The following is a 288,358-nucleotide window of genomic DNA, read 5'->3' as shown; positions in this document are numbered from 1 at the left end:
AAATTATTATTTTATGCAACACTGTTTGGTACTCTTAGGGTACATTTCTAGACTGACATTTGGAGCTTGGGCTTTGTTCTCAGGCTGGAAATGAGTAGAGCTAAATGAAATGAAAGATTAATGTCTTCTTTGCCTAAGCAATATGATGAGACTATGGGCCTAAGGGAAATTAATTTGAATTTTAAAGAAATGCTCCAGGTAAACCTAGGCTCCAGTTCAAAAATTGTGTTTGCTTATTTTGGTTTCATTAAAAAAAAAAAAACAAAAAAAAACCCCACCAATTTTATAATGTTTATCTTGTGCGTGTTTGTGTGTGTATACATACATATATGTGTGTGTGTGTGTGTGTGTACATATTTTTTTCCCATTACAAAACACATCTATAATACTTAGGCCGTACATCAGAGTTTCAATGCCCCTCTACTTGGGTTTGATAATTTGCTAGACTGGCTCACAGAACTCAAGGAAACACTTTGTTATATTTACTGGTTTATTATAAAGAAAATATTAAAAGCTATGAATGAACAGCCTGATACAGAGACACATATAGAAAGGTCCAGAAGTGTCCTAAGCATAAGAGCTTCTGTCCCTGGGGAACTGGGTATGCCACCCTCCTGGCATGCAGATGTGTTCATTAACCCAGAAGCTCTCTGAACCCCACATTACTGGGATTTTTATGAAGGTTTCATCACACAGGCATAATCAATCACTAATTCCATGTCTGGCTCCTCTCTCTTTTCTGGAGAACTGAAGGGAAGGCGGAATCTTCCAAGCTTCTAATGATGGCTTAGTCTCTCTGGTGACCAGCCTCCATCCAGGAGCCCACCAAGAGACACCTCATTAGAACAAATGACATTCCTATCACCCAGGAAATTCCAAAGGATTTGGGAGATCAGTGTCAGATGCTCCTATTATTCAGGAAATTATAAAGATCTTAGGAGCTCTGTGTCAGAAACTTGGATCAAAGACAAAATGTTACAACAAAAGATTCTTTTAGTGCCATTATTTACAGGGTTTTAGGAGCTTTGTACCTGGAACTGGGGGTAGAGATATAGATATATCTTGTGTGTGTGTGTGTGTGTGTGTGTGTGTGTGTGTGTTGGTATATATTGAATATTGCTATTTTAATACAGTTTTCCTTTCTTAAAATGTGTATACATTTTTTGGTACCCTCTGTATGTATCTTATTATTTCTATAAGATGGTATCTCACTTTAAAAATTTTTTTAAATTCAATTTATTTAAATCAGTTCACCCATTTCTACCATCCCCTACCCCCACCTGTTATAACCACCAATCTAGTCTGAATCCATGAGCTTGTTTTTTTGTTGTTGTTTTTGTTTTGTTTTAGATTCCACATATAAGAGAGATCATATGGTATTTGTCTTTTTCTGACTTATTCACTTAGCATAATGCCCTCAAGATTCATGTTATTGAAAATGGCAAGATTTCATTCTTTTTTATGGCTGAATAATATATATACCGGGGTGCCAAAAAAATGTATACACATGACTTGTATTCATCTTTTGTGATTGGTATATATTGAGTATTACAATTTTTATTTTATTTTATTGGGCAAGGGGAACAGGACTTTATTGGGGAACAGTGTGTACTTCAGGACTTTTTTCCAAGTCAAGTTGTTGTCCTTTTAATCTTAGTTGTGCAGGGTGCCATTCAGCTTCAAGTTGTTGTCCTTTCAGTCTTAGTTGTGGAGGGTGCAGCTCAGCTCCAGGTCCAGTTGCCGTTGCTGGTTGCAGGGGGCATAGGCCACCATTCCTTGCGGGAGTTGAAATCGGCAACCTTGTGGTTGAGAGGACGCGCTCCAACCAACTGAGCCATCTGGGAGGCAGCTCAGCTCAAGATGCCATGTTCAATCTTAGTTGCAGGGGGCAGAGTCCACCATCCCTTGCGGGACTCGAGGAATTGAACTGGCAACCTTGTGGTTGAGAGCCCACTGGCCCATGTGGGAATCGAACTGGCAGCCTTCGGAGTTAGGAGCATGGAGTCTAACCGCCTGAGCCACCGGGCCCGCCCGAGTATTACAATTTTAATACAGTTTTTTCCTTTCTTAAAATATGTATACATATATATATATATGTATCGAGGGTGCCAAAAATGTATAGAAGTGGACACTTTGGTCAATGTTGCTGAAGCAATAGTCCGCTGTAATCAGAAGGATGCTGATGGTAACCACTTTGAGCACCTCTTGTCATCGCAGAAGTCAAACATGACTTGTATTCATCTTTTGTTATCGGTATACATTGAGTTTACAATTTTAATAGTTTTTTTCCTTTCTTAAAATGTGTATACATTTTTTTGGCACCCTTTGTGTGTGTGTGTGTATAAAAATTTTTTTTCTTTATCCATTCAGCCACTGATGAACACTTAGGTTGTTTCCATATCTTGGCTATTGTACATAACACTGCAACAAACATGGGGGTGCACATATCTTTTTAAATTAGTGTTTTTGGTTTTTTCAGATTAATACCCAGAAGTTGCTCAGAATTTCTGGAAATACTCAGAATTGCTGGATCATATGGTAATTCTATTTTTAAATTTTTGAGGAACACCCATATATTTTTCCATAGCGGGTGCACCAATTTGCAATCCTACCAAAAATGCACAAGTATTCCCTTTTCTCCACATTCTTGACAACAATTATTTCTTGTCTTTTTGATAACTGCCATTTGAACAAGTGTGAGGTGATATCTCACTGTGGTTTTGATTTGTATTTCCTTGGTATTTAATGATGTTGAGCATCTTTTTATGTATCTGTTGGCCATCTGTATGTCCTCTTTGGAAATATATCTAGACCATTTTTAAATCAGATTATTTGGGTTTTTTACTATTGAGTTGTATGAATTCTTTGTATATTTTGTATATTATCCTCTTCTCCGATACGTGATTTGCAAATATTTTCTCCCATTCAGTAAATTGTCTTTTCATTTTTTTGATGGTTTTCTCTGTTGTGCAGACTCTCTTTTGTCTGATGTAATCCCACTAGTTTATTTTCACTTTTGTTGCTTCTGCTTTTGGTGTCAGATTCAAAAAATGATCACCAAGACCTATTGTCAAGGAGCTTACTGCCTGTTTTCTTGTAGAAGTTTTAGGGATCTTACTTTTAACTTCATGATACAGCCTCCAAGATTTTAATTGTCAGGATGCTATTTTATTCAAAATAACAGCATCAGTGATAATAATAGCTAACATTTATGGAGTACTAGGCACTGTGTAAAAGCTTTCTACGCATTATCTCATTCAGTGCTCACCACAACCTTATGAGGTTGATATTATTATTGGCTCTATTTCACAAATAAGGAAACTAAGGTCTTATATCAAGGCAGTGGAAAGTCCCAGACTCTCACCCAGGTTCAAAGCCTGTGCTTTTAACCTCTAAGCTATCTTTCCTCTATAATTAGGAAATTAAGCTGAGCAAGATCATTTATTTATTTATACCGTTGTCTTATTCCAGAAATGACTTCAAGCATCTGGTTAAGTAACTTGTCCAAAATCACCCAGACAATTAAGTGGCAGAGCCAGGAATCAAATCTCTTCCTCTCACGGACTGTGTAAACTAAGTGAGATATCACAGATGTAGACCCATATCATATATTTCCTCATAAACATGAGAAAAGGAAATGGGGACATTTGCTTTGGCTGCTTTTCATTTTCATTCTGGTTGGATATGTTCTCAGCATCAGAGTTCCTTGCTCTACCTCTTGAGAAGGGACAACTAGAACAAGAGAGATTCAGGAATAACAGGACTTGGCAGTAAGTACATGGGCTGTTCATGACGAGATGAAAAGCTTGAGAGTATCAGGAGGAAAGTGCTTGGTATATGGCAGGCAGCCTGTAAACACTGCTTAGTAAATAAAGAGTCTTCAGAAGGAAGGGTAAGTAAGAGCAAAGAGAGGGTAAAAGAAGGAGACAAAGAAAGAGCTGGGAACACATTAGGGGAAGTGGAGGGAAGGTGGGGGTAGGGGGAGACACTAATATCTGTTCAAGAGTGAAAATAAAAATAATTTAATTTGGTTGTACAAGGTTTCAGAGAAGAAAAGTATGAAAGGTAAACACCACTAAAACAGCCATTTTTAAAATACCACATAACCTACAGTACCTCAGATTAGGGACAGTCCCTTCAAGTCTGAGCAATTAACAGTTCTGTCCAATCACTCTCAGTGCTCTCTTCTTGGGTCTGTAGCCTCATCTCTGTCATGACAAATACTTAATCCATTTTTTTTTTTTTTTTTTTTTTTTTACCTCTAAGACTCAATCCAAATAAGGTTATTTAAAGAACTGTATTTTCTTGGCAATAGCTTGAAAAATAAATAGAATGAAATATACACTTGTTCTTTTTTGTGTGCCTAAAAAGTGGAGCATTCATTTGCTTTCAGTTTGAATTATTATTAAAACATTGCAGAACTTGTTCTCAATCTTCTCTCTCTCTCTCTCTCTCTCTCTCTCTCTCTCTCTCTTTTTTTTTTTTTTTTATGAAGGAGCCTGTCTCAATTTAGTATCCTTAACCAAACATGTTTTAGTCTCCGGGCAAGAACTGGCTATAAAGAAAATACAGCTCTCTTAACAGCAGCTGTTTAGCCCTGGTTGTTCACTGAAAGCTAACCGTAAGTGCAAGATGCATTTGAAACCCTTCTCATTAAGAACCATGATGTTTTACTTAAGTTTGACTTGGCTACTCTGGATAATGCAAAACAGAAGTCACTTATTGAGAGGCAGGGACAGGAAGAGGAAGTGGTTGACTTGTAACTAAAGTTCTCCAAAGGTGATAGGTACATTTATTAATCTCCTGGGACCTATATTTAGTTAGCAACTTGAGCTGACTAGCACGTGTATTGAATAATGTTTAAATGGTAAGAGTATACGTATATGAAGTAAACATCACAGGAATTTATTTCCTTCCCCATACCGCCTTTTCAGACATTTCCCTTTTTTGCCTAGACTATGCAAACAATATTTTAAAAAAGCAACTCAACTCAGGCTTGTTGGATAGAAAACTGTGGAATATTGATCATTAGAACTTCTGTTTTGCCACCAGAACTGGACAAAGTGTTCTCTGTTGTAAGTGAATTAATCCAGGGCAAAGAAATTTCCACATTTTCTTGAGTTTAGTTTGGAATTATTCCCTCTTTCTCTAAAGGTGGCATAACGTATATATTTATTTTTAAACATATGTATTATATTTTTAAAATGTAAGCAATTTAGTCTTTTTTAAGGATTAAAAAAACCTCTCAGATAATTTAAGGAGTTGCAAATTCTACAAAGTAAACAGCAAAACCATGATGTTCTGGAAATAGATAGAAACATGTACATAGTAGAAAATGTATCATTATGATAACCAGTGACTAACAGCCTGACCTAAATTAAATTTAATCCCTCATAGACTAATTCGTAAACAGGTCCAGTGCAAGCAACAGCCCTGACACAAATGCAACAGAGGCACAAATGTATTAGACTTAAATGCCAAATAAAATAATTTGAGACCTAGAAGATCTGTGCCCTGATACTATTTTTTTAAATTATGACTGATAAGATGTTCTCAGCTCTGAGAAACACCAAGAAAAAAAAAAGTGACTCATTCCATAAAGGCATTTTTATAGGGGAAGTGGATTTAGAATTTAATGGTGACATTTAGTCATTTATAAAGTAGATAATTTCATGAAGAGTAATTTGATATTTATAACAGCATTATTGTCAATTAAATTTATAAAGAGTAAAAGTGAATCAAAGGTTCTTGATGAGCAAAGAATGGTGAAGTGGAAGGTTTGTAATAGGGTAGCTAGCTGTTAGGAGAATGAAGCAAAACAGGGGAAGATTATAATTATTATAGTTGTTCTTGTTTTTAATTGCACTGATCTCTAGATCTGCATCATAACAGAATCAAAAGCCCTTAGTATTAGGTAAATGTATGTAAGTTCAGATTTCTTGATGGCTATATCTTCTTGTGGATTTCATTGTCTCCTTTATTTTTTTTTCCTTTGGATTAATCATCTAATGTACTAGTTTCTCTTCTGCACTGCTTCCTTAAGATTTTGTTTTGTTACAGTTTTTGGTTGGTGACCCATCCTTAAAAGATGGTAGTTTACCACATTCTAGAAAAGCCACAAACAAGGAATGTTCCCATTGTCCCTTGGTTACACATTCCAATCTATTCATGTTGTGAACCAATTTGTTTTTCTGTTTGTAGTCTGTAGCCTCATATACTCTGTATTACCTTGTGAGGACAATGTAGGTTTTGTAAATGTCAGAAACATATGTAAGTAATCAAACTCCATTGTACAATATATTGTGCCAAGAATGTATTTTTCACACACATGGTGTGTTAGTGAAGAAATAAAATCTTAACTATAAAGTGTTTTCTATTAGGCTATTTAATATAGAAACAGCATGTGCCCCAGGGCAAAAATTAATTGGTGCTTAGGCATAACCTATTGACTTTTAATTGAAACCTGGCTTATTTTACAAGTGTAAATCTATGAACTAAATCATATTCTGAGTCTAAAAATTTATGACTGGAATAAGTTTAATGCTGAATTAGCTCTTATAAAATATGCTTTCTTAGAATAGTAGCATTAGCTCCAGTATCTAAGTTCTTTGGTTGCTTTTATGGCACTTAAGACAAAATAATTGAAATTTGGCAATAGTGTAAAAAATTTGCCTTAATTAATAACAACACATATTTTAGAATAAAGTGTGTTCAATGATTGTTTTTTAAGATCGCAGCATCTGGAAATGCATTCACAACATCACCTGACCAGCAAACAAATATTTCATTTTTAGGACTGAAAAATGAAGCTTTAACCCCTAATTATTAAGGCTATGTTTTCCAGAAACTATAGTATATTGTTATAAGGCTTATTTTCTTTGTGAAATAAGCTTTGAATTTTAATTTATTCCTTGGGGTTTGTGGCTTGGTAAGACATAAATGGCCAATATATTTATCTAAAAATTTTTAAAAAAAATTTTCTCATGACTCTTCTAATTCACCAATTGGAATTTTAGAAGATCAAAAGAAAAGTAAGCAATAAATGTTAATTATTTAAGGCATAAAATAATAGAATGCCTGGCTCATTTACTTCTAATTAAGACCTGCATGAAACCATAAAAATGAAAATGTGTTTATGTAACCCATTTAAAATCTAACCAATCCGGAGAAAACATCAGTCCTCACGGGGTGTGTAAATATGCAGTTTTGTAATATAAGAAAAGAAAAAGTAACCCAAAACCTTTTCCAGTGATAAAGGAGATCCAGTGGTAATCTTTCTACATAATAGTTTTCCCCACCAGATACAGCTAAGAAACCTTTGCATAAGTACTCAAATGAATTAAATTAACATCTGCACATGGTGGTTCGACTCTCGGTATTAGGGGAAAACAATGATGGATACATTGTGCAGAGATGTTCATTGGTTCACTCACCCAGACAGGGTTATTTATTCAGCAGCCAGAATGTGCCAAGCATTGTGCTCAGTCTTTCCAAGTGCCAGATGAGTAATAGAATTGGGTGAGTTAGCAGATATTTTTGTAGTGAAATTATAAATGTATCTGTAGGTTGCCTTTCATTTTCAACCCATTGTTTCCTTAAAATCCATGTTTTTTAGACATTTTCTCTCATAGTGAAGGCTAAATATAATTTTTTAGAAAAAAGTTAGTATTAGTTCTCCACTGTATAGACTCAGTTTGAAAATGTTCTCTTTCACATCACCCCAAGTGAATTATCCCATGTTTTCAGGTCTGAGTTTTGAAGCTCTCAGGCCTCCATCAAAGCTCTGTTTGAGCCACTGTCTGTTGAAAGAGTTGGTAAGATATCTGTGAATGTTAAGAGCACATGGGTCAGTGTGTTACTTTGATCAGAGATTTTTGCCCAACCCTGAGGATGAGTTTGACATTTATTCAAAACCCTGAATCGTTTGGTGGCAATATACACTTTTCTTTCTGGGGTATTAACCTATGTACCTGTCAATGCTAACTTCCTTTTCACCTAAAAATTTAGACTTCTTGGCATTTTTATTTTCATAGCTATTCTCTACAATAGTCTCTGCTTATCAGTATTCAGATTAGACTTTCCAGATTTGTTTCTTTAGAGTCGGACCCTCATTTTAGCTCCTTGATTTGCATTCTCCTGTTCTGGTGAAATAGGATTCTCCAGTATTCAACCAAGATGTCTCCAGGGTAACAAAGCAGAGAAGTCTGCTTTAGTATAGGATATACTAAATAAGACTCTGAGCCATTTCAAATATTATGTGGAGAGCAACCAGGAATAAGCAAAGGCACTATAGAATTCCTAAGACAGGCACTCTTTAGATGAATATAGATTGAAGAAATAAATGCATGTAGAACAGAGCCAAGCATCCTATATTTTGTGTAACAAAAAAGGAGAATAAATATATATTCCTATTTGATTATATTTGCATAAAGAAACACTGGAAGAGTAAACAAACAAAAAAATAAAAATTGTTTCCCATGAAGTAAAAGAGCTGGGGGTGAGGGCAAGGAAAGGAGTAGAGTCTATTTGTGTATACCTTTTTATTTAGTGTTGACTTTTGAATCATGAAATACAAAATTAAAGTAAAAATTACTTGGCAGATCAGGATTCCCAGTCAGTAGGTTGGGATCTGTAAAGTTATCTTTAAGTCTTTCTAGGTAGATCCTCTCTCTACTTGCTTCCACCAGCCTGACAAATCCTAAACTTGCTCCCCTGTCTTGCTCAAGTACTGCATTTTCTGCAGGCTCTACCTACATTTGATGTAGGTTTCCGAAAACCCAACCCAAACTGACCTATGGGAAAAAAAAAAAAAAAAAGAATTGATTGAGATAAGCCAAAAAGTCCAGGCACAGACTTTCAGGAACAGTTTGACTCAGGCATTAAATTAGAGAACACTGGGATCCAGTCCTCCACTCTACTTCCTCAGAGTTACTTCTGTTCTGTAGTTGCCAGTGGTCCCTGGCAGCTACAGGCTATCAACACCACACCAACCAGTTATAGAAGAAAGACCCACTTTTCCTCTACTAGCTGCAATAAAAGTCCCAGAATCAAGTCTGAAGGGTTTTTATTGGCCTGTTTTGAATCATGTGCTCACCTCCCAACCAATCACTGTAACCAAAGACAGAGCATGCCATCATTGGCTTAGTCTAGGTCACATGCTCCACTGAGGGAACAGGCAGTCAAGTGAGGTTTATCTGAAGTGCTTAGGGTAGAGAGAAGGAGAGGAATGACCCCCCCAAAGTGACACTGGGACTTACATTGTCAGGAAGGGATGTTCAATGCTGAATGGACAGTAAAAACACTAAGTATTTACCACACCACCTCCTCTGAAAGACACCCCAATCCCATTGGGATTTTACTATTAATGCTCATTCGCACTAGATATCTCAAGTTTGGGGGAGATGATCCAAAGTACCTTTTTAAAAGAGATTTGAGACTCCTGAATCAAAATGAGTTTCTCAGCCTGAAATAGGCTACTAGGAGAACATTTTTCTTTTCAAAGCAGGTCAGAAACATTGCTATTTGAGTCAAGAAAGAGCAGAAGTTAAATAAAAACTGCTTATATCCCAAAGACTGAAATTTATGAACCACTTAATGATGAGTAGTTTAATAGAACTGTTTTTCTTGAGTTAGACAATAAACTATTTTTGTGTCATTCTTTTGTCAAAAAAGCCGGATAATTATTTGGGGCTTTAAACTCTCTTTTAATATGTATTATTTCTGAACCATGACCACAGCCAGTGTTTAAATAAATAAATACTCCACAAGGAAAAGACTGAAAGGAGGCATTCTTTCCAGGCGAGGTTCTACTTTTATTCCGTGGCTGGTCTCAATTAGATTTCTGCCGCCACCACGGATTAGTGAGAATGGCAGTGGGCGAAAAGAATATGTCCATAGGTCCGTGGAAGATTTCCATTTCCTCTTCACTTCTGACACGCCTGGAACACTTCGGTCCAGCACACATAACCAGTTTGAGTGCATAAATACAACTCTACTATATATAGTATGAGCAAATTCCAGGATGCAAACTATATATAGTTGAGCTAAATAACAAGTTCTGTCTCATGTTATTCAGCTTGGCAATGTTTAAAACATTAAACAGTTCTTTCCCGTCACTCCCTGTTGAACGCTGGTCCTTACTGGTGCCTCCTTGGTGCACCCTTACTTTGAGCGGGGCTGTTTTCACAAGTCCCTTTTTGGACTTTTGTCAAGTGGGAGCTGTTTCCTTCCCTCTGACTTCCATGTCCAGAGGTGGTGCTAGCATTTCTAGGCAGGAAGACCTTAGGGCAGCAATCTTGTTGAGGAATTACCTGGAATCTTTTTGGGGGTTACTTGTGGGTGCTGATGGAGACTACAGAGGAGGGAGGACTCACTCTAGGCCATGTTTTGGCCCTGCCACTACCCACACACACTTTTTTTGTTTTCTTGTAAAAACTGCTTTTTCTGGCAGGCAGTTACCCAACCAGTTAAGCCAAGCTCACCCAACAGAAACTCTCTCATTTTTCTCTGAGCTGCCCATTTCCATCAGCAGGGTATTAAGGGATCCTATAAACTTTTATTTGGACATTGGGGATGCCAACAGGAACAAGGCCCTTGTCCCCAAGTTGGTCATGGTCTAAAGTGGGGGCAAAGGAATATACAAAAACCAAAATGAAATATATGCAATGACTGGTAGTGTGATGGTGCTTCGAAGGAGAAACAGCGTGGGTATAAGGGAAGGTTCCACTTACCTCATATCTGCTCTCCCTATTTGTATCTCCTCTCTTGAGTCTAGATCCACTCATACTTCATTTTCCCCACAGTCAACTCATTTAACAAATATTGAGTATTGACTCTGTGATAAGTGCTGGCGCTGTAGCTGTGCTAGATTTTTATTCCCATTTAGGGAGCAGATAATAAGCAAGTAAATAAGTTATTAGATAGTGATAAAACAGGCTAAGGGGTATATAGTGACTGGGGAGAATGTTTCCATACAAAAAGAAGGCTTGCTACAATAGGCACAGAAATTGGGCAAGGCTTGTGTGGGGAGGTGACATTTCAGCTGAGACCTGACTGGTAACAAGTAACAAGCCCTGGAGAGGTCTGGGGGAAGAGCATTGCTGGCAGGTAAAACTGGAACTGTGGAGATTGTAACATGGGAAAAAGTTTGGGGTGTTCCTGGAATGAAAAGAAGGCCAGTTTGACTACAGCCTAGAGCAAGGGCAGAGAGTGACAGGACCTGAGGTCAGAGAGATCACCAGGGGCCAGACCATGAGGGCTGAGGGATTTTTGGTAAGGAGTTTGAATTTGATTTCCGGTGCAATTTGGAAGGGGAATATACTTTTCCAGTTATCAGACTTACATGTTTCTTATCCAGGGTACTCTCTTCAGCATGGAAAGGAAACAGAATTAGTGACTAATATATTGGCTGCTTGGTGAACATAGAATTAGAGCCAAGATAAATGAAAAGGTCTGGAGGGATATTTTACATAGGCTACTGAAGGGTCCACATCACTGGGGATTTTCCCTTTGGGATGTCTGAATATTTATGAGAACCAGATATACTACACTCCCTTGAACAAATTTTCATTTCCCAGGTCTCCTTGTGTTTTGGGGTTGACAGAGTCCCTGACCGTTGGTTTCTATTTATTAATACACCTTTCCTCACTTGCACAACTTTCAATACATCAAGTATCCTCAGTTTGTAGAGGATATTTAATCACCTCAAGTATCTAACCCAAAGCCTATTATTACAATGTATCCTCATGGGAAGTATATAGTTGTATAACATCCCATCCATGGTTCATGAGTAATTGTCAGTATCAACCTCAGAGAGTGAGATTTCCTGACTTAAGTCTTTTGGTTTGAGGTGAGTCTTCCTTTCAGGTTTGTCATCCTGTAATCTCCGACCACAATATGAATGTGATTTGGATGTAAAGTAGAATTTTCCCCCAAAAGGATGTGTTTACCTAGCAACTTCGGAACACATATCAAAGAAGTAGAGTAGTGATTCTTCTTTTGAGACCTTCTTAGTTCATTCATTCAAGTACCTGGAGCCCCAGATAGTGCAACGGACACAATGAATAGAACAAATGCATGGCGTGCACCTAGTGCCCAAGTCTGATAAAGCTGTCATGTGTATCTCTGGTGTTAAAATGAACAAATTGTCCATTTACAAACTGTGTATTTATAACTTCCCTGGATTGACAGGGTGTGTTCTTCATGCAGCTTGCAAATATCTGTCTTTAATTATCTTCCAAAAACTAACAGCCACCACAGCTTCAGATTTCTCCTCTCTACCCCCTCTGCCTCCTTCCTACTACCTCCAGAGCTCTGCTGCTGTTGCCATGACAACTGAGATGAAAAGCCTTGGAACCTTATCTCTTCCTATGGGTATAAGTCTCCCCATAAGGACATTATTGTATGCCAGCCAAACTGGACTCGCCTGGTGGCTGTGCTTTAAATATACCATTAAGTCATGTGGAAATTGGGACTCTAGAAGCAAGATTATGATGGTATTTAGTCAGGGACCTAGGAATTTGCAAATCCTGCTTTCAACTAGCCATTTTTTTCTTTGAGGTCTTCAAAGAAAATATGTGCACTAATGACAAAGTGACGTATAGAAATATTTTTCACTAACTGGAGCTTCACAGCTGAACCCTAGGTAGAGTTCTCGTGAGTACACGCAGGCCTCGTGGAGATCCTTTTCAGCCTAAGCCAGGTTGGCCTGAGAAACCAGCTTGACCACTAAGAGACTAGAAGAAAGAGCCTTCAGCTCAAATCTGTCCCCTGAACCTCTGGCGCTAATAGCCATCGGCCTGCTTGACCTTTTCCTGTGGATGATTTGTAGACATCTTCATCTTGTCACTCTTTCCATCGAGTCTTCCTCGTCCCATAAATAGCTCCACCACCTAATCAGTGGCCCAAGCTGGAAACCTGGGAGTCACCCTTGATTCTTCCCTTTCCCATTCCTCCCCCATATTTAATCCTGTCAGCTCTCCCTTCGGCAAAAAACTCCAAGTGGTCTGCTTCTCTTCATTTCCACTCCTGTCACTTTAGAAGAAAATGTAGCCATTTTGTGCCTGGATTATTTTAACAGCATTCTAACTCTTTCCCCTGATTCCACTTGTTTTTCCCTGAAGCCCTTCTCCATAGATCAACTAGAGTGATCTTTGAAAAAGATAGATCAATTCATATCCCTTTGCTCTTTAAAACTCTTCATGGCTTCCCGTTATTCTCGGAATAAAACCCATGCTCATCACCCTGGCCTAGAGGGCCCTACCCAGCCTCATCTCGCACGACTCTCCACCTGGCCCCTACTCCAGTTACACTTTTCTTCTTTCACCTCTCTGTACATCTTGCAAATATCTGTCTTTCATTTCCTCCAAGTCAAACAGCTGCCATAGGTCTTGGTTTTCCCACCAATCTCTTTTCCCAACTCTAAACCTTTTTCACTTTCAGCTCCTTCTGCCTGAAACACATTATCCTTGTTGTGGGGACAGAGCCAGGAGTGCCGTTTCCAGGCTCTCGGCCTCACATGGAAAGGTGCTGGCTCAGGTAGTAAATGGCCATCAACTGTGATTGGATGGTCATCAGCTGTGGCTAGTTGGCCATCAGCTGTAACCAGTGAGCCATTGGCCACTGATATAACTGCTGTGGCTATGCTAGCAAAAAATGGGGGCTAGCAAGAAGATGGCGGCTGAGCTAGCAAGCGCGGATTGCAAGAGGCAGATGCCGCCAGCGAGAATATAATGGTATGACTCCCCCATCTATGGCTCCATGGGTGTTCCTTTTTGGCCTCACCATGTCCTGCATTCTTATGTGGGGAGTGGGAGCTGAGACCCTGCAGGCCGCCTCGCATGACACTTGCCCTTTGCCAGCTCTTCGCATGGTGACTGTTTCATTCTCAACCTTGAGGTCTTAGTTAAATGTCACCTTCTTAGAGGCCTTCCCTGACCACCCTACCCAAAATTGCTCTCCAGCACCAATGACACTTTATCAGTACACCCTGTTTATTTCCCATTAATACTTCCCAGAACATATAACAAGTATGTTTGTGAATCTGTGTATTTACTAAGTTTGTCTTCCCAACTAGGAAAGTAAATTTCTTGAAGGTAGGGATTAACTCTGTTTATTTACAATGAGTGGCATATAGGAGAAACATAATTAATAGTTAGATACATGAATGATCCTGCCTGAAATTCTGCCAGTGACTTCTGCATGCTGGAAAGGAATAAGAAATTCTTTTCCTCTTCTTCCTTCACTCGCTCAGGATCTGGATGGATGGAATTCCACTTAGATGGTACGAATGACAAAATTTAATGAAGGGCTTATTAATGGATGTAGGGGCAGGATTAACAGAACCAACATAGGATGTTGAGATACCAAACACCAGCAAGAGCAGTGAGCCAGTTATACCCCTAAGACTAAGGGCCAGGAGCAGTGAGTGGTGTCTCTTGAGCCCTGTAAGAGCTGGCACTGTCGGGGAGGGGCTGCCCAGCTAGAGATGTAGCCTTGGAAGGACACAGCCACTGCCAGAAGAAAAATACCTCATCTTCTCTCCCATCTTAGATCAATGCCCCTCCTTGGCTAAAGCCAACTGCAGGTGAATGAAATCTCTTTGTAAGAAGCCCGCCTTCCAGAGCGCAGAGGAGTTGATAAAAGGAGAGTAAGCAGGACACATGGTGACTCCTAACAGCTGAAGTTCAGGCTCCTATGGAACTTGCTCCTAGGACTCAGAGGTCCATCAGATTTGGGATTTATGTTTGGAACTTACCTACCATTTATACCCTTGTGCCTAAAGTAAAACAATTTGGATTTCTAAACAACTTACTAATAAACCCGAGAACACAATTCACTAGCGCGTTGGAGTGAACGAGTGGGTGAGGTGTTTTTATTATTAATGAGCACAGCATGGCCTACTTAAGGAAAAGAAAATTCCTATAATCTTATTTGACCACCTCATAAATTGAATTATGGAGCATTTTGATGATACATAGTATCCTCATAAAATACATGAGACCAGTGTTTGTCAAATTAGATTTCTAAGTTCTATCAAACCAGTTAAAGAGAAAATACAGCTAGATTTTTTTTTTTCCTGAGTCAAAAAGGCTTCAAGTCTTTGAGTTCCAGTTTTCCTCCTGCTCTGAACAGTTGCTGTGTGAGAATGCCCATTTCTGACTCATTTTACTCTACACATACAGAATTACAGCCAGCTGATTTTAGGGATATTGGTCATCTTGGAGTTTGGGTAAGGTTCTACAGACATATGCTGGGGTAAAATAAGAAGTGAAATGCAAGTCTTCCTAAAAGCTGATAATGCAGCTTGGAGCAAAAAGGCCATTTCATCTTTGTAGCTGTAACAGTAGGAGCTAGGGCTGGGTTGCATGGCCGGGAGAATCACATTATTAATACAACTACTCTCTAAAACTCTTTATTTCAGAGTATGACTTGAATCCTCAGACAAGCTACATTGAGTATCTCAATAGGATACAGGGTTTTTAGGACAGAAAGGCAGCTGCCCATTTTATGTATCTTTGTTGATGAAGTGCTAGCTCTCTGAATGGAACTCCATTGTAGCAAACAGCAACCTCACTTCCAATTCATTCTTCTCTTTGTTTAAAATGTTCTAAATATTGGAGACAAGAACTACCAATATTTAATTAGAATGTCCCCCTTTGTCTACTCTCTGCATTGTGTGATAAGAAGCATACAATATGTTTATGGCGTTTATTGATTTATTTATGCTTAGAAAATACTAGAAAGCCGGTTTAAGAGAAGCTGGATTTTTATCCTTCCATTGTGTATAAAAAAGGCAAATTGCTCTAAGCCCTCAAAGAAAATTCAAATCTGTTTCTGATTTTGCTGCATTCTGAGATTCCACAGACAGAAAGTTCTCTATTAAAAGAACTATATACCACCTGGCACATACTCCAAGAGAAGCAAAGCAGGTGGATGGTGAAGTGAAATATAAGCTCAGTGGAAAAATACTTGGAAAGCCCCTTTGTAACAAGAAAGACCTTAATTAAATCACCCAGGACCTTATTCCATCACGATATGCACCAGGTGTTTCTGCTTCCATTTAATCAGTTCAGCATTATTCTTTTAGAAATGACACATACTGTTGGGGTGTATCAAGCTGAAACACACATCAACATAAAGCATAATACTTTTAAAATGTGGGGTGTTTTTTTTTCTCCAATGTATATAATATTAAAATGGTCTCATTTCTTTTACTATCTGTGGACTAACCTTAATGGGTCAGGATAACAGATAAAGTAGAAATAAGGCAGTTCCACATTTAGAGATACAAAAACACAATAACTAATTTTATGGAAGCTAAGATTAAGAAAGACAACACATTTCCTATTTTTCTTAGAAACCTCTCAGATGTGGGAGAAATATGTGTAAGATTTGGGCTTTCATTTATCCAAATGTGAGGAATTTGTCAGCTAAAGTCAACCGACTGATAGTGGTTGGAAAGGATTAATGCAGGCCCTATTTGGCAGGCATCTCAAAAACCCATATGCTCTCTGACATTGATTATAATTATTTTTCCATCATTCCCAAGTTACGTTCTTAGCAGGAATGTGAGCCAACTCTCTCCCTAGAAAGTTTCCTGCTGTGAAGCCATCTTTGGCAATGAATCTTTAACAAAAGATCAGGAACTTGACGTTTATTTTTAAGCATGAGAAGAAAATGTGTGCAATGTTGGAAGCAAATAAAAGGGATAGGAAGAGCTTCTAAACGGTTGCAGAAAGGAGCAGGGGAAGAGGAAGAAGCATTACATGACATGACAGTCGCTTTAGTTTTGTGAAATATCAACTAATAACTAGGTCTGGAATGTGTAGACTATATAATGTGAAGCTTTAATGTATTTTTTAAGGAGCAGGGTGGGAGCAATGTGTTTAATTGCTATTTTGGACCAGGTGTATCTGTATGATTTTATATTCAACTAATCATCAAAGAGATTGTTAAGACTGTGGTTGAAACAGAAATTTAGGATGATATCTAAGACACAGAAAAGGCAATCATTTTTGTTCTAATTGACAAACCAGCAGAGACTTTTAAAAAAATTTTCCCGGAAAGAGCATGTGTATTGAAATTTGTGAACTAATTCATCTGAGTTGGGAGGTGAGTTCTTGGTGGAAAGGTTAAATAAAGTACTCTGGATGTTTTCATGGAATGGGAATTTTTCATCCTTACACTGTCCACTTATAGTAAGGAAATTTCTTCAAAATTAATTTAAAAAGCAACAGATGCAGAAAATGGCATGGCTGTCAGAAAATTACCAACGTAAACATAAAAAGGTGTCAGTTTCTCTCCTAAAGGATGGTTATTTCAATCTCATGGCTTAGTGTACTGTAATGATTGGTTTCTCCTTTAAAATCCAAAGGAGAATATAATTAAGTAAATGTTATGTGATTACATGTCTTTTAAAATTCCACTAGCTGAAGGACTCACCAGAGAAAATAATAAGTACTTTAATAAATGTCTTGTACTATAAATTGTGTTCAGATGTGACTTAAAATCAGCACAAACCTCATCAGAGGTAGTTTATAGCCACTGGACTGCTGATTTTATTTTTTTATGTTTCTGCTGAGTTAGACTCTTCTGACCTTTTTAATAAAGTTCCTGATGGTATTCTTCTTTCCATATTCGTGAAAATTTTAGCCCCAATAGATTTGGGCATGTTTATACATGAGAATGAGAAAAATTTTGATTTAAAAAGGAAACCACATATTATGGAAAACTGAAATGTATCATGATAATAGACCTGTGAATGCTACCTTGAAATTCGTTGCAGGAGGATAAATTAATTACCCACCCTTGTAATAGAGTTTTTAGACATGAAAAATTACTGTTTTTCTTGTTTCAACATGTAGATTTACATTTGGTTACAAAATCACAGTTCAATTTCCATCTCAAATTTTTATTGTCACATATATATATATATATATATCAGCTTTCTAGAAACCATTATTATTATTTGTACTTTGGGTTTTTTTCTGCTTTCTTCTTTTTTTTTTTTTTTTAAGATTTTATTGGGGAAGGGGAACAGGACTTTATTGGGGAACAGTGTGTACTTCTAGGACCTTTTTTTTTTTTTTCCAAGTTGTTGTCCTTTCAATCTTAGTTGTGGAGGGTGTTTTCTGCTTTCTTAATTTGGCATAATCAATGCTTCTTTCCTTATTGCAGATGAAGATATTAATGTAATGGGGAGAAAATAATAATTCTCCACTGCGAGACAAAGGAACATACCCACCAGGATGCAAGAAAGCAAAAGAATTTCCATTCATAGCTTACCTTATCTCTTCCATTAGCATAACAGCTAATGTTTACCAAAAGTGCAAGGTTTGTTGCTAAAATTTTATATGCAGTCCCACATTTAATTCTCATTTAAAAAATCTTAAGTATTTTATATATTAAGCCTCCCAGCAACTCCATAGGAGAGGAAATAATATCCTCATTTTATACTGAGAAAACTGAAGCTGAGAGAGTTTAAGTTACTTGCCCAAAGTCACAAGGGGAGGAAATCATCTTTTGTAACCATCTGTGTCTTCCAGGAAGCAGACACTGAGATGGAGTTAAGAGCGCATGGAGTTGATTGCGGTAAAATGCCTGTGAAAGAAGAGGAGGAAACAGAGTTGGACAGGGAAAGCATTTGGACCGTGATGAGGCTCTGACACTTGTGAAAGAAAAGTGGGGAGGAAACAGGATTGAACAAGCAGTGACTCAGAACACAGTGCAGATCTGACAAAGTTTTGGCAACTCAGTGGGAAGCTCTAGAGCAAAGATGGCCAATGAGAGGAGATCCATGTTGGGCAGAAATAGCGTGACCCTAGTTAAATAACCATGTTTAATTATGGTCTAGGGGTTGTTCAGAAAAAGTGTGGCCTCAGCTGAAAAACTGAAGGATATTCTGAAGATGTTGCCGCTGGGGGCTCTCAGCTAATTGCTCTCCTTGGAGCTTGATGGAAGTACTTTCTTGAAGGGATATCCAAGCGGTGCATCTTACTGGCTGCCACAGTTCACCCTCTTGTACATCCTCATCACATTTGGGGAGCAGCTTCTTGAGGGTTCCGGTGGACCTTTCTTCTTGCAGAGAAACTTAGAAGGGGGAGGTTAGTGGGATAAACTACAGTCCTCATCACTGCAGTTGGTCTTGGGGCCACAATTGGTACTCATTCTCTCCCTACTCCATGATCCATTCTAAATTTACTTGCCCTTTGCTGTTATTTCTACTAGTCTCAGTAGACCAGGTTTCACATACCCGGGTCCTCACCATGGCATAATAGACTGACCTAGCCAAGCAGTCAATCATGTTTGAAGTTCTGCAACTCTAATTATTAAATCTGGAGTTTGGTCTTCAGCTTTTTCTGCTCTCTCCCTTCAGGAATAAGGGCCTCTTTGTAAGCTATCAAAGAGGCCCCCTAGCCTTCATACTTAGTTTTCAATTGTTTCTTCATGGTCCTCAGTTTTTAATTATCCTATAGAACATCAGTGCAACTTACTAATAACCAAGCAATTTACTGTCCTTGTATGTATTGTCCCATTCTCCTCCCTAGCCAACCTCCTATACTTTTCAAAGTCTGAACTATTGTACCTGCCAGGGCATTTCCCTCCTCTGAAACATTCTCCCAAGTCACCACCAGTGAAAGCTTTAGCAACTGGGCTGCCACTGTGGGCCACCAACTCTCCATGTCCCACATACCATCCTCGATGGGGTCCCTTTTGCCAGCCAAGTGGTTTGCGGTCCACTCTTCAAACCTCATCCTACCACCTGCTATCTCAGCCCACTCCTGGAAGCAGATGCTGCGAAGGAGTTAGGAACGCAAGTGATGCTATTGGTGGAACAGATAATATCTGTGAAAGATAAAAGTGAAAAAGGAAGATTGGGCAGGGAGAGTGTCAGAACACTGTGCAGACCCGACAAAGACTCAGCCAAGCCAACAGGGAGCTCCAGAGCAAAGATTACCTGTGAAAGGGGACCTGCATTGAGCAGAAATGACCAGGTCCTAGCATCACTGCTGTGCTGACACTGGCTGGGGGCTACCAGAGACAGCTGGTCGAAAGTGGAAGGAAGGTGCTGCAGCTGGAGGCTCTCAGCTAAATGCTCCTAGTAGCTGAACTGCAGGCTCTTTCTTGGAGGGAGATAGGAAGGGCTACATGGCTGTCACCACATCATATTTAGAAGTATTTGTGTGGCAGCCTTTGGTAGGTGATATAAGACAGTTACACGTGGGTGAAATAGAAGTTCTGAGGAAGAGGCTGTACACAATGGTGGTTTAGAGCATCAACCCTGGAGTCAGAATGCCTGTGTTCAATACCTACTTCTACCACAACTAGCTGTGGGATCTTGGGTGAGTTATTTGACCTTTCTGTGCTCCATCTCTTACACTAGGGATAGTATGTCCTTCCTCAAAGGGCTGTGGGGAGGCTTCAGTGAATTATTGTATGTAAAGTATTTAGACCATTGTCCCGTAATTAGTGAGTGCTCTGTCACTATTAGCTGCTTAGCATATCATAGACACAAGACTGGCATATGTTATATAAAAATACAGTGGTGTTTAGTGGCATACATAAATCCAAGGGAAGGAAACTAACTTTTATCAGGTGACTGTTCTCTGCCAGGCACTATAATAGCTATTTTCTTGGGATACCTCCTTTAATCTTCACAGTAACCCTATGAGGTAGGTATTACTATTTGCATTTTACTGAGAAGGAAACTAAGGCTGGGAATTATTTTATGCTCAAAGTAACAATAACTTATTAGCCCCATCGAAGTAAGAAACGTCCCAACCTGTAGAGAGAATTTTTATAAGATTATACATTTTTATTTAAGCTAAAACTGATGTCAGTTGCTGGGAAGCAAGATCCAAAATGCTCCAGGGAATAACAGTTTTGCAGTTTCTTTTATGCATTTGAGATTAAGGAGGGAATTTAGGGAAGATTACATGAAGGTGGGAGAAAGCAAGGCGAAGTTTGGGTTACAGGGTAATTAACAAGGTTATGTGCTCTCTTGAGGGTGGTTACGCTTATTTCAAAGGTGTGTTAACCTAGATTCACTGAGATAATGGACAGGCCTGGCTTAAAACCTTTCATTAAAGAAGTTATAAGCTGGGGATGTGACTATCCACCATGACCTGACCAGTTAGGAATTTCTGATTTATTACAGCACCCCTTTTCCACCCACAGCCACAACCTGGATATTCAGTCTTTGTCCTCACATTGAAAGTATTCATGTAGTTGTGAGTCACCTGGTGAGGATCCTGACACATTGCCCTTAGACTGCACTGCCAACACTGCAGACACATTGTAGCTGATCCATGTCAGCCAAGCCAGATGGCGACTTTCTTAGGGATTGCCACACCTATAGTTAGACTGGGTCTCTCCCACAATCTTGCTACCACCACGCGTTTGCTGTATGGCTATTTCAGGGACTGCCTGATGTAGGCAATGGGCAATATAATGGATAGTCATTATTTGCTGACCCAGCATCCACTGCCTTTTAGTCAGCTAACAGCATCATGATTTTCCTCCATGGAATTGGCTCCACCCTCAGCTCCAGGAGGGGCTTTGTGTGACTACTGGCACCTAGGTAACCATAGTGTTGCATTCTCAGCCACAGTGATTGGTTTGGGACCCATCCAGACCGTGCATGTCAGGCCCATGGACTTTATATTGATGGGAATGAGAAGCCTTCTCTTTTTCTGCTTGGAACTATAAGGACATTAGCCCACCACTGCTGGTCACCATTTTCCTCCTGTGAAATGAAAGTATGCCTGAGAACAAAGCCAGCACAGAGGGAGGAAAAGCAGAGACATCAAGACAGCTGTGGTCCTGATAACATCATTGAAGCCCTTGACTCCAGATATGCCTGAAACCAGTATATTACTGGACTTTTTAGTTCCGCAAGCCAATACGTCCCTCTTTCTTCTTTTAGATCATTTGTGCTGGGTTTTAGATCATTTGTGCTGGGTCACTCGAACATAACTCCTGATAGTCATTCATTCATTCAGTCAGGGTTAAGTACCTTCAGTGTGCCAATTGTTCCAGTGGGAATATAGAAGTGAATAAAACAGGCAACTCCCTGTTGGCCTACAACTTACATTTGGAACTCACATTCTTGTGGGAAGAAAAGAAGAAGGAAAAAGTCAATATGTAGACGCATATCAGTTAGCGATAAGTTTTGTGGGGGGAAAAATAAAGCTGGGTAAGAGGAAGGAAGTTTTACAGGGTACTCAAGAAAGGCCTTAATGATATGTGACTTTGCGCAGAAGCCAAAGATATGAGGAGGGAGTGAGCCACGAGATAAGCAGTAGGAGGGCTCCAGAAAGAGCGAACTGCAAGGTCAGATGCCCTGAGGCAGGTGTCTGCTTGCAGAGCAATGAGGCCAAAGCTGTGGGGTGCTGCTGAGCAAGGAAGTGGGGGTAGCAGGTGAGCTCAGAAAAGTAGCAGGTTCAAACCGTCTAGGCCCTTGGCAGCCATTGGAACTTGGCAGTTTTATTTAATGTAGGGTGGGAATCCATTGGAGGGTTTTAAGAAAAGAAATGACATGGGTTAACATATTTTAAAAGAGTTCATTTGGTTGTTGAATGCAGGGGGCAAGGGCAGAAGCAGGGAATCCAATCAGGAGTCCAGGTGAAAGGTGAGGGTGGCTAGGGCAGGGTGGTAGCAGTGGAAATGGAAAGCAGTGGACAGAGATGGGATATATTTTAGAAGTAGAGCAGACAGAATTTCCTCACAAATTGGATGTGGGAAGGAGAAAGAGAGGAGCCAAACATGACTCTAAGGTTAGTGGCCTGAGCAACTGAAAGTTTCAGGTAAAATGGCAGTCCTTTTTTATTAAGTCTGGGATGCCTATTAGATATCCAAGATCTGACACTAAGACATTCAGGGGAGAGGCCTAGGAGAGATATATATAGGCCTAGGAGATATACATGTATCTAAAATTTGGGAGTCATCGGTGCATAGATGTTGTTTAAAGCTGTGAGACTGAATGAAACCTGAATATAGACAGAGAAGAGATATGAGGGCTGAGTCCTGGAACATTCCCATGTTTAGAGGTCAGAGAGATAAGGAGGAACCAGTAAAGAAGGTGGAGAAGGAACAGCTGTTGAAGTAGCTGCTTTTGTATATAGTGAAGAAAATGCTTTAAGGAGGAAGGGATCGCTGTGTAAAAGGTACATGCAAATCGTGCTGATCATTGGGGCAAGAAAAATGAGGGCAGGAAATATATCATTGGATTGAGCAATGTGGACCTTTTAGCACTACCTGCTATCTTACATATTATCAATTAACATTTATTTTCTATCTCTTCCCATTTAAATGTAAGCTCTGCAAATTTCTGTTTTGTTCACTACTGCATTCTTAGTGCCTACATTAGTATCTAGTGTATGGTAAGTTCAATGAATATTCCTCAATAAATATTTTTTTGAATGGAAAAATTGTAAAAAACAAGAAAAAGTTTTTATTTCTCAATTCCTCTTTGTACAATGATATCTTGCATTTTTATAATTTGGTACAGGAAGTAATGGTATAGCACTAGACTTTGAATTATGTTGAAAATTTGGCAAGGGCTTTAACCTCACTAAGTTTTTGTTTCCTTATCCATAAAAAGAGATAGATAATAATATGTTTGAGAATATACCCAGAACCATGTCCAGCACACAGTAGGTATTCAATAAATACTTTGTAAACCTGAAGATGTCTCATGGACCAGACCACACAGTGACATGCAAATTTATTCCAGATAAATAAGTCATTTGACATCGGAGGTTTCATTTACTTGAGAAGTGAGTCAGAAAAAAGGAAACGTCGCTAGTAGGTTGCATTTCCAACAAAAAGCATCCGAGTGTGTCTCAAGATGGAATAAGGGCCATAATGCATTGAGATTAGGGTTAGTAGTATGGTTACTTCCTATAAAAATGTAATAGTTTTGAGGGGTTTTGTTTTTTGGTTTTTGTTTTTGTATCTTCGCTCTTATTGTAGATTCTATAGTTCAAGTATCATTTTACTATAGACCTAAAATGGGTAGGTTTGGTGAGACCACTCCCCCTAGAGCTGCACCTTCCTCTAGATTGCCTTGATCTGAATTTTAGGTACAGAGTTAGGTAGAGCAAATGCCATGGCTTTAAAAAACTGCAAATTCATTGTGATCCAAGTGTTAACCTCAAAAGGTTAACTAGGAAGCTCCTAAAGGATCTTGTAGGTTTAAAGTAGGCAAAGATTATATTTTAAAGGAGATACGTCTTTTAGCAGGGGGAAAAATATACTGAGTGAGGAGGTTTAAAGGGAGATGAGACAACCAGTCGGAGAGTTATTCTGGATTATCACTTAAGTAGCCTGGGCATGCAGCCAAATCTCTTGGGTTAGTATTACTTCTCCTTTGTTGTTCATGATTAAACAACAACATGGACTTCTGTCATTCTGTTTCTTTGTCTTTTAAACAAAATCAACAGATGATAAACAAGTTTCTTTGGATCCTGAATATTTGGCCATCATCTTACCCTTTGTAGTTGCCCATAATGGATGACATTTTGGTATTGATGTATTGATACTGGACATCTCCAAGTGAGGGGGTGCCAACATGATGACTAACGTCCTGGTTCTTTAGAAATCAGTGCTCATGGGCAGGTATTAGACATTACAAGATGCTAAGAACTTGAAAGACAAATATTTAGAGAAAATCTCCAAGGATAAACTCCCAAATTGGGAGAAAGTTTGTATGCCGACCCTTTTCTCTCTCTTGATAATACTATCTTTTGCCATGAAATGTGGGTTATTGTAGTGATAAGGGGGAAAAGGCTGAATTGGAAAGGATGTTGAAATATGGCAATAGGAGAAAGGATTTTTTAAGTCTTCAAGTATACCCTTCAAGGAAACGGCTCAAAATATCACATTGTGAATTCCTTTTTTTTTTTTTTTTTTACTTGGGCTTCACAAGGACAATAACACCTCCAAAATTACTGAGTCTGACTGGTCTTTGTCATTATTATTACCTCATTTATTAACACTTCCTAATATTAGACATTGTGCTAAGTTTTTTGCATATATTATTCCATTTACTTCTCACACAAGAACCTATGAGATAGGCACTATTAACATTCTCACTTCATACAGAGAAAAGTGAGGCTTAATTATAGCATCAGTAAGACCTTGATGATGTGTAGTATCAGAATAATGGGAAATAAGTGACTAGCTGAGGCGCTAGGAAGGAAGAACAAACCCAGTTAAGAACAACTGAACAAAGGCTAAAGTATAGTAATGGTGGAATAAGAGAACTCAGAAAAGTGCTTTCCCAATGTTTCTAAGACTTTGATGATAAGAAACAAATACATTAGATTTTTTATCCATTCATATTTTGCTTCCTTCCATGAGTTGGGCACTATTTTGGGACAGGGAATGCAGTAATGAATAAATGCAATTCGGAGGCTATTGAAAGACAGATAATTCAAAGAATGGTAACATGAGAAGTGTTACAGTGATGTTTCCAACACTTTTCTGAAGATGGGAAGTGGGTGACTTGTTAAATATACAGATTACCAGTCTTCTCCCATGGAAATGCTGAGATCCTGGATTAGTTAACAAACACCACAGCTGAGTCTTATATTCAGGAAAGTTTATGTGCCCAAATGCTTTGAGAGATCAAAGGTGGGGTGTCTACCCAGCCTGGAAGAGTTAAGGATGGCTTCAGAAAGGAGGTGACAGCTGAAGAGGAGGTATGAGGACAGGAGGCATTCCATCCCCCAGCAAGGGGACTCATGTTCCAAGGTGTGCAGGTCTGAGCAAGCACTGACCTATTTAGGATGCTGAGAGCAATTAGACACCGTTGGAGCACAAAAGATACAAAGGGAAATAGCAAAGGACAAGGCTGGAGAGAAAGTTGGGGGACAGATTATGAAGATCCTGGAATGCCATGTGAAGAAATTTAGATTTTAGGAGATGCGTTTTAGATTGCCTTGGTCTTTATATTGTTTATATTGTTTTTACATATTTATATTAAATGTAATATATATTACTTATATGGTAATTACATGGTATTTATATATGCATACATGCATATTACATATAATATTATTATGCTATAATATTGTATATGCACAATTTCTATTTACTGAAATTAATTCATTTAAAATTTTCCTTAGACAAGACTTGGTGGTGTGTTACAGAGGAATGAATGACATTGGCATTCTGCAAAAGGTTGTTGGCCACTTTGCTGGGAGTAAATGTGATCATGGGAATCAAAATGAGAGAACATAGATAGAGAAGCAGGTCTCACAGGCCATAGGTTGGGGAAGACAGGTGCAGCCATCGCCTCCTTCTTGAAATAGTCTCTGTTCAAGCCCAAAGAGGATTTTTCTACTTAGTTATTATAAGACTGAATGTAAGTGGTATCATACAATATTTGTCCATGTGTCTGGCTTAGTTCACTTAGCATAATGTTTTCAAGTTTCACCCATGTTGTAACAGGTATCCAAATTCATTCCTTTTCCACTCTGCAGCATCAGTAGTTTTAAAAGGCCCCCAGGAGATTGTAACGTGCAGCCAGAACTGAGACCCACCTGCCTCCTTATTCAGATGACAAAACTGAGGTTGAGAGAGAGGAAGTGACATTAATTTATCATCCACTCATTCCACACGTATTTGCTGCCCACCTACCATGTCCCAGGCACCATACTGGGCACAGTTAGACTCACACAAAGCCCTGTAAATTGGAGTTCAGAGCTCCTGATTCGAACTCTGGGAAGCATCAGTTTCCCCTGTTATAACACACCCTTTGTGTTTGAAAAAACTTCAAACTTCAATAGCAGTAAAACAGTATTTTCCACTCTGGGGCGATTTTGGAAACCAATTTTTAATATGCTTTTATTTAGACTTCTATTTAGAATCATCTTATTTTCTCTAATTATAATCAAAGTTGGACATAGTAACCAGGAATCAAAATGAACTATTAATTCAGTTGGCAATAGCTGACTTACAGTATCTTTAAGTTTACCCTCTATACCAAAAACTACCTGGTAAATAAATAAAAAAAAAAGCAGAAAATCCTTAAATTGCTGTTTCTCTAAAAGATGGGTGGAAAAATTCCAGCCTTCAGTTTAATTTCATCTGGCCATGGGACAAATCCAAATAATTTATACCTGAGGCCATTAAATTATAACCCTATTTTAAAGTATATAAAAGCAATACCCTTTAAATGTATTTACTGCATAATAAAAACCAGCCAACAAGGTTCAAAAAAACATTTTAAAGCAAACAAAAGAAATATTTCGTATTTCTTTAGATAAAATAATGAGTCCGTTTTACTAGATTTTTTTGTGGTAAAATTTTTTGTTGTGGTAAAATATACATGATGTAAAATTTACCATTTTAACCGTATTTAAATGTACAATTCAAAGATATTAAGTATGTTCACAATGTGGAATAACCATCACCACTATCTATTTTCAGAACTTTTTCATCATCCCAAACAGAAATTCTATACCCATTAAACAATAACTTCCCATTCCCCATTTCCCCCATCACTGGTCACCTCTTTAATACTTTCCAACTCTATGAATTTGCCTACTCTGGGTACTACCTATAAATGGTATCATACAATATTTGTCCTTAGCGTCTGGCTTATTTCACTTAGCATAATGTTCTCAAGGTTCATCCATGTTGTAGCATGTGTCAGTATTTCTTTCTTTTTTAAGACTGAATAATAATTCCTTTGTTTGTATATACCACATTGTATTTATTCATTTATTTGTTGATGGACATTTGGATTGTTTCTATTTTTTGGCAATTGTGAATAATGCTGCTATGAATGTGGGTATAAAATGATCTATTTGGATCTCCGCTTTTGATTCTTTTGGGTAGATACCTAAATGTGAAATTGCTGGATCATATGGTAATTCTAAGTTAAGTTTTCTGAGGAACTGTCATACAGTCTTCCACAGCAGCTGCACCATTTTTCCTTCCCACTGGCAATACACAAGGGTTCCATTTTCTCAACAACCTCCTCAATTTAAGTAAAATTTTACCTTTATTTATATAACCCTTGATATAAAAAAGTTTTCTAACCCCCTTATCTTTATTTTGCATTTATACATTGCATGGTCCTTTATGTTTAAATTCTTATTCAATCTTAAACACCTTCTGATTATAAAATCTCATTGTTCTCATTGAAAGCCTGTTTTTCCAGGTTTCACCATGCTGAGAATACTGATGCAGTCACATTAACAGTAATATATGCAATTTTACTGCTTCTTGTTGTCTCTTGTTCCCAAACAAATCTCCTTTTCTCCTGCCCTGCCTGGGATGTTTGTCCCTGGAAATCTTCAGGAAGTCGCTGCATGAGCTGGAGTACAGCCACTGACGTACTTACCTGAAAAGCCACTGGAGGGCAGCAGCTCTCTTTCACCCCTGACCCCAGTCCTGGAGAGGATACTCCCAAGTGGACAAGAGAGCCCCTGAAGCAGCAAACTGTCCAAGTGCTGCATGGCAACTCTACCGAAACAGGGGGCTAGCCCTCTTTCACACTCTTGGTCACACTTTGTCATCTGGGTTTCATAGAGTTCCATGTGGAAACTTGAGTACAAGTCTGAATCCAAGATTAATAACTGAATGAGAAAGTGGAGAAAAAACAAACAAACGTTGTGACAGCTGATAGCTGGCAGGTAATAGCTGACCATCCTGGTCCCCCACTGATGATAAATAGTTTTCACAGCGTAACAATAATTACACAAGGTCACTCTGTGACCACAGTAGAACAAGACAATAACAGGACCACACCATAATCATATCCGAACATGGACAGAAATAAGGACATTAAACCACCACGAAAGTAACCAAATACTTCCCTGTTCTAGCTACAGGAGTGACTCTAGCCTGCTAGGTAAAAATTAAGATAACCAATCATTGAATTGCCCCTGCTTCTTGACAGAACTCAATCAAGGACAAACCCTTGCTTCCCCCCACAAATCAACCAGCACAAGCCCAACTCCTAATAAGACTCTCCCAACTGATTCTAAACCTAGACACCCTCAGGTCCTGGAGTGTGCATTTTCCCTTTGCAGCAAGCTTATAAACCTAACTATATTTGACAACAGTTGTATTGTTGGTGGCCTTTGACTGGCAAGCTTTAGCATGCTGGAGCCACCAGCTATTGTCCCCATCTGACTACTCTGCTTCCTCACTGGCTTCAGCCCACTTCCTCTCAAAAACACTTTCATGCAAATTGCCTGTAGAATGGCTGAGTTTTAGGTGAAAATTTTTTTCTATATTTTCTGAAAATATACAATGAACATATTCATTCACTTTTATGATAAAGGAAAGTATTATACCTTTAAAATAATAGTACCTAAGAATATACTCCTTTGCCAACTACTCCACTGGTTAGAAAACTTTGAAAACCCCTGTAATTTTCTTCTAGCCTTACACAGCAAAATTAATACCGTACCCCTTTTTCTTTTTGTCAGTTTTCTACCTCTCATTGCTCCTTACTTTTTTACTCTCCAAACGCTTCTTTTCTAAGCTCATGCACAATTTTCCCTTCTTTTATTTTATTCTCCCATCTATAAGTTCTAATGTAGGGCCTGTGAGTTCTCAAATGGATAGCAGCTTCTGGCAGAGAGATGGCACCAATTCTTCCTGCCCCCCTTGGCAAAAATCACTACTTGGTCATGGGTCCCCTTCCCATGGACCCTGAATGGGACCTCAAAATGCTGCTCAACCCAGCAGTCCTGGTAGCTACAACTGACACACTGGGTCTGACCTTTAAGATGAAAATGATTCATCATCTCCTAATATAGGTAACAATCTTGAAAACTAAAATTCCTTTCATAATTTGTGATCGTTTCACTTAGACTGGTATAAAACTCTTGAACAGTCTTTAAAGAAAATGATATTGGCTTAATAAAAATTCCTTAGTGTTAAATTAAAATTGAACCCATTAACTATTCAGTCTATTTTGTGTACCCTCACTGCGTGCAATTGCAACAACAAGTAGAAAATGGAGGCAAACAGTGAAAATGACATAATACAAAAATTGATTCTCAAATGTCCGTCCAATAAAGTAAAAACTAATAACACTTATCTCTGGTCAGTATTCATGTAGTGACCAGGGCTAGTGATAGTGCCACAAACTCTATGTGGCTGAACTGTTGATTTTTGAATGTCCGGACTCTTTCAATTATAAAATGACAAAAACTTAACTCAATCTAATTTAAGCAACAAAGAGAATGCATGGGCTCTTGGAAATGGGAAGTCCAAGGAATGGGTCCTGCTTCAAACTTAACTGGATCTAAGAGTGCAAATAATGTCATTAAATCTCTCCTTCTACTTTTCTCTTTACATCTCTCCCTCTTTCTTCTGTTTTCCTCTGTGTGGCTTCACTTTCAGGCAGAATTTCTCCAATGGGAGCAAAGATAGCCACCCACAGCCCAGGCTTATATTATTTTCACAGATAGCAATTCCAAATGCCCTAACATTTTCATTATTTTTTGGAAAGAACTTAGATTATGTCACTTGCTCTTTCCCGGACAAGTGTGTGCCTAGGGGAATTAAATATTCTGCTTGGGCAGCCTGATTCACAAACCCATGTAATTGACAGGGCCGTCAGAATCCTGTGGAGTGGGAGAGTGATAGCTTTCAAAAGGAAAGGACGGAAGAAGACTCCTTCACAGCTCCCTCCACCCCCAACCCCCTAAAATAGTAACAGATGGCCACTTACATGAGAGTTTCCCCTGGGAGTCACAATTCTTCTTGCTATAGGAAACTAAACAAAATTCAACAGTTTTAAGAAGAGCATACTTGAGAAAATTGTCACCTTGAAGTGATGGATGGCTTAATTAGTATTTTAAAAAGAAAAAACAAAACAAAATTCAACCCACAACATTATCCAAATTACTGGAGGTATAACATCCTTGGTTTCTAGATGTGTAAATGATTCACTTGTATTTTTAGTTTGTAAGGAAATGGTGCCAGGTTTCCATTTTGAAATTGAAGCCACATTTTTATCCATACAACTTCACACAGAGAGGCTCATCTTGGAGATGAATATAAATCTCAAATTATTCTTATCCAAATGTGTCCAACATTGTACCTAATATTTACTAGTCATGATGTTCTCACAGCCATGGGTGCTTCAAATCAGATGTGGACTCTTCCTTTAAAAAAAAAAAAATCTCCCTTGAAGTACTTTAGTGCAGCTCTGGGACTTGATTTAATCAAGACACATTCTATTCAACTTGCATAGTTAATAATCTTTCATCGTTTGTTTCAGAACCTGCCTGACTCCCAAATTCTATATTCTCCTTCTCTCCAAAGATGCCAACCATCTGGTCCTTAAAATAAATCTTAACCTCTAAAAGATACTCTCTTACTCGTCATGCAGGGACTTGGCACACAAAGCATACTCACTGCTAGACCAGCTCTGACCCCCTGCTCCAATAACTGGGCTCCTGACTTGTCTCCAAGACCACAATTTCTGGTAATCAGTTCTCATAATGACATCTGTTCCCTGTGCCTGAATCACTAACTTAGAAACTCTCTCTATACCTGGGGGCCCTGCCTTCTTCTTACCAGTCCCTGTTCTTATCATACCAGGGACTGAAGGTATGCACCATAACTTCAGTCTAGATACCTACCTGACAGATAGGTGACTCTCAGTATTTGGAGATCTATGAAGGGAAGCATTCAACATGTACCATCTGAGAACTTCAACTTTGTGCTGGGCCCATGCTTTCTTGGATTGTTGCCTGCTGTCTCTTACCATACCTTCTGGAGGTAAATCTAGGCCCAGTATCTGTAGTTCTCTCTGTCCCTTTATACCTCCTTTATCTCACTGGGAAACCCACTTCCATCCAGTTCTTTCCCTTCTCTACCTGCCTGAGGAGAGCAAGATTATTTCTTGTCCTGCTGCATTTTCTCAAGATTATGAGTTTTAGTTCATGAAAAAGTTACTCTTTAAGAAGAGTAATTTAATTGAATGCTGGAAGAGGAAGGCCAGGCTAGATTGTAGTCATTTTTACTCTTCTTTTGCACTGCTCTCATAAAGATAATTTATCCTTAACTTCCCTTACCATCTGGATTTGGTTGTTTTTGTCTCTCTAGCATCCTCAGGATTGGGAACTAACCTTTCCCGTTTCGTAGGACTTTGGGTCACAAAACTCTTGACAGCCTTGGCCTGAGTGGCTGGACCCATGACCAGGATCTGAGCCCCTCCCTATGAGTAGTGTGTTTGGTCCTGAGGTTAGAACCTGACCAAGCATGGCCATCCAGAGACCTTCCCTAGGATTTGATGTACACAAGTTTGGAGAGAAAAGTGAGGTTGTTATGCTGTGCTATAGGCCTGGGGATAGTGGAACTATCTTCCCCACAAAGTGGTGGAGAGAGGCTGAAAACACCAAGAATGAAGGTGTGAAGTCAGAGAATGAAACCAAACCAAGAAGAGATGAGAAATGAGGGGCAGAAACTTTTAATTTAACACACACTCCTGTTCTTCCCAGTATGTGATCCAATAAATTGCTTTTCACTTAAGCTAGTCTGAGTTGAATTTTTGTCTTTATAATTAAGAGTCCTGACTAATAGAACACTATTTCAAGACAATCACATATCTAACCAAAACCTGCTGGAGATCTGGGGGCTATCCTCTCCCCTATCTCTTCAACTTTTAAACCTTTGGAAAGCAGATCTAGGGACCAGTTCTGTGTAAATTGCATTGAAACTTGCTTTAGCCTGAGGCTAAATTAGGGCTCCTCCTAATTCCTCTCTTATCTCATCCTTCCAACCCATCTTTAAGAGTTGGATCTGCAAGGAAGACACGCCCTCAGCCAGCAGTACTTGGGTTCAGGACCTGCCTCATAAACCCTGTCACCAGCAGAGCAGAGAGCATATCAACCATATTTGATGGTATAAGCCTCTGGATTCCCTTTTTCAGTGCAGTGCTCCTGTTTCCAATGGCTTGCCCTGATGTCACTGATTATATAAGTCAGTCTTACCTGATGGTGCAGAAAATGATGGTGCCCTTAGGGAATCAATTTCTACAAAAGTCTTTCTTCTGTGGGAACGGGAAGAGGAGTCACCCTGAGTCTTGGGTTCCCATCTCCTTTCCTGTGGTCTTAGCATCTCACCCTAGTTCCTCCCTTATTATTCATAGTACCTTACCCACAGGGTTGGCATATGGCTCAGAACCAATCAGAGCCCATCTTTCAACTTTCTGAATTGAATTAGAAGGAAACCTTCTACATTTCTTTCCTCAGGTAATGCCATCTACAGAGTTACTCTCCTTTCTCAGAGCCTTCACACAAGCTGTTTCCCCAAATGGAATGCTTTTCCCTCTCATCTCACTTGACTAGATTTTTGTCTTTCTTTAGACCTCAAAAACTTGACTTCCTCAACTTAAATATTAACTCCTCAGAGATGTCTTCCCTGCCAGTTCTATTAAACAAGGACTCCCGTTGTGATCTCCATCTCAGCTGCTTATTTCACAACAAAAAGAAGTGATCACTATGTTTTAAATATAGACTTACATAAGAAAATAGAATATATTTACATCTAAAAGTTGAAAAGAAGTACAGGTACTTTGAAATGTCTTTTTTTTTTTTAATTTTTTAAAAAAATTTATTGGGGTGACCATTGTTAGTAAAATTACATGATTTCAGGTGTACAATTCTGTATTACATCATCTATAAATCCCATTGTGTGTTCACCACCCAGAGAAAATGTCTTTTAAAAATACACTGTAAGAGAAAAATTGTCCCAAACCTGGACTGGGAAGAAATTAGCATTCCTGATAAAATGCTTGGGAAGTTTTCTGAAATTTAACTGGATTAGGATTTATCCTGGGAAAACCAATCACCCCCTCCATTTAACTGACTAGAGTGACCTTAAATAAGCATTATTTTATATGCAATCTAAAAAAACGATTAACTTTTCTATTTTCCTATAAAATATGTCTTTTTTTTCAATTTTAATAATGTACCCATTATACCCAAAATAATATTATTTCAACATATAATCCACGCAGGTGGGCGCCATGATTTCTTATAAAATATTTCTTCCAAGAGTCAATCTTTGGTCCCCTAGAAGCCTTTCCCTTGCAGTCAGATTGTAATAAAACTACAGTGTGCTTCTAATTAAATTGTCTGAAAAGTTTTGCTCTTTTTTTAAAAAAAAAACACAAAAACAAAAACAAAAAATACCATCTTATAGTACCTTTATGTGCTCTATTTGTTCATAACTTGTTTTGGGTCTTTTCCTTATACTTGACCATAAGCTATTAAGCTGTGAGCTCGAATAGGGCGCAGGTTTGTATTACTGGGTGCTTATCCCCAAGAACAATTAGCACAGTATCTGGCAAATAGTAGGAGCTGCCGTGATATTTGTTAAATTAATAAGTAATCAGTGAATGAGTACAATTTAAATGTGTGCACATTTACAGACTAGATACAAAAAATAGTGTGATCCTCCTCTTTGCTTGTGATGGAATTCAGGACATGCTACCTCAAAAGATGGCACCTTGGTATATGGAATATTTTAAGCTAATGAAGTGTGAGAAAACAGCAGAAGCAATAAGTTTACTCTGACCTTCACCTCCCTCTTGGGGGCTGAAACGGGTCATCACTCAGGCGAGAGGTGCCCTCCTCATACCAGGAGGAAAATAGCATTCTTATAACATCTGAAGATGAAGGGATGCCAAGAAGAATTCAAACAAACAGGCCTTACTTACTAAGTTTCACCAATTTACTACACTTAGATCAAACTCCTTAACTAATCATATTTCTATACGACTGCCCGCTCTTCCTCAAACCTCACATAAATTCACTCAGGTCTAACTGTTTCTTTGGTTGTTCATTTCCTTATGAAGTCTCCCATGTTACATAAAGCTTAAATAAATTTGTATGCTTTTGTCCTGTTGATCTGTCTTTGTTAGTTTAATTGTCAGACCCAGCCAGGGACTCTAAGAGGAAAACCTTTTCGTCCCCTACACTTCTAAAAAATACACATGAAGGAAAGGAGTTTCTTTTTCTCTCTCCAACCTGTAACATGAACATATCTGACATTCTTTGGCCCTTTCTAACTCCCCACAGAGGTCACTCTCAAATGTCATCACATCCAAACAGAAATCCCACTGCAACAATATTGGCGAGTAGTGATTTTTTAATGAAGGTTTCAAGGGAAATAGAGAGGTGGTTATGTAACACATCACTAGCCCCCCTTTTAAATACCTACTGGAAAATTTCTCTCTCCCCAAAGTTTCTCAAACATCAGCCTCACATTTTTTTCACTTTTCTCTTCCTCACATCTCTTCATCCTCCCTCCCTGTCTTTGACATTCTTAATTCCTCTCCTCCTCCTCTTCTTTCTCTCCAAGATCGTCCCCTTTATGTCTCTTTCCCTTTCCAAAGTAGAGCAAGTGGCCCTTTTTTGGCTTCTTCAGTTGCATCCCTACCTCCTCAGTAGGTTCTCTGAAGAAAGGCTTTTCTCAGGATGCACCATTAACAGAAGATGGGAGAGAGAAAGGGATGGCAAATTACTAATCATTGTTCTGTTTCTTTGTTTATATTCCTTCTGTTTGAAATTGCACAAGGGAAGGGGGGATTAATTGAGTGTGCAGTACAGTAGAGAACAACACCAAAATATGAAGCCTGCACCCAAGAGGTCTGCAGAGACAATTCTTTGTACCTAGACAGATTGTCTGCTAGAGAACTAAAAGGATTAAGTGATTTGCCTTGGCTTTTGTACTCCATTAGTGCCAAAATGGCTCGTTATAAGTCACTTAATGACTCAACTTGTTAAGGCTTCTCTATGTAACTTCTAAAAGAATGCATTGCAGATACCTTCTGTATGATTTTTAACTCACTCAATGCTCTCTCACTTCAGGTGTCTTCTATTGTCTTCCAGATGCAACCTTTCTCCAATTAAAAAAAAAAAAATGTATTGCTACATCCTTCACTGAACTATTAAGTGCTCGAGATGCAATAGGCCTCCTGCACGTCTTTCATCCTCTTGCCAGTGTGGGCTGTCAATTATATGAATGTAGGTCTAAGGACACTGGAGGAGACATTTGCAGCATTCCACCATTCAGCAAGTGTTCAGTGTCCAACCAAAGCTAATTCTATATGGGACAAAAATAGATGGAAATGTGATCTTTGTGGTTCAGCTTGGCTTGCTTTTTGGAATTAGCAGAGAACTGGTTTCATTTTTATATGCTGCTATATTCTCTACAGTGACTTTAAAACATAGTATAGAATCTTTAAAAAGAATATCTGTTGTTCCCAGTGGCCCCAAATGGATATTTTAAAGAGCCTAAAGCCCAAATATAATGCAATTCATTGTAGTGCTGCTTTCAGTATAATTTGGGTCTTTTTAAAAGACATACTATAATTTTTTCACTAATTACAAAAGTAGTATATACCTCTTGTGAAAATTTATAAAACACATGAAATAAAAATCATCGTTAATCCTAAAATTCAAAGATAGTCACAATTGGCATTTTGGAATATATCGTTTCAGTTTTTTTCCTACAGTCAGGGCCAATTTCAAGGGCATGGGACCTGATTAGTCACACCAACTCATATTCAGAAGGGCCCAATGCTTGGTAGAAGGCTCTACTGTTCTTGTCTTGGAATTATTAATAAGTTTTGAACAAGAGGGCCTGCATTTTCATTTTGCACGGGGCCCTGCAAATCATGTAACTGGTTCTGTCGACAGATATTAATGCACACATACATACTGATTATATATACATATACATATACATGTTATATTCATACACATATATAATATACATCTATATTTATAATCTGTGTCATTAAAATTCTAAATTTTTTTGTAAATGTTATTTATAATGCTTGGAAACATAATTGCTTATTTAATTATGTTCCTATTTATGCAACCTGATTGTTTAAAATTATGTGTTGTTTCAAATAATGATGAGAAACATCTTTTCATATTGTGTGTTTTAAATGTATTCCTAATTAGTTGCTTAAAATAACATCACAGAAGTAAAACTGAAAGGATAAAGGGATATGAACATTTCTGGACCTTTGTATTTAAATTGCCAAATATCTTTCCAGAAAGATTGCTATTACCAGCAGAGGGCAAGAAACTCCCTGTTTATATGCTCAGCAGCAAAAAATAGCATTTAAAAATATTTAGTAATTAAATAAGTTAAAATAGTTTTCAATTACCTTAATTTCCATTTACTTGACTGCTAGTAAAAGAAGTTAAAATATATTTATTACTCATTTTAATTTCCTCTTGGAATTGCCCTAGAATACAAACTTCTCAACGTGACTTTTAAGGTCGTTTGTGTCCTCCCATTCTAGCTTTATCTTCTACCACTCCTCTCCTTATCATTCCCCCACTCTGTTATAAGCTCCAGCCATACTGAATTTTATTTATCCTAGAATTTGTCATGCTTTCTCTTGCTTCTGGCCCTTTAAACATTCTACAAACATTTCTGAACACCTCTTCCTATATCTTTATCTGGTTAACATCTGTTTGTCCTTCAGTTCTCAGCTTAAACATTATTTTCCCTGAAAGCCTTCCTTGACCCCTAAATTAGGTTGAGTGTCGCCCTGATCGCCTTCTTCTCCACTTCCTCCTCCTGTCCTCTTTCTCCTAAGCAAATTTTTTGTTTTGGAATAATTTTAGATTGACAGAAGAGCTGCAAGGATAGTATAGAATTTCCGTATACGCTTCACCCAGCTTCCTCTGATTTTAACATTTTATATAACTGTGGTACATTTGTCAACACTAAAACGTGAACCTAGATGTGATACATACTATTAACTAAACTACAGACTTCATTTGCATTTTATTAGTTTTTCCTCTAAAGTTCTTTTGTTGTTGTTGTTGTTCCAAGATCCAGTCTAGGATACTGTATTGCATTCTCATGTCTTCTTAGTCTTTTGTGCTACTTATGTTATAGTACTTATTACACTTTACTCCACTTGCCTCCCCTTCTAGAATATAATCTCTGTGAGAGTAGGGTCTATGTATTTTTCACCATTGCATCCCCAGTTCTTACAGTATCCATTATTAGCTGGTGCTGTATATGACTGAATATAAAGCGAGATTTTAAAAAAGAATGCTCAAAAAAGGACAAACCTCTTTCCATTTAAGTTCATAGAAAATCTCTTATATTGTGGTACATTTTCTCAATTATTCCATTTAAAGCAATAAAAATAATGGTCAAGGGACACATACTAGCCTGAGATGACTTCATTGAATGTTTGGATGCTTGTAGAAATCACCTGTTGGAATCAGTAAAAAGGGCGGCCAAGACATTTTTAAAAATTTGGTTATCTGTGTTTTGGGGGCTGTGACCTCACAGTTGTACAGGCTGGGTGTCCTTATAAATGAAGTTTTTAAAAGGAGATGGGGGTGGGGGGGAAAGTAGATGGAAACTTAAGGAAAAAGGCTTATTATAAAGTTCATTTTAAAAAAGCAATGCAGCTTTTTAGGCGAGTAAGTGGACAATTTCTGGATCAAAGCTATTGTGTCTCGCCTGGTACTTGCTACAATAGCCTGCTAAATGGTATCTCTGAAGCTTCTCTTGTCCATCTACAACCTGTTCTCCATCAGAATCCAGAGCAGTCTTTTCAATATTTAAACCTCCAACTTAAAAACCTGCAATTGTTTTCCAAGTGATCTTCAAATGAAGATCAAAATCCTCCAGGGACTACAAAACCTTGAATGCTCACTCTCCTGCTCAATCTTTCCACCCTTAGCCTGCAATTCTCAGCCCAAGCCTCACTTCCCTGACCATGTCTGTCCTCCAGGTCTATGCAAATGAGTTTTTCTTATTAGCTCTTGTTAGTTATAGTCGTAACTATAAACTCTATGAGAGCAAGCCCCAGGTCACATTTTGCTCATGTTTGTATTTCTAACATCTAGCCAAGTACCTGGCATAGATAATTTGTGAGCGCTTGTAACTAATTGAAATGAATGAACCCTTCAGTAAGAGTGGTCTACCCAGTGGTCTAACAGCGTAAACTTTAATATTTGTATTTTTCTATTTCTGGGTACCCACACTTTGCATTTGATGTCATGAGCATTGACCATCTAACTTTGTTGAGACCATTTAGCTCTGTGATTCTGGGATTAAATACCTGTCCAGCTTAAGTGAAGTCTTATTTAGAGATCTTCATTTTCAGATGTCTATATCAAGCTAGTCATCAATAACTGACATCTGCTGTCTGATTCTCTGAAAGATCTTTCATCTCCACCTAATTTCATTCCGATATTTACCATAGGAGAATTCTCCCCCTGAGCTCTCTTGGCCAGGGTCCTTCTTTAGACTTTCCAAATTCTTCCCCTGGTTAATGACGGTTCGAATATCCTACTTGGAAATGAAGGCTCACTTTCCAGTATTTGTCCCTGACATAGAGAAGGAACATAAAGCTCTGTGCAGCATATACTTTCTGAAATTTCCTTGGAGAATAAATGGTTGCTTTTCTGTATCTCATTCAGTTCTGTAGCTTGTGTACTGCTTGTAAGAATGAAGAGTACAGTTAGCCCTCCCTATCTGAGGTTCCACATCTGCAGATTCAACCAGCCACGGATCAAAAATATTCGGGAAAAAAAGATTACATTATTATTGACATGTGTTATGCAGTTAGGCCTATGACGGTTGCGTCTGTACTAAAAATGTACAGACTTTTCTGTCTTGTCATTATTACCTAAACAACACGGTATGACAACTATTTACATAGCATTTACATTGCATTAGGTATTACAAGTAATCTAGAGATGATGTGTGTAGGTTATATGTAAACACTACATCATTTTATATAAGAGACTTGAGCATCCTTAGGGGTCCTAGAACCAAGCCCCCAAAGGTGGACTGTAATTCAAGTTACCAGGCAGCTATATCTCAGATATATAGAAGACATTGCCAGCTTCTGTAGGGTGTACTTCATGGTATCTGTTTGTAGAGTAAAGCTGAGTTAACAGCAATTGTTTATCCCAGTGATACAACGCTCCATGCAGTGTGTCCTGCCTATAACTTCCTTGTTATCAGAGTTGCACAGAGAAACCATGATGCTCTATATCCCCAGGCTGCTTCCTTACTCCCTGGCCACAGGTCTCACCCAGAGTTCCAATCCTACAGAACTCTTTGTTCCCTAGCCCCATTTACAGCTTCTTCTTCTGGCTCTCTGAAGGGTTTCATAGTTGTCTATTCAAGAGATCATTGAGTTAAAAAGAAAACCTCCCTTCTTTATTTTTCCATAACAATTAATTTCATCCAACATAATAAATATTTTATTTGTTCCCATGATTTATGGTCTGTTTCCCCTCCCTAAAATGTATGCTCCATGAGCAGGAATTTCTATTTTATTCATTACTGTAGTCCTAATGCTTAGAATAGTGCTTAACACATAGCAGGTGCTTAATAAATCCAAATACCTGCTCATGGAATTCATGATGCCCAATCTAAAAAATAAAGAGTATTCAAGATTAACTATATGATGCATTAATGCGATTTCTATTCGTTTTAAATTGCTGAACAAAATTTTCAAAGTTAAAAAAAAAGAAGCCACTATTTTTGAAGAGAATGTAGACATATGGAAGAAATGAGGTGCAGAATTATGGAATTTAGATGAGCAATACCACTGAGGAGTGAGCACTTGGAGACAGGCTGGCTAGGTATAGCTATCTAGCACACATGCATCTGGGACCTTGGTTGCTAAAAATAATTGCCCTGAATAATTTCTGGGAGTGTGTATCATCCCTGATCTTCTTGGCTCCTCCTGCATCCCAGGGCTCAAACACTTGGCTTACTTCCTTAGCAGAGAAGTATCAGGAGATAATAGCAGAGTCAAGGGCTTTATAACAATGGGAATGAAGTGAGGCGGGGACTGGGTTGCAACAGCAGTTTCAGGAACCTGGTTCCGCCTGTCTGAACCTATGAAGGTTCTGGCTTCCCCAGGGGCTTCTTGGAGAAGCCAGATAACTCCGTTCAGAAATGCATGAGAGATGAGTTTTTTGCCCTTCTTCTCTGCCCTCCAACAGATAGTTCTGAGACTCACAGCCTCTCCAGAGATGTCGCATGTGACCAAGCAACCAGTTATGTCTCTCTGAGAAGCTGTGGCTCTTTGCCCCTTCCCCTTCCTCCCTGGATATGTATTCATCTCCCCTCACCACCCACCCCCCTCCCTATGCACAATAAAAATGAGCTCTCTGAGCTTTGTCTCAGGCTTTGTTTTCTAGAAAACTCAGGCTAAGATATAGAGTAGAGGCGGAAGTTGGCACAATTCAGTCTCAGAAACCTTACACTAAATCATAGACACACCTTACAGTTCAAATTCTTCTGTTATAGCTTTACTGCAAAAAAGTATTTTTCCACTTCAAAATATTAATATTAAGATATTAATATCTAGCAAATGTCAAATAACCATAAAGTGAAAAATTGGAAGAACTTCAAGTGAAGACTGAAAAATGTGGAGATGAATTCTCGTAGTCAGAAAGACCTGTCTAAAATTCATTCATTCATTCACTGAACAAAGAGTATACAGCACTAATTGAGGTGCTGGAGACACAATAGTGAAGAAGACAAATGGGTCCTTACCCAAGGAGCTTAAATACATTATATTAAATGGACATGTTTAATATAATGTCTGAAGGTAATAAATGATATGAAGAAAAATAAAGAGGAAGTGAGAGCTAGAGAGTGAGGAAATACTCTTTTAGGTAGCATGGTCAGGAAAGGCCTCTCTGGAAAGGAAACCAAAGCAGAAAGCTGAATGAAGTAAGAGAGGTATCCATGTGAAAGTCTAAAAAGATTAGCATCCAACGAGGCATGCTCTTACTAGGTTGTTTGTTAGATGAGCTTTGAGCTGAGAATAAATAAATAGAGCAAGGGAAGGAGAAAAGTTTTTGCTTTTCTTTTTTGATCTCACAATCATCTAAACCTGAACCTCTTCTAAATTCCTCTTGGTGGCTGGTTGTGTTTTTTAAATTACTCAGTATAAGCTGAAGATACTTCCTCCTTCTTCAATGCAAGATTGTTTCTAATCGTATTCTAGCCCCACACTTTGCGTGGTATTATTGCAATTTATTTATGCATCTCATATCCATGTAATATGGAATGTGAAAGCAAACTGCATATATTTTCTGCATTACATTCTCTGAACTATTTGGCATACTACCTGTCACAAAGTAAATAAATAATTATTTGCTGAATTTAAAATTTTATTTTTATTGCCATAGGTACTTTTTACATCAAATCATCTGACACCTTAAAATTCCTAAATCACAAATAAGAGTTCAGTTTAGTCTCTTTGAAAATATGTTTATGCATGCACTGATTTTTTAACAATAAAATATCCGGTCTTGGACAAGTTTACCTAATCTCTTTGAGCCTCAGTGTATACCATATAGAAATAACAATTCTTTTTTTTTTTTTTTTTTTAATTGGGGAAGGGGAACAGGACTTTATTGGGGAACAGTGTGTACTTTCAGAACTTTTTTCCAAGTCAAGTTGTTGTCCTTTCAATCTTAGTTGTGGAGGGTGCCGTTCAGCTTCAAGTTGTCCTTTCAATCTTAGTTGTGGAAGGTGCTGCAGCTCAGCTCCAGGTCCAGTTGCTGTTTTCTAGTTGCAGGGGGCACAGCCCACCATCCCTTGTGGGAGTCGAACCAGCAACCTTGTGGTTGAAAGGACACGCTCCAGGGAGCTCAGCTCAAGGTGCCGTGTTCAATTTTAGTTGCAGGGGGCGCTGCCCACCATCCCTTGCAGGACTCGAGAAATTAAACTGGCAACCTTGTGGTTGAGAGCCCACTGGCCCATGCCCATGTGGGAATCGAACCGGCAGCCTTTGGAGTTAGGAGCACGGAGCTCTAACCTCCTGAGCCACTGGGCCGGCCCCTAGAAATAACAATTCTTATTTGACAATACTTGTTGCTGTAAGAATTTAAAAGAGAACATAAATCATCTAGTATAGCACAAAACACATGGTAGTATTTAATAAATTGTTGATCATTTGATCAAGAAATTAGGAAATTTCAAGGTTGATCTAAAACCAGGTTATTTGATCATGGAAAGAATGTTCTAATTATTTGTTAACAGCATTTGTTATCAGTTATTTCCTATAAGGAAACCATGATATTATGACAAGATTTTTTAAAAAACAGGTTTATTGAGATATTGCAATAAAATTAATCATTTTTCAGTGTACAGCCTTTGAGAATGCATACAGTTGTGTAATTACCACCATAATTAATTTGTAGAATATTAACATCACCGTAAAAATTTTCTTACACCCCCTTTGCAGGCAATTTCATCCTTCCATCTCCAGACCTGGCAACCACTGATTTGTTTTCTGCAAAAGATACTCTTTATTTATTAAGCAAATATTTATGAGGGTCTTCTATTTGGAAGTCCTTGAATATATAAAGATAAGAATACAGAGATTCAGTGAGACAGTTTGTGTCCTTAAATAACTTAAAATCTAGCCTAGTTTTATGGAATTTTGAGATTACTTGTCTACAAATAATATAGGACTGTATTTCGATATGAATTATGCCTTCAAAAGAGGAATAGGAAGAAAAAAACATTGCAAATGATTCCCTTTTAAAATACAGGACAAAATCGTACATTCATGAATGCAACTAATTATGATTTTCTTTAAAAAGGCACAAATTTATGATTGCCTGATGTTCCAGAAAATTATTAAAAAGTAAACTTTTAAAAATTAAGTAACATACATATAGGAAAAAAAGTGCAGAAATCGTTAAGTGCACAGCTTGATCTTTCTAGGTTATGTAATGTCATCCTAGGCCAGCTCTTTGACCAATACAGGAAAAAGGCAACATCCTAAAGCCTTTGGTTTAGACAGAATAATTACATCATTGAAAGAAAGAAAGAGATAAGAGAATAATATTCTGCAAAGGCACACAAAGAATTGTGGGGATAAGTCGTGAGAAAATGGATGGTACATTAAAATTCATGAGGAAATGTCGGTTAAGTTCCATGAATAACAAAGCGATTATTATGCAGGATCAGGCTTTTTTTTTTTTTCCATCATTACAGAAAGACACAAAATCATTATCATGATCTGCCATATGTTTTTCTTTTGTTATTAGATGCTGGGACAGGCCTATGAAATGGCTTGTGAATGGTCACAGTGGTGAGGAACCATGGTCGTGGTGCACGTGGCTTTCTATGGTTCTAATTATAAGTGCATTTAGACTTGGGGAAAGGAATAAATTAAAAAGAAGGGCAGACCGGCTGGGTGGGCATTTTCTTGTGATTGCAAAGAACAGAGTCTATTCTTTGTTGTCGTGTTGTAAAATCGCATTAATTTTGTTGAACTGAGTCTGTTCGTAAACTTACTGCCCCTTGCTTCATGCTTTACACCTGCCAATTCCAGAATAGACAAAGCTGGTATTTGCATTTGGAGTCACCACAACGGGGACTACACTTTATTTCAAAAGGGGTAATACATGTGAATTGAGAATGGTATTCACGTCAGCAGAAAAAAACAACCTGGAAACATAATCTTATAAAAATATGCATCGTGGGGTCAAAAATGTACCTACATTATGATTCCAATATACAAAGAAAATATTGCTCTTTATTTTCTTTGATGAACCTAATTTTCCTTGCTAGCTTCTATAGACGGAGGAAAATAACAAAAACAGGAACAAAACAGACTTTAAGTTTGTCAATTCAAGCTAACAACCTTTTTCAGTTGAAATGAATAGTCACTTTTGAATAATACATTTTCTTTTGGGTAGGAGCAAAATTTTTCACATTTCTCCCCCGTATCCTTGCTTCCCTTCTATATCGTGTCTAACTGTATGGAAGGATTCGTGACCTTTTGGTGGTGAGAAGAGGACCCCCTGTAGGGGTCTCAAGATGGAAATTTGTCCCTGTGGCAGAATGGCATCTCTGTGGACTGGTGGCAGGTCTTACCTAGCTATTGGACAGTCTGCTGGTATCATTACTGAGTCTGTTGGTTAGGCCATTTGTTCTACGCACTACAGCCTCACAGTTCCCACTAGACTCTTCCCCATTTCTGTCCTCCCTCACCAGGACCCCCTGTAGGCCACAAAAGAACCAGGGCCACTGCTTCAAGCTAATCTATCCACCCACGTCTCTGTCACCGCTGAACAGTTCACTGTATTGGACGTTGCACCAAGTCAAACAGAAGCAGGACATGAGCCCTTTTTTACTTTCAGCGTTTTCTTCATGCTATGCTCTCTAACACACGATGAGTGTCTTCCTTCTCTAGAAAGTTGACCTGGAGAAGAGCACTCAAGACACAGAGGTCTAACTCCTCTTTCCCTGCCCCGTTCAGGGCCCACTTCACCCTCCACTCTTTCTTAACAGGCTTTCTTTTTATCCTCTTGCTTCACTAGAAAGAGGTGCGCACTATATGGCTCCATCTTAACGGCAGACAGGGCAACTTTTCTGTACCATGAAAGAGACTGTTAGCAGTGGATCCTGATAGGGTTACTAGTCTTTCCTTGCAAGGCAACTGGGAACTGGGGGTTTACGCAATACTTATTTATTTTCCCCAAATATTGTTCTGGTTTCTTTTTGAGGGAGCCTGGTAAATGTTCCCTAATTATATTTGCCACAGTGTTAAAAAATTATGATTATCAAGGAGAGAAAAATTAAATTTATGATTTCATATTTTAAACTGCTCATTATTTAACCCTTTTATGAAAATAGAATTCAAAATGACTTTCACAAAATTCCTATTTGGAGCTTGAGATGCGTTACATTAAGGAAGAGTGCATTCTAATTCTTATTTGAAGGATTGTATACCATTTTTTTGTTTATTTTAAATTTGGCCCCTTCCTCTCTTTTCTGTCTTCTTTGGCATCAGAAAAAGATTAATCTAATTCTCCCAATGAAAAAAAAACTACATTGCCTCGAACCTATGAATAGCCAGAAAAACAAAACCACTGAAGCACCAAATCACACATCAAAGGAAGTGTGTACCTTTTATATGCTTCCATTTCTTTCCTTCCTTTAAAGAATACTAGACATTGGTGAAAGCACTGTTTTGGATGCATCATAATATACAGAAATATAGTCTTGGAATTCAAGGATCTTCTATTTTCAATTTCTCTGCAGTAGTTAAGTCATAGAGATAATTGGGAAGGCATGTGGTATGGTAGGTGTATTGCCTTCCCTATAAGCTGTGTTTACAATTCATGTCAAAAAGATATTTTTGCAGTCTCCTTCAATGTCTTCATAACCAGTGAGAAGTTGTTTATAAATATTTAATTTTTTACTTGCACAATAGGCTTATTCACTGACATTTTTCTGTGAGATAATGTTTTGGGGTTTTTAAATGTTGAGTTCATATTCCAATATACAAAAACGATAGAATATAACATGGTAAACATTTATGTATCCAATAGCAAATCTTAACATGTTGTATTATTTGTTTCAGTTTCTTTTAAAAGAAATAAAATGTACAAATATAGCTGAAGCAACCCTCCCTCATTCTCTTCCCTGCTTACTACAGGTAACCAGTATCCAGAAGTTAGTAGGTATGTATCCCATGTTCTATAATTTTACTACATAGGTATATATCCATAAGCAATATTATTATTTTTTGTGTTTAAATTTGTATTTGTATGTATCATGCTGTAAGTATACTTTTGCAACTTTACTAATATAGCATAATTTATTTCTGCTCTCAGTTTACAGTGTCAGAAAAAACCCTTGCGATTAGTTCAGAAGTAAATATTTGGTTGGAAAGGGTAAGTAAGCACTAGCCCAGAGGAAGAGGAAACCCCTGGGTTTCTGGATATCAATGTAGACCCAAGATCTTTATTGTCTTTTTCCTAAATCTTTGTTGATGAGAAATCTGCTGAAAAATGTATTATTGTTCCTTTGTAGGAAATCTTTTTGTATCTTGTTGCTTTTAAGATTTTCTCTTTCTGTTGTGTTCTTTTGTTTCAGTGTATATGATTTTTGTTTTTTTACTGTATGGGGTTCAGTGATTATCTGTTCAAACATTGCTTCTTTCCTATTCTATCTATTCTATGACTCTGGAACGCCTTTTTTTTTTTTTTTACAGGACTTTATTGGGGAACAGTGTGTTCTTCCAGGACTTTTTTCCAAGTCAAGTTGTTGTCCCTTCAATCTTAGTTGTGGAGGGTGCCATTCAGCTTCAAGTTGTTGTCCTTTCAGTCTTAGTTGTGGAGGGTGCAGCTCAGCTCCAGGTCCAGTTGCCGTTGCTAGTTGCAGGGGGTGTAACCCGCCATCCCTTGTGGGACTCGAGGAATCGAACTGGAAACCTTGTGGTTGAGAGCCCATTGGCCCATGTGGGAATCGAACCGGCAGCCTTCGGAGTTAGGAGCACGGAGCTCCAACCTCCTGAGCCATCAGGCCAGCCCCTGGAACTCCTTTTAAGCATATATTGATTGGGCTTTCTCTTTCTATTTTCCATACCTCTGAATTTCTCTTTCATATTTTCCATCTCTTCATAGTTATGTGCTACATTGTGGTTGATTTCCTCAAGCCTGTCTGAAGTAGAAACTTCATTATTTTCTCTTGATTTGTTTGAACTGTCCACTGAGTTTTTAATGTCAGGGACTATATATTTTTATTTTTAAATGTCTAAGGTTATTATTTTAAAAATATACTCTGCCTTTGTCTAGCTATATGAACTTGGGTAAGTCACTGAAGATGTTGAAGTCTCAGTTTTCTCCTCTCTAAAGTGGGGAATGGCACTCTCTACAGTTTACCTTTCTACAATTCTTGTTAGTGCAGAGATAGTGTCTTTTGAAAATGCCTCAAAATCCTAACACTGAGAAGTGAAATAAAATGAGAGATAGGAGAACCAAGACACAAATTGCTCTTTTAAAATAGGGTGCAATATTTGGAAAATAAAGTGAAAACAATCTTTTTATTTTAAAATAAATTTTATTGGGGAATATTGTGGGACAGTATGTTTCTCCAAGGCCCATCAGCTCCAAGTTGTTGTCCTTCAATCTAGTTGTGGAGGGCGCAGCTCAGCTCTAAATCCAGTTGCCGTTTTCATTCTTTAGTTGCAAGGGGTGCAGCCCACCATCCCATGTGGGAATTGAACCAGCAAACTTGTTGTTGAGAGCTTGTGCTCTAACTGGGTGTAGCTCACTGGACCATGTGAGAATCGAACAGGCAACCCTGTTGTTAGGAGTTCATGCTCTAACCAACTGAGCCATCTGGCCGTGTGAAAAAAATCTTTTTAAAAGGTTGAAAAAACTCTCAAACAAGATCAATCACAGATTTCAACTGTATAATTTAAAAGTGTAAGTCACTTCCTTTGCTAAATTTTTCTCCTATGAAGAAATGGTGCTTGAACAACTGGACATCTACCTGAAAAACAAAACAAAACAAAACACTTAACTCATACAAAATAATCTACTCAAGATGGATTAAAACCTAAATATAAAACCTAAAACTATTAAAGAAAACATATGAGAAAATCTTTCTGACCTTGGATTAGGCAAAAATTTCTTAGCACCAAAAGCAAAATCGAAAGAAAAAACTGATAAAATTGGACTTTATCAAAATTGAGAATTTCTTCTGTTTGAAAGACACAATTAAGAAAATGAAAAGATAAGTCATAGACTAGCCAAAATATTTGCAAAGCACATATCTGATAAAGGACTTGAATCTATAAGGAACTCTCAAACTTAATAATAAGAGAATAAGCAACACTTCTCTCCCACAGACAAGTCAGCAAAAGATTTGAACGGATACCTCACCAAAGATATAAGGACTACAAATAAATACCTAAAAAGATATTTAACATCATTGTCATAGGAATATGTAAATTAAAACCGTAATGGCATACTACTGCTACCTAATAGAATGGGTCAAACAAACAAACAGACAATACCAACCAAGCCCTAGCAAGGATGTGGAGCAACTGAAATCTCATACATGGCTGGTAGAAGTACAAAATGGTCCAGCCTCCTTGGATAAACAGTTTGGCAAGTTTCTTATAAACATACATTTATCATTCAACCCAGCAATTCTACTTCTAGGTATTTACCCAAGAGAAATGAAAATGTATGGTCATCTAAAATCCTGTACATGAATGTTTATATGACTTTATGCATAATCACCCCAAACTGAAAACAACCTAAATATCCCTTAGCTAAGGAATTGATAAACAAATTGTGGTACATTTATACAGTAGAATACTACTCAGTAATAAAAAGAATTGAATTATTCATACACACTACAATTATATTCAACTATAGATGAATCTTCAAGTAATTATGCTGAATGAAAGAAGCCAGACCAAAAAAGAGTACATACTATATGATTGCATTCGTGACATTCTGGAAGAGGCAAAAACTATATAGACTGAAAACAAACCAAATGTTTCCAGAGCCTAGAAGTTAAGTAAGGAGTTGACCATAAAGTAGCACAAGGGAATTTGTTAAGCGTGATAAAACTGTTTTGTATCTTTATTATAGTAGTGGTTACAAACCATATGTACTTGTCAAAATTCATAAAACTCACAACTATACACTAAAGCGGATGAGTTTTATCATTTGGAAATTATGCCTTGATAAACCTGACCACCCCCCAAAAGACTTATAAACAATATTTATCACAGATTTCAATAATACTTAAAAGTATAAGCTCCTTTTTTCTTGTTTTTCTCTAATGAAAGATTTCTCAGTTATTAACTGAGAAATCAGTAAGGACAATAAAAATTTAAATATAAAGTGAAAAATATTTGTAATGTAAAATCTATGTGCCTTAAAATGAATAATACTAAATATGTGCAGTATTTAATGATCATGTTCGTAATTTTTTTTTATCTTTTTCACTTTTTGATTTTTGAGTTAAATGTCAATGAAAGTTTGTTTTTTTCAGAGACATACAAGTTTCATTTTTCTTTCACATCATATTGATGCTGAAGTTTCTCACATAAACCCAGCTTGCCACCTTCAGGCAAGTGAAAGATTTACAGAGACCATCACCAGAGATACAACATTAATTTTGCAGATTTCTCAATAATCCATAATTAACAAAATTTTGATCACTCTAGTAGTGCCTTTGTGAAATTTCCTCTACCCAAGATCTTTCCCTGGCATTCATTGGAATCTTCCCAACTTTCAAAGCTCAGTTCCAATGCCACTAACTCCAAGCCTTCCCTGACCACTCTAGCTAGTTTTTCCTCTTCTAAATATTTTATCTCCTTGAATACATATAATGCCTTTAAAGGTAGTGATAATGTAGAGGCATTTCTATGCCTCTGCATGGCTATTTAATAGGGTGCATATAAGAGTAGTGCATTCTAATACTGAGAGAATATATGAATGAATGAATAGGAAGTTAGAGTAATCATGTGCCTTCACTTGAAAGAGGCCCTATATTACTAATAGAATAATAGGAATCCCACACATGTATTTGATTATATGCATGTGTAAAGTATCAATTTCATTGACAATGGCTAGAAGTGTCGCAATCTTTACTAAACTCTCAAATAAATTATATCATTGATGAGTTAAATGACTGCTTGATGATTGGCCCTGTAATACTAACTCAAATCTTAATATCTGGACACTTGAAACATAAAATCAAAAAGAAAGTGAAAGAAGAGTGATAATGATATCTTTTACTTTTGGACTGAAAGGTGGATACAACTCTAAGCTCTATTATATGACCATTTAATTATTTTCCTCCAGATTTCCAAATTGCTAACATCCCATAGGCATAATAGACTATATAACAGTGGCATGGAGTCCAAAACTTCACCGAGAAAATTCCCAGTTGTTTCTCTCTAGTTATACCTGGTTTAGGGAATAAGGTTCTTCTTCATGCTTCCATTCCCTCCAGAATGCACAAGCTCCTTTTCCTCTCTATCCAGGCCTACATGACAAATGTCATTGGTTCTAGCTTTTTAATTTTTCAAGAAGTGGTCCGCACTTGAGGATGGCTCATTGTCTTGAAATCCATTAGAACTTATTAATGAAAAATCCTCTTTCTCCTGCCTATGTTGAGGGCCCTTTGTTCCTTCTATCAGTTCTTCCTTTCTCATTACATTCTCCTTTCTCTCTGCCCTCTCTAAGCCCAGGCTTATCCATCTTAGAGAGGAAATAACCAGTTCTTCAAACATACACTGGGCTTAGCGCTTAGATCAGCGGTGTTCTTGGATCTTTGTTTCTGCTCTGGTGAGGGGTGGAAGAAAGTCCCTTGGTTTACAGGTAAGACAGAAATAGGGAGGAAAACACAGAGAAACAACCAGATCCATATTTTGGAATACAAATCTGTCACCAATGTAGATTTATAATATCTACATTGATTAAAAGTTTGTTCTCTCTCCTCCGGTCCTGCATCCTTTCTCAAAATGTTAACTTGCTTTTTCTCCATCATCAGTACCTCTGTGTTTCAACTCTCCTAAACGTACCTTCTAATTGTACCCCAATAATTTCATTTGACAAAGTCTTTTTTAAATCATACATAAACTGTAACAGCAGCATCTTTTTCTGGCTATTCTTTTCTCTCCCTTTCATTTACCTTAGTTGATTCTAACCAGACATCTCCAAATGCCATTAAGTACATTTTTGATTTGCTTTCTAATTCTCTTCTCATCCCTTACAATCTAGCTTCTATTTGCTTCTCTTTATCAAAACAACTATTGTTTTGATCAAATTCATTAATAAAAAATCCATGTACTTTGATAGCATTACTCTCTTTCCGTGACTTCCTGTTATGATTAGCTTTCTACATATCGCCACTTGTCTAACATTTTTAACTTTCTGGATTTTATTGTATTAAAATCTTTGATAATTTTCCTGTCACTTCAGTTATTTATCTTAAATTATAACTGGTTTTATGCTCTTCTTTCTTTCCTGAAGATGATTTAAAATTTCATTTCCATTTTTGTAAACCTTTAATATTGCTTTGGATGCTCAAAAACATTATTTGGATTGAAGAACATTTTGAAAGACTGCGTATGAAGCAATAACAGCAGGGTGCAATTCATACTTCTCACACTTTCAATATAATTTCTTTCAGGTTTGTTGTTGTTGTTGTTACCCAAAATCAGGAAATAGATTTAATGTTGTTGGAACCACTGACCTTTCTTCTCAGATTCAGCTCATGTATTTTCTGTTTTCACTCTATATTTGTATCTTGTTTGCCTTTGTTATTTGTAAACCCACTGGGCAGGAAATAATTGTTGATCTTGCAGGCTTGGAATAGTCCTCCAGCACATAGTTATTAATGGTAACATACTTTAAATGTCCTTGGTTTTAAAACCAACAATGTTAGAAAACATTTAAGTTTTTCATGTTTACTTTTCTTTATTCTTGATTTGCAGGTTTTATTCTGGATACTCTCATTAGGTGGTTCTCAAACGAGAATGGAGTCATTCCACAAGAGCTGATAAACAAAGATTGGAAGAAAATACTATGTCAGGCACCAAGATAATTCCATCTCCCATTACAGTATAGTGGTGATTAGTGGGGCTTGAATTGTAGTCCTATTACCTCTTTGTTTTGTTGTCTTGGGCAATATGTGAGCCTTGATTCTCACATGTGAAAATTAGGGATGATAACAACCTACCTCTCTGGGTTATTGTGAGGAATAAATGAAAAAAATGTGTATTAAATGTTTGACTACCAAATGCTCAATAAATGGTTAACTATCATTGGTCTGAAATGATTCTGCTCATTTTCTTAGAAAGTGACTTTATTATGTCACTGATATAGCTGTCTTGTACTGAAATGCCTTGCTTTGCGCTCACCAATACTTTGCCTGTACTACAAATGTATTTTTGCTTTTTTTGGTTTGTTCTTCTGATTTGTAATATTTTGAATTTCTAACAGAATCCAGAAGGTTGGGAGATTCCCTTAATGGATAAGAGAAATCTGGGATGTTCTCCTATAACCAGATTTATCCTTGTAGCACCAGGTTTTGAAGATAATGTTGTTAGAAAGTTGCACTTCACTGGGTGTCATTCAAAATCTGACAAACTTGCATTTTAGGAGATGTTAATTAGACATTTTAAAAAAACTTTTGTAAATACCGTTTGTTGGAATATCCACCAGCTCATTTATATATGTTTTTGCAAATAAATATTTTTTTAATAAAAATAAAAAAATTTTGGGGGCCAGCTCAGTGGCTCAGGTGGTTGGGGTGACATGCTCCTAATGCCAAGGTCACGGGTTCGATTCCCACATGGGCCAGTGAGCTGCGCCCTCTACAACTAAGATTGTGAACAACAGCGCTCCCTGGACCTGGGCTGCATGAGCAGCCAGAAGTGGGTGTGAGCTGCTGTGTGCTGCTGTAGGCTACTATGTGCTGCCAGGAGTGGCAGGTGGCTAGCGTGAGTGGCTGGCAGCCAGCATGAGTGGCCGGCAGCCAGTGTGAACGGCCGGCAGCTGGCGAGAGCTGCCGTGAGCAGCCAACCCATGACCAGCGACCAACTGCATCAGCTGGAGGGGAGTGCAAGGCTCATAATACCAGCATGGGCCAGGGTGCTGTGTCCTACATAACTATACTGAGAAACAATGGCTTGAACCAGAGTAGGGGGGTGGTGGGGGAGGCGGAAGAAGAGGAAAAAACCCACTATTTTTATCAACTAGTTAGCATTCATTATTTTGGTTTCAAATGTGCAGCATACTGGTTAGACATTTATGTAACTTACAAAGTGATCCCCTCATAAGTCTAGTACCCATCTGACACCATACATAGTTATTACATAATCAGTCCCTTTTAAAAGGAGTTGGTTAAAGTACATTTTTAATGAGCACAGAAAAATCTGGGGGTCCAATGACATCTTTTGAAGCCTGGTCAGACAGGAGAATAGTGGCCTTTAGTTAATGGTGAAGTGACAATTTTGAGATGTCTTCTTTGGCAGTGTTGTTTAATTCTAACAGTAGAAATGTCCAAGAAACAATCTTCTTGCACTGATTTTGTTATATTGACACTATTTACAAAACCGCAAAGTTCTATAACAGAAAGATATGCTCCCCAAAATATCTTTTCTGAAAAGTAGCCCCATCTCTGATTGTCATGTATCTATTTATCTTTTCAGTTCCTGTGGTTTCCAAGGAATCCACATCCATTGAAATAGATCTTAATTCCTCTGGAGCCCAATCCTTCATTCATCCATCCAGCAAATCCAACAACTATTGCCGGCCCACTTTGAATGACTTTGCTGGGCTCTGAGTGTATGGTTTTCTAAAGTTCCCACCCTCGTGACTAGTTGGGGGAAATGGGAAGACAATAAGCATGGAAATAAATTAAAATACAGGATCCAATGAAAGAAATGAACAGCGTAGGGGACCTAAGTTTTGGACAGAACAAAACTAGAAGCTCTGCAACTCCGTAGCTGTGTCTTGAACAGGTTATTTCAGCATGAGCAAGGTGAGAGTGTATTGTGAAACGTCGCATCTTGGAAGGTTCCAGCTCCTAGCAAAGGGTCACATTACATTAGGTGTGTGAAGGCAGAATAGGCGTGCAGTGACCACTGTGGATTAAGAAAAGGCGTGTCGCATGGCTCTTTTGCGCACAAGAGGAGAAACAGGAGGAGGTTCTTCCGGACCCAGAGGACGGTTTCATCAACTGAGGCTCAGCGTACACCCGCAAAGGGCTAGAAACCCCCGGGGGTGGGTCCTGGGCTCTTGGTCCCGCCACGTAGCGAGGGTGCGGAGCGTTCCGGCCGCCACGTGACGCGTCATCAAACAGCTCCCCCATCCCTCGTTTTGAGTCGCACGCGCGGAAGTAAATACCTGTACGTCATCAGGACGCGTCTTCGCCTTTCCCCTCCCATCTCCCCGGATCGGTGGACGTGCTCACCTCCGCTCCGGGCCAGGTCTATGTCCCGGTTTCCCGCCGTCGCGGGCAGGGCGCCAAGGCGGCAGGAGGACGGTGAGCGGTCAAGAGACCCCCCGGAAGAGCGGCCTTCGGCTGTTTCCATCGCTGATAGAGGTGCGTTCCGCGGGACGCTACGGAGGCCAGCGAGAGTTAAGGCATGGAGGTTTTGGGGGGATAAAAGTCTGTCTTGGGCACGCAGAGAAGAGTGCGAAAGAGGCCGGAGCGTTCTCCTTGTCCTCCAAGCCAGAGGCGAACTTTGCGTCCAATGAACACTTTGGTCTAGAGGGGGGCGGTCCCGGACCCAAGTTGGGGGAAAACCCTATTGGGGGACAGAAAAGTGAACCCCGACGTCGAGACGCGCTCTGCTGTTAAACAGGCTCTTAAAGCCTTTGTTCTCTACCCATCCTTCCTCCTCCCTCCCTCGTCGGGCCGCCAGCCTGCCTTTGGGTACGGTATAGAGGGAGCCAGTTTCCAGGAGCCAGTTTCCATGGTTACGCACCACTTGGCCTTCTGGGATATCAGTCACTCTGAACAGGGACCTAACTTGAACCATGAATTAGAAGCAAACACAGGTGGCTTTTAATTCAGCTGAGAGTTTTCTGCCGTGTTGCAGTTTCTGGTCTATTGTTTCATAAAATTGGGTTTTGTGCTGCTATATAGGTATGCTTGCATATACATTGCCTTGTGCTAGGCTTACTTTGTTAAGTACATTTGAGTCGCATGAGCAAATGCTCCAGTTGTTAGATTTCACTAAAAAGTTGTTCTGGGTTTGTAAACCCTCACTTAAAAATTGGACATAGGTGATTTAATTGGGAAATCATGGATTGATCTCTTCCCGCCCTAAAATTCTTTTGTATTTCTCTTTTCAGTTCTGGAAAATTGAGTCAGCGATGTCTTTACAGACCTTTAAATTGCACAATTGTTTTTCTATTGTTACAGAAGAGAAAGGATGCACATCACAGGAAGGAGGAACTACTCCAACTTTTCCTATTCAAAAACAAAGAAAAAAGCTTATTCAAGCTGTGAGGGACAATTCATTCCTTATTGTTACTGGAAATACAGGAAGTGGTAAAACAACTCAACTTCCAAAATATCTATATGAAGCAGGTAATTTTATTCTGGGATAATATTAGGAGTATTTAAAAAAATATCCGCTTAAAGACTGTAGGACTTCTGTATTGCACAAATGCCCACTATTTGTTTTACAGTCCTAATTCTTCTCTTGTCATACTCTCTCTACATCTTCCCTGCTTTTTTGTGGTTTTATTTCAGATTCAAGAATTAGTTGAGATGGCATTTTTCCCATTTTAGTTACCGTAATAATTCAAAATAGAATTATAGGTAGATGTTGATTCTCTGCTATGAAATAAAGTTGTTTTGCTGTAGACTATTAACCATTGGGTATTGAAATAATTTTCAGAGGGAAGGGATATATTGATATCTGTTGCTGACATTACTATTTCTTGGTTCTTTCTCCAGAATGTTATCAGGTAAATATTTATTCCCTGACTCTGCTAACACCTAGCCAGCTAACAAATTACCTTTAAAGAGTCTTTGCTTCATTATAGTAAAACTTTTTATCGTAGTTGGTATAGAACAAAATTATATTGGATATTATTCATTTAAAAATAAAAATTTCTTGGTTTATATTAACTTACTCTAATGCATCAAACTTAAGAAGCCGTCTATTAAGACATACCACTATTTTATATAGTATTAATAAAGAAAAAATGCCATCAATTGTAAGAGGCATCGCCCTTTCAAAGATATTTAAAATGGTAAAAAAAAAAAAAATGCCTATAGAATCTGTGAAAGGTAGTATATTTAAACTTCTTTGACTAAACTAAATGTATTTTAGGAAGTGTGTGGAATATTATGGATTCCTAATGATTAAAAATTCTTGGCATACTCTTTAGAGTAAATTTTTAGACTGGACTTGGAAAGAAAACCAAACCTAATTAAAACATGTACATTGTTTTGAATGGTTATTAATATGTATTCTTTTTTTTAATTAATACTTAATATCCATGATACAAATATAACACAGAATGTTGGTAATTTGCAATTTTCTTTTGGAAACAATGAAACAGTTTGTATTGATTAACTAGATACAATTTAGGTCTAATAGGAAGCAGCTATTAACATTTTTGTGATTTTTTTTTTTTTTTTTTTTAATTTTATTTTTTACCTCTTTTGGTAGGGTTTTCACAGCATGGTATGATCGGTGTGACTCAACCACGAAAAGTAGCTGCCATATCAGTTGCTCAAAGAGTTGCTGAAGAAATGAAATGCACTTTGGGATCCAAAGTAGGATACCAAGTTCGTTTTGATGATTGCAGCTCTAAGGTACCAAAGTTTTGTTCGTATTTGTTTAAGTACTGTAAACTTATAGAAAGAGTGGAGAAAATTATGAAAGATTTTAACTTTGAAATTTTATTTATATTTTAACAACACAAAGCCTCAGATTAGAATTAATTCTTCTTGCCCATAGTTAATGCTTTAGCTCTGGCGTGTCTAATATTTAACCCATTCTCTCCCTTCTCAATTGGTTTATAAGTGACAGTTATGTTTATTTTTCTTAGGATTCTCTTATTTTATGTTTTTTTAGCTGTAAGGATTCTATATGTAACTTATATTTGAGTTCTTTAAACTTTTTTTATTGTAGTAAACTATACATAACAGAAAATTTACCATTTTAACTGTACAATTCAGTGGCATTAAGTACACTCACAATGTGTGTAACCACTACCACTATCTAGTTTCAAAACGTTTTCATCATCCCAAACAAACTCTGTATCTGTTAAACAGTAACTCCCCAATCTCTCTTCTCCGGAGACCCTGGTAACTTCTGCTTTCTGTCTCTGTGCATTTGCCTGTCTTATATAAGTGGAATCATACAATATTTTGTCCTTTGGCTTATTTCACTTAGCATATTTTCAAGGTTCATCCATGTCGTATGTTTGTATTCTTGAAGTCAGTGGAAAACTGACAACTCAATTAACAAAGTCTATAAGAAAGTATTATGTATTGGGCATCTTCTATATTAGTGGCACTAACAAGTTTATAATTATTTTTTTTTAGTAGTTTATAGTTACAATTTACATTATCTCAGGATTTCTTAATCTTAAACCAGATACAAAATGTTCCCTGATTTACATATGGTCCCTAATAGCAATGGCCATCAATTTGGTAAGAATGACTCCCCAAAAACTATCGTTGTCTTCCTAGTGGTCACTGCTGTGGTTTTTTTCCTTCTGTTGTTTTATGGATTTCACTACTATTAACTTCTAGTCTTTGGACCTTATTCTCATCTTATTTTAATGCTAGTCGACAGACACTATTTTTTTAATAGGAGAATGAGCAGGGAAGAAGAGATGAGAAGAAATTGTGTAGTTAACCATTTCCTCTACCTTTTCTCCCGAGTTCTCTAAAATAGTGGTTGAGATAGGTCGACGAACCCATTTCATTGCTGTTTTCCACGACTTACTCACCTGAAACCATGGCATTACCTTACCACTTTTCACTGACTTCATTGTGTTTCCTTATTGGTCACTTTTTTTGCTTTAGCTCAGAACATCTACCTTAGTTCTTTATTCCTGTCTCTGTATAGATCACATGTTTCATAATATGTCATCCTTGTTATTAGACTATTTTATGTACTATTTTATTGAGTCAGATTAGTTTGATCACCTAATGTCTGTACATTTTGGGGAAAAATTTAGTTTGCGAAGTAGGGGTGAATTTCTGTAAGACTGTATGTATGTATATAAGTTGATACACTGTTGTTTGAACATTAGGAAACAGCAATCAAATATATGACTGATGGATGTTTATTGAAACATATTCTGGGAGATCCAAATCTTACCAAGTTCAGCGTCATTATTTTGGATGAAGCCCATGAGAGAACTCTAACTACAGTGAGTATTTTAATATATTGGTTATTTATTAGACTTTATATTAGGGTAACTTGTTACTGTATAGAGAATTGCCTCCTCTTACATTTTAATCTATTGAAATAGGAATCTTTGGTTAGGAAAGGAAAATATTTAAAATAACTTTGTTTTTAGGTACACTTGTGACTTATTAGAAATTTACTTTTCTTTCAGGACATCTTATTTGGTTTATTGAAGAAGCTATTTCAGGAGAAGTCTCCTAACAGGAAGGAACATTTAAAGGTCGTGGTGATGTCAGCAACTATGGAATTAGCCAAGCTCTCTGCATTCTTTGGAAATTGTCCAATATTTGATATACCTGGAAGGCTCTATCCAGTCAGAGAAAAATTCTGCAATTTGATTGGGCCACGGGACAGAGAAAATACTGCATATATTCAAGCGGTATTATATGGCATCCATTTTTGTCTTTTTTTATATCTGATTCTAATTGATTGAGTAGTTTGATAATTCTTTTGTTCCCTATTATTTTAATGGCAGCCCTCATAGGTCCTAGAACTTTTGAGAACCAAATTTAATTTTTCAGTGGAACAAGGGGAGGTGGGGAGGGAGGACTGTATTTCTACTAGCATATTGTGCTTGTGTTTCTTGCTTTAGATTGTGAAAGTGACCATGGATATCCATTTGAATGAAATGGCTGGAGACATCTTGGTTTTTTTGACTGGTGAGCATTCAGTATCAGGTTTAAATTTACTGCTTATAAGAAGGGATGTAGCACCATGATAGAATATTGTCTTTGTTGGGAAATCTGGGTTCTACTTATGTTGCTCTAGCTTTTTATGATAATCTAAAGTTTTTATATGTTATATAAAATCTAACATATGTAATATATTTCTGCACTGCCATTAAAAACGTTGGTCTCATTAGTAAACATGTAAAACACAGTGGCCTTTTAGTAGAACGATAGTAAATGTTAAAGTGTTAATATTTTTATTAGTCTATCTTACATAGATGTGTTACCACACTAAACAGTTCTGGATCTGAGTAATTAATTCCGCTATGTCAAAAGAAATCCTACCAGCTCCTTTCTTCTTTGAGTGGTGGGATGGTACTGTATGATAGTACATAAGGTGTGGAATCCATGTCTCATAAACGAGCCTTTTTTTGGAGGTCAAAAGTAGATTAGTTAAATCCTAAATTAATGTGGTTCTTCAAGTAGCAGCATCCTACTAATGGAAATGAGTCATTTCACCACTCACCTCCTACTCTGCTTTGTACTAATGTTAGAAGTGAGACATTGTAACAATCTCTGCATTTTCAAAAGCTTAAGTATATTTTCAAATGCACCTAAATACAGTATTTCCTGAGCTGTGTTCATGATTACTGAGTCTTCCTCAAATACCATATGAACAAGATGAACGACTTGAATATTATAAACAGTTTTTATTCCTGTAGAGATTTAAATTCCTTGGAAACTGGCTTTTCTATTTTTTGTTGTTGAGATTTGGTACAACTTACGTGTTCATCTCTTTTAGATCAAATGAGAGATTTAGAATAACTGTTATGCAAAAATGATTTTAATCTAGAAGGCTTTGTTTCATTCTTAAATTAATTTTGCTGATGTTATCTCCACCCCCCTCACCCCCCTTCAGGTCAGTTTGAAATCGAAAAAAGTTGTGAGTTACTTTTTCAGATGGCAGAGTCTGTTGATTATGATTATGATGTTCAAGATACCACTCTAGATGGCTTGTTAATATTGCCGTGTTACGGATCTATGACGACAGGTAATTCCTCACTTGAATAGAAAAATTGACTTGATATTTTAGAAACCTTTTATTGAATAATCACATATGTACAGAAAAGTACATAGATCCTAAGTGTTTAGGTCAATGGTTTTCACAAACAACTCACTTTCGTAACCAACACCCAGGTCACAAAACAGAAGGTTAAGAAAATGAACATTAAGGTAATTTTTTGACATGAGGACTGTAATTTTTTTTTTTTTTAAAGTGTGTTTTTCCAAGACCTATCAGCTCCAAGTCAAGTAGGTGTTTCAATCTAGCTGTGGAGGGTGCAGCGCACAGTGGCCCATGTGGGGATAGAACCAGCAATGTTGTTGTTATGAGCACCGCGCTCTAACCAACTGAGCTAACTGGCTGGCCCTGTAATTTCTTGATAGTACCATAAGTCAAACATTATTTGCCATGACCACAGAATTTCTAGAAATCATACATATTCAGGTATATCTGAGACTAAACACAGTAGATTTTTTTTTTAAGTGACCACCCATTAGTCTACTTTTCAAGAATGACGCTATTCTTTTGTAAATTCATAGAGATGTACAAATTCTTATTGTTCTGATATTTGTTCATAATAAATGTTGTTAATGAGGTTTAGAGTTTGTTTTATAAAACTATTTCATTATGGATTTGGATTTATAAAACTTAAGGGGAAAATTAACCGTAGCTTCCTGTTTAGAGTTTGACTGGGATTCACATTTAATGTAATGTAAAAAAGATTTAAATGTTTTTATATTTTATGTATATTTTTGTTTTGTTGAGTTCTTATCCTTATATTAACAAAAAAAGTTCAAGAATGTATATGTTGGTTAAATAACCATAGACCACATACTATTTTGGATATCTCTTTTGTCGTATTAGGCCCTTGCTCTCAATATTGAAATCTATTTTTAGATTTTTACATCTTAAAGGGAATTCTTAGTTATTTAAGGTTCTCATTTTTTGGGGCGGATTTGATCCACTCTTATAATCTACTTTGTAACTGATAAGGTAATTCAAAACCTTTACGGTTGCTTTATTATTAACCATTAATTACCGTATTTCCCCCAAAATAAGGCTGGGTCTTATATTAATTTTTGCTCCAAAAGACGCATTAGGGCTTATATTCAGGGGATGTCATCCTGAAAAATCATGCTAGGGCTTATTTTCCAGGTAGGTCTTATTTTCAGGGAAACACGGTAGTTACCGCCCATCAGTCTACTTTTCAAGAATGATGTTTCCCCCAAAATAAGATCTACCTGGAAAATAAACCCCAGTTAAGATCTCAGCCAGACGGACACATTTATGGTATGTTATGACAATGTTCCAGAAGAGGATGACATGACTAATTGAATAAATGTAGATTGTTGTACATGAAAAAAATAAGGCATCCCCTGAAAATAAGCCCTAATGGAGCAAAAATTAATATAAGATCCGGTTTTATTTTTGGGGAAACATGGTATATATTTTTTCTACATAAAGTAAAAATTTCATTCTTCTTACTGCCACATTGAAAAGAATGTGTTGTATGTGTTTTTGCTTCTCGTTTAACATCCTGAAATCCAGTTTTTATGCTATTAAAGGTTACTAGTAACCTATTTCTCAAAACTCATGGCTTTTTTAATCCATTAGTTTGTATTTTGGTTTTGTGGTAATGATAAGTCTCCTTCTTGAAATGCCATCTTCTGGGATACTATTTAATTATCTGGTTCTCCTGACCAATCTTTCTCTAAGGCTTCTGCCTTCCCACCCTCCCCAGCCTTTGTTCCCTTCTAAATGTGACTTTTTCCTAAGGTTTCATTCTTAGCTTGCTGTTTTCTTAGAATTCTCTTTTTTTGGTGAAGTTGTCTCCTAGGACTCACCTGTCACTTCTCTGTGGATGATTCCCGAAAGCCGTCTTTAGTTCAGACTCTTGTGATCTAGACCTCCTGGGACTCCTCAGAAGGCTTTCTGGTGTGTGCATCAATCATATCACCCTAGATAACTCAATCCAAACAAGTGGCAACTCTTACAGGTTTTCTTTTACCCTCATCCTATCCAGGTCATTCATTCTTTTTCTTTTTTCATTATCATTGTTAGATTTGATATCCTCAGTTTGCTTTCCTCAATTGTTAACAGTCTGCTAACCTGTTTTCCCTGATTTCATTTACCATTCTACATAATCTTCCAAAAGTCCAGCTCTGATTGTGTCAGTCTCCTGGTCGGGTACCTTTAGCTGTTCCTTATTATCTACTGAATTAAAATGCCAACTTAATAACTTGGCATTCATTATCCTTCCAGCATGACTTCAGCCTTCTTTTAGCCTGAACTCCCAGTGTATGTGATTTTCTGTGATGGCGCATATGTGTAAATAGGAAAGATGTGGGACTGGGAATGAGTAGAGCCATTACTGAAGGGTTTTGTTTATTTGAGTTCCTTTCTGGCACTGTGTGGGTGAGCTACTGGTGATGTATTCTGAGCATAATAATGTTTATTGCAGCAGTTTATAACAGCGCAGAGAGAGAGGCATACAGATGGAGCCGATGGGGTCCTGAGTCATGGGTGAGGTGGAATTGGGTGAAGCAGTGTGTCAGGTTCCTGGGACCTTAGGCTTTCTTTTTAAAACCTGGTTCACACAAACAACATTTACTTTATTATTGCTACTTTGGGTGGTGGGTAGAGACACGATTTTAATGTAATTTTCTTTATTTCCTGTTATGCTTCAGGTACAGAAAACTTGCACCTGGGAATGAGGAGAGGGAAGAAGGGTTTCCTGCTTGTAGCCTGTAGTGAGGGGAGTTCACAAATGACCCATATCTAGGCTTAGTGAGTAGGTGAAAATTAGGAGGTAGACATTTTATATTTGTTCTTATTTTGGGGTTAGTCATGAGGGTGGGTGACTGTTTTAAAGAGACATCTTAAAATGTGTCCTTAATTTACAAAAAATTCTCATCTGTCAAATGTGAAAAGGTACTGTGGTATCCTTTCTACTGCCAAGGTTATATGATCCTGCTCCCCGGCCGAACTCCTTCAACCCTCACCCTTTGTCATCAACATTTCTTTCAAGCTTGAGATGTTGGTGATTTTTTTTTATTCCTTTTCCTCCCACATCTTTTTTTTGTAACTGTGTTTGCTATTTCCTTAACTTGGACTCCTCCTTTCCCTTTTATTCTCCCTCTCACTGGCTGAAATCCTATTTTTTTTCACCAACTCCATAAAAACCTTTCCCGATTTCCCTCCTCACAACTGGCTTTGATCTTTTCTTCATTTGAACCTCACTGTGTTTTGCTGTACTTCTTGTGGCACTTACAACATTCTACCTCGTGTTATGGTTGTCTGATCCTCGCTATGAATTGTGACCTTCTTGAGGGCAAGTACAATATGTTGACAAGTCCGGATGAAATAATTGTTAAACTGAGTTCCAGATTTTTTTACTTTCCGCTGGACATTCTGTTAATGTCTTGCATCAAACGCTGTATCTAGAAGCTCATTCTTATTTCTCTCAAACCTTTTTGCTTTTCGGACTTCCTCCTTTGGCTCAAGGTGTTACAGTCCTTTAGGTTTTTCCTAGATAGGAAAAGCTGAACCCCACAAAATTTATGAACTGAAATATACCTGTTACTACTTAAGGGACAAATATTCACATGGAATTAGACAATTTTAGAAAACAATTATCTAGTTCAGTGCTTCTTAGCTTCTTTTGGAAGGTAGAGTCTCAGAGTCTTTTAAAAAGGTAATGAACGTCATGTCGTCTTTCTCTAGAAAAGCACATATACCCATATATGTTTTTGCATAATCAGACTTCTTTATTTTACAGATAGAGGCTAAGTGATGCTCCTGAGGTCACATGGTAAATCTGTATTTGGTAATTGGTTATTTATTCAGTAGTGGGTGATAAAACAGTATATGTGTTTTCAGAATACATGAAGAAAAGGAAAGGAGTTTTACCGTGAATTAGTGTACAACATTTTAAAAGAGGAAAAACTGCTCATTTAGATTATTGCATAAATTCCCAAATAGTTTGCTTTCTTCTTCCTGCAAAGCAAAGACATTACATATGGCAAGTACCTACAGTTTGACTTTGTCTACAATAGTTTCTTTAAATGTTAAGATTAAAGGTGTGGGGGAAATAAGGCTAGTGAGCTTCACATCACAATTTTTGCTTTATGTGGAGTCCCCCAAAACAGGAAAAAATTTTTTTTGTCTTATACAGAAATACATACTTAAAAAAAAATAAAATCAACAAAGTAAGGAAAATAAACCCAGATCCCATCAACATGGTGAAGTGATAATCACTATTAATGTTTTGAAGTATATCATTCTGAACTTCATACATTTAAATATATTTGTATTGTTTAGTTTTTTAAAATAAAAATGGGATTATGTTATATATGCTCTTTTATGTTTTGCTTTTTTGCCCTTTGTGGGAATTTTAAAAGTGCAGAAAAGTCCAAAAAACAGTCAGTTTCCCACTGTGCAGAATTAACACACTTGTTAGTTTTTGCTCAAGTTTTCTTCAAGGAAATACTACTCAATTGAGGAAGAACGATAGTTTCATTTTAAAGAATTCAGGCAGTGTACCAAATTACAAAGGTAAAAGTAAAGAAATCACCTCAAATTCCTCCATCTAGACATACTATCTTTAATGTTAGGAAACCATTATTCAGAGGTGTGTGTGTGTGTGTGTGTGTGTACATATAGAAGGATAAGTAAATAGGTAGGTTGATAGAAATGCTTTTTAAAAATGAGATTATACTATTGCTTTTTTAAAAGGTATTTAATTTTACTTGAAGGAATTGTTAAACTTCAAGTAAATCTTTACCACATGAGATAATATTTTATAAAAGATTGCTTTAAAGTTTAAAAAGAATATCTTCTTTTTAGACCATATTTGATTGGAGATCTTATCTGTTGACTCTCTGAAATGAAAGATGAGGACTTAAGTACTTTTCCTCTTCTATATATATCCTCTCCTGATTTTTGTTAGTTATCTTTATTCAGATGTATTCAGTGTTTACCATCATTTTTGTTTTTAAACCATGGTTTGTCCATTCCTATGTTACTTTTGGTTAATTTTAGATAAGGGTGGATTTTAACTTATTTTTTTAGAAGGGCTCTTGAGTGTTATTTTTGTTGCTCTTTTATGTTTGAGAATGTCTGGCTTTTGCCTTTATACTTGAACTACATCTTGGCTGGGTTTTATGTTCTTGGGTCACACTTTCTTTTCCTTAGAACTTGGTAGACGTTGTCCAGTTGTCTTCTGGCATTGAATGTTGCTGCGGAGAAGTCTGAGGCCAGCCTGATTTTTTTTCCCTCCTTGTAAGTGATTTGCTTTTTCTGTCTGATTGCCTGAAAATTTCAATTTTTATCCTTAAAGTTCAATAGTTTTAATTAGGATATTTTTTGGTGTTGAGTGTTTTACATTAACGTTTCCTGGAATTTGATGTGCTCTTTTTAAAAATATCAACCAACTTTATTGAGGTATAATTTACATACGATAAACTATGCCTATTTTAAGTATTACAGTTGAATGAGTTTTGACAAATGTACATGCCTGTGTAAACACAACCACAAACAAGATGAACTTTTTTGATGTGCTCTTTTGATCTGCAAATTCAATTCTTTATTTCAGTGAAATTTTCTTGTGCTATGTCTTTGAATATAACTTTTGTCTATTTATTGGTTTCTCTATATCAGAGGTACCAATTATTCTTATGTTGATTGCCTATCTTCCATATTTTTTAGCTTCCTTCTAGTTATTTTATCTTTTTTCAACTGCATTTACTGATTATCTCAAACCTTTTCTCTGTGTCAGGAATTTGATTTTCAGCTGTGTTAGTGAGAATTCTTAAGATATTTTGGACTCACTCAAAAATGACTTGTGGGGTAGGGGTAGAGTTTGAGCTGAGCAGCGTTTTACCTCTTTATTCTGCACCAGAATTGTCATCTTTTCCCTCTTTGATTGATAGTTTCTGTTTATTGCCTTAAGTAATGTTCATTTCTCTCTCTCTCTCTCTCTCTCTCTCTCTCTCTCTCTGTCAGACATATTTCTGCTTTGGGATCTTTTTGCGTGTAATTTGGGACAAGAAATTCTATGAGAAGTTTCAGTTGGCTTTTACATATAATATGTCATATATATATATCTTAGGAGCATTATTCCATTAAGAGTGTTGAGTAGTCTGTCCTCAATGTCCTGATTTCTTGCTAGATTTTGGAACATCTTTCTGCCTCTTTGCCCATTTTCCACCCCCTGTTAATAACATCCAAGTATCTTATTAGGTACTGGGATAGATGGGGTAAGGTATATCAGAATCTTTCGTAGGTAGGAAATTAAGGGAATGGAAGTCATCAGGAGAATTACTACATCTCAATGAAAGCTTTCAATTTCCCCTTTCCTTTTTGGAGAGAGAGAGTGAGAACGTACTTTAAGATAATATGGATTTAATTTTTTCCAAACCTTTATAAACAAACATAACTGGCATTTGCTTATACTTTTGGAATATGTTGTTAAAGTATATGGATAAATGTAAATGTGAAACAAACATGAGTCCTGTCAAAACAGCAGTTTCAGGACTGTTTAATTGATTATAGTGAACAAAATGGAAAGTGAAAGAGAAATTTTGCTTAAAGCGAAGACTACAACAAATTAGGTAGTTTTAGAAATGGGTTGATTGAAAAACAATTGATTTACAGATAAACATGTTCAAAAAGGACATTTCTAGCATATGTAAAGTTTTAGGGTAATATAGGATTTTAAAAGTAGAAAGATCTTTAAGAATGCATTTTCAGTTTATCAGTTTATTCAAGTTTATTGAGCACTTTCTATGGTCCAGGCATTAGATACTGGAAATAATGTCTTATATAAAAAGTGTTTTTATTCTCATAGAGCTACATTGTAGTAGAATAAATAGACAATAAATAAATGTATAAAAACATAATTTGAACTGCAAAGTAGTATGTAACTCCTTTGAACCATCTAGAAGATAGGAGCTACCTAAACCTAAGAATTACTTAAGTAATTTTTAATACTTATGTTTTTTACCAGATTAATCAAACCTGAAAGAAATAGATCGTTTTGGAATTGTTTTTATATTTATATCACAACTTCTCTTCACGTATCTTTTATAAACTGCCTTTTTAGTACTTTTTTATTTGTGAAATTAACTGTGGAATGATGTGGAAGAATAGCAGCATTACTCAACTTTTTAAAAAAAATTTTTTTTTTTCAGTGACAGTTTCAACTTGATTTGGAATTTTCCTGTCTATATAGACAAGCCATTTAACCTCTAGGCTTTAGTTTTCTCACCTATAAAATGAGATGGTTGGCCTAGTTCCATGATTTTAAAGCTGTTCATCTGTGCCACTCCTTTGCTCTCTCATAATGGTTCAACTTTTGTCTGTTTTGTGTATTGAGAATACATGGCTCTTTCTAGGATTTTATTTGAAAGCATGCTTTGTACTTTATTTGAAAACAAGTTTTGTTAAGATTTTCTTGGCTGCTGAAAAGAAAACAACTTGAGGTTGCTCGAGTAGAGAAGTGAATTTTCTACACAAATATGGGTCTATCTCATGGAAATCAAATGCAGCCAGACATTTAAAATTTTTTCTTTTTAAAGTATATATATGTACTTACTGTTCTAATAAGTAATGTACAATAGTAAACACATGTAAAATAAATAGTTGAAAAGGATGTTATGAAAAATATAAACAGAAATGCTAATAATTTCTTTTAATACCCCAGTCGATTGATTTGTGTACTCTCTGGAATGACTATTCCTAATTTTTGGAGAGCATGGAAATGGGTGATTCACCCAAGGAAGTTCCTTGACCTCCTTAGCTCACTTGATCTTTTCCTTCATTCCACTTCAGCCACTCATTTAAAAGCTTACATCTTAGACTTTGTCATTACTATCATTTCTGGTCTCAGTTTTCAACATCTTTCTATTGATTACTTCCTGTTTCTGCCAACCCACTCTACTGTTCCCAATTCAACAATTTTCAAAATGCACTGAGATTTGTCCTTTACCAGCCTTCATTGCCTCCTTTCGCCCATGCTGTAATTATTTCCTTACAAATATTCTTAACTCCCTTGTCCTGTTCTCTGTGTAACTGGCAGGAGAGAAGAAAGTCTAGTTAAGTCCATCCTTCTATTTGTTTTACACCCAGAAGTGCCAGAAACCCAGAAATACTCTCGTCAACTCTCATTAACGATTCACTTTTTTCTTTCTTTAGACTGGCTTTATCTCCTTCGTGTCCATTAGTCACTTACTTCCCTATGGTTCACAGGTTTAGTTTTCCTCTTTGCAAGGGACTAGCCTAATCAAAATTGAGCATCTCTTGGACCTTATTCCAGATTCATTGGAGAATCCGATTGGCTCAGCTTGGGGGAGATGTTTATCTTTGGTGCCATAAATTATGGCCAGAGGAGCAAGGTACCATACTACAAGCATTGCTGTTGGGCTCCAGCCTTTAGAATGTGTGGGTAGTGGAAATGAGTGATTACTTTAAAGAGGTAATCAATCATGAATTAGGCAAACACAGAGAAAATAAAAACCTCTTAGCTAATCAGTCGTTAAGGCAGAGAGAGGTCCTTCATCTGTAGTCCATGGATGGGCTTCAGAGAGTCCCTGAATTCCCTGAAATTGTTTGAAAAAAAATTTTTTGAGGGTACATGTCTGCCTTTTAATGGAGAAGAGGTCCACGGTTTTAAAATAGTCTCAAAAGGAGCTATGACCTACATAAAGGACTCTGCGTAGGGTTTATTTTAGCAATAATAATCATTCCATGGATGTAGAAATCTTAACAGTGAACGGTGAGGAAAAAATAGTTTTTGCTATTATATTTTGAATACAAGATAATTAAATAGGTGAAGAAAATACAACTTTTAATGAAAAGAAATGAGTTTTTCAAAATGAGTTTTACAAATGCATGTTATAAGTATTTTCTCTTTGCATGTATTTTAGATCAACAGAGGAGAATATTTTTGCCACCTCCACCTGGAATTAGAAAATGTGTCATATCCACCAATATTTCTGCAACATCTTTGACAATAGATGGAATCAGGTACAACTTTTAATATTTCTTTTAAAGCCAAGGAAGCCACTTAGGGAATCATAAAATATTGTGTTTGCTTCTCTGTGCCCTCTACTAATTTCCTTCTCACCTGCTTAACTTGTAATCACCTATCGTTTTTTGAATAGCAATTATTAGCAATTATTGATTGCTATGAATAGGAGATGGAGTAGGATGTGCACATAATATTCTTGTTCACACTTTTGAACTACTTGTACTTGGTGACTTGTAGCTTTCTCTTCCCAAATTTAAGATTATACATAATGCTTCACGGGTTTCACTAAATAGGAAGCCAAATCTGTTTTTCTGTGCTCTCATTACTAGCGTATACCTACAATGATCTGATAGCCCTTTTCTCACCTGGTAGCTCCACTTGGTAGAGTAAACTTATATGTTGAAGTATTTATTGGGCAGTACTGTTTTTCACTTTTCGCCTTTTTGTGAAATGAATGATGCAGGTCTCTTATTTTTTAATGTAATCAACAATGCCACAAAATTTTTGAATATAATCGAGAAACACTTGGAAATTTAAAATCTATACTGATAGCTAATGTGAAGTTCTTTCAGACTCTTGAACCACATCCTTTTTGGATATTTATCTTTTACCCAATGTATTTTATATCCTTACCTAAATCTGTCTGCCATTGGAAGGCTGGAGCTGAATCCCCCAAATCATATGTATTTTGGGTAAAATGATCACCTATATCTGAGAGGAAGTTTAATTTCTGCTCCTATTCTCCTTTCTTTAAAAAGTAATGGTTTTACTATAGTCTTAGAGGACAGCTTGCCTGAGTAAATTTCTGTTTCCATCAAAAATTATTAAATAGCGTGTTCCAGAATGTTCCCTTAGAGAATGATAGACTTATTGCTATTCCTAATTTGTTTTTTTACCTGACTTGTTCACCATTTAATTGGCTTAAAATGGCATTGTTAAAGACTGGCTGGAATTAAATTCTGAACCTGTTAGAATGGTCTAGAGATGAATTTCAAGTTTGATTTTTTTTTTTTTTTAGAGGAGAAAATTTAACAGCTAAGTAGTATTTAGTACATTTACAACACTGTACAACCACCACCTCTATCTAGTTTTAAAATATTTTCATCACCCCAAAATAAAACCCTACTGTATCCTAAAATATTTTCATCACCCCAAAATAAAACCCTACTGTATCCTTTAAGCAGTTACTCAGAATATAGTATATGTTCCATTATATGCATATGCCATAATTTGTTCATCCATTCATCCCTTAGTGGGTAATGAGCATTTAGGTTGTTTCTGCCTTTTGGCTCTTAGTGCACATAGTGCTGGTGGTGCTATTATGAACGTACGTTTACAAGTATTTGTTCAGTACTCTTTTCATTTGTTTGTTTACTTAAGAATGGCATTTCCGGATCATATGGTAATTTTATGTTTACTATTTTGAAGAACCTCCAAACCGTTTTCCACATTGGCTAAACCATTTTACATTTCCACCAGGAAATGTGAGGGCTCCAGTTTCCTGACTTTCAAGTTTTACAGTTAATGTAAAAATCATCATGTAGTTGTTAGTTTGGTGGGAAAGGAGAATCCAAAGTAGTTGAAAATTAACAAGTCTTTCCTTATTGTCTACAAACTTAACTGTTTTCATTCTCCTTAGATATGTGGTAGATGGTGGCTTTGTGAAGCAGTTAAATCACAATCCCAGGTTAGGGTTGGACATCCTGGAGGTGGTTCCAATTTCAAAGTAAGTCTTCATGTCAAGCTTTTTTGTTTAAAGAATAGTGGATTACATAATTTCTAGTTGGTTCGGGGATGGGAAGTTAATTACTTAGGAAACCCGCAGAACATTTTGGGAACTTGTGGTTTTTTTTTCTTCTAAAGGAGTGAGGCCTTACAGCGAAGTGGCCGAGCTGGCAGGACTTCCTCTGGAAAATGCTTTCGGATCTATAGTAAAGATTTTTGGAACCAGTGTATGCCTGACCACGTGATCCCTGAGATTAAGAGAACTAGTTTGACATCTGTAGTTCTGACCTTAAAGTGCCTTGCCATACACGATGTTATAAGGTATGTAGACAACTTTAAAGAGAAAAAAAGGAAAGTTTGTCATGGTGGAGCCAGGTTATTTCTCAGAAATTCTTTTGAAATATTTGACCCAGACATTCCTACATCTCAAGGTTCAGTCAGACCCTAATAAAAGGCTTCTTTGCGTTGCTTTATTGGAATTTGATCTCTTGCCCATATTTTAACTTTGGCTTAATGGTGTGCTTCATGCTTCTATTATTTGGATCATTTAGTGACCACTGTTTATCTATTATGAAACGTGTATAGTGACCCTAATTCCAGCTCAAAAGTTTTTTTTTTAATAGCATCTTTTGTTTGGCCAGCATTGTACCACACACTGTGAGAGACAGAGTCATACTCTGTAGTAGTTTTTTACTTTCAGTAAGCTTAAGTTATATTGGGAAATAAGATTCAGACACACGAAGCAAAAAATAGAACAACTGTTAAATTAGTCAAATGTTAAACTATGTAATTCATTGGTACAGTATAGAATATTACTGTAGGGGCTTAAAATTTCATATTATACATGGTAGAGGAAGTAATGAAAGAAAGTAATGTCTTGTTCTTAATTTTGGTCTTAGTTGTCTGGGAATGTAAAGTGTCAAGAACTTGGGAAAAGGTGACCACACATTCTTTAAATTCACGATAAGAGGGGAAATAATTACTAAATGCATCCAAATATGTGTTGTATACTCTTGGGAAGCCAATTAAAATTTTTTTTGGATACTATCATGAGACTAGAGATTTTTAAAATGAGAATATAGGCCTTAGAAAGAGGAAAGCTTGTAATACATGAAATTTAATTATAAATGATACCAGTGAGAAAGCAGAGGCATTTAAAGAAATTTAAATGGCCAAACAGCTTTCAGATGAACCCAGATTTAAATGTAATATTCACTAAGGATAGCGGAACAGCATATGACCAAGAATAAATATGTATTAGAAAAAATATATTAGAAAAATAAGAACAATAATTACTTAATATCATCTGCACTGAGTTATTTTTCTATCTTAAGTTTTAAGACTTAGAATATACTAAAAGTCCCCAAAGTAGAAGAAAGAAAAAAAAGACTTCGCTCCCTTTCTTTTTAAGATTTTTGTAGAATAAGGTGAGATAGAACCAGTATTTGGAGTAGATGGTATTCTATTCATAGATGACAGAAAGAAAATGGAGCTTTTCAGTTATTTTGCTTCCCCTTTCTCTTCCATCACAAATGATTTTAAAACTGGAAAGATAAGAACAAGTCTAGATAAGGAGGAATTGATGATGAAGATGGATTAGAAAATAATAAGCGAAAACCTAATGACCATAAATGAGTCTGTCTTGAGGCTTTAAACGTTATTTTCATGGTACTGAAAGAATTTGCATGTTAGAGGTATTGTGGGTCGTCCATGAGAAATTATGTAGAAAATGGTGAGAAATGCAAATGCCTTGATTTTTCCATTTAAGAAAAGGGCAGATTCTGGAAACAACTGCCCAGAAAGCTTGACATTGATTCTTAGAAGACTCTAGCATAGTTTATTGGAAAATGGTTTAAGAGAATTTCATGGTGATTTATAATAATCAGTGTGAATCAAAATGGTTCACAAAGAATGTGTCATTATAAACCACTTCCTTTTCAGTTTGAAAACAGGACCATCTACACAATGCGTACATTACAAGAATTTGTTGAATAATACCCTAATGTCTTTTGTTTTCAGCACAATATTTAACAAGATGACATCTGACATCTTTGTGAATAAGGAGGTGACAGTACTGCTGAATAGTATATATTTGCCAAATAGCCAAATCCAGAAAGTATTGATTAATTGCTTAGTGTAGCCGAGATGGAGGTTTTACTGGTAGTATGCTGAACTTTTCTCTTTCCTAATAAGCATTTTGAATGAAAATATTAAATAAAGATATTGAAGCCCTGATTATCAGATTACTGGAAAAATGTCTGGACATCTCATTGGTAGATGATTAAAACCAAGATCTAGAATGATCTCAACAGGCCAGAACCTTGGGAAAAATTAACAAGGTAAAGATCTGAAAGGATACATTTTGTATCTTGTGTTTTGGTTGCACATTAAGAAATTCATGTGAAAAATAATCTGAAATTATCAGCTTACCACAAACTTAATATGAGTTTGCAATTACTATTCTGTTTGAAAAACAATTTAAGAAATCCCATAGGCATAGACTTTGGTTATATTAATAGACAGCAATGTCCAGATGACTGGGAATGGTAGCATTCCTGTTCTGTGTTGGTCACTACATTTGGCGTTCAATTTTGGATATTATTATGTTTTATGAGCAATTTGACACTAGAGTTTTTCTAAAAGGTAATAATTAGGTATGGCAGGTCTCTTAGAGACCAAATAATACAAGGAGTGCTTGGCAGATTGGTAATTGGTATAACCAAGGGAGAAAAATAATTGTAGTTTTCACATACCTGAAGGGGCTCTTACATTGAAGAGGAAGCTGACTAGTTTGGTATTGCTGTAGGGCAGGGGTCACAAACTATGATTCAGGGTCACTGACCATTTTTGTAAATAAAACTTTATTGGAACATAGCCATGCCCATTCACATGTGGCTTCTTTCGCTATAACAGCAGAGTTGAGTAATTGTGACAGAGACCATATGGTCTGCAAAACCAAAGTATTTGCTATCTGGCCTTTTACAGAAAGTGTTTTCCAACTCTTGCTCTAGAAGAAACCAGGAATTATTGGTACAAGTTGTAGGAAAGCTGACTGTGGAACAGTCTGTGAGATTTTTGTTTATTTGTTTTTAAATAGAGCTGTTAATCTTGGAATGGACTTTTTTTAAATAAGATATCGGACCTTTTGTCCTTTGTTGGACCTTTTTCAAGGTACAAAATTGGAGCAGATGATTTATCATCGCAAGACCTATGGTGGAAAAAATAATACAGTGCAGAAAATATTAATTGTTCTTGTGTAAAAGTGTGTGTGTGTATGTGTGTATGTATTCATGCTTGGTTATATGCTGCTCCGTTACTCTTTAAGAATAGCTTTAATTGTCCTATGTTCATTAATGGTATTGTGGTTATGTAAGAGAATGCCCTTATTTTCAGGGGATTCATGCTGAAGTATTTTGGGGGTGAATTAGCATTATATTTTCAACTTGCCTTCAGATAGTTCAGGAGAAAATAAGTACATATACATACATACATAAAGCAAATATGGTAAAATTAATTGAATATACTTACCATTTTATCAGACGCTATTTTGAAGTACTGTTAAGCAATTTGTAATTTTTGTCCACTTGCAATTAATTTTTCTCCACTGTTTTATAAAATTGTAATAAAAATTATGGACTACAGAACAGAGTTGACACTGGCTATGAAGAATGGGGCAGGGTTAAGGTAAGTAAACAAGAATGATGAAAGTATTCCAGCTAAGGGAGAGCCAAAAGAATTGCTTCTTGAATTAATAGAAGAGTATAATTCAGAAAAAATTATTTCCTCCTTTGCTGAATGCTGATCATGATCATAGAATGCTTAAAAAAAAAAAAAAACGAAACAAAAACAAAACTAGAAAAATAGGACAAATAAAACCTTTTAAAGAAATTTCCAGGTCAGTATAAAATCTTACCATGTTCAAGGAATGGAAACTCATTTTATATCTCATTTAACACAGGTTTCCCTATTTGGATCCACCTAATGAGAGACTTATTTTGGAAGCTCTTAAGCAACTTTACCAGTGTGATGCTATTGACAGGTAAAAACAAACAAAACCCCCCAAATCCTGACCACAGCAGATGTTAATCTCTTTTTAAAATGGGTTCTTAATACTTTCCTGTATAAGTAGAAAATGATTTCTTTGAATTGAAAGGATTGTTTTAGCTGAAATTCGAAGTTGTCTTCAGTCTTTCTTCACCTCGATTCTGAATTTAAAAATTATACCATAAAACTATTTTTGTTTGATATTGGTGTTATTTGATAAGTAATTTCTGAGTACCATTTCAGTGCCAGGTGTTATGCTGGGTGCATCAAAATGATAGAACCAGAATCTTTGTCTCTCATGATTGTGTAATGGGGAAAGATCTAGTAATTATCATTCTTTCATTTCTTCAAGGACACTCTATGTTTCTATAACATTTTGTGTCTTTTATTATACTACTTTATTCTGCATCATTGTTTAGTTTTTTTTGGATGTATTGGCCCTTAACAGCAGGGAATTTATCATCTTTATATTTCTCTTATCAATGACCACAGTGTATCATGTTTCCTGTATTTAATTGAATTTCTGGAGGTGATTTAAGGTAATCTAAATTATGTCTGATTTATTATGAATGATGAACATTTCATTTGTACTCTCCTAAGGTAGAAAGACTTAAGAACTTTTTCTTTCTGTTAAGGAGCGGCCATGTGACCAGACTGGGTTTGTCTATGGTGGAATTCCCTCTCCCTCCACATCTGACATGTGCAGTAATAAAGGCTGCTTCTCTGGACTGTGAAGATCTATTACTTCCAATAGCAGCAATGTTGTCTGTGGAAAATGTCTTCATTCGACCTGGTAAGAAGCTTACTGATGAGCTTTATTTTTTAATTAATAGACTTTATTTTCTAAAGCAGTTTTAGGTTTATAGAAAAATTGAAGGAAAGTATAGACATGCACTATTTCCCCTAGTATTAATGTCTTTTATTAGTATGGTATATTTTTTACAATTAATGAACCAATATTGACACATTATTAATTAAAGGGATCACTGTGTTGTATATTCTATGGGTTTTGACAAATTTCTAATGACACATATCCATCATTACAATATTATACAGAATAGCACTGCCCTAAAGATACCCCACAGGGTATCCACCTATTCATCTCTACATCCCTTCCCTATACCCCTAGCAGACATTGATCTTTTTACTGTTTCCATAGTTTTGCCTTTTCCAAAATTCCATATAGTTGGAATCATACAGTAGGTAACCTTTTCAGATTGGCTTCTTTAACTTAGCAATGTACATTTTAGTTTCCTCCATGTGTTTTTGTGGCATGATAGCTTTTTTTTTATTGCTCAGTAATATTCCATTGGTTTGGAATTTGTTTATCCATTCACCTATTGAAGGACATCTTGGTTGCTTTCAAGTTTTGACAGTTATGAATAAAGCTGCTATAAACATCTATGTGCAGGTTTTTGTGTGGACATGGCTTTTCAGCTCTGCTGAATCGTATGATAGGAATATGTTTCGATTTGTAAGAAACTGCCAAACTGTCTTCCAAACCTTCCAAAGGTCTGCACCATTTTGCATTCCTACCAACAAGGAGTCTGAGAATTCCTGTTGCTCCACATCCTCACTAGCACTTGGTATTGTCAGTGTTTTGGATTTTGGCCATTCTAATAGGTAATGTAGTGGTATCTTGTTGTTTTAATTTTCAGTTCCCTGATGATATATGATGTTAACCTTATTTTCATATGCTTATTTGCCATTTGTATATCTTCTTTGGTGTCTGTTCAGGTCTTTTTAAATTGGGTTATTTGTTTTCTTACTGTTGAGATTTCTTTGTGTATTTTGGATAATAGTCCTTTATCAGATATGTCTTTTGCAAATATTTTCTCCCAGTCTATGGCTTGTCTTCCCATTCTCTTTACATTGTCTTTTGCAGAGCAAAAGTTTTTAAATTTTTTTTTTTAGAGATTTTATTGGGGAAGGGGAACAGGACTTTATTGGGGAACAGTGTGTACTTCCAGGACATTTTTCCAAGTCAAGTTGTTGTCTTTTCAATCTTAGTTGTGGAGGGTGCCGTTCAGCTTCAAGTTGTTGTCCTTTCAGTCTTAGTTGTGCAGGGTGCGGCTCAGCTCCAGGTCCAGTTACCCGTTGCTAGTTGCAGGGGGCGCAGCCCACCATCCCTTGCAGGAGTCGAACCGGCAACCTTGTGGTTGAGAGGACGCACTCCAACCAACTGAGCCATCCGGGAGCTCAGCGGCAGCTCAGCTCAAGGTGCCGTGTTCAATCTTAGTTGCAGGGGGCCCTGCCCACCATCCCTCGCAGAAGTCGAGGAATTGAACTGGCAACCTTGTGGTTGAGAGCCCACTGGCCCATGTGGGAATCGAACCAGCAGCCTTTGGAGTTAGGAGCACAGAGCTCCAACTGCCTGAGCCACCGGGCCGGCCCCAAAAGTTTTTAATTTTAATGAAGTTCAGCTTATCAATTATTTCTTTCATGGGTCATGCCCTTTGTGTTTTATCTGAAAAGTCATCACCATACCCAAGGTCATCTAGATTTTCTCCTATGTTATCTTCTAGGAGTTGGATGTCCATTTGTTCCAGCCCCACTTGTTCAAAAGACTATCCTTTCTCCATTGAAATGCCTTTGCTCCTTTGTCAAAGATCATTTGCCTCTGTTTGTGTGGGTCTGTTTCTGGGCCTTGTATTCTCTTCTATTGGTCTATTTTTCAATTCTTCTGTCTGTACCGCACTGTCTTGATTATTGGAGCTTTTTAGTAACTTTTGAAGTTGGGTAGGGTCAGATCTTCGACTTTGCTCTTTCCCTTCAACACTGATTTGGTTATTCTGGATCTTTTCCCTTTCTATATAAACTTTAGAACAGTTTGTGGATATCCGCAAAATAACTTTCTGGGACTTTACTTGGAATATCGTTGAATCTGTAGATCAAGTTGGAAAGAACTGACATCTTGACAGTATTGAGTCTTCCTATCCATGTACACAGAGTATCTCCATTTATTTAGGTCTTCAGTATTTCACTGAGCATTTTTTGATTACTATATACCTAGTCCTGTGGGACATGAAACTGAGGACAAACAGGTTTTACATTTCATTATCCTTTAACTTAGTTGTTTGAAATAGGGAGTATATAATGTTCTTGGCTGAGAGTTAATTTCCTTTCACTGGTAAGGAAAGATAGTATGGTGAACCTTGCCCGGTTATAGTACATTAGTAATATATTAACCTTTTTTTAAGAATCAAAGGAAATGGTAGTTTGGCCCTTGTCCCCTTAGAGAATTTGAGGTTTCCATATCTTTAAACCTCTGTTTCTTTCCTTTCTGGGTGTGTCAGTATGGGACACAACTTAGTTTGTCACATGTCAGCTTTGCTTTCTTCTAGTTGGGGGGTAGGGATGTCCACTGTTTTTCATTTGTAAAACCAGTGAGTTGGATTAAGGTGATCCAATTCTAATAGTGTTATAAGGCCAGAAAAAGGAAATGTTTTTCTTTGTTGGAATATTTAAATAGATGAAACCAGTCTGGTGTTAGCCTCTTTTTTTTTGGGGGGGGGGAGGTCACATTTTATTGAAATACAATTTCAAACTTACAGAGTTGTTGAAAGGATAGTAAAGGAACTCCTTTATACCTTTTATCTAGTTTCAGCAGTTTTTAACATTTTGCTTAATTGTTCTCTCTCTCTATATATATATGTATATATGTATAATTATATGTGTATATATATACATATATATTTATAAAAAAATTTTTTTTCTCTGAATCATTTTAGAATAAATTGGAAACATTGTGCTCCTTTACTACAAAATATTTACTAAGAAAAAGGGGAATCTCTTATTTAATCATAGTACATGTATCAAAATTAGGAAAATTTAACATTGATGTAATACTATTATCTAGTCCAGAGTTTGTATTGAAGTTGTCCATTGTCCCTAGAATATACGAAAGTTTCAGAATTGTTAAGCTATACCACTGTGAAAGGCAACCCTTTATAACTAGAGTTCAATATTTACTGCACTTTTTAAAGAGAAATTTACATGTAGCAAAATGTAAGTCTTAGGTATATGATTCAATTAATTTTGTGAAATGCTTGCACCCATAACCCAAACCCCTGTCAAGATATATACAGTCTTTGTATTCTGTGCTTTGATTTGATGAGAAATTTTAAGTCTTGTCTTTGTGAAGCACTTGATCTCAGTGATGTTAATGAATATGAAACATGAATTACCCCCAAAGCACTAAGGTAGCTCAGAGATTTATCAGTGTTTCTAGATTCCACACAGCAAAAATATAACTATAAATAAAGCAGTAGCCTTTTCTATTGTTATGTTAGTTTCAGGATTGGGTTTATTTTCCTTAGACCTAGGCCCCTTTTTAAAAAAATAGATAATATATGTGTTGTTATTGTCAAATATATTACATTTCTATGTTATAGGACAAACAGTACAATTTTACAGATAATGTTTCATGTCGTTTCTTTTTAAATCACATAAGGGAATATAATAAAAAATCATATACTCCTTCTTATTTTCATATATATTTACTTTTACCAGTACTGTTTTTTTAGTGTCCCTCAAATTACCATCTGGTGTCACTTCCTTTCAGTCTGAATAATTTCCTTTTATTATTTCTTTTTAATTTATTGGGGTGACAATTGTTAGTAAAATTACATAGATTTCAGGTGTGCAATTCTGTATTACATCATCTATAAATCCCATTGTGTGTTCACCACCCAGAGTCAGTTCTCCTTCCATCACCATATATTTGATCCCCCTTACCGTCATCTCCCACCCCCCAACCTTTATTATTTCTTACAAGGCAGGTATGCTAGCGATAAATTCTCTCAGGTTTTGTTATATGGGAATGTCTTTGTTTTGCCTTCATTTTGAAATACAGTTTTGCTGGATGTAGGATTCTTAGTTGACGGTCGTTTTCTTTCAGCACTATGAATATATCATCCCTTAATCTCCTGGCTGTTATCCTTTCTATTGAGAAGTCAGTTGTTAATTTTATTGGAGTTCTATTGTGAAAATATCATTATTCTTTTGCTGCTTTTAGTAGTTTGGCTATTATGTATCTGTGGCTCTCTTTGGTTTTATCTTACTTGGAGTTCATTAAACTCTTTGAATGTGTAGTTGTGTGTTTTTTTAATTAAATTGTGGAATCTTTCAGCTGTTATTTCCTCAAAAATTTTTCTGCCCCTGTCTCTGCTCTCTTTGGCACTCCCTGTGCTTAATGGTGCCCCACATTTCTCTGAGACTGCTCATTTTTCATTTTGTTACCTCTTCTGTTGTTTGGATTGCACAATCTCCCTTGATCTATATTTTGATGATTCGCTCTTCTGCCTGTCCAAATCTACAGTTGAACCACACTGAGTGAAGTTTTCATTTTGTTTATTGTACATTTCAACTCTAACAGCCACCCACTGATTGGTTGGAGGTTGTACCTCGACCCCTTAAGCCAGTGATGTTTTTACCCTTTACTATTGGATCAGTGTTGTGTGGTTTGGAGACAGTTTTCACGGTTCAGGGAATTTATGAGTTTGTCCTGTCTTCAGCCAAAACCAGAGGCTCAGATGTTCCCTTTCCTTTTGCTCCTCCAAAAGTACAACCTTGGGCATCTGCACAGTCTTCCAGAACATTGGACAGCTATAGTTTTAGCAGGTTTCTCTGATCTGTTAAATTTTTGGCTGCTCTGCCACATTTAGTACCATACCAAACTGTTAAGTCTCCACTAATTGCTCTGTTGTTTTTGACAATGTCCTAGGGCATAAATTGCTCCATAGTCTGATCCAAATGAAGTTGAGCACCTTTGCAGGGGCAAACTATTGCCAGTCTTTGACAGTGTGTGTCCCCACCCTGCTCTGGGAAGAATCCCTGTGCTATGGAGCATTAACTGGGGCTTGATTGGGAGCCTGCTCTTCATTGGCTGCCCCTCCTGGGTCCTCCCCATAGAGCAGAGGTGAGAAGGTGGTGGGAACTTGAGCTCCCACCTCTGACTAGTATGTGTCTTCCTCAGCACAAAGCTTGGCAAGATGGGCTCTGTGGATATTCACTGGCTGCCAAAAAAATAATAGCTGAATAGCTCTAGGAAACTGGTAGTAGTGGGAGATTCTCCTCAGCTGCTGAACTCACTGGAAACAGCTCTTCTACAGTAGAGCTGTAAAGAAATTTTGCACTGTCGTTAACTGTTCTCCCATTCATTTAGCTGCTCAGCCTTGCTCCTCCCTACACAGTAGGAGCTGTGGGTGAAAAAAAAGGGTGCCACTCTCAGGCTGCCAAGCCCTCTGGAATAATCGTTCTTCACACAGGCTTTGGGGGGATGAGTGTCATTCCTATTTGAAGGCAATGCTTCCTACTGTTCTTAGGGAATTTGATAGATTCAGTCACTCTCCGGAGACCTTGAATGACTGTCTTTGATACTTTTGACTAGTTCAATAGATGTCTCTCTCAGAGAGAGGTTCTGCCTACCTCTTCATACCACCATTCCCAATATATGTATATAGTTAAAAATTCAAACACAACAAAAATTAAATTACAGTCTTTATAGGTTAAGCGGTCTCTTCTGGCTTGGGTTTTAGTCATTATAGATCACCTAATTTAGTTTACTATATACTTATTGGTAAAACTGGCTAGTATTCTCAGACATAACATTGAATCTCGATTTTAAACATCAAAATGATGATCTTGTCAACATTTTTAGTAACCTCTTTGGCTGTAGTAAACTGTGTGCAGAATGTCTGTTATTATAGATATAGCTTTAGAAGTCAGACAGTGAAGTGAGGGCTGATAAATAAATATTTTTTAAGCGGTGAAGAGCATTGCCTTAAGGTAGAAAAAATTTAAAATAACATTAGATTGGTTTTAAAGTTTTTCTTTTAATTATTTTAACTGTGATATTTTTAGAAATAAAGGGTACTTTATTGATATGAGACACGTATAGCCTTATTCGGCCACTTCAGTTCTGAGAACCGTTATTGAACCTCTTTCTGTGTAAGTTTTGTTTTCTGATTGATTACTATATAGAGAAATATTGAATTATTTTCTCAAAGGGAGTTTAGCTGATATAGCCTTGTTTTGCTGCTTTAGCTTTTATTTATAGTTTTTGCCTCAGTAGCATTTACCTATTTGCATGATGTAAAACTGAATAGAATTTTATCTGGGGAAAGATAATAAGTTAAAGAAAATGCCAAGTCTACTGGGAAAGTAATTAAAGATGGATAGTCAAACTATTGTTTAGTCAGAGGATAAACTTGCTGAGATTGTAGGAACTGTGTATGATATGAACTTCAACATTACTGTAGTCTCTCTCCTTTTGTCTCTAGCAGCTTCCTTCAGTGTTACCCAGGTAACATAGGTACAAGCTACTTAAAGTCTGGGATGGAAGTCTTTATATCTTTATGAGTATTTTTTAAAAATCAGATTGCTTTCCTCCTAATACCAGGAACTGTTGCTTTACAGATTCCCATTGTAGTTTGTATAAGTACTGCTCCCTGAAATCAGGCAACGTGATACCTCTGCTAAATCTAGCTGTGATGGGTATACTGAATGAATAGGAATTGTGGTATGATGTGGTGCAATGAAGGAAGGAGGCCTAGGAAATTTTGAAAAATGGGACTGAAAGATTAGCCTGGGTAAAGTGTTATGTGGTGAACTTGGGCAGTCCTGAGTGGAATTGGGTCAAAGTCAATAACAGATAATCTCAAAAAGAAAATGTTGAGCAAAAGAAACCAGACAGATAAAGTGCATTTATACAAAGTTTAGAAACAGGCAAAACCCTTCTTTGGGGTTAGAAGTCATGAAATAGTTGCCCTTGTGGAGGTTAGTTATTGGAAGGAGAGCAAAAAGAGGGCTTCTGGAATGTTGATAATACTCTATTTGTTGATCTGCATGTTGGGTACATTAGTATGGTATATTTATTGAGCTGTACAGTTATGACCTGTGTAGTTTTCTGTATGCATGTTATATACTTCAATATAAAGTTAAAAAAGAAAACTAAAAAGTTCATAGTAGTTCAGTTCTGCCTATATGGCTGTCCTAATTACCCATAATTAGGAATTGGATAAATAAGGACTTGGTTAAATTGTGTTATGTTCTTTATACCCCTGGGGAATACGATATAGCTATTTTGAGAAGGAATAATTCTGTATGTACTGACATGAGCTATTATTAAGTGAATAAAGGAAGTTTCAGAACACATATCCCATTTATGTAAAAATAAATCACTATATACATATGCTTATTATATACATAGGAAATATCTTGAAGGACACACACTAAACAGTGGTTAGCCTTGAGGATTGGTTTATGGGTAATGTGACAAAGTGGAGAACATTGAACTTTGACACAATTTTTAAACATGTGAGCATGGGTTACTCTTATGCTAAAAATGAATTTAAAAAATTCCAAATACTATTTTAAAGGCAAATGGATTGGGAGAAATAATGTTACTGTTCTGGTAAAATCTCAGGAAGTGTCGTTAAAAGAAGAAAAAGAAATTACGGGAGAATTAGAGTCCCCCCCGGAAGAGTTAATATAGTTGCACTTTATTCCACCCCAGAGGGCTAGACAGATTTTAATGATCTTGAATAAACAAAGTGAATGTAAACACTTGATGTAAAGTAGAACTAAATTGCCTCTCCAATTGTCATTTTAGTTGATCCAGAGTACCAGAAGGAGGCAGAACAGAGACATAGAGAACTGGCAGCTAAAGCTGGAGGCTTTAACGACTTTGCAACTTTAGCTGTCATCTTTGAACAGTGCAAATCAAGGTATGTGAGTTCTATGTACTGGAAATTGTCAATTTGAAATATAGCTCCAATATGTACTTACTATCATAGGTGACTGTAGAAAATTCGGTTCAGTGAGGATGATATTGACCTCACTGGTATTTTTATGAACATTAGTGAGATTTATCTATGTCAGGTGACTGTTAACTCAGTAGGCATTTATTATATAATAGTTCTCTTCTCTCCCTAAACCTTTCCAGAAAATGACCTAATGGAATTTTGGTTCTATATAAGTAGCTCAGATGAGAAAATGATTGGATATTTGTTAAAGCATGTGATTAAAAAGATACCCATTTGCAAATTATTTTTTAATTCACTCAGAGATACCTGCATTAATTTGTTTTTTCAAATTCTTTAAAGTGCTTTTTTCAGTAATTGGACAGGTCTCATAAAAGGGCTGACAGTTGCTTATGGGATTCTGGTTTTGTAATAGAAATGAGATTGTTAGACTTTCACTTATAGAAGATATTTTTGAGATACCGGTACTTTTGTTTTACAGTGGAGCTCCAGCTTCGTGGTGCCAAAAACATTGGATTCATTGGAGGTGCTTATTTTCTGCATTTCGTGTTGAAGCTCAACTTCGAGAACTAATCAGGAAGCTTAAACAGGTGATTGTTATAATGGCTTTTTTCTTGAGTAGCATTTTGGCAAGACCCTCTGAGTACCAAAATCATATAAATTATGAGATATTCTAGTCTGGCTTGTCGGAACAGGCACCATTCCTAACCCTGTGTGAGCACCAAACATTGTAATCTCTTATCTTTGTAGGAGATTCTTTTCCTGGCTTTGGGTAGTTTCCTCACATTCCTATGCTGATCAATACTCACCTTTTATTTCTCAGAGATCACTAACCCTTATTGCATGATATACAGTATTTTGGAAATCATTACTTCATATGTTTTGTCCATTTTTTGGTTGTTTCAAGCAGAAGGGTAAATCTGGTCCCTCTTACTCCATATTGGCCAAAAACGGAATCTTTAGAAATACTGATTTTTCAAAAGAAAAGATTATTTTAAATTGTTCTGTGAGATTTACCACCACATATATATTCTTTCAATAGCAAAGTGATTTCCCAAGAGAGACTTTTGAAGGCCCTAAACATGAAGTACTACGAAGATGTCTCTGTGCAGGTTATTTCAAAAATGTAGCCCGAAGGTAAGCAATATGAGCTTGACTGTATTATTGAACTATTTAATATTAAAGATTGACGGTTTGATTTAAGCTCTGTGATTATGATGGCATCAGCTACGGTGAACCTTTTCATAACTTGTGCAGGGGGAGCTGCAGTGATTCAGAGCGGGATGTTGGAGTTCAAGTGGGGCGATGAGGGGGTCTGTAGGACAGCTGTCCAGCACGGGGTATCAGTGCCTACGTTAAATTACAAGGTTTCTTGTAAAGGGATAGCTCTGTGGAGTATGAAAGCCAAACAGGTTGAGGTGGCATCCCTGAGGAAGGGAAAGTTGGTGTGGGATGTCAGGGCTTGAGCAGGATGGGGAAAGCATTCACATGGGAATTGTTCAGTACTTAGTGTCAGAGTTTGAGTGTAGTGAGAGAAGGCATCTTTGTAGGGACAGGGGTAACAGTGGGGGTGATGGGAGATTCGTTAGATACAGAGGAATTGATCACGTAATTAAATATATTAAAGATAATGGCGTAGGGAGTTAGAAATATGGAAAGGGAGACAACAAGAAGGAGCTTTGTGGTCCTGGAATGGAATTTTAGGGTATCATTGTGAACGTATGTTTTTTTAATATAGTTGGATGGTTAGATAGATATGGGGATAAAAATAGATATTACTGTGTGTATATATAACCTATATGTGTGTCTATAAATATTTACATACACATATACCCTAGCTCTGAAATGGACTGCGAGCAATGACACCATTATAGCAATGAATATACTCAGTACCCAGATCTTGACTTGGAAAAACCATCTGCCATATAAAGGACACAGGGCTCTTTGGAGAAATAGGACTGGGAAAGAGCAAGATGAGCCCAGAACATCTTACTTTGCCAGCAAGCAAAGAAGTGATCAGTGAAGGTTGAGGCCGTGTCATGTACACAGGAGCCAGTTTGAATAGGCCCCAATTGATCAAATATGGAAAATTTTGAGCATCAAAATAAATAATGATAGTAAAGGATTATACAATCCATTGCATAAAATGTGAAATCATGGGTCTGTAATCATAAATTAATAAATGAGTAAATTAAAAGTTTAATGACAAATGGAATTATTTACATAGTTGAGCATCTCGCCACAAAATTCTTGTTAATTACCAGGGCAAAAGTAACTTTTCAGTGGTGAAGCCTGGCAGATGCTTCTCCACTGAATCAAGCAATCAAAGTGAACATTATCAGTTATGAAACAAATCAAAATCGTGTTCTTCTTGATAGGATATAATGAAAACACAGCATCACTTCTGTGATATTCCTGCCAAAGATGCATAACCTGAATCTAATCATCCTAAAACAGACAAACTCACATTGAGGGACATACTACAATATCACTTAACCTTTAAAGGTGTCAAGATAATGAAGGTCAATGAAAAACTGGGGGAGTATTCCAGAATGAAGGAGACTAAGAGGATATGAAAAGTAAAGGCAATACATGATTCTGAATTGGATCCTTTTGCTATACAGGATATTAAGACATTTGGTAGAATTTCAGTGGGGTCTGAAGAAATGTTAGTCATGTATTGTGTTAATTCCCTAGTTTTGTTGGTTGTATCATGGTTATGTAGGTAAATGTCCTTGATTATAGGAAATGCACACTCAGGTATTTGGGGCTGATGGGGCATAGGTTGGGAATTAACTCTCAAATGGTTCAAATAAAGATTTTTATACTATACAAATACCGGGATGCCAAAAAAATGTATACACGTGACTTGAGTTTGTCTTTTGTTATTGGTATATATTGAGTATTACAATTTTAATAGTTTTTTCCTTTCTCAAAATGTGTATACATTTTTTGGCATCCTCTGTATATACTGTACAGATATATAAACAAATAATTATAATGCAGTCTGATCTGGGTTATAATAGGAATATATATAAGTTCTATAGGAAATCAGTTGTGATGATTGAATGAGGGTTATTATTTTGACAAGTTTTTGGAATAACATTTATGTAGGGAAGTATAGAAGAGGATAAGAATTTGATATGAAGAACATGAATTAGAAAAAGGATAGATGAGATGTTCTAATTGTCAGATTTTAGAATGGTGAAACTCATACCTTAAGAAAGAGATGTAACATAATATAATATAAAGAATACTATGTTTAAGTTAGAAGACTTATGTTTGGGACTTGCTTTCACCAAACATTAGCTCTGTGACATTGAGAAGGCTAGCTAAATTTTTTGAATCTCAGTTTTGATCATAAAGTGCCTGGCTCTCAAAACTTACAGGTTCTTTTGAGCCTTTATTATGAAAACATTTTGGAAACTATAAAGCACAAATACAATATTATTGTTACTATCACTACTTATTAACCAAAAATGTTTATACTTAACTGAAATGACTGTTTAAGTTGTATCATTAATTTTAAATGAATTGGCAGAAAAATTATAGTGACAGTTGAATAAACCTGTTTATAGTGTTTTTTGTAACAGAACATATTATAATAGTTCATTGTTTGACGTAGTGCTTTACTTGTTTGTTTTACAGTATTGTCTTTATCCTTTGTTTTTTTGTTGTTTTTAGATCTGTTGGGAGAACGTTTTGCACAATGGATGGGCGTGGAAGCCCAGTTCACATTCATCCTTCCTCAGCAGTAAGTACCTTATTTTTAATAAAGAGAAGAACTTTGTAAAGGTGTAGGAATAAGTAATATGTAAATGTCTTCTATTTTTCACTTTGAGGTTAAGTTTAGCATACGTCTATATTACATAAAACTGAAAAGGTGTTGAGTAAGCTCATACCTACTGTTTGAAGAATACAGGGATTAATTCAGAAGAGCTTGGGCTATTAGTATTTGATTAGTCTAATGTGGAATAAGGCAGTTTATTGAGTTATCATCCTCAAATGAATTCTTTTGTATAGCTTCATGAACAGGAAACCAAACTTGAATGGATAATTTTTCATGAGGTATTAGTTACCACCAAAGTCTACGCAAGAATTGTGTGTCCAATCCGTTATGAGTGGGTGAGAGATTTGTTACCCAAGTTGCATGAATTTAATGCACATGATTTGAGCAGTGTGGCCCGACGTGAAGCAAGAGAAGATGCAAGAAGGAGATGGACAAATAAGGAAAATGTAAAACATCTAAAGGGTGAGTGTATCACTTGTTCTAGTGATATTAGTCCAGGGAACACAAATGTCCAAATTCTCATATAATTACAGAAATATTGTTACACGGCTTAGATTCTGGCTCTACCTACTCAGAAAGGAAAGAGTTGTCATGAGTCTCAGACTTAGTTATTTTGACTTCCTTCTTTCCTTTCAGTTAATCTTGTTTTTCTTAACCCCTCTATCCAAAAACATTATTAACAACAGTATGTACTGAGGTTTTATCATGTGCTAAAAGCTTGTATTACCCCCATTGAATTTTCACAATAGCCCTATGACATAAGTACGTATCTCCACTTACAGAGGAAGTATTTAGCAGTGTGTAATAATTTGCTGAAAATCCCATAGCTAATAATTGGTGCATCTGGATTCTGAATCCAAGAAACCTGATTCTTTGTCCTGTACTCTTTCTTAACTATTATGCCATACTGCTTCCCAGTATACTTTACTATTTTTATTTGGTTTATAAAATTTTGTGAATCGTTACTTCAGAAGATCTTTTATTTTCCATAAAATGTTAGGTCCCTAGTTGGGAGGCTGAAACAGTTGTGCTACAGATTTAGGACACAAAACTTATTTCTCAGTTCACACATATTTCTTATTTGAGAAATAAGAAAACTTATTTCTCAGTAAAGCTTTTGGAGGCTGATTGATGGAGCAAAATATATTATCCTTACTTGATATCCCTGAGAAATAGAATGGTGAGAAATTTTGTTCAAGATCATAGAACAGTCATTTTAGAAACATTAGACATGTGTTTTGTTGCAGGATGTAACTGCACTACATGCTTGAATAGGGTCAATTTTTCTGACTCCTTAGGACTCAGAAAACTGACCGTTTTTAAACCATAGAATACATCATTTTTTTTGAAAGGACAGAATTTAATTTTCTTTTTTCTCTATAACATTACAAAATCAGGGCATCTTTTTCTCTTTAACTTAAATTTCTAGTACTGAATCTCAAAACTAAAGTTTTACTGAATTAATTTGTAATGTTTTCAGATGGAATATCAAAAGAAGTCCTAAAGAAAATGCAAAGAAGAAATGATGATAAATCCATATCAGATGCACGTGCTCGTTTCCTTGAGAGAAAGCAGCAGAGGTCCCAGGATCACAGTGACACACTGAAGGAAACAGGCTAAGCAGTCAACCCTCCAATTCAGGAAGTAGGAAAAGCAGCCAGGAAGTGTGCTTCTACTTTGCCATTTATGTCAGCACTACCAAGAGGGAAGTGGTCAGCAGCTGTCGTTAGCATACGAGCTAAAAGTAAATCAAAGCTCGTCAATACTAATAAATGGAATTTTCAAAGGAAAGATTGGATTGCCATAGTCGTAGGTAATATTGTATGAAACCAATGAAAGACAGGACATGTGACATTTTTTCCTCACTTCAATTTTGCTGGCCTTAACTGGTTTCAAATGCTGTCATTGAGATATTTTCAAAGGACATTGAATTGTATGTAATCAATGTGTATTCCATTTGCATTGACGCATTAAAAGTTATTTTCCTTAAATCTCTTTAAGGCCTTCTTGTTGCTATTAGAATAGTATTATATCAGGTTATCAGGTATGTGACCATTTCCTTCAGAAGGCTGAACATAAGAGGTTGTTACTCAGCAATACTTAGATGTCTAACTGTTTAATTGCTAAAGAGCTTTATAGATATTTAGAGAAAAGAGTTAATCAATTAGTAAATAAGAAAATTGCCTATGGCAAGATTCTTTGTTGAATTAATATTAATCCTTAAATTGATTTTTCTGGGATTATACAAATTCCTTTTTATATAAAAGTATATTGTTTAAAACAGTAGCTATAGCCATTAACCAAAGGACAGATGATATATATATATGTTCTTTTTTTAGCTGTCCCTGCATACTTGTGTCAGCACCATGTATGTAGGTACGACAGTGTTTCAAACAGCCCCTCCACCTGGCATACTCTCTTGCCTCCAGCTGCTTGGGTAGGACCACTTAAACATCTATTATGCCAATCTTGAGATGGGATTTTCAAAGCAGCCAACACTACATCACCAGTGTCTCAAACTGGAACCTTGAGGCTAATTAGCATCACACTCAGGCCACATTCAACACTTGCCCACTCTGTTGTTTACTGCCTTGTATTCTAGTTATTTGTGTACTTGTCTCCCCCACTAGATTATACGCTCCTTGTGGGCAGGGACGATGTCTTTTTCATCTTTGTATCTTTCATGGCACCTAGCACAGTGCTTTGCACATAGTAGTCATTCAATGTTTGTTAAATAAAGCTATTAGTGTCATTAAAATTCAAAAGGCAGTATAATGTGTGTTTCTAGATTTATTTATTTTTTTTTGGTAAAAACTAAGAATCTAATGTTTTTATAGGTGACTAACACTTTTGCAGTTATTTCCTTTGGCAGCTAAACAGTTTTCTGTTCAATATTAGAAACTTGAAGCCTTTATTGAAAAATCACATGTGGACCATGTGTTTGTTCTTGAAGTAAGGTGAGTGGTGATGGTTTCTGTGAACATTCCCAGAATTGTTAATTTGTTCATTTTAATCTTCAGTGCTCCAGACACTGTTTCAGCACATTAGTCCTATCAGTTTCTCTTCTCAGGTATATGTATCTTTGCATTTCCTTAGATGTGGATTCTTGGAATGAAAGCTCTTTTATTTCAGTAAATATTTATTAAGCACACAACCTGAATCTATAGTCCATACTCAAATTTCATTAATTCTCCCAATAATGTCCTTTGTAATTTCCCCTGTTCAGGATCCAGTTAAGAATCATGTATAATTTTTAATCTGGAAAAAGTACTTAGTCTGTCTTTTACATTTAACATTTTTGAATAATATTTTAAAATAATACAGACTAGGTATTTTATAGAATGTCCTAAGTTTGGGTTTCTCTGATGTTTACTCATGGTTATGCATTTTTGACTGGAATACTGCATAAGTGATAACAGTGTCTTTCTCAAGACATCAAATTTGGAGGCATGTGGTATTTGCCCCTTATTGATGATACTAATTTTGATTAGTTGGTTACAGTGTTTTTTTTTCTATTTCTTCAATTTAGTTACTCTTATGAGTAATTTGGGGGAGGGATACTTTGAGATTATGTGAAATAGTCTATTCCTCATAAATTACCACCCTGTGGGTTTTCATGAACTGATGATTCTTGCCTGAATGAATTTTATTCATATGGTTGCAAAATGGTGATTTTATTTTCTAATTCTTTCCTATATTTATTTGTTGGCATTATATTGTAAGGAAGAGCTTTCCTTGAAGAAGAATTTCCAATAATCAGATGGGTGCTAGGAACTGCATAGATGAAGACAGAATTAGAAAGCAGGGGGTATCTGAGATAGGTGGCAAACTGTCCAGTTTATTTGGTGCATAGAGTATATACAGGAGAGTAATAGGCTGAAAATGTTGGTTGAGGACAGATTATGGAAGGCTTTGAAAGGCACATTATCGAATTTGGGTATGTTCTATGTTATATGTAAATATATTGGAGGGGAATGGATGACATCATTACAGCTTTAAGGTAATTGTGAAAATGGTGTCAATAAGAGGAATTTATTTCCATTGAGAGGGCTGTGAAAAGTAGTATGAACGGAATAATACTGGATCTAGTTAAGATGGAAGAGCTTTGGAGGAAAAGTGGTGGTTATAAAGTTTGTTCTTAAAAGAATGAGGATTACATCCTGGAAGTACACTGTTCCCCCAATAAAGGCTTATTCCCCTTTCCCAATAAAATCATTTAAAAAAAAAAAAAGAATGAGGATTCACCTTCAAATTACTAAAGGAAACAAAACAAAAAGAAACAAATGAAGACAAATGTTATCATAGAATATTGGGCAAAGGACCTGGTCAGTCACTTCAGAAAGAGGAAACATAAATGGTCAATAAAGAAGTCACTGAATCTTCCTAGTAATTAGGAAAATACAGTTGAAAGTAACAGTGAGATGCCATCAGGTTGGCAACAATTCTTTTCCATCAGATTGGCAATAATGAATATGTCTGAAAAGTATTGACATAGAATAAATTGTTCTTATTTTAGAGAACATTTTGGCACTGTCTAGTGAAGTTGAAGGTGTGTATAACCTGTGACCCAGCAAGCTCACGGAACTCTGAAATTATGTAAAATACTCTGTTTCTCATTAAATGTGACTCCCATAGATTTAGCATCAGTTTATTTATGTTAAATACATTAAAATCTTTAAAATAGAGCATTCATAAAAATGTTATATATTCCATTGTTTCTATAGTAAAACATTGAAAACAATATACATATAGCTATCATTAGGGAAGTGGCTGAATAAATTGTGGTATGTTTTTATGGTCAAATTCTTTACAGCACTGAAAGTGATATTTGAGACTCCTGATACCTATTCCTGAACTGCTTCGCAGAACAGATAAACCAGTTTACATTCCTAACAGCAATGTAGTAAAGTGCCTGTCTTACTGCAGCTTTGTAGTCTCAAAAATATTATTTTAACTAAAGACCAAAAAAGGTGCCTCATTATTTTGTTAATTTACATATTTAGATATTACACCATTTTTCCTTATGTTTAAATTGTCTACAAGAAATAAAATTAACTCATTTGACTTTGATAAGGCCAGACAGTAAATATTTTAAGACTTTTGGGTCATAGTCTCTGTTGCAACTACTCTATTGTAGTATAAAAGCAGCCATAGATAATACATAAACAAATGCGTATGTCTGTATTCTAATAAAACGATTTATGGACAATGAAATTTCAATTTTATATTAGTTTCATGTCAGGAAATATTCTTTTGATTTCATTTTTTTAACCACTTTCCATTCTAATCCAGGGTAGCAACTTTTCATATACCTAATTAAAATTATTTCATTTGAAAGAAAAAAATCTTTAATTTCATGAAATACCCGATTTTCCTGGTTTTTACCTTTTCTTCATAGCAGAACTGATGGGATTCAGCATAATGTCAGGAATCAGTAATTTAAAATTTTAATCTTTGTTCTCCCAAAGATTTTCAAAATAATACCTATTGCTTGTTAGCTGTTCCTTTAACCTTAAAATATGAATACAAAACTCTCTTGTGAAGCTATGGAAGATTTTTCAAAGAATCACATATTCAGATAAAATCTCTGTATGTTTCTTAACCTAATATTACTTGGTGCTCAGCTGAAACATAGGAAATGAGATCGGTCAACCCAAAATATAGCCTAGCACCCAGTTTGGTGCTTTTTGTATATGGTGGTATTTAGAAATAATTGTGACAACTCTGGGTGTGATTATTAACAACATAAGTTAGCCAAGCCTTCGAAATAAATAGGTGGTGCAGTCAATAAATGCTGTAATAGCTTGAGAAGTAGGGTAAGTAGATTTCAGTTTTTAAGGGAAAGTAGGACTTGGACTACAACAAAAAAGACAGGATTTGTGTGTTTGGGGAAAGGAGTGAGAGTTAAATAATGGAAAGATTATCAGTATCACCTTGAGAGGGGCTTTTTTGAAGTGTTGTGCAGTTTCTAGTCTATAATTTGGGTTAACACTTAGTAGGTCAAATGAAGAATAACGAGTGCCACTCATTTTGCAGATAGGAAAATTTGAAAGTCATCTTGGACTGGAGTTTTCCTTTTAAAAAGTGTGCAACATTTATAGACTGCCATTGCATGCCAGTTCACTATCCCAATAGTTCCTTTTCAAGAAATGGAATTTTAAAATTATTTTTTTTATTGGGGAACAGTGTGTTTTTCCAGGACTCATCAGCTCCAAGTCAAGTCACTGTTTTCAATCTAGTTGTGGAAGGCACAGCTCAGCTCCAAGTCAAGTTGTTTTCACTCTAGTTGAGGGTGAAAATTCCCATGTGGGAATCGAACCGGTGAGCTGGGTGTTAGGAGCACTGCGCTCTCACCAACTGAGCCAACCCACCACCCCAGAAATGGAATTTTTAAGGCCTCCTCAGGAAGGAGGCGTGTAATCTCAGCTCTACAACTGATCTAATGGTTAGCTAGATAATCTGAAAATACAGAGATGATAAAGGGCTGTCTTTATCAGATTTTTATTTTCACCCTGTGGAAAACTTTGTATTGGTATACCTAACTTGAAGAGACCTTTTCATTTTTCATGCGTTTTAGTGCTAACAGGGTTGGTTCAGAAAAGAAAAATAAGATTTAAATCAATAACCATGAGGTAGGTTCATATGAATGCTACATATTTTTCATTACTGGAGTGTTATGAATAGTAGTTGTATGATTTTATACATTAAACTCACAGTTATTTGGAATATGAGCAACCAGGAAAAGAAAATAACCCGGTTTTGGGTTCATTTTACATGATGCTCTTTTATCACTTATGACATGTTGAGCTAAGGCAATTTTTAAAAAGTCATTTCTAGTGTGTTCTAAATTTGGTACATACTTGGACCAGGCAACATTTGCAGGAGTACTGTACAAAAACATCACAGTGATGAACCTGAGGCCTTTTTAAGTTTCATAATTGCTTTCCCTACATACAACATTTTTTTAAAAAGCCTTTTCAAAAGATTTTAATATTTTTCATTTTTTTGTACTGAAAAGTGTTTGTTGACTCTGTAAATTTTACACTTCCTTGAAACTTTGCTATTATTCAGTTAACGAAAACTTTGTTTACCAAATCTCAGTCTTTAACCATTCTGTTCTGAAGTAGAGTTTACTACCATAACAAGGTCGCATATGTGTACATTGCCACTGATGGGACAGAATTTTAAGATTACCGGGAGAACATGTTTGTGGGTCATGCGTTGTTTTGAATTGGAGACAGTAATAACTCTAGAAAGTGAAAAGACAGTTCCACATGTTTAGAAAGGAGGAAAATTAGCCCTTAACAATCATTCCCACCCCTTGAGCCTCATTGCCCTTCATTCTATAGATCCTCTCAAGCTTCTTGTGACTTGTTTTTGGTTGTAAAAGAGATGTTGTGATGTGGCATCTGACCCCCTATTGATCAGCAGGGTTATAACTTCTGGGTTTTCTGTCCACAATGCTCTATCACTATATTTGAACCAACCTTCCTGAGATAACTTTGTAAGGTAATGTTATTATCAGCCACTTTATTCCTCTGCTGGGCTCTGATTTAACTTTTAGAAAACATGCGAGGGGCCTGTGTAATATGACTACATTCCAGACCGTATTCCCACAGGACTAGTCTTGGCTATCCTGACATGGAATAAAGATTCACTATAGATCTTATTGCCGTCTTTGATACATTATAAACTTGTCTATGTAAATTAGGTTTAGGGCAAGCCTGAGTGAATGATACTGAGTATCCGAGTTAAGTTCGAGTCCATTTCATTCTAAAAAAGGCCACAAATTTTTTTTCTTTCTTTGTGTGTCCTTTTGGGTGAGCATTGCCTATAAATCAGTGCCTTATACAGGGCTAAAATAAAGTGAGCACTGTATGTTGACTGATACCTGAGCCACTTACTGTGCGTTTGATGTACTGCCCTTGATCTAATCCTGCTGGGATTGTATCAGTGGCCCTAGGGGGCTGAGATGTTTCAAAGCTGCGGTTTAAGTGGCAAAACCACTTATCTTACTTGGGTAATGCTAAAGTATATCCTGTTTGGTTTTGCTAAAATCTGAATTTTAAATATTTGGTACTGGTGGGTTAGGTTTAAAGTTCTGCTTTAAAATTAATCTCTTAATGTTTGAGGAATGCCTTTACGTTGCGGTTTTTGCAATGCAGCTAGCTCACACTGTTTTTAAAAGGTCAAGTTAAACAGCAGGGACCTTAATTCAGGGACTGCTTGAAGATGAATAATACAGAGGAACTTTCTACAATGATAAGTTTTTCTGAGGTGTCATTCTCATGTGAGGTAACGTATTATAGTTATCGGCATAAAACATAAAATAGGTTTTGAGAAATTGGCACTCCTTGAAATAGATGAACAATGCAGTTTTTGCTAATGGTGCTTGCTGTGACTCAGAGCAAGGATATTCTGCTAAAAAAATAGCTTCAAATTGAAAGAACTTGACCATTTTTTAAACATGGCTACGTTACTAAACCATTTTCTGAAACCAAAGGATGATGATACATTTATAGTTGTACTCTTATTAAAAGACTTTGTCATACTTAGGGGGGAAAAAAACCCCAGCATTTGTTTTCTGGTTTATTAGGCTATTTATTTTTTTCTCTAACTTAATATGGTACCTGAAAACAAAGCCCTTCAGTTACTGCTCAGGTAACTGTTCATAGTAATTCAGCCTTTGGGGCTTCTAAACCAAGGATTGACAATCTTTTTTACCCTGCCTCTGCACCTTTAGCGACAACAGCATACTACCATACAAAGCTCTTATTACCTCAGCCAAAATTAGTGATTTTTAAAATGCAGTTTTGGTTTTTCAACTTTTTACCATCTGGACCAATTTTTTTCTCTTGAAAAATTTTGGATTTATTGATTTGAAGGATACAGTGTTCAAAATGAGCTGGTATATTGTAATCTATTTTTATTCTCCCTAAATGATTTCTGAGAACTATGCATGCATTCATTAGATTTCTGTGTGTGATGACACAGCAGTCACTTTAACACAACCTCAGTGCACTCTCCGTTAGATATTGCCCACCAGTTATCCAAGCTAAAATAAATTCCTTTGGGGATTCTAAATGTAGTTAAAATTACACAGGTCTGTATGAAAACACAAGTTATTAATAAATTTCAGTGGCTTGTTCATGATATAACTTTATCCCAGATTCTAATTGGAAATGTTTCTTAAGCTATAGCTTTTACTGTAATAAAACAATAAGTCCTATAGATTTTTAATTTAGAATTTGTCTATTTCCAGAAAGGATTGAAAGCAGCTACTATTATACTGGTATTAGGAAGGTCATTTAAAATGTTGCAGAATACAGAACATCTTCAAGTCTTTAGCTTAATAAAATGAAATTTTGCCAAGCATAAATATTCACTCTTATGACATGGTGGCAAGGCTTTTCTTTGCAGAACATTCTCTGCTGTTTCTTACCTGCCAAAGAGTCTTCCCTCATCCTCAGTATTTGACATATATTTTGGGAAAAACAAAGCAATTTAAATGATGAAGCAAACTTCTCTAGGCAAAACTGCTTAACACACAAAATCATTGCATACTTAATAGTGTTCTACGTCTTTAACTGGGAAGGGCACTAAAAATCACTGTATACTTGAGTATTTCCTCAAGATCTTTCTGGAAAAATAATCACATCTCTTATCAAGATGAAAGGCACAGAACTAAATTTTTTTGTCCTTATTGTATTTGTGCTATTATGAAATATTACAGCTTACAATTTAGCAATAAAGTACTAGGAAGGTTATTAATCGTTAATACCAGATACATTAATTCTGTTAGAAAAAGACACAACACTCCTGCTTTGAAGCGCTTACATTTCCAAACACTGCTAATTTATAAGCAATGTGGAGGTGGCCCTGCCAATAATTAATCCCTTTCTCCAAGTGTTCATTAGCCACACCGAGGAAGAACCTTAAGGTTTTACAAACCACCCTTAACCTAATTATCTAAATCTTCGAGTCTCGTGATTTGATGTGGCCAAAAGATTCCTGCTACAATTTTGGTCCAGTTCTTCCGCGTATTTATGATACTCAAATCCTTTAACACCAGACAAATGTATTACTAAACTAGGCCGATATGCATGTCCGCCAAAATGTCCGCAGAAACGTTAAAAGCTATCACAAGGCCAGTTTGAGATACCTCAGAAATGGCCTTCACTGTCCGAGCCACTTTTTAAAGTAACATCCGAAGAGACTGCTAGCTCTAGTTAGAATCCAAGCGTGTCTCTCCAACCGTCAGAAGGGTGTGCATAGGGCAGGGAGGATTTTAAACCCCATTTCACTCCCCCGTCCCTGGGATGTAAGAAAACACCCACTATATGAAACTAGGCGGGGGAGAACTGCAGCCAGCTGCCAAAAAAGCGCTCTGCAGGGAGGTCGTTTCCCTGAGTCACGAAGAGGGCGGGAGGCTGGGCCCATCTGCCCACTCCACGTTCTCTTCGTAAGGGATTCAGTTTAAATAGACAGGATCCACAGGGGACGGGAGCAGCACCACCATTCCTCAAGGCGGCCCAACAGCCACCGCATTCCCAGGAGACTCCACATTTCTCTAGAACTCGTTCTGCATTCTGGCAGCAATCAGCCAACCCATCCTGACCAGCATCACGTGCACCCGGAAGTACGTGGGTGGGACCTAAAGAGTCCACGGAAATGACGTTGGTCGCCCCTAGTCGCATGATGTGGCAAAATGCAAAAAAAAAAAAAAAAAAAGAAAGGAGGGAGGGAGAAGCTGGAGGCTGGGGAAAGTGATGAGTCCAAAAAAGTAGTCCCTTCGCTTCCTCTAGTTCCCCTCATGTGTCAGCAGTAAGCGAGTCCCACAGCGCATTGCGTCCAGAATTCCTGCGCCCGCGGCACCGCGGCGCTCCGTGTGGAGGGGTACATAAGACGGAGGGGGTGAGGTGACTTGGGCGGAGTTCTGTCGCCGGGATCCCTCCGCAGGGCTCAGCCGTTTCCGGAGTCTGCGCTGCGCCCGGTTCCGCCATTGCGGCTCTCCCGGACCCTGGAGCCTCCGCCCCCGACCCGAGCTCTTTCGTCTGCCTGCCAGTTTCCTGCGTCCCCGGAGAGTATCCTGCTGAGCCCAGCCTCCCCCCTCCCTTTTCTCCTCCTCTCCCTTGGAGAGTCCGGGCAGCCACTGCCCCGCAGCCCCAGTGACAGGAGGAGACCATACCCCCGACAGCGCCATGGCCCAGATTCTGCCAATTCGTTTTCAGGAGCATCTTCAGGTGCGACTGGGCCCTGGCTGGTCAGGGCTGTGGAGAGGGTGGTAAGGAGGAGAAAGCTGGACTCTAGGCCCAAGCAAAAAGCCGAATCGGAGGTGGGGGTGGGGGGGGTGTCGGTGTCCGGGGTAGATGGAGGATGGGGGCCTATTTTGGAAAGCTTAAAGGGTTAAGTGATGTGGGGTTTGGATGGAAAGGACGAGAGTCGGGGTGCAGAGTGCCGCGAGGCCTGTCGTGGGTTCGAGGGCCTTTCTATCTTCGCTTCCTGGATGGCAAGAACTGCGCATACTAACTCCACCCCTCTCCCCGTTTTATTCAGTTCATTCATTTGGATAGGTTGGAGCGGGGGGAATTCTCCGTGTTTCTTCCGGAGCAAGGGTTTCATCGCCTAGGTCAGTGCAGGGCTGTCACCTCCCATTGCTCTTTTTCCCCCAACGTGTCTGCACCCAGGAGTTGTAGGGCGGGTGGGTTGGGGAGGAGCAATCTTTTTTTCTTCCTTCCTTTTGCGGCTCTCATCTGGGAAAGGCACCTTCCCCTGGGGGTGGGGGGAACGGCGGTGGCTTGTCTCTTGCCATCCCCGAGGCAGGAGGAACAGAAGGTCACTGAAGGAACTGGAGGATAGAATGGAGGAACGTATTTCACAGGGCGGTGTCAATCTGAGTGCGTGGGGTCAAGGTCCCTAGGGGAACTCGCCTCCCCCCCCCCCCCCTTGAGTCCCTGGGGATGGAATGGCCCTTAATCCCCTCTTTGGTTCTGGAAGGTAGGAAGGGTTATGGAGAGTTTATCTTGGGGTCTGCTGGAGTCTGGCAGGTAATTGTGGGCGTGAGTACCTCCCTCAGGTTTGCCTGGAATCAAATCAAGCCCTGAGGATAAAGCACACCTGCTCTGAGATATGCAAGGTTTTGGGCCTGGAATTGGCTTCCTTTTCGTAGGTTCTAGAATTCTTCCCTATGGTGCGTTATCCTGTAGACAACATACTGTCTTATCTGGCAACATGCCCAGGGAGGGCCTAGGCAGGTGATAGTTGGAAGGTTTGACTGAATTAAGCCTTTTCTGAGCTGATTTTCCTGGTTCACCAATCCTGGTTTCACTTTGGCTGAAATAATTTATTAATATTAATGTGCTTTATTCCGAAATACCCTTTAAAGAGGCCTGCCTCAGCTCAATCTTCTGAAGGGCTAATTTCACAATGATAAAAGATGCTGTGGTTTGACATGACATTAATACTAGTGACCTATTGGCTATCACACACTTTACCACTAGAAGGCTAGTTTTATTTACTTTTTTTCCATTGGTATAACATACATTAAGGATTCTTGTTAATAAAAAGGTTTAATATATCAGTAACATTTCATATTTCTTTACAGGCATTATCACCTTTGCTTGCATCAGCAAGAAATTCTTTTCCTTTTAAGTCTTGAAATGTAATGAATAATCTTTACTCAGAAAATGAGTTAAGTAATACCCTTTCTTCAGTCATCTATGGTTTTCAGATAACTTATCTGAAGTAATGGAACACTATTTTACAAGAGGTTAAAAAAATGTTAAGTGACCTAATGGACATGGAGAAGTTATTGTTTATGCTCAATCTAAATTTTAATTGCTGTGGTTACTTCTGTTCAAGAGGGGTGTAAATGAATGTAGGTTTAGGAAAAAAATGTCCTTGAGTGTGGGGGAAAACACAGGCTCCTCACACTGAAGTGCATATGATGTATAATCTTTCTGCAGACAGAGGTTTGTAAAATCATACACAAGAGAAGCAGGTATAGTTGCTGTTTACAAGGCAGAAGTACAGCCCACTAGTAAGTCTTATTTCTTAACTAGTGGTGGTTTGAGCAATAGCTTGTCATCCCTATTTAAGAGGAAACAGGAATTGTTAAATAATCCCAACGATTTAAATCCAACCTTGTAACTGATTGAAGACAGGTTTAATGTGAAGACAGGGTCTGATATCTAAAGTATTCGAAATTTCTGAAAATACTTGAGTGAAGCCATTTCCTTCTCAAATAATTTGAAGATTTGAGCATAAAGCAGCTTTGTACATATACTTGAATAATTTAGTCATCCCTTTTTTGGACTAATATGCCATGCCTAAATTTAAGCTTGCTACTGTGACTTTATACTCCAACTGGTAGTGATTAGTTGCGCAAAGATCCCCAATCACCAACCTCTTCCAGGAAAATAAACTCCTGACTTCTCATTTTTATCCCTTCCTTTTAAAAAAATAAATAAGAATTGTTTTAATTGGCATTTTAGGTCTTTGACCTCTGAGTCCTGCCAGTTTGCTAAGTAGCAGAAAACTTTCTGAAGCACGTAGGATAAAAATTGGGAACAAGAATTGAGGAACTCGAGTGTAAGTTAGCTTGTGAAAGGTAAACTGTAAATGAATTTATTTCTATACTATGTAACTACTTTGGCCAACTGAAGGATCTATCATCAAGGCTTGAAATTGCAGCAAATAAATAATATTTTAAGTTATGAAGGATTTTTTTTTCTCTTAGGATGTTTAAGCTGATAGCAGTCAACAGATGAGTGTCTATTTGAAACATTGCTAGAGTTGCAGATTCTGAAAAAAACAAAACCTTAGGCTACACATAAAATGTTGCCTGCAATTCTTAATTCTTGGTGCATTAAGTATCTTTATGTCAATGGACACATTCCACTGTTTACCAGGTTTCTCCGGTCTGTAGTTAAAAATCTCCTCACTCTGTTTTCTTCCCTTCAATCCGTAAACTCAGGCATGGAATATGTTGTGAGTTGAATAGTAGGAGTTCTTGCTATGGTGGTTTTGATTTGCAAAGAGACAGCAAAGCTAAGTATTACTGGGATATGGTGTATGCTTAACTGTACTGCCTGGAAGAGGCATACTGCTTGGAATTATGCTGCATTCTATCCCGGGAATAGCTTCCAAGTTTAAGATGTATCGTGTTTTTCAGAATTTTCCTAATGGTCAATTTACTTGGCTTAAAGATATGGCTAATTCTAATGACTGTGCTTTAACTCTTTAGGAAATAATTTAAGACATGGAACTCTGTGTGTGTGTGTGTGTGTGTGTGTGTGTGTGTGTGTGTGTGTAGAACCTCAGTCATTTTCATTTTTAGTGTGCAGTGAAATACGTGATTTCACAAACCTTAACCTATGATATTTGAACTATATTTAACAAGGTGTTTTCTTCCAGCATTGTTATAGGTTTGGTTTTGCTTTATGAGTTACTGTCCAGTAGAACTTCCCTTCATAATGAAATTTTGTATTAGCTACAGAGGGATATTGAGCACTTGAAATGTGGTTAGTGTGACTGAGTAACTCAGTTTTTACTTTTATTTCTTTTTAATTAATTCAAATGTAAATAGCCACAGGAGGCTATTGACTGTGACATTGGACTATGCAATTATAGGCCAAGCTGATAGGCTTTGTGGGAGTGAAGATTTAGCTAACCACCCATATTTATTTGTTTACATTTCATTGGTTAAAATTAAAACATTCATTATTTGAAAGTGTTAGTTGAATGCTGTCTCTTGGAGAAGTAGTGGTCATGAACAATGATTAGTGAATGGAGGGAGCAGCAGACTTCTTGTGAAAGCCTGTTACAGCTTGTGAATGTGGCTGGAGGCTTTCAGGTCTTTACTTAATCCTCCAGCATCCTCAAACTGCAGAAAGTGAGACCCAAAGTAGTGCCCAAGGGAACACATTGTCAGAATGGGATTGGAACCTAGGTCTTTGGGCACCAAATATTTCAAAGAAAGAATGATTGGCCTTAAGAGAAGTTATACAGTGTCCTAGTGTGCTTATTTTTTGTTGTTGGACTTTGCTCCAAGAAGTTAGTTCTCTACTGGTTGAAAATGTGATTGATGATGAGGTATAGTAGACAGATTAGGGGTTTGGGGGTTGTTGAGACCACTGCTGTTCAATAGAAAAATAGTAAGAGCCACATACGTAATTTTACGTTTTCCAGTGGCCATATAAAAAGTGCCAAAGAGGTGAAATTAATTTTAGTGTTTCTAAAACTCAGTATTCCCAAAATGCTACAATTTTAACATGTAATCAGTATAAAATTTTCAAATGAGGTATTTTACATTCCTTTTTTTGGGTGCTGAATTTTCAAAATCTGATGTATATTTTACACTTAAAGCTCATCTCAATTCAGACCCTATTTTAATTGGAAATATTTTATCTGTACTTGGCTTTCATAAAATTTACAGTTGGAAAAGCAGATTTGCATACCTACCGTGTTTCCCTGAAAATAAGACTGCTGGAGAATCAGCTCTAATGCGTCTTTTAGAGCAAAAGTTGATATAAGAACCGGTCTAAAAGACGCATTAAAGCTGATTGTCTGGCTAGGTCTACCGGGTCTTATTATCAGTTTTTGCTCTAAAAGACGCATTAGAGCTGATTGTCCGGCTAGGTCTTATTTTCGGGGGAACGCTACGTTATTCGAAACATACTTACGTTTTTCATAATTAATCATCAGTAACTTGAACTTAAATTTTAAAATACATTCAGTCACAGTAAGCACATTTCAGTTGCACAGTACCACATGTGGCTTATGAAATGTGGCTACAGTGTTGGAGAATGCCGGGTAAAACTTAACCTCTTTTTTTCTCTGTTAAATAGGTAGATCTATCGCTTCCCAAAGTTATCGTGTGTGTGAAAGTACTTGGTGTAGTACTCTCAGAGCATGGTTAACTATATAATTTTTGTCAAGTACAGTTTATGCAGGTATCTCAAAACCAATGATACAACATTTTATTTTCAGACCTGGCTTTTTATGGCTCATAAATATTAGGTACTCACCTAAGATTTGATACTTATCATATATCAGCAACTGTATTAGATGAGGGACAAAGTGCTGAACAAGACTGATTGCAGCTTGCATTCATGTTTGCATTGATTAGTTGGCAAAGGCTGTCCCCACATAATTGAAACCATGGATGTCATTGAATGTTTGATATTGTGCAGAATTTAATACAAATACTAATGGGATGCAAAATTGATCTTGCTCTGAAACTGCCCAAAAGAAAGAATTTTAAAAATCTTTTATTGTATTCCACGAGCGCACATTGTTTACATTTTGGTACATTTTTAAAATTAGTGTTCCTTAGTTAGATATATTTGAGAGACCAAAACATATCTGAGGAAATACCCATGTGGAATGCCCGTGAGGCTTTTGTTCGTGTTGTTATATATGTCCTTCTATAAGTAAATGTCCTTACTTAAATGGGAAATGAGTTCATTACTGATAGATGTTTTAGTCCTGTATGTTAGAATGAGGCTCTAGTTCACTTATCTCTAATTCATTTACATACATGCCATGCTAAAGCCACTTCATAAAATCAATTTGTAAACCATAGCAAAATTTACAGCTCTAGGTATCTCTTTTCTCCCCTCTTGGCCAACTGCCTGTGGCTAATGCTCTTAACTCAAAGGGATAGCAGGAGGCTTGGGTCAGAATGTATTATGCAAAACCCATCTGTCAGACTTGGATTTTGTGTCTCTTCTTTTGTGTTAATGAAAGACATAATTTAAGATATTTTGCCCTAGTTTAGAGGGAATAACTATCCATCACGTCTTAATTGCTCTGAAATCTACAAGATCAAAATAAATTGACCATTATAGCTGTTAGAGTACCTACTGTATGCCAAGAACTATGCTAAATATTTTGTGTTTGTGATTTAATTAAGATAATCCCTTCAGGTAGGTGGGGTTAGACTTACTTTGCATATAGGAAAACCAAAGTTCATAGCAGTTAACTTGTAGAGTCACACAGCTTGTGAGTGGGTGGTCAGACTTTAATATTTGTTCTTTCAGTGTGGCACATTGCCTCATTTGGTGAATGATCTGTATTGTTTGAACTACAAAATATACCACAATTTGTATCTATGCTGTGGTGGTCTTTGATGTACACATTCTACTAGCAGTTTGTCTTTAGGTCAGTAGTTTTTATAGTATGAGAAAAATAGGGGCCAGTGAACCAACATTTGATTTTCTATGCCTTAAATGGTTATTTAGATTATGTTTTTAAAGGCTTTATCCAAGTTCCTAGTAGAAATTGAGCAGAATGATTGGGACTAGGTTAACTTGTAACCAGGAATATCAATCTATATCCCTTTCATAAGGCCGAACTTCTTAAGCTTCTCTATAGACTTTTCCTTAATGACAAGAGAAAGAATGTGTTCCGGACTGAAACCACTTGTGAAAGTAGCTTTCTATTTTACTATATTTTTCATTCTTTTTATTTATACTAATGTAAAACTTGAGTAGAACTCAAGGAAAACAATTGTGCTTGGGGGAAGGAGAGGAGGAAAGTGGGATTAGAATATGCTTGCTGAGGTTGAATAGCATAACCAGAGGGGAAAGTGATTACAGACTTGTAGGGTTGTGCTTGGAGGCAGAACTTCCAGTAATATTAGTACTTCCTCTTCTGAATCATTGGATGAATAAGGACTTTTCTTTAAGTTCTGAAGTAAAGCAGATTTTAAAGCTTATTTCTGAAAGAATAGGAAATGAGTTCATGAAAATCATTTCATCACATTAAAAAATGTATATTCTGTAGTGTGCTATTGTGGAAGATGTCTCAGATATTTAATCCAAGCTGTCTTTTTAGTTTTTCTCAACTTCCTCATTTATTAAATTAATGCTTTCTGGCAGTTGTAAAGTTAGACTATAGTATATGTGTTCGTGTTTATCATACTATTTGTAGCCCTTACAGACACTCAAATATTAGTTCTATGCTGGAGGGGAGTCTCTCATTATCCAGTTGAGTTGAACGTATATATGTCATGCTAAGGGAAAAACTACCATCTACCCAGTTATTGAAGGCAAGATCTTGGAGTTACACCAGGCTCTTTCATCCTCGTCCATTTCTGGAGTAGGGAAGGCAAGAACTCTCAGAGTGAACACACTGGGGGTCCTCAGCATTGCAGTTTTTCATGACCCCCATCTATTGAAACTGTTGGAATCTTAGTATAACAGATGAAAAATGGGAATTGGGTTGAGAGTTGCTTTCATCTATTTCTGACTAGCTGCTCATGTAAGAAAGGGCTTGGGGCGGTCAGATGGCTCAGTTGGTTAGAGCCTGAGCCCTGAACAATAGGGTTGCTGGTTCGATTCCCACATGGGCCATTGAGCTGCACCCTCCACAACAAGATTGAAGGACAACGACTTGGAGTTGATGGGCCCTGGAGAAACACACTGTCCCCTAGTATTCCCCAATAAAATTAAAATTTTAAAAAAGAAAGGGCTTAAAAACCACCACAGTGGGCAGAGTAAAGCCAAAGACTATCATATCCACTCACCTTGGCAAAGAGCTGACTTTGGATAGATCTCCTTATTTGAAATCATCTGGATTGGTAAGAGGTACATTTATCCCGTCTAATAATTATTCCTCTCTGTATGGCCTCAACAGTTACAACTCTTACAAGCATACGGTTTAAATATCCCTCAAAAAGCAACCCGTTAGGGAAGGGAACAGCCAATGGGCGGGTGGGAGGTGCCGGCGCTGTGCTCGGAGGGAAGGAGCACAGCCAGGCCTACCCATCTGCCGCCTCCACAGCACCAAAGACTCCACCCACCGAGAACGCAGAAGAGTCCAGCCACCACCCCTAGTTTGAGCCTGTAGTTTCTTGAGCAAGAAATTAAAACACTGGAAGAAGGTGAAGAGCAGCTTTTCAAAATGTGGGCAAAACCATTACGATTTGCTTCAGAGAACGATCTCCCAGAATGGAAGGAACGAGGCACTGGCAGCGTCAGGCTCCTGAAGCAAACGGAGAAAGGACCATCCGCCTCATGCGTAGGGACAGGACCCTGAAGATACGCACCAACCATTATATCACGGCAATGTTGGAGCTGAAGCCAAAGCAGGCAGTGACCGCGCCAGGGGTTGGAACACCCTTGCGGTCCTGGCTGGCCCACGAGCGACCTAACCCAGAGCTGCTGGCCATTCGCTTCCTCAATGCTGAAAATACACAGAAATTCAAGACAAAGTTTGAAGAATCCAGGAAAGAGATCGAACAGAGAAAAAGAAAGAATCGGGCAAAAATGATAATGCAAGAAAGTGGCTGAAAAACTAGAACCTCTCTTGGTGAAGGAGGAGAGCAGCGAGTCCGAATGAGACCAAGGAAAAAGTTGAGGAGAAACAATAAGTCCTCTACCCTTGTTTTCTTTTCCCTTAAGAAAAAAAAAAAAGGCCCTGCCTTTTCTTTTTGGTTTGTTTTTATTGTTTTTACAAGGGACTTTATATAGAGAGAACTGAATTACGACAACAACAGCAAGCAATCCATTAGGGATATGTTTCTGGAGATCATAATCCAAAAGTAAGTGAAAAGACAAACTCATAATATGCAAATGGAATTTGAGGCATGTACAATTCCCATGAAAGCACCATAATGATTTTAAAAAAGGTTTGGATTGGAGATGACTGTCTACTGCAAATGAAGACACTGATGTAAAAAAGGCATGTGAAGAGTTTAAGTAAAATGGTGTCTGAAATGTGAAAAGTAGAAAAACATTTCTGAGTTAATTATAATTTTAAGTGTTTCTATAAATTAAGTCAAATGTCTACTTGAATTATATATTAAGCATATATATCTATGTGTATATAGATACATTATAAGCATATATATATCTATATACACATAGATACATATATACACACACGTATACATATATAATATCTAATCCTTAGGAGTTTGTAATTTAATGGGACCCAGAAGCCTTTTTAAATTAAATAAAATTCATTAAGCTTAAAATTGCCTATTTTAATGTGAACAAATTTAGTGGTATTTAGTGCATTCACAATGTTGTACAGCTGTCACCTGTATCTAATTCTAAAGCTTTTTCATCTCTGCAAAAGGAAACCTCATATCAAGCAGTCTTTTCTTCCCCACTCCTCCCTAGCAAGCACTAATGTGCTTTCTGTCTCTATGGATTTACCTGTTCCTATAAATGGAATCATACAATACATGTTTAACTTCTTTTACTAAGTATAATATTTGAGATTCAGCTATGTTGTACTATGTATCAATACTTCATTCCTTTATGGCCGAATAATACTCTATTGAATGGACAGGCTACATTTTATTCTTTTCATCAGTTGATATTTGGGTTCTTTCCACCTGTTGGCTATTGTGAATAGTGCAGCTGTGAACATTAGTGTGCAACTTTTTGTTTGAATGCCTGTTTTTCAGTTATTTGGAATATCTACCTAGCAGTGGAATTGCTGGGTCACTTGGTAAAATTCTGTGTTTTAGCTTTTTGAGGGACTGCCCAGCTTTTTCATAGCAGCTGCACCATTTTACATCTCTACCAGCAATGTATGAGAGTTCGAGGTTCTTTTTTTTTTCACATTCTCTTCAACGCTTGTCAGAAGGTTTGTTGGGTGTCTGGGGAATAGACTACTTGGGAAAATGAATACCCTATTTGGTCATGTATTGTATTTTTAGTTCTGTGTTTTCTCCCAAGCTTTGTAGCCCTGCCCTTCCGTAAATTGTGTGCCCTTCTTTAGGTTCCGTTTCCATTTCTTCAGAGATACCACATATACCCCCACATTTATCCGGGTTAGGCATGCATCCCTTTGACCGCACGGCACCTTTGTAATTGTTGTGTGCCTGTTAACGCAATGAGTAGAAGAAACCATACCTCGTTTACTGTAGAATTCTCTGTATTAGTATAGTGTCTGGCATACAGTAGCTGTTCTGTAATTGTTTAAATGTGTGAGTATTGGAAAAAGTACGACAGAATTAGGAAGAGACTGGAGGAAATACTTTAAAGGCTTCCATTAGAACCGGAAGAAAACTGTTGGCATCATCTGTGGCATGCAAAAACACTTCATACAATACAAACAAAGTCCCGTGGAGATAAAGGGTTGCAATAACAACATGTACAGAAACAGTTGATCCTGACGGCAGTTGGGAACAGAATTGGCCCTGTGGAAATCTGCAATGTCAAAAGATTAACTTGAACATTTATTTTGAAGATTTTTACATTTAGAGGGAAATTACAGAATTAAATAAAATGGGAGGTGTGACAGAATAGGTTACAAATCTTAAGAATGATAAAAACCAAAGTAATTGGAAGGGAAGCTTTTTTCAGTTAATGGAAGAAAACTTACCTGATATGAAAGAAGCAAGATTAAAGGGTTCGGTGTTTGAGACACCTGGGGAAGTTTTAGTACCATGAATTAAAAAAAAAAATTAACAAAACAGAAACAAACTCATAGATAATAGAGAACAGTTTGGTGGTTGCTGGATGGGAAGGGGGTTGAGGGATGGGTGATTTAAAAAGGAGAAGGGATTAAGAAGTACAAATTGCCAGTAATAAAAACAGTCATGGGGGTATATAAAGTACAGCATAGGGAAAGTAGTCTATATGAGTAATATTGTAATAACTACGTATGGTGTCAGGTGGGTACTGGACTTACCGAGGTGATCACTTTATAAGTTTTATAAATGTCTAACCACTTATGCTATACACCTGAAACTAATATAATATTGAATGTCAACTGTAACTGGAAAAAAAAAAAATCAAGTGTCCAGGGCATACCCTATCCCTAACCAAAAAACTCAAAGCAATCTTTAAATGTCACACAGTGAAACAGTATCTAGATTGTTACTTCAGTAGTAGTTAACACAAAGGAAACAATTTAACATAGAACTCGTACTTAAGTAACAGGTTATAATATATTGAATTGATACTAAGTTGCCAAATAATAGGCGCTCAATAGGTGTTAATAGAAAATAAACCTTAGTCATTTAATCATTTTAATTCTTGGAACTCCCTGAATTTGTTGATATTAAGTGATTTTGAGATAGCCTGCAAGTCTTTGTGCTGAGTGTTACTTCATTCAGCTGAACTTGACATTTTTGCCGTTTAGGTTTACAAGGAAATATTCCAGTGACTCCAGTGTAAAATGAAATCGTTCTAGACTTGTAACTTACAGCACCTTGGTGCTGATCATGCTTTAAATGATTGATCCAACTAGAAAAATAAGCGACACAGCATAATGTCTAATTTCCTAGCAGGTTTGTTAGTATAAAGTAGAAAAATACGTGAATATTTGCATCAATACTGAGGTTGAGTTGAAACAGCTGGGCTCCCACTTAAACTACGTTTTGTGAAGTCGTTGGTAAGTTGCGTTATAGAATAAAGTTTCTTTGGAACCTTTACAGTTTTAATAGTAAGGAAACTGATCACGTATTTTATTTGTGATCATTCCGGGAAACCAAGCCCTTGGTGTCTGCCCTGGGACACTCAGATCATCCTTTGAAGGTCTTTATGTTAAGTCAGCACTAAATATTTATTGTAATCTTGAACCTTCAAAGTAAGCCTCATTTGTGGATCTTTGAAAGGAAAGTGGATAAATTGTGACCCCCCCATCCCCATTGCCTACTCCAACACACACCTATAATCTCTTACAGTTTTGGTAGCATTCAGTTGTTCTGTGCCAGCTGAATGGCATTTATACCAGAAAGGGGATGCATAACATTGGAGAGTCATACCCATCTGCAAGATTTGGGGCGTAAAAACTTGTATTCCCTTGCAGCTTGGTCAGAATTGATATGTAATATTTCACCTAATTATTGGATTATTACTTTTTAAGAATGAGTCAAATTTAAAGTTTTAAAATTTTCTAGTCAGTAGTTGGCTGCAAGTAGGAAAAATTCCCTTTGAGTCTCCTGATCGTTTACCAGAGCTAAAAGTCTTATAGTCTGTCTCCAACTGTAGTTCCTTTCTTAACAATTGGGAGTGAGTGACGAGAGTCAAAAATTTTCCTAAGAGATAGTCATTGCCTCAGAAGCTATCGTGGGGTATAAATTAATCTATATATTTTAAGTGTGGGGTCAGCAAATATTAAAGGCATTTTTCTTTGTTGCTTGAAATGTGTGAAGCACACAGAAAACAATGGCTGATACCCTATTGATGGAAGAACTAAAGGAATGCTGCATTCTCAGCATTTTTCTTCATTTCCTGTAGAAGACAGCTACTGCAGTATTTATGTGACATTCTGCTAGTTTCCTGGAAGAGCTTAATGAAGTAATCACTGTCAGCATTTTTTCCCTCTGTGATTGATATTAATGAAGGTAAAGGATGTTTGGAAATTTTAAAGGAAATTATGCTGAGTGAAATTTGGGGTAGGAACTTAACCAAATCTTCAGCCACTTAAAAATATCTGTATTGCGTGATATCCAAGTATCAGCAGTTCTTTCTAAAATTGTTGACTGCTTAACTCTGTAGTGGTAACACCTATAAAGTTTATCAAGATACATGATTCATTTACAGAAAGGTAACGGAAATAGGACTATACATAGAACATTTACAAAATGGCCTCATCTGAGATACAGTAACTCATGCATACTTCCTTTATATCCTAACTGTTCAGATGAAACAAGGAGGAAGGATCTGGAAAGTGTAAAGCCAAGCACTTAGTTGTGAAACATAAGTTCTTAGTAATGCTGTCATAAACACAAGTTTTAATGTATTTTGATTTTAGCTGATACAGCTGGTAGTTCTGATTTGAGTTTACTAGTCATTCATTAGGAGGCAAATTTCCTGGTAGGCATATAAAAAAGCCTGTTTCCCATGAGTCTTCCTATCTGACAAAATGTAAGAACTGCTGGTAGGCTGAAAGTAAACCTATTGCTCCTTTAATTATGTGATCTTTGTAAGCACAAAATTGTGATTGCTGAGATAGAGACTTTGTGCTAATGGAGGGTCTTATCTTTAGCTAGTCAAAGAATTGGACATTGAAAAATACTGTGGTTTTACTTGGGTGTGTTGTTTTATGCTAGCATTTTCTGCTCTTTTTAATAAATGTATTCCATTTGGATTAAATATATTCATTGTCTATTCGGTCTCTTTAACAGTGTTTTCATAGTTTGATCACTAATGTATTCTAATAATGTGCTGACTTACAGCCATTGGATTTCCTGATTCCTTGATATGTAAAGGTTTTTCTAACTGTCTTTAGTAAAATGTTTTGAACAAAGCAAATTGGCCCACCCTAGGTTTGACTATGTGTTAGTAGCCCTACATCAGAGCCAGTCTGTTTTACAATACTATGTCATAATACCATGACCCCGGAGCTAGGTAACTGCAAAAGGGCAGAAATCCTTAAAATAGCAAGTGCTCATGTACCCCCACACTGTCTAAGTGTGTGGTGTGTGTGAAATCACTTTCATTCAGCACCTAGGCACGCTTTGCTCCCCATAAAGCAAGAATGGACAATTTTTTCTATGCCACATTTACAATCAATTATAGTTTCAAAAGCAAGACAAAAAAGACAAAGCTTTAAAGCATTAAAAACTGTGAGCATTTAACTTAGAATCTTTTTACCAAATTTCTTTGATCTTACTACAATCTCTTTTCATACTGACCATTTTTGAAATTGAGGATTCATCTTACAGTTGTGTACTCTTTCCCCAAAAGCTTTATGATATTGATGAACATCTTAGAAATTGCGACAGTGATAGTTTACCAAGCACAGAGATGGGCCTCTCTTTTTCTCCGTTCTTTGAAGAAATTGCATCTTAACTCCATCTGCACATTCTCAGTCCTCAGTCCCTTATAACACTGGGCCTCTGGTGTTTGAATGTTTTGTGATTTCTTGAAGGGAATGAGGTGCCCATACTGAGGAGTTTTTCCTTGCGCTCTCGCTTCTGCTAGCTTTGAACTTTGCAGATTAAACTTCCCCCAAGTATCTGGACTCTGAAACCTGAAAATTCTGTGTTTTTTTTCTGTGTTTCCTTTTCTTGTCTGAAATCCTTGTATAAGTTGAATGTGTGTCTATACCACCTGTTCTTCATATTTTGCCACAGTTTAATGTTAAAGATTTTCCTTTTCTCTTTGTTGGACTACAAAGAAAAACTTTGAAAACAGTACTCTCCAGTAGAACTATATGATGATGGAAATGTTCTATATTCTGTGCCTTCTGGTACGGTAGTCACATGTGGCTGTTGAGTACTTGAAATGTGACTAGTGTGACTGAGGAACTGAATTTTAAATTTTATTTGCTTAACAAAATTAAATAGCTGCATGTAACCCATTGGCTACCATATTGGACAGAGCAGCAAACCTCTCAGTTCTAATTGGGCAGACATCCAGTGTACAGCTCCTTTATTGAGCGTAAACTCGTGTGCTTGAATTATTTCACTCTGGTTTGATTTTCATCTTCACCTTTTGAAGTTGTATTCTTCCTTCCTCTACCCTACAGGTAAATTATCTAATAAAAATCTGATCCATGTAATTTAATTTTCAATTTCTATAACCTATAGAAGAGTGGAGATTAATCACTTTTTGAAAACTTTAAAAAAAATAAATTTGTAAGCCTTCATAAGACGAGGAGAGTCATATACCCAATCATTCAGATTTTTAACAATGTTTTGCTTTTTTTTTTTTTAACATTTTAAAGAAATTTGGGCTATCATGACATTTCACCTCTAAATACTCCAGCGTGCATCTTTAGAAAATAAGGAAATTTTCTTATAATCACGGTGTTATTATAACATCCTAATGTTTAGCAGTTCCTCAATATCTAAACGCCAGTCCATATTCCATATTCAGATTTCTCTGATCATCCCCAAATGTTACTGGTTTGTTTAAATCAGGATCCAGGCAAAATCTACATGTTGCTTTCAGTTATGTCTCTTTTAAAAGAGTCTTTTAAAAACCACTTTTTTTAAACAGAGTTCCAGATTTGCAGAAAAGTTAGAAGGGTGTAAAAAATTCCCATATACACCCTTTACCCAGATTCTTCAGTTCTTAACATTTTTTTAATACCTTTGATTTATCCTCTTTTGTCTCTCTATACCCACATATTTTTATTAAACTGTTTGAAAGTAATTTGTAGATATGGTACCTCTTTACCACTACATACTATAGAGAGTATGTTTACTAAGAAAAACAAAATGGTCTTAATAGCCATTCTAAAATGATCAAAGTGAGGAAATTAACAATACTGTTTCCTAACCTCAGGCTTTATTCAGATTTCATCAATTGTCCAATAATGTTCTTTATATCAAAAGAAAATCTGGGATCATGAGTTGTCCTGTCTCTAGGTTTCTTTAATCTGGAACTCTATTGTATTTGAAGGCATAAATATTTTTGAAGAGTACAGACTGTTTATTTTGTGGAATGTTCTTCAGGTTAGGTTTACCTGATGTGCTGTCATGATTAGATTCAGGTTGTATATTTTTGGCAGGAATACCACAAAGGTAATGTGTTCTTTGTAGTGCATGCTCTCAAGAAGCACACGCTGTCAATTTGACCCATTCCTAGTGATACTAACTTTGATTACTTGATGGAGTTTGTGTCTGACAGATTTCTTCACTACAAATCTCTCATTCCCTTTGTATAAGCATCTTGGGAGATACTCTGAGGATGTGTTGCTCCTTAAAATTTCAGTCATTAATTTTAGTATCCTTTATGATTCTTGCCTGAGTCAGTTATTGTGATTACAAAATACCTATAGTGACTTTAAAAATAATTCTATCAGTCTTTTACCATTTTTAAATTAAAATTTAAAAAATTAAAAAAAATTTTCAACTACTGTTGACATACAATATTATATTACTTTCAGGTGTACAATGTAAATCTTTTACCATTTTTAAGTTAGCTTCTCTAAGGAACAGCTTTTCCTGTTATATATATATATATATATGTATGTATTTTTAAATTTTATTGGGGTAGCATTGGTTAATAAAATTACATAGGTTTCAATTGTACAGTTCTATAATACATCATCTGTATATAGCATTGTGTGTTAATTACCCAAAGTCAGATCTCCTGTCACAATATTTTCAGCCCCCTTTACCTTTTCTACCTCCCCCCACCTCCCTTTCCCTCTGGTAACCACCATTGTCTGTGTCTGTGAGATTTTTGTTCTGTTTGTCTTGTTAATTTGTTGATTTCAGTTTTTCTATCCCACGTATGAGTGAGATCATACAGTTCTTGACTTTTTCCATCAGACTTATTTCGCTTAGCATGATAATCTCATGATCCATCCGTGTTGTTAACGGCAGTATTTTATCTTATGGCCAGGTAGTATTCCATTGTGTATATATACCACATCATCTTTATCCAATCATTTACTGAAGGACACTTTGGTTGTTTCCATGTCTTGGCCACTGTGAATAATACTGCAATGAACATAAGGGTACATACATCTTTATGAATAAATTTTTCAGGTTTTTTGGGTAGATACCCAGGGAGAGGGATTGCTGTGTCATATGGCAATTCTTAAGTTTTTGAGGACCCTCCATACTGTTTTCCATAGTGGCTGTATCAATTTACATTCACACCAGCAGTGTGTGAGGGATCCTTTTCCTCCACAATCTCTCCAATACTTGCTATCACTTGTCTTTTTGATAATAGCCATTCTAACAGGTGTGAGGTGATATCTCATTGTGTGTGTGTTTTTTAAATTCTCTCTCTCTCTCTCTCTCTCTCTCTCTCTCTCTCTCAGGTTTCATAAATCTCTTAATCTAGAAGTGTCCTGAAAAGTATTCGTACAGTAAAAGGAATGTTATCCTGTGTAAGAAGATTCTGGATTCTGTAACTTTAGTTAGACATTTTGAAGAGCACAGGTAGAAGAGGTTTTCATTCTTAAAGAAAATTCTTTTACTTGAGTAGCTTAAAGTTTGGTTGGATAAATTGAATTGGAATTGTGGGCCATGGGCAGATTGGGAAACTTTGGTTTTGGAAACATGTAGTATAGGTGTGTGTGTGTGTGTGTGTGTGTGTGTGTGTGTGTGTCTTTTGAGTCTTTGAACCAGGTGCCTTCAACTCTTGTGCACAGTGAAGAGAGAAATTCTGTGCCTACTTTCCATTTTAATACTTACTAGTTTCTTATTCTTGAGCTCTTTAAGGTAAAGAGAATTTTTGATGATGCTGACCTTATGCCATCTGTTTGTGTTAGCTTTCCGAGCTTGCTTCCTCAGCAAACATGTTGGAGACATGTTTTCAGCAAGTTTGTTAGAACTGTTCCATGATGCCCCTAAAAATAGAATTAAAATAAAGTAGGGTTACTTAGCATAAGCATGTTAAATGGTTCTGTGTTACATGTTTTGAAGATTCAGGTGTCTGCCTAACTTTAGGTAGGCAAATTAGGGAGCAGAATTTGAAGTCTTTAAGTGTAATTTCCTTTTGTCAAAAAAAAAAAAAAAAAAAAAAAGCTTTTCAGTGTCTGAGTAAGTTAAGCACCCAGAGACCCCTTATCTGTTATCAGTAGTCAAAAGAAATTCACACCCAGAGTTTCAACTAACGTTTAGGACTGCTGAATTAAGCAGATAATAAAATGGAAATACAAAAAAACCCTTGAACTGTGTTATATGTACTAATAGTATCTATTGAGCCTTTACTATGTGTCAGGCATTGTTCTAAGCACTTCTCATTAAATCCTCACATCTCTGGGATAGGTTACTATCATTTCAGGTGTTTCAGATGAGGAAACATACACAGAGATAACTGATTTGTCCATGATCTCTTAAGTGGCAAAACTGGGACTAAACCCAGATATTTTGGCTCTTAGGAGGTATCCACAGAACCTACTAACTCTGGATGGCACTTATATTTTATAATCAAAGTTATACATTTGTACAATAATTGACTACTTGAATGAAGAACCTCCTGTGTTCTCTAGATTATGGGAAGTCTGAAATACCGTGTTTCCCCGAAAATAAGACCTAGCCGGACCATCAGTTGTAATGCGTCTTTTGGAGCAAAAATTAATATAAGACCCAGTCTTATATAAGACCTGGTATTCTATTCTACCCAGGCTTATATTAAAATAAGATCAAGTCTTATATTAATTTTTGCTCCAAAAGATGCATTAGAGCTGATGGTCCGGCTAGGTCTTATTTTCAGGGAAACGGCACTATTTCTCACTGAAAAAAAACTAAGAAAGTAGTGTCTTTTTTTCTCCCCAGGCATGTTAATCCAAAATAGGGTGAGGGAGGTAGGAGAGGGGAAAAGGAAACATTTTATCATTTGTAACATGTAACTCCAGGCACTCTAGAGTTTTGGGTTGGCTGGTTAAAAGTAAATCTGTTACTTTTTGGAATCTAAGCTGGGAATAAGTATCATCTCCTACAGTTGTGCCACTTGTAGATCCTGTTACAAATCTAGTCTGTAAACCAAATGAGTTACAAAGTGTGTCTTTTGTTTCTTTTAAGGGAGCAGTTGATAATTTGTACTTTCGTGCATGTGCCATTAGTATTTTTTTTAAATGGAGGATGGAAATGCATAGGATATTTCTGAGATGAAGTATCTCAAATTGCTGGAGAGTAGTATTACTATAAACATAGAGTTGGTTACGTTTCCTGTTGCTTTTATGTATGTATTTCTAGTTCTATGAGCTGGAATATTTTCTCCAATTATTGGAAACAGTAACTATCAATTAAACTTACAAGAGTCTGAGAATGGTCTTCTCAGAAAAATAGATGTATACATCCCCCCTGAAATTAAACTGACAACATGGTTTGTATAAGGTCTCCCCGAAGCCCACCCACAGTCCCTTTGTATGTTTTTGGGGACCATTTCTAGTTTATTTTCCTCCACTAGTTCTGGAACTAAAAGTCACTATAAAACTTAGAGTCAGGAAGAAATGAAAATTAATAATTTATAAAGTTTCATTATAACCGAATTCATTATAAGTTACATATCTCACAGCTTGTATACTTGCCTTGCATGGCAGCATATACTTGATCTTGTAAAGCTAGTTAATCTTTTACTTTATTACCATGTTTGTGTTAATAGACAGTTGGCTTGAGTCCTTGCTCTGGTGTTCAGTGACGGAGTTACTGTACCTATTGCTTTATAATTGGTTGTGCCAGCAATCATTGAGGTATAAGAGGGAAATGAAAGTAAAATGTAGTCTCTGAATCTTATATCTTATTCAGATCCTGGTCTGGTTATATAGTTAAGCACTGTTAGCAGATGTGCTTGACAAAAGAATTTAGAGAAAATACAATTAACTTGGCTTAGCCAGTCTGTAAGAGCGTAGTGACAGTGCTGGTCTCTGGGGAGGAAAATTGGATATCTGGAGGACAATGCGAGGAGGAAGACTTGATTTTTTTCTTTTTCCTGTGATATTTCATTTTCGTATTTTGTTCCGTGTGAACTTATTATACAGTGGAGGAAAGAAAGGAAAAAACAAAAAACGAAACAAACTAGTCTGGCCAAGGCTAGTATAATAAAGCCTTCTGGCAGCCAGTTAGTGGGATTTATTCTGTTATACCACATTTAATCACCTAGAATATTAATGACCCACTCTGGTAGAGATCTCTTTCTAACAGGTGCCTTTTATTCTTACACACTTAACTGGTTTTCAAAGACCTACCTTCCTCAGAGCCTCTGTATTTGTTTAGCAACTACTTGAATGTCTTCTGAGAACACAAAGCAAATGTGATTCCATTATTCCTTGTTAAAACCCTTAAATAGTCTCCTTTGCCTAAAGAATACATTTAGGATTCTTAGTGGGCTACATTTAGCTTATCAGTCTGGCCCTGGCTTATCTTTATAACCTTAATTCTCCACTACTTTATTACTATGTTCATAGTCTATACTCCCAATGTTATAAAAGTACTTTAGTTTCCTTAGCAGACCATACTTTCACCTCTCTGGGCCTTAGCATTTGTTTTTCCTTCTTGTTGAACATTCTCTAGCCCACCTCCCTTGAACACATTCCCTTACTGTGGGCCTTCTTTGGCAAGGTCCCTCTTACATACCTTTGTTTTGGAGTACTTTAACTCTTTGTCTGTCTTCTTTTGCTAGTCCAAGTTCCTTTAGATCAGGAGCTTTGTGAAATTTTAAATTTCTCTCTTTTTATGCTGTAACTTAATTTTCAGATTCCTGAGTTCTAATGCATGTGAACAAGTAACTGCTAAATGTTAAAGAGGGTAGGAGAGAGCAGATCCAATAGTTCAAAAATCTTAAATTAAGAAACACTGGTGACCTCAAATCCTTTGAACCATAAAGGCTAGCTCTCAGATGTAGCTCTTTCCTTTACCTTTATGTCTATTTGTTCTGCCCCTTAGTTATAACCTCAAGGTTATAAATCTCTAGTTATAACTACAAGGTTATAACAAACAATTGGATGTCATATTTGTTGTTAGAGCAAGAGGTCCATTATTTGGCTATTAATTGCCGCACTTGAATCAATGTAATAGAGTTTTCACTGTTGACCTTGAAGCATTAATGGTTAAATGAGGATTTGTAATGATGACAATACATGAATATCAAGTCTAATTCACTTTGTAACATGGCTTACTAATGTTTTTTGTTTTTTGTTTTTCCTCTAGCTCCAGAACCTGGGTATAAACCCAGCAAACATTGGCTTTAGTACCCTGACTATGGAGTCAGACAAATTCATCTGCATTAGAGAGAAAGTAGGAGAGCAGGCCCAGGTGGTAATCATTGATATGAATGATCCAAGTAATCCAATTCGAAGACCAATTTCAGCAGACAGTGCCATCATGAATCCAGCTAGCAAAGTAATTGCCCTGAAAGGTATAAAAGATTGTGGGTTTTTTTATTTTTCCTTAAAACTCTTCCTATGTATAGTTTATTCAAATATAGTAATTAGAATCCGCCTCTTTTAGTATTGTGATTAAATTTGGTTAAATAGATCTGCAAAGTTAAAGCTATTACTGAATTTGATTTTAACTACTTTGATGGTTTTTACTTGGCATGTTTCTATAAAATGTCTTACTTTTTACTCAGCATAGATCTGCTTGGAAAAATTTTAGGTTTTAGAGTGAATTAATGTAAATTTTACACCTTCAGTGTGATAAGACTGCTAAAAAAAATAACTCCATATACAGAAGACATAAGAAATTAGTGATTCATAGTCTGGAATAAAATATACTTTGCTAACATTAGCACCTAAATATTTTGTTATGATGATAAAATTGCCATTCATGCTGTGCCATTTTTGTACTTCAGACTTGTATTTCATTTAGATTATCAAGTTTTTCAAATAGCTTGAATTTATACTGATTTTGTTAAAAGTTTATATATAAGGGGGTATTAAAGCTTTGGAATCATGCATGTTAAAGTTTATTCAGACTAACTTTTTAATTGTCACAGGAGGGAACTATACAACCTATTAGTCTAAACAGAGTTCAAAGAACCTGATACTGACTGGGAGCCTATATTAATTTTTTCCTTTGAATTTTAGAGAACAGAATTGACCCTTTAAAACAGAAGTTTTTAAGAGGGCTAGGTGACAAACTGATTGACTCTAAAAAAGACATTTAATTGTCTATTTTTTGCTTGTTTTTCTTGGCAGTAGTGGGAAGAGTACAGGTTTCTAATAATTTCTTGATATATATTGTGGGTGAGTTGTTAGAAGTGCTGAAATTTTTAAACAGACTTTACATGATTTAAATTTTGTATTTAGTAATACTGGTTGGAGATTAAATGGGGGGGGCAGGGAGAGGGCCAAGCATATTCAAACAGATGTCACCATTACATATCCAAGATTAGAGTTGATCGCATCACAATAGATGGTCCAGCTTTCACCTAGGACCACATGTTTCTTGGCAGTAAGCTTTTGCTTCTATCAGAAAATACATATTATACTTTAAGATATTAAGTTCCCTTCAGCCTCCTTAAAGAATTTAAATTCAACTGCTTATCAACTCTCACACCTCTATTAAAAGGCCATCGTTTTAATTTTCTCAGAATTCTTTTCTATTTTTAATGTTGTTGTTATCTTATCACATTTCTTAATGCTTTCTTATGTGTGCAGATGGTGAGTTATCTTAAATTAGATTGTATTAGTTATTGTCCTGTTCTATAAAAAGAATAAATTGAAAAGATTTTCAGAGCATTGTACAATAATAGCATTATAGGTTCGTGCCCATATGTCTACACTGTGGACGTAAGCTGTCATTCCTTGCCCTCCTCTCCAAACCACCCTTTCATACATATACGCCAACCTCTTTCATGTAAAAAAGAATAAAAGTCTGACTCGGGGTTGGGAAGGCAGCAAAGGAAAGTAAGTAATTTTCAGAAACAGCAGGTCCTGGAATAGCGTTTTGTTACAAGATTGTTGAGATGCCATAGAAATTTAACTTGTTTATATCAATTAGCCTATGGTAAAGTTGGTTTTGTTATTCTGTTTTGTCATTTAAAGTCAGAGATCCTATCGAGGACTTAACTACTGCTTCCCGATGAAGCCAGTTTTAAATGCCTTGGCTTCTTTTTATAAACAGGACTGTAACTCTCACAATTGTTCAAGTCTGGTTGTGGTTTACATATTGTGTGGGATGGAAATAACATTCTTTGTTTTATGGAGGAAGTTCTTACACATGTGGTAAGAAGGCTCATGGTGCAGAGCTGTATGTTTTGTGTCCCATCCCATCCCCGCCCCCATACTATCTTAAAATTTTTGTTATTCAGGAGCCAGATTCTCTGTGGCTCAGGAATGGAGTTTTCCTTTGTTTCTATTGACTAATCTGGATTAGATAGCCTATTGATAGCTGTGGGCTATAACCTCTATAAATATAAACCAAATCACTTTTCTGACTATGATGGCTTTCAAATTACAAGTACAAGCCTTTGCATCTGATTCAGTGAACTCTACACTCAAGGCAAATTTCATCCTTCTTTTACTAAATACTTGCTGTCTTCATTGGATGAAGCTTGAACTTTGTTCCTATCTGCAGTGTATTAACAGCATCTGAAACTGTCCTCTGTCTCCCTCTCCTTTCCTCCAGTACTTCTACCTTTCCCTTTGTATCTTAAACCAATTAAATGTAGCATGCACTTCTCTTATGTGCTGGTGGTACAAGGCAGAGTTGAAGTGGATCCTCTTCCAAAATTCATTTCCACAAGATTTCGTTGGATGGGGGATGACTGCCTTTTAAAAAGGGACATTTTCCCCACGTGTTTGTATCAGATTTGCTTTGTTTTGTGTACCTACAATTTCGTTAATGCATAAACATGCTTAAGTATAAATACGAAGATTACAGCCTTGTTTTCCATCATTGTTAAGCAAGCTGTTCTTCAGATTCACTTTTAGTTGGGATTTAGAAACTTTAGAATTTTATGCTCTCTGTTTAAAATGTCTGTTAGAGGTAATACAGTTTTTGCTTCAGATGTAGATGTTGATTGTTTGCTTAGTCTCCGCTATCTTTTCAGTGGTTGCTGCTCTATCAGTTTGACTTCTGTAGTTGGTAATTGAGTAGTCTCATGATAGAATCATTTTGTTTGGAAGTTATAGATCTTGTTACAGAGCTAGTCTAGCTAGATATTAATTGATCCTGAACTTTGCTTTCTTATCATAATTCTTAATTTTTGTCTTTAGCTGGGAAAACTCTTCAGATATTTAACATTGAAATGAAGAGTAAAATGAAGGCCCATACCATGACTGATGATGTCACCTTCTGGAAATGGATCTCTTTGAATACTGTTGCTCTTGTTACGGATAATGCAGTTTACCATTGGAGTATGGAAGGAGAGTCTCAGCCAGTGAAAATGTTTGATCGCCATTCTAGCCTTGCAGGTTGCCAGATTATCAATTACCGCACAGATGCAAAGCAAAAGTGGTTACTGCTCACTGGCATATCTGCACAGGTAACATTTTTCTAGTTGTAAATAAAGAAAAGTTCTAGAAAATTAATACGCCCAGAATGCAGTTTATTTTTAAATTAGATCTTCTGTGCTCAGTCAGTCAATATTGAATCTGACTTATTTTGGAAGACTTTTTTAAGAAATAAAGGTTGCTGGCTTAATGCCTTTATTCTGACATATACTTTCAGATTATGTACTCTTACCAAGTGTTTTTTTAAGTCTTACTTGCAGATTGAGTGGGTATTGAGTTCATATATGATTTGGAATTTATTACTGCTGAATAAGATGATGTTTGGAGCTAAACTTTAAATTAAGAGGTATCAAATCTACATTAAGAGACTAAATAACAAAGAATTATAAATCCTGCTAAAGATGATAAAGCAATGCTAATTATTTCACTAGTTGAATCTGGGAGTTATTGGCTTATTAGGTCCCCAAATTATTCTTTTTGATCTTTTGTAGCAAAATCGTGTGGTGGGAGCTATGCAGTTATATTCTGTAGATAGGAAAGTGTCTCAGCCCATTGAAGGACATGCCGCTAGCTTCGCACAGTTTAAGATGGAAGGAAATGCAGAAGAATCAACATTATTTTGTTTTGCAGTACGAGGTCAAGCTGGAGGGAAGGTAAGGTTTGGCTTTGGAAATTATTTTAGTGAGAATTTATTTGTCTTTAGTCATCTAATTTCAAAATAGTCTTTTTCTTCCTTGTTAATTTGTTTTTAACATTCAGATTTGTGGTGACTTTGTTTAAATTCGGCTTCCAGTGAGACTTATCTAAGATGAATAGTATTCTTTCTATTTTTAAAAATTTTTATTTTATTCTTTTTTATTTATTTATTTATTTTTAAGGAGGGTGCAGCTCAGCTCACAGTGGCCCATGTGGGGAATAGAACCGGCAACCTTGATGTTATTAGCACCACACTCTAACCAACTGAACTAACCGGCCACCCCATGAATAGTTTTCTTTCTTTTTTTTTTTAATTTTTTAGGGGGGAATATTGGGGAACAGTGTGTTTCTCCAGGGCCCATCAGCTCCAAGTCGTTGTCCTTCAATCTAATTGTGGAGGGTGCAGCTCAGCCCCAAGTCCAGTTGCCGTTTTTTAATCTTCAGTTGCAGGGTGCGCAGCCCACCATCCCATGTGGGAATTGAACCAGCAACCTTGCTGTTGAGAGCTCGTGCTCTAACCAACTGAGCCATCCGGCCGCCCCTCCAGCAGCTCAGTGACAGCTCGTTGTCTTCAGTTTAGTTGAGGAGGCCACAGCTCACTGGCCCATGTGGGAATCAAACCAGCAACCCTGTTGTTCAGAGCTCCCGCTCTAACCAACTGTGCCACCCGACCACCCCATGAATAGTATTCTTTAACAACTTTTTTGTATCAGTTGTTTATAGTAAGACTTTATTTTGATTGCCTTTACCTAAGGCCTTAATTCTGTGTTTTTCAACTTCACCGTGTATAAGAATCATTAGAGTTGTAGAACTGTACTTTTTTTATACTTTACATCTAGGGAGTCTGTTTCAGTAAGTGGAGCTTGTAATCTGTGCTTTAAATACCCTACATGACTAGATAGAGTGTAGCCTGCAATTTGAGTAACATTACCTTAAGTCAGAGCTTCTCAACTTTGGCTCTCCCATGGAATCACCTGTACAAATTGAAGTACTTTGTATGTTAGGGTTCTTAGTTGCAGACAGCAGAAGCAAGGTCTGATTGATTACAGCATAGAAAATATACTGAAAGGATAATGCATAGTTCACAATAGCTAGGAATGTTTAGAACCAAACTTGGAAGGTGAGGAGGAATAAGTGAGAATGGGCAGTAGCCAGGGCCCAGCCAAAAGTCCTGCCGCAGAACCCTGAGGACTCCGCCGCTCCCGTGACTGCAGTGCTGGATGACACAGCACTGTGACCTCTGGAAACTCAGTTTGATTGCTGTTCTCACTGCCAGAGTAGAATCTTAACGTCTTCATATTTTTCCATGGGAACTATTTAAAAATAGTAACACAGCAATTGCTGAAAACATGATCATCTATACCCTCTCAGGAGGGAGAGACAGTATGCGCAGTTAGAATTCTGGCTAAAATTTCAGAGTAGGAATCCCTGAACCAAAGAAGGATCCTACCAACCTCTTAATATGACAAGGATAGAAAACACTGATATTTAGATCTGAATTGGTGTGATATAAACAAAAAAACACATTATAGGTTTTAGAAATGAGATACTATCCTTAAGAATAAGGCTGAGACCTTTTTTGAAAACTCCTGGAAAAATAACAACTTCAGTATCATTTTTTTTTCCTTTTTTCCAATATCATTTTTATAGTATCTGAAAATGTGTTTATAGGTTCTTGAGCCTATTTGATTCATTTAGCTATAGCTTTTGTAGTATGCTATGGTTTTTAAAAGAAGACATAATTTTTTTCTATATGGCTAGTCATTCTAATTAATTAAGGATGACAGCCTATAACTTTCATATGATATATATCTTGGAAACTGAATTATTTGTTGTCTGAGGCCATTCCTGGCATGACTAAGTAAAATGTATACTACTCTTTCATTGACATTGTGTGCTTTCTCTTGCCTGGCTGATGTGCAGCATCAGACATTTGAAACCAAAATGTTCTCATCCAGTTTATGAGGTCCATGTGATTAGAGCTTAGGTGCATATTTTCCATTTGTATTAGAGTAGAGGTACAGGCAGAAAATAATTTAATAACTTAAGTTAGATTTCTATTTGGAAATGCTAAATTATATTTGAAAACCACGAGAAAAAACACCTTTGAGGGTTATGTATTACCATTCTATGCCCTTAATTAAAGTAGTGGTATTCAACTGACTTTAAAGTTTTTATCTTGAAATAATACACATGCATAGGAAGCTGCAGAAATAGTACAGAGAGATCCCCTGTGTTCTTTACCTCAATGGTTACATCTTACCTTCAATGGTTACATCTTAGACACACACACACACACACACACACACACACACACAGTAGTATAGTATAAAAAAAAACACCCATAAATTAACATTGGTACAATTGTGTAATTCTCTCACTTTATCACGAGTTCATTCAAGATACTATTCCATCATCACGAGGTTTCCCTCATGCTACTCCTTTATAGTGACACTCCCATACCATTTCTAAACACTGACAACCACTAAGTTACTATTTCTATAATTTTGTCATTTCAAGAATGCTATGTAAATAGAATCCTGTAGTATGTGACATTTTGAGATGAACTTTTTTTTTACCCCTCAGCATAATGTCCATTAGAGCTCTTTTTATTACTGAGGAGTATTCCATAGTATGGTTGTACCATAGTATATAATATTCACCTATTGTAGGAGATTTTGGTTGTTTCCGATTTGGGTCTACAGACAAAGCTGCTGTGATCAACTGCTAGAAGACCCAGGTGTATATATGTTTTCTTTCTTTTTTTTTGAACAGTTACATATCATTGAAGTTGGCACACCTCCTACAGGGAACCAGCCCTTTCCAAAGAAGGCAGTGGATGTTTTCTTTCCTCCAGAAGCACAAAATGACTTTCCTGTTGCAATGCAGGTATTTTAAGCAAAATAAAGGGACTTTTGAAATCTCTTAACAAAATTAATCCAAAAACTGGTATACTTATATTCAGTATAATTTAATCGGTGCTTAAAAGAATACCTTTTATTTGAAAATAAAGTTTTTTAGTGATACTTTATAAAGTAATACTCTAATATAAACTGGGTTATCCTGAATTGTTCAAAATTATGTTTTCTTTTTTATACATTTTATTCATGTTCTTGTGTTTTATGTAAGAGCTTGGGATATTTAAATGTGCTATAAAAATGAGGAAACCATTAATATTAGCTTTTAATTTTTCATATGAGCCTCTTGTGAAAGTTCTAGAATTTTACCATCTCTAAAATGGGATTGGACTAAAATTTCTGTTTGTAGATTGAGTATTTTACTGAAGTGTTGATTTTCTTTATACAGATCAGTGAGAAGCATGATGTAGTGTTCCTGATTACTAAGTATGGTTATATCCACCTCTATGACCTTGAGACCGGTACCTGCATCTACATGAATAGAATCAGTGGAGAAACTATCTTTGTCACTGCACCTCATGAAGCCACAGCTGGAATAATTGGAGTAAATAGAAAAGGACAAGTAAGGAAATATTGAAACTTAGATTAAGCAATAAAATAACACTTATTACCATTAGCTTTTTTTTTTTTTTAAGTCAGTGGTTACTTTGGATGTCAGAAAATAATATATTCCTAAAACTACAGACACATATGATACAAAGTCTCTCTTTAATCCTGTCTCAGAGAGAGAAACTAGCCTATTGCCACACAGGGTTGTGTTTATGTGTCTTTATTGTCGAAAGAAATGACTTTATGCAAAAACTAATAGGGTCACATTTGACAGACTTTTTGTTTGTTTGTTTTAGGTTTTATTGGGGAAGGAGAACAGGACTTTATTGGGGAACAGTGTGTACTTCCAGGACTTTTTCCAAGTCAAGTTGTTGTCCTCTCAATCTTAGTTGTGGAGGGAGCAGCTCAGCTCCAGGTCCAGTTGTCGTTAGTTGCAGGGGGCGCAGCCCACCATCCCTTGCGGGAGTCGAACTAGCAACCGTGTGGTAGAGAAGACGCGCTCCAATCAACTGAGCCATCCGGGAGCTCAGTGGCAGCTCAGCTCAAGGTGCCGTGTTCAATCTTAGTTGTAGGGGGCAGAGCCCACCATCCCTTGCAGGAGTCGAGGAATCAAACTAGCAACCTTGTGGTTGAGAGCCCAGTGGCCCATGTGGGAATTGAACCTGCAGCCCTCGGAGTTAGGAGCATGGAGCTCCAACTGCCTGAGCCACTGGGCTGGCCCTTGACAGACTTTTTGTAGGGGTATTCTTCCTACGACCTCTAAGACAGATTATCAACTACAAGGGAAAGAATTTTTCCTATATCTCTTCCTAATTCTTTATTACTAAATATTTAATGTTGGAAGGTGATGTGTTACAGTAGCTATTGTGGAGTACCTGGCAAGTTATCTAGATAGATAGGGATAATATTAGCTGTTCTGAATTTGTCATGATTGACAAACCTCTTCACATCATTAATAAATAATCCTTTTTCTGTGTTTTCTTAGTATTTTAATGTAATTAAAAACATTATAACTGGAGGTATCCTATTTTCTAAAAAATTGTTAAAACTTCAAAAACAATACTGTTACTAGTCTTGCCTTTTACTAGTTTCCTCCAAATTTGTATTTTTCCTAGATACTGTGTTTCCCCGAAAATAAAACCTAACCGGACCATCAGCTCTAATGAGTCTTTTGGAGCAAAAACTGATGTAAGACACAATCTTATTTTACTATAAGACCCAGTATAATATAATATAATATAATATAATACAATATCATACTGGGTCTTATGTTAATTTTTGCTCCAAAAGACACATTAGAGTTAATGGTCTGGCTATGTCTTATTTTCGGGGGAAATAGGTTAGTAAGCAAAGGAAATAGGAGGTATTTTTTCCTTTGTTCTGTTAATTTCCAGGAAATGGGGTATATAGGAGTATGAAAAGGCAAATACCCTAGAGAAAGGGAGTCTTTCCCTTCCTGTCCACCCCCTACCTCAACTCCACACCTGGTTAGGTGCTTCTCCTTTATGCCCTTAAGACTTAGGTAACCCTCCTCGTAGCACATATCACAATGAATTACAGTTGCTTGCTGAACTGCTTCAGTCACTGTTCTTCAATAAGAAAGGGGCTTTTTTTGGTTCAAGTGTAGTACTACACCAGTCGATATCTGGCACAAAAGCAACTTTAAAAATTCAGTAGCTTTCATTTATTCAGTTGCACATGTCTCTCGGAAAAATCAAGTTCACTTTTGGTGAAGTAGGTTAGTAATAATTTAATAATCATGAAGTTGATAAGCCAGAGACCTTTTTCGACTGCGTTGCTGATGTTTTTAAATAATGCTTCAACTAAAATTTCTTGACTAATTTCATCAATATATTTGATATTCATAACTGATTCTGGGAACTTACTGTTTTCCTTAACTTCCCCTACAATTTTCTGTGCCAGCTGCTTTGAGTCAGGAGGTTGGGTGTTTACAGTAACCTTAGGCTCAGGGCTTTTCTCTGCTCTTTTGATCAAAGCCAAAAGAGCAGGGCTGGACATGTGCCCTGAAGTGTGTGGTTTCTATTGAGTTGAAAAATCAAAGGTGATCAAGATGTCATTATTGCCAATATCTAGCTTAGCTTGGTAGGACTGAGTACTTTAGAAGATACTGGAACCTTCTCTGTCCTCCGTAGATCTTAAGTACTGTTTGCTAGAAATCTGTTAGAATAACTAGTGGACATTTGGTCCTGTCCAAAAATGTCCACTGAGACATTTGGTCTACGTGCAAGGTTTTGGGTATTTGGTCCTTGAAATGTGCCATTGCCAGCTAGGCTAACCAAGACAAGAAGAGTTATTATTGGCTATACAGCCACAGGACAATTATTGGACCTAAAACGTGGTAATATCTTTTCTGTATTAATCCTGTAAACTAAAAGTATTTAAAAAAAAAATGCTCTGTGCTGTTTGTACCCAGGGACGTTTTCTGAGCATGGATGTTTTTGACAGGACCATTTGGTGTGGACCAACTAAGCTCATGGACATTTTTGTTAGGACCAAATTTCAAGAACCTTTGGTCATGGACCAAATGTCTCTGTGGATGTTTTGGACAGGACCAAGTGTCCTGCAAGGGCTAGAAGAGTCTAAAAGGATAAAGATGAAACGCGGATTTGGTGTTTGGGGAAGACTAAGGTAGTGATCAGTAGGAAGCTTCAGAAAGTATAGTTGGAACTGGATTTGATCATTTTTCTTATTTTTCCTAGGAGGTCACCATTAATTAAAGGTGGAGGTCAGGAATGCAAATGACTGCATGTCTTAAGAAAACATGTCTTAATATGGAGTAAAATGACACATTGCAGATACAGGATGGTCTAAGTAAGCTTTGCGGATAGGGCTCTGACCTGTAGCAATGAAAGGAGTTTGGAGGTGAAAATATCTTCATTTTTCTCAAAAGGATACAGGATAGACTTTTATCTACCTTTGGTTATTGAGTTTTCAAATTGTATTCAATTCCTTTTGTTTGAGACAGAAATTTCTCATTTTCATTAAAGCTGGGGTGTATAACCAGCCCTGGTGTTGGAAAGAGGAATGAATATGTAGTGAAGGGTGGGTTCCCTTTCTCTATGGCAATTGACAGTAGTGCAGCTTTTCAGCAAGTGGGGCAGCATTCTGTGGCAGTGACTTTTTAGGAGGACTGAGGGTGGGTAACTGTACTCCAAATACAAGCAATTAGAAATTGCTTCTTACCGATGCCAATTTATTTAGCACCTACTGTATACCTTGCATTATATTAGGTGCATGAGGATTTGGTGGTTCCTTCCCCTCAGTGAGTATATAATCTGGCCGATAGGAATGTAAATGTAGTTAAAGAAAATTACTGAAAAATCCTTGTTAAAAAATCCTAGAGTTAAAAGAAATGTACTTTAAACTTCCTTTTAAGGACTATACCTTATACGTCTACGAAACAGGTGAGTACTAGGTTTCGTAGCTTCTTCAGAGTCATTCAGAGTCATTTTCTGTAGGTTGTCAAGATTGTGTTCCCCAGGAATCTATAAACCATATAGAATTATCTTTCAGAGCATAGTTAAATGGGAGCCTTAATCTTTGATATTAACCACATTAAGAATGAATGGATGGTAGCAAAGCAATTAGAGTTTGGACAGTATGAAGCAGGGAGTTATTTATATTACAGAATGCCCATATTTTAGGAACCCCCACTGGCTTAGCACCCTTAGTTTTCTCTCTTCTGGCTTCTTTCTTGTCTTTTTATTTAACTTTTTTTTATGGCAACAAGAAAGCCATCACAATTTTAATACCTTTGTGATTTAGTAGTAATTAACTCTAAACAGATTTTGTATCAGTGATCTCTAAATGATCATGTTGCAACTAACTATTCATTAATCTTTACACTTCAGGTTCTGTCAGTATGTGTGGAAGAAGAAAACATTATTCCGTACATCACCAATGTCTTACAAAATCCTGATTTGGCTCTGAGAATGGCTGTACGTAACAACTTAGCTGGTGCTGAAGAACTCTTTGCCCGGAAATTTAATGCTCTCTTTGCCCAGGGAAATTACTCAGAAGCAGCAAAGGTGGCTGCTAATGCACCAAAGGTAAACGTGTATGAAAAGAAGTTGCTGTGATTAGATTAATGTTAATATGCTGTATTTCTAAGACTTAGAAGTGGGACCAACTCTCTAGAGAGAAACTAATCTTCTTTTGGGTACATTTTCCTGTAGCAGAATATGAGTTGTCAGTACCTCTAGATTTGCTTAGTTTTCTGTGCTCTAGATTTGGTTAGCTTTTTAAAACTCAGAATGTTAGAAGGATATGTAGATCTAACAAGCTATGATTTACATAGATGTAAAAACGTATAGTTACTTAGTTATACTGTTGACCTCATCAATAATAGCTACCAAAGGTAACTATTTTTTTAATGCAAAAAGCTTTGTTACCATTTGGTTCAGAGCTTGGAAGAGGGCTCCAGGGTGGTTAAAAAGCTGCCTAGTAGCTGTAAGGAGAGGCTCAGGCAGAAGCCCTGACAACAGAAGGATGTCAGTGGGCCCCTCAAAGGCCACTGGGCTCCAGAGGCTCCTAATTGTGCTTAACGGTGAACCTTTCATAGGGGATACTCAGCCCAGCCGGGCGGCCCGTCAGCCTGCGGAGGTTAGTTAGATGGTCACCCATCTTATTGAGTTTCATCTCATCTAGTTTGTGACTCTCCAGGAAGTCACAGAAATAGGGGTCTATTTGGGCAGAATCCAGGGCATGCAGATCCAATAGAGCCTGGTTCAGGTTCTTCTTTAGGACCATGGCAGCTTCCGTGGTGTCCGTGGTTTTACCCCACTCGTCCTGGGACGGCTTTTGCGTGTCCTGGAAGAGGGCATGGCCACTGTGCTGGCTTTACAGTCAAGAGATTCTTGGTGCACTCTTCTTCTCCTAAGCCAATTTGTGGAAAAAGTGGCCCGTGCACTCCAGAGCCACATCTTTGCAAAATAGAAGCCCAGAAGAGAGGAGGTGTAGGAGGCTCGCAGATGCAGGTTAGCCACTTGCACCTTTGTGGAACAACTCTTGACAAATCTTGGAGCTCATGGTTGATCAGCAATAAGAGGAGCTAAGCTCAAAAAGTGTTGGCTGGTCCTGGAGGCAGAGGATGACAGAATGTGGTTCCAAAGCTTGCAACTGGAAGAGTTTGGAGGGTGATAGGAGGCTGGAAGGGGAGTACACATGGGTCTGTTCTGTCCAGGCACTATTGAAGCAGATGACAGACCCATGGTACTGCAGGGCCAGTGCCTGATTGTACTGATTTTATTTGCAAACTTTGAAATTAAGCAGATCACGTTCAACTTATGGTAGGAAGAGTTATCTGAAATTAAGCTGTTTATTCTCATCACCTTTGTATTATGTTGGACTGAATTAGCACTTACACCCTGACCACTATTACAAAATTTGTACTTAATGTGAACCTGGAATAACAGCTAGCTCTAACAACTTTATACTTATTCTCTTACCCATTGACATTGTAATTAAGTTGGTATATTTCTGATTCTGAATAATCACATCACATTGAACCAGAGTTGTGATGAATGTTGACTGAATCTTTACTATTCAATGAATTGAAAATTTGAAATTTGGTGTTAGTAAATGGAATCATGCTTTTAAGATTGACCTAAGAGACCCAGGGAGTTATTAGTGTAATGTTGGAGATCACCTTTAAAAGGAGTCTTTATCGTTTCTCTTTTTTTTGAAAAAAAAAAAAAAAAAAATTTATTGGGGTGACAATTGTTTGTAAAATTACATAGATTTCAGGTGTACGATTCTGTATTACATCATCTATAAATGCCATTGTGTGTTCACCACCCAGAGTCAGTTCTCCTTCCATCACCATATATTTGATCCCCGTTTCTCTTTCTTAAAGGGAATCCTTCGTACCCCAGACACCATCCGTCGGTTCCAGAGTGTCCCAGCCCAGCCAGGTCAAACTTCTCCTCTACTTCAATATTTTGGAATCCTTTTGGACCAAGGCCAACTAAACAAATATGAATCCTTAGAACTGTGTAGGCCTGTACTTCAGCAAGGGCGGAAACAGCTTTTGGAGAAATGGTTAAAAGAAGATAAGGTAGGTTAACTTCTCTTAATGTACTCTTGCTTTGGTTGCATTAAACACCATGTTGCAAGTTAAAAACAGCTGCACCAAAACATCTCTATCCATTATTTACTGCTTATAGGACTAGAATAAGAGCAGACATTGCATGAGATGCATAAACTTACTTCTTTTTAAAGTGTATTTTTATGGCATATTGAGGAAGGATATCATTGTTTAGTTTTTGAAGTGGAATCCAGGATTCTTTCTTGGTGGTTAAAACTACTAATCTGGAAGCAAATTGCTGTCCTTTTGCTTTAAGGAAAAACTTAGTGTGATACGCTTACTTCCCTATGTGTTCATGTTTGTCAACATACATAACACTCATTTGGACATAATATATTCCTGTCTCCCACATCCCACACTTGACATGCACTGTAGTTTCAACCATACAAATACATCTTTTCTTTCAGAACCAAGTATCATCAACATTGTGGTATTTGCTGCTAGTCACCATGTTTGGGTGTGCAAGGGAAACATGTTACTTAAAATGTAGGATCATAGATATGTTAACAAGATAGCAGGGTTGTCTAATTAGTGACAGATTTCGAGAGTGATTTCACTGTTAATTGGCATTACATGGGAAAATATTTAACTCAGTTTCTTGAAATTTATTTGAGTATGAACCTTGAAAAACTTGTTAACCAGCTTTCTTTACTGTAGAATTTCTCTATGCCTTTTATATTCAGTCAGTACTTACCTAATTTCTTTTTACATAGAGCATCTAATAGTACTATGTTTTTTTAGAGCACTTTATGGAAAACATTGCTTATTTGTAAGGCAACTAACAAGTGTGAACAATCCATTAGTGTTATTATTCCTTTCATATCACTGTAAAAAACCTTTCTTCATAAAGTGGCAGTATTGAATTGCCATGTTTTATGCCATTGTCAAGAATGAGGTGGTACTGTATAACGTACTTTGAGTAGTGATAACTTTTAATGTTATTACACCTTTCAGCTTTAGTGGGATTGGTAATATTTTTTACATTACCAATTCTAAGTCCTTGTTTCTTGACCCAGCTTCTGGCAATCTTCTAGGATACTGGAGAATAGTACTTCAGAGTTGGGATGCTTAGGTAGGGGTCTTTGCTGAAGAATAGTTACTAGCCACACTAGTGAGTATTTGAGATTAGTCCTGTTTGCTAAGGTAAGGGAGGATGGGACAGCCAAGGTAACTGAGTTGACCTATATAACAGTATAAAAGCTTTTCGGATATCATTACTGTTTTTGTGTGAATGGTCGTATGGAATCCACTTGTAGTAAAAGGGGGATACTGGTCAATGCTTCATTAGTTAACATGTTCAGTTAAGAGATGCATACTCCAATAGAACTTCTTACTTCTCAGTGCTGAATATAAAAGATAAAGGCTATTCTCTGACATAACCATTAAAAGTAGAAAACTGCAGTATGTATGAACAACTCTTGTAGGGAAGCTGCTTTCCAGATTGGGCAGTTGACTAAGGCAGGTTGAATAGTACAGAGGAGGGAATCTACTTGTATATCACCTAAAAATTCTAAAATTTTTATTTGTTTGACCTTGTGAAATTAGAGTGTCCTGCTTTACAACCTTGAATTCAAAAGTCAAGAAGTTAATGGAGCTTAGATCCTTCAGACATACAGATTATACCCTAATTTTAATAATGGTCCTTATGGTAAGCTTCATCTGGTTCCTTAATATCAAATTTTCATATGATAACATTATATTTAAAGTTGCATTATTTTGAAAAAATTGGGGCAATGTGGGTCTGATATCTGAATATTCTTAATAGTTAGAAGTACAAGATTCTGCTTTTTAAGTACTTACGTTCCTAACAAGGTATGTGGTAATATCTATAAGTGTGACATCTTGGTGGGCTTTTTATCCTTAAGTAAGATGCGTTGAGAATTCTACTGAGACATTGCTGTCAATACATGATCAAGAGCCTTTACTAACCACAACCCCTGAATATTTCAAATACATTCTAGGACAATTGAGTAACTAAGTGCTTATCATATTATTTATAGTGGAAATAGTATCAACCGCTCATTTGTAAAACAACTCATGGATTACTAAACAGTCTCTTTTTCCTTTATACAGCTGGAATGTTCTGAAGAACTGGGTGACCTTGTGAAATCTGTGGACCCTACATTGGCACTTAGTGTGTACCTAAGGGCTAATGTCCCAAATAAAGTCATTCAGTGCTTTGCAGAAACAGGTCAAGTTCAGAAGATTGTTTTATATGCTAAAAAAGTGAGTTCAATGTAACAAATTCTCAACATAAATTCATTAAAGCATTAAAGAGAAATTAGCCTATGGAAACTCTAAGTGACTTTAATAGTGAATTTCCTTACATTTTGAATTACTTGTAAAAGTATAAAAACCCTATTTTAGTTCTCACATATAGAATTATATTTACTCAGAAATGAAGACAGTTACTCTTACATGGCTCATCAGAATTTAAGATGGCAAGGGCATGTTTAATCTGTTAGAACAAACTTTTGAAACATCAAAAATGAATAAGCCAATTATAAAAGTTCATGGCAAATTGTTCAAATATGTTATCACTTAAGGTATCTGTCTACTTGCCTATTATTAGCCATGATCAAATTGAGCATCTTAAATTAAAACTGAATTTGTACTTTCACCAGTAGTTCTATATTAGTAAGATTCTCTTGTAGAAAAAAAGCTTTAAATGATATAGATGAAACTTTGAGGCAGGATTTAAATTTTTGTCTATTTTTAGGTTGGATATACTCCAGACTGGATCTTTCTGCTGAGAAACGTCATGCGTATCAGTCCAGATCAGGGACAGCAGTTTGCTCAGATGTTAGTTCAGGATGAAGAACCTCTTGCTGATATCACACAGGTAAGGACGTTAAAATGTATTCTGTAGATGTCAATTTAAATAGAGAATGGGGGGATCTGAGTTTAAACAACTTGGAGTAGAATGGGTTAACCATTCAATTTGTAGAAATTAGAGATCTATCTACATAGACAAAAAGCAAGTTGCAGAAGAATGGGCAGTAAGGTACCATCTATATACAGTTTTAAAATGTACAAAACAAACTCCATCTTTAGAGATGTATATGTATTAAAAATATAAGAAATATATATGTAAATAATAAAACGCAAAGGATAATTGCTGTCTCGGGGTGAGGGGAGAAGGAAGAGGTGCATATATGAAGTGGGAATCACTCCATATTTATGCTTTTGTATATTTTAAATAGTTCATCAAAAATTTAAATCCATCAGTTTGATTGTATTCTATTATATTGTGTCTTGAAATATTTTGTAGTTGTTTTCACCAGAACTGAAAGTAACTCCAGACGACAAAAATTTATTCTTAAATTATGAAGTTATGTTGGCTAAATAATATTTTTTAAATCTGGGATTTGGTCTGGCAGTTTTTTATATGTAAAAAAGGAGATCATGTTTCCTTTCCTTTCGTTCACATATTACAACAGTATCATAAAGCAATTTTTAAACATCTTAAAACAATATCCTCTCAATCTTCTTTTGCAGATTGTGGATGTCTTTATGGAGTATAATCTAATTCAGCAGTGTACTGCCTTTTTGCTTGATGCCCTGAAGAATAACCGCCCATCTGAAGGTCCTTTACAGACTCGGCTGCTTGAGATGAACTTGATGCATGCGCCTCAGGTATGCGTTGCCATGCTTTTGGGGCATTTCCTACACTGTTTTAGTAGTTACTCAGGGCTTCCTAGGTTAAGTTATTTGGAGCTGCTGATATGCTTATTCTTCTTCACTTAAGAAAATTTAGTAACATTCCTTTGTACTTTCTCACCTTTATCAATTCACTGTTGAGTCTTAACATGTAATCTGGATATAGAATTACTGATATAAATGGGCTGGTCAAATAAACTCATCCTGTTTGTGGTTTTATAGGTTGCGGATGCTATTCTAGGGAACCAGATGTTCACCCATTATGACCGGGCTCATATTGCTCAGCTGTGTGAAAAGGCTGGCCTCCTGCAGCGCGCATTAGAACACTTCACTGATTTATATGATATAAAACGTGCTGTTGTTCACACCCATCTTCTTAACCCCGAGGTATTTCAGTTTCTTACCTAACAGATGGTGTTAGTCATGATTAATTGGTAGACTGAAAATGTGTGGTACTGAATGATAGTCGTTTCATACCTCTGTTCAATGTTATTTCATTTATTTATTTGCTTATTTATTTATTTTGCCTTCTAGTGGTTAGTGAATTACTTTGGATCCTTATCAGTAGAAGACTCCCTAGAATGCCTCCGGGCCATGCTGTCTGCCAATATTCGTCAGAATCTGCAGATCTGTGTTCAAGTAGCTTCTAAGTATCACGAACAACTGTCAACTCAGTCTCTGATTGAACTTTTTGAATCTTTCAAAAGTTTTGAAGGTAATTAGGAGTTTGTGAGTTGTTTTTAATTAAGATAGCCAAGAGTGGCAGTATTGTTATGATTACAGGTTATTGGAAATTCTGTCTTCCTACAAGCTTAATTTTATGGAACAGTGTAAGTTTTATTATGCAATAAATGTTGTCATGCATCTTTTGCATCAGGTTCTAGGGATGTGCTCTGAACAAGACTGCTTGCATATTTTATAGGCGAAACAAAGGCAGAATTTTAAGATACAAATATATGTAGTATCTTTGTCATAATTGTGTAAGATGAGAAAATACTAGTGATCAGATATAATAAAATTTCATGCTTATGTTGATAGTCCTACTGTTAATGATGGCAAATGTTTCTAACTAAGGACATTTTATGACTTGTTACTATGTAGCAGGTTTTCCCAACCTTAGCACTAGACATTTTGGGGTGAATATTTTTTTGGGGGATGGGGGTGTACATGCAGGATATTTAGCAGCATCCCTTGCTTCTACCCACTAGATGCCAGTGGTGTGAGCACCACTAGTTGTGACCACAAAAAATGTCTCTAGACATTGCCAAATATCTCTTGGGAAGAAAATCGCCCCCAGTTGAGAACCACTGCTGTACTGAGTACTAATATAATCATTGCTGGGTAGCTCTTAGGTTCATTAGCTAAACTTCTGGTCCTCAGTTACCTTTTTTTCCCTTTTTGTAATATTGCTCTCAACAGAAGGAATAAGATTTCTACCAGTTTTCTTAATTTTCTCAGTTTCTGTATATTAACTATGCACTAAATTTATACTATTCATTCAGTGCACTAGCCACATGTAGCTATATAAATTTAATTAAAATTGAATACAATTACACATTTAGTTCTTCAGTCACACTAGCCACATTTCGAGTGCTTGATAAGTACATGTGGTTAGTGGCTACTGTATTGGACAGCACAAATATAGAACATTTTCATCATTCCAGAAAGTTCTGTTGGACAGCACTGCATTAAGTTCTTTTCAAACTACTTTGCGCTGCATATGGAAAAACACCAGGCTATAAGGGACTTGATTTAAAATTTCTCATATGGAGTATGGTGTGATAATTAGCTTTGATATTAAGTAGCTACTTCCTAACTATTTTTCAACCACTAAAGAAACATTGGATTGAATTTTCTGTTCTGTAGGGGTTAAACTGCAAATCCATTTATTTAACTGATTACTGGACAAATTAGTATTTTTATCAAGCTTTTTGAGTAACTAGTTTTTGATTTGGGAGTATTCAGTATAACAATTTTTTAAATTTTTTTTTTAAATTTGAGGCATAATTGACAACGGTGTTTTTTAATTGCTTAAATATTTTTCAGTTCTGTCATTCTCAAAAGTGCACCTATTCTTAATTTCAAATATTTGTTTTTTTAAGGTCTCTTTTATTTTCTGGGATCCATTGTTAACTTTAGTCAGGACCCAGATGTGCACTTTAAATATATTCAGGCAGCTTGTAAGACTGGGCAGATCAAAGAAGTAGAAAGAATCTGCAGAGAAAGCAACTGCTATGATCCTGAGCGAGTCAAGAATTTTCTCAAGGTAAGTGGTTTTGAGTAATGCATTTCTTGTTGGGTTGAAGATCAGCAGTTCTACAAGGGTTTGGTTAGTTTTAAAAAAAAAAATTTTCCCCTAAATGTGAAATTCTTAGCATTCACAAATTGCGTGCTGAATTATTTTTTCCAAATTTAATACTCTGTGGTTTCCTTTGAAATAGGGAAGGAAATTGGTAAGTAATACTTAAGAATGGCCATCTGTTTAAAAGAAGAAAAAAAGCACTGTCTCAAAGGAATTTTCTTTCTTTGGCTTTAAATTTGGAAGAAAATTTTGAAAGTGGTTTTTGACTCAATGTCATTTTAGAATATCATTTAGGCTCCTTTTAAGTCTTAAGATTAACTTGCCCTCAGTGTCATTTTTAGGAGTCTCTATTATATGCAAAGGGTTCTGTGATCTAAAGAACATAGGTTTATCCTTCTCATCAAATTAGCCTGACTTTAGAAATTAAATATTAATCATGTGTAATTCATAAATTGAAGGTAAGGTCAAACAAACAAACAAACCCTCAGCTTTTTGACACATGAATTTAGTTATAGAGAAGTAAGAATTGCCTGTGTTGGAATAAAGGTTAATGGTTTAAAGATTCTTAGCTCTTTAAAACATGCCTCAGGGCAGTTAATTTTGTTTAATGTTAATGTTTAACTTAACTTTAGCTTTATTCTCATACCTACTAGTTACTTTGTGAGGAAAAGAAAACTTTACAATTGGCAATTGTCTATAAAAATCAGGAAAACAATAGAACATTCTGTTTACCCCTGAAATATATATTAATACATTTTACATTTATGTTATATATATAAAATGATTCCAGAGACTGAATGTAAAGTTCTTAAGCAGTTTTTTGTCTTCTAGAAGAATTTTAGATTGAAACTAAAACCAAAATGTTTATTGTATAATTCAGTAGAAAAATAGGCTTTTCCTATGCCTACACTGTCATCATTTTTAGATAATCTATAGTTGTATGATTAGCTGATTATTCTTTTGAAGAACTTTACTGCCGGAGCTCTAGATTAAATAGCTAAACCCTTGGTTTCAGTGTTATGAGATAGTCAAAGGGCTGAAGTTACCCTATATTTTAGAAAAATAAACTTTCCCCAAAAGTAGAGCTTTATAATCTCTTGGCCATTATGAATATTCTGAGTGGCTTGGCTAGAACCCAAGACTTTGAACCCAAGACTTACTGGTGTCAAAAAACTGAGAAAGATTGATGCTTTATGCTTGACTAGTGTACCCCTAACACCAGTTCAGTTCCTCCTTTGAGTATCAGTACTGTTTCCTTTTTTTAAAAATACTACCAGTTTCTTAAACTGATTTCTTTTTGTTTTTATTAAGCTCTTAGCTCTTATGCTTCAGTTGTAATTTCTTTAGCATTGGGTTTTAATTTTTCAGTCATGATGTATATTTAAAACAGGACTAAATGAACTTTTTTCACTTTATTATGATCTTGAGCTTCAAAAAACATCCTCTGGATACTACGATGGTGCAGCCTTAGGTTGCATAGCGCTTAAGATCTAATTGGGTGAGGATTCTCCCTCCACACTTGTGAATTGGGTACAAACTTAAAGCAGGGGAGTGGATATGGATTGTGGACTTACTAGCTATTGTTTGTTCTACCTCTACCTGTTACCTCAAGCAAAGTAACTAATGTGCCTCAGCCCCCGTTTCTACAACCACACACTGTGTTTATCAAGTACCTTGTATGCCATAGGTGTTCAAGTGATAACCGTTGTTAATAAGCTGTGTTGGTGGGCCTTTGAAATAAGGTAGGGTCAGCCTGCATGCTAATTCTTTCTATCAGGCAAGTTTTGTTTCTTTTTGATTTTAAGTTACTCTTGCCTCTTTGAAGGAATTTTAATTCCAGTCTGAGTTAGAGGTAAACCTGGTGTCCCGTCTTTAGATAATCTGAGATGGGAGCTCAATACTGAGATGTTACTATTGTATCCAGCCTTTCACCCCAGTAGTGAGAATGAACATACTAGACCATTTGCTCACTTTCCTTATTGACTTGTAGTGTGGTAGCTGCAATGCTACATCTCATCATTACTATTATTAAAGTTCATTTTGGAGGTACAGTGATAATTGACTGGTGTTGAATGTAAACTCTGTGATAAGAAAAATACTTTGCTGCATCTGATCTTGAACATTCAAGTGTCAATTATATGCTAGCCACCTGGAATACAGAGATTGGTAGACTATCACCTCTCCTTTAAAGTAACTTGTGAGTAGGTTTATATGGTATCATTAGCATCATTTGGCTCATGCCCTAACCTTGTAGAACTGGAGCTCTTGTAGGAAGCATGGGACTGTTCTTCAGACTCATGATCTGCTTCTGGCTACCTTTGATCTTATTTTCTATCATTTATCCTTTCCTGGTTTTACTTCAATTACACTGACCTGCTTGCTATTCGTTTCCTGCCCCATTGCCTTTGCTTGTTCCCTTTTCCATTTTCTTCTCAGACCTTCATGACATGCATCCTTACCTTTCGGATTTCTGACCAAATGTTATGAGAAAGGATGTCTCAGATTACTCTATCTAAATAAAACCTATCCTTCTTCAATCCTTACTTCCCTCATATTATGCTTTATTTTTTTTTCTTTAAAATAACACTTAACACTATGAGACATTGTCTCTTCCCACTACAGTGTAAGTCCCTTGAGGGAATGCTTGCTTTGTTCCCTGGTATATCTCCAGTGCATAAGAACAGTGTCTGGTACATAGGCACTCAGTAAATATTACTTCAATGAATAACTTCATGTTTATGAAAACCTCTGACTGTTTATATAATTTCAATTTTGATTTTAAAATCTTTTCCCGTAATAGCTAGAGGGTAAACTTTTAATAAGTAAATAATTTAATAAGAAAATAATTCAAATATTAATAGCATTATTTACACATATGAAGTTGTGCAAATTTAGGCAATCCAGAAAGTATCCTAGTTTTTCCTACTTTTTCAATCTTATGTTTTCTTTGGGAATACAGTATAGTTGCCTTTGCCAGCAGAAATCTTAAGCACCCATGCATAAGAGTAGATTACCCATGTAATCTTAGATTACTTCCAAGTGTATTTTCTCCCTAAATGGTAAAATAAAGTATGCATATTTTATGTGTATATTAAATAGGATAAAGATTAGTGTTGATCCATTAACTTTTTGATGTTTATTTAGCAGGAAAAACTTAGCTTACTGAAATCATTGTGTAGGTAGATCAAATGTTCTTTCTAGAAATGATTGTAGCAGCTGTTTAGTATAGAGTCTTCATGCTGCTAAGTAATACTTGCTTTAGACTTTCCTTAATGTGAAAAATCTGCAGCTGGACTTCCACTTCAGATTTATAGCCATTTTGATTTTTTATTCAGGATTTTTCATGACTCTCAGATTTAGTCTGGTTTTCTCTTACCACTTCATAGACTAATCTTCGAATTATTTATAATTGGGTGGCTGACAGGCGCTAGACTCATTCTAATCTTGCAAATAATGTTCTTAGTGGCTGTCATTGGGGAAAGTCCTATCCTGCTTAGTTCTACTTCCTTACTAGACTATCATAGAGGAATCGTTTATTGAGGAATGTTTCACTGTGTGTAAATGAATTCCTGATGGAAACTGTTGTTTTTTGTGCTGTACCTTATGTCTGTGGAATGTAACAGGACATGTATCAGGTAAATGCCTAGTACAGGTCTTACCGCCTGTCTATAATATTTGTGTCAATCCATAAAGTAGGATTGTAGCTTGACATTTGTAGTGGTAAAAGCAATTGGCAATTTAAAGTTGTCTTTTTTTAAAGTGCTTTCTTTTTCTTAACCTTTTTCTTATTATAGCAACATGTGGTGTATTTAATTCATGGGCATCACCATCATGCTGCTCCTTGTAGATGACATTATAATAGAATGTTAGAGGCTAGCCATATAGATTGGAATTGGGGAGGGGTAAAAAAAAGTAAGTCGTTGGTTTGAAACAAATGTGAGCCGTTTATATCATTTTGACAGTATATTGGTCTTAACTCAATTCACTTGAAGTACTGCTATTAATGAAAGTCCCATTGTGATGATTTTATATCCTAAATGCCACTGGTGGCTCACAAATCTTAATTTGTTATTTATTTTATTTTATTTTTTTGGTAAAGAGAATGTGTGGGAAGGACCTGGTATTTTGCTGTGAATCTAAGTGTTGATTAGTAAAAGTTTACCAAAACTGGGACGGGCACTCTCCAACAATTAGGACATTTCTTTTTTTAAGAGAAGAGCTGAGGTTATGTGAGCGTCTCCTACCAGTATAAAACAGATTCTCATATTTTACGTAGATTTGATACCTCACAGAGGAGAAAATTAAGGTTTCTTTTTGTTCTTTTTTTTAGGAAGCGAAGCTAACAGATCAGTTACCACTCATCATTGTGTGTGATCGATTCGACTTTGTCCATGATTTGGTGCTCTACTTATACAGAAATAATCTTCAAAAGTATATAGAGATATATGTACAGAAGGTAAGTAATATTGATGTAACTTAAAAATTAAATCTTATTGTAGATGTTACTTCTCACACTTTGGAAATCATCATCCGTTTGAAACTAGGTGCCCAATACAGTGGTCTGCTACAGTGGCTTTCAACATTTTTTTCCCACCAGAATCCTTTCTTTGATTAAAAACTTTACATGCATGCCAAGTATGTAAAATGAAACAAAACTACTATAATTGAAAAAGTTGGGTGGCTTACACCCTACTTACTTGATAGTCCCTGAAGGGTCCGTGTAGAGATCATAGACTCCAAAGCACAGTTCTAAAATCATCTTAGATATAGATATTAGAAACTGTACCATCTAACTCCAGAAATAAAAAGGTAGTTTTGCTATAATGGAGGACTTTTTATTGGACAGTCTTCCATAATCATTCTGTGACTTTAGCTTCTTTGAACTTATTTATCCTTTGGAGCAATGCCGAGGTAATTAATTAACCAAGTCAGACTTCCTGCTAAATTCCTCGGTCTAATTGCAAATTTAGACTCTCAGTTTATTACTGAATTTTAAAACTGAGCTTAAAAGAGGGAAATGTTTTATTTTCTAAAACTCCTTTTTACTTTGCTTATTAATAAAATAATGGCATTCTTCTATTTTTTAACCTTAGGTGAATCCAAGTCGACTTCCTGTAGTTATTGGAGGATTACTTGATGTTGATTGCTCTGAAGATGTCATTAAAAACTTGATTCTTGTTGTAAGAGGTCAATTCTCTACTGATGAGCTTGTTGCTGAGGTTGAAAAAAGAAACAGGTGTAGTACCGTTTTAACCTTCCTAAGTGGGAGAAATTAGTCTCAGCATGGTAATGGATAAAAATTACTTGTCTAAAAGCTACTCAGAAATACATTGTCCATAATTCCCTGGAAACACCTAATTTAGAAGAGATAAGCTAGCTGTAGCGCTGAAAAAAATGTGTTTTCTAGAACATTACATCTGTCAAATAGAAAATCTGTTAACCTGGTTGATCACTTGTTTGCATATTTGTAATTATACCTAAATGGGTTGACCTTGTGTATGTTTCTAATGTAAACTATGAAAAAAGCCTCCTTTTAGTTAGGTATGATACCCTTATATTTAATAACTAATTCTCTCTGATAAATTGTTCTCAAGTGTAATAACAAAAAGAGTTCCCTGTGTAATTCTGGGTTAAATTGGTTTTTTATTTGGACCTTCGTATGGTAATGTGAATTATGAATTAATAATATAAGTGCTTCTACTATTTATACAATGAAGTCTTGTTTTTGCTGGGACATTTTGATGAACTCTAGTGTTTAGAACGTGTTGTAGTAAACAAGGTTTGTGGATTGATACAACAGTGGGAAGTTACTCTAGTTAGGAAAAAGATATCAAGAAAGCCTGTGGGTATGATTTTAACCTGAGTTGGTAATAAAATTTGTATTTGAATGTTTCAAACGTGGAAAAATTCTGCATGTAAGGTCAATGGAGATATAGAATATAATACTGATTTTAAAAGTTTGAGCCTAGTTTGAAGTGATTGATAATAACAATTTAACATGTAAAGAGATTTCAGTTGAGTCTTATGTCTAATACCTGAAAACAATCTTCTTTGTTGTGTATTCCAAGGAAAGAGCCAGATAGTTACAGTTAGACAATTTGGTCTTTAAGTGACAAATTATATTGTGATAAATTAAATTCACATCTTAGTCATTAGTATAGATGTGCCTTAGTTAATCTTTCTTGTTTCAGTTAACATGGAACATCTGCTTGGCTTGCACATATTTATAGGACCTTGATTTTTTGCTTTTATTAATAGAAGAGTTAAGTGTCTTTACCATAATGGGAGTGTGTTCATAATAACTACATTCATTTGATAGCCAAAATAATGGCCTACTGCTCTTTTTCTGGGTGATTTTGATATTTAATGGAATACTAGAATTATTAAACCCAGAACTTCTAAATCTACCAGATTTTGTTCCCAGTGTGCGTTTAGAGTACTGCCTCCTTTGGCTGTAGGTATTGCATATTAACTGTTAAATTTGAAAGGAACCTCAGATAATGTGGCCTATTTTCTCATAGCACATCCCCAGCCTACCCCTAAACAAAATTTATCTGAAGTCTAGATAGTCTACTGTGAAAAAAGAACAGTCTATGAATCTATAATCTCTTCTTTCAATGTCTTATCTAGATATGTAGCAGATAAGTCTGGGAGAGTATAGTCTTATGTACCTTCTGTGTAATCTTAGGCAAATCATTTAACCATCTCTGAGCCTTAATTTCTCAATTTGTAGTAGGATTGTTAAGAATTCAAAATAATGTATGGAACGCACATTATAGATCATAAAGTACTTACATAGTTAACATGTCAAGAATGTGTTATTTATATAATACAGTATATGTGTGCTTGGGTTTTTTTGTTTGTTTTGTTTTTTCTTACTAGATTGAAACTGCTTCTGCCTTGGCTAGAGGCCAGAATTCATGAGGGCTGTGAAGAGCCTGCTACTCACAATGCGTTAGCCAAAATCTACATAGACAGTAACAACAACCCAGAGAGATTTCTTCGTGAAAATCCTTATTATGACAGTCGTGTTGTTGGAAAGTATTGTGAGAAGAGAGATCCACATCTGGCCTGTGTTGCTTATGAACGTGGCCAGTGTGATCAGGAACTTATTAATGTGAGTACTGCTAGCTGAGTGTATAGAGAGAAGGCTACATTTTAAAAAATTTATTAGATAATGTTAGATTAGTGAATTTTGAGAGTGATTTTAGTTAATATAAAGAGCTTTTGGAAGACACGTGCTTTTTTTCATTTTTCAATTAGAGTTGACATACAATGCTATATTAGTTTCAGGTGTACAACACGGTGATTAGACATTTATATAACTTACGAAGTGATCACCCCAATAAATCCAGTACCCATCTGACACTCTACATAGTTATTACAATATTATTGACTATATTCCTATGCTATACCCTACATCCCCATGACTACTTTTAACAATCGATTTGTACTTAATCCCTTCCCCTTTTTCACCGACTTCCTAACCCTTCTCACATATGGCAACCATCAAAATGTTCTCTGTACCTAGGTATGAGTTTGTTTCTGTTTTGTTTTTTTATTTTGTTCTTTAGATTCCACATATAAGCGAAATCACATTGCATCTGTCTTTCTCTGCTTGACACTCCACTCAGCACAATACCCTCCAGGTCCATCCATGCTGCCACAGATGGCAAGAACCCATTTCCTTCAATGGTTGAGCAATATTCCACTGTTTATATGTACCACCTACTCTTTATCCATTTATCCATCAATATACACCCAGGCTGCCTCCACATCTTGACCATTGTAAACAATGCTGCAGTGAACATATGGATACACACGTCCCGCTGAAGTAGTGTTTTGGGTTTCTTCAGATGAATCCCCAGAAGTGGGATTACTGGGTCCTCCTTTGTCTCTTGTTACAGCTTTTGTTTTGAAATCTATTTTTGTCTAGTGTAAGTATTGCTACCCCAGCTTTTTTTTTCTTTCTTCTATTTTTATGAAAATTTCCATTTTCCATCCCTTTACTTTCAGTCTGTATGTGTCTTTCAATCTGAGGTGAGTCTCTTGTAGGTAGCATATTTAAGGGTCTTATTTTCTTACCCATTCAGCCACTGTGTCTTTTGATTGGAGCATTTAATCTATTTACATTTAATGTAGTTGTTGATAGATATGTAGTTATTACCGTTTTGTTACTCATACTTTTTATTTTCTTTCTCTTTGTTTTGTCCTAAAAAAGCCCCTCTAACATTTCTTGTAATACTGATTTGGTGGTGATGACTCCTTTAGATTTTTCATGTCTGGGAAGCTCTTTTATCTTTCCTTTGAGTGTAAATGATAGCCTTGCTGGGTAGAATACCCTTGGTTGTAGATCCTTGTTTTTCATCGCTTTTAATATTTTGTGCCAATCCCTTCTGGGCTGTAAAATTTCTGTTGAGAAATCAGCTGACAATCTTATGGGAGGTCCCTTTAAGTAACTAACTGCTTTTCTTTTGCTGCTTTTAGGATTTTCTCTTTGTGTTTGAACTTTGGCATTTTAATTATGACGTGTCTTGGTGTGGTCCTCTTTGGATTCATCTTGTTTGGATTTCTCTGCGGAAGACATACGATTTTTTAAAAAAATTTATTTGCCAATAGTTTTGATCTTAAAATGTCCAAAATAGTAGATCAAATCTGTATTCACTTATTAACATTTTAACCCCACTAGTTTTTTCACTTGTGTTTCTGTATGCTATCTATGCGTGTATGTGCACACTATGCATACATTTTTTAAAACATGAGAAATGTCATATATCATGGCCTCTTCAATGTGTATTTCCTAGCAATAAGGATGTGTATTCTCTTTCATAAGGGCATTATAGGTACCAATATCAGTCAGTTTGACACTGATGGAATATTTCTTAAAATTTATTTTATTCCAATTTTGTCAGTTGACTAGCAATTTTTCCCTCCAGTCTAGGATTACATATTGCATATAGTTGTCATATCTCTTTAGTATCTTTTAATGTGAAACAGTTCTTCAGCCTTTCTTTGTCTTTGTAAAAAGTCTTTTTTTTCTATTTGTAACTTTTTATTGCTGTGGAATTCACATATCGTGAAACACTTGAAAGTGAACAATTCAGTTACAGTACATTCACAATGTTGTGTAATCTCCACATCTATCTAGTTTGAAGTTTTCATCACCTCATAAGGAAACCAGGTACTCATTAAGCAGTTATGTCACGTTTTCCCTTCTTCCTAGCCCCTGACAACTGAGCTCCTTCTGTCTCTATGGATTTACCTATTCTGTATATTTCAGATAAATGAAAAGTCTCTTTTTTTAAAAAAGAGAGTGGTGTTCACTTTGAGTTTCTCTGATAGTGCCTCCTGATTAGATTTAGATTGTACATTTCTATCCAGAATATTGCTTAAGTGATTTGTCTTTCTCATGCTGTTATATGCAGAAGCACCTGACATTCTTTTGTCCCTCATTTGTGGAGGTACTTTTTATCAAGTCAATTTCTTTACTGTGTAATTATTGTATTTTCCCTTGCAGATATTAAATAGTCTGCAAGGAGACACTTAAAACCATGCATATACCCTGTCCCCATGTCTCCCTTCCTTCACCAATTTAGAATCTATTGATATTTCTTGAACCATTCTTCATGTGTCTATTGCAAAATGACAATTTTTCCAACTCCAGTACTTTCTCCGCATTTATCAGTCAGTACTCGTGTATTCATGTACTCATGAATTTCTGTTTTATTCAATAGGTTATAATACACCACTGTTTTGGTACTTCAATTCTGTTTTGGCTAATAGAAACCCCTTCAGTCTGTTTCCTAGGGCTTTTGTATCATGGTCTCCTCATTCTTTGAGCACTTCTTTATTTTTTGGCATAGCAAGTTACACCATGCTCTCGTACTCTCCTAGCCCTGGAATACACCATTTTTCCAGGGGAATGCCATTAAAAATGCAGATCTGGGCTATTAGGTATATTTGCTTTAAGGATCATTCAGTGGTCAGAAATATATGCATATATGTACATACATCCTTTCATATACATGTATACAAATATAAGTATAGATCCAACATCTATACTTGGGATGCTTTTTAAAGGACTCCAGAAATTAATAACTATGTTTTTTCTGTTGATTGAATTTTAATTTAAAAAAAAAAAAGCTTGGTTGTGACTTATTCAAGATTATATGTAAAAATAGTGGGTTTTTTTCCCTATAAAACAAACATGGTTTAAATGATAGGAAATAACCTTTAAAAGTAAAGTCAGTTATAAAAAGTCTTCACTTCTTACCTTGAAAATAATCTTTAATATCTCGTATAGGTTTGTAATGAGAATTCCCTCTTCAAAAGTCTTTCCCGCTACCTGGTGCGCCGAAAGGATCCAGAATTGTGGGGTAGTGTGCTGCTGGAAAGCAATCCTTACAGGAGACCACTAATTGACCAGGTAAAATTGACAAATGTGTTTCAGGCTCATCTTTTTAACTATGATAAAACCTTTCCCCTCATATACCCAAATATACTCAAATGTGTCATATTTAACTGAAAGAAAGTAGTAAAAAGTAGAAAAATAAAAAAAATTAATTATAAGACAATATCATAAATGTTAACAAAAATAAAATACATCTTCCATAAGGAAATACATCCCAAAAAAGATTATTTAATTGTGTAAAACTCTAATCATCATAGTTCAAAAAGAAAACAGCAAGCTAAACATTGAATGAGTAAGAATTGCTATTACTAATACCTGAGAAATTCTAAAATTGATTGGAAATATTCAAGATAGTGATAAGTTAGCCAAGGATAAGAATTGATAACAGAAAATACAAAAGACCAAATGGGTCAATATTAAATCTCCCTAGTAAGCAGAAAACTGCAAAAGAGATGTGGGCTTATAACTATATAAAATTGAAATATTTTTTAAAACCCTAAAAATTGGAAGTTATAATGATTATTAAATTCTTATAGAAGTATAAATATGGAAGAGAATAAATTAAAAGCTGTTAATTTTTTGTTCCTCTTCTAAGCATTTCTAAGGAAAATTTTCAAGTAGATACAGAGCTTCCTGGAAAAAATATTGCAACACCTGTGAACCATACAAATAGCCAAAAAGGGAGGAATTACTGAGTATAGAATGCCACTGCTATATGGCTATTAAAGTGATACTGGGGAATGGTTATTATGAATAATGTTTTAATCAGGGAAAGGATAGAAATTACGTAATTAGGAAAATTTTTCAAGAGAATGGAAGTATACGTGATATGGGTATACATGAATTTGTGTACAAAGACCTTTGACTGGTAAATTTAAAGATATTTTCCTCCATTCTTTTCTACCTATTTCTACTGAAAGGCCAACTTAATAGATATCTTCAAAATCACCTTGATTCTTAGTATTTATTGGCTATATACCCTCTCTAGGTTGTACAAACTGCCTTGTCTGAGACTCAGGACCCTGAGGAAGTGTCAGTGACTGTCAAGGCTTTTATGACTGCAGACCTTCCTAATGAACTCATTGAACTGCTGGAGAAAATTGTCCTTGATAACTCTGTATTCAGTGAACACAGGTATGCTATGAGAGAGGTCCATTGGCTATTTATATTCAATCTTTAATTGTGGCCTTTCAGTTTCGGGAAGGAACAAAGACACCAAGATTGGAGAACGTTGTCTTCTACTACCCTCCTCTTCTCACCCTACCTCTTGAGACAAAAAAACTGTTTATAGCTGCAGTGTTGATCCTTTATGACTTGTGAGCTTTTAAAATGTTGCATTCAAATCTTTTTTCTTAAAGGAATCTGCAGAACCTCCTCATCCTCACTGCAATCAAGGCTGACCGTACCCGTGTTATGGAATATATTAACCGTCTGGATAATTATGATGCCCCAGATATTGCCAACATTGCCATCAGCAACGAGCTGTTTGAGGAAGCATTTGCCATTTTCCGGAAATTTGATGTTAACACTTCAGCAGTGCAGGTGAATAAGCCCTTAGACTACCCAACTTGATTTACTAAATGTAATGACTTCTCTTCATTCCATATATGCACTTTCCTATGAAGGTAGGCATACCTGATTGTGGTGGCAGTGAGAACAATAAAATCCTGACTGCTTAATTGTAATTGCCATGTATTAAGATTCATTTTACTGTAACACTAATTCAAAAATTGGTTGTGTAGGTCTTAATTGAACATATTGGAAATTTGGATCGGGCATATGAGTTTGCTGAACGCTGCAATGAACCTGCAGTCTGGAGTCAACTTGCGAAAGCCCAGTTGCAAAAAGGAATGGTGAAAGAAGCCATTGATTCTTACATCAAAGCAGATGATCCTTCGTCCTACATGGAAGTTGTTCAGGCTGCCAATACTAGTGGTATGACTTCTTTTAGGTGTTTGTGACATCAGAAAATGTACTTAAGCTATGGTTAAGCTAAGCATTAAGATGTTTGTATATTCTGAATTATGTAGGAGTTAGATACTGTAGTGTTACTTGTGAAAACGTTTAGCTCTCCATCTTAGTCCAGATAAAGAGAGGCTACATTTTGTGAACTTACAAAGGTCCATGGAGACGATTAATTTTCTGTTTTGAAGGCTCATAAAATCCTGATCAAGTTCTAATCTTACAATTTAAAGGGGGAATTCAGCTGTTCTTTGTGGTAATAATACAGAAGCGTAATAGTTTTGCTATTGTAGATGTATTTCACTGATTACATGTGTTATTGTCTATAATGTTTCCTTGAAAAGGAAATTAATAGCAATTCTCATTTACTTGGGTGAAAAGTTAAATGTTAGTGTTAGGATTAATTTTTTTCTTTTTTCATACCTAGGAAACTGGGAAGAACTGGTGAAGTACTTGCAGATGGCGCGTAAGAAGGCTCGTGAGTCCTATGTGGAGACAGAATTGATATTTGCACTGGCTAAAACAAACCGCCTTGCAGAGTTAGAAGAATTCATCAATGGGCCAAATAATGCTCATATCCAACAAGTAAGTTTCCTGTTCAGAAATTTTGGCAGAGCTGAAAAATGAATAGTTGAGTAATTTTATTTGTTTAGTAGGATCAACAGATCACAACCAAAGATTTCTAAGGAAAAAAAAATTTTACATGAAAAGTATTATTTCTCATTGAGTTTAGGCTTACCTAGACTGAATTGTCTTTTTTTCAGGTTGGTGACCGTTGTTACGATGAAAAAATGTATGATGCTGCTAAGTTGTTATACAATAATGTTTCCAATTTTGGACGCTTGGCATCTACCCTGGTTCACCTGGGTGAATATCAGGCAGCTGTTGATGGAGCTAGGAAAGCTAACAGCACTCGAACATGGAAAGAGGTAATCTCAATACCCGTTTAAATGAAGAACTGAGATGCTCTTTAAAAATGATCTTTAAACTGATTGATTGAATTAACCAGCTATGTTTACATTTGAGTTCACATAATTGAAACTTTTATTTGTAGGTCTGCTTTGCCTGTGTAGATGGGAAAGAATTCCGTCTTGCTCAGATGTGTGGACTTCATATTGTAGTACATGCAGACGAGTTGGAGGAACTTATCAACTACTATCAGGTAATGAACAGGAATCTTTTATATTAACTGAGATCTTACGTATGCCATGGATGTTCTTATCTTATTTAATATTTCCTTTATTTAGGATCGTGGCTATTTTGAAGAACTGATAACCATGTTGGAAGCAGCACTGGGACTTGAGCGAGCTCATATGGGGATGTTTACTGAATTAGCCATTCTATATTCTAAATTTAAGCCACAGAAAATGCGGGAGCATCTGGAGCTTTTCTGGTCCAGAGTGAATATTCCTAAGGTAACCAACCTTTAACATTGTGAAGCAATTCTGAAGCTGAAACTACTTTAAAATATCTCTTTTTAGGCTATTAGCTAGAATTAGAGACTCATATTTAAAGCAATCAAATATGTCTTACTCAGGTGCTAAGAGCTGCAGAACAAGCTCATCTTTGGGCAGAATTGGTATTTTTGTATGACAAGTATGAAGAATATGATAATGCCATAATTACCATGATGAATCATCCAACTGATGCATGGAAAGAAGGGCAGTTCAAAGATATCATTACCAAGGTGTGTACCTTTTTCAGAAGACAAAGACTTCAGAAGGAGTAAGCTCATTAGGAAATAACTGTGACTGACTTACATATGCTTTTTCCCATTTTAGGTTGCCAATGTGGAACTATACTACAGAGCAATACAGTTCTACTTAGAATTCAAGCCTCTGTTGTTAAATGATTTGCTGATGGTGCTGTCTCCACGGTTGGATCATACTCGTGCAGTCAATTATTTCAGCAAGGTAATCATTTTTAAAACTTCAGAACTTTATGACAAGGATCTAAAACACACTTGGATTGCTTTTGTCCATGGAACTTGAACAATGTGCTATATTTGTAACAAACTCTTTATTTTAAAGGTTAAACAGCTACCACTGGTGAAACCATACTTGCGTTCAGTTCAGAACCACAACAACAAATCTGTGAACGAGTCACTGAACAACCTCTTTATTACAGAAGAAGACTATCAGGTAAAACCTTTTGGTTCTTGCATCTAATCTCAAAACTCAAGTTATGACTGGGTTGTAAAGTTGGTATGTTTTACAGTAAAAAAAAGCCTATTGTACCTCAGGATTACAAACAGTAGGTACTTATGTGCCGAGGGTCTAAATTTAGTGAGGTTTTCAAGATTGATAAACCTGCTTTCTAATTAAATGCCAAGTTTGCAGAATTTTGCTTAGATCTTGACTTGCTTTAGGTTACTTCATCCGTAAATCTAGATTTTAGGTAGTGTTGAAAGTCTTTGATTTCTTAAGTAGTCCATAAAAGTTCTTCAGTATTAACTGTATTTTTTCACTGCTTTTCTTGCCCAATACCATATTAGTATCTTTTAGTAAACTTTACCTTGTGAAGGATTGCACAGAAACAAAATTAATTAGAAATAAGGTTCAGCTAGTTGCCTTTTTTCTTTCTCTCAACACCATTTTCTTTTAGGCTCAGATGCCATGCCCATCTGTATGACTAAATATCATGTTGAGTTGTGTCAGGAGTTTAAATCTTACCCTCCAAATTACACTTCTTACCCTCCAAATTACAAATCCTCCCAATTTCATAACCAGTCAGGTTAGTCCTTGATACGGAAAACCTTGGAGAAAATTATGCCATTAGAGATTTTATAGTACCTTTGAGGAATTTATTTGTTATAAAATTAGATTGAAGAACCTTGATACTTATTCACATTACAACTTTGTGGTTTGATGCTTGAATCTAGGCTGTCATATTATAATGATCAAGTCATGTACAATTAGTTGTGTACAGTAACGGCTTATTGATCGAGACTGGTAGAACATAGACTTTAAACTAAAATGAAATACTGAGTTGGCATTTGGATGGCTTTGTTTTATTATTTTTTTAAGGCTCTGCGGACATCAATAGATGCCTATGACAACTTTGACAATATCTCGCTTGCTCAGCGTTTGGAAAAACATGAACTCATCGAGTTCAGAAGAATTGCTGCTTATCTCTTCAAAGGCAACAATCGCTGGAAACAGAGTGTTGAGCTGTGCAAGAAGGATAGCCTGTACAAGGTGGATAAAGTTGGTGGGGGCAGGGCTGTTAAACCAAGTAATAGATGATTTGTGCTAACCCTGAAATGGTATATTACAAGTGATTATAGTCTATAAAAGTATTAATTTTGTGAATATGAGAATTGCTTTTAAGCCCCCATTTGAGGAGATGGCAGTTAAGTCAAGTTCTTGATTCTAGGGAGCTATCTTATGTTTATGTCAAACCTCTCTCTGTTGTTCTTTTTTAAAAAAAAAACAAAAGAATGCTTTACGCTGACCTTTTCTTTCAACAAATCTTTAATTTAAATGATATAACTGGAAGGGTTTTTTCCCCCATTGAATTACTTGGTTTACCAGTTTGGTATATTTGAGTTTAATGTTTGACCTTCATCCTTTCCTTTGACTAGGATGCTATGCAGTACGCCTCTGAATCTAAAGATACTGAGTTGGCTGAAGAACTCCTACAGTGGTTTTTGCAGGAAGAAAAAAGAGAGTGCTTTGGAGCTTGTCTCTTTACCTGTTATGATCTTTTAAGGCCAGATGTTGTCCTGGAAACTGCCTGGAGGCACAATATCATGGATTTTGCCATGCCCTATTTCATCCAGGTTATGAAGGAATACTTGACAAAGGTAATGACACCTCTGGATCTATTTAGAACTAATTATCTTGAGCATATGTAAAACTCCATGTGCAGACTTACTTTTTCAAGTGTTTTTTCTCTAGAAGTGAGTCATTTAGTTGATCATAAAATATTCCTGTTCTCCATAAATTTTAAATATCTGACAAATGACATTGCATGGGAAAGGGAATTAAAACATGACTTGTCAGAATGTTTATCCTCAGTGTATTTCTGGGGATGAATAGTATTACTTCTATATTGTATGTTTGTTTGTTTTTAAACATTTGATACATTTTTTTTTTTTTCAAACTAATGTCTTCCTCAAATTAGTTCTTTTAACTCAGATGTCCATAACTTAGTAGTGTAGATTCCCTTTATTTGGTTGGTTCTTGACTGTAATATGTATATGTTTCCCCTGGGGAAGCTACATCTGTATTCTTAATATCCTGTTAATCTTCTCAATATTTTGATAGTTTTACCCCTAATTAAAAAATACAATAGGAGGTTAACAATTAACACATTTCCTAAAAGTACATTAAATAACCTGGGAGTGTAATCATATAAAATTCACTTATTCATCTTAGTGTCCCTTTATGATATTAGAATATTTTTCACCCTGTTTTCAACAGTTACTAGTTTTCTTGCTGTAGAATGTTTTAAAATGGTCCTAAAGGACCCATTTTATGAAAGCGAAACATGCTTATTAAAATCAGTTTCACATCTGATCTCTTCAGCATGCCTATTTAAAGGGGGTAAAATAGCACACCGCTAACAACCCCCCATATATGGAGTATTTGCTTCGGCTACCATTCAATTAGATACCATTGTGTCCAGTTAATTTAAGAATTAACACTTTCTGTGTATAAACTGCTTGAAGTTCAGTGTAAGAGAAAAAACAGTTGCCTTATCTTAGCCATAGATGAGATAGCTTCTTTTCTTATGCATAATGCCAACTTGAGACCTGGCTCTAAGCTGCTGTTAACCGAAGTGCTATAAATTTTACTAGCATTTAAGCTGCTTTCTTTCACACTGACTAGCATAAATTCTTCTGCGATAAGCTCTGAAGTTAAAAAAAATACATATATATTCTAAATTTTGCTTCCAGTATGCCCTTTATTTTCACTTTTCTCATACCTTTTTTAGTGGTTAGATGTTTCTCCCCTAAACCTTTGTTGCTGATTCTACCTTTTTATGCTCAATATGGAATTTGATTTTTTTCTAAGCTGCACCTTCTGAATTCCTTTGCAGGTTGATGCAATAAAGGAAAAGGTGAAAGTTGATTCTTTTCCATCTTTAAGTCTGGAGGACTAAGTCTAAGGAATTTGCATGATTTTTTTTCCTTCCTTTTCTACACTGCTGCTGCTGCTTTTTCCCCCCAATAAATTTTCACTAAAGCCTCTGCAAGTCCCTTGAAACATAACTATAATAGAGCTGTAGGACGTTAGTAGATGTTTGCTACTAATCGGCTAATAGGCTTTAGGAAGGGCAGGAGGCTAATCAGTAGTTGGTTCACAGTCTCTTAAATATATTACTAAAAACCGAGCATGGTGAGTTTCCATATTCCAAAGTTTCAGGAAATTTCCCTGTCAGGGTATCTGGACTGTAATAGGATTTTCTTAATACTCTAAATAAATTTAAACAGCCTCTGGTTTTATTTTGTGAGCTTGCCTGACAGTTGTTGAATTTATATATGTATATACATGCCCTAAAAGGCTTTTTGGGTTTTTTTTTGGTATTGAAGGACTGTGATCCAGTTTCTGATCTCTTGATTCTTACTAATTTTTTGCTGAAAGTAGATACAAGAGATACTAGCTGCTTCCGAAGAGACTTTCCTCATGTTTCTCCAGGTGTCCAGTTCTTATGGTGCTAGTCCATTTTCAAGAGGAATCAAAACTTTTTAAATCATGAGAGTTGCTAAATCATGAGCTTGCTATAATTGTTGCTAAGCAACATGGATTATTTCTGTATATAATGAAGCAATATTAACTTCTACTTTCTGTAATAAGACACACCTCTGAAGCTACCTAAAATTTGCTCTCTTGTTCATCTGTTGGCTTGTCCAAGGTCAAATTTAGGCACCTTTTGGTTGCTGCTTCCTGTATTGGCTTGTCTCCATTCCAATATAAATGAAACCAACTTGCAAGTGTATGTCTGGTATCAAATTGTGGTAAGAGGTGGGGGGAGGTAAAGGAGAGTTGGAACAAATTTAAAAGAATTTGGGTGGGGGACAATGCCTTGGGATTTTGTTGAACCAAACTGGAGTCACCATTGGAACTTAGGGCGAACCTGAGTAAAATGCATTGTGTGTGAGGCCCTTCAGCAGCTAGTAAGCAAGGCAGTTAGAAAGCGTGTGTGTGAAAACCAGGTAAATGAACTGCAGTGGTATGCGTTGTTTTAAATCAAGCATGTACAACAGTCATTGCAATTACATCATACTATTTCTGAAACTCTTAAAGCATTGCTGTGGGCTGTGTGTGTTTCTTGAGAGCCTGTAAAGCAACAGTCATCTTCAGATCTCACTTCTTGCTTCAGTACTTTTGCCTTTTTTTCATGCACACATACACCAAAATAACTGACTGCATGTTAACTTTTCCTGTGCAGCATATTGCAGTCTTTGTGGAAAAGCCTTTTACATTATAGTGAATTTTCAATAGTGCAGATGGAACTGAACTCAGTGACGTGCTTACGTGTAATTTTTCTTTTTAAACCCAAGGATCAGAAACTTTTGTTACAGCTCTTAACAAAAGCTTGTGTTCATAAAAGCCTTCTCTGCTTTTCTTTTCTGAGCAATCTAAATTGGGTCAGTGGAAACAAAAATTGGATGTTGCTGTGCCAGAGGCTGTCCCATTATACAGACAAATCAAAATTTTTTGCTTAGCTTGATGCTACTCCTTCAGAGTTCTTATTTTTTGTTTTTTTTCCCCTTGTGCCCAGCCTGCCTATGTCTATGCCTGGGCGTGTGTATTGCTAGCTTTTCTAAGTCTTACATGTACTTCTGTAGTAGGACTTCTGTCTTCAACATCTGTCTCAGACATTAACTTTTTAAACATGTGTTCACTTTAGATTCTTTTCCTTGAAAGTCTGGAAATGTATTATGTGGTTGTTGGATTTTTTGTTTTTCATTTTTCTTCTTCTTAGAAGTTATTAATGTATACACATCCATGTATTTTTTTGTACAACCTCTTTAGCTCACTTTTGGATACTGTTTAGGTTAGCAGAACTCCATCTGACCTTTGATGGCACAGACTGTGCTTTAAAGTATATAGCTATAATAATTTTTGTTTATAAGTTTGGATGCCAAACAGTGGGTATTTCTTGTGGTACTTATATTCCATAGCAGTCTTTAATTTGATACTGAGGTAACTGAACGAACACTTAGGTTATAAAATAGGAAAATAGTATATAAAAGCAAATTAACCCATATTCCTAAGGTAGAAAAATGACATTTTACCTGAAGGTGTCTAGAGTCTATTTCAGTTTACTTTTCTCAAATTTTGTTCCCTTACAAATTAGGATTAGACCCATACTTATGATATTTAATATTAAATAACTAAAACATATACGAAATACCGTCATAACCTGAATGGCTGATCTGAAGACTCCAACACACTATTTTGAATAGTTTCAAATAGAAACTAGGGGCAGCCTTAACCTTTTTAGGACCCAGTCTTCATAGCTTTTTCATTGAAGTTGGCATGTCTTTTATGCCTTTTTGAAGAACATGCAGGGAACATTCGTAAAAGTTTCCTTCCTGCCCTCTGCCCCCCATCTCACTCAGCACATTTGTGACTTTGAAAAACACTAGTAGTAATAGCATCGAGACTTGAAGTTTAGTTTTACTTTAGGTATTATGTAGTGCAATTATAAGGCTTTGGTTGAGATACCAACTTTTAAATATAGTTTAAAAGACAAATATAGTTTCAAAGGCAAATGGAAGTTGTACAGTGGAGATGCTCTAATCCTAGTGTCCCAATGTCACTTCTCCCTAATTCTTCACATCATTAAAGAAACAAGTCATGCTAGTCCTAGGAAGAACTTTGCAGATATCTCATTCACCCGTCTCAGGAAATTTTTTGAGGGTCAGTGCAGTGGTTTGCCAAGGTCACACAACTAGTTAGTAGAAGGACCTATGTATTCCAGCTCCTTTCTTTCACTAATACATTTGGACTCCTCTACAGTATTATTTCTGTCTGATGCTATCCACTTGTATTTAGAGTAGCTAGCATATAATAGCCATTTACTTCTTTGGCTTAATCAAAAGCAAAAAATTTCTTCCTTGAAGAAGTTGAGGCAAAATCATGTATTCCTAATTACTTCTTAGAAAATTGAGCATAAAATCATGCAGCCTGTCTTTATATAAAAAGATCAGATACGGAGCCACTTGAGTCTTAAACTTTAGTCCGCACCTGTAACCAGTATCAGCAGAAGCTGTACACACTGGGCAAAAGGTAGCTTATTCTGCACAAGTACTTGTCTAGTCATTAGACTCATTTTACTTTTTTGAATACCATTTCCTTTTGGGAGGAAGTCTTGCCAGGTCATGAGTTCATTATTACTATCTCTGATAGGGTTTAGTCTTCATTTGAAAAAGTGGTTCCTTCTCATTATCTCCCTCCCTCAGGCTGGCTGCATCCTAGCATGCCCAGTTGTAGCCTGGTGTGCGCTTTTATGGCATTTATAAATCCCTCCTTCCTGAGGGTTTATAATGACAGTGCTAAAAATCACCTTGACTGAAGTATGAACATTGCCATTGAATTTGAGGGGCCTGAGAATGTTCTTTCTAGTCCGTTTTATTTTGACAAAATTTAACATACTAAGGCTTTTCCACTTTCTGCCATAAACCTAGGTTTATAATACTTTTGAGATGCTAATTAACATTACCTGTTTTTCTCCAGGTGGACAAATTAGATGCTTCAGAATCACTGAGAAAAGAAGAAGAACAAGCTACAGAGACGCAACCTATTGTTTATGGTAATCTGTCTCTTTTTATCCTCACAGGCATACAGTAGACAGATGTTTCATTCTGTAGGAATTCTACCTCAAAATAGAAGGATAATCTGCTAAAGTGTAAAAAGTCTCCATGAGTTAAGAAATAATACTGTAATTTTTTTTTCCTGCAAACAATCTTAAGGCAGGCATTGACATTATTCACTAAGATAATCTTAAATGAAAAGACAATCTCAAAAAACTTATGATCATAACCTAAATTTTCCTGTGGTCTGGTCACTGATTGATTATTCCTAAATTACTGAGAAAGAAGTATTAGTGAGTTCAATTTTCAGAAGTGCCAGAGTTCTCTTTAGTATGTTTTACATGAAGAGAACATCCTCTCTTTAAATTCTAATTGGGACAGAGAACTTGTATAGAGTTTCCATTTGAGAACTTTCCAGAGACGTAGGATATTGAAATTCTCAGTGAATATTTAAGGTGTAATTCAGTTCCTTCTTACATGTCTGAACTACTTCCCGTTTCCATCTCACTCTTGGTGAACAGATTCATTTCAACAATGAACTTGAAAGGTATAGGTTATACCAGTATGACCAGGTGTTCTTTGGAGGAGGACATAAAATTATGACCATTGTATCTCATCCTGCTGAAGGAAATGATAATATACAAATCTATTATGGCATTGTCTCCTTTATATTATAAATAAAAAGGACTTCAGAAATTTAGTGGACCAGATAGTTTTGATAAAGTTGGAGAAGATAAACTTTAAGTAGATTCTAGACATGGGAACAAGATGTTTGACGTATGTGAGATGGGAAACACAGGAACAAACACAGAGTGAGTATAATAATTTGGGGTCACCTACTGAATTTGGCTTGCCTTCGGGGTGTTTACAAGGACAGGCCTTGTAGGCTGTTGACAATGGGGTTGAAATTTTAAGAAAATGTCAATACAAGGTTAGAAGTGATTTTTTTTTTTAATAAACTGCAGGTTTGCAAAAAGAATTTGCTTACTAAAGACAATTTTGGTTGCTATTCACAAAAAAGGAGAGACATGAGGTCACTTGTCTGGGAGAAATCTTGTTCAAGGTTTACATTCTAGTGGGAGAGTACTTTTGTGGTGGCTGGATAGAGGTGTTATGTTTTCTCCCTCTAAATGAGCCAGGTTCTCTACAGGTTGTTTTCTGTATGTGGTCAACTACTATTTAAACGTCATTAGAGTGTTAGCATAGTATTTGAAAGAGGTTGTATGCTCTAGTGGATTTCATACCTAATGTATATTTGAATATGTTTTGTTATTTTTTATTGCTCTCTCTAAGTACTGGATTCTTTGCTCAAAATGCGTTAGGGTTCATGACTGTTTACATGCATTTAAATTTAACTTTAAACGCTCAGTTGTGTTGAAACCATGTTGTGTTAAAAAATTGTTTTCTGTGTTAATTCTGTATAATCACCAAATCTAATGTGCGACTACCATGTGGTGATAGGCTTATTAGCAGATGTCTTGCCTGATCATGTCAAGCACGCATGTGCATATTGCTTTGAAAGGTATGAAGTAACGTAATTATTGTGACAGTTCTGGCCCTCAGCCCTGCACTGTGTGTTGGCTTTTAAGGCAGAACCTTCTTAGGGTGACTGTCATGCCAAAATTGTGACAGCCTAAAGTGCCCCCGCAAAACTCATTCTAAATTGTGATTGTGCTGCTAGAGTAGGGGGGATTGGAGTGTGATAGTCCTACAACGCTAACATTTTTACCACCCTCTTGCCCCCTGCCCTTGCTCCTTTTTGTTTCCCACCTTTAGGTCAGCCCCAGTTGATGCTGACAGCAGGACCCAGTGTTGCAGTCCCTCCCCAGGCACCTTTTGGCTATGGTTACACTGCACCACCCTATGGGCAGCCACAGCCTGGCTTTGGGTACAGCATGTGAGATGGAAAGCTGATCCTGTAGTCGCCTATTTTCGTACTGAAACATCGTCTCTACCCGCTTCTCAGTTTGTAACAGAGGAAAACAGGCACACATTCTTATAACCTTTATTTCATGAAGGACTACTTTTTGTTTCTAACTATAAACTTGGATCACCTATGTTAAAAGCTTATTTCACATTCCGCATCATTTTAGAAGTTATTTTCAAAGGGGAATAGTTTCAATGTTTTATTCACTTGGGCTTTTTTTCTTCCCCCTGATTCTTTGAAAAACTGCTTAATATTCAATCAATTGTGAAGAACCTGATTTGCACTCTGTAGTGTTTAAAGAAAAAAAACTCTAATATTGAATCTCATGAATTTAGTGTATGTAAACAGCTTACAATATGTATTGTCTAAATGCATTTAAATCTCCTTTATTCAAAGAAAAGCTAAGGTGAATATATTGGTATGTGACCCTGCGAGGCTGTCAATGCCAACGAAGACGACACTAATCAGCATCGCCTACACTGGACTGCAGTGCTCTCCAAATTATTCGAAAAATGCATTACAGAAAACTTGCCTGAATTTTAAACGAGCATAAAAGGCCCTCTGACCTATGCAGGTTTCCTCATTACGCGTATAGAAAATGCTAGTGTGTTTTTGCTCACTTCATATGTAACAGGTGCCCTTCTGTTGTGCTGTATCCTGTGCTTTTTCTGTGGGACCATTCCATTCAGGAACAAAGAGCACCATGATTCCAATCTGTGTGTATTTACTAACCCTTCCCTGAGGTTTGTGTATGTTGGATATTGTGGTGTTTTAGATCACTGAGTGTACAGAAGAGAGAATTCAAACAAAATATTGCTGTTCTTCAGTTTCGTTTGTGGAATTTGAAATTACTCAAATTTAAAATAAATTACTGGACTGTGGAAATAACATGTAGAATGGCAGTTTTAATTAAATACCTCTCAAACTGAAACCAAAAGAACCATGGTTTTGGTAGTTTCGTGTTGGGTTCTGAGGGGACAGGGAGGTGTGAGAGCGGTAGCGGAACCCGTGTTGGGACGTGTGGAAGGACTGTATACATCACGTGCAGAACTGCAGTTAATAAGGGACATGCAGTAGGTGAAAGAACCAGTCAGGTTCTGCATTTCAGCTGTCTCCATCATTTGAACCAAGTGACACTTTTAGGTTTTATCTCAGCTTTTCACTAAAATGAACAGATCATGACTGTTAAATTTTATTAACTGAAATAAAAGAATATAAACATGTAGTTAACATGCTGTTCCTCGCCATGAAATTGTAAGGGTCCCCAAATTACAGTTTAAGGTGATTTTTTTTTTTTTTTTTTTAAAGTAGTGTCTGAATCCAACTCTTCTGGTGGATGGCTGAGAATCTTACTTTCACTATTAATCCTTAGTAGAGTTAGAGAGCTGCCTACCTTGTGTTGACACAGAAAGGTTTTTAAAAACTTAGAAGCCCTGCTCTTCCCCCATCCTCAATTTCATCCCCTTTATTTTCCTATAGGAAATTACAGTACTACCTGGAAAATCCCTTTTCCTTTTTTGGTTTGTCACAGTGAACACATTTTGCTGTTTAGGCCCTGACTGTATTTGTTTTTGCTGGATCTCTGTCCCCCCTCTTCATCATTATCAAAATCAAGAGGGAGACTAGTAATGGTGCCTGTGAGCTCATTCTTTTCAGAGTCAAGATTTGTTCTCCTGGAGCTTTCTGTACTTTGAATCAACTGTTTTTTATCAGCAGAATTATTCTTCTCTCTTTCTTCCCTTCCCTAATAGAAACAGGTTAAAATACTTTAGTAAAGATTTCCTTATAGCATACTTAAGAATTTTTTTTTGAAAGAACAAGAAAGTCTTGTGTTCCTCATGTGCGGCGTCCTGTGAGACTGAGTTGCCACTTAAGTCATCCATAATGGTCTATAGTAGAATGACAAAGTGCTGTAGTGTAAGACTTATGTTCTAATCCTGAGCAAACTTGTTCTCTCCTGTGTATATTAATGCTATGAGTACTTTTCAGAATTACTTGCAGGAGTTTAAATCACAAAATGCTTGGCTCAAGACTGGGCAATAAACTGTAGTTTAAGGGGGTGGGTCTTCCCTAACACTACTCTGAATAGGATGATGGTCTGGGAGAAGGAATTAAAAACAGAAAACTAGGGTACAAAGAGTCCTTAGCACCCTAAATGTAACTGAAACAGGAGAGAAGAGGGGAGACATTAATGGGAAGCTTTTCAGGATGTAAACTTGCTTTTAGTGATCTTCCTCCCTAGTATCCAAATACAGCCTTTGTACCAGAAACAAAAAAAATCTGTGATGCTTGTTGACAACCATTTCAACATAGACATTAGTACAATAGCAAGAGACTGATGATCTCCAAGTAGGGATTCTGGAATGTTCTGTAAATTGATTTACTCATGCAGATATTCTCACAGTAGTGGGTTCTCAAACTTTTTCTCAGGATCCTTTCATACTCTTAAATTACTGAAGATCCTTTAGTTTATGTGGGGTTGTATCTATTAATATTTACCGTATTAGGTAAAACAATTTTTAAAAATTATTAATCCATTTAAATATAACTAACTCATTCCATCTTAACATAAACAATTAGGAATTAACCATATTTCCCCAAACAAGTCTAGTGATAAGAGTGGCATTGTACTATTGAACAGTCTCTTCAGAGTTTGTCTTAAGATGGCTGGCTTCTCATATGCACTTCTGCATTCAATGGTATGTTGTTTTTGTTGAAGTATATGAAGAAAATCTGGCCTCATATAGATATGTAAATAGTAAAGGAAGAAGTATTTTAATAGCCTTTTCAGATACTTGGGGTTAGTTGAAATGTGGAATCTGAAACCATAAAAGTGAACTCTTTGTACTGTTATATTAAATCTATTTGTCTGTCTTTACTTTGAATGGATCTTTTACCCATGCATGATTTGTACCCTCATGCATTGGTTATGTGGAAAATACTGATTTATTATGTCAGTTTTTCTACATGTGGACACATTTTATTTTAAAAAATCATTTGTGAGAAATGCTGATTTTATCAGAAGTCTTACCTTTTGGGAAGCTTAGAAGAGAGGCAGATACAAATTTCCCTAAATACTGTCAACTGTTACTTATGAGGAAATATCTGCCAGCCCCCCAGATCTGGATAACCAGTTTGTCAGTTGTTCTTGCCAGTAAGGCTGTTCCATGACAAAAGTACTAGTTCATCTCACGACTCAGCCACACAAATCTTTTTCAAATCATACTTGGTGTACACCAGAGTGTTTCATGTTAGAGTATTGAGACAAATGGTCATGGTCAAATTTAATAATACTTTTATTGCTTCATCGAGGATATTAAGTGAAACTGTTTTTTGACTGATTATAGGGCAGTGAAAACTACAATGACTACTTATTCAGGTAGGTGCCCTTGTCTTGATCTGTGAAAAGTGCCAGCAGGTTTACCCACGATTGCTTTTGTATCATCAGTGCAAATGTCACCACAGTGAAAAAGAAAAATAATGTCTTAATATTATGAAAATAGTTTGGACCCCCTGAAAGTGTCTGAGAGAAACCATGGGCTCTCCCCGTACTTGGAGAACTATAAGATGAAACCTATAAAAAAAATACTAAGTACAGGTAAACTAGAAAACAATCATAATAGATTCCCAGAATTACCAGAGTTTGTATACTATTCATTCTAGCAGATATACCATAACTTATTACAATTATTTGAATCAGCCACAGGCCATCCTGTTGGGAATGCACTGTTCTTTGAACTTGGAACCACCAGTCTCTGAGGCAAGCCTCAGAAATTACCTGAGCCAGAGTCATGCTTGAATTCTCTTCAACCCAGTTACATGCTGTTGCATCACTTTTGAATGTAGTAGTAAAAACATTCTGTTTAAACAGTGGCTACTGTGGCATCATTCAGTTGCAGTTTCTCCTGTGCTGTCATATGCTAGTATAAATGGCATAAAACTGGCCAAATATTAGAACCTGTGACTAGCTGCAGTAGCTTTAGTGGTTTCTGCCCCCAGACTCCACTGAACTTATCCTTAGTTGTGCTATCATGCTGCTATGTCGAAGTTAACTGCTAAGTAATGCTAATTGTTGAAGTTCACCACAGAGAGTTGGAGCCACTTACCATGCTCCTGTTAACAAAATTCTCCCTGGCACCACCATCCTACTCAGGGAGATACTGAATTTAGAAAGACTGTCAGGATCCTCCCAAAGAAGGCTTTCAGGAAAAATGGCTTTTGCAAGAAGAGATTGCAAAAAGGATGGAAGCTACGTTGCTTTGGGAGCTGGGAACTTCCCCTTTATATTCTGGGCAGCTGGTATGGCATAGTAATTACTGGAATTGTGTCATGCTATGTGTATAGGGATCAAAAGGGAAATAAAGGTGCCCTTAAATAATTGAATTATCTAGTTCCTTAAATTCCAGGCAAACAGTGGGATGTTGGGATGACACTACATTCATTTCACAATTACCATAAAATCGTATGCATGCCTTCTACTACCTTCAAGGTCTGCACAAGTCACTTCATAAGTTTCAATGCCTTCACTGTTAAGAAAGCATATAAAGCAACTTTTACACGCTATGATGTAGAACCACTGCTGAGAACCTCTGGCTAGTGTGGGTCAGGGACACGAACATAGAACGCTACACAGGTGGGTTATATCAATGCTATAAAACATCAACTTTGAGGCGTTTATTTAAAAATCCAGGTTAGATTCTAAACTCGTTGTGGGTAGCTATACCATCATCTACAAATGAAGTCGACCTGTCAGTCATCCAGAAAGTGACAGCGGGGAAAACTGCAGTTTGCATCCAGTGGGACTACACTTGAACCTGTCTCCGAGGGGGACAGCAACATAGTCTTGGGGAAGAAGAGCTATTAAAACACAGAGGGACCTAACCATGCATAGGGAATACTGTTTCCCCCCCTTGTAATCCAATTTTGTTGTGACCTATTCCTCTTAAGTATTTTTTGTTTCAGCACTTGGAACTACTGGGACCATCATAACTAACCTTTTTTCCCCCTTTGGCCCCAAGATAACTAACTGTACCAAGTACATGACAGAAGAACACAGGAACAGATTTTCATCTACAGAATACTTAAACTGGGGGAAGAAATTCAGCTTTTATTCAATTTAACAGTTTCAAATGCTTGTGGTAGTGGGACCATCATCATACAAAACTCCACTTTAGTAAAGTTTTAGGTGACCAGTGACTTTGTCAATTAGGTCTGCTGGTCCTGGCCCAATTCCTAGGACAGTTTGAGAGCCTGGTGCAATCTGAGTACGTCCAGCATCTTGGATTAAACTTACAGTCAGCCCCAGCATTTTCGCGTGGGTCAGTAATTGAAGCAGAGTTTCTTCATCAGGGGCTTTGACCACCACTTTGGGTTGGCCACAGTACTCCCACTGTTTGAGCAATTCAGGATTTCTCCTTTGAATTTGCTTGTAAGCAGAAACAGCAGCATGAGAACACTGGGCAGCCACTTTCCCTTTTCCCATCTTTAAGTCATTTCGAACCACAAGAATCATTTTGTACTCCCCGCTCTCTCCTAAGATGCTCGTTTCAGTTCCGGTCTCTCTGTCTGTCTCACTCACTGAGCTTCTGGGGATCGTCCCGAAGCGTATGCGGAGGCCCCAGCCCAGGCACATGCCACAAGCAACTCCGGCAGCCAAGCTGAGTGCACCAGGATGAGCCAAATACTCCATAACCAAGGATTTGGAAAGCATCTTAAAGGAAAGAAAAAAGTCATTACGATCTAGCAGTGAAATTCATCGGCTTATCAGATAAAACACCTTAACAGTAAGTATATAAGCAACATTTAAAACTATACGAGGTCATCCAGAAAAAATGCAAAATATATCTTGGATCTTACGCATGTACTGTCTTTTCCTCCTCTGATCTAGAAAAGATTCAAGAATACAGGGGAAGCAGTTTAGGTCACTTTGAATTGCAATGTGAGGAATCTCTCTCTCCTTGGACAAAACAAAGCTCTGTTCCTCAGTTTTTCTAACTCTTGTGGAGAAAGGAAATTTTCTGTTTTACCAAGATGCCCTAAGGGTCTAAAGAAACCAAGAAAACCCCCCGCCACTCTTTCTGAAATATAGTTTTATTTAATTGTGTCTTCATAATACAGTGGTTTCAATAGGGATGGGACCAGCCCCTCAGAGAAGTTCCTAGCTGTCAAAATCACAGGCCTGGAGTAAGGAGCCTGGCTGACATTTACTGCACCCGAGCATGGAATGCTAAAAGTCTTTACAGTGAGGATTTGTCCCATTGGACATCATTATATTTGAAAAACTATTAATACCCGAGACTGGAACCCAACTTCATTTTACATATGAACACAAAGTATTTTCTGCATAGTTTTAATACACACTGAATTTACCAGAAGTCTATCACATAAAACAAAGGAAGATCATCCTTTATCATTATCAGAAATTCTTGTTACCCCAGCAAAGTTTTTCATGGTATTTGGGTCACCAATAAAACACATCAGTCTACATTTGAAGCTGTTGGAGTCATATGAGTCTATGAATAGGCACAAGTCCTAGAAATACATATTTTATCAAATTTATTTTTCTCATTTATGTTAAAATTAGGAAATATTTTTGAAATTACAAGGTAGATTATACAGTATTATCAAATATTTTAATATCAGGATAGTATTGGGGAAGGTGATGTTGAACTTTGATGTATTCACATACTATAAAACTCAGCCTTTTAAAGTATACAATTCAATGATTTTTAATATATCTACAAGATTGGTTAACAACCATCACCACTATTTAATTCCAGAACATTTTCACTGCCCCAAAAAGAAACCTCTGTACCCATTAGCGGTCATTTCCCATTTTGCTCTCCCCTAGCCCTGGCAACCACTAATTTACTTGCTCTTTATGGATTTTCCTATTCTGGACAGTGATATAAATCAAACCATACAATACGAGGTGTGATCAAAAACTACAGTGAATGTTTCAATTTAAAAATATAGTATAAGACACATTGCCATTAATCCCCCTCAATATACTCCCCCTTGCTTTGAACACACTAATCCCATCATTCTTGCCACTTTCTGAGCAGTTCTGGAAGTCCTCTTTCGTGTGTGTCTTTAATTGCACTGTCGTGGCTGCCTGAATTGATTTAAAATGTTTACCTTTCATGATCATTTTGACTTTTGGGCAGATCCAGAAGTGGCCTGGTGCCAGATCCGGTGAATAAGATGGACGAGGACAAACTAATGTTTTTACTTGACAGAAATTGCTGTACCAGAAGCGATGTGCAACATGGAGTGTTGTCATGATGGATGATGAAGTAAAGACACAAAAGAGACTTCTAGAACTGCTTCTGAAAGTGGCAAGAGCGATGGGATAAGTGTATTCAAAGTGAGGGGGAGTGTTCTGAGGGGAATTAATGGCAATGTGTCTTTTACTGTAATAAATTTTTTTATTTAAATATTCACCATATTGTTGGATCATATGTATATCATTTTAGAGATCAGAAGATAAGCCCAGCCTAGAAATACAGATTTAAGAGACCTTAACATATAACAGGTCACTGAAGTGATGAAAGTGGATGAGGCCACTGGGAAAAGTATACAGTGTGAAGAAAGGGCTAAAACAAGGAAAGAAACATTTGAGGTTCAAAAAAGAGTGACATGGAGTAGATATACATATAGGACTTTATGGCTCTAGACACCTTTGCAGCCAGGAAAAAAATTATAATGTATCTATCATTTAGTTACTACATGATGCTTACATATCAGCAGGATTTCTCTGGTAATCTAACAAACTCCAAATAATATGGAATTATATTTAAAAGTCTACTAACCTTTATGTCAACAATTAGAAGGACTCTCTCTCTGAATTAATTTCTAGGTTGCAAAGAAACCAAATATCCCATATACTAAATTTAGGTACTACCTGGAGAAGGGAATTATATATAGAGGACCTATTATGTGTTGGGTAACATGCTAAACCCCTTACTTCTATTACTGTTGCTATGAAAATGAAAGGAAGACATTACCCTCATTTTAAAGATAAGAAAAATAAGAATCAGAGAAGTTACTTATCCATAGCAACATACTAATAAGAGCGATATAAAATGTACTCAATCTAAAGGTCATGATGGAAAGCTTCTCATCTTCAAAACTTTAAAAACAGGTAAGCAGAAAAAGTTCCAGAAATCACCACGTTTGTTTATCATTTCTTTCCCATATCTCATGAGGTCTCTAATTCTAAAATGTTCAAATTAATACTAACATCTTTGTTCTTTAGGGTGTTCTAATCTTCTAACAGCCCGATCAGATTATCATGTAACTCCACCAAAAGGTGTTTCAGTATGTCCCCTTTCCTGCGTGTCTTCTATAAATATACCAATAAACCCAGTGCTTGAAACCAAGGTAAAAATAACTATTCTTAGTCTCACAGATAATACTGGGCAATGATGGCACTGAAAAATAAACGTGTCCTGTAAAACCATCTTCTTAGTACCTTCTAATTCCTCTGCCAGACTAGACACCTTTCACCAATGCTCTTGAATCCCATTACCATCCATTAATCCCATTCCACTGGCTACTGCCCCTTGGCCTTTTCCAACCTAAAACTTCCTTTCCTCTTGGACCTTAAACCACTGCCTCATTTTTCCTCTTCCATTTACCTCTAACCTTCTGCATTTACCTGCCTCCCTTCCCCACTCAGATGAAATTGCTAAGGAATCAGACACTTGCTAATTGCCAACTGTAGTTGCCTCTTTTTAAGCCTCATCTAGAGTTTTCTGCACCACTCACTGAGAACTTTTCTTTAAACTTTCCTCCCTTGAATTCTTTAACTCAGTTTTCACACCATTACCATCCTACCTTTCAGAATAGCTGGTTTTCCAGGTTCCTTGTCTGGCTCTATGTCCTCTGTTTTCCCCTGATGTATGTATTATTAGCTTACACATTTGGTTCTCTTTTCAATCTACACCTACATAGTTCAATACAGTAGCCATTAGCCAAACGTAGTTACTTAAACTTAAACTAATTGAAACAAAATAAAAATTCATTTCTTCAGTTACACTTAGCCACAGTTCAAGTGCTCAATAGCTCAATAACTTTAAAGTCGCTAGGGGCCACTCTACCAGACACTCATATAGAACATTTCCATGACTACAGGAAGTTCTATTGGACAGTGCTGGTTTATATACTGTCCGTCCATTCAATGAATATTTACTGAGAGCCTATTGTGCCCCAGGCATTGTTCTGGACCCTGGATATATATAGAGCACTGAACAAAACAAACTTAACATTCATGGAGTTAACATTCTAGTAGGAGGAGACACAACAGTTTGTCAGATGAACAATCTCACTTATCTCCCAAATCATCATATGCTGAGGCCCACTAAAGCCTCTCTTGGGCTCCAAACTTGAATGTCCAGCTTCTGCTAGATTTCACCACTTAGATGTCTATGAAGTACTCTAACCTGTGTCCTAAACTGAAGTCAGTATCCCCTTCCTTCTCAAACCCCTTTTTTCTGTATTCATTTCTGAGTAACCCTGGACTTTTCATCTTCTGTCTGACCACATCCAGTCACCTACACTTGTTGAATTTATCTGTCTTAAACCATCTCCTTATCTCTACTTCCAGTGCCCTAATTATCTCTTGGCCAAAAGCCTCCAAAATTAACGTCACTACCACTAATCTTTCCACATTTGCTTCAGTCTTGCTCTGGGTCATCCTAGTCCATCTGCCCTTATCATTATACTTCTAAAACACAAATCTGATTCTGTAATTTCCCTGCTCAAAAATCACTGGATAAACGCCTAAAGAATAAGACATAAACCCTTTTGCACGAATTTACAGCACTACACAATTTGGTTACAACCTACTTTATCCTTCTGACCCACTTTCCTGCAATATACTGTACTATCCAGCCACACCAAATTACTAGATTCTTTCAAGTTGCGATCTTTCCTTGAAACTGTTTTCCATTTTTCTCCACTTGAACACACAAACAAAAACATCCTCTTCACCCGTGAAGACGTAGTTCAAATGACACCTCCCTCTGGTCTTTACCACCCCGCCCCCAAGTCTTTATTCTCCAGATCGGCTGTAACATACATAACTACTGCAGATCATATTCTCAGCGTCCAGTACAGTGCCTGGGATAGAATATTAAAGAATTAAATACTTTTCGAGGCATTATGTCTGTGTGACACGGAGGAACCAAATTTTCGATCATATTCTTAGAAATCTTTTCTTTGCTCGTAGGACTCAACTTGATACGCTGTGTATTGAATAAACACTCAGCAGACTGTAAGCCTGCTCGGTATTTTCTCACATTCGGAGCGAGCGCATCGATGCTGCCTGACTGGAGGATTTTCCTGGGAACTAAAAATTCTGGGTCCTTTCCCTCTCCAGAATCTTGGTCCCTTCTTCCAAAGAACGACTGGCAGAACAAGAAGAGTGGCTCCAGCGGCCAATGGGCGGAATACAGTTTATGAAGAAGATGAAGGGTTGGGGAGGGGGGGTTACGGAATGAGGTAGGAAGCAGCAGTCCAACTGGAGAGGATGCAGAAAGACATCCCTCTCCTTCGCCCTGTGAAGGACCGACCTACCTGGAGCACCTCTCCACCTCACTGGCGTCTTCGCGTTCTTCACTTCTGAGTAGCGAGCACGCTTCTGCCGCGGGGGTTACCTTTTCCGGGATCCCTTGACAACAAGTTCCGGATCAAGAACTGCGTAGAGAACAGTCATTCTTCCTCTCACCCCGCATGCGGGTCCGGAACCGAAATCCCGCGACGATCCGCCAAGATTGCCGAAAGGAGGTGGGAACGTTTCTCTTTTGGAGGCGGTCTCCTGGGGGGACACGGACCGGAAGTGACGCGGGGCGAGTTCCGGTTGGTCGTAGCCCAGCGGCGGGTGTGAGAGTCGGTGTGGAGCCGCTTCCAGGATCCTGAGATCCGGAGAAGCCCGGGTCAGAGCGGGTAAGTAAACGAGCGCGGGGAAGAGGGGACAGAATCCTGCGACTGTCCTCGGAGCTTGGCTTCTTCCGGAGCTCTCCCACTTAGACCGTGCAGATCTGGGGCAACGTGATTTCGACTTCAAGCGGGGTTTAGGGTGTTGCTGACCTGGGTCTCAGTCAGGCGGTAGCCGGGTTATTTGGGACATCTCCCTGTGGTGGGCCACCGATACTTTGACCCCATATACTGGACTCCCGACCTTTTGCTCTCAGCGCCGCGGATTTGGAAGCCGTTCTAAGCCTCTGTAGAGTACCCATCTCTTTTTCTCCGGGTGTCTAGGACCTTAGAGTAAATGGAGATCTTCCCTGCTGATGACCAAGCTGTTTCTCAGGATCTGTCAGTTTGGGTTCTTGCCTTACCCAACCACTAGCGCGTGACGCTAAATATATCCGCTTCTAAACAAAATTCAGGCGTGCAAGTTCCATCTAAAGCGTCGGTGGCCAAGGAAATGGGGCCTTCGTATCGTAGATCTCTTGCAGAGGACTTTCACGAAGAATAGGTTTCTCTGCCTTTTCCAAATCCCTGACCCCTCCAACCCCTGTACGAGTATTTCATTACAGTGGAGGTATTTGCAATAAAACATGAAGGTCGGCTTATTCTCTAACATTCAAAAAACTCATATGGCCCTGTATTACACTGCTAAGATTACTTATGACCTCCAATCCAGTAGGTTTTCAACTATTTTGTTTTTCTGCAAAGCCATTGAAAGATCTTGTAACATATAGGTTCTAGCACTGTTTACCTATCTTGGCAGCATATCTCCTTTTCCTAAGTTTAATGTCTCAGTTCTCCTTTGGGGCTTGTCAGAAATTTTGTAGACAGATTGCCCTGATCTTTTGGAGAAGCTTGTATAAGTTTTTCTAATGTGGAAGTGATAGAAAATTTAATGTTCTGACTGCTGCTACCTATTAACTGTATTATCATTAGTTCTGATTTTAGTTGTATGCTCTTAGCTGTACATTCTATAAATGATGATACTAAGAAATTTATCTACTAGGCAACACTTTATGCATTCTTTATGTTTTTATTGACCGTTGGAAGAGTGATGGTGGTACCCAGACAAATGTAGCCAATTTGTGTGAAATTACTCTACTGTAGAAATCTTTCATATTTTGTTCTTTGCCTGTATTATTTTAAAACACTAGAGTATTTTCTTTTTCTGTGAGGAATGTATCCTACTTGATTAATACACTTTAATTTCTGTGACATTCCAGAATCACCAAGTTTCTGAACTACTTCATAAATAAATGATTTAATGCCTTTTACCAGTTTACCTACAGCTAGTTTAATCGACTTATTGTTTAGTTTACATAATATTCTTATTTTTGTTTTAGAAAAATTTTTCACACTTGTCTGAAATGAGGTGACAAAATTTTTGAGATGTGGAATTATATACATTAGATGTTATCATTAGTTTTTAACATCTGGTAAATGTGCGTATTGACTTTATAACAGCCAAACCTGATGTTATAGTTTATATTCTTTTTGTTCAATTCAGTTATTTAGGGATTGATTATCCAAATTTTCTCTCTTTTCCAACGTCTTCCTGCTTTTGTCTTGAATAACCACTTTTTAGGATTTCAAAAGGTCATCAAACTTTAAATCAGAAGACCTGGATTGAAGTCTGGGCTCCAACACTTATTGAGTGAAGTTTGACAGGTTACACAACTTTCTGAGCTGACCTGGATTGTGTTGATTAACAGTGCTTGTTCACTTTACTTCATAGGATTGTCACGATGATTAAGTGAGAGAGTAAATGAAATCACTATATAAATGAAAATATGGTCATATTGTCATTTTACTCTGCAAGCTGGACATATGTCAGTGCAGAATAATGTTACTTTGCATCATTTCAAAATGTAATGTTTTATATTCAGTATATTGTTTATCTGAAAATATTATCGCACTTTTCTGAGATGATCTTTGTCCTACTTTTGAACATAATAAAAGCTAGCCAGGAAGAGTTTGATACTGTAACCCATTGAGTTAGTCACCTTGGTTAATAAGTAGGTGACTGGAAAATGATTATAGCTTTGCTTTGGGAAATTTTAAGTCTGATCTCTTTTGGTCATCATGTATTGTCACTTAAGAATTTTCAAGTGCAGAGGGAACTGAAGTTTTTGGTGCTTAGAGGTTAGAAGTAGCCTTACTTATATTAAGTAAGGAACTTTATCATTTCACTGAAACCTACTGAACGCAGTATTTAGAATTAGAAGCAACTTCTGTGAACATTTAGTTAGATTCTTCTCATTTAACTAAGGAGAAAATTGGGGCCCAGAAACAATTAGTAATTGATTTGCCAGAGGTCATATGGTTTAGGTAGGGCCAGAACCTGAACTGGAAATGAGATCCCAGGTATTCTTTCTGTTCTGCTAAGGTTGTCTCCAGCATCTTTATATGGTTTGGTAATATTTTCTGGTTTGCATGAAAATGGTTTCTCATATTAAAGGGATCTATGTGTGTGTATACATTTTTTTCCCCTCGATCTGATTTAGTCTTGTAAACGCTATAAAAACAAAAACACTGTGCTTCACAAGATTTGCAGTGGACTGTAATAAGAAAAGAAAAAAAGAAAATTAGTTCTATTGAGAACAGTTATTCTGAGTTCTTGCTTCATTACTATCAGGTATCGAGGTGTCTTCTTTCTAGCAAGCGGAAAAGACAGAGGATCTTTGTAACACATGTCTGTACTGAGTGAATGTTGTTGCTAATGAGTAGGAGGAAGCTGTATTAATTCTTTGCTCCTGCTAAAAAATTTCCCCAAGCTGTTTGCAATTCTAATATTCTGTGTGTTAATTATCTCTTAATCTATAGAGGCATTTCTCTGTTTCATTCTGGGTAGATAGCCACTGTAGAAGAGTTAATGCTTTGTCTTTTTGGGAACTCTTGCTTACAGTGATTTCACAAAAGCTGTTTAATTTCTCCCCTTTCTTGGAGATTATAGTGCCAGTTGCTTATTACCACTGCTGTTTTGCCCAAGTGTTGTTTGTTGGTTCCTCCTTCCCCTCCTTTTTCTCTCTCTCCCTCTTCCCCCCCTTCTACCTCCCTTCTTCTCCTGACTAACCTCAGGCTCAAACTATATGAATAGAAGAGATAATTTGTTTGCTGTTATGTTAGTTAATAAAATCTGCTTTCACAAAGACTTGCAGATATTTCAGGTGCAAACTTTTAGAGTTTATTGCAAGAAACTCCTTATTTTGTCTGGGGAAGCAACTTTGTATAAAGTTTGCTGACCTGATATCATATATTATGTAAACCCTTATGTAAAGCTCATTTAAAAATATTATGCTCCTTGAAGGCTTTGGAAATTTGAACAGGTGATACTTTTCTGTGTCCGATAAAAGATGATACTTTAAACTTCAGGCATTTTTTTAATAATAGTAACCTTGGTCATTATAGATTTTTCTGAAAGACTAGGTAGATAGTGATAAGAACCAGGGCTATGAAACTAGATTGCCTTGGTTCAAATTCCAGCTCTGCTACTGTGCTACCCTTCGGCTAGTTACTTAACCTCTTGCTATCTCAATTTCCTCCTTGACAATGAAGTCAGTACCTTTATTGTTAGGGTTAAATGAATAGATTTAAGTAAAGCATTTAGACAGTGCCTGGCATATAGTTAACCATGATTATTATCATCATCAACTGGCCTCCTGAGCAGTTGCTAAGAACTTCATCCCAACCCTCTTTTGAAAGCGTGTCTTTATATTGCTGCTTACTTAATTATTGTTTGCTCATTATTAATGAAGTTTCAGTCAACCATTGTACTGATATACACAATTTCATTTTGTGAGTATTTTGTACGTGGGATTCTTAACTATGTGAGGCATTCCTGTAGGCCATTTTCTCAGCCTTTTTATAGTGTTAACAATTTACATTGTAGGGGTTCACAATGAGTTACTCCCTGATGTGCCTTTGTGTTATGTAGATTATTTTGAGCTAAAGTCAACAGACCCTGTAGGCTCAAGAGAAACTTCTGCCTCCCTTAACTACCTTGCCCATAATAGGAGAAATACCCTCTTTGGGCCTATCTATGTGACAGGGCAAACTAGTAATCCCTGAACCATCTGCTCTTGTCCTACAGTGACACTCTGAAGCCCCAATGTGCCTTACTTCATCCTAAACTCAGAATGTTACATATACTTCATTTTTCCTTTCTGTCTCAGAAACTCTCATATATGCAGGGTCTCTGATTCTCTAATGTATGTGAGGTTCCCATGCGTATGAAATTAAATTTGATATTCTCTTGTCAGTCTGTCTCATGTTGATTTGATTATTCAACCAGCCAAAAAGAACCGTGTAACGGCTTATCTGTGTAAGCTATAACACAGAATTTGAGAATTGAAATTTGGGAATTTGATACTTAGTGATGTCTTCTAGCATTTGCTTTCTTTGCATGGGAAGATCATTTTGCAATGACATCAGTTGCCGTATCTGTTCATTCATCCAATCAGTGAATAAATACTTGTGTCTTAGGCCTTTTACCAGGTTCTGGAGAAAACAGTGGGAAACAAAGACAATCAGATATTTTAGTCGGGAGCCTGGTAGAGAAAAAAATAAATACAGAAATGAAGGAGTAAACACAGTAAAAAAATAGACAAGGATTTGAGAGAGAATTAATATGGATATGTGCCTATTTGAGTCTCTAGCAGAGAACACCTGTAATATAGCAACATGAGCTGAGATAGGAAACATACTCATGGTCCAGGTTATGTAGAACTTCGCAGGCCGTGGAAGTGAGTTTAGATTTGACTTTGAGTGCAATAGGAAGTCATTCTACAATTTCAAGTAGGGAGTATTATGATTTATATTAAGTTCACTCTTGCACATATGTGAAGGATGAATTAAAGGGAACAAGAATAGAAATGGAGAGAGAAGTTAGGAGTCCATTGAAAGAATAATCCAAGTGAGAGATGAGAATGGCCTGGGCCAGAGTGGTAGCAAAAAGTGGAGAGCAGTGAGTGGGTGGATACTAAATATACTTGGAATGGAACTAGGTCCTGGATTAGATGTGAGGAATAAGTAAATGAGAAGAGTCAAGGATGACTATGCTTCTGGATTTAGTTACTGCGTGGATGGTTGCGTCAAGTACTGGAAACGGGAAGGTTTGGGGAAAACCAGGTTTGTTACAAGAAGAGGGATGGGGTTGGCGGTAAAAAAGGACGTATTGTACTTGAGATGCTTAGGAATCATCGAAGTGGTGCTATTAGGATACAAATCTAGAAGTCAGGACCAAAAACATAAATTCAGGCTGGGATATTAAACTCTGGAACCCAATAAGCCACTTGGGGAGATGGAAGAGGAGGGGACCCAGATGAGGTAAAAGAGAGAGCTGGCAAAGGAAACTAATGAGTGTTTGAAGAAAGAATAATCAGATACGAGGTGTGATCAAACAATACGGTAAATGTTTAAATTAAAAAAAAAAAAGTATTACAGTGAAAGACACATTGCTACTAATGACCCTCAAAATACTCCCTCTTGCTTCAAACAAACACATCCCATTGTTCTTGCCACTTTCTGAAGCAGTTCTGGAAGTCCTCTGTCATGAGTGTCTTTAGTTGTGTTGTCGTGACTGCCTCGATGTCCTGAATTATTTTGATTTTGGGGAACAGCCAGAAGTCCCATGGTGCCAGATCTGGTGAATAAGGTGGATGAGGACAGACCGTAATGTTGTTATTTGACAGAAATTTCCATATACCAAAAGCGATGTGTGACACAGAGCGTTGTCATGATGGAGGATGATTTGTGGTACACTTTACAACACACCTTCTCTCAACCATAGCTCACCCCCGACTGATTACTCTGGTCAAGTTGAAAATTGTAACACACTGTTACTAAGGTTTGAAGCACAACTTCCCGTATTGAAGATCCCTGCCTTTCCGTTGGATGGGTCTTGTTGGATGGCTCTCGGCAGCAGCATTCACCATATTTTCTGATCACAATGGAAAGGCTCTGTGTCACACATGACTTCTGGTATGGCAGTTTCAGTCAAATACCAACATCCTGTCCTCATTCTGTCCTCATCCACCTTTTCACTGGATCTGGCACCGTCCGACTTCTGGCTCTTCCCCAAAGTCAAAATGGCCATGAAAGGTAAACATTTTGAATCAATTCAGGACATTGAGGCAGCCATGAAGTGCAACTAAAGACACGCATGAAAGAGGACTTCCAGAACTGCTTCAGAAAGTGGCAAGAATGATGGGATCAGTGTGTTCGAAGTGACGGGGAGTATTTTGAGGGGAATTAATGGTAATACGTCTTTTACTGTAACAAAGTTTTAAAATTTAAATATTCACTGTATTTTTTGATCACACGTCGTATACAAAAATAATTAAAAGTGGTTGGTTACATGTAGTCGGGAGATTACTAGACAGATGAGGGACAAAGGGAGCAAGATTTTTCACCTTTTTTTGCATATATATTTTAAAGCATGTGAATGTTTTTTTTTCACATGTCCAAGAGGTTCTTTTAACTGTATACCTAGGTATATAATTGCCAGCAAGGGTATGTCGATATTTAACTTCACAAGTTGTTTCCCAGGCTTTGCTATTATGCTTCCTAACTTTTGCCAAAGGAATGCATGTAAAGAATGGTGTGGTGGATTGTAAAACTGAATGTTGGATTGCACAGTTGTCACAGATTCTTCTCATCATTGTATGCATACTCCTTTACAGTAAGATTTTACTTCTAGAGTCTGTTATTCCACCCTCCTTTACTCTGTACTTGGCTATGTGACTTGCTTTGGCCAAGGGGACATTAACAAGAAGTATCTCACAAACAGGCTTTGTTATGTAAAATTTCTCAGCCAGAGGGACCAGAGAAAGAGGCTGTTAATTCCATCATTACATTAAGAGTTTATTAAGGGAACTTGCATACCAGCTACTCGGCAAGATGACATGGATATCCTACATGCCTTCCACTCCCAGAGTCTCTGTAAAACCAGTCTACACGCTGGGAAGGGAAAGTTTGTTGAATGTAAAGGGTGTGTGGGGGGTGGGGGTGGCAGAACCGTCTGATGTCCAGAGGCTCTGGCAACTGAGCTGGTCAAGAGATAACTTGAAGGGCTTCTCGCTTCAGAGGCAAAACAGAGAGTTCTTGTGTACATCAGAGGAGGAGTTGGGGTCATCATGATGGCAGGTTAGCTTCAAGATGGAATTAGCTCTGTCGCACTGGCTTGTAAAGCACCTGCACATTGTGACCTGTCTCCTTTTACCGTGTTTCCCCGAAAATAAGACCTAGCCGGACCATCAGCTCTAATGCGCCTTTTGGAGCAAAGATTAATATAAGACCCGGTCTTATATTGTATTATATCCGGTTTTATATTATACTGTATTATATTATATGTTATATTATACCCAGTATTATATGATATGATATGATATGATATATGATATATGATATAAGACTCAGCCTTATATTAAAATAAGACCGGGTCTTAATATATTAATTTTTGCTCCAAAAGACTCATTAGAGCTGATCGTCTGGCTAGGTCTTATTTTCGGGGAAACACAATACTGCTCTTTGCTACCCTGAGCCCAAGTGAATGAAGCCCAGGCCAACCTACTGGGGCAGGGTGAGACCATGTAAGAACAAAGATAAGGCATTCCAGCTGAGACCTGCCTGGCTGTAGAGCCAAGCTAGCCCAGACCAGAACCTCCCAACCTAATTCACAGAATCATGAGAAATAGTAAGTGACTTTTTAAAGTCACTAAGTTTTGGATCTAAGTTGTTATAAGACAGCAAAAGATAATGGATACAAATGGTATCTCATTGTGATCTGGATTTATAATTATTGATTGTCAATGAAGTCAAGTAGATATCTTCAGTATTGGCCATATATACACGTATTTCCTCTGCTATAAAATACCTTTTGCCTATTTTAGCTTTGTGGGGTTAGTTTTTTTCTTCTTCTTAATATTTTAAATTCTTTATATAACCTGCCTACTAGTCCTTTTCAGTTATGTTTCTCTCATTTGTCTTTTCACTTAAGATACCTGATGAATTTGTTTTCATTTTGATGTCCATTTTATCAGTCTTTTCCTTTATGGATAGGTCTTTTGTGTGTTTTAAGAAATCCTTCCCCACCCTAAGGCAGAAATATATTTATGTTTTCTTCTAAAAGGTTTGTTTCTTGACTTCTAAATCTTTAATCCATTTGGAATTGAATTTTGTGCGTGGTTCGCAGTAGAGATCAGCTGTTCTTTTCTTATATGGATAACCAATTTGAATTGTATCTCCCCACTCATCTGTCTTGCCATCTCTGTCATACAGAGAGTTCCAAATATACAAGAATCTTTTGAGGGGCCCTGTTTTCTGTTTCTTGGTCAGTTTGTCTATCTCTGTATCTATACACCACACTTTCGTTATTTATTACTATAACATACACACGTGTGTGTGTGTGTGTGTGTGTGTGTGTGTGTGTGTGTGTATAGTATAAATACAGAAAGAGAGATACTCTGGAACAAGATCTTTGTCAGATATATGTATTGCAAGTATTTTCCCTCATTCTGTGGCTTACCTTTTCAGTTTTTTAACGTTTCAAAGAGCTGAAGATTTTAAACTTGATAAAGTCCAGTTTATCATTTTTTTCTTTTATGGTTTATGCTTTTTAAGTCCTAAGAAATATTTATCTATCCCAAGATTGTAAAGATTTTCTCCTGTTGTTTTCCCCTAGAAGCTTTATGGTTCTTGCATTCAGATCTGTGATCCATTTCAAATAAGTTGTTGCATGTGAGAGATAAGGGTTGATGCTCATTTTTTCATTAAAATCTTCATTTATTCTAGTACCATTTGTTGAAAAGACTTTCCTTTTATCATTGAATTGTCTTGTACCTTTGTTGAAAATTCATTGACTCTATGTATATGGGTCTGTTTCTATATTCACTATTCTGTTCCATTGATCCGTGTCTGTCCTTTTGCCAAAACCAGTCATGATTACTGTAGCTGTATAGTAAGTCTTGGTATCAATTAGTGCAAATTTTTCGACTTTGTTCTTTATTCAAATTGTTTTAGCTGTTCTAACTTTTTTGCATTTCCATATAAATTTGAATCCACTGTCAGTTGTTGTTTTTTTTTTAAAGCCTACTTGAATTTTGAGATTGCATTAAACCTATACATCACTTTGAGGGAAATTGGAATAGTAACAATATTTAGTCTTCCAAATGATGAGCATGGTGTATCTCCCCATTTATTTAGGTCTTCTGTAACTTCTTATCTTTTTAGAAATAAAAAATGATCTTTTACGTATTTTGTTAAACTTCTAAACATTTCATGTTTTCGGATGCTACTGTCAATGAAATTCTTTAAAATTTAACTTTTCATTGTTTATTCCAAGTATAGAATAGAAAAAGTATTGGTTTTTCCGTTTTATCCTGTGACCTTCCTAAATTCACTTATTAGTTCTAGTAGTTCTGAGTATTTTTCAGTTTGTTCTTATTTTGATGCATGAGTTACCGTGTTTCCCTGGAAATAAGACCTAGCCAGACAATCAGCTCTAATGCGTCTTTTGGAGTAAAAATTAATATAAGACCCGGTCTTATTTTACTTTAATATAAGGCCCGGTCTTATTTTACTATAAGACCCAGTGTTATATAATATAAAACCGGGTCTTATATTAATTTTTACTCCAAAAGACACATTAAAGCTGATTATCCAGCTAGGTCTTATTTTCGGGGAAACAGGATACTTAGAACTCTGCGTTTCATTCTAAGTATGTACAAATTTTACATTTTTGTTACTAAAGTTTGCCCTAATTTCTGGATTATAGAAGAATGTGGTCTGTGATGCCCATTCTTTGGAATTTGTTGAGACTTGTTTCCTTCCCTTAATCATGATAAGTGGCTTATGAACAAAATCTGTATTCTCTAATTGTCAGATGCTGAATCTTATACATATCCTTCCCTACATTTTATTTTTAAATTGTACTGTTAAGATCTTCTCTCTTTGCTGAATGATTTTTGTTTTTTTGAAATAGCAGTAATTAACAGTTGTGAAATCTCCCAATATAATGTTGGATTTATCCATTTTTTTCATGTATTTTCATCAGTTTTTTTGTGTTACGAATTTTGATGCTATTAACATTATTAGGTGCATTCAAATTTAGAATTGTTAAAATCTTCCTGGTGAGTTGATGCTTTTATAATTATGTTCTCTATCTCTGATAATGATTTTTGTCTATTGACTTATTTTCAATCTTTCTATGACCTTATAAGAAAGCATGGATGTTTTCAAAAGTACAATTTACAATCTTTTTCAAGTGATAAGTTTAATCTGTTTATTTTGATTATTGACATATTTGGACTTGTTTCTATAACTTCTATTGGGAGTTAACCTTCTTTCCAATGTTCTATATCCCGTACATTGTTAAGCTCCCCAACTTTGGAACACTTTAGCTCTAATCTTTCCCTTCCTGATTTATATACTATTGTTGAAATTTCACTTCTCTTTAACATTATTATTACCAATTAGACACTCTTAGTATTTTATACAGTATTTGTCTTTATTTAACTTTATATTTGCCATTTACATTTCTTATATTTCAGATAATCTAGGGTGTAATTGCTTTCTTATAGAATATTCTTTAGAAATTTCTAACTTTTAGATTTGGTGGTAAAATCCTCATTTATTGCTTACTATTAATATATTTTGTTGGATACACAATTCTAAACTAGCTGTTTTCTCTCAATTCTAATGATATTCCACTGTTTCTTGGCTGTCATTGTTGCTGTTGAGATTGCTGCTTTCATTCTAACTATTCTTCCATTTTTCAGCAATCTGTCCTTTCTTTTTGACTGCTTTCAAGATCAAGATCTCTTTGCTTTAGTGTTCCATCATGTGATTGCAGTGTTTCTAAATAGGATTTTTAAAAATTTGTTCTACTTGGCACACATTATACATCTTAGATCTACTGACTCATTTCTGGAAAAATTAGACCTTCATGTTTCCAATTCTGGAAATACTGGGCTTTTTAAAAAAAAATTGTATTTCTTGTATTCTTTATTCTCCTGGGATTCCAGTTAAACAAATGGTAGCTCTCATCCTCTGTGTCTTTTATTTGCTTACATTTTCTGTTATATCTCTACTGCGTTCTTAATAAATTCCCTGGATAACTCATTCAGTTCACTTCATCTGTGTCTGCTCTGCTATTTAATCCATCCATTGGCTTTTAATTTCAACAGTTATGTTTTTTATTTCTAGAAGTTCCGTTTGCTTTTTTCCCCTTCAATTCTGTTTAGTTGTGATAGTTTTTATTGTGTGCTCATCTTTGTAACTGCATCTTTTGTTCTGTAAACATTGTATACATAGCTGTTTCATAAAATACTTAACTCTGCACCTGAAACTCTAATATCTACTGTTCTTATCCTGAAGGGGTAGGAGATTAGGTGGTAGTAATTGGGGTGGGTGGGTCCTATGCCTATAATGGCTTGGTTTCTGCTACCTTTATGAATTTATTGATTGATCTTATTCTGTGGGAGTCCAATGGACCTAATTTACAAAGAGAGTTTGTTCTACTTGTGTTTAGAGCTAGAAGGCACCACTGACTTTGGGCTACATCCGTGGTCCGTGTGGGTGTAAGAGAGGAAAAATTCTCTACCCTCTTTGGGTCTCTGGCTGCCTAAGAATAAAAATGATAGAAGACAGATTAACAGGAGAAAACATACCAGTTTTACATGTAAATTGTACCCTTCACAATAGAATGAAGACCCAAAGAAGTGACCAGAACAGGAAGCTCTTTATACCTTTTAGACAAACAGTAAATTTGTGAAGAATTGACCATACAAAGAGGTTTGGGCCAGGTGTGTGAATGATGAAACAAATAGGAAGATAAGGGTTAGTTTAACAAGGTTTGTTTATACAGATTTGTGGGCCCCAAAATCTTCATCTTTGGTGATAAGAATGTCTTCCTTCCTCCTTGTACAGGGAGGGTACCTGTCACATGGGAGTTTTATTTCCTGCTTTCAAAAAGAAAAAGGAGAGTCAGAGTGTCCTTGTACCTGCTGTTTCTCAAGTGCTTTTAATTCAAAGTATGCAATATGCCAAAGTGACATATCTTGAGGTGGCATATTCTGCATATGGGTCTTAGCCCATCTGGCATGCGATTTAGCCCAGAGAGAAAGCCACAAATGCAGCGTCCCGCCTCCAAAGTTAATCTTCCTCCACGGATCTTGTCTGAGGGTAGCCTTGGCCTTCCCAATTGCTATTGCTCCTTTTGGTTTCTTCCTGCTTCTCAGGTTCCCTTCTGTTCCCGCCATGCCTCCCAACCACCCCAGCTGTTGGCCATCCAGCCTTTTCTGGGTCTGCTGTATAGTTTGCTTATTTTTTTGGGGGGACAGAAGGGGACCTGGGAGTGTCTCTAACCTTTGAGACCAGGGATATCTCAAAGAATATAGCCAATCCAGGATGTAGTTTTTATGGACATGAAGGGTCTCTCCAAGTTCCTAGTACATGTACCTGACTTCACATAAGACATGTTACTGAAATGTTTAATTTCCGTTTTTCCAGGTGCACTATTTTAGTTTATTATTCTATACAACCTTATCATGAAGCCCTTTGAATGCCAAGAATTCAGTGATGCAAATAATTACACCATAATTTATCTACTCAGTAGGTTCTAATTTTCTTAAGATAGAATTGAAGATCCCTAGCGATTATTATTGGGAAGCTGTTTAATATTTAAGGGAAAATGAAACCCAAAATATCCTTTAAAATGGGCAAAGAATGTAAAATGTACAATGTAAAAAGTGCTGTGGGTAATTCTGGCCTTAGGAAATGTTGAATGACCAAAATACCAATAGGTATCTCCAATTATCCATCTTAATGAGTGGAGTGAGGACATTACTACCATTTTCATAGATAGAGGATGTGTAGCAAGTCCTGGTGTTTTTCCAAACAGTGGATAATAAAAAAGTTCTGTTTCACAGATCATAAATTTTAGAATTATCTTCATTAAATCCTTCATTATAATATAATCGGAAGCATGTACCTTTATCATTTGAAAATATTCTGTGACTTAACTTATTATTAATGACTTGTATAGGCCAATTTATATTCCACATGTATTTGGGGGCAAAGTAAAGAGGTCTATTAAGCAGTCTGAATTTTAAATTTTGTCAGAAAAATACACAAACGGTAATAATCCACAAAGAAGTGACCAAAAGAGGCAAAAGTGAAATCATCTGATTTTCATGACAGCTAGTTTAAATAGTGAGAATCAATAGAAATGAGTGTTCTCTTAGTTCTAGTAATGAGGAACGTTTGTAAAACAGGACAAGCTAAGTTATTGGGAAGACTTTTTCATCACTTTTTTTCTGTGACTCCAGAATTCCTCCGTGAGAATTGAAAATACTCTCACCAGACTGTTCTGTGTAGTAGAAGAAACATTGAATTTGGACTTGGAAAAGTGAGGTTGAATTCTCACTTTGCCGTTTACATGCTGCTGAATTTGCTGTTTGGGCTTGTTTGAGCCCTCCATTTCTCATTTGTAAAGAGCAAGGATGAAAACTATCCCTACAAAGGGTTTGTGGGGACAGAACCCCAGAGAGCAGTTTCCAGGCTCTCGGCCTCACGTGGAAAGGTGCTGGCTCAGGTAGTAAATGGCCATCAACTGTGCTTGGATGGCCATCAGCTGTGCCTAGTTGGCCGTCAGCTGTAGCTGGTGAGCCATTGGCCACTAATATAACTGCCGTGGCTTCGCTAGCAGCAAATGGGGGGCTAGCAAGAAGATGGGGGCTGAGCCTGCAAGTGGCGCAGTGAGGGTTCTGGATCGTCTGGCTCCTGTTGCCTGTGTCTCCCACCCAGCCGCCAGCGAGACTATAGTGGTGTGACTCCCCTATCTATGGCTCCGTGGGTGTTCCTTTTTGGCCTCACCCTATCCTGTGTTCTTGTGTGGGGAGCGGGAGCTGAGACCCCCCAGGCTGCCCTGCACGACAGGGTTGTTAGCATCATGTTGAAAATCTGTATGTAAACTGTAAGTCACTATACAGAAGTAGTTGTTATTACATAAATCCAAACCCTAGCTTTGGGCTGGGTAGAATTCTTAGACTATTAGAATAGAAAGAAAATTATGACAATCATTTACTCCATGTGCCTGATAATTGGATGAGCAAAGAGAGAATCATGTATGTGAAGTGACATTCCCAAGGTCTCACAGTCAATGAAATCTCCCAACTCTAGGCTGTTATCCTTTTTACTGTCTTAATTCTTGACCTTACTCTTACTCCCCCATCTTTTTGGTGAAAATGTTTTGCTAAGATTGCATTTCTTATGAATAACTGAGTGAAGATTTAGAAGTATATTGAGAGAAAATGAGAAATAGGGTTTTTCAAGCTGCGATTTTGTAAGTTACTCATTTTCCCCATGAAAATAAAATCATGTTTTTGCACAAAGGAACATAAAATGATATTTTACATGTTGAAAGTGAGAGATGAAAAAACAAACCTATGAGACTCTCAAAACCTATCAGACTCTCAAAAGGGGAGTCCCTAAATGTCTTCCAGGTTGTATCTTTCTAAGATTTAGATTTTTAATTTTATCTAATTAAAAATTAGATATGGAGCAGTGGCCTTTTTCAACAATTAGAAGACTGTGATGAGTTGAATGTATTTTACACTTCGCTAAATTAAGGTGATGGACAGTTTAGGCCAGAAATACTGGGGGTGCCCAAAAAAGTATACATATGACTTGTATTCATTTTTTGTTATCGGTATTTATTATTACAATTTTAATACAGTTATTTCCTTTCTTAAAATGTGTATACATTTTTTTTGGCATCCTCTGTGTGTACCCTCATAACCTGCTAAGCCAGGAGATTCATTGAGATTTTGAATGCTTTTAATAGGTATCCTTACTTGGAGTTTTAATTTGGCTAATTCTCCATAAAGTTCAAAAAGATTCAGAGAATTTTTTTCACATATTCTCATTTAATAATGAATTTTCAGAGAACACATTCTTAAACTGTTAGAACATAGATAACTCTCTGGCTCTCAGAGTCAGATGATCTGATGATAGTCACTGATATCGTGCATGGTGTCTGAATGATCTTTGGCTTTATACCCCTTCACAAGTGGAAAGCTGTATCAAAGCTTCACTTGTCAAGATATATTACTCTTCACTTAGGTTATCTATTAAGTTTCCAAGAATACGTTGCAGTTTCTTAATCTTTATAGTTTTAGGGGAATCTACAGCTATTTTGGAGTACTCTGCGACTGAATGTACTAAATAATGCAGTTAAAGATACACACTTCTGAAAGTCAGAAAGGTTACTGAAAGATTTAATAGTCAAATTGGCTGTCTTTGTATGCCTTCTATGAAAAGCAGTGTGTTTTATTGAGAAAACCAACTTAACATTTTTGTGAGAAAGAATCATTTGGATAGATTATTTTCTTAAGAGGGAGTGTGTTCATTGTATTTTGGAACACAGCGGCCAAGAAAATTAGACTCAGTGGCTTCAGTGATCTTGTTTGCTTTTCCTTTTCATCTTGTTAAATTCTCCAATAACTCTAATGTTAGGTAGGGAGTTGCCATTCTCATTTTATCCTTAAATGTTTTTTGTGTGGCCTTGAAAAACTCACAGTAATTTAGTTTCACATTGTTTTTGCATTAACAAGTGTAGCTAATGTTTAAAATGAATGGAGTATTATAGTCTTAGCACTGGATATACAGCCTACAAAGAACCTTTGTGAGCTGATTTTAACAGTATTTTTTATAAGCATTTTTGCCAGAACACAACAAAACCCCCACATATTTTCATATCAACCTTTTATTTTTAAATGCTTCAGCTGTTTTTAAAATCTGTAAGTTACAGCCTTTTAAAGTATTTCTTATATCTAAATGTAGCTTCACAATGAAAAATTATTATTTGATGTTTGAGTTATGCCTCTTTCCTATTTCTGTTATCTTATCCCGTCCACAGACCGATAGAGTTGATTTCAACAATTTAATTCTTACAAACAAAATTTAGATGCACACTGTTAAAATTGATACTATAACACTCTCACTGCAAAGAAAAGCACCCTTGAATGTCAGGAATATATGCTAGATTTCTGTTTGAGGAGATTTCAATCCTTTAAACATGCTAGGAATACTTTGGATTTATTCCCACATCCAGGAATCTGACTGACATTGTTTCACCACAGATTTCCAAAATTAATGCTACTACATAGAACTGTGAAAAGTAGCTCTCCTTAAAAATTATTACTTTATCTTATCCCTAGCTACATAAGCTAGCGCCCATTTACCCCATAATAATTCTTAACAGATTGTCCTTGAGTACTTTTCAGAATATTTGGATTGATGAAAAATAATTCATTTATCTTATCCAATATAACAAACCATGATTTTTCTGATTCTGTAGGAACCAGTTATGCCGGCTTATGTATACTATAGAAATATGGAAAACAAATATTTGTAATAATTGAACACTCCGGGTAGAATTTACCATGGTTATTTTGGAAAATTGTGACATTCATGAAAAGAGCACGGAGAAACTAACATCAGCTGCCTGCTATGTGCCAGTCACCGTGCAGGATATTAATACATAATTTCTCTTGAAGTAGAGAAATTAAATTACTGAGAGTTCCCCAACGCAACACAAAAACATTTAAGGATGACATGAAAATGGGGATATTTTACAAATAAACTCAAGCACAAAGGCTTAAATTGCTTACCCAACGTCATGCAACTAGTAAGTGATACTGATAGGATTCTTTTATCTCCAAAGAAATAAAACTACTTTCAGTTGGTGGATGCATTCAGTCCCAGGGTGTGGAATACAGGTGAAATACCTCGTCTAAATACTGTTTGTCTGAGTATAGCCTCAAATCAGCAAGATGTTGGCAGCTTTGAGGCACCCAGGTTTTCTGTTGTCGTATAAAATTAGTCATTTTATGATTATGAAAATGGTAATGAATAAGATTAACAGGGTATGTTGATGCTAGATTGAGTAGTCACTGTTGGCAATTTGAAGACACATGAAGTAAAGTACATGGGGAATTTCCTGGATGAAAGATAGGCTGGCCTACACATTTACGTCCCCTCAGGGCGTCTCCGCCTTGGTATAGATGCCACATTTCAGTGTCTGATCCTCAGCTTTGTAGTGTATAAATTTCAAGTAGTAAACATAACTGAATGGACTCCAGAAGATGGAGTTATTCTAACCAGATTCATAAGCCAGAATACCAGTTTATTAAATTACAAAGAGAAATATCATCCTGTGATCTGGTTCCCCTTATTTATACTAGTCAGCATTGTATTAGTCTGCTGTACAGAATACCACAGACTGGTTGACTGGAACAACAGAAATTTATCTTTCACACTTCTGGAGTCTGGAGTCCAAAATTGAGGTGCTGGCAGGGTTGGTTTCTGATGAGACCTCTCTTCCTGGCTTGTAGAGGGCTGCATTCTGGTGTCCTCACATGGGCTTTCCTCTGTGTGCATGCTAAGGGAGGTCTCTGGTGTCTCTTTTCACCTCTTCGGAGGACACCACATCTATCAGATTAGAGCCCCACCTTATGACCTAATTTAACTTTAATTACCTGCTTAAAGGCCCCAGCTACAAATACAGTAAACATTATTCAAATAGCATGGGTATTATACCATGTTGTTTCTGATTTCAGTTTTATTTAGTCATAGAGACAAAGCAGAAGTATGTAATGTATCACTGGATTTTATTTTGCTTTATTAGCTCCTCAAGAGTTACTGATCTATGAAATGGCAGAGAATGGAAAAAATTTTGACCACAGACGTGTAGCAATGAACAAGGAACAATATAATGGAAACTTCACAGGTAATGTATGGTGGTTTGGAGGGAAAAGATCTACGAGTTTAAGTGATACCTTTTCATTGGAATAAAATAGAAATATCTAATATTTATTATGTTAATAAAATAATGTTTTATATAATATAAGGGATACAAGCTTCTTACATATCTTATATACGATTAATTATCTTTTGTTTACTCTTCATAGTAAATCAAATTATGGGTCAGGGCCTATAAGGTGATTTTTCACAGTGATAGCAGAAGTAGCCTTGCCATAGTCACATTAGCAGTGTTTTAGGTACCAGATTATTACTTGTTAATCTTATGGTATAAGTATTTATTTGGTACTCAATTTTATCATCCAATTTATGACTTTAGAAGTAGATTATAAATTTACTCATACCAATCCTCAAAACACAATTATAAAAAAACTCTGAATGTGATTATTGTGAATTTATTTAAAAATTTTAGTTTGAGACAAATTCATATTTTAACTAAATTTGTAATTTATGGTAAATTTCCATATATTCATGCATTTATCCTGAGAATTACAGGTTTTATTTATATAGATAGTCTAAGTAGGAACTTTCCTTTATGTGTTTAAAGGGAAATGAAAGGTTTTCCTTCTCTGTTAATTGTAATGGTTTTAACTTCTAAATTGCTTGGCATCTCAGATACATTTGGCATACTCAAACAGGTAAATAGTCTTTTGTGATACTATATCATAGAAATCTTCTATTGGAAGAAGTGTGATCTACCTGCAATAGTCGTTTCTGTCTGTTTGTTTTGATAACTTCATCGCCTTGCAGAACGCATTTTGCAGCACTTATCTGATTTCTGGTTTATTCTGGTTGCCGATAAATTTTGCATTATTTCACTTAGAGTTTCAGGATTCAGAGACAAATTGCGTATGTCATAATCTCTTCGCATTAGTAGCTTTTACGTGTTTTTTCCCTTTTCTTCAACAAGCACATACGTTTATATATTCTTCCCCTTCTGCCCACACCCTTGGTATTTAAAATTAATATTAGTATGACACACTCCTCTTCATGGGGTTTTTTGTTTGTTTGTTTTTTACTTAATATTTCCTAGAGATTGTGCTGTAACTGTACACAAAGAATTTATTTATAATGACTGCTTAGTATTTCCTTGTATGAATGTACCATAGTTTAGTACTCCTCTGTCCTCTGTTGGTAACATTTAAGTTGATTATAATCTTTTGCTAGGACAAATAATGCTGCATTGAACAAGCTTGTGCAAGTCATTTCACCTTATACTTACTCATTCTTAGAAATGGAATTACTGGATTACAGGGTATACAGTAGTCCACCTTTATCCATGGGGATACATCCCAAGACCCCCAGTGGATGCCCAAAACCATGGATAGTACCGAATCCTGTATATACTATGTTTTTTCCACACGTGCATACACTTTATGGCAAATCCTAATTGCTACCATTACTACTCTTGCGCTTGGGGTCCATTATCAAATAATAGAAGGATTAGTTGAACACAGCACTGCGATACCACAGTAGTCCATCTGATAATCAAGACAGTTACTAAATGACTAATGGGTGGGTAGTGGATACAGCATGAATATGCTGGACTAAAGGATGATTCATGTCCCAGGTGGGATGGAGCAGTTAGTGGGAGATTTTATCACGTTAATCAGAGCAGTGCATAATTTCAAATTTACGAATTACTTATTTCTGGAATTTTTCATTTAATATCAGACCAAGGTTGATCGTGGGTGGTGAACTGCATATAAGTGGGGACTATTCCACGTGCATTTGTAATTTCGATAGATGACGACAATAGTAATTAACCTTAATTGTGCACTTACTGTCAGACTTCTGAGAGCTTTACATATATTAACTCATTTACTCTTTATATTGGCCTTAAGAAATCAGTACTATTTTTGTCTTCATTTTAGAGAAGAGAAAACTGAAGCATAGAAAGGTTAACTAACTTGCCCAGAGTTATGTGACCAGTAGGTGGCAAGAACCAGTAAGTATTTGGAACTAAGTAGTTTGCCTTTACATTTTTAGCTCCAAACAGCTTTGCTGCACAAAAGGATGCTAAGTTGCCCTTCACAGAAAGTAGAGTAATTTAACATTCCAGTGACGTTCAAGAGGAGAAACTTGTGTCCTGACAATGAAATAATTGCATAAACAATGGTAGGAGTAGAGTAGAAAAACCTAGCCCATTGTCACAATGTGAACTACATTGTTTTTTGAGGTTTATATTCGTTCTTTCAAATATGGGATGGGAAGGTAGATGAGTTTTGAAAGTGATTGGAAAAAGTGACCATTTTGTTTTATCTTCTGCACTAATGTTTTTCAGACCCCTCTTCAATGAATGAAAAGAAGAGGCGGGATCGGGAAGAGAGGCAGAATATTGTCCTGTGGAGACAGCCACTCGTTACCTTGCAGTATTTTTCTCTGGAACTCCTAGTAATCTTGAAGGAATGGACCTCGAAGTAAAGAATCTTCCATTACCTTTTATATAAACCTTATTTACTAATTTTTGAAATTTTCAACAGTTTCCTAGTCCCTGCCACCTGGTCTATCAAAATGGATTAATTAAATTTAGACTGTTATGGGAACATATGTATTTTCCTTTCTATAGTTTGAAGAAAAATAAATTAAGGGAACATACAGTTGTTTGCTCACTGGATTACTGTCTCATGTTAAATCTTTTATGCAAAGGAGAACACTGAAAACGAGATTTTTTTTTTCTTCTGGCTTTACCTTCAGGAGAATTCAACCCTGTGTATATTACTGTGTTTCCCCGAAAATAAGACCTAGCCGTACAGTCAGCTCTAATGCGTCTTTTGGAGCAAAAATTAATATAAGACCAGGTATTATGTTATGTTATATTATATTATATTATATTACATTGTATCATATCATACTATGTTATAAGACCTGGTCTTATATTATAGTAAAATAAGACCGAGTATTATATTAATTTTTGCTCCAAAAGACACATTAGAGCTGATTGTCTGGCTAGGTCTTATTTTTGGGGAAACAAGGTAGATACATTGATTCTTTAGTAGGACAAGGTTCAGGAGACGTGGCACTTTTACTGATAGTTTGAGCCAATGAGAAAGGACTCTGCCAAAGAAATATGTTCTATCTTTAAATTTAGTATACTTGTAAGCCTTATTTCAGTATCATAAAAAGCAAGTTGAACTTTGGTATGCCTTATCATTTTCCGGCTTGTTGTTCCAAGTTATTATCTGAAATATTCTGCATTTTTCTGTATTTACAGTTTATAAAACATTTTGTAACATTTTCCAATTAGTTTGATCCTTAAAGCAACTCCACAAAGAAGGTAAAACAAGTATATGATTATTATGATATTAAAAACAAGAAACAGAATCAGATTGGTTAAGTGTCTTACTCAAAGTACAATATTTAAGGGACTCTGACCCAAGTCTTCTGATTTGAAAGCCAGTGCTCTATTATATTATAATGTCTCTACCAATTAGAAGTTGGGTGTAAACAAGATCAGTCTTTGGATAAGGGAAAGGCTACCATGGGGTTTATGATAAGAAATTGGCTATCTTCCCTTGACCCCCCTCAGTCCTCCAAGAGACCATGTGTTTAAGGACAAAAGAGCTCATCCCAGAAAGAACTGATGTATAGCTGAGCTAAATAACCTAATTGCTTCAAACAAGCAATTGTTTTGAGAACGATGAATCCTGAAAAATGAGACATATTTCATTTATTTTTTTTTAAATATGTTTTTAAGATTATGGCATCGTCAAAACATTGTGATGTGTTTTTTACTGCTGCTTGCTGTGCTTATAGCTACGTATTATGTCGAAGGAGCACATCAACAGGTAAGAGGCTCAGCAACTCTGCTTCCATTCTGTGCCTTCCCTATTCCCAGACAGTTTCAGAATGGGACTATTGTGGATTTCGTAGACTTTCTACCCTCTACAATATTTAAGCTTGGTTTTATTTTTTAAATTTACCTCATAACTGACATCTTAATGTCTTACTTTTAAGGCCAGATATTAAAAATATTCTTGTTGTAGTTCATGGCTGCTCAGCATTTATATTTGGTATTTGTCATTTCTTTTTAACCTTCAAGGATTTAACTTTCCTGAGGTGTTTAGTCAAAGCAGGACAAATTCTTGACTTACTACCAAAGTTGTCATATTTTCCTTAATACACTCCTGTGATCCATCCAAACAGATATACTCATCCTGAAGATTAGGTTTTATATATATAAAAAGGGAAGTTCATTTGCTTATAGTCAGCATAACTGAAGGGAAAAAGGGACATTTTGTTAAAATAGCAAAACATTAATGTATTCCAATAGGATAATGTTCTAAAATGACATCATTTCATATTTTAAAGCAGTTTACCTCTAATCTCAGAGAAGTTTTTATAGTTTTAAATGCATTTCTTTTAAATATAGAGGGTGCCAAAAAAATGTATATGCATTTTAATAAAGGAAAAAACTATTAAAATTATAGTGCTCAATATATACCGATAATAGAAGATGAATGAAGGTGAGTCATGTTTAACTTCTGCAATTACAAGAGGTGATCAAAGTGGTTACCATCATCGTCCAGACACTTCTGATTACAGTGAAGTACTGCTTGAGCAACGTTGACAAAAGTGTCCCCTTGTATACAATTTTTGGCACTCCTGGTATTTTACAGAAATCTGTGTGTGCTACTAAGATTTTGCAGGAACTGGCTTGATGAATTTACTTGCCAGTGGGAATCTAGACTCTATAAAGTCTGGTATTCTTTCAACAAGTCCATATCCCAGTAGACTTTAGTTTGCTCTTTTTTTGAAAAGCATCTTGGTCTTAAATATACAAAAATAATTTGATTCTCATTTTTTACTTGGATAAATAAGAATATGTTCTCGTCACATATTATATAAATAGCTGTCCCCCTCTTACCACTGTGTATTATTACCGTTCTTAAAGTTTTTGTAACTTTTAAATATCTTTAAAATTTTTATTCTTATATTTATCTTAGTAATTTGCATTTTTCTTATAAATGTCATTGTAATAGTAGGTCTAGAAACAAGATCTTTATTTGAATGAGATGAATTTTTTGCTGTCTCTACTATCACTTACTGAAGGAATTAGGCCTTTTCAAAAGGCTTTTAATCTTAATACTTTTTGCCTATTGGACACTTAGTTGGTTTACCTTATTTTGGTTGTAGTTGATAAGTGTTATATTTCTGTTTAAGAATTTTGGTTTTGTTTTTTCACCTCATCCCTTTTGTTTTCCAGTATGTGCAACGTATAGAGAAACAGTTTCTTTTGTATGCCTACTGGATAGGCTTAGGAATTTTGTCTTCTGTTGGGCTTGGAACAGGGCTGCACACCTTTCTGCTTTATCTGGTAAGAATAAATTTTAATAAGCAAGTTTGAAAGAGATTGTTTTAATTAGTGCTTTTATTTCAGATTTTTATTTGATTACCTTTGTGTTTTAGAAGCATTCTCATCCTCAAACCAGTGCTTTAAGTTTGACTTAGAATTCTGTTTTGTTTTTCCTTTGGTTGAAGATTTCAAAAGAAGGGGGACAAATCCCTTAGGCAAATGAGATTTTGTTTCCTTAAATTAATTCAGCCAGGAAATGTTTTTTCTTTCCAGATTTTAGAATAATGGTTGTCTTGCTTATGCAAATGTCATTTTAATAAGTGAAGTTATTTAAACGCACAAAATTCCATGTAAGGCTTAGAATTAATTTGGACAGTTTACTTTCTCTGTTAAACAGAAAACAAGAAACAGGGTCTTCTCTCATATCCTCAAACCCTATGTACACACCTGAATAGTTATTTTGGTATTCTTATTGAATGTAGTTGGTGAAGTATTATATATGTAGAAATAAATGCTTTTTTGGGGGGAGGGGGGACGGGGAACAGGACTTTATTGGGGAACAGTGTGCACTTCCAGGACTTTTTTTTTTCCCCAAGTCAAGTTGTTGTCCTTTCAGTCTTAGTTCTGGAGGGTGCCGTTCAGCTTCAAGTTGTTTAGTTGTGGAGGGCGCAGCTCAGCTCCAGGTACAGTTGCCATCACTAGTTGCAGGGGGCGCAGCCCACCATCCCTTGCGAGAGTCGAACTGGCAACGTTGTGGTTGAGAGGATGCGCTCTAACCAACTGAGCCATTCGGGAGCTCAGCGGCAGCTCAGCTCAAGGTGCCGTGTTCAATCTTAGTTGCTGGGGGCGGAGCCCACCATCACTTGTGGGACTTGAGGAATTGAACTGGCAACCTTGTGGTTGAGAGCCCACTGGCCCATGTGGGAATCGAACCAGCAGCCTTCGGAGTTAGGAGCATGGAGCTCTAACTGCCTGAGCCACCGGACCGGGCCAGCCCATAAATGCTTTCTTAAATCCTTTTAAACCAAAGTATAAAATGTACTCCTCCTAGAAAATATTTTTGTGCTTACTTGAAATTAGAGAGATAAAAGATAGGTTTTCCTTTGGACATTAACAAATATACTGAAATAATAGCAGAGCTAGGACCAGGGCATGCAATAAGGGTGACATTTAGGGCACAGAATTTAAATAGGTGCTTTCAGGGTCATATAAGTATGGGGTTGATGAGTGAGCGCCTCATTGAATTTTGTGCCCTGGATGCCTCTCTTTGTTTCATGCTATTCCTATACTTGAGTACATTGTGAGCAATTTCATATTTGAAAACAGCTTGATCTTGATTGAGGAAAAACAGGTGAAATGTTGTCACAGCAGTACTAACTACTGAATAAAGTTGAACACTGCAAATGCTTCCAATCTGTGTTCTTCAATAGAGAATGCTACTCCAGATTAAGGAACTCACTGTAGCCTTGTATTAATTTGGAAGTATCTAACAAGCAACACAGATAACAGAGTCTGCTGAACCATAAAAGGGATTTTAATAAAGTTTATAAATTGCACAATAAGTTAGAATAAAGAAATATGAAACATGGAAGTTTCTTCATGTCCATGAGAAACCTTTATAAAATGACATTTATAAAATGTCTTGATGGGAAATCATTTTTGGTTTAGTTCCATTGATTTGTGTATCCAGTAAAGGATTTAGTAACATACAAATAAGCATTTGTTACAAAATTCATTTGAGTGAAATAATCAAGCCTTTGCTTCCATAAATTAGGTAGTTATTTCTGCCATTGATCAGAGTGCAGGTTTAATGGAGTGTAGTTAGACTTTTCACGAGTTCAGAAGGAATTCCTCAAGAGCTATTTAAAGGGTATCACTCTCTCACTATACTCAGTACTACATACTGGGTGTGCCAAAAAAATGTATGCCAAGTGGGCACTTTAGTCATTGTTGCTCAAGCAGTAGTTTGCCGTAATCAGAAGTGTCTGGACGCTGATGGTAACCACTTTGAGCACCTCTTGTAATTGCAGAAGTCAAACGTAACTTGTATTCATCTTCTGTTATCAGCATATATATTGAGTATTACAATTTCAATAGTTTTTTCCTTTCTTAAAATGTGTATACATTTTTTTGGCACCCTCTGTATATTATATGAGTTCAGCAGGTATGAATATATAATCAAGGAACATCTGAAACTGTTGCATTATACATAAAAGCTATACAAAAGCTTTGTTGTGTTTTCACTGCTGACAGTAAACTGGGGTCTAGGGTCGATCAGGCCACTTTTTCAGCATTACGTAAATTTGATATTTTTTTTTGTAAGCATTTAGAATTATTTTAAACGTTCTAAAATTAAATACAAGTAAAATAACTAGATCTTCATTTTATGAATATATAATTCTGGCTGTTAAGTGGGAGATAGATTGAAGGTAGGAGAGAGATGAGTAATTATGACAATCCTTCTGAGAAACGCAGGCTTCCATGGGGGTGGCAGGAAGTATGGAGAGGAAGGGGTATTTCCAAAAAAGAATTTGCTGAGAGAAGTCAGGCAGAATGAAAACAAAAGATGACGGCTGGCCCTTACTGCAGTCTTTCTTGGACAACTCCTGGGGGTCTGTGGGCCCCATGTGGGCAGTGACTGGCATCATCGTGCTCTGTGCCTTTTGCTGAGTGATCTCAGGCTCAGCACTGGTGCCAAGTCTGAATCTGCATGAATCTTGTGAACACCACTCGCCCCACCCTGGGACTCCCTGAGACCCTGCTTCACCGAACTTTGTACCACCTGACTCTTTCAATGGCAGAACCTTAATCCTAAAATTTATACGGAACCATAAAAGACTCTGAATAACTTTAGGATTTTTTACATAGATAATCATCTCTTCTGCAAATAAAGACTTTACTTTTATTTCTTCTTTCTTACTTTGTGTATCCTTTCATTTCTTTTTCTTGTCTTACTGCGTTACCTTGGCCTTCTAGTATGATGTTGAACAGGAATAGTGAGTGGGCCATCCTGCCTTGTTCTCAGTCTTAGTGGAAAAGCCTATGGTTTCTCTCCATTAAGTATCGTGTTAGCTGTGTGTTTCTTGCAGATTTTTTTATCACGTTAACGGAACTCACTTCTATTCCTTGTTTGCTGAAATTTTTTTTATCATGAATCAGTGTTGATTTTGTCAAAAGAACACTTTTTTAGACAATAGTGATCAGAAATGGATGGAAGGCCAATATAGCAAACAAATTCAGTATGTAAAGACTTGGGGAGCAATATGTAAATGTTAAAAAGAAATGGTAAGACACCCAGCATATGCCATTTCCATTTGACCAGATTATCTTTAGTTCTTAGATCTTTTCATTTAGACATAGCCTTTCCTTCCAGGATTCCCTAGGTGTAACAGGAAGAATGAAGAAAAATGAGCATTTACAAAAAATAATTTTCAGAGAAGGCAAACAAAAGGGAAATGAAATGTCACTGGTCTTTGTTTATTTTTCAATTGCCTGGTTGGAATGGAAGTTAGATTGCAGGGAGTTAACTACTACTATTACTACTACTAACAACAGCATTCATTATCATCGTCATTATCATCAAAGTAATACTAGCTGAAGTCAGTTCTTTTTTACCTATATTTGATGTTCATTTTTGGGGTATCCATACCTCTGGGGAGATTTTGGGACCCCATCCTATTGACCTCCGGCTATATGATTTGCTTTGATCAATGAAATACCAACAAATGTGATAGGTGTTGCTTCCTGGCAGAAGGCTCAAGATTTGTCGTACTCTCTTTCATCTACCTGTTGTGTCAAGATGGAGCCTGAGTCTTTGACTATGATGAGCTGATTCCATTTGCCAGCATGTGATGGATATGTAGAGTCAGCTGCTGAGATTTTGGGGTTGTTATTGTAGCCTATCTTGACTGCTAGACTAGTTAACATTTATTAAATGCTTACTATGTGCTGGCCTCTGTGCTGAGCACTTTACATGAATTATCTCATGTAGTCCTCCAAAGAGCCAAGATAGTCAATAACCAGTAGAGTAGCAAATGCATAATAAAAAATTTCATTAATAAGTATAGACTATCCATTTGTGAACTTTGGCAGTTATAGAATAGAGAAAAATAGCCAGGAAACCAGAGGCAAAGTGGAATTAAATAAGGGTTTAAAAACTTGATCTGTGTTATTATTTAAGAAGCTATTCGAAGTAATTGGGTTCAATTGTAAAAACTTAACATTTTCTTGGTGATGGATGGTTGACAGGGTTTTATCCTAATAGATCACCACTCCTTTTGTTTTGTATCTGTGAAATGTGATTGTGTTTGGAAAGTCCTAATTATACCTTCTTTCTTTTATGAGGCTTTACATAATCCTCACTTGGGAAGACGTGATGTTAACATTTTTATGTCATACACTTTTGAGCCGATGAAATGGGCACCGTTACCACGTACGCATATAACTCCTCAGTCAAGAAAACAAGTGACTATGTTAAGAGAGTAGCCTGATCAGAGATAGAACCTTCCTTTTGACAATAATTTGCAGCAAAATAGGTGAAAAAGAAACCAAGTTTAAGAAAGGGGAAAGATTTAATTCATTCTTCATTGTGGTTCTCATTCCTGGACATCATGGCTTAAAAGTGAAATAGGAAAATTTTTCCCAAGTAAACAGAATTTCCCAATTAGGTTCTTGCCAGTTTGGAAGTTACATCTTTTGGAAGTATCATTTAGTTAATTGCAACTCATTGTACAACTAAACGCTGATCTAAAAGTGTTGCTGTATTTCCTAAGATATTATGTACCTGTATATCTGCCTTTAAAATGGAAAAGTTGTCTTGATTTTTTTAAGTTTATCAATAAAAAATTTCACTTATATTTTTAGACATATTTGAAAAGTTATACAACTTAAATCCAGATGTCCTGGAAATCCTCATCATTTATTTAAACATTAGAAGTAAGAGTAGGTGTTTGGCCTACATTAAATTTAATGAAAGTCAGCAAGGATAAATCACTAGTTTGGGCCACCATCAAATTTTGTAAATTGATTTGAGAACAGTGGAAATCTAGTAATTTGCAGAGAACAGGTATCTAGCCACAAAGGAAAAATTAGGTACTATTTATGCAGTAATAATGGTTACTAACCAGAGAGGAAGAGATGAAGGGAAAAGTAAACGGATTCCTTCTCTTAGGCTCAAGGGCAGTTAGTTGGGCCTCTAGGTTAGTTTGTTCCATTAATTTTAATAGTCAACAGATGAGCTTCAGGAGGTCTGTTAATTCCCTGAAATACTATGCATGGTGTTATGTGTCTTTGGAAATATGTATCTTTCTGACAAAAAGGACCTGTTAGGTTGGTGCAAAAGTAATTGCAGTTTTTGAAATTATTTTTAACCTTTTAAACTGCAATTACTTTTACACCAACCTAATATTTAGATTCTCTAAAGACTAACCCATAAGAGGTTAAGAATCAACTTTTTTCTAAGTATGTCTATATTTGACTACCACTAGGTGGCATTGCCAATACAACCAATATACTGTACTGTGTTTGCAAGTTCTATTCTGGAAAAATATGAAACTCTCAAACAGCTCTTATACTTAAATTAGAAGGATATTCTATTATTTATCTGTAATAATGCCTACATGCTAATACCAGTTAATGCATGTGAGTGGAAATATTTTCTTAATAGTTTTCCATGTACATTGGTTACTTTAACAGTTAGCAGTCAGCCTTTCTTCCCATTGTGACATATATATTCACATGTCAGACATGCTCCCATGGCATGCCAAATTTCAGAGATAATGTCATAATTTCATCCTTTTCTTTACTATGCAAAAATATACAAGGGATTGAAGGTAATTTTGTTATGGGACTGCAATCTTTCATCCCTATCATGAGAGGTAAGCATATTCAGAGTCAAAAAGCTGGGCTTAAATGCCCGGCCAAATATTACTAACTGTAAAAATTTGTTAAATTTATTAATTTTTAAACCTCAGTTTATTCAACTGTAAATGGAAATTATAATATGTATCCATTCTTAATAAAAGATTCAATTCACCAGAAAGATGTAACAGTTCTAAATTTGTTTTTATCTAATATACTCAACATGTAAAAAGCAAAACTTAGCAGAACTACAAAGAGGAGGGGATAATTTCCATTAACTTCGAGTATAGTTATTGGATATAAGGTCAACATATACATAACAATTGTATTTCTACATGCTATAGTAAACATTTAGAGAATGAAATTTTTTAGAATTTACCATTTATAATATTTTTAAAAGCAAAATTCTAGGAATAAATCTAATGAAAGATGTGCTTGGCCTCTACATAAAGTTTTAAAATATTATTGGAAGCAAAAAGATCTAGATAAAAGAAGGAATATATCAAAACAGCCTTATGGCACATATTATTATCATTTCCATTAATAGTTGAATAAACAGATTTAAAAATTAATAAATTTAATAAGTACGTGTACACTTTACAGCTCAGTAGCTAGTATATGTAAGATACTCAATAAATGATAATTGATATTATGATTATTATTATTATTCTTACTCTGACTTTTAAAAGCAACCATTATTATAATTTACATGCTTTAGCTATTTTTACAAAATTATAAGCAACATTTCCCACAATTGATTTTTTTTTTTGAGATTTTTTTTTTTATTATTATTAGTTTCAGGTGCACAAGACAAAGCAATGCTTAGACGTTTATCATTTATATCCCTCACACTGTGTGAGCCCCCCCTCCCCCCATCCACTATCCCTCTTTCAATCTTAGTTGTGCAGGGCGCAGCTCAGCTCCAGGTCCAGTTGCTGTTTTCTAGTTGCAGGGGGCACAGCCCGCCATCCCTTGCAGGAGTCGAACTGGCAACCTTGTGGTTGAGAGGACATATTCCAACCACCTGAGACATCCAGGAGCTCAGCGGCAGCTCAGCTCAAGGTGCCGTGTTCAATTTTAGCTGCAGGGGGCACTGCCCACCATCCCTTGTGGGACTCGAGGAGTTGAACTGGCAACCTTGTGGTTGAGAGTCCACTGGCCCATGTGGGAATCGAACCGGCAGCCTTCAGAGTTAGGAGCATGGAGCTCTAACCACCTGAGCCACTGGGCCAGCCCCACAATTGATTTTAATGTATCAGTATATCATGGAATAGTTGAAAATCACTGATATTTCCATTTCTGGTGATGATAGATTAGACAATTTGGATCAACTCTCTCATGAAAGTGTCATAAAAAGTTGATACAATTTAAAAACATCTGTTTAAAGGCATCATAGAGATTTAAAAAAAGAAAGTAAAGAATTACAAGGTCAACATCTGTGTAAAAGAGGAAACCCAGAGAGGTGAGACTGGCCAAGGATATGCCCTGATAAACCCACAGGCTTTGGGTAAGTTCTAAGAGATCACACTTAGAATGTAAGGAACTAGATATATATCAGCTCTTCTGGAGACTGAAGCTCAGGCTTAAGTCTTAAGTCTGGAGGATATATCATGTTCATGAATTATAGGACAGAATATTGTAAGGCTGTTCTTCCTGGTTTATCTACAGAATCAGTGCAATATCATTCAAAACTTGAGTCAGTATTTTTGTGGGAATTCACAAACTGAAGATTTTTTTCATTACAGCAGCTTTAGGGTTGATAACCAATAGGGTGCGTCCCTCTACTGTGTGTTTCTGTTTCTTGGTCTGGATAGAGGATACCTGTGTCTGTAATAATTCATTAAGATGTATGCATTACATACTTTGCTATATGTGCTATATTTAAATAAATATTCTGTTTTAGAATTTTATAGTCTTTTGTGCCTTAAGTACATCTGGGTAATGTCTGCTGTAATTGTTTTAAATTGGTATCTAACTGCTTCCTAAAAACAGAAATGTTACATTAACATTAATTTTTCTGAGACTTTCTCAAACTAGGACTAAGAACAATGAGCTGTCTTACATATCCTCAACAAATTGAGTTCTTTCATAAGATCATCACTGTAGTAATTCATTTTAAGTTCACTTCAAAAAACTTGAACGTTTACTCTGTGTAAAACACTCTGAAATACTATGTGAATTACAATAGGAATTGGACAGATAGAACAGAAGATACATATTCCATAAATAATTACACTGCGGGACATTGTGAAAATATTGTAGTGATATACATGAATTGTGTTATGGGACTCTTTTAAAATAGGGAAGAAGTCTCTTGGAGGAATTAAAAATAGGAAAAGTTCATGAAGGTGGGTTTGTTGAGGGAAAGGCAGTCAGTCTATGCAGAGCTATTAAAGTAGGATATCTTGGAAATGAAATGAAGACCTGTATGAGAAAAATAGGTTGGTGCCAAATTGTGAAGAGCTTTGAAAGTCAGACTTAGGGAGTTTAGGTTTTATATGTCACAAAGAGTTATTCAAATAAACATTAACATACCTATTTCAGGAACATAACAGGCAGCATGGTGGACGGTAGATTTGGTGGGGAAGCAACTAAAAGTAAGGAGCCCAGTTAGAAGGCAGTGGTCTAGGTGAGAGTTAATAATTACCTGATCTAAAGCAGTAACGGTAGGAAGGGTTTCAGATTTGGGGGATTGGGTAGTATGTGAGCCTGCAAGTACTGCAGCTGAAATTAAAAAAAAAACTGTTGAAATAGAAGTTTCGCTTCTATAATACAGGCTCACCTGGGATTTTTTTTCTACTTTGCTGACTGCTGTCTTGCAAGTATCTACAACAATATTTGGTGCACACTAGGTGCTCAATAAATACGTTGAATAAAGTAATAATAGAATAAAATCTTTGAGAGATCCTGGGGGGAGGTTGGGGGAAGCAGAATAATTGGATTTCTTTTGTTGGCAAAACAGTCTCTTCCTAACATTTGAGTATTATTTGTGACTTAATGAAAAATGACCTAATCTGTGTGTAGCTTTTTCTTATTTGGCATAATACAGTTGATCTTTGAACAACATGGGTTTAAACTGTGGGGTCCATTTATACGTGGATTTTTTTCAATAAATACAGTCAATGTATTTTCTCATGATTTTCTTAACATTTTGTTTTCTCTAGCTTTATTATAACAATACAGTATATAACACAAAATATGTGTTAATTGACTTTATGTTATTAGTAAGGCTTCTGGTCAACAGTAGGCTATTAGTTAAGTTTTAGGGGAGTTGAAAGTTAGACGCAGATTTCCGACTTGCAAGGAGGTCAATGCCCCTACCCCCTGTGTTGTTCAATGGTCCAACAGTAGTTTCATATTGAACATCAGTACATCCTCTTTATAATTTCCCCAGCAAATAAAACTGCATCTACTCATGGCTTTATAAATATTTAATATGTCTTTGCTTTAATTTTATTTATTTATTTATTTATTTATTTATTTATTTAGTTTTAGATTTTTTTATTGGAGAAGGGAAACAGGGCTCCACTGGGGAACAGTGTGTACTTCCAGGACCTCTTTTTTTTTTTTCCCCCCCAAGTCAAGTTGTTGTCTTTTTAATCTTAGTTGTGGAAGGTGCCGTTCAGCTTCAAGTTGTTGTCCTTTCAGTCTTAGTTGTGGAAGGCGCAGCAGCTCCAGGTCCACTTGCCGTTGCTAGTTGCAGGGGGCGCAGCCCACCATCCCTTGTGGGAGTCGAACCGGCAACCTTGTGGTTCAGAGGACGCGCGCTCCTACCAACCCATTCAGGAGCTCAGCAGCAGCTTAGCTCAAGGTGCCATGTTCAGTCTTAGTTGCAGGGGGCGCTGCCCACCATCCTTTGCGGGACTCAAGGAATTGAACTGGCCAGCCTTGTGGCTGAGAGCCCAGGACCCATGTGGGAATCGAACTCGGCAGCCTTCGGAGTTAGGAGCATGGAGCTCTAACCGCCTGAGTCACCGGTTTGGCCCCTCTTTGCTTTAAATTTAATTTAGATAAACAACAGGCATAATGAATGATTTAAAATGTGATTTTTTTTTTTTTTTTTAGTTAATGTATACCAACACGCTTATAATCTCTAGTATATCTGTAAAATGAAGTAGGTTATATTTTGATATAAGGAAATAATCCTTATTAAATAACAAATAAATTAAATTGCATTTGTAAACTGGGTTTCTTCTTCTGATTTTATTTCTTTTTTTTAATTAAATTTATTTTATTTTTTTATTTTTTTGTTTTTGTTGTTATTTTTTATTTTATTTTATTAGTTTCAGGTGCACAAGAGAAAGAAAAACTTAGACGTTTATCATTTATATCCCTCACACTGGGTGAACTCCCCTCCCCCTATCCACTATCCCTCTGACATTGCACAGAGCCATTACATTTCCACTGTCTCTATTCCTAATGCTGTACTCCGCTTCCTGTAACAATATACATACAAATATATAAATATGCATACATATATATATTTATATAAAATTATAGTTGGCATTCAGTATTGTTCAGCTTCAGGTGTACTGTACAGAGATCAGGCAGCTACATCATCCCTGAGGTGGTCTCCCAAATGGGACACATGTCCATCGGATATGATTTTATTTCTTATGCAGGCATCTTTTTGATCCTTTGTTTGATGTCTATTTCATGAACAAATTTTACCTGGAAAGTAGTGTGATTTAACTGATTTCATTCATTTGTTTTTTATAAGTAGATCAGATCCACACAAAAAAACTTCTGTGGCTGACAGATTTTTCTGTGGTTGTACCTTCTAAGCATTCTTCTCTTGGACTTTAATTTCCAGAAATCCATGAGCAAACTTATTTTAGTCTCAGCAAACATGGTCATAGGTTTCCTTTCAGAAGATTTGGAACATAAGTGATCCAGGATTGCTTATTTACTAGTGGAAATTATCCTCAGAGTAAAAACAAGAAGTTAATGAAGGGAACATGGCTACTGTTAACCTCTTTGATGCATCTCTGTGTTGGGATGAGTCAAAATTTCCACCTTAATAACGGTCTGACCCAGGGCTAGACAACCCAGGGGTCAGCACTTTTTCTGTAAAGAGCCAGATAGTAATTAATTAGGTGTTTTGTTTTTTTAAATCCAAAATGTGTTTATTGGGATGGTTCTTCGCTCATTCTGATTTAGGGTGCTTTTAGTGCTGCTAAGCATCTATAAGCCTTGCTCTTCCTCCTGTAGGCTGGCAGAGGACAGTGGAGCAGCCAACACAAAAAACTACCATTTGCGAATGGGTAAAGACGGTGGTGATTCTATAGCATCCTGGGCATCTCACATCCATGAAGTAGGAATTGGAGCTCTGCACCAGGCGCTTCTTGTGTTTACTCTTCTCTCCTGAAGAGGGATGCAGGAGATCCTTAGTGAGAGGCATGTTCTCGTAGGGAGGTTGTCACCCCCAGAAAGGAAAATAATTAGGTTTTACAGTTTAATCAGCCTCTCTTACAACTCCTCGAATCTGTCCTTGTAATGAGAAAGCATCCAAGGGACAGTGTGTAAAGGAATGAATGTGACTGTTTTCCAGTCTATAGGTGGCAGTCCTGATTCCATCTGCGGGCTACTCCAGTTTATGGATCCTTGCTCCTACTCATGAGATGACTGACAGTGGTACACCAGACGCAGCATGTTGAGCTTTCTAAGGGTTTTTACATAACACGTTGTGCATTTGATTCATCCATTTGCCAAAAAAGGATTATTTCTTTTCTGGGTCATAATGTTACACTTAACATGATGTTTGTTTGTTTTTGTTGTTCTTTTATTATCTTTTTTTTTTTTTTTTCAGTTACAGTTGACATTCAATATTATTATATTAGTTTCAGGTGAACAGCATAGTGGTTAGACATTCATATAATTTATGCAGTGATCCCCCGATTAGTCTAGTACCCACCTGGCACTATACATAGTTGTTGCAACATTATTGGCTGTATTCTCTATGCTGTACTTTACATCCCTGTGACTATGTTGTAACTACAATTTGTATTTCTTAATCCCTTCACCTTTTCACCCAGTCCCCCAGCCCCCCATCCCTCTGACAACCATTAGTTCTCTATGAGTCTGTTTCTGTTTTGTTTGTTTATTTATTTTGTTCTTTAGATTCCACATATAAGTGAAATCATATGGTATTTGTCTTTCTCAGTCTTACTTATTTCACTGAGCATAATGCCCTCTAGGTCTATCTATGTTGTCAAAAACATGACGTTTTAGAAGAAAATATATTTGTGCAAGTACTTGAGTGGTCTAGAAAACCATCAAGGGAAAAAAACAGTTTTCATGAAGAGAAAAGTAGAAGTTTTTCAAATGAGATGCCTGATGACAGCAAGATTTGGTTCTAATTTTATGTTTTAACCATTGATGTGTATAGTTATTAAATACTGGTTTTTACAATATTGCAATCGTTTTGAGAAATAATTTATGATTGAGAAATAATTTAGATTGTTATAAACAATTGGGAGAAGTGGTGGGGTTATTTCAGTAGCCACCTTAGAATTCTTTCCATTACTAGAAAAACACGATTCGTAATTCTGTAAACCAGGTTAACAAAAACAGGAACTTGGGTACTTGATAATGAGAAATGTATCTCAGACGTGCTCCTAATATGCACGTACATTATTATTCGTCAAGTTACAAGACAAGCGAAAGATTAAAGAGCCATTTGTAAACTGTGTATGCCATTAATGATTTATAAAGTTTGTTCTATTTAACAATAACAAAGAGAATGAGTCCTGCAGCAAGAATTTACAAGCTCCAATATGATATACGAACAGTTTTGACACTAGGTGGAGCAGTTTCCTGGAGAAAGACTTAACAAGCCCTATATTCCTTTTAAATAAGCCCAGCTCCTAGACAAAGAACTCTAATGAGAACAAAGAATATCAACAGTCATTTTACAATTTTAAAAGGCAAGCAAACATTGTACTATAAATAAAAGGCTGAATATGTCTTACAGGTAACTTTTCTCTTTGGCATGTATTTTAACCATTGATTTCCCCCACCTTTGGGAATCAAATAGAAGGAATTTCAAAACATTAGAGTTGTCCTATCCAGATGCAGTTGGGGTATAGAAAAGTTTTAGAACTATTTAATTACATTGTAGAATAGACCAGGTTTTACTAGAAGCTATAACATTAAGGTGTTATCATCTGAATGGTATCTATGAGTCATTTGTTTAATTATGACCATTTTAAAAGAAAAAATATTTGGCTCTTTGTTATAAAATAAATACAAAGAATTTAGTTGTGAGATATTTGCCCCTGTATAAGATTCAGAGGCCAGTTTCTGCTTTAAAGTTTACAATTATTTTATCACTAAAATACGTGGTAAAAATTGTACATTTAAAAGATCTGGCATCTTGATTGCTATCAAGTATTTACAAAACACCTCTGTATATAGCGTCCTGTTTCCTTTAATGAAGAAGTACTTTACAGTATGTATTTAGTGCTTTAGCTGTTTTTTCCTTAGACATTTCTTATAGCTTTTGACTCATGGCTATTTATTGCCTAAAGTAAATGTTACTGGGAAAACTGCGTGGATATGGATTGAAATGAAATAGTGCAGTAGTTTCAAAAAGAGAAATATTGTAGGAATTGTTTAATGCCGTGAGGTGTAGTAACTTTTTTTAAAAAAGTTTTAGCCAACCTTTTTGCTTTTTTTCCTGCGTGACTTCTGATTATTTCTTCATTGCTCACCTGGCTGTCCCTCTGTAAGACACAAAAAGGAAGAAATGGCCAACAGTAACGTTCTGGTGTGACTTGATGTTGCTCTGGATAGGTAGAATGACTCTGGCTGTAAGCATGCAGTGACTCAGGGCTCTTGCGGGAAGACCAACAGGCCCTTCTTAGAAAAGGTCTGTTTGCCCTTCTTTGATGAGTGCATGATCAGCTCTTCGCCCTGTCTTACCCCAAGGAATGACTCATGTATTAACTCTTACTAGCCTCACCACATCAAAGAAGAAACCAAGGTCTCCAGGACATAGTCTGGGTTTTCACCAAACAAAAGGGGTATGCACAGACTGGATAACTTCCTGCCCTTAAATCACTATTTATTAATGTGTGCTTAAATAAAAGCTAAGAAGACTCAGTTTAGCTGAAATCTGTTCTCTTGGATATGTATATTTGAAACAACTTATAATAACCTTTTTTTAAAGCTCCATAAATATGTGGTCCATTTTTCCTGGACATTTAAATCAACTTTATGATCAAAAGTTGCTTAGGTTTGATAAGAAAGGTGAAACATGTCTTTATTTATGGATTGATTCAATATAATAAAAATGATTTCAAAGATAGGTCCTTATAACTTGGAGCATGACCGATACAGAGTTTATACATTTCTTGTTTTGGTTAGCAATTTTGTACTTACCGTTTTACTTTGACTATATAACCTCATATTGTCCTGTTATTTGGGTTGTGCAGGCATCATTATCATAATTATTATTACTAGACTTTTCATCAAATGAGGAATGTGAGCTAGAAGTCTGATTACATCTATTAAGTTACTAACAGCTTCAGAAAACTAAAACCCACATTAACTAAATGTCCAGATTACTGCTTTTTGACATACTGTACTGCATTTTATAGAAAGGGACCAGAGGCTGAATTTGTAAACTTGGGATCTTTTTCACAAAAAGAATATAAACACTAGTTAAATTTCTCAGTGCCCATTTGGAATCAGTAGTTTTATACTCTTGCTTTCAAGGATTTGCTGTATACCATCATCTTAGCTAAGTTGTTTTCTGACTATAATGAGAAAAGCAACGATGAGAAGAATTTGAGGAATAGAGTTCCTGTTTGCAAAAGCATTTCTAAAGTCGGACTTAAAGAAAACAACGGTTTTGCAAGTCATACAGACAACCATTTGTCATCTTTAATTTATTTATCACCAAGATACTCCTAATGAATCACATTCCAGACTAAGCACTGACTCCTTTTGTTCCTTTAGTGAAGGAGTGTGGCAAACAAATGTTTTCCCAGTGAATCAGCACAGGATTCTTGATTTTATTACCTTTGCCCTAAACTTTCCAGACAAAACTAATTGGAAATTTTGCCTTTGGGATCTCACTTGACTTCTGTGTATGGATGATGGATTAGGCTATGAATTGACATTACAGATGTTATGCAAACAGCTTCAGTCTTTAGGAATGTTTTATCAGTTCTGAGGAAGCCATCAAGGGTGGAAGAATGTCTGTCTGTCGATCAGTCAGTCTGTCTGCTCATCTTCCTTACAAAAACATACATATACATACTGCGCTCTTAATGTGATACTGTGTTCTTCATCTTGATTAAAAAGGCTTGGCTAAATTAGGCTCATAATTAACTAATATGACCATTTTAGGTTTTTACTTTTTTAAAAATGTCTCTGGAAAGTGGGGCCTTAAAATAAATCCACAGTGAAGTTCAAAATCCAGAAAACATTTTTTTTTTAATGACTCAGCCATGATCCCCCATCTTCCTGACAAAGACCCTAATTTGTGTTTGCAGCACCAGGACTTCTTTCTCAAGGCTTAGGTAGGTACTGCAGTATTGTCAGGGCACTGCCTGGAACTTACCTTCACTGTGGTGTAATTTCAGGAGTGAATTTTATCTCTTCAGGATAATTTTTTTTAATTCTAAATTTCTCTTAATATTGTTCCTGAAGCTAGAGTAAAATTGATCCCATATAATTGTCTGTTAATTTTTTTCAATCACTAAAACTTCCTCTTTTACACTATTCATGAAGGAATATAAATTGCAGAAATTTAACTTAAAATTTAAAGAGAATATTTTAAAAGTTAAAATACTTTTCCACAAATACCTGTATCTGCTCTTATAAGAAATCTTACCCCTGCTCTAAGTGTGGGTCTGCTGTCACCCAGACATAGTCTTGCCTGGCCAAGCACTACATCTTTTATTCAGGACAGGCAAAATTATTCCATTATCAGAACATTGGAAAATATAATGTAATGCAACTCATGAGACTAGATACATGAAGCTTTGAACTGAAGCAGAACCAGATGTTCAATATGTCACAAATAACTGAACTATCTTGTTGAGTTGACTTCACTTAGAATGACTATACTGAATTACTTCTGCCCCCCAAAAAGGACCCTAAAACCTATCACTCTGATGAGAGTATAACGTTTCATCACAAAGTTTAACCTCCTTATCACTAACGGGAACTTCATTGGCAGTAATTAGGAACTCTCAGGGGCTATGTGTGCAGTTAGTGAATGTTGCTAGTGACCTGATTGCTGACGAGGGAATTTAGAGTTTCGTGTTGGGGAATAACAGTCAGGGCTGTATTCCCCTTTGATTACCACCACAAAGATTGAAGGACACTGTCCTTAACTGGAGAAATTCTTTGCCATTTTTCTTTAAGCAGTACTCCTTGTATTGATGTTTACCTTGCCACATGGCACATTCTTTTCAATGTACTGAGACTCATTTTATACCCCAGCATATATTCTATCTTGGTGAATGTTCCATGGATACTAAATATGTATTTGGCTTTTTTTGGATGTAGTGTTTTACACTGTTCAGGTCTTCTATATCCATAGTGGTTTTCACTTTATTTGATCTATCAATTAAGAAGAGAAGGGTGTTGAAATTTCCAACTATAATTGTGGATTTGTTTATTTCTTGTTTCAGTTTTGTCAGTTTTTGCTTTATGTATTTCCACAGTCTGTTATTAGAGTTCCTACACATTTAGGATTGTTCTGTCTTCCTGAGACTTAACCCTTTTATCATTATGAAATATGCTTATTCATCTCTAGTAAGTCCCTATCCTGAAGTCTACCTTATCTGATATTAATGTAGCCAATTCATCTTTTTTATGATTATTTTAAAATAGTTTATCCGTTTTTATCCCTTTACTTTTACTTCTGAATCTTGATGTTTAAAATGTCTTGTAGATAGCATATGCTAGAGTTTTGCTTTTTAATCCAGTCTGACACTCTCTGGTTTTCATTTGTATGTTTGCTCCATTTACAATTAAAGTAGTTATAAACATGGTTGGGTTTAAGTCTACTGTCAAACTATTTTCCCATCTATTTTTTATTCTTCTTTTCCTACCTTTTTTTTTTAATTGAGCATTTTTGTATTATATATACACTGAGTGTATATAATGCAACCACCTTACGATATTATATTCCATTTTCTCCCTTATTTTATGCTGTTGTAGTCATATATTTTACTTTTATATGTGTCATCTTTTTTGCTTTAAACAACTAGTTATTTTTTTTAAAGAGATTTTAAGATGAGAAAAGGTCTATATTTCCAGTGCTCTTTACTTCTTTGTGTACATTAAAGTTTCCATCTGGTATCAGTCTTTTCTTCTGAGAATTTCCTTTAACGTTTATTGTAGTGCAGGTCTGCTGAAACAAATTCTGTTGGCTTTTGTTTGTCTGAAAATGTTTTTATTTCGTCTTTATTTTAGAAATATATTTTCTGTGGATTCTAAATTGACAGATTTTTTTTTCCCTTTAAACATTTTAGAAAAGTTATTGCATTGTATTTTTGTTTGCGTTATATCTGATAGGAAATCTTATCTGTATTTCCCTGTAGATAGTGTTATTTCTATCCCCTCTGATTGCTTAAGATTTTCTTGTTATTACTGAGTTATTACAATTTTATTATGATGTCATTATGATTTTTAGAAGTTTTATTATATGTTTTATTTTCTTTCTGTTGATTCTGACTGAGGTTTGTTGGGTTTCTTAGATCTGTGAGTTGATGGATTTACGTTTTTTATCAAATCTTGAAAATATTTGGCTACTCTTTCAAGTATTTTTCTGCACACAACCCTCCCACACACATGCACACACTCCCCTTTCTTCTCTTTCTGGGATTCCAACTACATGTATATTAGACTGATTGGTATTATTCCATAGGTTACTGAGGTTCATTTCTTTCATAGCCTTTACTCTCGGTGTCCTTTAGTTTGAATACTTTCTATTGCCCAGTCTTCAAGTTCTCTAATATTTTCTTCTGCAGTGTCTAATCTGTTGATTATTTGATGAGTTTTTCTATTCAGATATTTTTAGCTCTAGAAGTTCCATTTTGTTATTTTTAATACTTTCCATGTCTTTCCTCATTGTTTTTATGTTTTCCTTTAAATCAGGGATCAGCAAACTGCTTCTGAAAAAGGCCGTACAGTAGATATTTTAGACCTTGTAGCCCATAGAGTCTCTATTGTGGCTACTCAGTTTTGTCATCGTACCAGAGTTAGCCAGAGACAGTATGTAAATGAATGCACAGAGCTGTATTCTTGAAAAATATATGAAATTGGTGGTAAGCCGAATTTGGCCTTTGGGCTGAAGTTGCCAACTGCTGCTTTAAAATCTTGAACATATTTATATTCACTGTTTTTAAGTGCCTGCCTGCTAATTGCATTATCTCCAACATTTCTGGGTCTGTTTCTTTTGATTACTATTTCTTCTGGTTATGGGTCATATTTTCCTGTGTCACGTACTAGTTATTTCTTATTGGATGCTCGATGTGTGGTGTTAAATTGTTGATTGCATGATTTTGTTGTCTTCCTTTATAGTGTCCAGTTTTTGTTTTGTTGGGCAGTTAAGTTACCTATGGATCAGCTTGATATATTTAAGTCTTTTTAAAAATCTTTCTTGGCCTATCTGGAGTAGCTTTTACTCTTTGCTCTTTTCAAGGTCTTCCTTGAATGCTGAGTATCACCATTCTGGCTGGTTGAAGCTCAAGTGTTTGCCAGCCCTCTATGAACTCTAGGAATTGTTTAGCTTACAATTGCCTGTTAGTTGTTCTTTTCCCATTAGTTGTACTTTTCCTGGCCTTATGGAATCTCACCCCAGTTTGCAATGCAGCTTTTATGCCAAAGTCTAAACAAACTCTAACTTAGAGCTCGTTCTCTACATAGCTCCCTCTTCTTTAGGATTCTGCCCCCAAAATTTCAATTATTTAGGCTCCCTGAACTCAGATTTCCTACTCAACACAGCAAGACCATCATGCTGTGTGTGGGTTCCTCCTCTTTGGGCCATCGCTTTTGCTGTGGATAGAATGTGTCTACAAATCAAAAGTCAGAGTCATCATAGGGTTTTCTCATTTGTATTCCTTCTCTCAGCAATCAGAAGTCCAGTACTGCCTGTTGTGTAATGTCTGAAAAGAATTGTTCCATGTATTTTGTCCAGTTTTGTAATTGTTTGCTGTAAGAGTGAAAATCAGTACCAGTTACTTTACTCAGTCACAGGCCAGGATCTCTAGCCCATACATGACAATGTCTCTATGCTGCCATGAGAGAACATCCTGCTCAGTACATTGTATTATTTTTATGTCTTATGATGATTCTGGCCTGGTAGTCTTTTCTACTTATACTATAGCTGCTTGTCTTTACCCCCTTGGTTTCTTCATTTGTATGAAGAAATGGTTGAAGTATGGTTGAAATGTGATTCTTTCATATTTGATACATAGTAGTGGGTCTTGTAAGTTTTAGAAAATAACACTTAAAAGGTGGTTTGAATATGTATAACTTTTAAAATTCTTTTAATCAAAATGATTTTTTTAGTTTTTGTGTTTGGATTTTTCGTGTAAACTAACACTTATTTCAATCAAGTCAGTTATATTTAGGAACCATTAACCTCTAACGTTGAAAATAATTTGTGAGGTTTCCTATCAGTTAACATAGTTTAAACTAAAATGTCAAGGTACAGGCTAAATGGACTCTTGAGAATGAACAAAGGACAAGAAGCTGAGTTATTTGTGTTTCTTTTGTCTGGGAACCACCACATCTGCCTCTGAGGCTGAGTAATCATGACTTAGTAGTATGGTTATGGAAAGTATCTATATCAGTTTAGTTGTGTGAATGAACTGTCCTTTCTTTAGGGAAAAATTCTCATCAGATTGCTGAAAGTTTCCCTTTTTAGATTTAGAATCACTTAAAATTAAAACTATGAAGGCATCTTCTATCTTCTTCTTTAATCTCTTGGGGTACATATTTTATCTATGTTTCTGGAATATAAATGTAGTTTTTTCCTTCCTATGTATCCCAGAAATGTCATTATTAGCATCCAGGACAGTTAAATATTTGGTCACTGAGAGTTCATTCCTAGAGTTGAAGGGTAGACTGTTCCTGCAGTCTACAGGGGACAGTTGTGTGGCGATCTGAAGAAACTCTTGAATTTGTTTTGTTTTACTTACTGATATCACATTTCTCTTTTGTGTCTTCAAATGGTAAAGGTGAAGGTTATAATTGTGTGTTTTTTAATTGCGTCTGAAACTTAGCTATATGTACAGTGAGAAACTGTTCACTAATTTTTCAGTTATTCTGAATTCCCAAATCTTTAAACTGGGTTTTTGAGGTTCTTTGGGAAGAGTACAAGAATAACCCTTTCGCCCCCCTCCCCCATTTGTGAGACCTCTTTTATGCACATGGTATTCAAAGAAACAGTTGTAGATTTTATGGCTAATAACTTTTCTAAAAAACCTGAGTACTCTAAAGCATTCTTTAAAAAAAATACTATAATTATCTTTTAAACTTAACTATTACTATTTATGGATTTCTATGAGTTAAAACCCAAGAAAAAGAGGAACCAACTAAAAATTCACATAGATTTTGTTGGTTCAGAAGAAACCTAATAATTGATTCAGTGCTAAGTGTAGAACTTCATTATTTAGATTTTATTTGAACAAAAATATACCTTATTGCGTTTAGGGAGAAATGTAGCTTAGATTTGTGAATATATTTTTCATATTAATATGCAACAAAAATTTTGTTTTATATTGCCATTTATCTTGATAGCAGTAGGAATTCTTTAATGTCTTATTTTATCATTGCATCTTATGCACTTTGTCTTTGAACCACAAGTTCTTTCATTATGTGATTTTAAAAGACTCAGAGACCACTTAATTGTGTGTATATTTATACATACATATGTGTGTGTATATGTATATATAATTTTATTTTACAAATATAATGTTTTTCTTCATAATAGCTAATGGCTGGTACTTTTTGAGGTCTTACTGTATCACCACCACCATTCTAAGCTGAACACTTTGCATGAATTGACTAATTTAAACTTCACAACATCCCCAGAATGTAGATCCTGAAGGTATTTTATTATTCCCATTTCATAGACGAGGAAAGCATGAGTCAGAAGTTAAGTGTCAGAGGCCAGAATCTAAACCAGAATATCTGGCTCTCGAAGTTATGCTTATGGCCACTACACTATAGACTTTGTCTACAGTATGCTTTAAAGTGAATACTTATACCGTGTGTGTGTGTGAGAGCAACATGTTAAGAATGTCTAGCTCTTAAATCTTAACACTTTGTGAGAACTTTGGAAATTAGCATCAGATTTTATTGACATATTTGATTATATTTGGAGTTTTTGAATTTTGAAGCTAGATGAAACCATTAAATGAGTCTAATTCTCTTGCTTTGCAGAAGAGTAAACTAAAGCTCAGAAAGGTTAAGCGACTTGTCCAAGATTGCTTATTTTCTGACCCTTAACTTACTATTCTCCCAATGGTTCCTAAACCTACCCTATTAGAACCTAACCTATTTGAAAGAAGCTTGTTTATAAAATACAGGTTCCCATCCCTGCCTGTTGAATCAATCTATGTTTAGGGGACCCAGGAATTTATATTTTTAACAAACTCCCTAGTTGATTCATATGCAGACACCTCACCTTGGCACCCATGTGTATTTGGGAACCCTTGTGTTTAAACCTTTATCACACACCTAAATATTAACCCATTTAGTCTATATGATTACAATCAATTTTAATATTTCAAAATAAGGGTACAAAGTAGCACCAAAGCTTCCATAGAAAAAGTTACTTTAAAAGAAATATTCACTGATACTAGTTCCACAATTTTATTTTAGGATCTCAGTGAGAAAGATAAGTGAGGTAGTTACTTCAACTGTTTTTTAAGGACAAAAAGTGATATTTTCAAATATACCTAAAGGAATAAGGCACAGGAAGTTTTTATCGAAGGGGCTAGCATTCTTATAAATGAGAAATATGGATCAGTAAAATCAGAATCAAGCCAGAAATCATATGGTTTCCAAGGGCTAGTGTTAGGGGAAGATTGACTGCAAAAAGGACACAGAACTTTTTGCAGTGATGGAAATATTTTCTATCTTGATTGGTTGTGATTATATAGCTGAATGTATTTGTCAAAACTCATTTAATATATACCTAAAAAAGTGACTCTTAACTAGATGTAAATTATCAATAAATCTTGATTTTTTTTTTTTTTTTAACCAAGCCAGGAAGAAATTCTGGGAAGGAATTTTCAAATTACCAGCTGCCTCTTGAAATATTTAGTTAGAAAGATTCTTGTTCTTTAAAAGGTTTTTCTATTAATATGTAGTGATTAAGGGACTGTTAAAATAACATGTGTATTGATTCCTTTTTCATTAATATTTCTAATCAGCTTTCTCATTTGTTTTATAGGGTCCACATATAGCTTCAGTAACATTAGCTGCTTATGAATGCAATTCAGTTAATTTCCCTGAACCACCCTATCCTGATCAGATTATTTGTCCAGATGAAGAGGGCATTGAAGGATCCGTTTCTTTGTGGAGCATCATCTCAAAAGTTAGAATTGAGGCCTGCATGTGGGTAAGATGTCCATTTTCATATTTTTCTGAAATTAACCTGTCTTGATACTTTGTTGTCCCTCGTTGAAGTTGAATTCAAACATATACCAACTCAGATAATTAATTCATGGTGTAATGAGCTACCTACTTGCAAGTAAAATAAACTTTTTAGAGAAGCCTTTTAGAGCTCCTGTTTGTGAATGACGTTCAGAAGGAAGGAATGAAACCATAGGTACCACAAAGCAATTGATGCCAAGTAGACAACAGCAGGATAAAGGAGTATAGATGATGCAACTATAGTACTTTGTAAAATTTTACCAATGTATAATATATAATATATATATATTTGATAAACACGTAGCGGTGGTTATACGTATATCTGTCAGTCCCAAATTGGCAAATATTATGTCTGTCTCCTAGATTTAAATACTCTGTGTTTATTCTTAGAGAACTCATTTCACTTTCTGAATTGTTATACGGAAGTAAGGTGAGACATTTCTTAATAAACCAAGCTTTACTTTAGTGGTGGTATCAGACTATATGGTTGTAAGTTGTGATCTTCCTTTCAGTTGTATTAATTTATTCTTTTTTATGAGTTGCTTCAGTATATTTTGGAAGTTTTTGGACTGTATGTTCAATGGCAGAAGTATTTTAACCCACACAAAGCATTGGTTTTTTTCTCCCTACATACTTAAATTCATTCAGGTGCCTATCATTGAGGAATAAATCATTTGCTAAAGAATTCCTATTACCATCTGAATTATTTTTTAATTCATCATTTGGATTTATTAAGTTATATATTCCCTGTAACTTTATGCCCACAGAAAAGGCAGAGTTTTCAAAGACATTTAAATGATAGCAATGATGTTGTATTTTAGAAGAATTATAAAGGAAATGCCATACATTGAATTGGTTGAATATGAAAGACAGGAAAAATTGTCATGTTTCCTGTTACTCTTTTATAAATACTGGAAACAAATTCATTGTACTAGTTGCATATGTTTTTTGAATTTGACCATGTTAGTCTTTTGATGAAAAATGTTTATTAAAATAACAGAAGATACTTGGAACATGCTCGAAAGGGATTATGTGTATAGACTTCAGTTTTCTATTTTTCTTTTGTTCTTTCAAAAATGAATTACTTGGCTGAATTAACACTAATGCCAATAAAGAAACACTTCCATCTCAGCTGGCAGTGATAACTGCCTCCTCCAAACTCCCATAGTGCATATTGTCTGTAGCGCTCATTTGGCCTGGTTCCATGGACGCCTTAAATTAGTCATCTTGGCTGGTTTAGTGGCTTACTTCCCCAAATAAATTTTAAGCTACAAAAAAATACAGACTGCACCTTAAATTTATTGCTCATAGAGCAATCAGCATTAGGTTGTGCACTTAGTACAAGAATTTCAATAAATACTCACTATTGGCTGAATGTTTGCTTTTCATAGTTCCTTTTTTGAAAATGTCTTCTGTCATGTAAAAAATGTAGCACGTATCAAGTTATGTTTATATTGGTTCCCATTGTTCTCAACATTTGTACAGACAGTCCTTTCAACAAAAAGTGCTAGGAAAACTGAATATCCACATGCAAAAGAATGAAGTTGGACCCTTACCTTATACCATATACAAAAATTAACTCAAAATACAGCAAGGACATAAACTTAAGAGCTAAAACTATAAAACTCTTAGAAGAAAATATGGAGACAAATCTGCATGGTGTTGAGTTTGGCAATGGTTTCTTAAATATAACACCAAAAGCAACAAAAGGAAAAAAATAGATAAACTGAACTTCACTAAAATTAAAACCTTGCACACACCACAGGGCACTATGAAGAGTGAAAAGGCAACCCATAGAATGGGAGAAAATGTGTATAAATCATATATCTGATAGGGTTTAATATGCTCAATGTTTAAAAACTACAACTCAACAGCAACAACACAACCCAATTTAAAAATGGACAAAGGACTTGAATAGACATTTCTCCAAAGAAGATATACAAATGGCCAATAAGCACACAGAAAGATTATCAACATTATTAGTCGTTGGAAAAAAGCAAATCCAAACTGCAAGGAAATACCCATTTATGCACATTAGGATGGCCTGTTTATTTATTTATAAAGCAGAGTAAGTGCTTGTGGGGATGTGGAGAAATTGGAACCCTTATAGATTGCTGGTGGGAATGTAAAGTGAGTCAACTGCTATGGAAAAGAGTTTGGTGGGTTTCTCAAAAGCTTAAACATAGAATTACCTTATGACCCTCTAATTCCACTCCTATCCAAAAGAACTGAAAACTGGGACTCAAGTGTAAGTACAGATATGTGTACTTCACTTTTTACCAGCATTATTCATATTATCAGAAAGGTAGAAACAGCCCAAGTATCCTTAAACAGATGAATGGATAAACAAAATGTGGTATATACATATAACATAATACTATTCAGCCCTAAAAGGAATGAAGTTCTGATACATGCTACAATACGGGTAAACCTTGTGAAAATATTGTTAAGTGAAATAAGCCAGACATATAAAGACAATTATTATGTAATTCCACTTAGGTAAACTGTCGAGAAAAGTCAAGTTCATAGAGACAAAAAGAAGATTAGAGGTTACCAGGGGTATAGAGAATGAGAAGTTAATGCATCATGGATACAGAGTTTCCATTTGGGTGATGAAAAATATTTGAAATCGGTAGTGATGATGGTTGCACAACTTTGTGAATGAAATTAATACCACTGGATTTTATATTTAAAAGTGGTTAAATGATACATACTCGTAAAAATCAGTACTACTGAGGTTGAGAAACTTGATTTAGAATGTGTTGGACTTGATTCTTATAGTTTACCCTTCCATAAATTTGATCCCATTTGTATAGTTATTACATATTTAAGTACTGAAGAGTCAGAGTGAACAACACTTAATAGTTTCTACCCTCATGGAGCTTTACATTCTAGTGAGGGAAATACTTACCAGGGAAAATGTATATATAAGTATCACACACACACACACACACACACACACACACCACTCACATACATATACACACAAAGGGTGCCAAAAAATGTATATACATTTTAAGAAAAGAGAAAACTTTATTAAAATTGTAATAATATATACTGATAACAGAAGATGAATACAAAGCACATTTGACTTCTGCAATTACAAGAGCTGCTTAAAGTGGTTACCATCAGCATAATTTTAATACAGTTTTTTCCTTTATTAAAACGTGTACATTTTTTTGGCACCCTTTGTATATATACATTTCTCTCTATATATAAATATTTGAACAAAATATGATAAGTACTGTGGAGGAGAAATTTTCTGTATAAGACAAAAGTGTTCTCTGGTCTGATTCAGTTGAGATCTAAGGATAATAAGGAGTGAAGTGGGGTAGAGGGATGGCAGCAGGGCAGGGGAAAGAAGAGCATGTGAGATGACTTTCAGATAGAGAACATCACCTTTTAAGGGCTTTTATTTGTTAAGTTAATTTTTTTTTATTGTAGTTAAATGTACATGAGATAAAGTTTACCATTTTTACCATTTTTAAGTACACAAGTTTCTGGCATTTGGGACATTCACAGTGTTGCTTAACCTTCACCAGTGTGTACTTCCAGAACTTTTATCATCCCAAACAGAAACTGTACTCATTAAACAGTAACTCCTCATTCCCTCCTTTCCCCAGCCCTTGGTAATCTCTATTCCACTTCGTGCCTCTATGAATATGCCTATTCTAGTTACCCCATATAAATGGAATCATACAATATCTGTCTTTCTTTGTCTGGCTTATTTCACTTATAATGTTTTCAGGTTTCATCCATGTTGTAACGTGCATCAGAACTTCTTTCCTTCTAAGGCCTTTTAAAAACTGACCTCAAGGAAAACTAGAAGCAAATTTTCTTTTTCATTGATAAAACAATCTGATAATTTTACTAGAGTTGGTGTAATTGTTTTTTAAACATTGCTGCAAGAGCCCCGAATTTCTCAGTGGTTTCAAGCTTACCTTCCAAACTTCTACTTCTAACCTCTGATTATATTTGTAGTTGGAATATTTAATAGACAAATGATTTTATTTTTAAAGATTATTAATTCTGATAATACAAAACTGCCATACTTTCTGAATAGTAAGCATATATGTATAAAAATTTCAGTTCTCCATATTTTTACCATTAAACTTACAATTTCCTACATAGAAATGCAAGATAATATTGATTTGCTTATGAATCCACTTGACAAAACTTTTTAACAGCACAGTTCAAGATTTTTCTCCTCCCAAAAATCTTTGAATAAAATGAACACTCCAAAAAGATGTTGTTTCTTTTGGTTTTGCATGTTTTGTGCATATTAAAATCTCCAATTCAAGCAGCAGAGACTTCAGGGTAATAAATTGATATGTAGTAGAGGGTTTTTAGAAGAGCTTTCTGAATTATTGCTTGACTGAATACCACTTGTCTTTTGCAATAAGGAAACCAGTTGTTTCTTCCCCTTAATTAAACCTAGGCTGACAGTTTTTAGTGTTCCACAGTGTTCCATAGTTTTGTTTTGATTTTGTAAGAATTATAAAATTATTTTGTAAGAATCATGAGATTATGGTACTTCAGTATCAAATTTGAGGACACTGGTTACATAAACTTCTATGTCTGGAATATAATGTATTTTGGGGGACCTGCCTGGATGACCATATTTCTTTTTTATTTACTTGCATAAAAATAGAATACTGACTCGTGATCATCATTCTTGTTCCTTGCTAAAATGGCAAAATGAGCAGAATTAAAATATTACAGTAAATATGGTCAATTAAGTATAAGACATGTAGCTCTTAATTTCATTTCAATCATCAGTACTTCCTTTTTAACTTTAAGGAAACTTGTCATGAGTTTGAATCATATGATTGTTTTCAGAAATATTAAATATTTGACTTAACAGGTTTTAAGAGAAGTTCATGTTTTGGGTAAAATTTGGCAATTAGCTAAAAGTCCTACTTGTTATGGAAAAAAATTTTTTAAGTACAAAGAATTATATAATTAATTCAGGATGTTATCACCGAACTTAAGCTAATATTACCTCCTAGCTCATATTGTTTTACCTAATACCCCTCTTCACTTTTTTCTCAATTATCTTGAAGCATATCCCAGAGAACATAGCACATTTTATTTGTAAATATATCAGCCATAGGACTTTAGAAACATTATTACACCTAAGAGAAATAAGGAATAGTCGCTTCAAATCAGTTAACCAGTTAATGTTCAAATTATTCTGAGTGTATTTATTTCTTTGTTTTTCTTTTCAAATTTATTTTTTATTGAAACTGGATTGTTTGTCAAATATAGTTTCCCACAGCGTGGATTTTACTGATTGTATTCTAGTTGGTGTAGTTTAAACTGGTTTTTCTGTTCTGTGTGTGTCCTGTATATTGATAGTTAGATTGAGAATCTTGAAAAAAATGTTTTTTAACAATTTGGCATTTTTTTGGCACTTCAGAATCTTGTGTATTTCTATCACGAGGTACAATAAAGTCTGATTGTCTTTTTTGTGTGTGATATTAGCACCATTATTATATAAGTACATTATTTTATTAGGGGCTTATAAAATGGGGGATATTTCAATTACATCATTTTTTTCCTTTCGTTATTGATTAGGATAATTTTATAAAGAAAAAGTTCTTATCAGCAATTTGGTTACCGTGGGTTGTCTTTCATATATAAAACAGGATAATTGATTCTTTCTCTTTATTTACCAGTTTTTCAATTAATAAGTTGGTTTTCTAACATCTCCTAACGTTGACTAGCACTAACTTTTCTTGTTTGACAAAGTATGATTTGTATTTCATTTTGTGTCTTTTTCTATATATGTCTCTCCTCCTCCTGTCTCTCTGTTCTTTAACTAAATGTAGTCTTACTCTCTTGGCACGAGAGTATGTCCTTTTTCAGAATTCTTGTTTCACATGTGGATAATGCAGTTTCACTTGGAGATCGTTGATTCCACACATTGGAATATAACACTGTGATCACAAAATGTTTGAATTTGATAATGTTCCTTAGGGATTCTTTTCAAGGCATTTGTAAGCAGAGCCATTGGACAGAGCAAACAGGCCTCAAGTTACTTCTGAGAACTAGCAAAGCTTTTTCATTCACTGTGACTCAGGGCAGAGAAGGATGGCTCAAAATTGAGACTATTCCTAGAGACTATGCGCCTCTTACATTATTACCTATCTTGTATTTAAGCCATTTAAGTCCGAACCAAGTTTCTGATTATTTTTGTTTTCATCCATATATCCTAAAGTGATTGAGAAAAAATTGTCTTTAAAAAATAAGGATCCACAAAGAGCCTGAAACATATCACTCAATGTCCTGAGGAAATAAACATTTTTCCTGTGGCGAAAATTTATCCATCCTAATGTTGAGTTTTCAAGGGGCTTCCTGACCACAATTTGTTAAAAGTTTTAACTCTGCACAAAAAAGTTGTATTGGGATTAAAACAACATCTTAAATCCCAGAAGATTTGCTAAAATATTTGTCTAATAGTTATAGTAGTAGTATAGTGAGTGCTCACTATCAAAGTAGTTGAATATTTGAAAATAGAGGGGAAAACTGACAAAAATAACAGAGTATAAGTAGGAATGCTAGAGAACTAATATTAATTTAGTGTTTGCAATACACCAGGGATTGTCTAAGAGTTTGATGTGTATTATCTTGCCCGGCATTCATTGTGTAGGTCAGTAGTAGGGCCAGGATTAAAACTCACATCCTCCTGATTATGTACTAATATATGCTTTCCTCCCTGACACACACATCTTAACATGCTTTTGGTGATATAGAAACATATAGACTTGATCTGTTTACTGTCACTGTGTTAAGAACAGGATCTCATGTGTGTTTTGGTTTTTCACATAGGGTGTCGGTACAGCAATTGGAGAGCTGCCTCCATATTTCATGGCCAGGGCAGCTCGACTCTCAGGTGCTGAACCAGATGATGAGGAGTACCAGGAATTCGAAGAAATGCTGGAACACGCAGAGGCTGCACAAGTAAGAACAATGGGAGAAAATAAATAGAATACTTTAATTATCCCTAAAGAGGTTATGATTAAGGTGAAGATGTTAAAAGTTACTCTAAAGAAGAAAACTGCCAGTGTGAAAACAATGATTGGTTTGGGATAGAATATTCAGAAAAGCTGAAATATAAGTGACTATAATCTTGATCTTAGAATAGAGAAATATAGAAATAGTCAACAAGACCACTCAGACTAAGCTAAAAACAACACCTTGCCAGGAGCCAGGGTAAATTTACGTTACCAGTGAAGTTAAGGAGATGAAACATTCTTTGTCCATTATGTGTTTATAAGTGCAGTAAGTCCTTGCTTAATGTCGTCAATAGGTTCTTTGACTTTTATCGAAACATCCCATAATGAAACCAAATTTACCATAGGCTAATTGATATAAACAAGAGTTAAGTTCCTACAGCCTGATAATAAAACGATGTTGAAGGAAGCAATGTTATTCAAGGACCTGCTGTATTACCAAGCAGAGCACCAAAAGAATAAGGGGGACCAGGCTGGGAGCCCTAAATAGTAGAACTTCCAAATTAATATTTTGAAAATAACATAGTTATTCGTGTTTATCGTGTTTAGAGGAAATTATTTGGAAACTCACAATTAAGAAAAAACAAATTAAGATAAACTTTTTATCAGTGGGGATAAAGGCCTTTTACACTTGAGTACAAAGTGTATATCAACCTATATTTTAATGTTGCAAAATAGTTGTTTTATTCTTTGCAGGGAAATTCCTAAGAATATTATTAACTTACTGAGTCTGCATTTCAGGGATGATGGCCTAAATCAACATAGACTAAATAAAAAGGATATAAAAGAATTTTGAAAGATTATATATAAAATGCTTCTCCCTCTCCAGATTTGTTCATTAACCTATGAAATTTTTGAAAATTGTCTTATTGTGTGTTTGTAAGTATGTGTGCCCACATAAATGTACACACATTATTTTGAGGACTGAGTATATACTTTTCTGCTCAGTGGAATCCGAGACCCCCCCAAAAAAAAAAAAAACATTACCCTGGAGGGGAAAAATATATATATTTATTTTATGCTAGATGGCCTTTTTTAAAAAAAGCACGTTAAGTGGAAGTCAAATAAGGATAGTTATAGGTTTTAATTGAAAATAAAACTCTCGAATATGAATGTAGACTATTAAAATATAAACAAATTAACCAAAGAGCTACAGACATCTGCTCTACATGGCAAGTTATCCTTGTATCTGCTTTGCCTTGTTTGTCAACCAAATATTATGCCTCTCTTTCTCACATCATAATGCTTATATTAAGGCTAATAATTATTACTCATATAAACAACTTTTTAATTACTTTTAATGCTTTTGAAATTCCAGTATCTAATGTGACCCTTGTGTTAACTCTGAGTTATTATGGAAAGGTACCCTTCTGATTTTATAGAAAACTGCAGATCTGGAAGTTGTCCCCTGCCTAATTTACATGCTTAGAAGTAGAGCGAGAAGCAGAACTCAGAATGCGAGCATCACTGATACATTCAAATTACTGAAACCATGTCCATCAATATACCTACTTGTAAATGGCTAAGTATCCCCACTTGCAACAGTTGATACTTCTGTCATTTGTGGCACTCATTAATGTATATCATTTAACATCTTAAAAACTCTTCATGCATATACAATCAGCAAGTTGAAGTAGAATAAGTCTAAGATGGCTTGCAGCTTTAAATGTTTATGCTATGGCTTGGATGCCAAACAGGTATAACTATTGTTTTCTTTTAAGCCACCTAGTGTACTGTGATTATTTTCCTTTTTTTTAAGCTTTTTATTTTGGAATTAACATTTTTTTCATTTACACAGTTTCTTCAATATCTTCTCTCCCTTCTCCCAGCTCTGTAAAATACCTCTCGTATCACTCTCCCCTTGGTAACACCTATAAACTACTACCAAGTATGGATTTTCTCTTGGCATCATCACTCTGGAGTCCTTGCTCCTACTCCAATCTGGACTTGGTGTTGTTCTCTTGGCCCTCTGTACAGTTGCTTCTCTCTTGGTTTGGAGCCCTTGTCTTCATCTTTCATGATTTACTCCCACATTTGGTTGAACACATTCTGTAGTAGCTTCCTGAGAAAGTATGAGTAGATGGAAAATTCTGAAAATGATGTTTTTCTTCATTTATAATCACTTAACTGAATATAGGATTCTAAATTGAAAGTCATTTTTTAAAAAGTCCATCTATCAAAACTTAGAATTTGGAAAGCATTGCTCAATCGTTTTCAAGCATCTGGTGTTGATATTGATAGGGCTAATACTGTGCTGAGCGAGGCTGTTTGGTTTTGTTTTTTTCTCTAGACACTTTTAGATTCCTTATCTGAGGTATGGATTTTTTTGCAAAAATTTATTTTCCTAGGCATTCAGGAAACTTGTCAATTTAGAGTCCATTGATTTTGGGAAATCTAGAGTCCATTAGCTCTTGTATTTTTTTCCTGTGTCAATTTGTCCTCTTTAATCTCTATTCTTTCTTTCTGGAATTCTCATTATTTTGATGTTGGGCCTCCAACAGCCATCATTTTAATTTTTTTTTATCATATTGCTCCTAATATATATCTCCTTTTACTTTGTATGTCATTTTCTCAACTTTGTCTTCTAACGCTAATATTACAATGTTTTCCACTATCATATATTTATTTTGAAAAAAGCAATTTGCATTATATTTCCATGAAATAGTTTCTTATCCTTTTGAAGGTATTTCATTTTTTCAAGTTTTCTGTTCTTCTAGGCATAGTTTTCCCCCTTTGTTCTGTTTCTTCTTGGAAGCTTTCCTCAAAGCCTGGAGATTCTTGTTCTTCTGTTTATATATAAGAAGATGGCATGTAAAAGCTGAATGGAAGCTATGTGTGTGGAGACAAGGTACAGAGTGGCAGGCTGCCTTATTTATTGGAACGTCCATATATCAGGTCCTATACATCTGTCCTTTGTGATAGTTCTGTTTCTCTAGTGATGAATCTTTTGATTTCTTGCTTGGGGAATATAAACTTTGCTGCTGACATTCTAAAGTGAGGCTGTGGAAGGGGAGTTAGAGATCATGTCGGTTTTCACTTAACCTGCTTTGTATTCAGTCCGTGGATACCTGCACAAACATGGCTTGAGCCCAGAACCTTTGGTGTCTTAGATGGGGCTAGAGGAGGACGTTGTCTGGCTGCAGTAGGGGTAGGACCTGAGAGTCCGCTTCTTACACAGTCTCTTTGTTTTCAGTGCTACTCCAGCTACTCTTCTGTAGTTGTGCTGTAGATTCTTTTTGGAGTTCTGTAGTGCAAATCACTTTGTTTTTCTTTCATACTGTATCTTCCACTGCTGACTCTCAGATATAATCTTTTATTCCATCTTCCTCTACTTCATTTATTAATGCTAGTTTCATCAAAGAGAGAATTTCTGTTATTTTAGGGTTATTATTAAGATAAGGAGTGTTCCGGTTATCTATTGCTGAGTAACAGGCTACCTCAATATTTAGTGGTTTGAAACAATAATCATTTATATTGCACACAAATATGCAATTTGGACAAAATGGCTTGGCTGTAAATTGGAGATCTACTTTCAAGGTGGTTTGCTTACATGAGTGACAAGTTGATTTTGGCTGTTGGCTTGGAGTTTGGCTGGACTGTTGGTTTTGGACCTCAAGTTATTCTGCATGGGGCTTCTTGGGCTTCATCATATTGTGGCACCTGAGTTCCAAGAACAAATGTTTTGAATGAACCCTAGGTAAAAGCTGCAAGGTTTTTTGTAACATAACTTTAGAAATCCCAGTCACTTTGCCACATTGTGTTTGCCAAGTATATCATCACTAAAGCCAGCCCATATTCAGAGAGGGGAATTAGACTCCGCCTCTCAATGAGCAGATTAAGCAAGAATTTGCAACCATCTTTATTCTAGCAGAGAGGCAGAGGTCTTACTTGGTCATCTTGAAGTGGGAAACTTCCTATAATATCATTTTTAATAGGATAGAACATTGACAAAACAATTTCCCTATAGGAGGGAGAATGAGATGGTAAATAATCTTGAAATTTTATAATATAAGAAATTGTTGAAAAGAATTTAGACATGTTTCCTTGAAAGGGTGAAAGGATGAGCTTGTCAAATATGTAAAAAGTTGTCCTGTGGCGAGAGGATATATTCCTGCTGATAAACTGCAGAGGTAAGGTTTGTCTTAGAATTGGTGGATGAAAGTTTTCTGAGGCCCATATTGACTCAATATTAAAAATAAAACAAAACAAAAACTTCCTATTAATTTTAATTGTATACAAATAGAATTGCTATTTCAAAAAGAATGAGTGCCTGGTCTTTTCTCTAACTTTCATGGATCCATGCATAGCACTCCCTATATTGAACAGAATATTAAGCTGGGTGACTCATTTCATTCTTTGCAATTTTTTTTAATTCTAGGATTATAAATAAATAATATATTCTATAAACTTGTTACCATCTAAAACCTCAACTTCCAAAAACTGAGATCTTCTAGAATTGGATGTAGAAGTAAATTATACTTGATTTTATACATATAATTTGGGGTCATAAAGACTTTCGAGTCTTTGAAGACTCTTAGTCTTTATCTACCATTAGGGTAATAATCTTTTTCATTCATGTATTATGACTGATTATTTTAGTTACTTTTTGACTGGCTCTTCTCTAATTCTACTCTGTCTGGTTTGAATTGTGGAAACCAGATTGCACAGAATACTTCTGAAGGTTATGAGGTTTGCTATTTTCATCCTATAAAGCCAATAATTACAATCACTATTTTAGGATAAACTATATATATTCCTTATTCTCTAATTTCATATTTGCTTATATGAAAAAATCAAGTAAGCAAAGTGTGCACATTCTTTCATGTCATTTAGTCAGAAATTATATATTCCTTATGAACACTTTATTTAAAATTTTTATACAATATTGCAGTTATGTCTTGTCAACCAATTATTCAGTCAAACTAGAAAATAATTAAGTGAAATAATATGAGAAAAGAGTAACTCATCCCTGGCAATTTGTGATCTTCCCTATTTTCTTTCTAAAATCTGTGTATAAGTCACGTGAATGCATTACCTTAGTACAAACTTGAAGTAGAAGGTATTTTCCCTGATTTGAATGGGAAACACATTCAGGAAGACGCACCTAGCAAATCTCAGAGCCAACACCCAACCCAATTTTCTGAGTTATACACTTGAAACCTATATAATTGTATTAACCAATGTCACCCCAATAAATTTAGTAAAAAAAATAAAAACGACCGGGCCATGTGATACAAAAATGTAGGAGGCCTATAGAAATTTACATTTTTAAATAACAGTAGCATAGTTTGAATATGCTCATGATAAAATGTTAAATGAAAAAATCGGGCAATAATCTATACAAATACAATTTCTGTTATGTTATGTAGATATATATAAAAGTTGACATGGAACTACATTTAAAAGTTAGCATTGTTTATATCAGGTGGCGGTGTGCTGCGAATAATTTGATTTTTCTCCTTTATGTTTCTCATATTTTAAAACAGTACAGATATGTCATTATTAGTACCAGTGAACAATATGAATTAGGTAGTGCTCTGCTTATCACAACATAGCAACATTTTCATCTAGGTTAATGCAATAAAAAGCTAAGCTAATTTAAAAATTATTTATTTCTACTATATTTAATTGTTTTTTCCTTTTCTTTATTGCCTTTTATGCCTTTTCACCAGTTTCCATCAGTTGGGGCTTAGTAGAGATTTCAGTGTATGTGAGTGTGATTATCCCTGCATGCTTTTTCCCAGGTTTAGAAAAGGATTAACTTATATTTATTTATTTTGTGTTTGGAGGAAATAGAGGAAGAATAGTTGGAAAGAGATTGTTGCCAGTTTTCAACATTATAAATTGTCTCCGAGATCGTACTAGTATTTTAATTCATTATTCAAAGAAGAGTTTCTTGCTATGGCTTGGCAAAATAAGTTTTTTGTTTTCATTTGCTCTTGCTAACATTGCAGACTATTACTATATCCAAGCAAGATCTATTATGCCTCAGCTGTGTTGGTACACTGTTATGATACATTCTTGTTTTGATTTTTAAGATTTTCACTGTGCAAATAAATTTATAACAATTTAAGAAGATTTTTTATCATTTTTAAATCAACTATCTTAAAAATATTTTGTTTGCAGTAACAATTTTGTCTTAGCTCTTTGCTTTTATGTTTTCCAGATTTGCATATTTTTAAATTACATAAGTGCTTATAGTAATAAGATTGAAACATTCCAGAAGTATTGAAAGTAAAAAGTCCTCTCTAAAGTAGAATAATAATCACCTTATTCTAAACTGTTTTCTTTGCACATATAACTTTTTAAAATAAAAGCTGGGATCATACCATACATATTAGTCTCAAGTTCTTTTTTCACATACATGTCATGGACATTTGATACTGATTTTTAATACTGTGTTTTTATTATGAAGTGACACAGCTCATTGTAGACATTTGATAAATATATATGTACTTAAAAATAATCCCTCCATCCTACAGTCTTTTTCTCTATAAATATTTATAAGAGTGAGTCATGTTCTGTTTATTGTTTTGTGACTTGTTTTGAATATAAAAACATACTGTGAACATTTTTCAGTGCCATCAAATATTTTCTACATCTTTGCTTTGTATAACAATTTTCTGATTACAAAGTATGTTTATTATAGAAAATGTTGAAAATGCAGATAAACAAAAAAAGACAAACTTTGTCTAACTGGTTCATTTACCCATTTTTTTATACTTAGTATATTTTTCGTTTTCTTATTGATTAACATTTAGAGGCAATTCATATGCTGCCAATATTTTTTCCATATTGTTTATTGTGTGTTTTATTGTTTTACTTTTTGAATAAAGAAATTTACACTTTTTTTTGTATCAATATCTTAGAGTTTTCCTTTGGAATAATGCCTAAAATTACGTTCCTGAACCCTTCCAATTATGTAGTAAATACTCAGTTGTATGTTTCTTTTTAGTATGTTTATGGTTTTATTCTTTTACCATTAAATCTTTATTAAAATACTTTACCTATCATATAGGAATCTTTCTCTTTTTCAGGTAATTTACTGTTTGTGTATTCCAACACTATTTTCTCAGTGAGATTAATACTAGTTTTGTCTTACATTTTGTTATTGTAAATTGGGTATTACACTGTTGTAAATAGTTATTAATGGTATATAAAAAAATACTAGATTTTTATTTGGTCACCTATAACTTTACTGACACCTTTTTAGTCACATTTTATTGATTGTGATTTAAAAGTTCTTGTAGTAATCAGTTTCACAAGGATCCAAAAGTTTATCTGACTTTGGTATTGGAATTTCTTCATAGATACATGTATTTTGTAAAACCCCAATTTGATGGGAGCAATAAAATATAGAAAAGTTGGATCAACAGTGGGTAAAACAGCAAACTAAATACAATGAATAATTATGAGTGGGTATTTAAATTTTAAGATTGTCTGAGACTAGGTAGAAAATACATTTTTTTATCCCTTCGGTAGAGTAAGTTTATCAGCAGGAAGAGTGAAAAAAAATACTTGGCTCTCATTGCTTTACCATGTGCTCTCCAACTAGGTTAAAGGGTGTATATGCTTTTACTGGGAAATTGTTACTAGGTAATAATTTTGAAGCTAAGTATTTTCTTTAAATTCTGGTTTTGACTGATAGTTGGATTTTGTGATATAGATATTTCGAGGGGATAAAGAATATTAACTCATTTATTTGAATTCTGATTCCTTATGGTACCTAATTTATTTCCGTGAGTACAGTATTGAGATTAGGCAGTATTTTTCCACTAAGCTGACTTCCTTTTGCTCTTGGCTTTCTATCATGTTTTCACTAGATGTCTGTGGGAGGTAGACTTGAATGAATGTAGCTTCCTATGACCTTGAGCAGTTCTAGCATCATTTATAAAAGTTAGGTCATCTGACTCCTTTCTTGCCTCCCATATCCAGTCATTCTTCAAGGCATGGTGATTCTATCTCCACAGTATCTTCATATCTGCCCTCTCCTTTCCCTTCCCACTAGTGATTCAGATCTTTATCACCAGTTCCCTGAACATTTCCAGTGACTTCCTAATAGGTCTCCTCTTTATGGGTCTTTTTTTTTTTCTTTCTTTGTAATCAGGTCTCACACAAAGCAAAAAAAGTAATTTTCTGAAAAATACCTCTAGTCATGGAACTTTGCTTTTCAAAAATCTTCCCAATCCCTGGAAATTGTCTCTTGCTCTGTCTTCCTTGTGTACCTTTCACTTTGTTCCTGCTTTTAAAACTATTTATGGACTTTCCTTATGTCCCCCAGGAGTCTTTAAACTCCTTGAGAGGAGGCCACAAAAATGTGTGTATTTTCATCAGTGTCCGCCTGGTATTGCACATACAACTCAGGAGATAGATACTTGGAATAAACTGAGAAATATCAAATTGTGAGAGAAAATGTAGCATTACACGAAACAGGTTCTTTTAATATTGTCTTCACTGCAAAATGTAAAACACAGCGAACACAGAAATCATTTTACGTTAAAAAAGATTGAACTGTGTTGCATCTTTGAGTTTAATACTCATCTGAGAGCAAGGATTTCAAGATAATATAGAAGACATCATTAAGTTAAGTGACATAATTTTCAATTCACATTAAGAAAAATAACATTTGTAAAATTCCATACTTTAGAAACAAATGAAGGTTCTTGTAATTTGTTCTATAAGCTGTATAACAAAAAAAAAAGAGAAAAAAAAGGAAAATTAAAGGCATTAGGAATAAGAGTTTGAAAAATAAAGTAACTTATTTGCTTGATGTATCCTAAAAAATTAGGGCAGCCAGTATTGAAGTAATGGGGAATGGGATCATGGGGGTGGTTGTGGTTTTTTTGTGTTTAAAGCTTACACAATAGAGAAGGAATGTTGTACATATTTACTTGGAAGAATATGGTTTGAATAAGTGTGCTTTTTTAAACACCATCTGTCCAAGTGACTTAGCTACTTGGATTCTTTATTACAAAATGTTAGTTTGCTGACTGTGAAACTGTTTCTTAATTCCTATCAATATAGGAAATTGAGAATTAAGTCAGAAGTAAGAAAATTAAATTTCTTAAAACTTCATCTTTTGAAAGAATGCAGTTTTTTCCTCCATGATTTATATTGACTAGCTTGTCTTTCTATTGAATATAACTCATGAGTCTGTACACTGTCTTAGGTTAAGCATTTACTCAAAAGTTATTTTATAGTTTCTTTATTTAATCTTATTTTAAGGGAGCATTTTTTTAGCTTTCGTTTAGGGCTGCAGTATTTAAATTAATTAATGTTTGCACTTAACCTGACTTATTGAAGTTAAACCTGCAAGTTTAAATACTAATATCTTTTACCTTACTAGTTTGTACTAAATATATTTAAGGCTGAAAAACACCTTTTTTTAGCTTAATAGAATTTTTATCCTGTTCAGAAATTTTGAGTCGATTTATTTTATTAGTGAAAACATAATTCCAAGAAAAAGTACCTCAATTGGAATGGTAGTTCTCATGGCTAGTATATTTTCTTTTTATGTAGTAGAATAGATTACCCAGTAAACATACCCCCAATACAAGGGGGATAATTAAAGGTTCTCTTGACATTCTTTTGATGATAGTATATGTGTTTGATCATTTGAGTTTACAGACTGTGGGAAAGCATTTAATAATGATTATTTATACACTCACTTAAGTGCTTTAACATTCCTTTGATGCTATTCTCTGTTAAGCACATTTTCCTATGAAGTGTTTGCAGTTGCCCACACCATGTCAATGCCTGCTGGTTTTTCCTTGTGAAGTATCTGTTCCTTTACATACAGATATTTAAGAAAGAGTTCATAGTCTGGATGATCTAGAACCCAACAGGACTCATTTTCATATAATTTAGTGCCATTTGAACACTCTGGGTGTCAGTTGTTGCTGGGACCTGTTTTTGACTCTGTTGAACCTTTACTGACTGTGGTTTGTCTGGCCATCACATGACTTCTCTGAAAATTCCCCCTCCCCTTCATTTCCAGTAAACTGTTTGAGTAGGAGTGAGTCAGAGTGAAACCAGCTTCCCTGTAACCACAGGGCTTGTTAAAGAATTTGTCAACGTGGACTCTAGAGGGTTTGCATTAAGCTTTGCTGTAACTGCTATGGTTTGTGTTGCGTCAGGAGTTCCACAGAAAAGCTTCCTGCTCTCATGATCTCTTGCTTGTTTGCAAAGGGTTAAACTGATAAACTTTGCCCTAATGAACATGAGAGACAAGTTAAACACATTTCTTTATCATTTAAAGTCCGTGTCAAAACTACCAAAGCTTATTGTAGTTTCTCTTTTCAGAATCAACCAACCACACCCAGCAACGTTTAGTTTTTGAAAAGGCAGGCCTTCTTTTCTTTCAGAGCTGGCTCATGATTTTACCACAAAGTACCATCAAGATTAAGCAATTTTAAGTGGTCTCTTTTGAAGGATTCTGTTGTAGGATATTGCGACGAACTAGCAGAGTTAGCTTTGGTACACAAAGGTCACTTCATGTGGTTGGACAAGAAAAGGTAGCAGCACTTAAAGTAGTTCTGTAGCTGTAGTCCATAGAGGAAGCCATCCGCCTGCATCTACAGGAGCTGAGCAGGGCTGTTGAGGACAGAACATTGTGGACTTCACTCCTTCCTAGGGTCGCCAGGACTCCGAACCAACTCAATGGCACAGAATACACAGTTGCAGTCTCTAAACACACTTAGCATGATTTATGGTGGAATTCTTAGTGCTTCTTTTATTTGCTTTCTCAGGAAACTTTTACTTTATTTTGAACTCTTCTCTCGCCACCCCAATCCCAGATTTTTAATCTTTCTTCCTTTTCTGACTCTTCTCTGGTTCTTAATCCACTCCTATAATAGTATTAACTAACTGAATACCAAAGAGAGTTGCACCTTTATGCAAGCTACTGAATGAATGGCCACTGGGAAATTGCTCATTTTGCATTCCTGAATCCATTTATTTTTACATGTGCATTTCTGTATTTAACCATGCCATTTCAGGCAGACTTTTATTTAAAACATAAATTTAATGAATTCATTTAAAACCAACCTCCTAAAAATCACTTTTATTCTGCTTAATTTTTTTTTGTAACAAAACTAGTTTAAGAAAAATAACAAGGTAGAAAATTTTGAGCTAGTTATTCCTCACAGGAAAGAATACAGACTAATGGAAGATTAAAATTGTTTATATTCTAGCAATACTAACTCTCAATGATTAAATTAAAATACAAAAAAATTTGATAAAGAAAATTCTAATTGAAATTAGATGATTCTTTTAAAATGAAAAAAAAATAGTTACTATAGCTCCATCATTAACAAAGCGTGGTAAATAATAAATGCTTACGATTTTTCCTGTTAGTTTGCTGTGGACATAAAAGCAGTTTTATGTCTGCTTTTTTTCTTTTCATTTGCACACCTGCTTACAGATACGGAAAAAATAAGCAAGGGACAAGGATTAGGTTACATCTGCTAAACTAATTTAAAGATTTTTTCAGGTTTGTGTTTCAAACACCTTTTGTAAAATGCCTTTAGAAAGGCCCCTTTCTTTGAATCTGACCAATAGACTGTGTATGCTGTGCTTTTGGTCTTGATTTTTGCAAATCAGTTAACACACTAAACACAAACCCACACTCTGTTACAACTGCTGAGTGCTCCCAGGGGTCCTAGCCCAAGATCAGAGTTTAATGCAAGACATGGATGGCAGAATAACTATTGTGCTCATTTCCTATTACAAATGATGTTTTTGTTTTTAATTAGCCAAGGTGTTTAGATTGTCATAATCTATAGTTTTCTCTTGGTGAATATTTAAGGAACTTTCTTTTTGTAGAGTATTCTTCCCATTTTCCTGTCTTGGGCCTTGTAGTGTAAAAACATGACTTGTCATGCTTTTAAATCAAAACTAGCCCTTTGTAAAGATATCAGGAAGTGGGCATGATAATTAATACAGTGCTCCCTTCAAAAGTAGGCGTGTACTCTAGACTTCTTTGTCCCTTTCCCTGATGTGGATCTGCACCAATTAATTTATCAAAACTTGTAAAAATTTGCATTTTTAGTGCTTCTTGAGGTAACAGCTTCAGAAAGTTAAAGCAGTGCTTCCATTTCTTTGTTTCAAATTTGCCTCACATTTTAGTATTATAAGATTTTTAAACACTTCCTTTCCCCTCTGAAAACTTTGTAGATTTCAGTTTGTTGCCTTTCCAGCGTTTCTAGAGAAGGTAATCGTTCACAATTTATATCTGACAGCCCCAAAAGACTTTGATCACTCTAACTTTTTTTGTGTGAACTTTATCTAATTCTTTTATATCTTTTTTACCATGAAGTTATCAGAACTGTGCATGATTTTCCAAGGGCAACTATATTACTATATTCATGTTTTTCAGATCTCTACAACTAAAGTCCTGTTTGGCAATGTATTTTGCTGATATATATATTTTTAAATTATTTATTTATTTATTTATTTATTTTAAGTCAAGTTGTTGTCCTTTCAATCTTAGTTGTGGAGGGCGCAGCTCAGCTCCAGGTCCAGTTGCCATTGCTAGTTGCAGGGGGCACAGCCCACCATCCCCAAGGGAGTCGAACCGGCAACCTTGTGGTTCAGAGGACATGCTCCAACTGAGCCGTCTGGGAGCTCAGCAGTAGCTCAGTTCAAGGTGCCGTGTTCAATTTAGTTGCAGGGGGCGCTGCCCACCATCCCTTGCGGGAGTTGAGGAATTGAACTGGCAACATTGTGGTTGACAGCCCATGCTCCAACCAACAACTGAGCCATCCGGGAGGCAGCTCAGCTCAAGATGCTGTGTTCAATCTTAGTTGCAGGGGGCAGAGCCCACCATCCCTTGCAGGACTCGAGGAATTGAACTGGCAACCTTGTGGTTGAGAGCCCACTGGCCCATGTGGGAATCGAACCGGCAGCCTTCAGAGTTAGGAGCACGGAGCTCTAACCACCTGAGCCACCGGGCCGGCCCCTGATTTTTTTTTTAAATTTTATTTTATTAAATTTATTGGGGTGACAATTGTTAGTAAAATTACATAGATTTCAGGTGTACAATTCTGTATTACATCATCTATAAATCCCATTGTGTGTTCATCACCCAGAGTCAGTTCTCCTTCCATCACCATATATTCGATGATATTTTTAATAAATTGTTTATTTCAGTAAACTGTTTACTTAGGAGACTACTCCCATTTCTTTTTTCTTTGTTCATATCTTAAAACTTTTCTAATCCATCATTTAATATTTAAATAGATTTTCTCTAAATGTGTTATCTTACTCTTGTTCACATTGAAACTCACCTGCCGCTTTTCTTCTTACTTGCTCAAGCTTACATGATTTTCCAATTTATTGTTATATATTTGGCACTTCTGATTTCAAATGCAGATTTGGAACTTAAACTCTCTGCTCCTTTTTCCAGGGCCATTTATAAATTTATTAAGTTCTATCTTAGGAAAAAATCCCGCTTTACATTTCCCATCATAGAGAAGATCCCATTTATTTCTATCCTTTGTTTTCAGTATCTTAAGTTTCCTGTTCCTGACATATTGACTAACCATATTTCCTCAAAAATAAGACCTAGCCGGACCATCAGATCTAATGTGTCTTTTGGAGCAAAACTTAATATAAGACCTGGTCTTATTTTAATATAAGACCGGGTATAATGTAATGTAATGTAATATAATGTAATGTAATATAATACCGGGTCTTATATTAATTTTTGCTCCAAAAGACGCATTAGAGTTGATGGTTCGGCTAGGTCTTATTTTTGGGGAAACATGGTAGTTTTCATAGCTTTGGAAATTTAAGTCAGGTTCATCTCAACCATTTTTCTTTTTTTTTTTATTCACCCACAAACTAGAAATATTGCTGTCTTACATACATAGCAGATTGTCATGTGCTTTTTGTTTTTTAGATTCCAGTTTGATTCTAGAAATAAATGTTATTCATTACTTACTTGTAACCAAAATACAATCAGTAATAAAGTACTCAAAATGAAAGGTGATTCCCCCTTCCGCCTCCCCATATCAACTGAGATTTGCTAAATAATCCTTTCTGGAGTGACATAAGGAAATCACATGAGATATTGGCTTCAGACAGGAAAAAGAAAGAGAAGAAACAAAATTAATTACTTGTATGTGTCATTTCTAATAAATCTTGCATTTTCCAAAATCAGACATTTTCCCTGAGTGTCTAGAACACTGTTGTTCTTCTTGGGCTTTAGACTCCGTTCTCATTTCAAGTAGAGGCTAGGCGAGCACTGATAGGAGTAGATGCCTGCCTGCCTAAGAATTACCTACCATTAGGTTTCTTTTCAACAGAGACAGAGGAGAAGAAAGGAGCATGGTATGCTGGTAACTTGGACTTTAATTTGTCTGTGAAAAGGAAAAAAAAGCGCTGTATACTTATCTGAACTTCCAAAAATATTTCTCGGGTTTTTTTTATCTGAAAATGTTAACAAATGCTGATGGTCAGTCCCTGAGAAAGCCTCCTGAAACCTTACTTCTTTCCATCTCTTTCCTCCTACACTACCCAAGAGATACTTTGTTTAATAGATTATTTGTGAATTTTAATCCTAGTGAGTTTTAATCATAGTGAGATGATCATTACAGGTATACATAACTAAAAAATTTCCTCTTATTTTCTGGAGACAAGAATATATTGATTAAAAACTAGCATTCAGGGGAGGCCAGTTAGCTCAGTTGGTTAGAGCGTGGTGCTAGTAACACCAAGTTTGCTGGTTCGATCCCCACATGGGCCACTGTGAGCTGTGCCCTCCTTAAAAAAAAAGAAAACAAAAAGTACTAGAATTCAGGAGTAGTAATCTAATCCATTTCTACCCTCTTGTGATGGAGGATTTAATAAACTCATTGCGGGCACTGCAGGGCAGATTTGATAATTTTTAGTTATTAATTCATTTCCTTCCTTCCCTCCTTGCTGCTTTACAGCCTCTCTTCCTTCCTTGATATTAACATGTTGCTTTTCTCTTTCTGAAATTAAAAACCAAACCAAACAAAAACCTCTTATCCCTGAGTTATGAGATTGCACTGGAACTGAGATCATCATAATGTCTAACTGAGAATTCTGACAAGGTATTTTGTTTCATGGGTCTCAGGTTTTTTCATCTTTTGACGGTAAGTTAATATAACTTCAGCGTAGACAATTTTGTCCCATAATCAGTTTTTGTCTCTTATTTATCATGGTGGTAGATATTATCACCATTTTATAGAAAAGATGACCAAGCTATAGTTCAGAGAAGTTTGAAGGCAGTATATTCGGTGCTGTGTCATTTTGATGTCACTGGAAGTCAGTACAGTTGGTATTTGTATTCTCTTTTCCTAAGCACTTTTCATCTTTTTTGTGTTTCATGCTCTCCCTTGCATTGTAGGTTTCCTGAGTCATTCATCATCTCTTTCCCCTTCTCTTTACCAATTGCAGTCTCTGTCTCTCTCTCTCTCATTTCTTAAAGGAAGAAACTTCCCGGAACTCTCTTCCCCTAAACTCTTAGCCTGGATTAGTCCCTTACCTCCTTTAGGATTTTGTTCAGATGTCGCCTTTTCTGTAAGGCCTTCTCTGCCTTAAATTTAAATTTAAAATTATACCTTCCCTGCCACCCCATTCTATAGTTTTTCTCTCCTGTCACTAAAATGTAAGCTCCATGAGGGTCCATATTGTTTGACCAGTTTGATTCGGTGTTATATCCCCTGTTCCTACAATAGTGTTTGACATGTAGTAAACACTTGGTAAACATTTGTTGAATGAATGATTGAATCACTATGTCCTCATCCTTGTATTTTTATTACCTTGCATATAGTAGTGACCAGCTTTATTTGGTTGAATTTAATTTCTTTTAGATAAGAATTCTGGTTTTTGAAAAAAGATTCTAATTTTCTTCTAAAATTCTATGAAATTTTATATTACAGAAAATATGTAAGTTTTTTTCCATAACTTTGCATTTAAAATACTTAAAGCTTTTCTTTTCCTCTTGATTTCATGTTTGACTTTACTTACTCTTCATATGTGTAAGTTTTCAAAGCTGCTAATTACCATAAACACTCATGAGAGCCATCTATAGCAGAAGATAAACCTTTAGATTTTTTTTTCAATTGAGATTTATTATCAATTGGTAGCATGGAAACAATATTAAGAGTAATCTATATTACAACCACTTTTGAAAAATTTTTGGCACTATCTGCTAAAGTTAAGCAGACACATACCCTGTGATGTGGCAATTCCATATGTAGATTAATACCCAACAGAACGATGCGCCAGAAGACTTGTACAAGAATGTTCATAGCAGCATTATTATAATAGCCCCAAACTGAAAACAACTCTAATGTTCACCAACAGTAGAATAAATAAATTGTGGTATATTCATGCAGTGGAGTAGTATACAGCAACAGCAACAAATTTATAATTGCTAAATGCAGCAGTGTGGATGAATCACACGGACGTAATGTTGAGCAACAGAAGCTAGACAAAGAAGAGGACCTACTGTATAATTCCATTTATGTAAAGTTCAAAAATAGTCATGCTGCATCTGTGGTAATAGAAGTGAATGACAGTGTTTATTTTGGGGGCAGGAATAATTACTAGGAGTGCCACAGTAGGGTTTCTGGAGTTTTGGTAATGTTCTATATCTGGATCTCAGTAGTTACATGGGTGTGTTCATTGTAAAATTCCATCAAGATGTATATTTTAGATTTGTGTACCTTACTGTATATCTGTTGTACCTCAGTTAAAAAAAAAATACTATTACCACCCTCCCCTCAAAGTAAATATGGTAACAAATACCTCAGTACATGCAGAAATCCATTTAATCCTGATATTGACACAGATATAGCTGATAGCCTCCATTTTTGACACAACGCTACAAAATGTGTGTTGTTCACAGTAGATTATATATTCCTTATGTGTGTATTTATGTGGAAAAAAAACAACTGATCATTCTCACATACTTTTTGAAAGGTTTAATGTGGATGAAGTGACATGGAACCTACTTATTACGGGCACAGTTGCTTTTAAGTGAATGACTTGGGCCTTTATTTTTACTACAACCCATAATAAAAAAAATAAATTGACTGTACTTCACAATGCAGAGCCTATGCATGTGTAACTGAAACAAATGTTTCATGAAACAATATTTACTGCTATCACGTGTATTTATTGATCTCACATTTTTATTCTATTTATTAAAAAACGAGATGCTATATGGAAGCTAAATTTTCACAATATGCCGTCTAATAAAACCAATAAATAATAGAAGTATATGAATATGAACAGAAACAAAATCTGAATTTTCTTTCCAGATTTCTAAATGGATCTAATTTTTTTAGTACTTATTAAATTTAGCTGGTTGCCAAAATAAATGTTTCTTACGTTTTCAAAGAATACGCAAGATACTCTTTGCTTGTGTTCATTTTTAGACATGCCTTCATTTATTTTGCTTGATGTAACATCTGTTTTTTATATTTTTACATATAATCCCTTCCCCTTTTTTGAAGGATAAAAGACGGTCTTTGTTTTGTGTTCTATTTTTTTTTTAATTTTAGTTTTTTAATGTTTTTATGAGGTAACATTGTTTAATCATATAAGTTTCAGGTGTACAACATCATAATTTGATATGTGCATACACTATACAGCATGCTCACCACCAAAAGTCTAGTTTCCATCTGTCACCATACATACCCCCTTCCCTTCCGGTAACCAACAATCTATTTTCTGTATCTATGAATTTGTTTGTTCATTTGTTACTTTTTTGTTTTATATTCCACATATGAGTGAAATCATACTTTTTTTGGTCCTTTTTCATGTCCCTTATTTCACTTAGCATAATACCCTCAAGATCCATCCATGTGGTCGCAGATGGCAATATTTCATATTTTTTATGGCTGAGTAGTATTCCATTTTATGTATATGTGTATATACCGTGTTTCCCCAAAAATAAGATCTCGCCGGGCTGTCAGCTCTAATGTGTTGTTTGGAGCAAAAATTGATATAAGACCCAGTCTTATTTTACTATAATGTAAGATTGGGTCTTTATAATATAATATATAATTAATATAATATCATATAATATAAAAAATATACTGGGTCTTAATGTTTGTCCAAAAGATGCATTAGAGCTGATTATCCAGCTAGGTCATATTTTCAGGGAAGCATACATGAATATATATATATATCACATATATACGTATGTATATGTGTGTGTGTATATATGTGATATATATGTATGTAAGTGTGTGTGTGTATATATGCCACATCTTTATTCTTTCATGTATCAATGGACACAGATTATTTCCATATCTAGGCTATTGTAAATAGTGCTACAGTGAACATAGGGGTACATGTATCTTTTTGCATTAGTATTTTCATATCCTTTGGATAAAATACACAGAATAAGGATCATATGGTAGATTTAGTCTTAATTTTTTGAGTAACCTCCATACTGTTTTCCATAGTGGGTGCATTAATTTACATTCCCACCAACAGTGTATGAGGGTTCCCTTTTCTCCACATTCTCTTCAACACTTATTATTTCTTGTCTTTTTAATAATAAGCATTCTAACAGGTGTGAGATGATACCTCATTGTGGTTTTGATTTGCATTTCACTAATATTTGCTCGTGTTGAATATCTTTTCATGTGCCTGTTAACTTTCTGTATGTCTTTCTTGGAAAAATGTTCAAATCTTTTGCCCATTTTTTAATTGGGTCGTTTGTTTTGTTGTTGTTGAATTCCATGATTTTTTTTCAGGTTTTAAAACTTTATTTGCATATTTTAAAAACTATGCAATCCAATAATTAAAATCATTTGAACAACAACAACAACAAAAATGGCACTCTGATTAAGCTGCAATTTACCGCCTGCAGGACACCTTGGACCAGCTGGGTTTTTACTCTAGATTTCATTGTCTTCATACCCAGCTTCTGCCTTCACCAACATGCAAGTTCGTTTCCTTCCCTGCCAGCCAGACAGGCATAAGAGAGACAGGTGCGACCTTCGTTGTCAGTAGTTCTGATGTGAAAGGAGGCAGCACAATTATTTTAAACTTGATCCAATCTCTTTGCATCTTACAAAGTTAAACAGGTAGAAGAAATAAAATAAGAATGCAATACTTATGGAATGTACAGTGCATATTGGCAGTGCATGCCTCATGATTCGCCTGCTTGTTTCTCCTGTTCAGTTGTTGTTGTTTTTCAATTTTTTAAAAAATTGGGGAATGTTGGGGGAACAGTGTTTTTCCAGGGCCCATCAGCTCCAAGTCAAGTCACTGTCCTTCAATCTAGTTGTGGAGGGCGCAGCTCAGCTCCAAGTCCAGTCGCCATTTTCAATCTTTAGTTGCAGGGGACGCAGCCCACCATCCTATGTGGGAATTGAACCAGCAACCTTGTTGTTAGGAGCTCACGCTCTAATGAACTGAGCCATCCAGCTGTCCCTCTGGAAGCTCAGCAGCAGCTTGTCTTCAATCAAGTTGTGGAGGGCGGAGGGCACAGCTCACTGGCCCATGTGGGAATCAAACTGGCAACCCTGTTGTTCAGAGCTCTCACTTTGACTGAGTGATCTGGCTTCCCCTCAGTTGTTTCTTTTGAAGACAATGGATTTTTCTCTTGTGTTTCTGTCTTCAGTTTCAGCTTAACGAATTTCTTGATCTCAACCTTATTGGATTTGTCAGACATGGTTGCAGAGGAAGCGGGGCGAGGCACGCCAACAAGTGGAGTCCGATCTGTTCAGGGTCGGTCTCCGAGTCTGATTTCTTCATATGTATTGGATATTAACCGCTTATCAGAAATAGTTGCGATATCTTCTCCCATTCAGTTGGTTGCTTTTTTGTTCTTCTATATTACTTTTAGTAGTCCCATTTTTTGATAGTGACAAAGCAAGCAATAAATAATTTTAGCTTGATAATCCAATATTGTTTTGTAATAATTATCTTTAACTCTCTAAGAAGTTAGTGTACGGGGGTGGCTGGTTAGCTCAGTTGGCTAGAGCACTGTGCTCTTAACAAGGTTGCCGGTTCAATCCTCACAGGGCCACTGTGAGCTGCGCCCTCCACAACTACATTGAAACAACTACTTGACTTGGAACTGATGAGTCCTGGAAAAACACTTAAAATAAATAAAAGTTTAAAAAATAAATAAAAAGTTGGTATACTGGCTGGGATATGAAGAAGACAGGACAACTGTTTGCCCACTACACATTGGATTACCAAATTTCTCATATTTGTCATTTACAGGCTTGATTTTTGTCAAATCTATAAACCATTAGTGGTACCATTAGTTCCTTTTTTATATTTTATTTTAACTGCTATTTTTAAATTGAGATATTATTGACATATAACATAGTATCAGTTTAGGTGTACAACATGATTTGATAAACATATATTGCAAAATGATTACTACAGTAAGTTTTGTTCACATCCATCACCACACAATTACAGTTTTTTTCTCTTGTGATGAGAACTTTTAAGATTCACTCTGTTAGCAACTTTCAAATACACAATACAGATTGTTCACCATACTGTACATTACATTCCCAGAACTTATTTATATTATAACTGGAAGTTTATACCTTTTGACCACCTTTGCCCATTTTACCCACTCCCCGACTCCTCCACTGGCAATCAACAATCTGTTTTCTGTATCTATCACTTTGGGGGATTTTTTAGATTCCACATATGATTGATATCATATAGTATTTGTCTTTCTCCGTCAGAGTTATTTTACTTAATACCTTCATGGTTCATACATGTTGCAAATGACAGAATTTTCTTTTTTATTTATGGCTGAGTAATGTGAGAGTGTGTGTTTTATGTCCCACATTTTCTTTATCCATTCATCCACCAATGGACACTTAGGTTGTTTCCATATCTTGGCTATTATAAGTAATCTTGCACTAAACTTGGGGCGAGCAGATTTTTTTTTAAATTTACATAATGGTTTTCATTTCCTTTGGATCAATACCTAGAGGTGGAATTGCTGAATTATATTGTGGTTCTAGTTTTCATTTTTGAGGAACCGCCATACTGGCTGTAGCGTACATTCCTACAAACAGTGCATGAGGATTCTCCTTTCTCCATATACTCACCAATACTTGTTATCTCTTCTTTTTATTGATAGCCTTTATAATAATTGTGAGGTGATATCTCATTGTGGTTTTGATTTGCATTTCCCTGATGATTACTGATGTTGAGCACCTTTTCGTGTACCTGTTGGACATATTTGTATCTTTTTTGGAAAAATGCTTATTCAGATCTTATGCCCATTTTTTAATCAGATTTTTTTTCTTCTATTGAGTTGTATGAGTTCCTGCTATGTTTTGGATATTAACTCCTTGTTAAATATATGGTGTGTATGTTTTTTCCCATTTGATTTTGCCTTTTCATTTTTTTTCAATGGTTTCCTTTACTGTATAGAAGCTTATTTATTTATTTGTTTTCTTGTTTGTTTTTCTGTTTACTTTGCCCATTTATTCAGTTCTTTAGCTTTCACATGTAAGTGAGATCATGCGGTATTTGTCTTTCTCCAACTGACTTACTTCACTTAGCATGATGTTCTCTAGATCCATCCATATCGTTGCAAATAGTAAGATTTCATTCTTCTTAATACTCCGTTGTATAAATGTACCACAGTTTCTTAATCCAGTCTACCTATGAGCGTTTCGATTGCTTCCAAGCCGGGACTGTTGTAAATAGCGCTGCAATAAGCATAGGGGTGCATATATTTTTTTGAATTAGCATCTTGGATTCTTCTGGATAGATATGTAAGAGTGGAATTGCTGGGTCATAGGGTAGTTCCATTTCCAGTTTTTTGAGATACCTCCATACTGATTTCCAAAGTGGCTGCCATGTATAGAAGCTTTTTAGATTGATGTATCCCACTTGTTTATTTTTGCTTTTGTTACCTTTGCTTTGTTATTATACCCAAAAAATCATTGCCAAGACCAGTGTCAAGAAGTTTACCCCCTATGGTCTCTTCTAGGAGTTTTATAACTTCAGATCATATGTTCAAGTCTTTAACCCATTTTGAATTGAGTTTTGTATCTGTGGTGTAAAATAGGGATCCAGTTTCATTCTTTTGCATGTGGCTGTCCAGTTTTCTCAGCAACCATTTATCGAAGAGACTATTCTTTCTTCATTCTATGTTCTTGGCTCCTTTGTCATAAGTTAACTGATCATATATGCGTGGGTTTATTTCTGGGCTCTGTATTCTTTTCCATTGATCTATGTATGTTTTTAAGGCAATCCATACTTTTGATTATTACAGCTTTGTAATATAGTTTATAATCAGGAAGTGTGATGCCTCCAGCTTTGTTCATCTTTATCAAGATTGGTTTGGCTATTCTAAGTCCTTTGTGGTTCCATACAAATTTTGGGATTGTTTGTTCTATTTCTGTGAAAAATGACATTGAAATTTTGATAGAGATTGCATTGAATCTGTAGATTGCTTTGGATGGTATAAACATTTTAACAATATTAATTATTCCAATCCATGAGCACGGAATATCTTCCCATTTATTTGTGTCTTCTTCAGTTTCTTTCCTTAATGTCATATAGTTTTTAGTGTACTGGTCTTTCACCTTCTTGGGTATTTTATTCTCTTTGATGCAATTGTAAATGGGATTATTTTCTTTGTTTCTTTCTGATAGTTCATTATTAGTGCATATAAATGCAACTGATTTTTATATATTGATTTTGTATCCTGCAGTTTTACTGAATTAGTTTATTCTAAGAGTCTTTGGGTAGGGTATTTAGGATTTTCTGTAAATAATATGTCATCTGCAAATGGAGACAGTTTTACTTTTTGCTTTTTCGATATGAGAGCCTTTTTTATTATTTTTTTTTCTTGTCTAATTGCTCTGGCTAGGACTGTTGAATAAAAGTGGTGAAAGTGGGAGTCCTTGTCTTGTTCCTAATCTTAGAGGGAAAGCTTTCAGTTTTTCACCGTTGAATGTGATATTAGTTGTGCTTTTCTTTCTGTCAAAAATGGCATTTGATTATGTTGAGGTACATTCCCTGTCTGCCCACTTTGTTGGGAGTTTTTTTATCATGAATAGGTGTTAGATTTTGTCAAATGCTTGTTTTGCAACCATTTGAGACAATCATATAATTTTTATTCTACATTTTGTTAACGTGCTGTATCATGATGATTGTTTTGTGGATATTGGATCATTTTTGCATCTTGAATAAATTCCACTTGATCATGGTGAGTGATCCTTTTTATGTATTATTCAATTCAGCTTGCTAATACTTTTTTGAGGATTTTTGCATCTGTGTTCATCAGGGATATTAGCCTGTAATTTTTTGTTTTTTTCCTTGTAGTGTCCTTGCCTGGTACCGGTATTGGAGTAATGTTGTGTCCTCATAAAATGAGTTTGGAAGTCTTCCCTCCTCTTCTATTTTTCAGAAGAATTTGAGCAAGACTGGCATTAGTTCTTTTCTAAATGTTTGGTGTAATGCACCAGTGAAGCCATCTGGTCCAGCACTTTTCTCTATTGGGAAGTTTTTGATTACGGATTCAATGTCTTACTAGCAGTTGGTCTTTTCAGATTTTCTATTTCTTTATGATTCATTGTTGGTAGGTTATAAGTGTGTAGGAATTTTTCCATTTCTTTTAGGTTGTCCAGTTTTTTGGTGTGAAATTATTCATAGTAGTCTCTTATGATCCTTTGTATTTCTGTGGTATTGGTGTTAATGTCGCCTCTTTTGGTTTTGATTTTATTTACTTAAGTCTTCTCTTTCTCTTGGTCAATCTAGCTAAAGGTTTATTTTGTTTTATCTTTTCAAAAAATCAGCTTGTTTCATTGATCTTTTCTATTATCTTTCTAGTCTATATTTCATTTATTTTCACTGTGATCTTTCTTATTTCCTTCCTTCTACTAACTTGGGGCATTGTTTGTTCTTCATTCCTTAAGTTTTGCTATATTATATTTCCAGTTTTATTTGCCTCTAGATATTTTTTTGATTTCACTTCTTGAGTTCTTTGTCCCACTGGTAGTTCAATAGCATATTGTTAAACCTCCACTATTTGTGAATTTTCCAGTTTTTCTGCTTGTAATTGATTTCTAGTTTAATACCATTGTGGTTGGAAAAGATGCTTGATATGATTTCAATCTTCTTAAATTTATTATTTGTCTTACGTTCTAATACATGATCCAATCCTGTATATTGTACCACATGCACTTGAGAAAAATGTTCTGCTGCTGTTGGATGGAATGTTCTGTAAATATCTGTTGTGACTGGTCTTAGTATGTGTCATTGAAGTCCAATGTTTCCTTATTGATTTTCTGTCTGGATCTATTTATTGATGGAAGTGGGGTATTGAAGTCCCCTATTATTGTGTTGCTGTTTATTTCTCCCTTTTTAGATATGTTAATATTGCTTTATATATTTAGGTGCTCTTATGTTGGTGTATAATGTTGGTGCATAACTATTTATAAATGTTATACCCTATTGTTGGATTCATACCTTTATTGTATAATGACAGTCTGCCTCTTATTGCATTCTTTGTCTTAAAGTCTGTTTTGTCTGATAGGAGTATCGTTACCTAAGTTTTCTTTTGATTTCTACTTGTGTGGAATAACTTTTTCAATCTCTTCATTTTCAGTGTGTGTGTCCTTAAACCTGAAGTGAGTCTCTTGTAGGCAACATATGAGATGTGATAAAAAATATGGTGAATGTTTAAATTTTAAAAAAATGATTACAGTAAAAGACACTTTGCCATTAATTCCCCTCAAAATATTCCCCCTTGGGGCTGGCCCGGTGGCTCAGGCAATTGGAACTCTGTGCTCCTAACTCCGAAGGCTGCCAGTTCGATTCCCACATGGGCCAGTGGGCTCTCAACAACAAGGTTGCCCGTTCAACTCCTCGAGTCCCGCAAGGGATGGTGGGCAGCAACCCCTGCAACTAAGCTTGAACACTGCACCTTGAGCTTAACTGCCTCCTGGATGGCTCAGTTGGTTGGAGCGCGTCCTCTCAACCACAAGGTTGCCGGTTCGACTCACGCAAGGGGTGGTGGGCTGCGCCCCCTGCAACTAGCAATGGCAACTGGACCTGGAGCTGAGCTATGCCCTCCACAAGTAAGACTGAAAGGACAACAACTTGAAGCTGAATGGCACCATGCCTCCACAACTAAGATTGAAAGGACAACAACTTGACTTGGGAAAAGTCCTGGAAGTACACACTGTTCCCCAATAAAGTCCTGTTACCCTTCCCCAATAAAATCTTAAAAAAAAAAAAAAAATTCCCCCTTGCTTCAAACATACTTAACTCATCATTCTTGCCACTTTCTGAAGCAGTTCTGGAAGACCTCTTTCGTGAGTGTCTTTACTTTCATCTCCATCATTACAACGCTCCGTGTCATGCATCACTTCTGGTATATGGTAATTTCTGTCAAATAAAAACGTTTTGGTGTGTCCTCATCCACCTTATTCTCTGGATCTGGCACCGTGCAACCTCTGGCTCTTTCTCAAAGTCAAACTGACCATGAAAGGAAAATGTTTTGAATCGATTCAGGACATTGAGGCAGCCACCACAGTGCAACTAAAGACATGAAAGAGGACTTCCAGAACTGCTTCAGAAAGTGGCAAGAATGATGGGATAAGTGTGTTCGAAGTGAGGGGGGAGTATTTTGAGGGAGATTCATGGAAATGTGTCTTTTACTGTAATAAATTGTTTTTATTTAAACATTTACCGTATTGTTTGATCACACCTCGTATACCTGGGTATTTTTTTTTAATCTATCTAGCTACTCTGTACTTTTTTATTGGAGAATTTAATCCATTTAAAGTTATTATTGATAGGTATAGATTTATTGCCATTTTATTTATTGTTTTTATCTGTTTTGTAATTCCTTTGTTCCTTTCTTCTTCTCTTGCTGCCTTCCTTTGTGATTTGATGATTTTGTAGCGGTATGCTTATATTGTTTTCTGTCCTTTGTGTATCCGCTGTAGGGTTTTGCCTTGTGGTTGCCACAAGGCTTATATAAAACATCTTATATTTATAAGTCTATTTTAAGTTGATAACAACTTAAGTTCAAATGCATTCTAACATTCTACATTTTTACTTTCTACTGCTTGTTATGTTTTTGATGTCACAATTTACATCTTTTTATCTGTGTATTAACAAATTACTGTACTTATAATTATTTTAATTTCTTTTGATTTTAAACTTCTTACTAGCTTTATGAGTGATTAACCTACCACCTTCACAACATTCAATTATTCTGAATTTAACTGTATATGTACCTTTAGCAGTGAGGTTTATATTTTCATGTTTTCCCTAAACTCCTTCAACTTTTGCTATTTTTCCTTCTATTCTGAAGGACAGCTTTGCTAGATAGAGTATTTTTGGTTGGCAGTTATTTTCTTTCAGTACTTTGAATATATTGTGCTACTCCCTTCTGGCTGTCAGAATTTCTGTTGAAAAATTCACTTATCATTTATGGGTTTTCCTTATATGTAACATGTTTTTCTCTTGCTGCCTTTAAGATTCTCTCTTGGTATTTGACTTCTGACTATTTAATTATAATGTGTCTTCCTGTGGATCTCTTTAAATTCATCTTTTTTGGATCTCTGGGCTTCCTGAGTCTGGATGTCTCTTTCCTTCATCAGGATAGGGAAGTTTTCAGCCATTATTTTTTCAAATAACTTTTCTTCCCCTTTCTCTCTCGCTTCTCCATCTGGGACCCTCTTTAATGTAAATACTTGTTCATTCGGTGTTGTCCCATAAGTCTTTTAAGCTGTCTTCACTCATTTTCATTTTTTTCTCTTTGCTCATCTGATTGGAAGAATTCTACTGCCTTATTTTCTTCAAGTTTGCTGATCCTTTTTTCTTTATCTAGTCTACTCTTGAACCCCTCTATTGAATTTTCCAGTTCAGCTATCATACCGTGTTTCCCCGAAAGTAAGACCTAGCTGGACGGTCAGCTCTAATGTGTCTTTTGAAGCAAAAATTAATATAAGACCCAGTATTGTATTATATTATATTAATATTATGTTATACCCGGGTCTTATGTTAATTTTTGCTCCAAAAGACTCATTAGAGCTGATTGTCCAGCTAGGTCTTATTTTCTGGGAAACACGGTAGTTTTTACCTCTGTGACTTCTATATGGTACTTTCTTATATTTTGTATCTCTGTTGCAATTCTCACGTTGTTCATACATTGTTCTCCTGATCTCAATGAGCATGTTTATAACTATTATTTTGAACTGGGAGGTAAATCACTTATTTTCATTTTGTTAAGGTTTATTTCTGAGGCTTTGTCTTATTTTGTTTTTTCCCTTTGGATCATATTCCTCTGTTTCTTCATTTTCTTTGACTGTGTTAGTTTATATGTATTATAAAACAGCCACCCCTCCCAGTCTTGAAGGAGTGGCCTCCTGTAGGAGATGAACCTTATTCTTCAATTCTGCCCTAGCTCTAGATTGGCTCTTACTCTTTTCTGATTGTCTAAGAAGCTTTCTTTGTCCTTAGAGTCCTCTGTCCTTTGTCTCAATTGTTGAGGGTGTGTCAAAACCTGTGACTATCTTATCAGCACCTAGGTGCAGGCTGATTGGAAGGTGTTCCCTCAGGCAGCAAATTTTAAAGTATTCAAATACACCCCTTTCCATGAAAGACTGGAAGATGGGCATTTCTGTTTGCTCTCTCTGCACTGCTCCCTGGGGGAATAGCTACCTACTAACTTTCTCTGTTTGCTACCATCCTGTTGAACCCATGAACACACAATCCCTGCTGGCCACTAGAGCCAGACTATGGAGATGTGTCCTCTGGGGTGACTGCCACAAAAGCTGGGGCATCAGGCTAGGAGTCACTCAACTAGTTTCTGAATTTCCTTCATAGGGAATTGTTACTTTTCCAACTGTAGATTCAGTGTATTCCTAGGAGGAAATGAGTATAGGCTCCTCCTATGTCACCATCTTGAATCAGAACTCTATAATATCTTCTTAAAACTTCTAAATATCCAAATTACTCTCAGAATAAAATTTATTTGCTTTTGGATTTATGTTTTTGTGATGTATTCTGTTTACACTATTATAGAATTTTACCCTCATTTCCAATTTAAGTAGAAATTCTAGTGATCTCTCTCATGAATAATGTAAAGGCCATAAATTGTGTATTAAAACATTTCCTTTTTAGAAAATAGTTGCACAAGTCTGTTCTGATTACTGTTTTTTGGTAAATGTGTGTATATTTTATAATCTAGCATCTATCAGTAGTGAATATTTACTACTTCTTACTGTCGCAATCACTTTATTTCATCAAGTTAATATCCCTACTTTTTCTTGTAACCCTAGAGTTTATTTCCTAATAATCTTCATCTCATAAGTGGGTCTGGGTCCATTATAACAGAATAGATGATGTGTAACTCTTTGAAAATGTACCTCATTTAAAGGAGACCTACTCAAATCTACAATATTAACATAGCAGTTACATTAATGGTATTGTTGAGGAAGTCAACAGTAAGATAAAATATTTTACTCATTTTAATTTTAATGAATTAATGCTGTATATTTTTGGATTAAAAAACAGTAAAGAACCCTGATAACAGGTAGAAAATTGCTATTAAGACACACTTTAGCCTGTTTTTAGATGGAGAAAGATTTAAAGATTATGAGTCATGTTTCATTGCCATTTCCATGAATAATTAATTGTACCCTTTAATTCTGTTATTTATTGTGTGTAATATGATTTCATTGCAGAAAATATTTAATTACATGGTTATTAGAGTCTTAATAACAAGTTAATAGTTCAGAGTGATTGTCCATGATGCTGAAACAGCTTGTAACATTAAGTCATCATTACTATTTAGCTCCATTGCTGATTAATAGAGTTTTACTTGCTTGACACAACATAATTGACTAGGATACAGGAACTAGCAATTCATTTTAAATGGCAAAAGAACTTCACAAATACAGTATATTTTAACATAAATTCAACTTGTATGCAAGGAATTATTTACAATAGTTGCTCTGTGGTTTTTAATATTGGAGCAGGGTTTAATACCAACCACAAGAATAGCATTTCAGCAGAAATTTTAATATATACTGGGTTAAGAAGGCAGATAATGTATTAAATTGCTGAATGTTTACTATTATATTGATAATAGGTCAGTTCAAACTAACATAAGCTGTTAACCAAATGCATATTTATCTTCAGTGATATTGCATTCATTTAATATCTTTAGGGATTTTCAGTTTCTTTTAAAGAGATCTTGAAATTTCGTGTGGTCACGGATCATGAAAATGAAACATTACTGTTGCTATTTGAAAGTAAATACATTTATTTCATATATTTAGATCCAAGCTGACATATTTAGATTCAAAGATTAGTATTTTACAAGTTAATTATTATTAATTCTACAGTTTCTCTTTCTCCTGAATCACAAATATATTTCTTAAGAAAAAGAAATGTGAAGTGAAAGTAGTCCAGGAATATTTATACTTGAAGACTGTGTAGTTTTATATTATTATTAATCCTTGAAATCTCAGTGTTAAGGACTTACTGTAACTTTTCTTCATCTGTTTTACAGTCATTGGGAACTATTCCTAGTGTTTCTCATTCTTACTTTTAGAAGCATGGTCAGTTACACACATAATCACTGTTGGTGGGAGTGGGAAAGATAATTTTATTTACTTGTATGTTGTTTATTTATTTTTAAAAAGTAGAAAGTGATGTATGATTACTAATTGTAAATGCTTGCTGATTATTTAGGTTGAGCTAGAGAATGAAACTTTCCTCTGAGGCACTTAAATTGTGAAATAGGTAAACGTTGTGAAATGTGAATCCAGAGAAATGAAAGTATTAAAAGGAATTTGGTTTTAGTTGTACAGATTTTTTTTTTATGAAGAATGACAATTGAGGAAGTATTCAAACTGAACTTAACTACATTGTTCCCACAAATACACCAAAACCATTAAAATGAAATGATAATTTCCTTTTATATTTAACTTGAATATCAAATGCATAACATACTAATTTGTTAAACTTCTGCTTTAAAATATTGTTGTTTATTATTGGTACACACTTTTGGCTTATTTGATGGCCTAATAACAATAGCAAATTTTATTTGAAATGATTTTTTTAAACTTTAAAGAGGGGCTTTTTGTTAATATCGGTATGTGTATTTAAGGTGGGCTTATTGTCAAATAATACACAGTACAATTCTCTCTATTTTAAAGCAGGTGGAAATATAAATATTTTAATGCCTAGACAATGTTACTTTAAAATCAATATAAGAGCTGTCAAATTATTCAAATAATAAAAAAGTACAGAAGTTGTTAAAAAATAAAGAACTTTTAGAACTATAGAACAACAAACAAGGAAAAGTACATTACATTTAACATGTAGAACATTTTAGACAATAATAAAAGAATGATATTTTCAACAAAATTATGTTAATAAAGACGTTAAAGCCATATCATTAAGTTTTGAATATATGGTTTTAAAGTAAAATAAATGTAAAATAAAAACAACAAAATTTGATTGTATTTATGAAAACTAAACAAGTTATTTTGCTATTGTAAAATATTTTACATTTAGTACAAATACTAATGATTCCCTGAGTTTGTTTTCATTACAGTGGCAAGGAAAAACATCAAGAAAAATTTTCCCTCAGACTGCATGTTCTCCTACTGTTGGTTTCTTGTAATGAAAACAACTGTGCAGACTTCACATTAGTTTAATTTAAGTAAATGTTCATGGATGGTTTAATGTATAAATGTAATTTTAATTCTGAGACTATTGTGAAAGACCTGGAAAATAAATTATAGGAACCGAAAGTAGCATGGTCACTGTGTGCGTGTGTGTTAAAGACACAGTAAGATTTATGAAATCCATTTTCAGTAGATGACTTTCAGACTTTTTAAAAAGTAAGATTCCCCATTAAAAAGGCACTTAAGTTGTTTTCCTTGTAAGATATGCCAGCTGAAAGTTAATTTTGAAAAAGGTTAGGGAGATTTCTACTTCACTTATTTGGATAGAGTAACTCTTTTGCCTCAAATAAAAATTCTTGAAGCACTGTTAAGAATAATTGATGATGGGTACCCAGGCATCTGAAAGAACAAGGAGTCTATTTTTCTTTGTTTTTGTCTAATTTCTGTTGAGTAAAGAGATTTCTGCCCCAAAGGGATAAAATGGCTCCTTACTTTCAGGATGACTTTAAAAACATAATTCCTTGAACTTCTGTAGGCTTACACATTTTTTTATTTTGTATATTAGGTGCCCTGCATAATGTTTAATCATTTTTTTATATAAACCAACTGGTATATTTATACCTGTTTTCCAGTTGGAGAGAAAGAGAGAGACTAGTAGAAAAATACCTTAGCAAATATATGGTGACGGAAGGAGAACTGTCTCTGGGTAGTGAACACACAATGGGATTTATAGATGATGTAATACAGAATTGTACACCTGAAATCTATGTAATTTCACTAACAATTGTCACCCCAATAAATTAAAATAAAATAAAATAAAAAAGTGGAAATAAAAAAAAGAAAACTACCATCAGTAAAATGATAATACTACCATAGTCCACTTGGTTTAAATAAATATGAGATTCCAAAGCCTTGAAATTAATATAAAAGGAAACAGGACACTGAAATGTCTAAATACTTTGTTGCTCTTGTCTACGCCATTTTATGCAGATATCTAATTTTCTGTAATTTTATGTATTGAGGACTAATAAATCCTGTGATAGAAAAATGTTCACACACATGTCTGACTTGGAAGACACATTTATAAAAAGCATGCTGTCTTTGAAATAAAATTTGTGTAGTTGTTTTTTTTCTCTGTTTTACTTTTTCTTAGCAATTGAATACCATCTTGCCTCTTATTAAAATAGATTTGCTGTAAACACATCAAGGGCTATAAAGGAAGGCATTTTCCTGAATTTATAGTTTTAACTCTTAGACTTTATTAATGAAAATTTCATAACTAGTTGATAATCTAATAGTATTGTTTGATGTTTTAAAAACTCAAAACATTTCTATTCACTGTGGCTTACCAATTTTTATTTAGTACCTCTAATAAATTATAAATTTAGTTATTTAGATTGTGTAAATTATTCAAAATAAATGGAAGTGTAATTTGTTTTAAAATAAGTTTTTTTGGAAAGCTGATTTCATTATATATTCTTAAACAGTTTTAAAATCACAATCAATATTTCACTCTTAATGCAATAGTTAATTTAAGGAAAAAAAAAGTCTAGTTAGAAATCTGAATTAAAATTGAAAGTGTCCTTTGCTGCAATAGTTCAGTTGTTTACAATATTAAATCTGATGTAATTGACTTACTAAGAAAGTAAGCCTAATTCCCCCCCAAACAATTGTCTCTTTGGAAATAAATTGTAAAATTACAAAATTGCATTGCAGAATTTAGTTAATGATTAACTTTGAACTTGAAAAGTGTTTATATTGACTGTTGATAGCTTTTAAAATATACCTTATTGGTTGAATTCCTTTGACTTTTTCACCATTCTCAGCAAATGAGTAGGAGGAAGATATTATTTTTTTATTTTAATACTCAATGTGGTAATTTGATAGGGCTATGCTACATTATTTGTTAAAGGATTTTTGTTTGTTTGTTTTTTTAAGTAGAAATAAACACTTTCTGTTGTGGATTAGTGAAGTGCTTTAAACCCTGTTAATATTCTGTGAAGGAACCTTCTATCTTATATTCTGACCTTTCTATAAGATTTCTGTCTATTAGAGTGTTGAACTAGTGAGAGGAAGAAGACCTATGATGTGAATTACTGTTTAAAAAGACGTTTACACATTAGCTAATATTTTTTATTGTCTCAATCATTTTCATTGAAATTTTGATTGGAGTATATACCATTTCAAAACCATGAAAGAATTAGAGTCAAATTTCAGATTGGTACTTTTAAGAAAAAGTGTAGACATATGTATAATTGTAGCATGAACATGTTAGAAGAAGAAAATTGTGAAAATAAACTAGCCAGCCAAATACATGTTTCAGCATGGGAAGTGGCAATGGAGAAATAAAAAGAGCACTGGTTTCAGAATCTGAAGAGTCTACTCTACCTACACCTCAGGATTATTGAAAGGCTCAAGTACAATGTTTGTGAAAGCGTCTTATAAAACTAGCACAAGCTGTGCAAATGTAGGATGTTATTTTGCTTTGGGGTATAATGAATGGCTTAGTTATTGCCACATAGCCGTTTTTTTTCCATCTTCTGGCTAGTGATCAGCAGAGGTGTCTTTACTGGCTGTCTTGGAAAACCCTATGATTTCTTACCCTGATATAAATCAAGGAGTGAGTTGGAGAAGGAAAGAGAAGTAGAGGTGGTAGGCCAGTGTTTCTAAAAAAAATGTGTTGGTTCATGGTTAGTTTATAGCACTTTTTTCATCCCTAGATAATCCAGAGGGAATAAAAAAAATAAATTAATTAACAATGTTTTGGTTTATTCTTGAAATGTGGTACAAGTTTATCTTTACGGATGTAATTAAAGTTCTATCAAGATTTTATTTGCATGTTTTCCAGTGCAGCCTGTTGTGATTTTAAAAAATCATTCATCTTATTAAATGAATCAATGCTTTCAGATTGTGAGACATTTCATATAACTCTATAATATAAAGAACTATCTTTCCTTCTTCCTTGTACTTTTCATTAATGTCTTGATACCCCTCTTTTATACAGGACTTTGCCTCCCGGGCTAAACTGGCAGTTCAAAAACTAGTACAGAAGGTTGGATTTTTTGGAATTTTGGCCTGTGCTTCAGTAAGTGAATTGTATTAAATATGAGAAATTCCCATAAATAGTGGATTTATATTTTGATCCAACTTGTTTTTAAAGATACAAGCCTGAGTGTTGAAAAATGGTATCACTTTTAATGGGTATGTAATTTTATTAATCATCTTACTCATCAAATGAGCTGTTTTCTGTTAGATAGGTTCATATTTTGTTTATTGACTTTTAAGCATTTCATCATGCCATGATGACTTCAGGCCTAAATGGCTTGATTCAGTAAGAACAAAGGAGACAAAATCCATCCTTCCCATGAAGAATTTATAATGAAGTGCATTTAACCAAATAACAATGACTTCATTCTTTCCAGAGTTGTAGATAAGTAGTCTTTTTCCAAAGTTTCAAGCATTAGTTATAAAGATGAATTCACATAAAACCCGTCTTACGTGACATTAACACCTAGTTAGGTAATTGGAACATCTGTGGCAAAGTTAAGGCCATCTTTGGTTACCGTGAACTCAGAACCCATTTATGTCAGAAACTTAATCTCTCAAATTGCAAAATTTGTGAAATTGATGTTCTTTGATGAGTTGGTGTTTATCCTTGTCCTTTTCAAATATAATAAAAAGTTACATTTGAAATGCAGCATTTTGAGCCAAATTTTCTTTGGTAGTCCTTATACACTTGTTGGTAGTTCTGTGGTAGATTTGGCCAGAATAACTAGGTGAACCTAGTTGATATGATAAAAGCTGTAATTATAAGTAAAATTCACAAAATTATTGTCTACTGACACATAGCTACTTTATTATGTATGAGCACATGAATATATCTCTGAGTACCCACTTTCCATGCCTTAGCAAAGCAAATGGCCAACAAAGGAGAACATTTGGTGCCAAAATTTCAAATGTGGTATCAGCAGTCTAGAGATATTTTAAAATATACATGTGCCTGAATTATACTATCTTTTGACCTTGGCAATACTAGCAATTTTCATAATCTAACTTTTTAATATAGAAGCTCTTTATTACAATATTGATCTTAACTATTTGAGCAATGTATAGGTATGTTGTAGTGTGATATTACAGAATTGGCTTTGGAGTCAGGCTTACTTAAGTTCCTAGTTTTCACTCTTACCTAGTTATGTAACCTCAGTCAAGTTACTCTCTTTGAGCCCTAGTTTTTAAATTTTCAAATGGGGCAATAAGACATTTGCAAAGGCTGATGTGAGGATTATATATGTGAACTAACACAGTGCCTAGAACATAAATGGTCAACCATTTTTTAATTGTTATTCATCAGCTTTGGATCAGCCACTGAGTGCTTGGAATAAAGAAGAAAAAGGAATATTCCCTTTCCTCAAGGATCCTGAAGTCTAGTGAGGGTGACCATTGAAATATATCGAGAAGTAACAAGTGCTGTGGAAACTAAGCAGAACAGGATTAAGCTGAGAGGCTTAATGGATAATAATGTTCTTAGCTTCAGGCTAAGACAACAAGCCTGGGAACCAGGGTTGTTGCCTGGGTGGAAATCCTGCTCTGCTGCCATTTACATTGACCAAATTGCTTAACCTGTCTCACTTTTTTTATCTGTAAAATGGATGGAACAGAATCATCCATAGCCTTGTTTGGGGAATTAAGTAAGTTGATGATGTAGAAACCTTAGAAAAGTACCAAGCAAATCAAAGCATTCAATAAAAGTTAGCTTTCATTATTCCTAGGGAAAATACAAATATCTTTGATTTATTAAAGCAAAAAATACTTATTCCTTGGCACTCGTCTATACCTGTGTCCAAACTGCTAAAAATCTGCTTTCTATACTAGCCAGTCCTCTTTATATTTGACTAGAATAGTCAATATTTAACATAAATTGATAGATTAATTTTGCCCTAAGAACTGTTTTTAAAGATATGTTTAATACATTAAGGTATTAAAGATATATATACTTGATTTAAGGTAAAAGCCTTATTAATTAGTTATTTTGCTATTAATATTTAAACAGTAAATATTAAGGTAAAAATAAAACAGTAAATATTTAAGGTAAAAATAAGTAAAATTTGTAGTTGAGGGAATATCTCAAAGCTACTTAATAGTTCTTTTAATTCTAATCTTTCTGTCTATGTATTTAGTTAAAGTTGAAAAAAAGAATAAATAACATGCACATGTAACAACCAATTCATTGATTATAATCCTACTTACACTGAAGTGTCCAACATGTTAACAAATTCCAATTTTTATCTACTCTGATTTACATATCTTGTATAGTTTGATTTGCATCTCAACATGAGGTGGAGCCTGATAATAAAGGAAAACAATGAAAATTATTCATAGAGTTCTGAGGGTTGAATGAGAAAATATAAGAAATGACAGTTGTAGTGCTATGCAAATGATATTGTTATTACGTGGTTGTAAGACAGATGAAGTTGTGTAAACACTTTGAATTTGGATGGGGAAAACAAAACTTATCGAATCCAGTTACTAACAAAAGAATACTTGAATTCTAATTTAGTCATGGCACTGTTTTTAAAAAAGAACATAAATGACAAATATCTTTTAAAACAACTAGGCTTTTCTTTGAAAGTTCAAAAATGAAATTATATAAATTAATTGACTTATAAATGATTCGGCCAACAGCCACTTCTATGGGAGTACTTCTGTGGGAGAAAAACGGATGAAGTGCTGAAAAACAGCTTGTGGTTTCTTTGCATTTTTACATGAATTGTCTTTTAGTATTCTTGAAATGTGGGATTGTTTGGAAAAGGTATTTGTTGTGAATCACTTCTTTGTCTGGGACTGAGTGTTCAAAACATCTGAATCAGTGTTGTATTTCCACACTTGATTTTCTTTCTAAAACATGTCACACAGCTCCACAGCCTTCGGCTCTTATAAAATAAAATACAAATAATGAATTTATTTATTTTTTATGTTGCAAAGTAAAAGTAGATCAATATATAAATGTGTTTGTGAATTTACAAGAATGTTTGCTATAGATGTGAACACTTTCTAGATAGTATTTATTTTAGTGTAAAGATCTGTAAACCCCAGTAACTACTGAAATAATCTTAAGGCTTTTTTTCTTCATTTATACCTCACCTTGGAAAACAGCTAGCTCCCAAAAACCAAGTATCTACTGAATAGTATTAAATTCCTGTGAATCCATTGGCTTTGTCCAATTCTAATATGATAGAAAAAAGTATATTTTGGGGACATTAACTATAAGTAATACAAGCAAAAGGAAAGCTCAGTTTGCTTTGAATAGATTGAATAGTCTGAGATAAATATGAGACCCAATTTATAGACACGTTAGAACACTTGCCTAACCTAAACAGTCTAGTACTGATAGGGGAACCCGTACCTCTCTTTGCAATGTAAATAAGGCTTTACCTATAGGTGGTGAAATTAAACTGTTCTTTGTATTATATGTGTAAGTCCCATTTTAATTTTCTTTTTAATAGATTCCAAATCCTCTATTTGATCTGGCTGGAATCACATGTGGACACTTTCTTGTACCTTTTTGGACTTTCTTTGGTGCGACCCTGATTGGAAAAGCAATAATTAAAATGCATATTCAGGTAATTATACCCTTATTCACTGCCTAATGGTGATGAGTCGATTAAAATGCATTCCAAGGCAAATTGTTAAGATGTTGGTTCTGCTTCTTTTGGTTGGTAGCTTGCTTAGGTATTCAACTATCGTATGTCATTTAGAGGTTAGTGAATTTTGGGTAGGTTTTCCCTGTCCATTTTGGAAAATTGTGACCCTTTATTATTTTTCTTCTTGTTTTCTTTCTTCTTTCTTCCTACCTCCATTCCTTCCTTTTTTCTTTCTTTATTTCACTTTTTTCTTTGTGAAACTGTTTATCCAAGACTTTTACCAAACAAAAATAGTGTTCCTATATAGAAAAAATTCATGTCATTTTCACATACATAGCCCCAAACAATGTGTCTTTGCTGACCATGAGCTGAGAAAATATTTCCTTTCTCTCATTCTACTTTCCTTTTGCACACGGCATATAGTAATGCTTCCTCTCCAGACACCACTATCCTTTACAGAAAACAGCCAGATGTTAGTGTGGGGTAAAATGGAGAAGAAAGGGGTGTCCAAAGAGGCAAAAAGATGTGGCTTATGGTTAGAGAAGTAAAAATCTGCTAGTCTTCAAAGCCACTCTTAACAAAATCTTTAGGACAGCAGGTACTGTGTTTCCCCAAAAATAAGACCAAACTGGAAAATAAGCCCTAGCATGATTTTTCAGAATGACATCCCCTGAACATAAGCCCTAATGCGTCTTTTAAAGCAAAAGTTACCATAAGACCTGGTCTTATTTTCGGGGAAACATGGTATGTTGTGTATATACTGTATGTACAGAGGAGATAAAAGAGACTAAGAATTTAAATGAGCTGAAAGCGTGTGTGCTTCTAGGACTGTGATATAAATTGTTTCCTTCTAAGTGCAAATCTCACCAGAATAAAATAAAATTAACCTGGAAAGAATTTCTTAATCAATGAGATTTGCAACAAAGAGGCATTCACCAAAGGAAAGGCAAGAACAGTGAGTAATGTCTATGCCCTGGTATGATTCCTTAATAATTGAAAGAATGTCTATCCTCCAAGCTTCTTAACACTTGTCTACCTCCAGTTCTTAGTAGAAAAGAATAAAATAGAAAAACTTCAGCTGCTTCTACCTGCACAGTTTCAATATTAGATTTTGGCATGTGAGATGAATTTTTTAAACCACTCTCCTCCCATAATAACCACTCAAAATTTCAAGGGTATGTTTCTTTCTCCTTCAGGGAGTATATTTTGTCCTACTTACATTAAGTATATTGTTCTGTGAACATGAGTTTTTTAATACTGGAATGCTAGTTAGTTTGGTAAATATTTAAAATACCGTAACAGGATTTTTCAAATGATAAAATATTGTAGTGAGTAATGAATTATTTTACAATGTATCTGAAGATAATGTTTTCTGTGATCTTTTTAGTTCTTTCTGGGGGAAGAAGAAGCTATCATTTAGCTTTTCAGAGTCCTTTGAAAGTAGTAATACCCAAGGAATAATAACAGATCATTTTAATTCCCTTGCTAACAGCAACTTCTTTAGGAATCCATAATCTTCATGCATCCTGCTTTCTGTAGTAATGTTTTATAAATTATAGTACAATTTGTTATGCTAAAAGTACCCTATAGTGATAAGGTGTGCAACTTATATCAGACCTTTTATTACAGAATATTCAAAAGTAGTATATTTTAAAAACATTCTCAGTAGATTTTTTTCAAGTTTGAACAATGCTTGATTTTTTTTACATAGTACTTCATACTTTAAAGTGCTTAGGGTATGTCATTTGATTTAATTATTATAATCTTGGGCTAGAGGGATTATTGCTCCCATTTTGTAATTATCAAACTTGCAGATGTTAATAAGTAATAGTTACCTAAGAGAGTAAGTAACAGCTGGAATTTGAACTCTAGTCTTTTGGCTTCAAGTTCAGTGTTTTTTCCAGTCTTTTGCATTGCCTTCTTAACTATAAATTATTTATATGATTGAGGAAATGGAATTGTTTGATGCCTGCTATTTTTGAGGACTTGTGCCAAGCAGTTGGCACTGGTTATTTCAGAACAATTCTGTGAGGTGGTTATTATCCATAGATGGGGAACTAAGTGTTAAAGAAGATAAAATACATGCCTACGAGCCAGGAATTCAAACCAATCTCTATAAAGTCAAAGCTCATTCCCTGTTTCTGTATGAAAGAAAAAAGAGAAAGCTAAAATCCATCTATGTTTCTGAAAGGAAAGAATCTGAGTTGCTTCACTAAACTGAGACCATGGGATGTGTTTGCTGTTTCACTGTTTCTGAGACATACTTTCTAAAGGCATGTCACTAGATGTGTAGCTCAGGGCAACAAACATTTTGTGTTCCTTGGGTAAGCAATATTAGTGAGTAATATAAACATTGTAACATCCTGAAATAACGGAAAAACACCATGCACAGATTTTTCTATATTCTAATAGTAAACCTATCTCCTCTTCTGGTTCTCTTCTCTTTTTTTCCTCTTTTTTAACTTTCCTTGATAAATGTTGTTACTTTTATTGATATCTTGCTGTCAAACCTCCCCTAAAACTTTTAAATCAGCCCACTTAATAATGTGAGTTCAGGATTTCCCCTTCCACTGGAGAAGTTCAAGACTCTGCCCGTAGAAGGACCATTAGAAACCTTAATAATGAAGAAGGTGAGAAGTCAACATGTTCATGTATAATATTTCATGTACCATACAATTTACTTACTATGTGAATTGCTTGTTGCCGCTCTACCCTCCCACCACCACCACACATACATACACAGGAATATAAGCTCCAGGAGGACACAGATTTTTGTCTTTCGGATCACTGAGGTATTCTGCTGCCTAGAGTAGCATTAGCATGTAGTAGGCACGCAGTAAATAGTTAATAAATGAATCTAAGATTCTTCTTATCATTGAAGGACCTTTCTTTTACAGATAGGTTCTTCTTTGTTCATTTTGCCATCATTAGTTCCCTATACCCATCTTTTTTTTTTCATACTCTCCCCTTCCCCTTGTTTCCTCTGTGCACATGGTTGAGTGGGCTGTTTTGTGGTCTTTTACTTGGTAGAATCCCCACTCAGACCTCTAGCCTGAGATTTATGTTCTTAAATGTCTGACACATTAAAAACAAGACATTTACGTCGTGCCGAGAACAATAAATTTTCAAGCTGTTGCATATAACAAGAAAGTCTTGTTTTGTTTTCAAGCAATGAAATTGTGCAATTATCTGGGTATTGGCTTATTTTGAATGTTAGGAAATGATGGTAGGGAAAGCTTATGGTGGTGAGATCACTAAGAGACAAAACCATTAGCTCTGTTTTTTAGTAAAAGATTTATAGCTCTAAGTAAGCGGTTTTTAGTCTAGATATTAGAAGGACCCTCATATAGTAATGCTTTTATCCTAAATGATCTATAATACTTTTATTAGCTTCATAATCTTCATATACCATTGATGTAACATTGTTTATAAAATCATCCATCTTGTAGCTGTTTGACATCTATATGTGCTTGTTTTTTCCATGAGATAGGTAAGTATCCTTTTCAAATTAATAGGTGCATAAACAAACACCAAAAAAGGACTACGAACTTTTTTTAGACTTTTTTCCTTATACTGTGCAGCTGCCAATATCTCTTAACACTAGCACATGAAGAAAATGCCGGTGCCTTATTCTTCTACCTAAAATAATAAGCTTTTTAGTCTAAAGTAGGCACTTTCCTGAGAGTTACAATGAATGGATAAAAAGAAAACTGTTGCTGTGTTTCCCTGAAAATAAGACCTAGCCGGACAATCAGCTCTAATGCATCTTTTGGAGCAAAAATTAATAGAAGACCCGGTCTTATTTTACTATAAGACAGGGTATAATATAATGTAATGTAATATAATATAATACCAGGTCTTATATTAATTTTTGCTCTAAAAGACACATTAGAGCTGATTGTCCGGCTAGGTCTTATTTTCGGGGAAACAGTATTTATTTCCCTTCCTTCCCCTGGTTACATAGGCTAAAGTTATTATTTAATAACAAAGCACTAAAATGTTATCAGGAATTTGGAGAGACACTATAGGAGTACTCATATTTAATCAGTCATCAATCCTATAAAGCTAAACTTTAATATCTCCTTCTTGAGTCTCTAATTAATTGTATTTATGTGACCTTTTCTTTCTTGAATGTCTATAACACATTGCTTTTACCACAAATGGCACATGTATTCATATATATAGTATTTACCATGTTTGTACTGTGTATAGAAAAAAATTGTCAATATCTTCAGGGCATTGAAGAAGTATTCTTCTCATCTTTGTGTTCTCTGAAAACCCGTAATAATTCCTTATAGTACTTTTTGTAACATTTGTTGAATTGAGTTAAGAATATTTGCTACCCGTTAGCCCTAAAGGCATCTTTACTTGTCAGAAAGATAAGGTATCAACATCTTTAATTAATGGAGAGTACCTCAGTAACACCAAATTGAAAATGACCCGGGTCTAATAAAGATCCTCAATAATTTGTTGATGCCTTTGTTTGTGTCCTAATCCTGAAAGTCCAAGCTCACTCAGGATCTAAAAATGGAATTTTCATACTTCCATGAAGGATGTAGTCTTTCCAAGATCCTTTGGATTAGATTTAGCCAAACCCCTGTCATCAGGCTGATCAGCTTTAATTTCAGTAGTGGGGGCTATATGGGAACCCATGATTTCAGTTGTATACACCATTCTAAGATACATAAAACATGTGGAATGTCCTCCCAGTCTTGGGTTTCATGACTCATAGTTTTCCCTCAGACATGGTCATGTATCTCAGTAAGTCTAGAACAGTGCTTAAGGAAAAACATCTTTAAAATACCACGTAGGCAGCAAATGGTGTTTCTTATTTTTTTATAAAGAATCTTAAAGATTGCAATTAGAGGCAGCACCTCACCTTTTTAGACTTACCAGAATTGTGAATTTATATTGTTTTTTTCCATGAGAAATACTTATTGTAACTGGTGTTTTCTTTACAGAAAATCTTTGTTATAATAACATTCAGCAAACACATAGTGGAGCAGATGGTGGCTTTCATTGGGTGAGTAATTCTTTAAGGACTAATATTAATATCACCGTTTGAATGGGAGGAAATGTATAAAAGACTTTATTGGGTTAGAACTGTTAGATAACTCTCCTTTTGAGGAAATAACTTTTGCCCTGTTATTAGTTAAATTGACGAAGACCCTCTTGCCCTGCAGCAGGGAAGGATAAAGCTCAGATTATCCTTGTTTAATGTTAAACCAAACATGTATCAAGTCGTAAAATTCTTGATTTGAAAGAGGCTTTGGAGTTGGAGACTGTTGCCCTCCAAAGAAGTAAGAAATTCTCTTTATATAAAAGGCATGTGTGTCATTACAATTTAATAGTGCTTTATAGTACAGTGCCTTGATTTTTAGCCAGATACACAGTTGCATTTAATTTAAAAAGAAACCTTCATAAAATATTAACATTTAATTAAATAAGATATGATAAGATAGTATAATATGATGTCTTGAACCTGTTACTTCGTTAGAGAAAAATCAGGCTATTTTAAAAAGCTAGTATTCAAAGCTTTCATTTTTGTATTTACAGAAGTAAGACCAGTTTTAACATAAACTTTAAATAATAATGTCATAAATTTGTGGAGTTGACTTTGATAAAACAGTAAAGAAAAACTCATTTTGTTTGATTAGTCAAATTAACTGTCAATTGGAATGTGAATACAGTGATATATTCAATGAGATTTTTTTAATATATGATTTTAATTCAGTGTTTATAGCTGAGAGGTTTTCTTTTCATTTGATAGTATAACTGCCCAATGGTGGAAAAGTATTAAGTCGAAATACCCTTTGTGTGGTTTTAAAATAAATCTTTATCTTAAAAGCTGTTTATAAAACAAAACATTTGTGAAATTTTTTTGCTATTTTTTAAAAAGTTGCCACTTAGAGGTTCATGAGTATTAATTTTATTTTTTAAGCCGTATATTATATATTTCCTCTTTTTTATAATGATATGTTTTATAATAAAATACTTTTTAATATTTTCTAGTTAGTTTTAGTAATTTAGTAGTAATTGAGGAAAAACATATCTTGAGAATATACCCAGTGGAGCCAAACATTATTAGTTTTATTACTTCCTAAACTTCTGATTATAGATGTGAATTATAGCTTGTACATTAAAGTTTAATTACTCCAGTTTTTGGTTGCTTGAATCCTTACAAAAAAGTGCTTTACAAGTAACCATATGTGGCATTTGAAAAGAAAGAAGGACTATTCTTGCAGCTTTATTTTTTAACTACAAAGAAGATGTTTCATATCTGTTCTTAGAGATTACTGTTGCGCCCTGAGAGAATTCTGAAGGACATGTAGCTAAATGCCACACAGACCCACACGTTGTAGGAGTGACTGGGTTCGTAGCATCCTATATTTTTCCTTTCTCCTTTCGCCATACTGAACATTTTAGAAAGAAGTTTCTTGTTTACTTCTATATCCTCACCACTACCACCTTTTGTCTTTCCAGCCTTTGGTGTTTCTAAGAAGATAGATTAGTTAGTCACCTGTGTTATCCACCCACATCCAGTTTCATTCCTTTCCAATCTGTTCACCATACTGCAGTTAGTAACTTTTAAAAAATTTTTATCTGAGCAGGTCACCACCACTGTCCTCACCCCCCAGTTCATCATCTTCTTGAAACCCTTTACTTTTTCCCCCTTTATTTTTAAGAAAAGCTCAAACTCCTTAACATGGTCTATAAAGCCTTGTATGATTTGTCCCCTATAGTTTTCTCTGCTTGAGTCAGCTACCACTGATCTTGGCTTGTGCTTTTTCCTTTGCCTAGTTCAGGGTTTCTCAGAAAACATTTCTACTATTGACATTTTAGGCCAGATAATTCTTTGTGTGGGGGACTGTCCTGTGTGTTGTAAGATGTTTTAGCTGCATCCTTGTTCTCTACTCACTAGATGCCCACAGTGTCTCAGTTGTGACAATCAAAATGTCTCCAGACATTGCCAATTGTCCCACGGCAAGTAAACCCTCACTACCACCACCAACCCACTGAGAACCACTGGTCTAGATAATGTCCTTTAGATTTCCACTATTATATTCACAAAATGCCTTTCCTTACTAGGTCAAATACACTCTTACAGGCACTGACAATTGTACTGTTATGTCTGTGTTTAAGGGTGTGTGGTTATTTTCCTCCCACTAACCTGTAAGCTTTTTATTGACAGAGGCCAGGACTGTTTTTGTTCACCACGCAGTCCACAGCACTTGGCATCTTGATTGACATAAAGCAGATGCTAAATAAATACCTGGTGAATAAATGAACACATGGTGTCTAAATAAAGATCTGGCCAATAAAAATTAGCAAATTATATAAAACTCTAGCCTTTGGAATTTTTAAGAAATTATATTACTTATCTACAGTAAATAGAAATAAAAAAGGTGTACTTAAACTTAAACTGACATTTTAAAGTTAGAATTTTTTATGTTTTTCAGAATCAGTAGTTCCTTACCCTTATCTCCTCTAGCGCAGCCCCTCAAAAAAATCCAGTGATCCTTTCTTCTTAAAGAAAGTTTTGCATAAAGTTATTCTAAGGTATTTAAGACCTACTGAATTCTTATTTTTATTGAATTAGATGGGTGGTGTCATATTTTTTAAATTGTTTTCAGGAGACATATGTTGGAATGTCCTGATATCTTCATCTTTTCCCCAGCACTGTCTGTAGGGATTACCTCAACTTCTTTTCAAGATAATATATTAAATAGTATAAATAATAAATGTTCAAATGATAACTCATAAATAGGCTCATCAAACCTAAACTGAAAATTAAGTTAAAACAGGGAGAATGAATTTGCAGTAGACCTAAAATTATTTTGTGTCATAATGAGTAGTTTAGCAGTTTATTGCAGAAAAGGAAGAGCAGTCACATTCCGTAGACCCATTGCTGAGTTGAACTCAAAATACGGCCTGGAGCTTACTGTAGAGACATTCTCCTTTGATTATTAGTTCCTCCCTCTTAATACTGTTAACACTCTAAATGGTATAGTGAATCATCAAACTAAACTAGTAAATTTTGGAATACAACCTTTTGAAGAATATTTAAAATTTTTGTGCCTACAATTAAGGGAGTGATGAATTGCCATGGTAGAGAAAAAAATGTCAAAAGACAAGACCAAAAAAGAGGCAGCAACTGTTGAAATATAAAATTATGAGACACTAAGGCAAGAAAGAATGAAAAATTAATCTCAAGAGTAAGGACAGCTATGGAGTTGAAGATGAAGAGAACACACAGGCTTCAGAGAAAACAAATCTAGATTTGAATATGAACTCTGCCACAGTTACTTGCTTGTGTCCACTTTTATTTGCTGTTCTTTCAAACAACAGGAGTAGAGTAGCGTTTCTTTTCCCAGTTTAGGAGACTACTGATAATCTTTCCAACTTCCAGTCAAAATGTGAAGTGTCCTATATCAAAATATTTTCTAGTTTAGTTGAAACATACTCAATTCAGTGATTTAACATTCCAAGACATGTGATTTTTAAAATGCCTTTCCTCTGAAGTTCTGCATTACCTGTGTTCTTAATGTCTCATTTTCCAAAATTTCTACTGACTGCGGATAGAAAGGTATACTACTACTAGTAACTGTTTTTGTGTGCTTTTGAGGAAGATTGAGGGAACGCATTCTTTTCCTTGCAGGAAGTTGTCATTTCTTTACTTTATTCTCTGATCAGTAAAATGCCTTTAACCGGGACAAAGTTTTTCATCAAAGTATATATGAGCATACCTCAGTGTTTTTGGTTTTTTTCCAATTATAGTTGATGTTCAATGTTATATTAGTTTCAGGTGCACAGACAGGATAGTGTTTAGACTTATATAATTTACAAAGTGAACCCCTGATTAATCTAGAACCCACCTGGCACTATACATAATTAATAATAAATTATTGACTATGTTCCCTATGCTGTACTTTACATCCCCATGACTGTTTCGTAACAACCAATTTGTACTTCTTAATCCCTTCACCTTTTTACCCAGCCCCCTATCCTCCCTCCCATCTGGGAACCATCAGTTTTTTCTCTGTATCTGAGTCTGTTTCATTTATTTTGTTCTTTAGATTCCATATAAAAGTGAGATCATATGGTATTTGTCTTTCTCTGTCTGACTTACTGCACTTAGCATAATACCCTCCAGGTCCATCCATGTTGCCACACAAATAATTCTTGAGGATACAATTTTTTTAACATAATGAGTATTCTACATACAATTATTATTGTTACTGTTTACTTCTAATTGCAGCCATGTAGATGGGTGTTTATCCCTCTTTTATTGATAAGAAAATGGGCTCTAAGTGGTTATAAATAACTCACATAATTTTTTATTTTAGTTTTTTTCATTCATAAAAAGGAGTTCATACTATATGTAACCTTTTGGGACTTTTCACATATTATATTGCTGATATATTGTGTGTTGCTGAAGATTATTAATTTTGACGGCTATATATTATTCCATTGGGGAATTATTCACCTACTCTCTCACTGATGGGCATTTGGAATGTTTTCATGTTTTTTGCTGTTCTGAGCAACAGGAGCTTCTTAGTGTAAGATGTGTACACATAGTTCTTAGTGTACACATCTTCTTAGTGTAAGATGTGTTGAGCACATAGTAAGTAGTCTAAGGGGATGATGAAAGGGACAACACAAAAGAGGGAAAAGGAAAAGGAAAGAGAGATTGGACATAAGCAACATAACCCTTTGTTGTGATAACTTAGTTTCAATAATTTAAGATAACTTAGTTTTGTCTAGGGGCCAAACTTGGGTAAAATCTCACCATAGGTGTGCCAGGCCAGGTTACTCACCTCCCCCCACGTGGCAGTTAGTGTTGACCATTACATCTCCGGTGGTGAGGTTTAAGTATTAATTTTATACAGGTTTGAATGCTATACTGATGACTAAAGGAAATATCCTTCCCCAAAGGGCTTTAGTCACAATGCCCATGGAGTGGCCTAGCGAAATACGATGCCCTAAGTAAGTATGCTTTGGGCCCGTGGTATTTTTAGTACAGTATGTCTTTGTATGATAGTCCTAAGGTCCCAGAGAGAATGTAAGCCCTACCTTCAAAATTTACTGTAATTGTAAAAGTAAATGATTCTCCTCGGAAATAGTAATTAGTAGATTTATTTGTTGGACAGTTCTGGAAAGTAATTGGCAATGTCATTAGGTTTAGAGAAAGGTATCCCAATTATCTATTCCTAAATCAAAGGGTTTGTCTAGTTATATATGGACATCTGAACAGATGTAATGAATCAGATATTCGGAGAGAGATTAGAATACAAATAATAGCCTTTAGAAAAGGATTTTTGGTTGATGGTATGTTTGGCAGGAGGACAGAAAGATGGGTCTGAAAAAAGATTAGGCATGTAGTGGAGTTTTTCACTTTTTGGTATCCTGGCTGGAAATAAGTCAGGGGACAGTACCAAGAACCAGGTAACTTAAGAGTTTCAAAGGCATTATATTTATTGCCTTCCTCCAGTGAGAGAGACCTGGAGATATTTTTAAACAGAACCAAGTCTAGCTTTAAAACCATGATTAAAATGACATGTTCTGGTATTCTCACCAAATAGAGATGAGAATTTCCAGAAAATAACATTAAGCATATGACCCGTAACAAACCATATACAGAACATTGGCTCATTGTCAGGTTGCCAGGGTCTTATTAGAAGACAAAGTCTCCAGTTTTACCACACAAGAAAGTTTCCATAACTCAATCATTGAACTTGGGGGATGGGACTTGGCTGGAGCAGGGACTTTTTACTAGATACAGAATGTTCCATACTCTTCTGTGCTGTCTCCTGTTTCTGAGTAAACTTGATGTTTGACCTCAGAGTTGTACTTGCCTGTGGCATAAGATATCATTTTAACCAGTGAGTAATTAAGTATTTGAATCTTAATGCTGTTTCTTGTTCCTCACTCAGTGACAAGTGGTCAGAATGAGCTATGTTGTCCCAGACTTTTTCTTCTACAAAAAGAAAATCTATGTGCTTTCATTTTCAAATATAAAGTGGTTCATGTACTTGATACTCTTTGACTTCGATCATTGTAAAATAATCAGAAAAAGTTATGGAAGTGAGGAACACAAATATTTGTATTAACTGAAAAAGGACACATAGATCTTAAGACCCCAGCTGCTGAGATTCGGTTGTACACACTGATTTTAATATAATCTTATGTAATTCAGATAGTATTAAAAAAAGAGACAACAGGCCCAAAATGGAGTCACTTGTGCTAATAAGCACATGACGCCAAACTGAGACTTAATATCTAACTTAATTACAGTTTCAGCATCTCCCAGGAGTGGAATCTTAAACCAATCAATCTGTAATTACCTGGTCAGCACTGGTAAGGTAACCTGCCTGATGGACCCCTGCCGTCCCCCAAAGAAAGGTGACCTTGCCTGAAATAATCCACTCTTTGCTAGTAACTTCCTGGTCCTATCCTCCTTCTGTCTGTAAACTTTCATTTTATACACGTCTTCAGAGCTCCTGCTAGATGGGATGCTGCCTGATCCATGAATTATAGAATAAAGCCAGTAAGATCTTTAAAATTTACACAGTTGAATTTTGTTTTGTAACAGTAATAAACTCCTTCCTTTTCATGTCCTCTTCATATAGTTTATCTTCTCTTTTGACTCTTCTATATTTTTGTTACAGATATTAGGAGGCAGCATAGTTAAAGGCTAAAGAGGAATTCTGAAGTTAGACTGTTAGATGAGAAATGGAGGTTACTATTAGGTTACTGTTAACCATAATTAGAGCATTTCTGTAGAATGGTGAAAACTAAAACCCAATTATATTGGATTACATAGAAGTGTTGGGTAAAAAAACATAGGCCAAGGTATACCTGACACATTTTAAGTGTTCTGTAAATATTTGTTGACTAAGTGAATTCATTCATTCATTATTGGATGAGACCTCTGTGTATTTTAGGCCGAGGAAAAGACTAGTAAAAAGCTAGAGATGGAAAATACAAATGAAAAAAAGGAAGGATGTGGGTTGGAAATTAGCATTTAGTAAGTACACAATGTGTCAGATGCTTTACATACATTGTTATTGAATATGCATAACAAAACCTATAAGGTACTATCACTGCTGTAGATCAAGAAACTAAAGCACAGAGAAGTTAAAATCATGTAAATAGCAAGATGAAAGGAGATAGGATTAAAAGCCTGACTGGATTGATTATCCTCCTTAACCACTTCTTCCTTCAGAAGTAAAGATTCTAAGATCTTTTGAGGGAGAGAAAAGGGACATTGTGGGAGCACTATAGAAATCAGTGAGGTAATGTGCTTGAAGTGGAAAATTTGGAGGAGATTGTCAGTTTCAAATGGCTGCTTTGTGAATTGGATATGGAGTCAGCATGAATTCTTTCTGTCCACACTCCTCTATTTCACATTTGTTAACTAGCTGAAACTAGTTACTACTAGTGTTACTTTGAGAGCGAGATCTACTGGTTTTGTACTTAGGTTAAAAAGGATCTTTTTGTCTCATCGCCCTACTAGATTAAGTTCATTGAGGGCAGAGATCGTGACTTTTTTTTTCTTAGTTATCTACTGCATATAGTGATGTTTTTGCCTAAGTAATAGTTGGAATAACTAGGTTGTTCTTAGATGACATTGAATTCCAATCATTACTGTCACTTTTTTAGTCCACTCATCATAATGCCACTTTGAATGATCTAAAGGCCAATAAGCTTCTGAGCCATTTTACCTTAAATTTAAAATTCTGCAAACTACTCTTTATTCTTGACCTTTGGGTCTTATGGGTCCTTATTGCTGATTTCATTCTTAGAACTCAGTGGGTCTTCAAGCCTGTCACAGATTGTTTTGTCACCATATAAAGCTGCAACCAGTCTGTCATTTTCTGTAACTGAAATCATTTGATTTTTAACAGGTTTTGTGTTAGCAGCCAGTCACTTTTACTTGGTTCTTATAGACCACTCCTTCATTAGCGCTGGCCTCATTCATTAACATAAATGCCTGTTTGGCTGGTGCTGCTCAAGTCCACATTCTAAAACAAGGTTTTGTTTTCAAAAGCTTCCCTTTAATGATAGTGTTGCAGAATCCAAGACCAGAAAGAACCCAAGTGGCACTCAGAGAGTTAGGAGAGTCAGCTTTATTACACTGGCGGGCTCAGCGGGATCCTTCCCAAAAGACTGAGCCCCTAGCAAGGTTTTGAGCAGGTTTTTATGGGTTGGGGACTTCCTTGAGTTGGGGAAGGGGTAGGTGTCGTCTGGTGATTGGCTCAAGGTATGGCTTGGAGGGGGTTATGCGGAAGTGGGCTGGGGCTTAGGCTGGGACTTCTCTCTCCCCGCTTGGGCCACCATTTTAGCTCAGTCCCACGTGGCAGGGAACCATTTTAAGGTCAGTTTCCCCATCAATAGCGTATTTCAAAGAGAAGCTGCTTATAATAAGGAGCTCTTACCTCCGTTTTGACTCTTATAGAATATAATTCCAAATGCAAGGGCAGTTGCAAATTCTTGTTTTGAAGGACACCTGTAATATAAATATGCTGTGAAGCAGTAGCAACAATACACCTCATATTTCTAGATAAAGCAGTGGTCTTCCTTCTACACAGCCACTAAGAAATGGATGGTGTCGTGTGTTTATAATACTAGTCTGCACACAATGGACTAACGAGTACAAAAGAGGTTTTAATAATTTGAAAGGGGCACAGATGTGAATGAAATTCAAGATGTTTTAATTCCAAATCCTGAGGTTGAATCACAACGTATTTTAAACGGTGCCAGAAACTATCAACCTAAACTTGTACATAGGAGACAGACCTAGATTTTTTTATGTATCGCGTATTTTTTATTCTGAATTTATTTTGAGGTACTCTTCCGACATTCTGAGATGTAAAAGAACTTGGTTTGGGGGGGCTACCACATTTCAGATCCATATGCAATTAGAATACATCAGTTACCAATTTTTCTTATAATATCAGCTTCAAAGATTCAGATTCTCCATTCAATTAAGCGAGAAAATTAAATAACACTTTCATTCATGTCACCCGGGATTACTGGATCCCATTTTTGCTAGGTTAAAGTTGATTTGCAGTTAACACCAGTTCATTTACTTGTCATGTTCCTGGGTTAATAAGATATCAGTTTGTTTCTCTTTTTTCTTTCTCTAATCTCTGAGGACTGAAAGCCTATAGATATTAGTGGAAGTCAGCATGATGGCCTTTGACTTCTTCAGAAAGATTGCATGATAAACTACTCCCACTTTCCCCGCTCCAGAGCCTTCTACCTTAGGAGGAAAGACAGTTTCATTTGGAGGGCAATCTGTCATTGTTGAATCAGGCCAAGAGCCTGAGATACATTCTGAGTCACTGTGAATAGAGCTCTAGTATTGGTTGGGCCAGAGAAGTCAGTGGTTAAATACTGTGAGAATCGTTATCAGACAGGAAATGACAACTCATTAAAATACTAACCGTTAAGCCTGTTTAGCTCACTGCCTGGGGGGTGGGGCGGAAAATTTAACTCTATAATGTTTGACTAAAATGTGCACATTTCTGAAAACAAAGAATTATTAATAAGACTGTTATTAAGAAGGGGAATTGCTAGTCCATCTTGTTACTGAACTTCTATCATGCAGTCATTGTCATTGTCTCTTTTGTACCAAAGACAGATAAGCATATAGTGGGGATGGGATGGGGAGGGGCTTTTATTGAATCACTGAAAATACATCCTACTTAGTATCATTGAAGAGTCTGTTGGCTTCAGTCTAGAAGAGGACCGTCTTCTATTTAGGGCTCTTCACCCATGCTCCTGGGCCAAATCTCAATTGATAGATTTCGCTGGAGTCAGAGTATAAATTTGATCTTTGATTTACATACAGTAATCCTCACTCAATCAAGAAAATTTGAAAGATCCTGATATTCATTTGAAACATAATTACAAGTTTTAACTGTGGGCACAGGGTTTCAATCTCTTGAGGTTTGACCATCCATATTCTTTAAGGCTCTCTTCATAGTGGCCTATTGGAAGGATGAGCGAAAAAGAGAGATCCAGTCCACATCTTTGTAGAAATAGCTTTTGTTTTCTCTAATATGTTACCTGACAGTCCTGCATTGAGTTGATCTGCTAACTAAGTCTCAAGGTATTTCTTACCTTTTGGGAACAAGGTATAATAACCCTTGCAGTTTAGCTTCATGGTCTAAACCAGTCATCTTTACTATTGGAGTGGTACTAAAATTATAGGACTTCCATTTATATTTATTTTAACCTTTGTTATTTTCTTTTTGTGTATTTTTGAAACATATGTAACATTATTATGGCAGCACATATATGTAACTTACATGGCTATGCATACAAGGAGGATATAGCTTCCCATCAGTCTGATGGTAAGGTGCTCCCTCAGTCCACATGGCAGAAGATTACAGAACTGAGGCTGGGGAAGACTGGGAGTTCCACAGTACAAAAGGGACTTAAAATGGGCACATTGCAATTTTGTTTTCTGTCCCCATTAATCAGATTTATAGCTTGTAGTTCCTAGTTTTAATTAAACCTACACAGACAGATGAGTGGCTTAAAAAGTTTCCTATAGATAATGGAGGATAATACTAAGAAAGGACCCACAAGAAACAGCAAAATAATTGCAGCATTGACATTTTACCTGTTCCTAGTATATGTCTATAGAAGTCAGTCAAAATACTCAGTAATTATCAATCTTAATAAAGGACAAGTGTATAATATGCCTTGAAATAGTCACTAATGGAAGCACGAAAGCCATCATAATTAGCAAAACATTTAAAGTAAATAAGTTTTTAAATTTAATCTTTATTTTCTTTTTTGATTTGTTTTTGTGCATTTTGCAGACCATTGATCTAGGCTCCTCTGCCCTTAAAAGCCGCTATCAAAAAGTACTTGTCATTATTGGTAGTCTACTTCAAAAGCTCTCTATGCTTTCTGAATTATAGCAGCGGTAGAATTGATTAAACCCTTCTCCTCCCTGTCTTTTAATATTACCCCTGACTTGAATCTTATTCTAAAAACATTTTCTTGCTAAGCGAAATAAGTCAGACAGAAAAAGCAGAGAACCATATGATTTCACTGATATGTGGTATGTAAACCAAAAACAACAAAAGAACAAGACAAACAATGAGAAACAAGAACTCATAGACATAGACAATAGTTTAGTGGTTACCAGAGGGTAAGAGGGAGGGTGGTGGTAGATGAGGGTAAAGGGGATCAAATATATGGTGATGGAAAGAAAACTGACTCTGGGTGGTGAACACACAATGGGATTTATAGATGATGTAATACAGAATTGTACACCTGAAATCTATGTAACTTTACTAACAATTGTCACCCCAGTAAACTTTAATTAAAAAAAAAACACATTTTCTCAGATTTAGAAGTTTTCAAAGCTTTGACTAATCACACCCTAGACATTCTGATTAACCATCAGAAGGATGTTAAATAAATCAGTCTCAAAGTACTTCACAAGCAGTGAAACAAAGGTGAAAAACCATTGTGCCCACACTTTTTCTGAGAAAGTTAAAGGCTTATTACCCTATAATGAATGGTACCGGGAACCTGTGTCAGACAGTATGTTTTCTGGAAAGCCTGTGTTACTTACACAATCACATTAATGCTAAGATCCTCCAAAAAAGTGGTTAAGAAAGGAACATGGTAGATATTAAATACAAAATTTACTGTATTAATACCTGTTTAAGTCCCTTAGGCATTTCAACAGCTTAACCCTTTTAAAGTCCCCGTGTAAATAGGGCTAAACAATTAAGACAAATCCATTTTTAAGTTCATGTTATTTCTGTGTTATTGGGCACTGTGCCCCAGTTTTATAATGGCACATAGTAACAAGAAAACACCTGGCTGGAAAAACCCAAATAGAATCATAAACAGGAAAATTTTAGGTCTTCTAATAACAAGTCCTAGTTTGATGACTGTCTCCATGATGGAGAAGAGATTCAAAGTAAATCAAATGGTATGTTTTTTATATGTGGTGAACCAGTTTGTTTGAGAGGTACACAATTTGAAAGGGGTTCCTTGAAAGCAAGAATAGTAATGACTGATGAATTTTTGGAATGGGTGTATGCTCAGGACTAACATGAAAATTTAAGCATTGTGAAAAACAGGAGTAATCACACTACCCACGCTCTGTGCAACATCTGCTAATGGTGGTGCTTCCTCTGGAAGGTTTTCTGGCTTTTGTGGGTACAGAGAATAATGCAGACCTTTATTTATAATGGGTCAATATGGGGAGAATTTAAAATACAAATTTCTTACCAGATAAATGATTTCCTGAAGCAGAGTCACATATGTATTAAAAACTATGAAAAAATAATAGATTTTGTTTGCATATTGATCAGGACTCTTGACAGAATTTTGCAAAGCAGTTTATCTTATTTCTGTTTAAACACATACAAGATGTGATCAAAAAAATACAGTGAATATTTTAAAAAATATTTATTACAGTAAAAGACACATTGTCATTAATCCCCTCATAATACTCCCCCTTGCTTTGAACACACTTATCCCATGGTTCTTGCCACTTTCGGAAGCAGTTCTGGAAGTCCTCTTTTGTGAGTGTCTTAGTTGAGCTGTTGTGACTGCCTCCATGTCCTGAATCGATTCAAAACGTTTACTTTTCATGGTCATTTTGACTTTGGGAAAGAGCCAGAACTTGCATGATGCCAGGTGTGGTGAATAAAGTGTTCAAAGTGAAGGAAATATTTTGAGGAGGATTAATGGCAATGTCTTTTACTGTAATAAACTGTTTTTATTTAAACACTCACCGTTATTGTTTGATCACACCCTGTACTTACGTATGTAAGCATGGCAAAATATTGTTCCCACAAAACCCACTTTTGAGCTCTCGGGTTTGGATTTCTGTGGGTTTTTTTCTCCCGCCCTTTTGTTTGCAATTTTTGAGGGTTTTTTTTGTTTTGTTTTGTTTTTTGCCTTTATTAAAATCAGTAACAAAGGTTGAAAAATTGCCGTTAGAATAATTTGTTGGAAATTTATTTTTTAATGAGTTATATTATCTCAAAAATGTGTGTGTGGAGAAAATAAATATCAAGATATTACTATTCATAATGCTTTTTCTGCCTATCATATTGAACGTCTGCAGCAAGGAAAAGCAGATGAGATCAATTTTTGTGTTTCTTTTGCTCCTTTTTTAAGGCTTTCTCACCTAGATTAAGTGGCTATTTACAAGGCTAGTGTGCGCATATTTAAGTCCAACCATTGACTGAAAAATAATTCTGCACGTTCATTCACCTCCTGCTTTATATTCTTTTGTATCACAAAACTGTAATACTTTGAGTTTAATCAGCTCCTAATGGCAGATGGAACACTTCACCCACTCACTACGGGTTGAGATGAGAGTTCTTAGCCAGGTGCAACAGGGTACTCTGAATGTAACGGTTTTCAGAGAATGGCATTTAAGCTATTTCCTAAGCCAACTATAAAAAGCCACTGAACTGTGATGCCAGTTATTCCTACCCTCACCCACCCCCAATATGTATACCTTAAATTAATCTTAAATGTCAGAAGGGACTCTTAACTTTTGTCTGCTGCTTGAAAATAACTCGAGGCTGTGGGCTGGCATTGTTTGCCTTAAATGCATGTTGATAGTGACAGCTGTAATTTCAATTTTTATCTAGTCCATTACTGAAATAGCTTTAGTGTCAATTAAGAAAACTGTAGTCTAAAAGTGCTTTGTATAAACTGAGGCTTCTGTGGCCTAAGCCATTGTTTGTAGAGGTAAAGGAAAACTAAAATTTTGATGAATATGTAAAACAGATTAAGAGGATCTGACAAATAATTGTTTGTATAACACTTAATACCCAGATTTCAAATATGTTAATTTTTTTAGATTTATTTGGCATTTGTTCGTGATAGTTTTGATTAAAAACTATAAAAACCCTAACATCTCTATTTTCAACCGTTTTTCTAGTCTTTTGTGAGAAAGTGCGTCTCCCACCCCACCACCAAATACTGAAAAGTATGTAACACGATAGCACCTTGAAAAATTAATCTCAACATTAGCCCAAGATATATCTTTGATAGTTGCATGTCATATAAATATATAATAACATTTTCTCTATCAGCTAACGTGGACTTACAATGGCAAATCATTTATCTTTTCTAATTATTTTGAAGGGAGTCTAGAATGATCATTCCCCTCAACAACAACAAAAAAGTAGACACTTTCTAGCATTTGGGTCTTGGTTCTTAATTTTGTTGTTTAAATAATGACTTGACCCTGGAGTCCAAGAATAATTTGAAGGAAATTAAGCATTTCTGCTCAACTCCAGTCTGAAGTTAGAAAACTGAAGAACAAGACACAATGAAATCCAGCTCCCGGGAGAACATCAAAAAGGAAATTTTCAAGTCATTTCTTGTACAACCTAGCTGTTCAAATTAGCATACAATCATTTCAACCTTTTAAATCAAAGGGTGTTTTGTTTGTTTGTTTGGGGTTTTTTTTACCTTCAAAAAATAAATAATGGTGTGCCCTATGGTTATCCTTGGGAGTTTAAATTACCTAAGTGTGAATGAATCAACTTCTGGAGGAAAGTTCTTACAAATCTGCAGTCTTCAATCTCCACTCTTTTTGTGTATGTATTTTACTGGAACTGTCCCACCCCCCACCCCCGTTTATGCGGTTTGTTTCAAGTGTAAATGGATGAGCTATTTCCTTACGCATTATATAAGGAAAATCTCTCTCCTAAAGGGAAAGTTTGTGGTACTGTTGTTGCTCCTTTGCAGTCAGTCAGTACTGATACACAGCAACACAGTTCAGATACAGCTCTTCTGGTTTACCGCACTAATGTAAGGCCACTTAAACGTCAGTGAGGGGGAGAGAGACTGAGACTGTGAGGTGAAAGACCTCGCCCGTCTCCATCTTTGATGTCTGTCATACGGGTCTTTTGGTCTGATCACTGCAGCCATTGCCTCGACTACATAGTCTGTTCAGGGCTTTTTACATTTCCTTCAGAGTGCATTAAAGGACAGCTTCACACAGAAACTCGCCACCCTGATCTCTCCTTCCTCCCAGGTCCTTTGGAAAATATCTTCTGTATGAAAAAAATTTAGTATTGGTTTGTAAATTCTTTCGTCCCCAAATCATTTTTGGGGTGTGTGTGTGTGTGTGTTGAATCCTCATAATGAGGATTTGTAAGTCGTTGGGGGGCATGGACTATTTCTTGCAGTTTTTCCCCCCCATGGTACCAATTACAGTGTTGGACACAAAATAAGGACTTCATTTGAAGTGTTTGGTGGTTGACAATTTAAAAGGATTAACGAAAATTGTCAGCCAGGAGTTATGTATTTGTTAGCTTCTGGTAAATACAGTAGCACAAAATTTCTCTTCCTCTACTCCTCTGCTTTTTATTACAGAAAGCAGCAAGTGAATTTTTCTAGAAACGAGGAGGTGAAGTTAATTTAATAGTTACTTAAAAGGGAGAGCATTAGGCACATGTTGAAATACTTTTTTCTGGCCCCAAGAAAGAGATTGGACCCATTTACCTTGTAGCCCTATTATGACAATGAGAAAATGAAGGGTGCAGAAAATAGAGATGTTTGGTTTTCTAAATTGCCCCAAGTTACCATTTTAAAAACCGCCTGCAAGCATTTCTAAAACGGGAGTCTGTAGCTGCAGTTGCCAAACCGGTTTAACAGCACGGTCTCCACTTATTCTGGGTGAGAGGGAGCTCCGAGTACATAAACTTCTCAGAGATCACTATGCCAGTCATCTCAGAACAAGTTGTTTAGTAATGTACTGTAGTTTCTGTGCAAACCGTCTACCATAAAACACGAAGTGATTCAAGGTTCATAGTTCCTTCTTTGTTCCTTTGTTAATCACTGACTTCTGACTAGTGGGAGGTGCCTCCCAAATTTGCTAATGCATTCTTTTTGGAAATGGATGACGCACAGATTGTCCTAATAAGGACTTAGATTGAGAAAGTACCGCCCCCTCTGTGAAGATGGGACAAGTCAGAGAGAGGGCGGGCAGTTTCTTTTTCAACTAGGGATGACACAAGCATAAGTCATTTCCTTATTAATCGGTTCAAACCAGTTCTTACAGGAACTGGGGGTGATAAATGTGAGACTTCTCCGAAGTCATTCATTTTATTCTTTGTGCCACACCAGTATGCACCATCAGCTAAGCTCGCTTCACTCTGAGGACACTCTCCTGCTAAAAGGAGGGAGCTCAGCTCCTACTTTCTCCCAGACATGTTGGTGGGAGAGATTTTTCTCCTTTAACGGATTGTTAAAGGATGAATTTTTATCCACTAAAAAGACTTCACAAAATTTCACCAGCTCTGCTGATAGTTTTAGTTTTTTCAAACTCTTTCTATCCATCCCTACTTTTTGATTCCAGGCGGTAAGTGGATTTTTCTTTAACATTTTTCCTTCTTTTCTTCCCAAATGTATCTTTTTCCTTGGGGTATTGTACCCTGTTTCCAGTGCTGTCCCTGGCATAGGGCCATCTCTGCAGAAGCCATTCCAGGAATACCTGGAAGCCCAGCGGCAGAAGCTTCACCACAGAAGTGGAATGGGCACACCACAGGTGAGACTCTGTTTCCTCGCTTCCCCACCCCCACAGTTTCAGGCTGAAACTACTTTCACAGCAGTCACTGGCATTTTTAGGCATTTAGCTTTGTCAGTCTGCCCTAACAGAAGTTGATGCTCGATTTGCTCTACTGGGAAATTTGTCTTTGTCTAAATCAGAAAATGTAACTTCTGTTTTGTACATCGTCTCTCAAAAACAAGGGTAGGACTAATGGAAAATAATAGATCTGTTGTGGAGAATGAGTTACTGCCTTGATTTTAAATGATTTATTAATAAGCAGGGATAGTTCCTGAGTGGATTAAAAAGTTAAAATGTATAGCATAACAAAGTATTGGGCTTACTGAGGTCACTTGACTATCTCCCTTCATTTTGGCACTATTTTCAGAGGTGGGAAAATAATCATGTTTTAATAAACCAAGGCTCTTAATATAGCTGAACATAAAATCTTTAACTTCAGCTAAGCCTGCCGTTTTTGTAAGCAGTTCTGTGACAAAGGGAAATGACTACAAGATGAGTAAGCAATAACCTGAAATGGGAAACTTGAAGGAAGCATAGTTTTGTGTTTTTGGGGGGTAGCCTTATACTCTTTATGTGGCCCTTTGCTGCCCTCAGTTGACCAAACATGATTTCAGAAGCAGATAACATTTATATTTTAAAAGCTGCTCCCAATACTGGAACAAGAATATATAACTATCTTGACACTATCCTGCCCAAGTGTCTGTGTGGTGCCTTCAGATAGCAGAAGTTAATGAAAGACTTTAGTATGTAGTAAAAGACACGAGATGACTTCACGCTTGCCCCATTCTAAACTATATGAATCAACATTGACTTTATACCCAACAAAGTGAAATCTTAATAAGTGGGTGTAAAAAGGTCTGAATGTAGATTTCAGAGTAGCTGGAGACACTAGACTTTTCATCTTTAATTGTTCAGGCTTTATAGGTTATAAGCTCCAAATTCTCATTATTTTCCTTAAAATATTGTAGTTGATCCCTTTCTTACTACTGAAATGATAAAGTATCTCGTGGATGTTTTGTATTTGTTCCTGCAGGGAGAAAACTGGTTGTCCTGGATATTTGAGAAGTTGGTCGTTGTAATGGTGTGTTACTTCATCCTGTCCATCATTAACTCCATGGCACAAAGTTATGCCAAAAGAATCCAGCAGCGGTTCAGCTCAGAGGAGAAAACTAAATAAGTGGGAAAATTTTTTAACAGCAGAAATTATAATGGATGGGTTCTGTCTTAATTGGGAAGACTCCAAACCAGGAAGGAAAATTCCCTTTTCCATCCTGGATCAATTTAATTTTTTTTTTTTTCCCTGAAAGCAGTTTAGTCCATATTTTGCACTGGCATACTTTTCCTTTGTGTATTAAGGTAAGGTATCCACCCTCAGTTCAATTCAAGTTTTATTTTATTAGGGTGGAATGTGATGTTCAGCAAACTGAACAGAAACTCGCCTTCTGTTTGTTACTTTCAAAAGGCCCCCGTGGTACAATTAAAGAATTCCGGACACCATAAAAGAAGTTCCTCAGTGTGTTAAATATATCAAGCTTTTTAGGCTTGTCACAAATGACTGCTTTGTTTTTCTAAGTCATCAAAATGTATATAAATTATACTAGATTGGATAACAGTCTTGCATGTCTATCATGGTAAAATTTAATATGCCATCCAGCCCAACCCTTCCTCTCACACCTACAAAAAAGGGCCATCTTATGATGCGTTGCACACCCTTTTGGGAAATTGATCTTTAAATTTTGAGACAGTATAAGGAAAATCTGGTTGGTGTCTCATGAATGTACTGACACCATTTTTTATTCTGTATATTTAGAATGAAGTCATGAAAAAACTTTATAAAGACCTCTTTGATCATTCCAAAATTGTGTTCGTTTTCTTGAGCGTATTGATGTTTTACTTCCTTTTAGCTTCTACCAATTGAATGACAGCCTTGCCATATCCACTTAGAACCGTAGTTTAAGCCTTCATTTGTTTGCATGAAAAGAGCCACCGCCAAGGCATTTTTTTGTTAGGCTGGAATTGAGCCACAGGCTGCACACTGTTGAAATGGCACCTTAGGGACTGGCTAAGTGAGGTGACTTCTTGATTAGTGAAAACGGGAGAGATGGTAGTATGCAAATCTAAGAACAATGGCGAGAGAAATAACTCATTAAAAAAAAAAGCGCTTTACTCGTTAATTTTAGCTCAGCATGTACTCTGGTTTTTAACAGAAATTTATATGTAACCTAATTTTCTTGTCTTTTTCAGTGAGTGTTTTGCTCTTACATGATTTTTTTTCCTTTGTGGTATTTCTGGTTGAACTTGGTCATTTTGTTTTGCTTCGGAGGAAAATAAACAATTTCACTTTTTTCCTTTAGGAAAATTGGTACTGACATTACGTTGAGAGTAGTTTAAATCTCAACAGGCCACAAATGCCTGATTTGTTTTATCAAATCCTGCTTGAATGTCTGCTTGTTTTGCCTACCGTCGTGACATCTCCATGGCTGTACCACCTTGTCGGGTAGCTTATCAGACTGATGTTGACTGTTGAATCTCATGGCAACAGCAGTCGATGGGCTGTCTGACATTTTGGTATCTTTCATCTGACCATCCATATCAAATGTTCCCATCCAAACATTGCCCAAAATCATGGTTTATTATCAAAAACTCTGGTCCTTATGTGTAGTGGTACTTTGAATCATTTGTGCCGTAGTATTGCAGCACTGTCAAGAGAATTTTATGGAAAATTGGGATAGTCTCCATAACCACAGCTCAATAAATAAAGCATATAATCAACCTGCCGTAATCTTTTTGAAAAGGTTATCCTCAATGTTTTTGTTTTTGTTTTCCACCCAGGGACTTTGTAGCATTATGACTTGAAAAGCAGTAGTACCCAAACGCTTTTAGATTCTCTAGGGTTAGTGTAGTTTCTATGTCAGCTTCCAGTTGTGTTTCATCTTCACCTTCATTTTATTTGGTGTTTGTCTAAAAAAAAAAGGAAAGAGGAAAGCAAATATGAATTGTGCTATCTGTACTAAATCGTTGGGTTTTATTGCTAAATTTATTTCAGGATAGGGTGTTAGAAAAAGAAAAACTTTGTGTCCTGGGCTGAAGGTCTAAGTGATTAAAACATTTGACTTGATGATTTGTTCACTCTTTCAAACGAATTTGCTTTGGAAACAAATGAAGAGCAGCTCTCCTCCTTTCCTCCACTCAGTGTTCAGGTGTGAGATGCTCAGGTGACACTGCTGGATTCCCGCTGCAGCAGTATGCCACCCTTGTGTTCCAGTGGTTGGTTTGTTCCTTTCTTGTATCCACCAAAGTGGACGCACTACATGGTCCCAAAGACATACCTAGTTAATTCCAGCAGGTAGGAGACCAGAAACTTTGTAAATGGATGGTTTGATATTACTGCAAATAAAAAAATAGTGGAGGGGCCTGGGAATTCTAATTCCATCTCTACTTTGTTTAGGTCTCATTTTGTGCCTTAAATATCTGCAGTGTTGTATCATGTCTCCTCTCGGTGACTGGGGGAGTACAGTACAGTGCAGTATGTACATCAGCAGTTCATACCCTTGGTACTGAGAAGCACCTCCCTTGAAACAATTAACATATTTTGGAAACTGCAGTGTTTTCTATATATACTTAATCAAGTGGGAGCTTGGGAGAAGGGAAGAGTTTTATTTTCATGTGGATAATGGCCATTATCTCCATGAAAAATCCAGAAAAAGAATGCTGGGGTGAAGTTTCTGAAGTACATTGCTTAATTCAGTGTATGTAGTAACAAGTGCTCCTATGCAGACAATGCACAGCCCACATTCCCAGTGTGCCCTGTGCTGTCCTTACAGCTTTAGGGGGACAGCATAAGGCTTGTTTACTTTGACTAGTCACTCAGCACCAACTCCACTGAGTACAAGTAATGGTTAAGCTAAATAATCAATTGCCCTCTTGTACCCTGGGGTGAGCTGTGTTTTGACTTCCCTGTATGTGAAGAGCTCATAGAAGTTCCCAACCTTTTGGCATTAAAAGGCCTTTCCATATGTTTTGAAACC

At 35.9% G+C, this 288,358-nt stretch overlaps 4 protein-coding genes, 1 long non-coding RNA gene and 1 pseudogene across 7 annotated transcripts; 5 read left to right on the top strand and 1 right to left on the bottom strand.

The window, feature by feature from the left end:
* The first annotated feature begins 18,551 nt into the window (after positions 1-18,551).
* Positions 18,552-52,976, top strand: LOC109449750 (uncharacterized). The gene is made up of 4 exons (XR_002137749.2): positions 18,552-20,342; positions 46,460-46,484; positions 46,638-46,697; positions 52,271-52,976. It is a non-coding gene; the product is annotated as an uncharacterized LOC109449750 (long non-coding RNA).
* Positions 52,977-54,689: 1,713 nt separating this feature from the next.
* Positions 54,690-90,578, top strand: DHX40 (DEAH-box helicase 40). The gene is made up of 18 exons (XM_019736385.2): positions 54,690-54,885; positions 55,711-55,878; positions 56,972-57,117; positions 58,569-58,688; positions 58,878-59,105; positions 59,319-59,385; positions 60,314-60,445; positions 69,382-69,481; positions 71,125-71,211; positions 71,349-71,531; positions 75,169-75,249; positions 75,890-76,047; positions 83,869-83,983; positions 84,501-84,609; positions 85,062-85,156; positions 87,704-87,773; positions 88,043-88,271; positions 89,290-90,578. The coding sequence occupies exons 1-18, from the start codon at positions 54,774-54,776 to the stop codon at positions 89,427-89,429; spliced, it is 2,340 nt and encodes a 779-aa protein (XP_019591944.2). The 5' UTR covers positions 54,690-54,773; the 3' UTR covers positions 89,430-90,578.
* An 8,061-nt stretch (positions 90,579-98,639) lies between these two features.
* CLTC (clathrin heavy chain) lies at positions 98,640-162,768 on the top strand. 2 transcript variants are annotated; one of them, XM_019736320.2, is made up of 33 exons: positions 98,774-99,052; positions 119,335-119,542; positions 122,346-122,614; positions 123,074-123,235; positions 126,054-126,167; positions 126,585-126,758; positions 130,618-130,815; positions 132,621-132,821; positions 134,925-135,077; positions 135,571-135,693; positions 136,350-136,487; positions 136,734-136,898; positions 137,046-137,226; positions 138,614-138,777; positions 143,144-143,269; positions 143,907-144,049; positions 145,696-145,930; positions 149,117-149,239; positions 150,213-150,358; positions 150,583-150,766; positions 150,967-151,159; positions 151,614-151,771; positions 151,951-152,115; positions 152,241-152,348; positions 152,434-152,601; positions 152,724-152,873; positions 152,968-153,099; positions 153,217-153,327; positions 154,213-154,383; positions 154,770-154,991; positions 156,230-156,250; positions 159,877-159,952; positions 161,730-162,768. In XM_019736320.2, exons 1-33 carry the CDS (start codon positions 99,011-99,013, stop codon positions 161,852-161,854), a joined length of 5,049 nt encoding a protein of 1,682 aa, XP_019591879.1. In that variant the 5' UTR covers positions 98,774-99,010; the 3' UTR covers positions 161,855-162,768. The 2 variants fall into 2 exon arrangements, with proteins under 2 accessions (XP_019591881.1, XP_019591879.1); XM_019736322.2 differs by lacking the exon at positions 156,230-156,250 and having other exon boundaries at positions 98,640-99,052.
* Positions 105,705-107,500, top strand: LOC109449756 (ran-specific GTPase-activating protein; annotated as a pseudogene).
* Positions 162,769-166,967: 4,199 nt separating the features above from the next.
* On the bottom strand, positions 166,968-172,598 carry PTRH2 (peptidyl-tRNA hydrolase 2). The gene is made up of 2 exons (XM_019736325.2): positions 172,459-172,598; positions 166,968-167,590 (listed from the first exon to the last, which is right to left on the bottom strand). The coding sequence occupies exon 2, from the start codon at positions 167,588-167,590 to the stop codon at positions 167,051-167,053; it is 540 nt and encodes a 179-aa protein (XP_019591884.1). The 5' UTR covers positions 172,459-172,598; the 3' UTR covers positions 166,968-167,050.
* Positions 172,599-172,699: 101 nt separating this feature from the next.
* On the top strand, positions 172,700-287,124 carry VMP1 (vacuole membrane protein 1). 2 transcript variants are annotated; one of them, XM_019736323.2, is made up of 12 exons: positions 172,700-172,827; positions 190,541-190,642; positions 192,959-193,094; positions 194,372-194,462; positions 195,881-195,991; positions 218,256-218,423; positions 225,290-225,421; positions 259,114-259,194; positions 262,613-262,729; positions 267,712-267,773; positions 284,207-284,309; positions 285,364-287,124. In XM_019736323.2, exons 2-12 carry the CDS (start codon positions 190,567-190,569, stop codon positions 285,505-285,507), a joined length of 1,221 nt encoding a protein of 406 aa, XP_019591882.1. In that variant the 5' UTR covers positions 172,700-172,827; positions 190,541-190,566; the 3' UTR covers positions 285,508-287,124. The 2 variants fall into 2 exon arrangements, with proteins under 2 accessions (XP_019591882.1, XP_074176505.1); XM_074320404.1 differs by lacking the exons at positions 194,372-194,462; positions 195,881-195,991 and having other exon boundaries at positions 172,755-172,827; positions 285,364-286,189.
* The last annotated feature ends 1,234 nt before the right edge of the window (positions 287,125-288,358 follow it).

The sequence above is a fragment of the Rhinolophus sinicus genome, linkage group LG15 (assembly GCF_036562045.2).
Source record: "Rhinolophus sinicus isolate RSC01 linkage group LG15, ASM3656204v1, whole genome shotgun sequence".
Classification (NCBI taxonomy): Eukaryota; Metazoa; Chordata; class Mammalia; order Chiroptera; family Rhinolophidae; genus Rhinolophus; species Rhinolophus sinicus.
The sequence above is the reverse complement of the archived record's forward strand: the minus strand, read 5'-3'. Positions and strand labels throughout refer to the sequence as shown.

Excerpts from the sequence above, each read along its gene's own strand:
- DHX40 (XM_019736385.2), top strand. The coding sequence starts at position 54,774 with ATGTCCCGGTTTCCCGCCGTCGCGGGCAGGGCGCCAAGGCGGCAGGAG. Across the intron at positions 69,482-71,124 it reads TTGACAATAGATGGAATCAG|ATATGTGGTAGATGGTGGCT; the intron begins GTACAACTTTTA and ends CATTCTCCTTAG. Across the intron at positions 71,212-71,348 it reads GAGGTGGTTCCAATTTCAAA|GAGTGAGGCCTTACAGCGAA; the intron begins GTAAGTCTTCAT and ends TTTCTTCTAAAG.
- CLTC (XM_019736320.2), top strand. The coding sequence starts at position 99,011 with ATGGCCCAGATTCTGCCAATTCGTTTTCAGGAGCATCTTCAG. Across the intron at positions 135,078-135,570 it reads TTGTTTTATATGCTAAAAAA|GTTGGATATACTCCAGACTG; the intron begins GTGAGTTCAATG and ends GTCTATTTTTAG. Across the intron at positions 159,953-161,729 it reads GACGCAACCTATTGTTTATG|GTCAGCCCCAGTTGATGCTG; the intron begins GTAATCTGTCTC and ends TCCCACCTTTAG.
- PTRH2 (XM_019736325.2), bottom strand. The coding sequence starts at position 167,590 with ATGCTTTCCAAATCCTTGGTTATGGAGTATTTGGCTCATCCTGGTGCA.
- VMP1 (XM_019736323.2), top strand. The coding sequence starts at position 190,567 with ATGGCAGAGAATGGAAAAAATTTTGACCACAGACGTGTAGCAATGAAC. Across the intron at positions 194,463-195,880 it reads TCGAAGGAGCACATCAACAG|TATGTGCAACGTATAGAGAA; the intron begins GTAAGAGGCTCA and ends TTTGTTTTCCAG. Across the intron at positions 284,310-285,363 it reads GTGGAATGGGCACACCACAG|GGAGAAAACTGGTTGTCCTG; the intron begins GTGAGACTCTGT and ends TTGTTCCTGCAG.